General features: G+C 45.9%; 3 protein-coding genes and 1 long non-coding RNA gene across 6 annotated transcripts; 2 read left to right on the forward strand and 2 right to left on the reverse strand.

The window, feature by feature from the left end:
• Window positions 1–5,186: 5,186 nt before the first annotated feature.
• Window positions 5,187–18,606, forward strand: LOC144729735 (uncharacterized). Its single transcript, XR_013587751.1, has 3 exons — window positions 5,187–5,506; window positions 13,647–13,709; window positions 18,439–18,606. It is a non-coding gene; the product is annotated as an uncharacterized LOC144729735 (long non-coding RNA).
• Window positions 18,607–18,632: 26 nt separating this feature from the next.
• Window positions 18,633–67,761, forward strand: LOC144729736 (uncharacterized). Of its 2 annotated transcripts, XM_078610194.1 has the most exons (19): window positions 18,633–18,796; window positions 23,045–23,185; window positions 24,495–24,620; window positions 26,851–27,033; window positions 28,441–28,542; window positions 30,296–30,481; window positions 31,078–31,182; window positions 32,397–32,528; window positions 33,680–33,817; window positions 38,671–38,769; window positions 43,844–43,981; window positions 44,373–45,287; window positions 45,994–46,176; window positions 46,598–46,735; window positions 48,960–49,136; window positions 49,413–50,232; window positions 53,768–53,880; window positions 63,300–63,361; window positions 64,765–67,761. In XM_078610194.1, the coding sequence occupies exons 1-19, from the start codon at window positions 18,677–18,679 to the stop codon at window positions 65,075–65,077; spliced, it is 4,191 nt and encodes a 1,396-aa protein (XP_078466320.1). In that variant the 5' UTR covers window positions 18,633–18,676; the 3' UTR covers window positions 65,078–67,761. The 2 variants fall into 2 exon arrangements, with proteins under 2 accessions (XP_078466320.1, XP_078466321.1); XM_078610195.1 differs by lacking the exon at window positions 46,598–46,735.
• A 2,613-nt stretch (window positions 67,762–70,374) lies between these two features.
• Window positions 70,375–194,977, reverse strand: LOC144729737 (estrogen receptor beta-like). 2 transcript variants are annotated; one of them, XM_078610197.1, is made up of 9 exons: window positions 194,786–194,977; window positions 183,264–183,472; window positions 156,470–156,711; window positions 154,755–154,871; window positions 146,802–147,167; window positions 139,849–139,987; window positions 105,662–105,795; window positions 89,002–89,437; window positions 70,375–81,041 (listed from the first exon to the last, which is right to left on the reverse strand). In XM_078610197.1, exons 2-9 carry the CDS (start codon window positions 183,425–183,427, stop codon window positions 80,738–80,740), a joined length of 1,902 nt encoding a protein of 633 aa, XP_078466323.1. In that variant the 5' UTR covers window positions 183,428–183,472; window positions 194,786–194,977; the 3' UTR covers window positions 70,375–80,737. The 2 variants fall into 2 exon arrangements, with proteins under 2 accessions (XP_078466323.1, XP_078466322.1); XM_078610196.1 differs by lacking the exon at window positions 194,786–194,977 and having other exon boundaries at window positions 183,264–184,311.
• A 2,845-nt stretch (window positions 194,978–197,822) lies between these two features.
• On the reverse strand, window positions 197,823–204,499 carry LOC144729738 (uncharacterized). Its single transcript, XM_078610198.1, has 2 exons — window positions 202,581–204,499; window positions 197,823–198,765 (listed from the first exon to the last, which is right to left on the reverse strand). Exons 1-2 carry the CDS (start codon window positions 203,997–203,999, stop codon window positions 198,751–198,753), a joined length of 1,434 nt encoding a protein of 477 aa, XP_078466324.1. The 5' UTR covers window positions 204,000–204,499; the 3' UTR covers window positions 197,823–198,750.
• Window positions 204,500–241,347: the final 36,848 nt, after the last annotated feature.

The raw sequence follows: 241,347 nt of genomic DNA on the forward strand, positions 1-241,347 counted from the left end.
TTATATCGCTTTTTAACTGGAGGGTGAATGTATACTATCAGAGCGTGTATATTATTTTAATGCGCAAAAAGCTCGTCGAATTACTTTGCAGCGTAACTCCTTAGATTTAACTACGATTGTGGAACATTAAGTACTGTACTGCACATTAAAGACGAAAAAATCGTTACACATTTGGAGAGAAGAATACGCAAACTAATATCCATAAGCCGCGGTGTTGCGTAAGACATGTTGACCTTGTTAATTGTATTTATAAAAGGTTATTAATTATGTTGTGCCTATGACCAAATCACCAGGAATGTGCTTGATCTCGTCATATCCTGGAAGCTAAGCAGAGGTTGAGCCCGGATTGTGTATGTATGGATGACCTACCACGCACAAACAGGTTTTCATAGGGCCTACATGGTGGGAAGTAGAGGTCAGTGCAGAAAAAATCCATTGTTAAACTGTACTTCTATGTATTCTTTGGGTCTTTCGGTAAAGCCACGTAGATAGAAAAAAATAATAATAACAATATCACGACGTTTCGATCGCAACACAAGCAATCGTCATCATGCGACTATGAATTCCTGCAGTCACGAAAGCTTGAAGTCAAGATTGTGTCTATGCTTCGCACCAACACCGGCACACATCGGCGTGGCCAGGTGTGGGGAGGCCATCATTCAGCAGTGGATTGACAAAAGGGCTGTACGTGTTGCATATTGATTCTGTATCTGTCTGGGGGGTTAGAGAAGACAATTTTACATCTGAAAGTTGCAAGTTCAAGTCACCTTAGACCTTTCTACCCTCTGAGATCGGGACAATTGGTAGCACCATGTGGCGAGTCAACATTGGTTGCAGTATGGCAAGGCCTTCACCCATCACATCGTCGTCATCAGCCATGGTCAATTTACTGTTGGTCGAAAGCTTAACAAACGAACTGATGCTTGATTTTTTTTTATACAGCGCCGTTCACACAAAGCCTCGCAGCGCGTTATGTAACATAGCCCAACCCTGAGCAAACCCTGTACAAATAAAGCGGAAAATATCTGAAAAGGTAGAAAAAAATTGGATAAAACGCAGAAAACCTTACCACAGATGGGCGTGAAAGTGAAAACGAAATATGTCTTGAGTTGAGAACTAAAAGCCTCTGGGTGTAATAATCCACTAAGCACCTGCACACACACCCTGAGTAATAGTAAGCACCCTGCACACACACACACACCGATTATCACGGCTCCATCTCCCCTGTCCGTGAACGCACTCGGTAGACTCGTTCCTCTTGGCCGTATCATAATGCCTCCCCACCATGCTCGTTACCAACTCGCGCTGATCGGCATGGTGAAGTCTTTTTCCACCGACGTGACTTTACCGAAAGAACCAAAGAGTATGGTGAAGTGTGGTCAGACAACGCCGAATGACCAAACACTGGAGTGAACGGAGTGGACATAAATGAGTGCGCTCACAACCTTCTACCAGACTTGATGTATATCCATAATAAATGTTTTTGGTAAGGGCGCGCAAATATAAATGTATTGTTAAACCCGCCACCACCCGACACAACCAATTAGTAAGGTTTTTCACGAAAAAAAACATGCCAATTTGTTACGAGAGCAGCACACCGCTGTGTTGGAGAGTGAACCCACAACCAGAGCTATATCAAACAAGCCAAGAGTGTTAGTTATTAACCACAAAATATTAACTTTATTGACCTAGCTGGTGTTGTCGACTCGTACCTTGAGGCATATTAATTACTGTGAAGTGGGACAAATATTGGAAATTATTACGTGTTATATCACACATTACTCAAGTGTTTTTAAAGTCTGACTAATATTTTGCATTGGTAGCTTTTGTAAATGCGTTTGACATTTCACAATAGCTAATTGGTGTTGAATAACTCTGGCGTAATGGTGAAGCAGCACACTTTACATGCAATCCAGAGTTCGCCTGTTCAATATCTCGGCCTCGGCAGTTGAAACTATGGGCACCTACGACGCGTTTAGCCATGAGGATTAATTGTATTTAAACTGAAACAACGCTAACGCGCCAACAACATATGTATGCGGACCATTTGTGAACCTGATACTGCATGTCTTTTCTCGGGTGCATTATCTGTGAGAGAGAAGTATTTTTGTTAATTAATATTTTTTGTGAATACACTCCTGATCAGGGGATGTGGCTGTTGGTGTCATGGTTATGTTGGGTAGTTCAATCAATGGTGTAAGTTTCTTAAATCCCCTCTGCTTCAGTGCGCCCAGCAGTATAAATGGGTAAACCCACGGTTCGGGATAGGCGATTGACAGCTGGCACGTAGTGGGGTAAAGCGTTGCTTAGGTACTTCCACCTCTTCCAAGATGTCTTGCCGCCACAGTGTGGAAGAGTAGGCCAAAAATCCCTTCCTCCAGAGTGCCTCTAGCGCTTCCTCGAGTTTGAGGCACTTGTATGAACGTAAGTCGACCTTCTTGCGCATTGTACGTGGCCTGAGCAATTAATTTAATGGCTGCACCTTTACTCTTTTGAGGGAACCCCCCTACCCCCCGCAGCTATTTTGGAGAGATGAGAGTTATACAACGAGGCGACAGCAGCAGAAGCGACGTTAGGAAACTCCCCGACGCCAACGCACGGACGTCACGGGCCCACCGGGAGTGACTAATCGCGCTCCACCGCAAAAGGATACGGGACCCAATGTACTCCAGACACCCCCAGCGCGCTTCTCCTGGCGAGCTGATCGTTCCAAAACTCAATGAACGAGAGAGGCCCTCAACTCCCCAAGCAGAAATCAGTGCAATTGTAAAGCGTGAATCACCTCGCGTAATTATTAACGTTACACCGCGCACTCAGTTTCGCCGAAATGATTAACGTCATTCCTTATCAGCAGAAGGTGCGAGAAACGGTGTGCTGCCATTTTAATCAAAGCCCCGAACGAATTCAAAAACAATATCTCTCTCACTTCGAGCCGTGCTAATTTTTTTTAGGACATTTTTTTGTGTCCAGGCCGAACCAAGGTGGCCACGGTTTTGTTCATTTTGCTCCTAGCAAAAAGAACATGTATCCGGCAGCAGCAGCTTTCTTAAAGATTGCCAGATCAGTCAAATGAAACGCTGTGCTCAATTCTGAAAAAATCAGTCTGTATGCCTACACCCTCGAAATTTTTGTCACGGGTGTGGATGTGAACTTTGAGGATCCCCACAGTTGTGTTGTATATTTTGGACGTTTGATTTGTTGCTGTAATTTTTGTATTATTGCTGTAAAATTAGTATTGTTGTAACTTTCCGACTCGCCCCTTACGTGGACATCTGTGAAACAAGAGCTTCGTCATAGGTCATTGGATTCCTCCAGTCTAAATATAAATTCTGATACTTGTTCATTCAGGAATGCCACACTGAGTCACGGAACTCTTTTTTCATAAGGATCCTGCTTACACTGGGTTTTTATTCGAAGACGTTTTCAACCAATTAATGATGAGTGTTTGTACATGCAGGCGGAAACCGAAGCACCCGGAGAAAACTCACACCGCGCAAGGGGGCAACCCTCTATCCCCGTACAGATGTAAACAGATGGCGATGAGTCCAATTGTTGTGCTGGCTTCTCCTTGCGAGCCAGAGTACGGCTCCTCCTTGACGCTCTCCGGGAAGGGAGTCTCACAGCATCTGTGTGTGACCCACCAACCCTCCCTGCTGCCTCCACAGCGCTGGAGTACAGCCATGTGCCACCACCGCCCGGCAAATCGATCTTCGATGTGTTTTTTGGGCTGTGCCGCGCACGTGTTGTTTGGGGGCACAATGTCCGACGTTACGCCCCACGCTCTGAGAGCTTTTTCAGGGACTGAATCTTCTTTGGGAAACTGAAGCTCCCAGCATGCTGTGCAGAACGTCGGTCATCGTGTCGAACAGCATAAAGCGCAGCCCGAGAACACATCGGAGAGAAGAGGGAACCCATTGCTCTCCGCCATCGCACGGTTTTTCATATTTACAATTACAAGACAGCATTGCTTTATTTGATTCATGAATATTGTAATAATATTGACTTACACCCCTCTGTCAATCTACGGCTGAATGAAGGTATCCCCATTGTCAATCATGGGAGTCTAGTTTCGACTTACTTCATCATGCTGGTCAGAATGGGTTGGTGAACCAAGATCAGGCTCAGATGTCACTCACCACTGATTGTTAGCCGTGGCCAGGAATCAAACCCAGGGGTCAAGTTTCACGGCAAAATGTGCTAACCACTGCACCGCTGTGACACCACTCCCTCATTGCACTTTTCGTTTATTCGACATTCTTTCATTCGTTATTACATTTATAATTCGCACACGTTGAACTTATAATAAAAAAAGCTTCAGAGGCACCGGGGAATATGTTAAAGTGTGATTTCAACATCTTTGGATTCTTACAGGATGGCACCGACGCCGATATTGCAGCAGTGCAGTGACAGAGGGAATACGGTTTTTATTTTACTTATTTACCAGGTAAAGCTCACCGAGCTGTATAGCTCTTTTTCAGAAGCGACCTGGCCACAAATGATAGTTCAACGAAGTCGCTTGTCATACGCGGGGATGTTTTTTTTAATCAGCTGCCAAATGCTCTAAATGGATGTTTCTAAACGTGGAGGGGGAAAACCCGGGAGGACCCGCAGACAAATGGACGCGTCCACGGGGAGAACGTGCAAACTCCACGACCTTCCTGCGTACCAGGCGAGGGAGATAATAGCACTCCCAGGCGATCTAATTTGTGCCAGGTGGGAGCGACGTTCGCCACCGTCTCTGGTTCGATAGGCGACGCAGAGGGCCCACTCGAGTGTGGCCAAGTTAACGTGAGCACTGTGCTGTTGTACTTTGACCGTTTGACACACAGTTTTAGCACCCCCGAACCTAAGCTGTGAAGACAGGCAACAAGCGCGTTGCACGCGAAGACAACCTGGCACGTTGGGACATCGCGGGAGAGATCGCGATGATAACAAAGCACTCGTTCATTGGGCCATCGGGTAACCATGTGATAGCCCGCGGCAAGCACGAGCAGCTTGAAATTGCATTTTGCGACCGACAGGCATAACCTGTCCGGCAAGCCGAGTCACAACTTGGCATTCTCGATCCTACCAATCGTGTCCAGCCAAGGGCGGAGTTTTGAACGCGGCTTTTCGTAAAATTACGCCTTTGTGGCTTGCCCTTCCCTCACCTGGGTTCCACCCACTCTGACCGTTGGCACACACAAAAAAAAACCAGTAGCTGGCGACTCGCGTGTGCAAGTTTCTCCTCCACTCAGATTATCTTGCCAATTCACCATCCCGAGGCAGCCCCTTTTGGGATAAAAAGAGCTCGCTTACCCCACCCGTGCCATCGTCATCGTCGTCGCAGTCATCGGCCTCCTGTCAGACGTGCGGGCAATACTCCACCGGAGGGACGTTGAGTTACAAACGGAAGGACGTTGGGTTACGTTGGAGCGGTCGGAGGCTGGCACCATCGGGCTTGCCACGGTCGGCGAAATGCGGATGCGATAAATTCCTTGGGGCGTGGAAGAATCACGGATACAAAGTAAGTAAGGTTTTAAGGACGGCTACCCGCACGCATTTGTCACAAACTTGTCCACTGGTTTGTTCATCCGTGTCGCGTGTTGTGCCGATCCAAGTAAGCGATGTTATGCTGGTGGGTTACTTGTAATGCGGTGGCGGGTTACCTTTCTTTTTAAACGTAAGTTGAACTTTTTATAAGCTCTCGTCATCTCCCGTGGAAGTTGTTTATAAAGTATTGTTAAAGCAATGATTTTCCCACGAATGTAACAAATGAAAACGTTGAATGAACTGCGCAATTACAGAAATCACCGTACTCAGAAAATGTCTGGTAATAGTCAAATGTTTTTAAATTCCTTTGACATCATACTCACTCGTATATAACCTGCTAGATCTGTATTGATCCGGTAGACAATGTGTGATGGTATCAGTATAACAATGTCTGGATATTTACGTAGTGATTAACATAGTCCAATAATAATCATGTGACTATCCTAAGATGTAGTTTGTGCTTTAACCAACATCGTACGTGTACAGTGTCAAGGGGTACAGAGCAAAATGTGTTTAGTTTTAGAACCACTTGCATACAAACTACACATCATTAACGCAGCATTGTAACAGAACATGTCGCGTTCAGACGTTTTGGGCGATCGGTCTTATTCAGAGCTGAGAGCGCATCGTGGGATTAACACTTTACACTTTGGTGCTCATAAACTACATATTTTTGTTCTCTATAAAGTTTACCAACGATTAGTTTTTTCGGATTGACATTTTTTTGCCGAGTAAACATTGAATAGTAAGCGAACCTTTGTGATTAACGAACTCGCCCAGAATGCACCTGGTCCAGTCCGATATCGAAAGCCAAGCAGGTTTGAGCCTGGATGGCACTTGCATGCTGTGTGGGGCCGTGCTCTGGGGTTGTAGATGGCAATGCAACAATATCAATTGTTGCACTGCACTATGCTCCCTGCGGCCTTTGGTGCTCACCTTCACGAATCCACACTGACGGCCAGCGTGCTGACATGTACGTACAATAGGCAGCAGCTGTGACCTACTTTTCGTTGACAGGATAAAGTCCAAGAAAAAGACCCGAAGGTCTTCTTTCTCATTGTATTTACGTTTCAATTAACCAATTAGCCCTCAACCAGGGCACCCTTTTGCTGTGTAAATTACATTGAAGTCCCCACAATGTGACTCCTTAGTTTATTCCCAAAACCGAGTGTCATAAAATCACATCATCAATTATTATGATCTTTCAAATGCTTCTCCATTTAAGGTTGAAAGTGTTTCCGCATTTGCTGTGTCCTTAACACGGGGGGGGGGTAAGTGTTGTCAAGATGATCCACTGTGAACCAAACCTTCGTGTAAAGTTGCGTTTTTATCAGGGACTTTACACTATTAAAACAGGCCACGTTGATCAAAGGGTTGCCCAAACCTTGCCAAAACGTTGGCATGGAAATAGCTTCCGTAACTCTAAATTAAAATACCTCCTAAAGACGAATACATTTTGGAAACTATTACATAAATCCATGGGTAGGCAAGCTTTTTTATTACTCGTCTTTTTATTTAAATATCTTATTGGGCTAATGCCACCAAGTTGATATGCTTTTAAAAAAAGTGCCACCAGTGGAAATACTGTTGAGGACTTGATTCCTGAAGTTGTTTTTGACACTGAACCATCCATCCAAGTACGTATGTTGAACTTCTTTCGCACCGTACGTAGCCAACCATGCTAATCGAAGGTGCGGGAAAGTAGCCATGACATTGTAAACCATGGTCGCCCAGAGTGGAGGTGGGGGGGGGGGTACTCGAGGAACATTTTCCCTGGATCTCGCACAAAAGGGAGACCCCTACGACCGTTCTTGGATTGTTGTTATTGCTAATGAATAAGGGGGTCACCCAGTGGTAATCTGCACCAAGTCTCAAGAAACCTCTGGGCACCTCTGCTGTAATTTATCTGTTTGGTTTCCGAAAGTCAATGTTTGCAGATGTTTATCTACTTCATTGTTACGTACTGTAGTGAAGAGCCATACAGGTTAAATATTGATTGACTAACAATTGGAAACTATTCCAAGCAGGTGTTGGAAGCAGTTTTTTTTCTTGCTTTCAGTATTGCATTTTTTGTGTCATTAATAACAATAGCAGTATATATGTAATACCAGTTTACATAATTTCGAATTTATGTGCATATTTGTGGATTTTTTTGTAAACTGTACTAACTTGTATTTTATGGATATGTTCCTGGTTTTTGGATCAATTCGAGAAATACAAATCTGGTCAATATATTAATATATTAATATCTCCTCTGAACTTTCCTAAAAAGTCCTATTGCAGGACTTCGCGTTGACGATGAAATACTTAAAATACGTTTAAAATAAACGTTTAAACTGCAGTCCTGTCTTGCTGGAAATATAAAAATGTGTTTTAAAATACGTGAACAATTTTCAATGTAGTGCATACACACTTAAAGCGATCTATATTTTATACATTTCCAAAAGTATGAAAATACAAAATGATTTCTGATATTGGGTCTCAAATCACAAATCCAATATCTGAAAAAATGTAATCCAAAATTAATTACTGGTGTGTGTTTATATCAGTATATATGTATATAAACACACACAAGTATACAAAATAGTAATACTAAATAATGGAAGTAACCCTTGCTCTGCCTAGCCTCGGGATAGAAATTGACCTTTTGCTGTCAGCCCCAGCTAAGCCTTCCGATTAGTGGCCTCGAAGTTCCAGCAAAGATAATGTGGTTTGACAGGTGAATGTTGCCTCTAGCTTGCTATTAATCTCAATATGGGAAGAGTCTTCTCACCCCAGGGGGCCAGCTGTTCGTGTATTGAGGGACATGACGTGCGTTGACAAAAGTTTAAGGACTATTAACTTATTTATTTTCAAAATATGTAACAATTCATGAGTGTGTGTGTGTATTGGTGTGACGTGGATACTGCCATTTCATGGACACTTCCACAGTTCTTTGATAAATCTACAAGGCAATGTTGTGATTAACAGGACTATAAATTGAGGTGGATGGGATTTTTGTAAATTAATTATGGCGCTGCAAGACAGTCAGGAGATGGTATTCCAAAGTGTCACCACCTTCATAAGTGTGGGTTTCCTCCGGGTACTCCAGTTTCCTCCCACATGCCAAAAAAAATGATTTGGCCAAACATCTCAATGCAGAACCCCTCCTGACAACAGAGTCTCTAAACTCAGTGACACTTTCCTGGGGGATAAAATATTATTGGGGATCATTAAGTACATCCAGTAGTGATGCATACAATCGATGAAATTGAATTGTGTGTAAGAATTGATTACATTATATACAATAGATACAAATTATGTGCCGATTTTAGTTACATTTAGATGATTAGAACAAACGAATTTGTATAAAAGAAGATTTGGAAAAACAAACTTTGTAAAGGAGGTGGCAAAACAAGGTTTTAAAATAAAACCGCTGCCTTTAGTACACGTGCCACATGAAGAAGAGCCATTTTCCGAAACGTGACCAAATATATATTTTTATTATATTAAGGCAGTGTTAATGAGTGAGTTACTATTTTTGTTTGTTAATTGTGTTTGTGCACCACTGCCAGAGTGCAGCATCGCTGAATGTCTTCGTGTTTAATGAACTCGTGGGGGTCTGGAGAGGTGGAGGGGGGGAGACTAAAAGTGTTTTCAATACCACAGTATTTTCAAAACCCACTTGACGCCATCGATATTGCTTTGGTCAGGCTATAATAGGGCAAAGATTGTCGTGTACCCCTAGGTGAGCAGATAAACCAGAATTGTCTGTACAAAGCTGTATCCATCTCCTGCATTCACGTCCATCTAATGCGCAGCTATAAAATATGTATGGACCACTGTGGCAAGCAATATCCCTCTCACAATGGTTTATAAATACTCTATTTTGCCAGTGGCCATACATTTCTAACCACGCCTCAATAAGGGCGCCAGGAGTCTGGTCTCTGTGGCCCATTAAGCAGTCCACTCTACACACACACATAGGTGATGAGCACAATGGCACCAACCTTGCAAATGTAGTGGCTCGGAAAGCTAATGCCCTCACCTGGAAACTGAGTCCGCAGCTTGGGAGTCTAGCATTGAAAAATACCAGAATGCGCGTTGCTAACCCCCCCCACCCCCTATAGCCTGAATAGACTGTTGGGGCAAGTGCTGTTCGCAAGCACCGATGAAGGGCCGGTACAGCACACGAGAGGGGTGGGTGGCCAACACCATGCCCGGCCACCTTTGTCTCTCTCGTGGCGATGTTTACACACTGCACCAGGTACTTATTTGAGGCCGAGTCGACCTAGGGGAGGCCCAGGACCAGTTAAGATGACCATCACTGGTGTTGACCGTGAGCCGCAATCAAACCCGGGTTGCCAGGTTCGTAGTGCAGCGTGATAACCACTGCACTACCGCACATTGATAACAACACACACAACCAACCACACAACTATTGGATGAATGTTTGTGTGGTTGATTGACCGGTGGTGTTGGTTGGCTGATCCCTTGGTTGCCTGGAAAGTTGGTTGGTTGGTTTTGTGATTGTCTTGATTGTAGGGTGAATGCTTGATGGTGTGGTCAACTGAATTATGAATTGGCTGGTTGATTTGCAGAGGTGTGGACTCGAGTCATGTGACTTGGACTCGAGTCAGACTCGAGTCATGAATTTGATGACTTGCGACTCGACTTGGACTTGCATAACAATGACTTTGTCCCACCTATGAGATGTGGACTCGAGTCATGTGACTTGGACTCGAGTCAGACTCGAGTCATGAATTTGATGACTTGCGACTCGACTTGGACTTGCATAACAATGACTTTGTCCCACCTCTGTTGATTTGTATACTTATGCAATTTGGACTTGTATACAAGAACGGTTTAGTGGTGGCACATACTTGTCATCCACCGCTGTGGCGGCGTGGGTTTGTGGATCACACAAATGTTGTTACAACTCCACTCCCGTGGGTGTCGAGGTGCCATACCCTGCCTCGCCAGTAAAAGGCAGTCCAGAAAAGTGGACGAATCGCCATCTGTTTCCATATGTACAGGGATAGTGTCCCCTCGCACGCGTGGGTTTTCTCCCACTTGTATAACAATAAACACTGATTGATTGGCTGAAAACTTCTTTAAACAATACACCACTGCAGAAAGAAACCCTCCTGCAAAAAGAGCCCCTATCACTCCGTGTGGCCCTCCTGGATTAAATAAGTAATTCAGTAGGTCACACTGCGAGTGAGTCAAACATCTACAGGTTGAGGCATTGGAGTGGTAAGAAAAGCTGGGTCTGATGCGATTTTAAGTAGAGTTTCCGAGAAGCCTGGCAGTGCCCTGTATCCACGGGAATGTAGACGATGTATAGTGCACGGGGGAATGCTGCCGTGGTATAATAGTTTGCACACTGGACTTGCAATCCAGAGGTCGCCGGTTTGATTCGATCTCCAGGTATGGCAGTTGAAACAACCAGGCCAAGTCTCTTAAATCCCCCCACCCTCCCCGCCGTCTCCGTCCACCCAGCAGCATTCGCCGCAGTCGACTAGCAGGAGATGCGTGGTGGGGCAAAGTGGCGTTACTCTTATGCCTTCCAAGATGTCCAGCCAACGTGGCCAAATACCCTCTAGATGGGGCTGTCTGGAGCTCCTTCTCGTGGAGGCCCTTCCGCCAGCAGTGGCACGAGTAAGCAATTGCAGGGCTGCCGCTTTACCTTTACATGAAACGGTAAGTGTAGCCATACCTGGTTCTGTAACTCGGGGGGAGCTGTAAGTGGTACATCTGTAACAATTTGTTCCCTTCAAAATGTCATTATTTTATATAATGGATTATTTTTTGTTTTATTTTTGTGCTTTGTGCAGCCGATACTTGTGGCAGCAGCAGCGGTCAAATGAACTTAGAGTATTTAAAGAGAAACTCGACACTCATCAATAACACTGTGGCCTTAAAGGAAAACATAATGGGAAAAGTGTCATACTACATAAACAGAGAGTCCGGAGAGACGGAGTATATTATAAGAGTTGGAAAATTTACTTAACACCATGAGGGTCTGATTAGAATTAAATATTTCTAAATGTTCTCACGACCAGTTATTAAATAGGCATATGAATAGTTACCTAAGAGGAGCTATTGAGTAACGGACAACCCCTTTCAATTTTACTACCAAATACACATTTATATATTAAAAGTAATATTAAATGTTGCTGGCACAATGCATTATGGAAAGGTCTGTTCTTGTTCGAACAAACAAGGCACGACTCCCCTGGCAGTGCATTCCTGGGTCCCATTACCTCTGCAATAACAAGGACTTTAATTGCCACAAATTTCAAATCCAGAGATGTCTGGGAAATAAAATGTGGCCTAGTGTGCGTTTTTATTATATAATAGAGGTTTTTTTTGGGTTCGATAGCGTAAATATATAAACATGTCGTTAAACCCAACACCACCCAACACAACCAATTAGTAAGGTTTGTCAGGTAAACAGAACATGCCAATTCGTTACTAACGAGTTAGCTGTGTCGGGTAGTGGTGAGTTTAACGACACATATATTTACGCGATCTAACCCAAAAAGACATGTATTATGGATGACATTGAAGTGTATATACATATTTAACTTAGAACAAATTATCATAATAATATTTATTGTCAATCCACTGCTTGCATAAACAACCTCCACGGCTTGTCAGTCCACGGAGGTTGTTCGACCATACTTCACCATGCTGGCCCAGTGTGGGTTGGTGAAGGGACTTTCCCAGGACCGGTTCGGATGTTATTTGGCCCTGAATGTTAACTTTGACTGGGTTTTTAAACTCAAGTTGTGAAGGCGCGCCACCACTACACGTGACCAAATCCACACGATACTTTTTTGCCTGATGGTTCCGTCGGCAGCAATGCGACAGAAACATTGAGCAGTGTCATATTTTGGCCGTTCTGTGCAGGTGTACGCACGTTGAACTTCTTTCGCACCGTACATAGCCAACCGGGGACGGTGGTTGGTGGAATAAGATGGGCCCCCCACGTGGCATTCTACCCCCGGGCCTTCCCGCAGCGTAATTAGCATGGACAGAACATACATGACGTGGGTGTTCCCCTCGACACGAGTTTGATTCTTTAAGTAGCGTGCGTCAGTGCACACCATTGTTCCAAATTACCTGTTAGCCAGCATGTCATAGTACGACAATGTTCACACGGGATCTTTGTCCTTATTTTTGATCAATTCAAGTGTGGCAACCGACCCAAAATGTGCTCCGTAATGTATCTACAGCTAAGTGTTTTTTTTTGTAAATATTCTGTGCGTGTAAACATTCTAGAATGTTTGATCATGTTGACGATAATTTGGCTATGTTGTGAGGTACACGTTGATGGTCATGTGTCAGCGGGACATTCAATGCGTTTAATAAAACTTTGAAATGTACCCTGGGGGGAGTTATCAATTGGAACTTGAAGCTTGCTGACGGTGGAGGTGGTTAAAACTGCGGTGCATTATGTTTCGTTATATATCCTCGTCTGTTTACAGCAGAGTACAATAGTCGCCCCATATCAGTGCCATGTTTCTGTAACTTACGTTGTAATTGTAGCTATGATCAGTCTAAAAATAAAGCTGCACTACAGGGAATCTACTATTTAACATCGATTTTTTTTGTCGATCTATTTGCTCTGATTTCTCTTTATTGCTGTCCATTATTTTAATTGTGTTGCAATTATGGTGACTTCGGGTCACTCTTGCAAATAAGACTCTCTTCCGCTCTCTCCCACCTGATTTAAAACAAAATCAACTTGAAACTTGAACTCTGAATGAATACCTGTGGCTGGGTCATAGGCATATAAAGTATGACATTAACATGCATGAGGTGGTGGTCGGGTGCCAAGTGTAATGTGGGCCCTCTGCAAGATCTGGCTTGTTGCATTTGCTGGTATTTCCAAGCTTGCCCTGCTATGCCTTGGCAACGGGCCAAAGCAAACACGGTTAATAGCGTTATGGATTGCCCCCCGCCGCCCCCGCAAATTTTATGTTGTATAATTAATACATTAAATTAGCTTTTCGATACTGTACAATGCTGCGGGTGCTTAATAAAATACGCTTTGATGAGCGTAGTGCCCAAGCATATCACCTCGACATGTCCAGGGGTGATTAGCGCGCTTTTCCCTCTCGTTGCAGAGGAGCGAGGAGTCCAGACTCTACCGCCCTTGTCACCACTGTGCGGGCGTGCGAACCAGGAAGGTATGCGCTATCGGCTTTGCAGCGATCGTCGTAGATGATGTGACGTTCATTTGAAAAGAGTCGGCTATGCGTGCCAGCATCACATTAAAAAGTTTCCAAAATGTTTCGTTTGAATAGTAGCTGCAAATTACTGAACTGGTACAACCGCACTATTGACTCCTACCGGAAGACCCCATCTGTAAAATCTAGCGTCTTCATAATAGCATTGTCCGATATAAAAAACTAAATTTATCAACACCAAATGTCGAAAATATATTACATATTGGGGACTCTTACAATTTGTACTTTAAACTGTAATGCAACATTTCTATATTTGCGGAATGTATACAATGTTATAAAATGTCCCAGTTTTTACATTTAAAAATAAAGTGGGATGAAAAATCCATCGGGAAATCTCGTAGTGCAGTGCAGCTCGTGTTAGAGAACGGCTCTAAAAAATAATAATGAGAGGACCTCTTAAAAATACTCTCCATTACCTTTTTTCATTACATGGTCGAGGTCCCACTTCCTTGTACATTCTGCTGTGAGATTGTCGCCTGATGATATGATTTGTTATGCTTAGAGGTGCAAATTACCCAAATTAAGTTAACTCTAATTTATCACGGTGCTTTTTTTTCGGACGTTAATCGGTAACCGGGCTGATCCTGTAGACTCCCTTACGCTTGAGAACCTCGATCACCATTGGTGGTCAAAACCTGGACTTGAACTCTGACCTCGGTCAACCACTCTCAAACATCTTTACAAAAACAACTCCATATGCTCAGCAACAACACTACCTTAAAGGCAAAAATATATATGAGCAATATATGGACAAATGGCCCTTCTTCATAGCACGTAAACATTTAAGTGCTCTGAGGAAGGACCATTGCCCGAAATGTGTTGACCAGTCCCTCCAGAAAAACGCGGAGTTTTTTGGTGATTGTTGCGGGCAAAAATCGTTGATTATGCGGCACGTTTTCTTAAAAAATGCGATGGAATATGCGGGATATTTATGCAATTTTATGCGATTAAATTGCGGGAACTTGCAAAAATTGCGGGAACTTGCAAAAACTGCGGTTTGATGAAAAGAGAAAAAAAAGTGATTCCCCCAACCCCCATATTCACTAGGCTACTACTTTAATGTAAAGAGTCATTTCTTATTACTTCCTATGATAAGCAAGCATACTACATCACAGAAAGTGCTGGGAATATTTAAGTTCTCATCTTGTTTTATTTCAGACCTTAACAAACAGATGGCTCAAACTTACAAAACATTGAGTCGAACAAGTTCTGTTGCTTTACAAAATGAATATGCTACAACTTCTGTAAAAATGAATAAATAAAATATTAAAAAATAAAATGTGTGCTTCCTGTTTTACAGAGGTAGCTATGCAAAATAATTTGCCCCCACTGTCATGTAACACACTGGGGAACTGCTTTGCGCGGTCTTTTGCGCTTATGTTTGTTGGCAAATGAGAAAGATTTGCGGGCTTCATCATGGTTTCATTGGCATCGCGGGGTTTGCAGCTTTTCAATGATGTCGCGTAATGAGTGACGTCACTTCATAACGTTCCCATGGCAACAGGGGAAATGGCTGCGCTTGTGTGAAGTAAACGCAACATTTTTCAACTTTCTGCTAAGATATATGTGACTTTTTGCAACGAAAATGCGGGGATTATGAAATCATGCAAGCCCGCATATTTTGCGCGCGGAAATCTGCAATTTATGCGGCGAAAGTGCGGCGTATTTGAAAAAACGCGCCCCCCCGCATAAATATGCGGACTTTGGCTGATTTTGCGTGAAATCTTGCGATCGCATAATCGCGTTTTTCTGGAGGGACTGGTTGACTGAGTTTGTTTAATTGTGCTTGTGCACCACTGTCAATGCATCATCACCGAATATCATAGTGTTAAAGTGGATTTTTAAAAAATAGTTTCGTGTTAAAGTGGATTTTTAAAAAAATAACAAATGTTACTGAACTACATAACGCCCATGTCCCCCTGATAAGCAGAATTCTATGTATAAGGTGGGTGGCTTTGGAGATAACAGTACTTGTCATTGACGTAGTCATCGTGGCAGTCGTAAATACAATTCGTATTTGTAGACGTTGTGCTTAAGTATTTCGTGAACAAGAGCTGAATATATTTAAGAGCTGCTACCAAACAAAAAATAAAACATTCACTCTTCGATTATGAGCTACGTGCGGCTGTTAATTACCGAGCAAATCAATTTAATTAAAGTGCCATTCAATCGCGATTTCAATAGACTGAAATGAGTGTTTTTTTTTGCTTGCTTTTAAAAGTAAGCCTTTGCTGGGAGCTATGGACCCAACAATGGTGAGAGAGGTGATTGTACATAAGCTTTTGTCGGGGTAGCACTACAAAACGCATGATCTTGCTTGGCAGTGCAACGATTTATTTTCAGTTTCTCTCTCACAAAAGCACAGTGTGCTGCTTTACAATCTCTCTGGGCATATAGCATTTCCAGCCACACAACGGCCATCCTTTTGTCATTTATTGCCGGCACTCTACACACACACACGCCGTTTTGCTCAACCGCTCGTTTTATTCTGACCGCAAAAGCGAAGCCGTGTGATCCGTGTCCTTTGCACAAGGAAAATACGGACATCGGAGCGTTGTTTTTTTGTATGTAATTTCACTTAGCTTTAGGAGTACCTGGGGGAATCGTCTGAAACGCACGAGAAGTGCTTCTCTTGCCAGTGGTTGACGCCGCAAGTATTCCGGGGGCAGCAGGTCACATTGCTTCCCGAGCTGGGCCACGCTTTCCGAGCCCCCCTGTCTTTTGTTAATTAAAAAAGCAAATAAATCAACAACTGATTTTGTACGTTGCTCCGTTGTTAATAGGGTAAAAACAAAGTTCTGCAATGATTTTCGTGAAATGAAAAATACCCTTAACATAGCGCGCATGTCTTGAAGTGTAGATATTTATATGCTATTACGTGTACAGAAAAGTATAGATGTTTTATATACGCTTAAGTATTTTTTTTTCTATTTTTTTATGGGGGATGTTCATGAAATCCCACACCCTCCCTCCCTCCCTTCCCACCGTCACCTTCGTCCAACCAGCGGCATCAAGAGGGTGTGTGACCACAGTTGGTGAATCGGCAGGTTTCATGCGGTGGGGGGAAGGGTGGATAGTCCCACCTCTTCCAAGATGTTCAGCCAATGTTGGCTGAACGTTTTGGAAGAGGTTGTTGAATAGTCGGTGGAAAGTCTCGCCCAGAGGGACTCCCTCTAGCGGAGGCCCTCCTGACAGCAGTGGCACGAGCGAAGGATTCCAGCACCGTGCTCTTGTCTGTTTCTTTGAGTGTAGATATATTTAATCTTGATTTGAAGCTTTCGTGACTGCAGGAATCCATACTATTTGGTTCTTTCGGTAAAGTCACGGCTATAAAATAAAATGATTTATTTTAATACAATGATTTATTTTCTTTTATTCCTACGTGACTTTACTGAAAGAACCAAAGAGTATGTAGATATATATTCTTGGGTTTTTTCGGTAAAGTCTCGTAGGTAAAAAATTAAAATTTATAAAAGTAAAATGATTTTTATTTTATTTTTATTTTACTTTTAGTAATTATAATTTAAATTTTTTACCTACATGACTTTACCGAAAAAACCCAAAAATATGAATCCTTGCCGTCACGAAAGCATCAAATCTAGAAATATGTAAATATATATTTTTAGCTGTACACAGCATTGGCTCTAAATCCAATAGTGGTCTCTGACCTAAGGCCAATCGGTTAAATTTGGTTGTGGCCAAATGCTAAATTATTTTGACTTAAAGCTTTCGTGACTGCAGGAATCCATATTCTATGGCTCTCTCGGTAAAGTTACGTAGATAGTTTCGATCGCAACGTCGTAGTTTTTTGTTATTTTTTGTTATTTTCTTTGAACCTATCTACGTGACTTCACCGAAAGACCCATGGAATATGCTAAATTATTTTTTCAACAATTATACCTCGTATGTAAAATAGAAATTAATTGCAGCCCTTTGTCAGTCCACTGCTGGATGATGGCCTCCCCCACACCATATCAGTCGTAGGGATCGTTAGGCCATACTTCACCATGCTGGTCACTGGATGAGAATTACACGTAAATAAATGCTGACAGGCAAGGAAACTTTCGGTTGAATTTCAACGTCCAAGTTTGCTGATAAAATCAATTAACACATTTGCCCATGAAGTAACAGCTTTATTTGTTTTTTACTTTGTCTCATGGTGGAGGGTTATTTTCTAAACATTTACATTATCCCACACAAAAATGAAAGCCTACGTATGAAAAAAAATAAAACATGTTATTTAAGAACACTTAACAATTCTGCACGATGCGTCCGTTGCATATTGTGTACAAACCCAATTAAACAATCGCTTCAATGAAATCATACAGCTCTTTGCGGCGGGGTTGATTTTTAAGCCTGTGTGGCAACTCGTGTGTATTGCTTACTTCGTTTGAGCCGGTTCCAAAGCCGCACATTCTTTAGAGGGAACTGCCTGCTGCCAATTCTCATTTGGTGGTTGTTTTCACAATGTCTGCGTTCTCTTGTTAACCTTTTTACTTTTACCCTTGGAACCTTCGTACTTGTAGCAGAGGCGCTGCGGTTTCTCGTCGAAGCTCTGTGGCTGTCGCAGCTTTTGCGTGACATGCACAGATTAATTGAAAAAAATATATAAATGTCAACATCTCTTTCTCGCCCTTTCTCTTTTTGTCGCCTCTTGGCAAATTGACAGGTGACGAGGGAACGCCGCCTGTGGTTTTCTCTTCAATCTCCAAGGGAGGAATCGAGCGAAGACACGAGGGGGAGGGTGGGGGCTGAACTGGACTGAGAGGGTTGCTGGAGACTGGGTCTTAGGGGTGGAGTGGGTTAGGGGGGGGGCCCCGGAGATTCTGCCGGTGAAGAAGGAAAATAATAAGGTGGGGGGGGGGGGATAGTGAAGTGAAGGGTTGTGGTGGCGGAAGTGGCCATAAATGGCAGGGTCGATGGACTGGGGAGGACAAACTACAGGCCGTGGCGGTTGCGGTAACAGTCGCGTGCAGGTGACAACTCACCTGCCCTCGCCATCCACCTACAGCGACCAGTCGGAACCTGTGAGTAGTCCTCCGTATTTACTGATGACAACTTTTATGTGCAAGGGGTGTTTACCAACCTGTTTTGTATATTAATTATGGTTTCTTTTTATGGTGTGGTGGGAAGGGCAAAGAAACTGAGCATGTACCAACGATCGCAAACATTCTTAGTTATACGGGTTCTTCCCATGGTAAAACCAAAAAAAACACGATTTAATTGGTATTGGCCAGAGAATAAGAAAATTGGAAAAAAATATCTGTAAATGTCTCAATTGGGATTTACACATAGCAGCATTGCTTCCTACTGCGAAAAACTTGGCAGGAGACTTGAGACTCGGGTGAGGCTTTCATTGGCAAAACAAGCGTATTAATTTAATAATGCAAGTTGCACAAATACAGGACATGGATGTTACAAGATCGCTGTGCTGCAAGCATTTCGGTGGCTGGGGCTGGTGGAGTTTGTGCACGTGATAGAGATACTACATGGATCACTGGAATAGTTGAGATTCATCAGGCTGTTGAAAATTGGCCAATTGCCCGGCAAAAGTTCAAGCGTGCAGCCTTGAAATTGCTCGTGCATACCACTGCTGGTGGAAGGGCCTCCATGAGAGAGATCTTTTAGACACCTGCTCTAGAGGGTATTTGGCCTACTCTTCCACGCTGGCCAGACGTCTTGTTAAGAGGTGGGAGTACCGACACCTTCCTCTGGATGCTATGCAGCCTTATTCACATTTTTTGTAAAAAAATCAACACAATATAGGATTGTCCCCACCTATCTGCATTCCAGAAACTATGCGACGCTCTGCAAATGTGTATGTACATGCCATTCATTCAATGCGACGTCGACAAAAGAATATGGATCTTTTATGAAATCAATCACACAGCAGTTAGGCAAGATATTTTTTTTTCATCATGTTATGGCATGTCTCACGTCAGTTCATGGTATGTGTCCTTTAAACCCTAACCTGATGCCTGCAGGGTGAACTTACTGTGCATTATTATGCAAGATGATAAGGTGGCAAAGTGGGTCGGAGCACTGAGCTATGAATCTGGCCAATGATGTGAGTGTGAGGGCTACCAGTTTATAGCAGATGGCATATTCTGGCTGTCCGCAGAAATAAAGAAAAATTCTGGGTCAATGTGGGAATTGAACCGTTGAGTCTGCGTGATCTGGCTCTGCGACAGGCGCAATAATTGGCGCAGTTACCCTGCCGCCCGCTTGTTTGTTGACTCTGTCGTCTTCAGTGCTAACGGAGTCGTTAGGCCTCGTTGCGTCAGCGTACAGCACGATTGTTTTTTATGAAGCAACCGTGTAATTTTGGCTGATTACAACGTTTCGGCGTTCCCACGTTTCCCTAAGATTGCACCGAGAACGGCCAGCCCAATGATCTGCCGCTTTCCTGGAGCGAGGTGCAGCACCCGGTTGGGTGGGGGGGTGTGTAGCCAGCGGCCTGTCCCTCTCCCTCCCCTCGTCGTAACGAGGGGGACTGGATAGACAAAAACAATAATAATGAGTAGATACTCTGCTTTCATGTTCTGTCCTCCTGAGAAGTAGAGCGAGAGTTTGTGAAACAGCAACGCTTTGTTTCAAAGTGTTTATTTTTAAGAGCATTCACCTATCGGCAGTCATGACCAGACGCACCCTAATGACCCCCCCACGTCACACAGCTCAGTCCCTCAGCACGGGGTGGGGGGGGAGATGCACGCCAAGGCCAATAACCCCCGTCGCCAGGTTCCCCTGACGACGGATGTGAAAAACTCGCCCACGCTCAAGATTGAGCGAAGGCTCTCGTAAAAAAAGAAATGGGTGAGGAGGGATGGGGCACGGTGGGGTTAGATTATTGCCGTGTAAGTGCGTACATTGTGTGCCCACGTCAGCCGGCTTGAGTGCTTTTAATTTTCCGCAAGAAGCCCTCGATGTTTTTCGGCGGAGGGATGTCTGTTGTTTTTTTATGTTGCGTCGTTATTCGAACCATATGCCGCTTTTTTATTTATCGAATCTAGCTTGGCGTTTGTAGCAAAATAAATTGTGTTTTGTGCGCCGATTTTACTCCTTCTACGAAATGTGTTGCAATCTGTGCGCTGCTCGAGCCCTATGCAATTAAAGTGATATAACACCCGCGTACCGCTTGCCGGCATTTGCGAGCAATTTTGGGGGTAAGTGAAAAGTCGAGGCAGCCCTGGGTAAAAGCGTGGCTCTGAAGGCTATTGTGTAATCGTGTAAATATGGAAATGTTTCCAATCTTTCAAATGTCCCCATAAAAAAAGTGGCAAAGCATGTTTATCTTTTCGTAAAAGATGCCCGCTTATGTGAGAGACTGTCCACAGAATTGGCCGAGAAACCACTCGATAACAACAAAACTCGCCTTGACATTCCACAGCCTCCTTCACACATTGAACACAGGACACTGTCTGTATCTGGGGACCATCTCCAAAACAACAGCCAGATTTGTTTAGGCTTTTTTGTCTTTCACTTCTTTCATGTTCTTCTTATCAAATATTTGTTATGACTTATGAAATAAAGCCATGATGCAATGTTTATTATTTACCAGAATCCGTAATTATAGTAACAATGCAAAGCCATTTGTAATTCCACTACTCGATGAAGGGCGCACCCCATGCTTGTTTGGTAGTAGGGGGTTGTTCCACCATACTTCACTCTTTTGCATTACCGCTCCCAACCTCCCTTGATTTCAAGCAAGTAAAATAAGCAGGACTGTAGATGATGATGATGATTAATCAAATCCATGCTCAATCCACTGGTGGATAAAGGCCTTCCCCAGCCGTCGCCACCTCTCACGATTCTGCGATGTAACGATCCATTTGACTGATGTAATAATCTTCATTTAATAGAATAATTATTAAAGTAAAAATCTCTATTTTAAAAGCCTTTATTGAAATATCTCAAAGCCCAATACTTAAAAAAAACTCAACTTGGACATAACGATATAATCTAATTGGAATAATACAGTAAAAACCTATAATAATAGCAATGACAAATCAAGAATGACTATACTCACAATATAGATAAGGTTGGAAACTAAAGTAAAAGCCAATAATAATGACACGAGCTGTATAGGTAATCCATTCATTTGCCATCTAGGCATTAACGCAACTGTCTGGTCTCCCCTTGGTATGTTGACCCATATGAAATTGACTGCAGCAGGTAGGATGTATAACTAACTGCTACTGTATTAACTATTTTAGTTTACCCGGTAAGGTCCACTGAGCTGTATAGCACTTTTTCAGAAGCGACATGATAGCCCACCAAAGTGGTTTGTCACGTGGACATTTATAGCAGCCAAATACTCTAAACACAGGATTCTAATTATGGAGGGAAAACCCGGAGGACCTGGAGGGAAAAATTCATGCGGCCATGCAGATAGGAGAGGACATGCAGACTCCAAATATACAGCAGGCATCAGGGTAGGGATCGAACCCACGACCTCCTGTAAACCAGGCGAGGCAGTTAACATCTTGCCATCGTGGCGGTGCACAAGCATCGGCGCTTCTGGAAGTGTAGCAGCTACTGGCAGGGAGGGAGGGAGCCCACAGCACTAAAGTCAGCCTACGTGGGTGGCCGCCACCGCCCAGTGCTTTGCCCTCCACAGTCTGTCTGGCTGAATGACGGGGTGTGGGGTAATCTGCGCGTGTGTGTAGTGGGGAGCGGTAGTGTAGCGGTTAGCGCGTTGCGCTACGACCCTAGCGACCGAGGTTCGATTCCCGCTCACGGCCAATACCGGTGACGATTATCTGAACCGGTTCTGGGCCTTCCCTAGGTTGCCTCAGCCTCAAATGAGTACCTGGTGTGGTGCGTAAAAACATTGCCACAAGGGAGACAAAGGCGGTCGGGCATGGTGCTTGGACACCCACTCCCTCATATGCTGTTCTGGCCTTCATAGGTTCTCGCTAACAGCACTTGCCCCTAAAGTCTGTTAACGCTATACGGGGGATCTTTGTATTTTTGTGTGTGCGCGTGTATGTGGGAAGTGATAGTGTAGCGGTCAGCACGCTGCGCTACGAACCCCGGCGACCTAGGTTCGATTCCCTCTCACAGTCAACAACGACGATGATCTGAACCGCTCCTGGGCCTCCCCTAGTTAAACTCGGACTCAAATGAGAATCTACGTGCGGTGTGTAAACATTGCCGCTGAAGAGAAAAAGGCGGTCGGGTGTGGTGCTGGTCACCCGCACCCTTAGTGTGCCGTGGCCGGCCTTGATAGTTGGGTTCATTACAGGGGATCTTGTGTGTGTGTGTGTGTGTTTTAGGGTTTGAATGTGGAAGCCGAAGAAGGCGGTGGGCTGCCCCCATCACCGGGAGGGTACCAGGACTCGTGCGAGAGCTGGCTGGCAACGGCGTGGGTCGGCGGACACCACCAGGTGGAGCCAAAACCCTACTTGCCCGCCAAGGTGAGGGCCCCAATCCTCCTGCTCCCGGCTACAGCAGTGCCAATTTAGCCGTTTTCTCTTTACAATCTTAGTTTACTGGCCTCTTAAGTCCAGCCGACGGCAACCTGCGGAGCTGTAGTCAAGTCTCTGTCTGTGGATTTTATTTCGCCATTCTCTTCGTCTATTCAACCAGGAATCTTTGACGTAACAGCCAAGACTCTGGATTTCAGTTTGGTCGTTCTGTTAATCTGGTCGCCTATAGCAGTTAAAGTTTAGTCCACGCTTTTGTATTAAATGTTGGCGTGAGGGGAGTGCGATTACCACCCCCATCATATTATTGCGAGTCAATTCTGAGTAAATTTTTATAAGTAAATACATTGCCAATTACCATGTTTGGCCATCTAGTCACTGCAGTCTCTAATAACTATATTCTCTTCATCTGAGCCTTCATTCAGACTCGTTAACTCGTCTCATTGCAGTCGAATCACGCTTCGCTCTTTGGTGGGCAGCAAGTTGTGGCCAACGTCCCACTTCATGATGTTTGTTGGCTCACAGTCATCTTTGACTGAATTTATAAATATAAAAAAAATGTTGACGAATATTTTTGTCACTAATTCCGTGAACAAATTTAACACTGACCGACACTCTTTACCTGTCATCGGACACACTATGTGTGTGTGTACCTAATCTGGCACTAGCTCCGTGGTGACGTCACCGCCACTTAGTGGCGAACAGCGGTTCTTATGATTCTGCCAGCAATGGATCGTGGCAATTTTCTGATATTTATGAGGGGGAACACATCCCTGTACTTAAATTTTTTTGTTCATGACACCATATAAAATATATATAATGGAGGCATGGTATGAAATTCACTCTTGCATTGTTAATATGAATATACTCTATCACCCCCCCCCCCCGCCACCCATACCCAAACCACCAACGTTAACTCATCTTGCCCATTTGCTGGATGTCATTCTATTGCTCGGTAGGTCTATGACCGAGCCAGCACACGCGGTGAATTCGCGGAAATCACCGGTTCCAGTAGTAATAATAAACCCCATTTTGTAAACCACGGACATGAACTTTAAATTCAACACATTCCCCCCCCCACCCCCCCCCCCCCCCCCCCGTTGTCAGATTCTGTGCCAATTTCAACATTTTAAGATACATTTTAACGTACACATATAAGAAAAGAAAAACAATCCTAACTTATGGCTCGGACAAATGTCAACGTCCGAATAAGAGTCTCGTTGTCCGAAATAGGAGTCCTTCGATTTCTGAGTTACGGTGTTGTCCTTTCTCACATTGCAAACGGTGGCACTGACGGCAGGAGTGGAGTGGTGCCTTAAAAGAGTTCGAAAGCTCCATTTGCGACATCGAGGAGGGACTGCAGAGAATCGCGCGAAAGCTGGAGACGAAGGCCACGCATATCGCCGTAGCCATGAAAGATTTGCAGGCAAGGACGACGCTTAATCCGCATCACTGGTAGAAGAATTCACTGGCAGATGCAACGTTAATTGGCATTGGACGTCAGCAAACCCTTGCTGCGTGGATGGTTTGTATTTTGACGTTTTATTTATTAAACTGTCCTCGTAAAGAGGCTTTGTTTTTCTGATACTGGATCTCGCTCGGTGGGACCCTGTAATAGAATACATACATTGATTTGTTTTGAGTGTTTGCCATACCCCAAAAGCGATGTTGAGCTGTATATTGTAATTAATTGTACGAATGGGATTCAGAAACTGCAGCTAAGCCATTTATTACATTTCAGGGTCGAATAATATAATGCACAAACACTCGCAAAAGATTGCCAACAAATCTTGTTTTGATATCAGAGTTGGCCTGGGTGCTTTTAGGGGCTCTGTTTCGCTAGCCTTCAAGCACCAAGGACCCTCAATTTTTCCCTCGGAGCTGATAATGATTCTCAGAATTTTATCAAAGTCCTTCGGAGAGATGGGGTCCCATTTTTCCAGTAGTGATGGACACAGTATGCGCCTAATACACGCCGTACGACATTTTATAGACGGCACTTGTCCCGTCACATTTTCACAGTGGGTTTGGGGGTATCGCGTTTCTTGACTGACTCGAGTGAAAGCTGAAAGAAAAGTCCGTGGCAGAACTCATCTCCCGCACATATCGATGGCAGTAACAAGTATTGTCAGATAATGACAACTGTTGACTTCCCTCCACCTCCACCCCCACACAACACTGCTACCAGTACATTCTGTTGACCCAGTAGCGATGAAGGACTGAGTCCGACCCCCTGACTCGGATTGGAACGCGCAGAGTTATGACTTTGCGAGCCATGTACTCTGCCACTGTGTCACCCGATTGGATAACAGTCATAATTATACTCTTTGGTTCTTTCGGTAAAGTCACGGAGGTATAAAATAAAATAAATCACGACGTTTCGGGCGCTTGTGTTGTGCCCGAAACGTCGTGATTTATTTTTCTTTTCTACCTACGTGACTTTACTGAAAGAACCAAAGAGTATGGATTCCTACAGTCACGAAAGCTTCAAATCAAGTCTTAATCATAGTTTAGTTGCATTTAGTATTCCATCATGAAGGCGCGACATTTCACAGACGAGTATCATCTGCCAGTAGGCGGCGATGTTGCTACGTGTTCCCCCCCCCCCCCATCAAGTAAATAAGGATGGAAGGCTAAAGCGGGAGCGAATTAATATGCAAGCGATTCTGAGCCGTTTAAGAGTGGCTCTTGGTGTTTTCTTTGGGATTCTTTACTGCGCTCCTATTTCATCTGGCGATGAAACTTCACGGCCAATACATCGTTTTCTTTTAGCCTCGTTCTTAAATATATGTATATTTTAGATAAACACCGCACGGCATACCCTTGGAGATTGCCTTTGGCGTGCGGTGGGCGAATGCATTTCTGCTTGTCACTGTGAATGTCACCCTAAATGGGGTTGCGGTGGGGTGCACCTGTGGCATCGCTGACTGGTGGCTGCTGCTGCTGCTTTGATAGATCTCCGCAGGACATGATAATTGTCTCTGCACCGGCTTGTCACTGGCATCTGTGTCTTGCATCACAGGCCAGGTTTATGATAATGGCACAGATCCCGGGGAATTGCGAAGTAGAATATATATAATTTTTACATTCACCATCAACATCATCGGCCGCGATCGATCCACTGCTGGATGAACGCCTCGCCAAGCCATCATCACCTCCAATGTTTCTGCGATGTAACGATCCATGGAGCACCTGCACGTGCGAGCTGGTTGCATTGCTGCATATTCGCGGTGGACGTGCCCCAGGACTTGTTTCCACTTTTGGCTGTATCTCTGTCGTTAGCCTCGACCGCCGGCTGTCATCCCTTCCATCGACGTACCCCGCCTGAGCCCCATTCAAGTTTCTTAACAGTCACCATAATGTGCGGTGCATTAAAGAGTAAATCATATAGCTTCCATATTGCTTAAGCCGTTTTAACAACTTATATATACAAAAAAAATTACTTTGTACTTTAAATTTTTTTTACGGTATTTGAATATTCTCCTTTTATTATTATCATCGAGTGACAGAGTGGAGTTCGTGACGGCCATCTTCTGTGTGCGAAAAAGCGCGGCGAAGTAGCACTCGGGTGTCTCTTTTTACGGGAGTCCTGGAACACGCAAAGCGACGGCGGCTGACGTTGCGCTGCGGTGCGTTCGTGTGTGCGTGCCGGGCAGTGGGTGTGGGACGAGCTGGACTGCTGGCACCAGCGCATGGCGCTGCTAGAGGCGGCGATGCAGGACTACGAGGGGCAGCATCCGGAGAGGGCGCCGGGCCTGGGCGAAGCCGCCTTCACCCTGGCGCAGCTGTATAACGTCCTGCGGAGCCAGGCGGAGCGTCGCACGGCCAAGCTGAGGAGGGCAAGTGCGCCGCTCGTGCATCGCCGCGAGTCTGGGAGGAAAGATCTCTGTTTTTGCATAGAATGTTTTGCCTGACACATTTCTGCCACCTCTCAGTCCCTGTCCTGTCTTCACCGGTGTCTGAAATGTGAGTTGTTTGCTCGCTGACAGTGCCCGCGGCCGATTCTCCCTATTGAGAAAATGAGCAGCACTTTTTGACCCTGTTATAACCTATTTTTTGTATATTTTGCTATTTTACCCATCAGCTGTGTTCTTTCTTTCCTGGTCGTTCCATGGATTATTGTTAGACTACTACTGTAGCTCATTGCCCACCTCTGTTTTGGTAGTTTCAACATTTTTCACCGAAAAGTTTAACCACGCTTGGTTTAGCCACTTCTGATTTAGCCATCTTGGATTCGAGGGATAGATTGAGAGGAAACCTGGGGGGAAAAAATATGACTGCAGTTTTTCTCTTGCACGTGTTGTACTTGTGTTTGGAATCGTAAAATATTAAGACAAAAATCCTCCGTATAGCCTGAACACACTTTGGCGGAAAGTGCTGTTAGCAACGACATGAAGGCTGTCATGGCACACGACGAGGTGGGTCGCCATCGTCCTGCCCAGCTGCCTTTGGCTCCCCAGTTCCCAATGTTTACACATCGCACCGGACACTCATTCAGATAATCGTCACCGATGTTGGTTGTGAGCTGGAATCGAACTCGGGTCGACGGTTTTGGCGTGATGCACGTCAACCGCTGCACTACCTCAATCGCGTGCGCACACACACGCAAACATACATATACTCATACATGATCACAGTCACACTCACCCGCACACATGTACATACCGATCAGGAAACCCTCGCATACCACTGATGTGTCATATTCAGGTGTCCCAGCAGGGTGACTGATGTCCATGGATCCAGTGTTGCCTCCATACAGTAGAGAACTCCCCTTATCCACAAACCTAATACCTGTGACTCCTGTTATCTGCATGAGCTGTATGGTCCACAAAAACTCTTACTATCCTTGCCTCTATTCCGATTGTCCGGGATTATCCACAAAAAGAATTGCACTTAAGTGGAGTCATTTGGAAAATTCATTCATTTCTCTGCAATTTTTCGCAGTTCAATGAAGAACATTTGGGGATAGCACTGCAAATAATTGAATACCCAATCTTAGTACCCTGCGGCTGCCGTAAGTGACCCCGCAAGTGGTCATGATGCACACATGCATGTTGAACTTCTTTTGCACCGTACGTAGCTAATCGGAGGTTAGCACGGTTGTGCGCACACGTGGCGGATTTTGGATGTCAGCCTGGAGCCCTCCACCCCACGTCGACACACGCATAATGGTGTCGTGCTCTGTTATCGGCCACCCCGCATCTCCAACGGATCGACCAGTAACCCTCATCTGTGTGAATCGGCAGGCCGAGTCTCTGATGGAGCAGTACGAATCGCGGCGTAGGTTCGTGCTCAAGTGGGTGGAGCGGGCGCAAGCTGTGGACGCTGACGACATCGGCGCGCATCAGGTGAATTAATTTGCGTTCGTATTTCAACCTCATCCCACGGGTGTGGAGAATGGATCACTGGAATGCAAGATGAAGACCGATTTAAATAAAAACGACTCTAAAATTTACTGTGGCGAAATATAAGCCCGTGTGCTGCCATTGACTAATGGTTAGTTCACTGGTCACCGGTTCATTCGGATCTCTTTGTGCAGCAAGTGAAACAATGATGGATCTACGGGACCCTTATGCCGTTATTAGCTTTTGTTTGCCGAGCTTTTGTTAACACCAGATGATGCTGGATGTTTTCGCTGGAAATAGTGTCGAATAAAGTTGTAAAAGCGTTGCTCGCTTTTCTGGAAAACAAAATCAATCGTCACATTTGCCCATGACGTGACTGTCGGGTGGTGGCAGGTTTCTAGTTGAAAACTTGACACTATACCTGCATGATCTAACCCAAAAGAAACCAATTATGAATCACAACACGCGTTGTGAAAGCCTACATATGAAATGTATTAATTTAATCAAATCACCCTAAATATACCACATCTCATTGAATCTCCACAGCTAAGCAGGTTTGGGCCTAGTTCGAACTTGGATGAAGCCTGCCTGAGAATGCCAGATGTTGTTGGAGTGTTATCATCTCGTTCGTATGTATGCATGATTAGTTTTGTTATGGGTTCTCTGGTTTCCTCCCACGTGCCCAAACCACTCATTTGTGGCATTTGACCAAACGTAAAGAATGCTTGTCCCTAATGAAAAAAAGAGATTTATCGAAACTCTGAGAATTTCCAGGGTAATTTAAAGAGTGTTATTATATTCGTGTTCTCGTTCATTTCATGAAGTGATATTTTTTTTTCCTCCCACTTCCCGAAATGTACGATAAACAACTTCTGCAAAACGTGTCTCGATTCCCTTTCAACCGAGTGAGAACCAAGAGAAAGTTTGCATTGAGTCATTTTATTCGGTTAACGATAACGGGCATTTGCGCTAAATATGTAAGCTTTTTCCTCAAATTAAACGTTACCTTAACTTAATTAAATATATTATCGATGGTTGAGAACAGCTGTGAAATTATCCACCAGTTCTGCTCGGCCCCTGACTGTTGATCTGACCAGAAGTACACATTGAGCGACTGTCGCTCAGTTTCTGAAAAAACAGCATTTGTACAATAAAGGAAAGACATACTACTCAAACCTTTAACTCTTCTTTCCCGATATTTCATAAAGACATTTGCAACACCGCTGCAGCAGCTGCCTCCTCGTCCATCTGTTCAAGTGCACGGGAGCTTGTTGAATGCACAGGAAGCGAAACAGTGTTGTCATTAAACTGTTTTTTTTTCTTAGAACTGCCTTTTTGTGTTTAGTTTGTCCTTCCCCTGCACCTCTGATTATCACGGTTCGCTACATACGGTGAAAAATAATTTCCTCTTGTATACATACGTCATTCAGTTCATGAGAACGAGGATTACAACACTAATTAAAAGATATTTTCCGCAATTTCTACTCTGTTTGGTTGGATAAAATATACGTAAAAAGTAACAACACTAAATAATAAAAAATAATAAAATGTGTATTTATACTCGAGGAATCCGATGAGTGATAAAGCTCTTTTTCACGGATGTCCACTATTGCGAACTGCTGCCAAATTTCCTCTCCGATCCATCCGTTACGCTAACCGGCCACCTCAAACGGATGGGAAGTGGGCAAGGAGCAGTGTTGTTGATGGCGGCGTTGGCGGTGCGGGTCGCTCGACTTGCCGGCCTTCTCCTTCTCAGGCCCTGCTGGAGCAGTCGCGCGAGGTGCTGGCCGGCCTGGAGGCCATGGTGGAGTGCGTGGACGTCCTCTCCGAGGCATGCTCCGTGGAGCGCCTAGTGCAGCAGGTCTCCGAGCTGGACCAGCGCACCACGACGCAGCACGGCACGCTGCAGGCTCGTCTGCGTCGCTTGTGCGGGCCCAGCAAGGTGAGCGCCACTGCACACCATCACATCACTGCCACGGTTCACCAATAATAATAAAAATAATAATGGAGTTCGATGATAATACATTGGTACATTTGCTATTCGTGCCGTTCTTACAGCGCAGGACTATCGTGAAGGTTTCGTGTTTCACGGACGAAAAAAATCTGCCAGTGGCAGTTGTGGGGGGTGGTGGGTGATGTTACTGTGTAATTCAAGTTGAGTAACCTGTGGGTAATTTAGTTCTAATTTAATCAAATTTGCAACATGATGCCAGCACACAAATGGGCCTCCTCTTTTCGAGTGAAATAAGATGGGGACCATCTTTAACATCCTCCATGAACGGACGGCGCGTTTTTTATTTAAATTTTTTAAACTTTAATACACCAGCAGTATTAACCAAGGTGGCCTGTAGAACTTAGCACAGCGGCGAACGCGCCACCGCCAGGCCCACGGCCAAAACAAAACCCCCTTGATCGACGGGGCATGGCAAATTCCCTCGTCCAATCAGTCCGCGGATTGACCAAAAGAGATGTTGATTGAAGCTGCGGATGCGTGGGTAAGGCTCACGTGCCGACCGGGCCCTTCTTTGTGTCGCGCAGGATGAGTTGGCGGCAATGGAAACGGAATTCCAGCTGCTGGAGTCGCAGCTCTCCTCCCCAGCACTGAACGCCTGTGGACAAGCTCCACAGCTCGCCCTCCGAAGGGTACAGCCGCCCGCGTTCTGTTTGTTCAATTTCCCAGTTTTGTGGGGTTTTTTTATTCGAAACAATTGATCACCGTGCTTGCTTCAGTTCACAATCGGTAGGCGAAGTCACGCTATGAGCAGGAGACACTTCTCAGTTATGATTATTATCTTTTGTGTGGTTGTTTTGGCCCTGACATTATTGCCTGGGTCTTACCCGGTAAAATAAAAAAAGTTGAGTTTATAAAACATATTAGATGATTTTTTTTATAAATTTCAATTATTATAGAAGTTATGTTTAGTTCAGTTATCGGCGAGATTGTCAATGTATTTTGAACACTTACAAGCAAGCAGTTGCTTCGCATTCTGGGATTTCGGGTGTGGCCAGACAAGCACATGAACTCTGAAACAGAGCAACCCTTTATTCGCAGTCAGGTGACAGCTCACTTCTGTACATTTCTCCTCTTGTACAATCAATGCTGTATATAGGTGTGTGTGTATATATATATCGTTAAGTTTAACACGTACTGCATCTCAACCTTGGTTTGATAGAAAATCGGGTCAAGCTTGCCTAAGACGATAACTAACGTTATAACCAACGTTGTCGTTTTCAACGTCCCGTAACTTCAACCAAAAGTATTTGTTGCGCAATACTGACTTGTGGTGACCTCAAACTTGCATTTCATAAGTGTGCTATTATTCGTGGCTCCAATTGCGCGCCTGGTGTGTGAAAAACGTGTCTTGAGCATCCTTCCGTGCCAACGTAACAACGTGCTTATTGACGAATGTGTCGAGAGATGTTTGGTAACAACGTGTCGTGCTGAGTGAATGCAGGTGGGATGCATTGCACCCTAATGAACCCGCCAGGGCTGGATCTGTACAAGCTAGCCTTGGCCACATGTTTCCCCCCAAATATTTAGAGTCTTTGGGATCGCAGCCATTCACAGTTGCACAACGATGTGCATGTAAATTATATTCCACCCCCCAGTTTATATTTTTTGCCCGTAAAAATAACAACCCAGTTCGAAGGGTTACCCCACGTTTATTAATCTTGTTCGTTATTGTTTGCAAAGTCTTCTGTAAATTTTGCCAAACGAGAACAAAGCACTATTATTCACCCAATGAACTTACGTTCGTGTATTCCCATCTCTGTAATAGATTAACTCTGCCGATGACCCCCCCACACTCATGCCCGTCTCTCCTTCCTCCACCTATCCCCACCACCCCACTCTCCAGCGGCTCTTGGACAAGCTCGGCACTTTGGCAGAACAAGTGGCTCAGCTCTCGAGGGCTGGCACATGTTCCGTTCTCCGAGAAGCGATCGTACATCTGCAAGATGTGAACGAGCAGCAATGCGCTGCACTGCAGGTGTGTTGATCAAACCGAGAGGGAAATAAAAAATGCAAGCTGGCAACCCCCAGGTCATTGTAACAGAGCCTAACATTAAAAATAATCGTTATTTTCCTAATTTTATCCCGATGTGCTCTTCAAAATGTCATGAAAAGAGAATCCATTAAAGTATCTCGCAGAGCAGTGCAACCTCGTGTTAGAGAATGGGTCCACAGAATCGGGTATCACAGAGCTACCTCTGAGATACCCTCAAGGTGACCTCTGGTCCTACAAGTAGAGGGCAGCACTTCCGCACCCACTCCGCATATGAGAGTAATGCTCGTAACATTGCAGTAACACCTATATTTTATTCTTCAGAGCTGGAATTTTTGCTAAATATGCATAACAAAATTTGTATTTATGTTGCGTGCGGTCATTGCTGACTGTACACTACGCTTGTCGAAGCCTCGATTTTGAAAGCAATTCGATCGCGGTAGGAAATGTGTGCCTTAAATAAAACGCCAGCGCGCAAATCGACGCATACATTCGGCACGCTAGTGTATACCCAAGCTTGCTTGTTCTAACACACACGTGCTCATCGCCCTAACACGCAGTGCAATATTATACTTGACTTTCATTAAGTAAATCGTTAAGTGCTTCAATTGTAATCTTGCCCCACAAAACTATCCAGATATGGGCACTGGTTGTTGGTAAGCGGGGTGGTAAGTTTTGCGGTGATTGGTTTTAGGGAGTTTTGTTTTTAAGAAAGAACAAGTTTCCACAATCAAATGGACGGACAAACGGACATAATATTTTCCAGGCATCGCAGTAGATAGCCTTTTAATAGCTTCTTTCAAAACTATGGCTTAACCAAGCAAGTGCTGAAACTAAAAATAAAGATATACATTTAATCGCATGAACTTATCCGTGCATGCCGACGATAATGCTTTGTAACGAATTAAAGGTTGGCAAGCAGAGTGGGGGAGAGATGGTTTTGCGTAACAAAAATAATAAAAAGTTATGTTGAAATAATAATAGATTATTTACAGGCTTATCTTAGTTTCCATAAGTGTGTACGGCACATTTTATCCCCTGGCTGTCCCATTTCCACCCTCCCCACCACCGCAAGAAAAATGTACCCCCCCCCCTTTCCCCTTGAGGCCAGCGTCTTTTCGTTTTAAATTTTTCAGGCTGCGCTGGCCAAGGCTGAGTGGCGTGCAGGTGAAACGCGCCGGCTTCAGACGCTCGCCGCCCAGGCCGAGGAGGAGTTGTGGATCCTCGGTGCTTCCAAACACGGCGACGCTCCGCGCGTAGGCGTACGCAAACTGGTAAAGCCCGTGGTTCACCGTTGCTCAACCGTTTTAGCATTTGGCCAAAAAAAGTTGACAGGGACACGCACGCAATGGCCTACTCCTTTAGAATTATGTCAGGGGTTATCTTTGAGGCCCACTGTGGTGAAGCAGACAGTGCACAATGGTCGACCATCGTCCGAATCGGGACCAGGCATTGCCGATGCGGCCACCCGATGCACGAATGGAGCATCAAAGATTCGGCGGCCTGCGAGTGTGCGGCGACGAATCCCAAACGACCCGCATAGTAAACACTCTGCTGCTGTCTTCACTCCTTTGAAGGAGGAATGGACAGACAATTGAGTGGATAACAAATGTAAAATTATATCTTTTAATCTGCTACTATTAATCCATACGAAAGAAGAAGACCGCTGTTCAACATTACTCGTGTGCACTAATAATTTTTCTAGCGGTGCCCCAGTCATTGCTGCCACCCACACACGTTGCCCTCCTCACTTCCTGCGCAGATTCCTCTTCCTGCTGAGCCCCCTCAAACCCACCTACCATGCGCGGTTTCCGCCAGCCTAGAGTTCTCGTTTAGATCTGGTAGCATCCACCACTGTTTGCGATGAGACCGGCCTTCTAAGTTTTTGCCAGCCGCACTTCCAAAATTTCTGTCTAGACCTCTCAGCCTGCAGCTAAAATTGGCTGCGTCACTGGAATATTCATTGTCGCGTTGTTTTAGCTGACGGACGGGCTTAATTTAAATTTCCCGAGTTAGCGCTACGATGCGCGGCTGCCGATTTGCAAACTTGCGTGGACACGTAAAATATAAATAGTTCTGTCATTATTTGTGGTGGAAGTGGGGGGGGGTGGTTATTTATGTACAAACAGCACGCTTTATTATTTCGCGTAGGCATGGCAGGAATGTGGCAGCCGTTAAGAAACTGGAGGCTGTTAAAAAAAATAAAGTGGGGAGAAAAAAAATCGCTGAAAGAAACGCATCCGTTACTCCCCCCCCCACCACCCCACCTCTTGCCTCCCTTCCTGCTGTGGCGTTTGCAGTAAAGGGCCTCGAGTGATTGTCGCAGATGCCTTGGCGCTTTTGACCGTTAACGATTTGCTTGTTTGGCGAGACGGCCGATGGTAAAATAAAACGAGTCATATTCTGTTGTTAATGTGAGCCCACCGGCTATCAACAAAGATTCGTTCATGAAGTCATCCACATATAGACACAATTTCAACCGAGAGGATGGGTACAAACTCGGCGATCATTGGAAAGACATCATCAACCAGTTTAAGTCATCACTGGCTGTGATGTTCCCATCCTGCCACCTTCCGATGTTAGTTTTTTTTTTTCCCCCGTTGCTTCGGCTCTCCCATTTCACATTAACAGGTTGCATTTCTCGCGCCAACGTGGCCACCTACAGACGCCGACCTCAACGCAGCGGCGGCTTTGCGATCTCCCATTAACATGCTAATCTCTCACATTAACATAACTAGCCCCACCCACTTCGTTTATAACCCTTGGACTACACACATTTTAAACCTTTAAAACAGTCTGCAGTCGGCAGCTTTCCCCTTCTTTTTTCCTCCTGATGACAATCGCTTGTGTTGTGATCGAAACGTCGTCGGTTATTTGTTTATTTAATATTTATTTTTATTCATTTGAACCTATCGCCTATCTACCCAAAGAATATGAATTCCTGCAGTCACGAAAGCTTTAAGTCAAGATTTAAAACAGGTCATGTTACATATTCTTGGTTCTTTCGGTAAAGTCACGTAGAAGGGAAAAACAATACAATAATAAAAAATAAAACTATGCAATTCTCACGACGTTTCGATTGCAACACAAGCAATCATCATCAGGTGTGAAAACCACAGCAAGAAAATTTGAAAAAAGTGTGAGAATTGTATTGTTTTATTTTTATTATTTTATTGTTTTTCCCTTCTACGTGACTTTACCGAAAGAACCAAGAATATGAATCCCTGTAGGCACGAAAGCTTTAAATCGAAATTTAAAGGTAATGTTACGGCTGGTCGATTGACAATCCTGCGTTGTGTTTTATTTTTTTGCTGTTTCGAGCCCTCCATTTGTCATGTTGATCTCTCCTCGTTCGAGGGTGCTACGTGGCAGGTCGCAGAAGTGTTATTGCAAAGTGCGCCGATGTTCACCAGGAATCTCGTTAGATCTCGCAAGCTAAGCAGTTTTCGAGACGGACAGCCACCATGCATGGCAGGTTGTTATAGGCTCCAACCACACTGCTATGTGCTGAGCAGCAGAGGGAAATGCAACAAAACCCATTGTTGTAATGTACTGCTCTCCCATATCTTTGCTCCTAGCGTTCACAGACTCGGACTAACCAGCCTGGTGAAGTATGTGCAAATAACCCCCCTGGGTGACCCACACGGCATACACAGTGACCCTCATCCAACAAAAAGCTCCGCACGTGTACAGTGCATATCGTTTACTTACAGCACACAGCGGTATAATGATGTAACGCAGTCGTAATAAAATGACACCCCGGAGGCCCGTCGACATCGCTTAAGTGTTGACATTGCTTGAGCAGTGCACAAAGGAATCCTCAAACATTATTTTCCCCTTTTGCAAATCGTGCGGACTGTGTGTTGACAGATGGAGGAGATCTCGTGGGACTGAGCAAAGCGATTTTTAAAATGGAGAAGCAGAGGGAGGTGGGGGGAGTTTCCCACCGATGCATTGCGCAACCTCTTTTTTTTTGCAACTCCGCAGATGTTTTAACAACATCGGAGGAATCGTCTTGTGCGGTGTGGTTCCGCGTTTTTTGTCATATTTGACAATGATCATTAAATGAAATCTCCTTTGGAAGTAAAGGTGTACCACCTTTGGATTGGTAACGACCACAAAAATAGCTACCCCTCTCACCCATCCACCCACGATTTTTATTGGAATTTTTTTATCCCTATGGTCTTTGTTAATCTTTGAGCGAATGCCAGCATTTAATTTAAAACAATTAATACGATTTAACAAACACTTGTAGGCACATTGAAGTAAATTAAGTCTTCCATTTGCCTCTGGACATGAGCGTGATATGTTTTAATGTTTTCCAGCTGCATTTTGTTTCGGCAGACAAATGCTGGACAGGTTTCAACCCTCACTTAAGTTGGGGGCCTGAGCTCAATTCCTGGCCGCAGCTGGCAGTGGAGAGTGGAATTACAACTGGTGCTTTGCACACCTAGAGGTGCCGCCTTTGTGTTATGTAAAAACCGGGACACGTCGTGGGAAAGAAGAGTAATCTCGCAGTGCCATCATCTAGAGTGATGTATTTGTATTAATGCACAATTGACAAAAAAAACCTGGACTTTTAATGTCCTGGGAAGACTGACCGATTTCCCAGGACAGCAGCTGCCTCTTCAAGAGGACGATCCTTGGGAAAGCAGGACGGGTGGCAACCCTATGCTAGTCAATGTGAATTGTTGAAGATATCATTCCACCTGATGTTAGTTGTGGATAGAATACAACTCAGATCGGCGGTTTCATAGTTGCAACATGCTATCCACTCGTGCCACTGCTTCAGAACGAAGCCATAATAAGATGTTGGATCTTATCGCGTGCATTTTACTTGAAGCTCACAATCACGCAATTATTCTCGCACGTGCCGTTCATTTACACAAATATTGAGTGCAGTTTTTTGTAATGAGGGACTGCGAAGGAAGTGTAAGGATAGTCAAATGACGCCAAATAAACCCAATTAGTCGGGATCGTTACGCCAATAACAGGTATAGCTATTTTCGTATTGAATACACGCTGAGAAAAAAATGAAGAGCTCACTTTACGTCGGAGGTGGCTCCAGAAATTACTCCTGACTTTTATCACAGAGGTCTGTCAACTCCGTGCCGTGGATTTGCGTTGCTTCACACAATATTATTTATTTAGTTGTTTGGAACGCTGCATTGTGATCATGGCAATTAAACTCCGCGTTCGAGTCGAGCCAAAGTGCCTTCCCGCTCTAACAAGCAATGGGATGGTGCTCATCGCAGTTGGCGGCTCTGATTTATTTGCCTCTGAAGGATTTATTGCAATTAATTCAATAATTTCAATGTTCATTTCAAATTGGACACAGCAACAATTTGTGTTGTGAAATAATAATAATATATCTCGACAGCATCTTTTTGACATCAATACCATTAAATAAATTAACATTTACAAATATAAATCAACCCTTTGGCCATCTACTGCTGAACGAAGACCTTCCCACACAATGTTGATCATAGGGGTTGTTTAACCATACTTCACCATCCTGTTAACTGCGGTTTGGTGAATGGAGAGCCTATGAACCGTTTGAGGTATCACTCTAATCGAATCGGTCACCGGAGCGTAGTCGCTAACTGCTGTGCCACCACTCCACGTTAATTGGCAAGGCTGCGGAGCGGAAAATGAGGGTGGTGGTTGAAGACCCAGCCGTGGTTGGGTCGGCATACAGAGGTCGTCATGGTTACTTTGACATGCTGTTTAACTCGTCAAAGGATTGCTGACCTGGCCGTAAGCCCTCTGCCTATCACCACGGCCCCCACACCGTCACGCTACTGCACGTACTCCCTGTGGTCGCGTGGATTTGTCTCCGGGTCCTCCAGTTTATCCCTCCTTATTTAGAAACGTGCGTTTAGAGTATTTGGCTGCTATCAATTTCCACGTGATAAGTCACTTCGTTGAGCTGTCATTTGTGGCCAGGTCGCTTCTCAAAAAGAACTAATTGTTCCGTGGGCCTTACCTGTTAAAATACAAAAATGATTTAGTTTTTTTTTTAATATATAGTTTACCTACTTGGTGGTTGCAACATCCAGATTCCCTCTCGCACAAAACCACGCTGTACCCATGCTTCTGCATGTGTGTCTGTCTCGGATTGATGCAGGCACTGGCGAGGCGAATACGAGGCTACTGGGAGAGCATCGCTGGATTGACGGCCAAGGGCGACCTGGTCAGGAGACGATCCCGGCACCCTGCCACAATGGTGAATGCCTAGCCAGACCGTCTTGGTTATTTGGTGCCTTTACACACTCCCACGGCGAGTCTGAAGAGGAAGCATACTTTACGAACGTCTGTGGGCTTGGCATTCATAGAGGCAAGCGAACAATACATTGTAGAGTGTTAACAAAATGAGGTTGACCCTGCATATTTGGAGGTCTGTAGTATGTTGAACAATGCCAGCCAAATAGACCTTGTGTAATGTTGCGTTCAATATGACATGGGTAATTCTTTTTTACTTGCGCAACGAAAAGATTTAGGTTTTAAAGGTCGCGCTGCAGAGCTCGCCGACGTGTTTTCAGGGTCTTGCCGCGTGTCGTATGGCACGATGTCCAAAGTTTATTTTTTACTCCACTTGCTGGGAGCTTCAGGAACTGAATTGACACACGTACGGTGAAACCTCGGACATCGTGTCGAACAACATGCCGTGCAACAACCCCCTGAAAATACGTCGGAGAGCTAATCAGAAAACTTGCAAGGCATCGCCTGGGATAGGGGCCGGATCATTTAGTGAAGTGCTCGCTCAATCAGACATTGTTGTGCACTTTAATGGGCAACAAAGCACAGCTGAGTCACATTATAATTTTAAAAAATAACATTGCCGGCCTTCACATCATGACCCCTTTCTGTACCTCTCATTAAGACAGCTGCTGGCTGGAAATCCCTCTCTTGTGCCAAATGGCCCTTAATCAGCTGGCCCCTGCGGATTTCTGCAAAGCCATAAAAAGGGGAACAAATCGGCGCAAATCAACTTTTGCTGATTCCAATTATATCTTCGGCACATGCAGTTCTGTACATTTTTAAGGACCCAACACCACACACCATATGTACTGTGGCCGCTCTCAATGATCGGCCGTAACACAAGCTATGCGCCGATGACGAGCGGCCCTGTGGGTGCCGTGTGTGTGTGTGCGCGCGCGCTATTTGTGTGTGCCGTGTGTGCGCGCGCTATTTGTGTGTGTGCCGTGTGTGTGGGCCCACGCTCGCTCTCTACACACCTGGCATCGGCTCAGCTGCTCCCGGGGGACGAATTTTGATCACGTAGATAAAACTAATTTAATTTTAGCAGGTAAGGCTATATAGCTCTTTTTTTCAGAAGCGACCTGGGCACAAATGATAGTTGAACGAAGTGGCTTGTGTGGAAATTTATAGCAGCCGAATACTTTCAACACGTATTGATTTTAAATGTGGAGAGACACGCAAACTCCAAATATACAGGCGTCAGGATCGGGATCGAACCTACGGCATCCCATTAAAACCAGATAGTTAACCTCTTGCCACCATGTCTGCCCCGGCCCAGAGGTCACAGCAGCAGCATCAGCAAGAACAGTGGTGAACTCCTGTGTCCCATGTGTGCTCACCTGACCTCCCCAGCAGTAATTGTGTGACTTGAAGAGAGAAGGGCTTTAGGGTTTTTTTGTTAAAATTTGTTTTGCTTCTCGCACACATAAATATGTTTTGGCGTCTTCTCCCAGTTTTATTCCTGGGGCACTTTTGCAGAGTCACATTACAAGACAAAGTTTCTGTTCAGAAACATCACACGAGAGCACGGGTATTCCCATTTGTCTTCGATTGGCAGTCAGAGATTTGAGATTTTCACAGGAATTATTGTGAAACGCCCTTAAAGTGTTTATTATTATTATTATGATGCTTGCACATGGGGTGGGGGGGGTACACTTCCCAACACACAAACTGCTTTATAATTATAATTTGTCTTGTGAAATATTCGATTTTCCGAGCTGAGGTTTAGCCAAATGGAATGAAAAGCGAACGGTTGTTTTTCCACAATTTTACGAAGATTTGACGTATCGGTGTTATGTCACGAGATGAAGAATTAATTTGAAACGCCCACAACTGCAGTGCAACAGTCTGTGTCGGAGATAAATTGGAGATCTACCTGAGATCCCTTTAAGTGACTTATGTTCAACACAGTAGGGAGCAGCATATTCCCACCTGGTCTGGTACAGAGAAGTAAGGTTCTTCACGTGACATTCACGGCAATGTTTTCATTCTCGAAGCTGGAATTTAGCCAAATTAAGTGCAGACCTAGATTTACTGTGATGTCGTCAAGGGGCATAAACCATCACGCAAACTCCGGTCATCCTCGCAGCGGCTTTTGGCTAGCCATCGAACAAAGACGGTCACCGCATCTCACGCTTTCAGATGCGCTTCTGCGGCCGTCTGGAACACTCTTCCTTCCGATATTAGGAAGTCACTATAGCTATGCACTTTACATCATCCAGATTAAAAACTAGTTTCTTTAGAAGTGCTTTTTGTGTTTAGTTTGTCCCCCCCCCACCGTCCGCACCTATGATTAGCATGGTTGGTTACGTACGGTGCGAAAGAAGTTCAACATACATGTGTTTTTCATAGTCATTGGTGACTGGACTCAGACCATCAACCAAAAATACAAAATACACTTGAGAATCCAGTTTAATCAAAGGTGGCTGCCCTGAAGTCAAACCTAGGATCGGGTCTCAGCGTACCATCTCAACCCTGTGTGACCTCTGATCGACCCTGTCAATCTCCATGTGATAAACAAAAGGCGTATTTGATGAGATATTTTGTGCAGTATTTGCTGCTTGGGCTGAAGCCATCAACTTGCTGCTGCACTTGAAATTTCCAATTTATTTCACAATTGGGTAAAAACCCGGATTTGAACAAAGTATCCAAGCAATGAGCCAGCGCTGCTAAATCCCACCCATGATTAAATTTGGTCCTTCTATACGAGCTGAGTTTATAGTTTCAGCCCGGTTAGGAATGGCAGCACACAACAAAAAGAATCACGTAACAAAAATCACTGAAATTGCCAAAAGGAATAATTTTGCGAACTAAACCTTTTCATTTGATTGCCATGCAATAACAAAATACATGTTCTATATCTCCAGGAGTATGGAAAAGTGCAGCTCCGATTTCGGTGGTTGAAAGGTCACTTTGGAGATATTTCAGAAGGCGTTATATAATACTCGCCTTTTGCCCGTCGAAGGACGGGTGCATTGCAGTAAATCTGAAACTTGCAAGCGAAAAGCAGACCACGACGTGGTATTCATTGCATTAATGCGTGTGTGCAATTTGTGAGGGCACGGTGACACAGACCTATTTCATTTTAAGGTTATAATCCCTTGTTCATCATGACCTCCTTTTTACTTCTATGTCTCAATAGCGTTAAGGAGATCGCGTGACGCGAGGGTTCTGCCTTTGTAGTGAGGGGGGAGGAGGCGCCTCGGCCCCACATGTGGAGTGACGTCAGCCACTAATTATTATGAATGAGGGGGGGGGGGGTGTTTGGAGGACGTCACCTGTTCATGATTATTAATGAGGGGGCTGGGCAACGTGGAGTGATGTCACGAGCGTTGCACACAGACATTCTTGGCTTAGTAGGTAATAATAATGGGGGGGGGGGGGGTTTGTCCATTTGGAGGACGTCACCTGCTCATGAATAATTAATGAGGGCGGCTGGTAGATGTGGAGTGACGTCGCGAGCTTTAAGGACATTCCTGGGTGATTATAGTAGGTATAATGGCAAAGTGCACGAAATTGTACCTAAACAAATTTAAGTTTCCGCTCCTCCTTTCTGCTTGTGGAGTGACGTCATCGTTATGACGCGTGGGGGGGGGGTACCCAATATGGAGTGACATCAACCGTTCATGATTATTAATGAGGAGGGGTGAGGGGGTGTCCATTTTCAGGACGGCACCTGCTAATGAATATTAATGAGGGGGGCTGGTCGACGTTGAGTGACATCACGAGTGTTCAGGACATTCCTGGGTGATTATAGTAGGTATATCACCTTCTATGGGGCGTTCTCGTATATACAGGGTGATACATGAAGTCTGCTCGAGTTCCACTTGAATTCTTTATCTCACGTTATGACACCAATAGCATAATTAAAATATAATTGGCATGTAAAAAACACCAAAATAGAAATTCACACAACTTTCCCTGGGTCTTTGTTTCTTCCCCAGATGTTGTAATGCATTAAACAGGGTCACCACATTCCGCCCTTCCTCGCTAATGTTTCTTAAAATAAAATTGCAACGTACAACAAACGCATGGGGGTTAGAACCATTACCTCCAGTTACATCAACACTGAACATATTGCTGCCCTATTGACTTGCTTGATGCTACTTCTGCTCGGGACACGTAGAATGTTGTTGGTAAGTTGTTGATAGGTCGAGGAGGTGACTTGGCTCATTGGTAGCTCATCTGCCTCTTGTTGCAAGGTTTGCATTCTAAGATAAACTCTTGTTTATTTTACCAAGTGAGGCCCACTGAGCTTAGACAGCTCTTTTCAAAAACAACCTGGCCACAAATGATAGCTGAATAAAGCGGCTTATCGCGTGGAAATTTCTAGCAGCCAAAAATTATAAACGCATGTTGATTCTAAATGTGGAGGGAAAAACCGGAGGATCCGGAGAAAAACCCACAACCACAGGGAGAACATGCAAACTCCAAATGTACAGGCTTCATGGTCTGGATGGAACCCACAGCCTCCTGCATACCAGGTGAGGTAGTTAGTAACTCACCACCATGGTACCCCAGTTAAAATCCGGCAGGCCTGTCCTATCTATAACTGTGGGTATATTAACCAGAAAATATGTGCGGTCTGCTTCTCAGTGGGCCTTAAAGATACCCCGACATCGTTTTAAAGGAGTAGGCCATTGTGTGTCTGTGCCATGATCCAAATGCTAAAAATGACTCCATTGGTATTACAAACAGCAGCAGTCATCACTTCCTACTGGCAGACTGATGCCCGATAGCAGGCCAAGTGCTGAGGGGACAGCTGCCACTGTTTGAAACAAGATGCAATGCAAGTCACTTAGAATCCCCGGCGGTAAAGGAGGACTCTCTATCGAACGTTAATCACAATCATTCATATGTGGTTACTGGCTTGGAAATTGTGCAATGAAAATTTTGAGATAGATTTTGCATTTTGGACCCGCGTGATAATTTCCTGAACTGCCTGATATTACGGTGGAATGAGCATGTGCAGATGAGAGATTGGGCACAGGTCACATGCACGTACGACGTGCACACATCCATCCTGCGTTTTGTTACAGAGGAAATCTGGGCCTCCCCTTATCCTGCCACCACTGGTGGAAGCGGAGGAGGAGTGGGAGAATGGCGACTGTGGGATGGTCCCTCCCGCTGGCTGCGGCTCTCCATCGATAAACGCAGACGATGCATCACTTGATCGGGTATGACAGCTCATGCCGTCAGGAGCACTCCGTTCACTCACTGTCTCAAATATATATGATTTGAAAATAAATAAAATAATAATAATGAACAGGGTCAGGTACAGTTCTTGAGCCTCACATCGTGGGTGAGTCCAACTTTTCCGCATTTACTTCCTGACCATCATTGACGTGTATTCCACCACGGGGGGGGAAATACAATTTAATGCAATCAAGATTCCAAACTACTTTGGCAGCAGTGTGTCAGTTTTAGAAGTAGACTGAGATGTAATCTATTCAGAGAGTAGTGTGGCCATTTATTTGGTAGAGAGTCCGGGCAAGCTAATACGACAGCACTCACAACCGTCAAGCACTCATGGGCGAGCCAATACATTTTTGGCATCTTGTCTTGCAGGACATTGCATTTTTCCAGACTTTCACACCAGAGGCCCTCCTGTCTGCGGTCGAGCGGATCGTGCAAGAACGCGGAGGAGAAGTGGACCCCCAGTTGATCGACGCGAGCCAAGCGACAGCGGACGTGCCGTCTCCTCCCCCTCTTGCAGCTCCGCCACCAATACCGAAGGAAAATCAACGATCAGAAGAGGACTTCGCCAACTCAGAAACTCTACCTTTTAATTTTACAGCTGCGGCAGAAGTGGCTGCATCCAGCCCGCTGACTGCTCTAATGGTGGAGGCTGACAACGCGGGGGTCCTGCCCGAATTGGCAAACGGCGGAGGCTTAATCTCCCGTTGTGTTAAGCAAGCGATTCGTGATAATTCGCCAACTAGGATGGCGCCATCCCCATCGGGTGCCAGGGATGGGCCCACGCAATTTGACGCGCGGCCACCTCCGAAGGCTCTGGCCGACGTGTGCGAGGCCAACTCGGACTTGGAGCCGGCGCAAGAATTCAAGGGGACGTTTGCCGACAGCGGCGCCGACGAACCGACCTCTGTGGAACAGCGAGCAGCATCGAAGGGCACCGGCACTGGCACGCGAAGGCGGGCGGAGATGCCCGAGCCGTCCGACATTCTGGACGGCGAACCGAATGGTGGCGATGCTGGGCTGCGGGATGACGCCGGGGCTGTCGAAACCAAAGACGCCAAAGACTTGGAGCCCCACGGGGCTCCCGCTGCTGCCGCTGCCGCCGCCGCCGCTGAGAACAAGTGGACCGCCGAGGCAGAGGAATCGTCCCCGGGCCCCTTGGCCCTGGCGAGGATGTGCGAGAACTTCGAGGGCTGGCTCGCCCGACTCGAGCACCGAGTCTCCGCTCGCGACTCCGTGAGGAGGCTCGAGTTTCCCCAATGCCGCGACGAGCTCAACGTGTTCGTGGTAACTATCGCCACGCAGCCGTGACCCTGGGAATCGCTTCACCCCCGTCGCAGTTGGCACTCCCCCAGGGAAATATTTACGCACCCGGCACGCCACATCCAGGGTGCCTCTCGCTATTGGCTGTGGATCCTAACTACGTGCCTACGCCCAGCCTAGGAGCGATTTAAAAAAAAAAACAACTTTTACGTGAAAAATGTATCCCTGGCAAATAAGGCTGGCTATTTGTGAAGGTAAAAAAGGGTTAAGGTGAGCAGCCCTGCAATCGCATGCTCGTGTCACTGCTGGAAGAATGGTCTCCACTCGGGAGAGCTGCTGCGGAGGGTATTTGGCCTGCTCTTCCACGCTGGCCAGGCATCCTAGAATGTTGCTCACACTGTACCCCCCACTACATGTGACCTGGGGACACCCATTTTAAAGCTGCTGGTTGAACAGAATACTGGAGGGTATTTAAGAAACGTGCCCCATTGCTTAAAATGTCAAGCTGGGAGATGGAATGGAACTGGTGACCTCTGGACCGCAAGTCCAATGAGCTGACGCAAAATAAACCGGAGGCTGGTTAAAATTTAAAAAAGAGAGAGAAAAAAGCTGCTGAAAGTTACGCACCCCGCTTCTCCCCCCAACCCATATTTCTCCCGCTGGTTCCTGGCTTTAACGCTGCCTGTACCCCCCCACTCTCCACCACCGCCGCCCCCTCCCTGTGTGCCAGGCAGTGCAGCACGAGGTGCAGCAGGGGCTGACGCGTCTCGAGGAGCTCAAGGTGCGGCACCGCCAGCTGCTGTGCTCCCACGACCCGGGCACCGTGGCAATGCAGCGGCCACGCGTGCAGGCCTGCAACCACCGCTGGGTGGGCCTCAAGAAGGTGGTGGCAACGATCATCAAAACCCTGCGGGTGAGCGGGGTGCCTCCTTTTCCACCGCACGACAGAGTCACGACAGAGCCACGCCGGCGCGGCCTGGCGTGGATCGAGGGAGGCACGCCCGGTTTTTTTTTTTTCCACTGTAGAAACCGAACCCTGCTGCTGACATCACATGCGGTGGAACGGGCCTGTAACGCGCGTAGACGATGTGGCAATGCTGCGTGTGTGGGTCGTGCTGACGGACGTCGCGCAGTGAAAGAGTCAAGGCGCTTGTAGGTGGTGTGGTGGCCCTGTGTCCTCGCGGTTAACTGATGGACGTTGCATGCGATGAACGAGTCGAAATGCATGTAGTTTACACAGTGAGGCTGCGTTTGGCGAGTCGTTTCTAAACTTGCGCCACGCTGGGATTCTGAATGGTTGCGCGACACGCTCGTCTCTCCGTGCACTTTTGTAGCACTCTGTGGCTCAGTGGGAGGAGTTCGAGGGGGCGTGCAAGGACCTCATGGTGTGGCTCACGGAGACGGATCTGCGGCTCACAAACCTCGAGCACTTTGGCGAGTGCGAAGCGCAGGCCCGGAGCGACCAGCTCAGGGTATGGATCGTTTGTGTATTTTACCGTCTCTCAGCACGGGGACTGAAGGCCCAAAATGTCAAGTTGGGCCTGTACCAAATAGCGCTTGTGAAGCTGTAATCGGCGAGAGTAAATACGTGTCTGGATTTGAGCAAATTTTTTAAGAACGTGTGCGGGAGTGAAAAGAAACGATGGAGGTAGGAGGGCATTCTGAAGTGGAGATGCAAAGCGGCCTTTAAAACAAGTTTGCAGAATGATCTTGATTTGAAGCTTTCATGACTGCAGGAATCCATACTCTTTGGTTCTTTCGGTAAATTCACGTAGGTAGAAAAATAATAGATCACGACGTTTCGATCGCAACACAAGCAATCGTCATCAGGTGGGACAACCACAGCAAGAAAAAACTGCTGAGGTCGGCGAGAGATCTGCCGTGGCACGAGGTTATATAGGCCTTGGCAGTAGGGGGGAAGAGAGAAGGGGGGGTGGGGAAGGAGGCGGGGCAGAAAGTGGAGCCCGCACCAGCACCCGGGTCACTGGAGTAAAGTGACCCAGGTGCTACCACCTACGTGACGTTACCGAAAGAACCAAAGAGTTTGCAGAATGAGTTTGTTCATAATAAAGGTTTTTTTTGGTGAGATTGTGTAAATATAAATGTCTCGTTAACCCACCACCACCTGACAGCCTATTAGTAAGGTTTGTTACGTGCCAAATAAGCCCACAGTTGTAGATGTTGTGGGTTTACTCCCCATCACCGGTGTGCTGAAGTCGTTACTAATTGGCACGTTTTGTTTACGTGTCAAACCTTACTAATTTGCTGTGTCATGTGGTGGTGGATTAATAACATTAATTTTTTATGCTCTAACCTAAAAACCTTTATTATGAATAATATTGGTCGCGAAGGCCTACGTGTTAAGCTGAATTTTGGTCCGTTCATAGTCGTTCAGCCGTGTGCTTATAAATGCGGGTCCTCCTTCTAGAAGCGATCACCATCCGCACTGGGTTGCCACCTCTGAGATAAAAACAAAAAGGAACATTGCAATAAATGTGGAAAGTTGGACCAACGTTTTCCCGATGCTTCGAAACCACATGCCAACTTTGAACCAAATGTTCATGGCATATCATGGGAAGAAGAATATCTCACAACAGAAGAGGGGAGAACTGCATGTAAACACATTGTCTTGAGTGGTGTCTTATTATTAGTTACACAACTGACATGACACAAAACAGGACGTTTAATGCCCTGGGAAGACTTAACAGATTTCACAAGATGGCCACTATCTCTAAAAGAAAGACTATCCTGGGAAAACCTGGACAGGTGCCAATCCTGCCGATACATCATCCTCATCGGTGGATGCGTCGCTGCTTGAAGTAGCTCTGGGAGTCTTCAGCCGATGAGTCTTTCAGTTTTCCTCTTCATATTCGTTGAAATGCCCTCGGTGCCTTTACAACAGTGTCCAAGCAAAGCGAGATGTATTGAAATAAAACGATTCTCTGAATCTCACATTTTCTAAAACCGTCCTTCCCAGCATTGCAAAAGGGTTAAGCAGTTTGGTAGAAAGAGCTTACAATTTGGCACACTAATTAATTTATTTGTAAGGTGTTTTTCGGGTCGCAAAACACGTGTTGTTGTCTGACGTTTCACTCCCAAGTGCTGGGAGCCCAAACAACACACGGTGCAACCCTGAAATATGTTTATGTAATTATATACTAGAGAGCTGCACAGCACAACCGCCAAAGCCTTCACAGTTATATTTACTTTTTATTTTTATCACTTTAACATAAGTCCCAGTTGCTCCTATTGCCAGAGCTATATAAATATACTGCTTATATGAAATCCACTTTACTAGATTTTACGATGTCAGTTAACGGGGGATTATTGGTGTGATAATGGGATTTCGGTTTTGAGTTGCCGACACATGCAACGGCTAACGGCGCTGCGTAAGGATTGTGTTTTACGATTCCAAGCTGGTCTTCTGCCTCCTTGGCTAGGCTTCGCCTTGTAAAAGAGATTATAGTGTAATTGGGACTTGCCTATTAAATATAAAAAAGTACAACGGCACAAAAAAGAAGTTTCAATGTTAATGAATACTTAAGGTAATTCATGGAAAGTGAGAGTTGTTTTCTTCTTCTTCAACGTCCCAATGTTTCTGTGCCTGGCAAATTAATACTTGCCTTTTAAAACCCCCTTTGATTCATTGCTTTCCCTCTTCACATGCGTTTAACCCCCGCACCCCCCCACCCACAGGCATTCCAGGAAGAATTGGCGAAGAGGCAGGAGACTCTCAACAGCCTGCGGAAGCAGGCCGAGCGACTCGGGGAGGTGGGACAGGCCGGGCACAGGCTGGAGGAGGCCCTCAAGTACTTCACGGAGACCTCGGTCCGCGTCACCCGATACCTCGGCAGGTCTGCCAACATCTCCATGGTATGGCCAGGAGACAGCGGGGTGACCGTGTAAACAAGGGGGCCACCCCGATAGGTATGGTAGGGATTTTAATTAGGAACATCAGTGCGGTCTTTATTAAACAAATACAGTGGTTCATTATGCTTTGACGAGGAAATTAATTCTACACTTTTATTATGAATAATGGAAACTTTTTTTATCAAGACAAAAACTAAACAATAGGTGTTTAGCACATCTTGATTAGCTAATTAGATCTACTCAATTGACTTTTGTTTCTTTGTTGTCATTCTCTGATAGCCACCAGATTCTGGAGAGGGTGAGGGAAGCCCTCCAGAGACTTCCGGAGCCGCTCATGTGACGAAACCCAGGACTAGTGTCGAGCCCAATGGACCAGGTTGCAGCCAATCTCAAATTCCCAAACCCGAGCGCAGCTGTCGGCCACATGAGACCCGCGTGAGCCACCATCATCAGCCACCTGCATCGCCACTGGCGGTAATTTCCGGCAGCGTCATTGGCGACACCTCGCTCAGCCCTTTGGGATTTCGGAACTCGCCGGTGCCGGGACATCGTAGCCCCGAAGCGGTGACACCGACAGGTGACGTCGCGGGCCGGTGTCGCCGTCTCACCTCCACCCCCGTTGAAGACGCGTCGCGCAAAACCTCGGAGGAGGCCTCCGGAGGAGAACTACTTTACATGGGACCTGCAGAGCACGACTGTTCAGCAGAATGGCGGCGCGATTACGAGCCGGCATCAAGTCGGGAATCGCTCGCGTCTGACACGTGGACCGCGTCCGCGAGCGAGGACGGCCAGGAGAGTGGAGTGTCTGCGAGAACTCACGCCGAGCTGTCATTTGCTCGCGAGTCGCCCTCCGGCCTCGATTGGTCCCTGAGGCCTGCACACGCCCGTCAAGGGAGCCCGTCGCTCTCCCTGGAGTGGGACAGCTACGACGTGAGAGTGATGCCTGGCGGAGAGTTGCAGGGAGAAAACTCTTTGGGACTCGCGCCCACCGAGACAATGCCGTCGCCGGAGGAGGGCGACGCTGTGAATAGCAGAGCGAGCGGCGCATGCGGACAGGCGGAGAGAAAGGCGTGTAGGAATGAAGGCAAACGGATTTGCAGTAAGTATTGATTGAAGAGACTAAAAAACGCACACAAACGGCACCATCGATAGAAACTGTCTTGTTGCCGCAGCTTCTGTTATCATAGTGGCTGAGCACAGGCCCAAAGGCCCAATATGCCCAGTATTCCAAGTGGCTAGCAACAAACAGTACTTGGAGGTGTAATATGTGAGTAATGGTTTCTTGAGTGGTGGGGGGACGGGGGTGGTTACGTAGAAATTGGCTGCACTGTATAATATATTTTTTTAATACGGATAAAATACTGACCAACAGTACAACAAACAATATTATAGCTCGTAACAGTTAAATGTAGGTCAGGACTTTACACACAAAACCAGAGTGGAAGGCTATTGATCAAAGGTAAAAAAGAGGTAAAGATGCAGCCCTGAAATTTCTCCTTCATGCCACTGCTGGCTGAAGGGCCCCCACTAGAGGGAGCTCCAGAAAGGGCCCCTCTTGAGAGCAGTTTGCCTATTCTTCTACGCTGCCCAGATTCCATCGGAGCAAGTGTCTTTTTAAATCCTTTATATTAAGTTCGCTTGCATGCTTGCGTGCTAGCTTGCTTGCTTACGACCGTGCAAATCTTTCGGTCGTTTTTTAACCCACTTCCCGTGATCCAATCGAGCTGACATTTTCCACACAGACTCGTTGTGCGAGACAATTAATGTTCGTGAAAAAAAATTCCCAAAATTGTACACTTTTTAGGCAAAAATTTTTTATTTTACATATAATCAAATAGAACTCATTCACAGTATAAGAGCCCAGAGCGTAACCCCTCCACAGGCCGTGGCGGAGTAGCGCAGTTGGTAGCGCCCTTGCTTCCCATGCCAAAGGTCGCGGGATCGATCCCCGCGTCCTCCACTGGCGAATATATTTTAAAATCCTTTATATTAAGTTCGCTGCCATGCATATAAATTATTTATAGTGAAAAACTTTGTTTTTACGGGTTAAACTTATTACTTTACCCGACTGCACGAGACCTGTCGATCCACTCGCTGTGCTGTACCCATTTTTAAACTGCTCGGTGAATGGAGGCGTGGCCAATGAATGCGATTTCCCTACGTTTCAACTGTCGTGCTGGAAGATCAAATCGAAGCAGCGACCACCGGATGAAAAGTCCAGCGTGAAAGCCATTTACACCCTGGCAGAGTCCCGTGATATAGCTAGAAGGAAGAGCAGTTACATGGTTTTTAAGTTTAATTTATTTGAAATGCAGATTGAAATTCGATTGAATCTTCTGTGCTTCAAGGTGTGGGATCACCGCAGAATTACGTGGTAAAGTGCTTATGAGCATTTGTGCTGAGAATCAAGAAAGCGCTTTGCTCTTGTTGTTGTTTTTTGGCCAGTGCTGTTCGTGATTGCGGAGTGCAAACACACAGCAGTGGTAAGAGGGGTTCCAGGACACTGGCTCAAAGGAGTCCACAACAGTTATTTTTTAAATCTTTTATTTTACTTGCCCAGGATAGCCCGAGCCTCAAGACTTTTTTCAGAAGGGGTTCTGCCAAGTTTTGCGTGGTCGGGGGCGAAGTTGCTGTGCGTAATCCCGATTTGAATCCTTTACCGTTAAACGTTGAAGCATTGGGGATGATTTTTTTTCGACTATGGGAGGAAATTGGAAAAAATCTTGAGGAATCCTATGCATAACTGGGGGAGAAACATACAAACTCCAACCAGCAAGGCACCCGAATCCAGTCCCATTCATGCTGAGGCCACAAGCGTCATCACTGTGCCACCCTGCTGCCCCATTGGTGTGCCTGTGCATTACCGTCGTCAATATTAATGGTGACGTTTGCTGCGATGGCGATTACTTTTTATGGAGGGTAGCCAAGAATGCTTTCGGAAAGTAAAGAAATAAAATCGCAATACAGTATAGGTTTCTCTTAGCAATATGAAAAAAATGTCGAAGTTTAACCTTGGCTGCCAACGAAATGGCAGACTAGGATGGCATGCATCAAGCAGCAGCTCGGTGAATTGGCTCAAGTCATGGAAAAGCCACAAATTCCACATGCACATCTGCATCGTTACTCGTAAAAATAACTAAATTTATATCAATGAATTCGTCTCTCCACAGAAACATAGATATTCGTTTAGTGTTCACCAGCCTGTAGCGATTTCCAAACCGATATTATCCAGTGCATCACGATTATGGCACCCCCCAACTAACACCAGTGAAGCATCCATTCGGAAATCTCCGTGACTCACGTGTTGCACACTCGAAATGAAGGACGTGGGCAGGTGCTCCAAATCGAGGGCAAGCACATTTATTTATTGTGGTTAATATTAATCTTGTGAAAAACAGCACCGTCACTCTGTAAAATGCAACAGCACGTGTTACACGCAGCAATTATTCCGAGTCGCCATTAACCATGTGGCTAGTTTACACGTGCGGTTATTCATTAACCCTTTCTCTTAAACCCAATTCTACTACTGATAAACCATCTTTGTCTTTGACAATCACATTTGCACATCACTATTCGAATATTACTTTAATCCTAAGCTGTATGTCTATCTATACCATCCACTTATATCGGTATCTTACACCCATTATATGTACTGTATGTGTACAGTATACGTACTGTATATCACCATTGTACAGCTTACTACTTTACATGTGTTCTATTCTCAATAGCATTGCAAGTAGGCATACTCTGGGTACATGGGCATGGTTATAGACTAAACAGTATTAGAGTTAGAGAATTACAATGACAGTAACTAATTACAGTACATCATCCCTTTACAATGCACAGTGCTAAAACACCTCTAATTGCATATATCACAAACGAACAATTCAAAGCCAAGCTTAAAGTCTAGAACAAGTTTTAGAACATTTATATAACGATCAAAAACAACCTTTGGGTCCTTTACCTGTAAAATGCAACAGCACGTGTTACACGCAGCAATTCTTCTGAGTCGCCATTAACCATGTGGCTAGTTTACACGTGCAGTTATTCATTAACCCTGCCAGCCACCTACAGGCCCAACTCGGTCATCACATGCTGCTGTACACACATGCATTGATGCACTGCACAGCACATCAGGACTTTCACAGAACCACACTTTACTCCCTTGCTGCACAAGGACATAATTAAAAGAGTGATCCATTCCTAATGTGCCACACACGGAATGGCCGCCCTCTCCCGTGAGCGGGTTTTAATGCGTGGCCGTCATCCCGATACGCTTTAATGTATAACCAAACTAAAATATAGTCACCGTTGGCCGAAATAAAATATATACGTAAAAAAACACTTTGCGTCACTAATTTCATGAACAAAACTAGCACTGGACACCCGTTACAACCTCTAGGTTGTATGGTACAGGTAAATGTGCAGTCCTGCAATTGCTTGCCTGTGTCACTGTTTAGCAGAAGGACCTCCAATGTCGGGAGCCGTATAGCCCGTTTTAATAGAGGGTATTTCCAGCTAATCGTCCATGCTGGCCGCACGTCTTGGAAGACAATCGTTCCAAGTGGCTAGCCCACTTTTGGCCTGGCGGTCACAGCTGGCGCTGATGGCTACCGTCGCCGTTGCATTTTCAGAAAGTGCCGTTGGAGACGTCGGTGACGTCGGTGTCTGGATGGACGGCGCAGAGGCACCCAGTCACGAAAACCACCTGTTCCTGCGGAAGAAGGAGTCCACCCACATCTCCCAGGTTTGTATCATCGCGCCTCCTACAACGCGGACTGCGGTCACGTGCCACGATGCGACAGTCGGTGCACTGGACGCTGCGGGACCAGAAGGTCGCCGGTTCGATTCGATCTTGCGGCACTTTTCTAAAATTAATCCCCACCTCTGCCTGCTCGGCAGAATAAATGGGTGCACTGCAGTTAAGTGAGTCCAACTGAGTCGCAGACATTATCTTGGGAGCAACACTATTTATTATACAACAGCACGCAACACAACACGATCTACACTCAGGTCTCGAATGCCCATCTAACCATGCTACGGCAGAACTAGACACGGTTCACTATCCCGGTCCGGACCACAAGCTGGGTCCCGGACCGCGTGGCTAGAGGCTTCTTCCCGACTTAGATCTTCATAACACCAGCACACGAAGAACCCCGAGCTCCTCACGGGGCCCTCGTTATATGCCCCCGGGCTGGGGCTGGCTCCGCCCTTCGCCCCGCCCACCTTCCAGGTCTCTCGAGCTCTTTCTCGAAGGTTCCCGAGAGCTCTTTTGGACCACGTGACCACCCCGTGGCCTCCGTCCACTGGTAGCCCCCCTCCAATATCATCCGGTCACGTGTCAGCAGGTCAACCAGCATATCGTGCCCCAACGTAACCCTGGCTGGCTGACGCTCCTTCTCGCTCTCTCACCGGGAGCCCGCACCGCACACTGCTCGCGGTGCCTCCGCGCTAACCAGCACTCACCCAAGCCCCACTAGGGCTGGTACTACACCCCGTAACCCGGGCTGCCCATAATGACAACACATCCGCCGTGGCTTTGTAAGCCCCGGCACCATATAGTGACAACCACAGTCACTACACAAGTACCTTTTTTGGGGGCGGGCACACTCTCTAGAGCTCCCTAGAGTGGGGAGACCCTACCGCCAGCAGAGGCGCAAGCCGGTAATTGCAGGGGCTGCGCCTTTGGATTTTGAACCAATGTCTGAAGCACGAGACCTCCGTCAGCAAGGACAGTCGGAATTGACTTCGTCCATTTTTGGCCGCCACTCTCCACCTCATTTGTATTCCTGTTAACCCTATCGCTTACAGAGTGCCAGGACACGGTTTGGTAATTAATTCACCTCTATGGTAGCTGCACACTTGTGTTGCCCATATCATGTGCAACCAGCGCTTTCAATGGTATTACACACTGAAGACCACAGATTCATTTATTTTTTTATTTTTTTCCCACCCCCTCCCGTGATATTAAAATAATTGGCCGTGGATGTAAACCCCATCCTTCATTTCTTTAATACAGATTTGTTCAGGTTGGGTTTTTTTCCATGCAATATGCCACTGCATATTGATAGCGTTTCATAACAAAATCCCCTTGTGCAATTGGATTCTCAAGCCACATTGTTCTCATCAAGTGACGGGAAAAAATAATTAACTTGGTAACACGTACACACTCACATTATTCGGCTGCATCGTTTAGTGACAGGACACTTCATTGATATTCACGACTGCCACACTTTTGTAAATGCAGCAATGTTGTGGGATCTTTAATATCCGCAAAACAGCGGATGCTCCGCTTTGGTGATTACCCGCAGCGGTGTGTGGAAACTGACAAATTATTGGGCACGATGTATGCAGTGGAAATGGCCATCTTCGAGTAAAGTTCGTGTTTGCAGTGTTCAAGCGCAGATTTGTGCCTTGTGCTTTCTGAACCTGATCTGCGAGCTGCATGAATTGAGCTTTGAGACTCGGACGAAAAAGTATCTTCCTTTTGGTGAGGAACTTTGTGTTGACCAGTCTTGTGTAAAGCCCGTGAGAAAATGTTGATAATTAATGAGTATTGTGTTCTCACAAGCAAAACAAGGCTCTGTCTGTGTTGCTGCGCTCGAAAAAAAACACTGCCCTATTAAAAAATATTAATCATTCTTAACGACTTGCAGTTAACATCTTTCAAATAAAAGTAACAATTCGAGGACCACCATGTTGTTGTTCGCACTCCCACGGGTAATTTACGTGATTTTTCTTTTAATAACGACAGGGTGGAATGGGTGAAATACCCAACTCGCGTAACGCCACTGACTGCAATTTTACACCAAGAGCTAGTGACTGCTGCGACTGCACAAAATAGTGGTGTGGTCGCCCCTTGGGGTTCCAAGATAGACATTATATTTGGGGGGAGTGGGGCTTTCAATTTAACATTCCTGCTGAGGGAGCTGGTAGGAACGTTGGGTTGCTCGGTCAATGGCCAGGGTCAAAGGCGGCGTGGTGTATTCCGCAAATATGCCCGACTGTGAAGTCGGGCACAAGCCGGCGTGAGTAGGTTAAACGTTGAGTTTTATAAGGGCACCACGGGGTGACCAGCCCCACCCTCCCCACCCAGCCCCTCTCTACCCAGCCACTCCCCACCCTCCCCACCCAGCCCCTGCCTGCACGACGGACAGACACAATAATCCCCTGTGGGCTGGTGTAACCAAGAGGTTCCTACCAGTATAAAATCCCAATGAGATAACAGAACAGCTTCGAGATGAGAGATGTATAGAGGTAGTGAGATTAGGGGAATGTAGATGAGTGGGAAGACAACGAAATAAGTACACGAAGCAATTTGGACAACTGAATGCAACTAGGTTAATCTAATTCCAACATTATTGAGTAATATCTCATGGACAGAGCTTGATGGAAGGCAACGATTGCCTGACGTCTTTGAGAAAGGACCCAGAGCACACATCGAGAGAGTATGAGACTAAGAGAAATGCACACAGGGTATAAATGTTCATAATAAAGTTGTTTTTTTCGGTTAGGTATAGATGAGAGACATTCATTCGCTTTGATTAATCTTATTGGCTGACATTGACGACATCACATTTACCCCTCTTCATTTAAGACGGACACAGGAGGATTTCTCCACAACCCTGGCTGTCACCTGATGAGGCTGGTTGTAATTATCGTCGAAGCGTAGTACTCCAACAAGCCGGTGTGCTGAAGTAGTAACTAATTGTCACGTTTTGTTGACCTGACAAACCTTACGAATTGGCTGTGTTGGGTAGTTGCGCGTTTAATGACACATTTATATATTTATGCGCTTTAACCCAACAACAAAACCCACTATTATGGATATTGATCGTGAAAGCCTGTGTTAAACTGACAATCTCTGTGGAGAGGATACTTTTAATTTGCATGGGTTTTTTAGGATATGAATTTGAGCTGATATTGCACGTACCGTTTTTTTTTCATGAATCCATGGGTTTTAAGTAATTTCATGAAGTTTAATTTTTGTGAAATGCAGATCGAAATTTTATAAAATCTCCTGTAATTCAGGGTGTGGGATCGCCACAGAATTCTATGGCAAAGCGTTATCAGCATTTGTGCTGAGAATCAAGACAGAGCTTTGGTCTTGTTGTTTTTTTGGCCAGTGCTGTCCATGATTGCTGAGCTCAAACACAGAGCGGTGATTGAGGGTTCCAAGCCACTGACTTACTGGAGTCTACAACAGTTCTTAATTTTGTATCTTTTATTTAATATTACTGGCCCCTTGAGCAGCGGCTAGGGGCTCCCTCGGCCCCGAGATTTAGTTTGCTTATGCCGAGCGCCGCCACCACGGCTGGTCTACAACGTCTGTGACGGTGGAGCTCCTGTGCCAGACAAGAAGACAACAAGTTGTGTTTGGCACAATGGTGCGTCTGAGTCGCGCACACTTGGCTACAGTTAGAGACACTGCCAAGAGCGTGTGGCATTACCATTGTATGCCGCTCTAACACCCAACTACGGTTTATGCCACTAGCCCATTGAGCCCTTCCCAATCCCTCTGCGAACTTTGCGCGCTGTCCGGGGCTCGCGTTGCCTGTTAGCGACACAATAAATGCTTTCTCCCTCCAGGAGCGATGAAATGCGTATGTGTGCGTATGTTGAACTTCTTTCGCACCATACGTAGCCCACCGCACTAATTGGTGGTGCAGGAATGAAAGTGGGTGCGAGGACCGATTTATTTAGAAATCGTGGCTGATTTTATGCCAATTATTTTGCTGAATCTCACCTGTAGGCTAATGGAGCGGGATCCAACTTCTACACGCGAGGTGAGGAAAAAAAAGTCACGGAACAAGACGAATGAGTTCGTAAGGAATTGATTTCGTCCTTGGATCGTTAAATGTGTCGTTGCGTAACGGCCGTTTGACATTCAAAGGGGGGGCTCGCCAGCCCTGGTCGGATTGACCGGCACACAATCCACGTCGTTGAGCAGCTCGCCTCGTAACAAGCCACCGCAAAGTGGGGGGCTCCTGTGCAGACGAGAGGGACGAAGGGGCTGTTGAGGGGTACACCGGCAAAGACAAATGCGCGCAGAGGGACACGGAGAGAGATCGAGAGAGACACGCGCACACACACACACGGAAGCAGAGGCACAACAGAGTGACAGATGCAGAGAGACGTGGACAAATAGGGAAAGAGGCAGCGAGAGATTTACCCAGAGAGGCAAAGAGAAACTTGCACAAAGAGAGGAAAGACAGAGAGAGTGTTATACACAGACTCGGAGAAGCACGGATATGGGGCGTTATGGAGAGATGGATACTGAAAGACAAGCAGAGACACAGACAGGCTTTTAGAGGCAGCAGTCAGGGAGAGTCATACACAGTTACAAATACCGAGATAGATGCGTGGAAAGACACAAACAAAGACAAAGACCCCCCTCATAGCTTTAACCAACTATTGAGGCAATTGCTGTTAGCGAGCACCTCTGAAGGCCGGCATGGCACACGAGAGGGTGGGTTGTCACCACCACGCCCAGCCACCTTTGTCTCCCGAGTGGCGATGTTTACACACCGCACCAGGTACTCATTTGAGGCTGAGTCAACCTAGGGGAGGCCCCAGGACCGTTTCATATAATCGTCACTAATGTTGGCCAGGTGCGCACACACAGACACACACGTGGCACGTGCGTGAAGACGGCACTCGCTGCATGTGGCAGCCGCTCCCACGTGGTTCAGAGGAGGCTGGGTGGAGCTTCTTCCTCCACAGTCATCCAAATCTTTTGGCTGTATTCTTGAAATGCTTAATTTTTGCAACGACAAAAAATATAAATACAACCCAGCGACCCATGATTACTGTTCATCGTTAGGTAAAACCACAGCCTCACGTGGCCTTGTTATTCCCGCCTGGGCGACGCCAGTCATTAAGCACTCACCCTCTTAACCAATCACCGGCCTGTATCCCCGGTTACCCTTAACACCTGTTACGCCAATTAACGGCATCTCCCTCACGCCTCAGCAACAACAACATCGTCCTCAAATACCCTCCCCCCCACTGTACACTGCTCTCTTGCATAGCAACAGCGCAAGAGAACGCGTGGCGCGCCATATTCCAAGTCCTACACGTGCATCAAATAGCACGCGGACGAATTGACCTTTTCAAGTCGTACGTGTTGTATGTAATGGGTTGTCACGCTTGCAGCCAAGAGAGGGCGCTAGCCATTCACCGAATTGTATGAAAGTGTAGTGGATTCAACCGAGTCGCAGACGTACTTCTTGGAGGCAACCCATTGTGTACCAACACATTAACACAAAGGGGTAACTGCCTTTTACCAGATAGCAGCCTATGATGGTGGACCACCAGGCTAAACTACAAGAAACACACTTGGAGTTAGCTCCAACGGACCAGACCCCAGCTTGGGTCTAGGGCCACGTGTTGGTGACTCTTCTTGAAGGTAGATCTTCAGATGACGGTAACAACGCTGAACCCCGGTCCCTGTGGGGGCCTGGTTTATATGCTCCTGGGTCGTGGCTGGCCAATTCAGACGATAATGGATGAATACAGAACAAACCGAAAAAAACATTTGCGAGAAAATATGACTTATTAGCAGCTGTGGCTTACGGTTACTTTCATGTCTTTTTTTTACGTTTTCTTCATACAGTATTGCAATGCTGCAATGACTCATTGCAGCATTGCAAATAAGACGATGAACAAAATAAACCAATTTTCACGTTAAATTGCCACGGTTAAACGACCACATGACGTTCGTAAAAAAAAGGTTTTATAAAGCGTCCTTTCGATCCACAACCTTCGAGAGCTCGTTTTCAAGCGACTGTTGGGTTGGGTAATGGAGACTTGTGTAGGTACCAAGCCTAACCAACATCTTCCACCCCCCCCCCCCAGCGAGTGCGCACCCCACAATGTAAAACCCACAATGTAAAGCCCACAATGTAAGACCCACAATGTAAGACCCATAATGAATGGCGCTTTTTTATTACCAGTCAGACCGGTTGTTTGGCCACGCGAGCCGAGAATAAATTTCCTCGAGCGTCGTATGGCCATATGCGGCGCGCAGTCGTTGATCGCAAGCCCCTCGTAAAGAGAAAAAAAAAGTCCATTCTCAATGAAGACTTCAGTTTGAGTGAGCACCTCCATAAAATCTGACTCTCACTTGAAGAGAGCTTGCGAAACGTCGGACCCGTTTTTGATGCCGAACTCTCATCCCCTATCCGCACGCAACTCAACTCTGCAGGACCTCCCGCATCTGCCATTCCTTTTACCCCAGCTACCGCTGACACCTTCGTCTGCTCCTTCATCGCGTGCCCGCTCGACGATTGCGCAACTCTCTCCTCCTGCACGGCCTCCCAAAATTTCTCGCCTCCGGATTCCACGTGATCCAAAGAGAGTCCCGCTGCCAACTCTCCGCAACCGGCAATTCAGACCACATGAATGAACCCGATGCTCCAGTCCCTAAAAGTGGCTTCCAATCCCATCCCAAATCAATTTCAAGATCGAAACTGGACTCGCCTTTTCCTTGGTCTCCACCCTCATTTCACTCACCCTCTCCCCATCCACCTCGACTGTTACGCAGGAGAGCGTGGGTTCGATCCCTGACGTCTGTATATTTGGAGTTTGCATATCTCTCTCCCCGTGGTCACGTGGATTGTTCTCTGGCTCCTCTGGTTTTTCCCCTCCACATTTAGACGCATGTGTCTAGAGGATTTGGCTGCTATACATTTCCACATGATGATATGCGACTTCGTTCTATCAATTGTGGCCAGGTTGCTTCTGAAAAGGAAGCTATATCGCTTAGTGGGCCTTACCTGGTAAAATAAACAATTGTTTAGTTTAAATAGTTTAAAACTGCCACCATCTGCTCCAGCAATCAAGGCTATGTTGACCCCCCCCCCCCCGTTCAACCATCACTCAGTGGGAGGTTGCACCCAGTGCCTAGAACTCCCTTCCCCCAGTCATCCATGCTGTTGGCCCCCTGTCCCCCATTCAAGTTTCAAGTCCAGGTTCGAGGCCCTTCCTTTCGTCGCTCTGCTTATGATCGAACGGACTGCCTCTCTACAAAATAAATACAACTCTCTGTTTATGTCTAGAGCCTTGGGATGCAGGTCCCGTTTAGATGCTGCTGTATAAAGCCACATCATATTGTGACTGTGGAGGGGAGAGTTGGTTAAATAGTAAAAACCATTTAACTAAATGTACAACTAGCGGCCCCCACAAAACCATGACAGCTCGGGAGGGCCCCTCAATCAAAACTTAAATCCGTCCCTGGGCTTTGCCACGGCTTCATCTACCAGCAACGTTGGCCAATGTTGTCGGGACCCAGTTGGGGGGGGGGGGGGTTAGTCGGGTTTGGGGAGCTGCGCTTGCTGTGGCTGCACAGACCAGCCGGGGCGTGCCAAATTCTCCTCGCGAGCCCCTCCGTCTCGCTGCCAGAGAAATCCGCACGACCTCTGGTGTAGCATTTCCAAGGGCACAGCCGCCGATCGAGGTGCCAACTCTTGTTTTGCTTGTGCGCGACCAACGTCAGCGGCCCGGGCTGGGGGGGCGGCCATGGAAACAGCGGTGCGAAGTTCACTGGCGGGATGGTCCGGAAGGGGGGGGGGTGAGCGCCACTCGTGTCGGTGCGAACGTCATCCCCTCGTCGAGGCTGCATTAATTTTGTAAAAGGGTGGGGGGGGGGGTACTTCATTGTGAGGCAGACTGCTAATCCGTCTGGTTTACGTACGGGGGCTTTGTTTTCGTCGGGCATGCAAAACGCATCGCGCGAGACGCAAAGCAAAAAAAGAATGCGCGGCCGCGAACGACGGCCTCGTCCGCTCGACTTGTCGCGCCGCCGCGGGCGATGGCGAGGGGCCAAGTTGGTGGCCGCTTGTTGTCATCGAGGTGGACGGCACGCGGGAGGTGTGCGCGAGGGACCCGCGGCTCTTGAGAAATAAAAATCGAGAAAACGATGTTCCGACGTTTCGCTCACCCACCCCCGCTGCCCCGGGAGCTTCCGCGAAGGATTCAAACTGGAGAAACAAATCGGTGAACAACGTGGCGTCAATCAAACTGAAGTTCTGTAAGGAACAACAGTTTGGAACCTAACTGTGTCCGGTGCATGGAGCCGAAAACGTCCGACGTCGTGCTGAATGGCACGACCCGAAACGCGTCGGAGAGGGACATGGTCGTTGTTGTTTTGTTGCAACTCATTGCCCGGCTCGTGAAGTGAAGTGCTGTCTGCCTCAGTGCAGTAAAACAGCGACGCTGGGGGAGTGTTTACTTTGCCGTTAAGGCTAACGGAATCCTGCAGATTAATGGAATTGCATAGTTTAAGTACGCCGGTGCATAGATCCTTGTTTCTCCGCACTTTTAGTCGATCGAAGGCACTGATTCTCTCAGTAAGAGAGAATGCAAGTTAGGAACCTCGACGTGCGGCCCGTCTCAAGAGTAGGAGCCCAATTCGACTCTTGCTCGATTCCGTTGTCGGTTTCTGGTGTTTACATTTTTAAGCCAAATTTAACTGAAAGGATCGTTTTACATGAAAAAGTAATGATTCAACACAAGTTGACATTGGATGGTATAAATAGTGTGACATTAAGCTAATTTCCACTGGGGGATGTGGGGTGCAGTGGTTAGAGCACTGGGCGATGAACCCATTGACCCAAGTTCAATCCTGGCCATGGCAAAACATCAGTGACTTATTGGCCCAAACGTCGTAATCATCATCATTCATCATCGTCATCCTCCATCATCATCAGCCATGGTCAATCCACTGCTGGATGAAGGTCTACACCAAACCACCACCACCACTCACAATGTTGTGATGCGAACCGTCCATCTGGCACCTGCACACAAATAGATTTCATCGCTCCATCTCCCCGCTGGACGTTCTCCTGCACGTTCAATTCCTTGTCTGCCAGTCCATTATTATTATTATCATTATCGACCATCGGCAAGCATGTTGAATTATAGTCGAACAAATGACCGCCACAGTGTGGAGAGGGCACTCATTCAGCAGTGTGTTGACACAGGGCTCTGATTATTAGTTTTATGATTTAAAATGAGATGGGGGGGGGGGAAGTAATTTTTTGTGCGTGCGATTTATTTATTTATTTATCCCCATTCAAAAGGAGATGCATTTGAGTTGTGTGTGTGTGTGTGGAGAGCCTTTGGAACCACGTGTTATTTTCATTCGATCTGAAATTTGTTTTGCAGCTCCGGGAGCAAGGAGCAGACGCTTCGTGCTCACCGAGGGAACCCTCCTTCGAGCGGACCGAGTAAGTCTTGATGACAAGTGACTTGGCGCAGCTGCCTGCTTACTCATTGCATTGTTTATTATTGTTACTATTACACTTGTTTTACCCAGGAAAGCATCACTGAGTCTCAAGCCTCGTCTTTTTTTTTCCCAGAGGCTCCTGCAAAGCTTTCACAGTATAGGGGAGGGGGGGGGTCAACGTTGCTTCGTTTAAGCCCCGATTGGATTAACGTGCTGGTAAATTTTCTGCATTGGGATGTTTATTGGCCCAATATCAGTTCCATTGTTATGGTATATTTTAGCTCTGGGAGAAAACCGGAGAACCCATAGGATATCCATGCAGAACAGGGAGAGAACAGGCAACCCCCCCCCCACACACATACGCAGAAAGCGGCCCGAGTTGGGAATTGAAGCCGGGCTCTTATTGTTGTGAGCCGCGAGCGTTGCCTCTGTGCCACCCTGCCACCCTGAATGCGTGTACAGCTGTCTGCAGAGGGGGTCATAGAAATGTCTTGGGGGTCGCGATTACAGGGTGGGCTTGGGGGGGGGCAGTCCTGAAATATTCAACGTATTTTCTCTGCAAAATATAAATTTTGAGGAGCTCTCCAATGCACTCTTGGTTACTCTGTATGTTGTCCGACGTGTCACAGGACCGTAGTACAGTAGAACAATGAATTGTGCTGCACTGCCCTCAGACTGCCTACGATGTAACCCCGCAGCAGCCTCCAATACCTGTTGGGCCAAATTTGAAATGTACTCCCACATTTGCGTAAAGGATAAAAAACCACTTTCCCTCCACCGTGAATCTACGGCAGACTCTCCCCCGTCTGTGAATCGTGCCACCTTCGTTGAACCTCGCGCTCTAAAACGAGCCCGCGCCCCCAACATGTGCTAATCGTGTTGGTCGCCCATCCAAGAACTATCCAGGCTCAACCCCAGTAAACGCGCAACGTTGAACCAACGTTCGGGGGGATGGGACCCTGGTTGGCTTCTGAGATCTAACGAGATTGGGCGCATTCCGGGCGAGTTTGGTCGTGGGGGGCGCCCCCTCTCGTCGTGAATCTAAATAATTCTCAACACCATTTATGGGCACCCTGTGCAAATAACATTTTTAAAAATGAATTTTTGATCTGCCCTCCACCGCCCTTTTGTTGTTTAATTTAATTATAACTGTACGAAACTTCACGGTACTCAACTTGTAATTGTGTGGGTTTACTCTCAAACACACCGGTGTGTTGAAGTAGTCACGAATTGCCACGTGTTGTTTACTTGACAACCCTCACTAATTGGCTGCGTCGGGTGTTGGTGGGTTAACGACACATTAATCATTTACACGATCTAACCCGGGGGAAGAAAAAAAAACTTCGCCGCTGGGTTTTGCATTAATGAAACGAATCATCCTAAACGCCCGCGCCTATCTGCCAGGCTCGATGACGATGACGACGATGGCATCGGCGGCTGCGACGTCAACCTGGCCCACCTGCTGGAGAGGGGCGAGGGCCCGTGGCTGGGCCCGCGCAGGCCCTCGCCATGCGCCGCCATCTGGTGGAGAGTTCGCTCGGCGCCGTGGCGCTGGAGGGCGTCTGGGTGGCGGTGCCGCTGGACGGACATTTGCCGCGCTCTACGGACCCTCCGGTCTCTGCCCCGGCTGCTCGTGGTGATGCTCGCGGCTGCTGGGTTCCTGCTGTGGGCAGGGTGCATCTCGATTGGCGGAGTGCCCCGCTTGCCGCCCTCCTAGGATCGCCACGTCCTGATGCCGCAATCAAAAATTTGGAAATTAAAAATACCCACCAGGACGCGTAATGAAAAAACGGAGCGGAAAGATGTCGCAAAAAACAGAATAGGACCTTGCTTTTCAATGCAAGTGATTAAAAAAACAACCTGGACATTTGTTTGGGACATCGTGGTGAAATATATGGAAGAAGGTAGAACTGCACGTGAATGCATTGTCTTGAGTGGTGTTATTATGCAGCTGACAACTGGACTCTTACTGTCCTTCCTGGAAGACTGCAGATTTACAAGGACCGCAGCTACATCCTCGTCAAGAGGATAATCTTGGGAAAACTAGGACACAGCTAGAAACCCCCCCCCCCCATCCTGAAATGGTGATGTGCAGGGGACTCGATGAAAGATTTCTCAGAGCGCAGAGAGCCAAACTACTATACTCGTAGCCTCATTGGAAAACATTGAAGGCAGAAGGGGCAAAGAGGAAGTGGCGGTGGAATGACCCAGCTCGCGAGAGGTTGCGCCGACCGAGGAGAAGCGTTGGCAACATCGCTGTCCGTCACCTTCCGAGCAACGATGGGCGAACGGGCGGACATAGTGCAGCTGACCGACCTGCGTTTGTGAATCTTTTTATACGTATATATGATGTAATTAAAAATAACATTTGTTTTGTGTTTTAATTCACCGTGGCGGTTATTTAAGTGGGTACTAAAATAGCATTGCGCCCGTGCTAGCACAGGTGTGATGTGAAGCGTGCTGTGAATAGGCGCCGCGTGCCGTTGAGACCCCAATGCAACAATTCCATTGCGTTGCTCTCCCCTAGCAGGTTAAGGTGCAGCCCCCGCAAGTGCTTTCTCAAACCACCACCGCTGCCTCGGAGAGCCCCTCTCCCGTGTGGAGAACCTCCTTGCCATCGGCGGTGAGAGCGAGCAATTGCCGGGCTGCTAGAGAAAGACCCTCTCGGGAGGGTATTTGACCAAATCTTCCACAACTGGGCAGCCATTTTTTTTCTGTTTAACAAATAAACATTCATTTCACTTTTTGAAATGGGTGGAAGTCCCCACGCGTTACCCCCCCCCCCACTCGTGACCTACCGATCGATTCGCGATGACTTCTGGATTGAAAGTCCAGTGTGCCGACATACGGCAGCGTCCAGGTCATTGCTTTTGAGCGTACCACTTGGGTAGAAGAGAAAAAAATGTTGCGTGAATTTCGCTCGTCGACAGCACACTGCCCATTAGCATCAGACCACAGCCGAGTGCAACAACACAACCCTATCTAGGGTCGACTTGTACCTTAGGGGATTAAAGTCTGGACACAGGATTGCACTCGGCAATCAAAAGCCTTGCCATGCCCATTTTTTTTTACTGGCTTAACACAAATACAGTATACAGTGTGCGTGTGTGAAGTAAACATCAAGGGTGAGAGGTACATTTTAACCCATTTTTAAAAATAAATTTATAACGTTTATTTTACAAATGAGCCGAGGCAAAAACAGCTCCGTGAAAAAAAATGTGAGGCTGTTTCTGCATCGTTGATGAGTGCTCTTGCGTGCTGAACAACAATGTATGTCTTCTCCGACATGACAATTACGCTGTCTGCGGCATTGTCTTGATGGAGGATGTTCCCGGAAGACCACGTCACAGAACTACAGTACTTCTTAAGTTTCCATATGCCAGCAAAACTCCATTAGGTGTCTCCACATTCAACTATATCTTTTTTACTTGTGGGTCATCGCGTTTGTTTTTTCAGATCAATATTGTGCAGCAAGAAAATTGTTTGTTGAAACAATCTCTGGACCGGTCTAACGTGTCAGGGTTTAATCGGCATTTGCTGCTGGGTTACCAGATGTAATTGGCAAGAGCACTCCATCTAACCTATGGTGGTCTGTTCAATAAAAAAAAACGCGTGTGTGTGTGTGTGTCCTTATGAAATCCGCTCACAGAAGCCCCATCAATTGGGCCTCTATCCACAAGAGGCACACGTTTTATACTACCCTGTAATTTAGTGATTGTTATAATGTCCAAAAGAAATCGTTTTAAGTATCAATGGTGGAATTTAGCCAAGTTCATTTTTTTTAAAATGTATGCAATGCAGCACGGGGTATTTTTTTCCCATACGCTTGTGACCTAATCATTTGGTTATATTTTATTGTCGTTTGTGACCGGGCTGCGGCCATCGCCGTATAAATGCACTTGAGAAGGCATTTTTAATGAGTGGCTGAATCCCAAAGATGCCAGCCAGAATCTTGGCGATGCTGGCTCGCTCCTCTGACACTTGGTCACAGTGTTAACAACAGCAAAAACAACAAGTCTACGAATGTTTTTCAACCCCAAAAAGCCCCTGACACCTGTGCCCACACGAGTCAGCTAAATTCAGTGCATCCTGACCCCGTTGGCTTGAGCGCTTCCGTCTTTGTTTTATAAATGAGTTTTACGTTACGCCGTTATTATGTAATCTTAGTGTTTTTTGTGTGTAATGTATGGCGAGTTTTGAAATTGATGTTGAACAAATTGACAACCTGATTTTCTTTCACGGATATTGTGTCGTACATGGCAGAGGAATTGAAAAATGTCCGAAGGCCACACGTCCAACTGCGATTGCGACTACTACTTGACATTTGACGGGTTTTTTGTAAAGTAAACGTGATGTGGGAAAAGTTCAAATAAATTCGTTATTTTTGTCAATGCATTTTAATCCCTGTGTTCGCGTGCCATTTCATTGTCGTACAAAAAGCCGGTCGTCGAGGCAAAGGTGCAGCCTTGCAATTTCTTGCTCACTAATTGCTGGCGGACTGGCCCTCCACAAGAGGGCGTCGAATACAGATAATATTTTGGACCGACTTTTTCCCCCACGCTGGCGAGACTTATTGGAAGAGGTGAGCTTACCCACACTTTACACCACCACCACACACACACACAACCTGCTGACCAACTTGTCTGGTTAGAACGCAACAGTAGTCGGCGTCTAATATAAATATATAAAATGAAATCTATCCGTGGCGGTTGACCCCATCAAGATTCCGAGCCGTGGCCCGATTGTTATAAGAAAGAGAAAAAAAATCCTGTTCTTTATTGGGCCCAGAAAAAAACCCCGAGTTTATACTTGATTCGAAATAACATACAAAACAAAGCCTTCATTGATGTGTATCGCAAGACACAATAGCGCGCTGTGTTCGGTGTTAATAGTAAACAACTCTGTGTCTCTACCCCCCCTCCCTGCGCCGCACCGTGGCATGCGAGCAAGAAAGTGGTGGCAAGGCCTCGGCTTGTCAACTTGTTGTCGAGTTCCACTCGGAAGCCAAGAACACATTTCTGCTTGCAAGCTTCTGTTTATATCCAGTTGACATTTGCATTGGGGGGTTTTATACAAACAATAACTTCACCCCCGCCCCCGCATCGGGTCGCATGCACAACATTGCAATGCAAATGCTTGATTTATATTAGGGTTGTTAAAATAGGTTTTTTTTTGCACTCAGGCGGTTATCGCATGAAAGAAAGTGGCTGTCTTTCCGACAGACCTGTTCTTCACCTGAGGACGGCTGCTTGCGTTGTGGCCGAAACGTCGTGAGAATTATTTTATGTTTTATTTTTATTGTGTTATTTTCCTTCTACGTGACTTTACCGAAAGAACCAAGAAGATGAATCCCTGCAGTCACGAAAGCTTTTAATCGAAATTTAGCCAGGGTACTTGCTTATTTTTTTCCGGCACGTATGTAAATGTCTCGAACAATAAACATTCCACGTTTCACTTTTTAAAGCAACGGATAAAAACCGAAGGGAATTGCCACGGTGCTGTAATGGATAGCAGCACACTGGACTTGCAATCCCAGAGGTTTCTCTGGTTCGATTGAATCTCACGCCACGGCAGCCGAAATAATGGTGCGAAATTTTGAAATCCCACGCATCTCGCCAGCCAGCAGTATAAATTGGGCGCAATAGAACAGTTAAAGTAAAGTGACCGGTAAAGTGTAGTGGGGCAAAGTGTGGGTACGCCGACCGCTTCTTCGAACACACCTGGCCAGTGTGTCAGGGCAGAAGAGTCGAATCACGAAGTCGATGCCCTTTCTGCGAGCAGTGGCATGAGCAAAGAAAGCATCGCAAAGGGAGGCTGCGCACCTCTTTGCCTTATAAGCGAGAGTCTTACGTTGGTGCCAATGGAGCGCTCTCAGTTCTTAAATCCTTCACCGCAAACGGTGAGTGGTTTCTGACATTGCGGAATTGGTAACCGATTATTAATATAATTACCGGTTTAAAAACATGTATCGTTGAAAAATCGGAGTAATTTCTCTTGGGGTACCACGGTTTTGATTGCATTACGACCTCCAAGCTGTCAGGCTTTGACACCGAGTGGGCAGACCAATAATCCAACAACAAAAGTCCCTTTATTTTTCGAACTCTCTTAAGCGCAGTATACGGTTTCAAAAATAGCACTCGTGGTTTATTTTCGGGTGAAGTTAAACGTTATTGTAAGAAAAACGTTTACCTGTAAATCCCGTTAGCTCTTCTTTTGCAAATCGATTCACAATGCAGCGCACTAATTCTTAACAAATAATTACAGGTGCGTGATTCTCGGAGGTTTTATATTTTCTTTTGTTAGAATAACCTACCCGAAGGGACTTAATGCGCCAGTCAAACCAACTGTTCAGCGGGAGAGACAAGTCGGCATGCTGTGTCGCATTAGAGGGAAATTGGCTGTTCGCAGGTCCGCTTTGCGAGAAACATCACACGGCCTCACGAGTAAACAAGAGGTAACTCTCAAATCGTTCACACTGCTTCCACTTTTTCCTCCCATCAAACTGCACCCGATATTACAGTCCCCTGCCATGACAGATTCCACAAAAAATATATATGTATGATTTAAAATGCTCTTTTAGTTTTGTTTACATTGCGGGGTTTCTGAAAACTGATGTGAAATATTGAGTCGTCGGAGCCACCAGGCTTGTGCCGTCTCAAAAAGGCTCGTCTTTGTTGGCATTTCGTAAATATGTCAAACACGGAACACTGTGCACCAAAGTCTTATTATGTATTTATTTATTCAAGCGGTGTGTAATATGCAAATGTTTCCTTTTGATTAAAATTCAAGGTTTATTGTATGAAAGCCGGCCCTCTCTTTGGCTGCCCTGGGTGCCCTTTTCTCCACCTGGCTGCCTTGCAACCCCAAACCACCGCCGATGCACAGCGGCCAATTTCTAGAACCAAAATCGGGTCGGCACAACCACGTGCACTAACCCACATTTGCGTGCAGGCGATGAACAAAAATATAAATATTTGCTCTGGAGAAAAAAAAGCCAAGCAAACTCGGCCCACACACGTAGAACACACAACTTTAATTCACAAATCATTATGAACACAGTACATGATTCTTGCAAGATTTTGTCGAACAATAATAAATATGCACCGACAGCCAAGCTTAGGGGAGGGGTACAGTTAAGAGCATTGTGCACAGGTCTTTAACGCAATAAAACGTACAAGCAAATATATAAGAACACCACAAACTCTCAGCTCAACCAAAAACAAGCAAATTTAAATTCTGACAGACGCGGATTTGCCTTGAATTTTAAGCCGATTTGATTAAACGTAAAACAAAACTTTTGTATCTTTCTCTCTCGGCGTCAATTTAATTCCCTGTGTGTTTTTTGCGTTGTTGCAAACTATCGAAACATGTTGATGCCAAAACTACTAAATATCTCGTATCTAATGGTAATTATACTTACACATATGCGCGCATTGTATACGCGTAAGTTCTGCCAAAGAGTCGTGGGCGCTTGCCAATCAATTTAAAGTCTGCAAGTTTCTGCCTCTGCAGCTTCCCTCTAAACCAGTTTCACCATTAATATACCAACATTATACATTGAATACACTGGCACATATAACGTAAATACAAGTGCAAGCACGCCTCAATTATATCTGCGCTTCGTGCCAACTGTTTATGCAAGGACCCTTTAAGCCCGATTTTATATACAGTACATTATATATAAAGCTTCGGTGAATGTTATTGAAATGTACCGAGTAACCAACTTTCGAAGTAAGCAAATTGTGAACATTGGCAAATGGTGAGAATGTAGGTGACTCAATATTTGAGGTATGATCATATTCTTAATGCTATAATTACTCAAAAAAGTATTAAATTGCATTGCCGTTCACTCCGGGCCTTACACTCACATACCATAATGCACTGAAAACGGCCATAATGATGCACGTGGGGTTTTTTTCAATTCAAATGTTACGAAAATTAAAACATGACATACTTGATTCATTTGCAAGCAAAAAGTACAGATTTCTCATAATCGTTCTCGAAACAAAGTTAATTGTCTTTGGGCTTTCCCGTACGTGTAAACGGCATGGACAAATTAGAAAAAAAACGTTTAAATGCAGAACAGCAGCAAGGGGAGATGATGCAAAACGTGAACTCCGCCACGTGTTAATCTGACACCAACGTATAAAGTGCAACAGCCGTCACCATGAGGTCTGGCACCTACCTCCCACGCCCACCCCGTACATTTACCTTTATCTATAAAAGTAACACCTGCAAGAACAGGAGTAAGATAATAAGCGCGAGGAGTCGGCGCACTCTTCGACGAGATTGAAACCGCCACACCTTGATATAGTTCCACACTGGGCAGGTGTTGAGCAATTTTAGAGTCTGCTTGCTTGGCCGGATTGGCAAGCGCGTTTTGATTTGTGCACGGGTTATTAATGAAAGTGAGACGGAGGAAACGAGTTGTTATTGAACAGTATAAAAAAATGTGACTTTTTTCGTGCCCGTTGGATGGGGTTTTTTGGGGGGTTTAATTTTAACTTTTTCATCCGTAGCTAGTGAACACACAAAACTCTTGCCAATAAAATCTGGTGATCCAGAGCAGGGTTTGTTCAACAAGCAGTGACTCTGCTGATGAGACCTAGAAGGTTGAAACCGGTTCAGAGTTTGCCGACAACACCAAAGACCGCTTGATAACATTGGCTCTGGAAAGCCAAGACTAACGGCGTATTTTTTAGTTTATATGAGGAGACAGAAGATGAGACGTCTAGCTAACAACAGCTACAGTTATTTTCATTACATCCTTCTCTTGAGTGAAGGGAAATTGAGACAATGCAGTTTAGCCCCGTTAATGAATTTAAGAGTCCGGAACAAACTGCATGTGAAGACATTTATGGTAGCCTAAGTTATTGTATTAAATATTTCTGACGATTACCCTCAAACTCACAACCCTGCGAGACAGGCTATTTCACCGCGTGACCACCCACGGCACAGACGCCGTGCCGGAGTAAAACTGACCAACATCTGAAATCGCTGTGAATGCGCCGAGACTTCGTTCGGTTTCAAACTTTTCGGATCTATATCCAATGTGATCTCGATTTCTTGAGGACAGTAGTGTCAAGCCACGAGCTAATGCATTTACACAATTTGCCAATTTAAAGTCACTCTTGCGCCCATAACTTTTTGATGCCACCATGTTTACAATACCGCATACACTGCATTAATTACGGCTGAAACTACTCTCTGGTTCTTTCGGTAAAGTCACGTAGATAGAAAAAATAATAAAAGAACACGACATTTCGTTTATTATTGTTTCTACCTACGTGACTTTACCGAAAGAACCAGAGAGTATGGATTCCTGCAGCCACGAAAGCTTCAAATCAAGATATATCTGTGATGCATTTTTGGGTTCTACCCGTGGGAACGATGCGTCTGATGTCTGATGTTTTGCTCCACGTGCCGGAAGCCCCCAAAGAAGCCCCGAGCATGCCCAGCGATATGCCAGACATCGTGCCAAACGGTCCAACTCGAAAACACAACGGAGAGCTGCATAGGACAATCGCAAAAAAAAAACCTACGCAGTGCCTTTGAACGGTTCTCAAATCCAGGAGCTGGATCTCTCAAATACGTCGTGGAGTTATTAGTTATGTGTTTGTTATGAGTCTGGCCAACAGGTGCATAGTATAGATTAGCACGGTTAGCAACGTACGATGCGAAAGAAGTTCAACATACATACATAGGAGCGAATGCCATTTAATTTAAATAGTTCATACATATATTCCCTTAAAGAGAAGAAATATACCATTTTAGACGACACACCTTGCGCATCAATATCTTTACAAACAGCGGTCAGCTATAATGGCGTCTTCTTATGAAGTTTGCTTTGCGTCACTGAAGCGGCAATAATTTCTAGCATAATAATCTGTATGTTTTTTCATATGTACCGTATTTGGCAAAATATACCAACATGCGTATGCATTTTACTTGACCAACATAATGTTTGAGCCAATGTTCAACCCCATGGCTTGGCATTCAAAGGACAGCCACCATCATCACCATCCACCATCATCACCATCATCCATACCGTTGAGTGCATCCACCTCACGTCCGGTCGACACAATTCTTCCAATTCTTTCTCTGCTGCTCACCTCGGCACAGCTTCACTTTTCAATCTCGTCCCGTCGTCTGTTCCTCCCACCCCTTCTCGTGTAAGTTCCTATAATCTTTACCCATTCAAGAAACACATATTTACTCGTGTAGATTACACCTTGACAGTTCTGTTTGTTGCTCGCCCGCTTGATGTGTTGTGCCTTTGTTTGCAAAACATGAAAACCAAAGTCTTACACTTTGAACAAAAAAAAAGTTGCCAATCCCTCTCTGCACCTGCATTTGGTTGGGTCACCTGGTCGAATGAAGTCACGGACCTCTGCGAATATATTTTTTATTCTGAAACTATACGTCGTCATCAAAACCAACAGCTGTATTCATAGTGGGGGGAAACATAGATTTAATTTGCATTTAGTGGGGGGGTTGTAAATGATTATTAGAGGCCTACCTCTTTATGGAGCTGGACTGTTGGAAAAGCATCTTGGATGATTTTGTTATGAATGTTTTTACAATTTTTATTCATTGCAGCATCTGCCCCAATTGCTTTCCTGAATGTCTCATATTAACGCATTGTGACGAAGCTGAACAACAACAAAAACTTGCTCGAAGAATGACTAACATTAAATTTTGTACACACACAAAAGCAATACCTTTGCTTTAAAATAACTACACAAATCTCTCTGGACACAAAGACTATTCATATAATGCCAGGCTTGTAAACATATAACCCATTTTGGGACAATTTGAAAAAAATCAAAGTCTGACAATTTAAAACCTGGCCGACAGACTTTACACGTCTGCCGCCGTTGTTGGGTTCAACTCATCGCAGCATTGTTTGCACGGGGTCACCGCTTGCTACGTCGCCATAAAAATCACGCAACCGATATTTTTCCAGACTCGGTTATATTTCGCTCTGCAGTAAAGCTCTGTAAACTGAGGGGCATCGTGCGATAAACCTCACCTAAGGCGAGCTCCAACAGACAGCACTATCTCTAAGCTTAGCAAAAAAAAACGGACGGCCCAGCAAACGTAATTCACGACCAATGGACAGCACGCGCCACCAAAGCCACGTCGCGCCTAACGTTTTTTTTAGATGACAGTTAAATTGCAACTGGTGGATATTCCTGGCTCCTAGAAGGCCATGTGATGGGATTACAGTTTCCACTGCGAAAATACTGAGAGGGCAGTGGGAAAAATTGATGCAGCTCTCTTGGCCAAAACGTACAACTGCGAAGTGTTCAGAGAGAGGCAAACACGGACGTATTTGCCTTCACTTCTCTGGATCAAATAACAAGCTGCACGCACGCAGTCGTAGTAATACGAAACACAATGGGTAATGCCAGAATGTATTCTACGATGTGCCAGTTGCATTATGCTGATTGGGAAAAAACCCTGCGGTTAATTACCAGAAAAGAAGATGCCACTGAATTTTCTTAAGCTCAAATATTATTTGAATAAGTATTATTACAATGCATATGTACAAACAGGCAGCCTAACTTGTACAATTACTTGATGCAAATTGTAACCTTTAAACAGCAAAGACATCAGAAAGTAATGTGTATTTTTAGACGTTATTAAGGCACCAAAATCGTCAAGTAAATGTTAAATATTGAAATTGGCTTCATTGAAGCTTTTGAAAACGTTATACGAGCTACTGCACGAGTAAATAACATTTTATGCTGTATCCAAACTAATCTGAATGTTAATTAAATCAGATGCACTTATCCACGCGGTCTGTAAACACGGAGATAGGTTTGGCGCTGTGGATTACAAACATTGTTTGCCATGACTGTATTTTATTTTATAACCTGCTTAATGTTTTTTTGTAAGACATTATATTTAGCATATGAGAATGTTTAAAACACTTTTATGACTGAAGTTGCAAATTAAGCCACATCAAAATACTATTAACGCTGTGAGAGATGAGGTGTGTTGAAAGTTGGCAATTATTAACAAACGTGACGGCTCTACATCTTACCCTGGCCACAGATCACACTGGCTTTTTGTAAAGCGGGCTAAAATGGATTACATTAACGTAGCGTTTTGACAAATCGCAGGTGAAATAATCTGCTTTTAAACATTTCGCCAAAAGTAATGCATACCCAAAGCCCAATTAAAATGTTGCTTTAGGAGTACGAAAATAGGCGCTGTTTGGAGTCTACATACAAATGGAATAACATAATACATGATACATTTCAAAAACAAAAAGGTATGTGGCAACATGTTTTAATTTCAAAAGGGGCCTCCCTGCACGTAGAAAGAAAAAAACGATTGAAAACAGTGGCAGAAGCAAGCTATTACGGTGGCATTTAGTTTACTTTTATTTTACTTATGAACTTCATACACTCTGTACCATCAAGCTCAGCAACAGTTAAACACAGTATATGAGGACATCTGGAGAACAGCAGGCGAAGTGGGCTTTTGCACACACGCACGCATGCACCAAACATCTTCCATTACCTGCAAGCATTTATGATGATGTATATCTTGACTTAAAGCTTTCGTGACTGCAGGAATTCATCTTCTTTGGGTCTTTCGGTAAAGTCACGTAGATAGGTTCAAATAAAATAACAAAAAACTACGACGTTTTGATCGCAACACAAGCGTTCGTCATCAGGAAGAGGGGGTTAACTTCTAAAGGCAAACTGTTTACGAAGGTTTGAAATGGGCATAGCCCAAATGTCAGCAGACATTAACATAGCCACCTCAGGGCGCTGGCCATGGAGGCCACTCAACGATCGGTTGTCTGATTTTACATTAACAGGTTACATTTCTCACACTAACACAGCCACCTCGCTCGCCGAGCTCGAGGTTGCTGCTCTGCGATCTACCATTCACATGCTAATCTCTCACATTAACATAGCCACCGCAGGGCACTGGCCGTGGAGGCCGCTCAACGTTACAGTATTACATTGACATGCAAATTCTTACTTGGCAGCCCTTTGATTGGTGGAAAACCCACCATCGTCGCAGTCGCTGCCCACCACTCACATTAACATTGGCTGCTGACATTTGGGCTATGCCCATTTCAAACCTTTATAAACAGTTTGCCTTTAGAAGCTAACCCCATCTTCCTGATGACGAACGCTTGTGTTGCGATCGAAACGTCGTAGTTTTATGTTAATTGCTTTGAACCTATTTACGTGACTTTACCGAAAGACCCAAAGAAGATGATATATATGTTAACAAAAAAAAATATTTCGATTCTCAGCAAAGCGGAGAGCCTTCTCTTACTGGTAAGGTTCAATTGACACAATATCAGGGAGAGAACGCACATGATTCGATGTGAACGGTTGAGTTGCAGGTCAGTAGACGAAGCCACTCCCTCCATCTGATTGCCCAAAATTTCGTGGAAATTAAAACGGGATTATTTTACTCTTGCATTAAATTCTGGTTTTCATAAAAAAAAAGTTAATCGTCAAATGTGAATAACTATACATTTCAGTGTATTTTAATAATTGTTGCATCTCGTCAAATTTCAACGTCTTTACAAAACTAGTGCTGTAATATTAAACTCTATATTTTAAGTAGGTTCGCTGTTGTTCAAAATAAAAAAAACGAGACTAACTTAACGGTCTCTTTTTTGGCCTGATTCGCAGTGCAAACCATAAGAAAGAAAAATACACAAAATTAATGCAATAACATAAAAATCACACCACTGCAGCAAGTATAAAATAGTGCAAGTTAAAAAATAAAGCTGCTTAGAAGCCACAGCGACACAGACAAGAACACTACCATCATATGGCACATGGCTCACAAAACATTTAATTGGCTAAAAAAATACATTATATTCGTAATGTACCCATAGTATTCTGCTTACAAAATGACTACTAAAAGTCACAAGGCAGCATTTCTTTACAGCATACGAGCCCTCTTTGTACAATCGACCGCATGCCTTCTCCCTGACCCATTGTTTCCTCCACAAAAATGCCTTCTTCTCCCCCATCTAAACTCCCTTGCTCTGTGTACCAACACCTATCACTCTCTCCCACCAGGAGCCCTGTTGACGAGGCTCAAGTGTGGTCATTCGCTTAAAAAATACAGCCAACGGTGTACCGAAAGTGTTAAGCAGGTACACAAAGTTGCGAGTTGTTATAAGTAAAAAAGAACCCCCATTTAATGCGTCCTTGACGGTTGTTTTACTGGCTTTTGCTTCCTCCTTGGTCCGTCATTGCTTTGTTTGCTTACAAATATGAGGCCACCCATAATGTAATCCAGAAAAGACGGCCTACTACTGGCACAGTCGGCATTCACAAATACCCTTTCTTACACGTGCCAAAGACGGCTTTTTTTTTTAAACCAAGCACATGCGACAGGTGACTGAACGTTTTGCTACAGAACTACTTAGCCGGCGATGCGTGAACACGTACGAATCTGCACTATACGACATTTTTGATCTGCCACCAGGCTCCACTAAGGTGCACAAAAAGTTGTCTTGCTGTAGAATCATCATTATTTCCTAAATTGTGTGTGAACATTGCATATACATTATTATGCACGCGGTATTCGGTTAGCTACGTTTCAAAACCATCGTGTGAAACGCATAACATTCCACTTCGGCTCACTCTGCAGGCTTTTACAGAGGCGATCCTCTGCATATTATAGTGCAGCTCCCAAACACAGTGCAACTTTTTTTAAACCGTAAGTGCCAGTCGGTTCAAACTGGCCCTCTTAATGCTCCGATTCATGCAACGCCACCTGAACACCGGTACGTACAATTGCGCCAATAATTGTAATTCTTTTCATATATAACGAGCAAGATTTCCCCCTAAAAAAAACGAAATAACTAAAAGTATGCACGAGCAAAGTTCACGACAATTATGGCAGCAGGTGTATGGACCGGCGTTCGTCACTGCACAGCAGTCGAGAAGGCCCGAGCAAGAAATTCCTTTGTTAAATCAGCCAGGCCTAGAGCGACGCCACAAATGCCTTGGCTAATCAGATGAACACCATTCGGAGTGTCACAGGCTGATTAAACAGTCATTTTAGAAATAAGGCCCACTTTTACCATCAAGTCAAGCCAACCACTGCTCCATTTTCTTTTTAATACACGTACAATTTTTTTGATTGTAACCGACAGTTTAAGAACAACAATAATGACTACGGCTACGACAAGAACAAATATCCATTTGCGTTCATGTTGTAAAAGTACGCTACCCTTACACAGTGAAGTGAATTGGAACCATAAGGTCACACCAATACATTACCGATATGTGCCTTCACTGCCATGGAATGTTGCAATAATTGCCGTGGGGGAAGGGGGGGCACGAGTAACGTACGTCATAATGCACCTTAGCAGCAACCATCTTCAATTTGCAATATCCATTGCTTTGGCAAATTGTGCTACGAACAGCATTTTAAAATAAAAAGCGACATGTCCAAGCAGACGGTACTTTGATTAAGCTTTACAGCAGCAAAAAACGTTAACGTTGGGCAACAAAGCTAGCAGCAATTTCTAACTCGGAGAAACGCCTTTGTCCAAAAAACTGCACACTCCTCGTGCGTTGCTGTCACATTGCTCGTCCGTCTGTACACACCAACCCTTGCGCCACCGTAGTACAACGGCACCGCGCACAGGACTCGTGCGGCGATTGTGCAGCGATTGTGCGGCGATTGTGCTTCATTGTTTTATTTCTTCTTTCTTCCCGAGTGCCGTCTCCACTTTCCCGATTGGAACAAAAAGACCATCCATGCTCCTGCACTTTTCAACTCGCACGCACTCACTCACTCTCTCCATAATTAGTTGGCATCGAGACCAAACACAGAGCCGCGTTTACAACATCGGAGGTGTCAATTTATCGAAGCACTTTGTGCTCAGCGTCAGAAACAGACCGTGGAAAATTTCAGGGAAAAAAAAACAACAAGTTGGCAAGCACACCCAAAAGCGGTTGCAGTTTCTCCCTGCATGCATTGACTTGCATTGCTAGTGCCGCTATTGCAATATATCCAGCGTGTAAGCAGCAGACGAAGAGTGCACTGAATGAGAATGTTCAGAAACATCCACATTGTGAGGCTTAAGCAGTGACATACTGCCCAATTTAGTGATTTTTTTTTATTTTTAATTAGCCTTATTACAAAATTGTTTTTTTTTTAGAAAGAACAACCTCTGATGGTTACTGTCAATATAGATATTTTAAATATACTAGCTCCTAATCTTGAGACAGCAATACAAATATACATTTGTGTGCCTGTGTATATGTACACACACACAATAAAAAAACACAACCTCAAAAAATCCCAATGTAGCAATAAATGAGATGTATAGTAATCTGGATTTGAACAATGCCAGGATATGCAAGTGCAGAGCTTGTTATATAAATGGTCCAAATCTTTCCAGGTTTTTCATGTACCCAATATGGGTGCACATAATGGATGCGAGTACATTTGAAAACTTTTTTTAATATATATAAGTGGAATTGGCTGAAACTTAGTCAATCATGGTATCCCTGGTATACCTTCGATGACGATGCTAACTTCGTGTGGCCAACGGAGAACAAAAATTAAGTTATTCAGGCCGAAATTATTTAGCCAATTGGATGACGACTTAGCAAATACATGCTGGCACTTTTTTTTAAGGAACTAGTTGCACAATTAAATGTTTTGTTAAGTTCCGTGGCCACCTATTCATATACATGACAATTCGATTGACAGTACAGATATCGGGATTTTTTTTTAAAGCATCTGGGAATCTGAGGTCCAGATCGTCAAGGCTCTGACACACGTGCGTGCGTGGGTTTCCAAGTCCAAACCACTCCATACAGAATGCCACGTTATCTGGTTGAGCACCCCTGAGCTACACAATTAGTCGAAAGAAACCAGAGTGCAATTAATCAACAAGGTGTGCCGCTACGCGGTGGGGCAGGGTACTCTCAAAATATATAAATGTTATGCACCATCACGTATGTTTACAACAATCGATGTGGAACAAAGAATACACACCAATTAAACAGACCTCACAAATGCCCCAGTTTTCAAATGCAATTAAAATGTTTTCAATCCGTGATGAAAACAATTTATAATTTTAAATAACCACGACGAGTCTTCACGAGCCTTTCAGACCACTCGCAAACATTTACCGCATGTCTGATTTTTCCACCAGCTGGGCGTACCTTGATTTGACCTGCCTCTTCCGTCTGAAGCTCATAAGTTAGGAAAATCGAATCCTGTAATATCTCGGCGGTTATTCGGAACGAACAAATAAACAAAAAAAAACCCAGTGACAGTTGATATTTGGATACAAAATGGCCTGGGCGTAGTGTTTTCACGCGGCGTGTACATCACACATGCGGATCGACGCCTCACTCAGTCAACCCAGAGCGTCAAAGGGTTGCTCGCTGCCCATCGTCATCCTGATCTTTGCCGATGGTGGCTCGTCATTCGACTGCAAAGCGGGGGACTTGATTGAGTTGCGCGAGTTCTCCATGGCCTTGCACTGGCTGCCACCTCCACCACCGCCGCTGCCAGTGTCCTGGGTGCCAGCTGCCTGAGATGTCTTGGAACACGCGCTGTGCTCGCTCAGCACATTCGCATCCAGCATCTCGAGAAGCAGGTCGTACAGCGGCACCACGTTCTTGCGCTTGATGTTGTACAAATGTTGGATTCCTTTATTGCTGCACGCCACGGAGAACAGAGACGGGCAAAGCAGGGAATTATTGAACGACGTCACGGTAAATGGTCCGCTCTAAACATTCTCTTCGCTACGAAGAAGGGCCCCCCCCATTGCCGGAAGTTGTTGCCTTAGCACCACAATCGGGGATGATAAGAGGTTCCTGAATAAAATTCTATCACTATTGTCACACACGTACATACATCTACTGGATTATAAGACGCAGCCTTAAGTTTTTCTTTAAAACGTAGGACGAGGTATTTTATAATCTGGAAAGTTTGGTATATGTGTGTCCTTTTAGCTCAGTGTGATTGACAAATGTGTTGAATTTTTTAAAATTCTAAATATTGAGCAACTATTTATTTTTACAAATTGTTCACAGTTACAAGCACCAAGTTATATTTGGCCTGATGATTTTAGAGTTGTGGCGCAGTGGTTTGCACTGTGCTACGAGTAATATGTGAAACGGTCACTCAACTTGTACTGGCCAGCGTGGTGACGTATGACCAAACAACCAAAGGCTGACACATTACGTGAGGGGGCTTCATCCAGCAGTGGATTGACAAAGGGCTGTCCATTATAGATTTTCTTATGCACCTTGTGCAGTTACGTTTAAGCCAAAAACACAACATGTAAATGTTATGACAGCGAACACTTTACTGTTCAATCACCATTGCAAGCAGGACGAAAGTGAACTTCAGTTCAAACTAGATTCGAAGCTTTCGTGAGTTTGGTTCTTTCAGTGAAGTCACGTAGAAAGAAAGAAGCTTGATTTAAATTTTTTTTTATCGCAAATCAAATCGCAATATCTGTCAGAAAAATCGCAATTAGACATTTTCCCCAAATCGTTCAGCCCTAGCTTACACTGACAATGGCAGGGGATAAGAGGATTGGGTGATAGAGTGACACTTTAAGATAACATATGCAGGTGTTACTTGGCATCTTAGCACAGTTAGGGACTTCAAAATGACAGCTTTAAATAATCCATAACTGCATTAACAGCACAGTAAATAACCAACATCATCATCACAACAACTAATACCATTACCACCACACTGCAACCAACACCACGACAACCAACAATATAAAGACATAACAGACTGTTGGGGCAAGTGCTGTTAACGAGTACCGATGAAGGCCAGCACGGCACACGAGGGAGGGGGTGGGTGGCCAGCACCACGCCTGGCCACATTTGTCTCCCGAGTGGCGATGTTTACATGCCGCACCAGTTTAAATATTCGTCACCGGTGTTGGCTGTGAGCAGGAATTTAAACTCAGGTGGTAGTGCAGCGCCCTAACCGCTATACTACGACTGCCACCCACATTATCAATACAACCACCACAAAACACCTGCTTCATAACTACCATCACCACATTGCTGTATTTCTAGTTTTGCTTTTGTCATTTTGGTGGCCCAAGAAACGCTTGCGAATGAGACATCTTGATCTCTTGAGTTCTAACCTGGTTAAACAAATAGGCTTAAACCTGAATTTATATTCAGAAAAATGTAGTTACCTCGGTTCAAGTCCTTGTGCATCTGCACATTTATGCATTTTTATATAAAGTCTAGACATTCCCTAACTACCGATAATGTCAACGGTTCCATATACACTTGGTAAATTATGTAATTCAAAGGTTTGGGTAATGATATTTTATTATTCTGAATATTTTCTTTCTATGCGCACTTGCAGGATTTTGGTTTTGCCCTTGCCTTTTAAAATCTCTACCCCTCTGCGTGCCATTATATTTATATATTTTTTTTAAAGCAAAAGTGTTGCTGACAAAATCTAGTTGCGTTTTTTTTTTCGAATTGTGCTCGTGCACCCCACTGCCAACACAGTATCTCCAAATAATTGTTTCAAATGTTTTAAAAAATGTGGTCAGTCACTGCACACTTGTTTTCATGTTTTGTACGAAGGAAAAAAAACAACGGTGGTGGTCGCTTTGGGGGGGGGGGGATTAACTCCGAGAGATGGATTTGATGTCATGCTAAGGACTGTGTGTTCCATTAGTCACGATTCTCACGAGGTCTGATGAATGCCACAGCGTAATTCCTGCTCTTCACAGTTAATCCCCTCACCGCCTCTCCAACACAAATATTTATTTTTTCTAAAATGAATATTCAGCATTGCAAGCCGTATGATAAAATTAGAAAAATACTCAACATTTAACCTCGGAGAAATTTAGAACTGACACAATCACGAAAGAATGAATTTGCATAACTTTAGAAAACGATCGAATCGTGTAAAAAAATTATTATACATCAACGATTTGGTAATAAATTGCTTTTGCTTGTGAATCCAAGGTTCAAAGGATTTGAACTCGATTCCCAATTTTTCACACCAATAAGCCATGAATGCGCCGGTGTAATAATTACATGATGTGAGTATATTTGTATGCAGCATGCAAAACAGTTCACATTCAAGTGGAGGAAAATTTTAAAAACGCATTTTATGCTTCAGCCAGAACAAAATACGTTGGAACATCACTTTTTTTGTTCTTCGCTTTGACTGGTCCCTGTCATATTTTTCCACCACTAGCTGAGAGACACAAATAAAAAAACAAGCGCTGCTCCACACTTTCTTGAGCACTGACAAACTTACCTCTATTTTAAGTTAATGCCTAAATTGCTCCCACTCCTCTCCTCCCCCAGGAGAATCAATCATCAGATTACATGAGTAACCCAGTAAAATTTTAACCCTGAAGCCTTAAAGCACCGACCTGATGACTCTGTACCCGATGTGCTAACAGCATCAAAGCGTCAATAAATGCCAACCCATTGCCAGTAAAAACACATTTTCAGGTCATCAGACACCTTTCCACATTGAATCACTATTGCATTTCTCGTCTCGCTCAGCTGTCTTAAAACGCTGGCTTTTGAGTTCATCCTTCCATTGATTTTTTTTGGCTCAAGCCCTACTTTATTGCGCACGAATTAAAACAATGCGATTGCAGATTGGGTGCGTAAGTTCAAATTGCATTCGACTCATACAATACAGAATAACGCTGCAAGTGCATTTGTCGATTACCTCCGCAAAGAGTTAAAAATGAAAAACAAAATATATTTTCTCTTTTTGGGCTACCCTGTACCATAGTAACACGGTTCATATTTTTTTTCAAGTAACTTTGTGTTCCAGCATAAATACACAAAGAGTACAGATGGCTGACATTTCATTAACCTCGACAATTTCCCTGTCTGCACTTGTGTAGCTTCACTCAATTCCCACTCAAAATCATTGGCTATTACCCAGCTTGTATAATGCGTTATTAGTTTGGGAAAGTGCTTTGAATATGTTTTGTAATAAAAGTGTTCATACTATCCCCCCCCCCCCCCTTAACGTTATCTGTTATGAAGGAATAATAGGTCTTAAATAAATAAACATACCAACATACAGCCCTTTGTTAATCCACTGTGATAGGCATTGATGATAGGTACCGTTTCACCGTATTTCACCAGGCCGATCTAGTGCAGGTTGGTGAATGGGGGGGGAGGGGATGGCCAAAGATCACTTCAGATGTCGTTTTAGTTATGGCCTGAAATTTAACTCGTGTCAGAGTTATTACTCCACTACTGACGTTAGCCGTGGCCGGGGAATTGAACTCAAGCCGACAGATCATATCACAGCGCCTAACCCCCGGCGCTGCCGCTCCGCGTCACCGAGAGCTCCACATCGCGTATTCATTTCAGGAGTGGGGAGGATGCATTATTTATTTATTTGCACACAGTTGCCGAGCACTGGACCCCAAGGCCCAATATGTCAAGCGGCCAGCAGCAAACAGCACTACCCCACGTTTGCAATTAGTGTTCACACGTTGTTGTTTTTTAACTCAGCAAGGTTATTTTAAGAAATACTGCAAGTTTAGAACTCGCTCCACCCACCATCGCAATGATCATCAGTTATTATTAACACCGCGCCTCGCAATGCAATTGCCCAGAGCAGCCCTGCCGATGACAAATCAAGGGTGCCTCGTTCAAGGGGTTGCACTGCGCACATTCCAAGAAAAATCCCCATCATCATCATTTCTTTGCCGACACCGTGGCTCAATCCCCGTAATTAATGCAACTGCCCCTACTCTATATTTATGACGGGAGGGCGCCATGTAATTGAGCTTGTCACTGTTGATCCGATCAGCGGACTTTACAAAGTGAAAACACCTCATTGTGAGCACCCCTTCCACTGCCAAGCATGTTAGGGTCGATGTGCTTTAGATCCTGGCACAGCCGAGAAGCAGGAGCTCCGGTTCATTTTGACAAATGGACGGCGGCTGCTGTTTTGCTGCCCACCTTTGCCAAGCTGCTAAAAGTGGACCCCGTTCTCACTGCGAGAGTCACTCTGGATGCAGATGTACAAACACGACGCAATCTTTGCAGCAGTTTTTCTGCGTTACTTTGTTATCATTTACCATGCTCATTCAGTCTCGTGGTGCAACAATCCATCTAGCTCCTGCATATGAGCTGGTCTCATGGCTCTATCTCCGCGGTGGACGTGCAATCTGGCATGTTCTCGCCTTCATCGTTTAGTCCCGACCATTTAGTGAGATGTCCTGCCCCAATGGCACTCCCATTTTCATAGACCAAATGACAAAAATACTTCCTTTTAATGACCCAAAGTTATGAAACTGTGTTTGGATATTTTGATTGAAACTACAAGCTGACCCATTTTTTTACAGTTTGCATTACATTATAATAATTTCGTATCACACACATTTGTTTACATAAATAATACCGATTCACGTCAATAATAAACAAAGATTGAAGGGCTGTTAATGGTATTTTTCGGGAACACAGAGAATACATCGAACAGACGTGTGCTGGCATACGCCCACACAGTTGCATAGCAAAAATCTCCGTAAATAACAATACATACTCTCTGGTTCTTTCGGTAAAGTCACGTAAATAGAAAAAATAATAATAGAACACACAATACATACGCATGCATTCTGACCAATACTACAGAATTGCTGCTGACTGTTCCCAGCTGCACACAAAAACACACACACGTACTAAATCCCAATTGAGTGCAAGCGTGTGCCTCTGTAGTAAACAGCGGTGTGTGGTCTGCACACTCCTACAAGTGCGCACGTACAATACACACACACTCAAGAATTGCAGCAGGAAGAGTGCCCCCAAGATGGGTATTTGCACTTCAGCTTTGTGCAAACACAAGGGATGCTCGTAAGCAAGTGACACGACGGGAGAGTCATTTGTCATCTCCCATTGCTGAAAATGCCACATTTGGGGGGGGATGGCAATGAGATTGTTCTAAGGGGAATAAACAGCCCTGCATAATGGGAACGCAGACACCAGTTAAAGAGCCGCGGGGAAACTGTTGGAAAGTTTCGTCGCCCGCCAGCGGAATTGCAACGAGAAAAAACACATTAACTGCGCAGCGCACAATGGCTGTGATATCATCACACCTTGGGGATCGTAAAGCCTCGGAAGCTCACACTTTTATTTCCAAAAGTAACACGTTTCGTACACGTTGACACAGCAGTACTCATCAGTTGATGGCTGAACTTCATAAGCAAAGCATTTTTCGTAGATGAACCTAACCTGAAGCCATAATTTAACTTTTTTTTCCTACTTCATTTTTTTTCCTACATCATTACCATGATCCGCTATGATCTAGGCACCGCTTCATGAAGGCCTACCCAACACACGATCTATCGAGCTCATGCACACGAGCTGATCTCAAGGCTCCATCTTCGCGGTGGACGTCCTCTCGGGCGCACCCACCCCCCACATGGTGGCTAAGGAGATCTCATCTCCCTCACCTGGTATGCAGAAGGTAGTGGGTTTGATCCCGACCCTGACGCCTGCTCTATATTTGCATGTTCTCCCCCTGGTCGTGTGGATTTTTCTCTAGGTCCTCCGGTTTTTCCCTTCAAATTTAGAATCAATGTGCATTTGTAGCATTTGAATGCTGTACATTTCCACATGATAATCCATTTCAATTGAGCTTACATTTGTGGCCAGGTCAATGCTGAAAAAGAGCCATATAGCTCATTGGGCCGTTACCTGGTAAAAAAAAAATGTGTTTAGTTTTCAGTTTCAAGAATAGTTTAGTTGTATAGTTTAGCTTTGGCTGCCACTCTGTCGTTAGACTCGACCACTGGCCAATATCCCATCTAGCAACGTGTATTGCGCAAGTGCACTTTTCTAAAGAGCCAATTTGATGCATCTAACTTGTATGTGCGTATATATGTATAAGACAAATGCAAAGATCCCCTGTATAGCCTGTACCAGGCTGTTGGGGCAAGTCCTGTTAGCAAGCACCTATGAAGACTGGAATGGCATACGAGGGGGTGGGTGGCCAGCATCACGCTCAACCACCTTTGTCTCCCCAGTAGCAATGTTTACACATCGCACTAGGTACTAATTTCAAGCTGAGTCGACCTAGGGGAGGCCCAGGACCGGTTCATGTAATTGTCACTGGTGTTGGCTGTCAGCGGGAATCGAACTCGGAACGGCAGGTTCGTAGCGCATCGCGCTAAACGCTACACTCCTGCTTCCCACTATATGTATATGCACACACATGTATACAACCTAGCCTAGCCTAGGCTTAGCTGCTCCATGTATCTCAGTCATGCATTACAAGGGTAAGGCCCAGGGCTGGCCTCCACTAAATCATTGAGGCCCCACAGATCATAGGATCTTGCCTCGAGCTCCATGCCAGAATCGGGGCCAAAGTGAGCCACTTCTGAGCACTGAAATAAATTCGATATCACAACAGCGTAAAAGTGTACGATTACTTTTAGAGAATTAGAGAATATGCTAATTACATTCATTATAATAGAACGGCACAAAATGGCCTGCCCTTGCTACGAGTGTCACTTGTACCAAATTAGCCGCTCAAACAAGCGACTGCAAAACACAATTTGCATTCATAAATTGTTCAAATGCTACTGCATCTCCGGAAGCCGTACACAAAGTGGGGCATGTGCTTCACGGGGACAATAGTTGCAGTATTTTATATTTAGTAAAAGTACGGCGTGATTGAGATCACATTATAGAGTGGGGAACAGTCAGTCATCGGCATTTTTGTTTCTGGACACTTTACATTAGCAAGCGCCCCAGCTGCAAAAGTAAACTGTTGGCGTGTGTTGCTTGCACCTCGGCCAGGGATATCAACATCCAACTGGGGTTTTTCACCATTAAAAAAATTTGCATTTAGGTCATCCATCAAGTCGAAGAACCTTCGGGACCAAAGTTTTCCAGAAAAAAATAATAAAACAGGCCGAGAACTGGACTGGTTTCTGCTTACCCAAGATTCATCAGCATGGTGTGACCTTTTAAAAAAATGCTGGTTGGTTGCCTGGTGTTATAGGCAAAAGCAATTCGTTAAAATATGCGCGGTCATTTAGCACTGTAAATTGTGCAGACCTTTGTCAATCCACCGCTGGACGTAATCATGGTGGTTTTTTGGGGGGTCGTGAAGATTATTTGGCAATACTTCGCCTTGCTGGTCAGTGTGGGTTAGTGAAGGTGGTAAGCACAGACACGGGAGCAGAGCAATACAGTACAACAATGAATTCCATTGCATTGCTTTCTGCTGCCCAACTCACAGAGAAGTACAGAAAAAATATGGATAAAATGACGACTTGCTATTTTGGCAGATGGTGGGCAAGGACCTTCCAACAAGTAGTAAACAAACACACAGACGATCGTCTGTTGCATCACCACAGCTAAAACTCAAAGAACAGCTATGATCAAGGGCCATTGCCTGAAACTCGGCTTATGATATTATTACAAACTTTTAAATAATTTATTTCCTCTTTAGTACAGTGTTACTGGTGAACGCGCTTAGTATCTGTAATGTGACGTGTTGTGAGCTTTGTCATTTGCACTTCGAGCACCACTGCCAAACGCAGCATCGCGACGTTTGCCATTAAATTTCGATCGCGAGATCAGATCATATCAGATTGAATCGGATCGGACGAGTATTGGTGGCTGCATAATTTACCCGATGAAGCGGATGTGCGAGAGCAGCAGTAGGAGGCAGACGAGGCGACGGGGCCGCTCCATCACGGGGATGTCCGACTGAGCCATGTGCCATGCCAGCGCATCCGTCACGCCGTCCAGGATGCGCCGCACCTTCTCGCTGCTGCTGCCGGAACCCTGCTCGATTCTCCGGCCCGCCAGTGAATAGACAGCCTGGCCTGGCGACATTTGGGGCAGCGCCGATGCCACGTCGGCGATAGACACGGAGCAAGGGTCGGCGGGGTGAGGGGTCGTGATGGCGGTGGCTGTGGCTTGTGCTGAAACCGAAGGGGATGTGGCGTCGGTGGTGGCTGTAGCGGCAGCAACAGCAGCAGGGCCCATTCCGGACAGCATCGGGATGGGTTGTGAAATTGACGTGGGTGGCGGTGCTGATGGTGGGGGCAGCACCGGAAACAGGCCTGCCACACGCAGAAACGAAAGTCACTCAGCAGAAATTTATGAGCCGCTTCCCCTAGATCAAAAGAACAGGACATTCTTGGATTGAATGCTCACTTGGAGTTTAGCTGCAAAAATATGAAGTAGCATGTATGTATGTATGCAACTTCATATTTGGCTAACCGTGTTAATCAGAGGTGCGGGGGAAGGACAAACTAAACACAAAAAGCAGTTCTAAAGAAATTCGTTTTCAATTTTGAATGATAGGCAATTTGATTTAAACGGTTTATCAATTGAAGAGTTGTCATGATTATCATCAGTCATAATCAATGCACTGCTGAATGAAGGCCTTTCCAAGTGGTCACTATCCCTCACAATTCTTGCGATGTTATTATCCAGCATGCACCTCCACACAAGCTGATTTAAAAATTCTCGCTCCCGGATGGACATCCTCTCAGATGCAATCAATTCCTTGGCTACCAGTCCATCATTATTTTTGACAAGAGAATTAGAATAATCGCACAGCCAAGTCATGAGGGCTCAACAACGACTTTGCTGGAACACGTGGAGGAGAGACTTGAGTTCAGAATACATAATTACACAATCAATGTTTCTCATTATTCTTTTATAAGAGAAACAAATTAAAATACAATGTGTTTTTACAGACTCTTTCTTTTTGCGACTGAACTGCGTGGCAGGAGCATCTGAGTTAATACGATTAAGAATATCAAGGAAATTACATGCAAGCTCCACCCCCTCCCCCCGTTATCACATTCACGTGGTAGGTAGCCGTGGATTAATTTTCATTGTAATTTTCATGAATATGGCCAAAGGCTCATCATGTGGTAATGTATTTTTATTTACATTCTACCTACACAAGCTTTCCCTAAATAATCTAATTATGATTCAAAATATTGGTCGTGAAATCCTACATCAAATGTATGGTCAATAGTAATGAATCAAAACTGTAAAAACATTTACTCTAGACTAAAAATACCTGTGAAATCTCACAGTTTACATCCATGCACCAGGACTTAGGGGAGGTCCTGGACAATTTCTGATATCATGCAGCACTGTGGCGATGAATTGAACTGGGGTTGCTGGGTTAGCAATGCAGTGTCAACAACACCGCCACCACATACAAATCACAGCATTTGCACCAAACTAGATTAACTTTGAGGCCACATGAAGTGTTGAAGGTTTGCTGCTGGCAAGAGGTCACGGGACAGACTCAGGTGTTATGGGTTAACTGATTGAGATGACTGGCAGAGGTACCACATGTGATCCCCACTGTACCAAAATTGCACACATACAAATACACGACCACACATATATTCACACATACACACAGACATCTTACGATTTTGTGAACATAGAGATATCAGAGGACGTTCATCGTGGAGATGGAAGGATTATATAAACTCTGGTTCAGCAGCTAGGATTGTTGCTTCGTGAAATCATGCGGGGATGGCGACGACTTGGGGAGGCCTTCATCCAGCAGCGGATGGATCATGGCTACTGATGACATACTGTATCAGACATGAAAATTAATTACTCATATCCCTGCTATTCTGCATTCTTTACATATATTTGACAGTGGTATTCACCACGTTGCTTATGACCAAATCACCCAGAATCTGCCCGATCTCGGACGCCAAGCAGGTTTGAGCCTGGATAATTGCCGAGCGGCTACGCTGTAGGCAGCTGAGATACGTTCAGCAAAGGTAATGTTTGTATTGTACTTCTATGCTCCCACACACAAGCTCCACAACTTCACCAACCTGCACTGGCGAGTGTGGTGTCGAACGCTCAAATTACCCCCACAATCTGCACAGATGAGGTGGCCCTCATCTAGCAGTGGAATTGCAAAGACACGTACTCATCACATCAATAACACCACCATGCTGCTCTGTTTAGGAAAGGGTATTTTATAACTCTAAAACATTCATGTGAAAAATATTGTGAAGCATGACACCAAAGAACAATTATCCATTCGAGGAAGCTAAGTTAATGCATTTAATTATCGGTTTAAGTACACAAACAAGTCACTTGCCTAAGTTGACTACACTACGCGACTGCATAATATTGCTGCTTTGTTATAAATGTGAACAAATTTCTGTTACTAATAACCTCCATTTACTATATTCAACGAACGCTAAATAAATAGCATTATTGAATAAAAAAACTAATGCAAGGTAGTTTAATTACCAAGAACTACAAACAGAAAGTGGAAGTCAAATGGAGATCACCAATATTTTTTTTGACCACGACAAATATTCCTAGTCGACAAAAATATCATAGTATATTGCAAATTAGTTTCGAGCGCGCACATTTCGTGTAGACAATAAAAACCAAGCACCCAATAAAATAGATGCAGATTTTTATTTATTTGTGCACTTACACTTGTTAATGGCCTTCAAATTTCAGCCCATTATTTGGCAAATTTTGGCGCAAACACCACAATGAGCAAATGCATACAAGTGTAACAACAATTGATGTGTAATTAGCGGCGGCAGCTGAAATTTGTTAAAACATAAAAAACAAGCAATGATACTTGCTAATGAGGTGGGAAAAAAACTGGCTGTTTATCTGGCGACTTGCCCCTGATTTTGTGAAGAGCCCTTATATTTAGAATCCTGTCTGGAATCACCAAGCAATACGAGACACATATCTCCTTCGAAGCTCCAAAAATACTGGGCTCACAATTGACAGCTACACCACTCCTCAGTAGTGTCGGGCCTCTCTGGTGAAAGAAAGCTTGATGTTCTTCCAGCGTGGTCATGCTGCCTGTTCAAAACTCAAGACAAGCCACAGTGGTGCGATTGTAGTCATGCAACCCAAATTATGGACCACATCGTAAACAACTGCAGTCAGTGCTTCTTCAACAGAGAAAGAGAAAACCTACATGAAATCTCTCCTGAAGCCCTCTCACTGGTATATATCTCCTGAACACATTGCTGCAAAGTGCAAGAATACCATATGGGCAATATTAGTCTAATACCAATGTTGGCTATAGGCAACATAAGTCTATAGAACACATGGTAAACAACTGTAGTCTGCAAAACAACGCGAACATTCCCCTAAAGCCCTCTCGGTGTGGCTGGCAGACCTCTAAATTGGCATTTATCTCCTGAACATATCGGCCGCCATATGCAAGGATAGAAAGCACCACATGCACAGGGCTCCTTAACAAACAGCCACATTGCTCTGAGTAACAGAGGACGAGGTGCGATGCTATTATTTGTTTGTTTTTTATCCGTGAAACGAGTTTGGTATAAAGAATGCCGTTGTTACTGGGCAAATGGGAGCATGTACGTGACAAAATTCCCTCGCTCTCTTATCACCGTCACTAAAACCCTGATGCGGTGAAGGTAAGCAACAAGGTTTATGTAACCCAACGAGTAAGATCACTTTCAGCAGCGCAATTGGAAAGTGTAGTGCCATAGAAATGTGTAATACAAATCGAAATTTAATACAAATGTTTTTAATAATTGGAATTTCATCATTGGCATGATATCAATGTGCAACGTTAATGTAACATGGGCAATATAGCACAGCTGAATTCATTTTTCTCCGTTCGAAAATAGGCAAACGTAATTTAGCAAACAGTGGTGTAATATAATGTAATTGTTCAATGTCTGCGTTGGATTTGGAATTGAAATAGCCGAGTACCAAGGACAATTGCTAAATCCCTTTGGCAATCAATGACGCAGATGACAGAGAAAAAAAGTAGGTTGAGCATCAGTAAAACACGTCTACACTCGACGTCAGAATACAAAGGTGTATTTGGACCCTGTTGCCATCCTACGTGGAAGCAGGCAACACTTCTGGACCCATCTACCCGCTAAAGCAATAATGAAAAATCGTGCATCCGCACAGAGATTACGTAACGCTTTTTCCAACACGAGGAGCGGCACGGAAAGCTATGGAGTGGCCCGTGAAGGCCAAACCGAACAGCGTGTTTGCAACTCGTCCTTTATGCTCTGGCTTTGTGTTGTCAAGCTTTGGGCAACTCTGATGAATTTGGCCGCCTTTCATGAGGGTAAGTTGCTCGTCGCAGTACGACTTTATACAAAAGATAAATTTGTAACGGATCACCTTTGCAAGAGTTATCATGCCTCCACACCCATCCCGACAAACAGGCCAATGGAACCTGCTGAGTAAACGCTTTTAAGCCAAGTTGGAAAGCATTAAAAACAGTCTTGCCTCATGCACGTTATTAATCATTTGGTGTGAACGTCTACAAAGGGAAACCTCGTTTGCCATACAGCGTTAGATAAAACTTGGCAATTTTACAATACTGATGGCACCCTACGGAAGAATACTCTTAAAGCACCTATATAATGAGATCACTTTGGTGGAAAAGCAATACTATTACAGGGCAAGATATTGTCTCCTGTGCCGGAGGAGATTAAGGAGGGATATGTTCCAGGGAACACAATACAGATGGCTGAAATCAAGAAAACTGTGGGATGAGGATGTGTGCGGATCTCCAACACAATGAACAAGTCGCATCTTTCAACCACAACTGAGCGTTTCATTTCATTGCACACTTAAGCTTTGTATCAGAAAAGATAATGGCACATGCAGCATGCAAAAATAAAAATGTAAAGGGTCACAGGGGGAAAAAACGTCGGTTACCCGCTCAAAGAAACGTGTGGAAGTGCGCATCTGAGATAGTGATATAATTCCATATTCCTATAGTGGGGATAAGTCATGACAACTACTGATGGCTTTCCACAAAGTGGTACTTGACCTACTGGCGCAGAAGGAATGAAAGGCCGAGTCCTACTTTGTTATTAATCGGTGAAAGATGAAAAGCTGATGGAAAGAGAAATCCGCTCACTGCCACTACCGTGGCCGTAATGGATGCTGCTGCTGCTGTGGTGTAGTGGTTAGTGCGCAACTGGACTTGCAATCCAGAGGTCGTCAGTTCGACCATGCTGACACGGCAGTTAAAACAATGGTGGCAATGCTCTGGTGTCCGCCTCCCCCGACCACCCAGCGGTATAAATGTGTGCGCCCCAGCTGGTCAATTAGCAGGTTTCATGCGGTGGGGTAAAGGGTGGATACTCGTACTTATTCCAAGATGTCTGGCCAATATGTAAGAGTAGGCCAAATACCCACTACAGGAGCTCTCTATAGTTGAGGCCCTACCACGAGCATTTGCGTATGACTTTGCCGGGCTCCAACCTGTGCCTTTCACCAACTGGTGATCCACGTACTGTCTTCTACGTTAATTAGAGATCTCACAGTGGGGATGCTACTCTTGGATTCGGTAAAAAAAACTAGCATGTGTCGAAATGTTCTTTGTAAGCTTGTTTCTTTGAAATAAAAAAGTCTATTTCGCTCAGTTCCTAGAATTTGAATACTTATGATAAATATATTGGCATCAACCGGGAACAAATGGAACCGTGTTACACAGTGCAGTGTTATAATTTAGATGTGTTGGTCAAGTCTTATACAACACGTCTGCTTTTATCCCTTGGTCAAACCTCTAGGCCACGTATTATGTAATCAAGCTTTTCTGTGTGCTCATTTGCTCTCTTGCTGGTCAACATGACTCAAAGTTTGAGGAACATGAATTTAGCCTCGAGCACAGCACATGCCTTATAGTTAGCTTGTTTTAACTGCAAGGACTTTGTTTATTGTGTTTTTAAACTTGAGTGCCACACAGTACAGTGCTGTATCTGGACAAGCTTCACTGTATAGATGATAATAAATGCTTTCTGTTGTCCCACATTGTATCCCGATTCTACTATTCAGCATCTTGTCGTGAGACCAAGTCTCCATTTGGATCCCTCGCAGAGCAGTGCCGGCCTCTTTGTGTTCGAGAATGGCCCACGGAAGCAGATATCACAGCGCTCCTCTGAAATCCTTTCCAGTGTTGCTGTGTAAGCACGTCTAAATAAGTATAATTAATTATTCTCATTGTGTCGTCTAGGCAGTATGTTATTTATCAATTATAAGACCTACTTGCATCTCAAAAGTTCACAGATCGCACCAGCAGTACACAAATTGAGAATTGAGTGATATAATCCATGGGCAAAAAAATTCACACAAGACACCCAACGTTGCATCTAATCTAAGTTATTTAATAATGTCAAAATGTCAATCAGTTTTTCAGATTAACATCCGGTACAAAACTCGCTAAACGATTCCAGAATTTAAAGACAAATTCCCAGTGACCTCTATTTCATACAGTTGGGGACAGCATTTTACACCAACCCTGCTACAGACAGTAAGTCATGTATGTATGGAAATTCCTCGAAAAACGTGGTAGATGTGTTCCTGAAAAGTGCCGCATTTCGCGAAGAATAACTGTACGTAGTCACATTTTCACTATAAAATCAAACTACTACTTCAACTACTATTTCTATTTTACCAGGTAAGGCCCACTGAGCTACATAGCTCTTTTTCAGAAGCGACCTGGCCACAAATTATAGCTGAATAAAGTGGCTCATCAAGCAGCCAAATAATCTAAACGCATGTTTCTGAATGTGGAGGGAAAAACCAGAGGACCCGGAGAAAATCCATGTGAGCACAAGGAGAATATGCAAACTCAAAATATACAGGCGTCAGGATCAGGATGAAACCCACGACCTCCTCTATACTAGGTAAGGTAGTTAACATTTCGCCACAATGGTGCCCCAAATCAGCCTGCAGTGATCCCAAGGTGAGGCAAAGAACTGAGATGAGGGTTTGACGCGTACTGTATCATTCCCCGTACTGTATCATACTGCTTAGCCTCGCAGCTCAAGTAGACCGTTGTTGAAAGCTCAGGAACTGTATTATAACGGTGCGCCTTCCGCTTTGTGCGAAAAGTATTCCCTCACAGAAGAACCACGTTATAGCGAAAACACGAAAAGCGAGGGCTTACTCTACACATTGCACGACAGTTAAACGAATGCGTTACATTCCTCAGAGCTGGAATTTGAGCCACATCACGTGCAAAACAAAAGTTAATGTGATGTTTTTTTGTTGTTGTCGTTTCAAACAATTGTGACCAGGCTGAGGCCACTCACTCGCTAGACTTGAGGATCCGATTTAATCACGTGCGGTGGCTGAACCCCAGCTTTAAACCCAGGTCTCTCAATGGTGCCGTCTCAGCACCCAGAACCCTCCGAGCCACCCGGCCTATGAGCCACTCGGCATCTGAGCCACTGAGCCTCTGAGCCACCCTGCCTCCGAGCCCCTGGGCCTCCGAGCCCCCTTTATACTTTTCACTCATATCGTGTTTTTGTAATGTTTGTTGTTGTGACGTTCTGACCTGCCCTGACTGGACATCTGTGAAAAAAAGTTTTATAGCTCATCAGATTCCTCCAGTCTCAATAAAGATTCTGATTCTCAAGTCCAGGCGCGAGCCCTGACTTTTAGTCCCTCTGCCTATGATCAAACAGGCTGCCTCTCTCTACAAAATAATTATGCCCTCTGTTTCTGTACCGTCTCTTTATATGTGGGTTACAAAACAGCGCTAAGTAAATCCACGTTGAGTTTTATTGCATTTTGTCAATGTAAAACACACATTTATTGTGGCAAATGTTACCACCGTTGTCATGCCAATTGTATTTTTTTAATAAGCTGCCATTAAACTAAACACTGTATTATTATGCATAGGTCACCGAGTATGCTTTTGTAATTGAGGGATAAGGTTATGCTTGAATTACGTTTTATCCAGATGCAGGGGGGGAAAAACGGATGAACAATGATCAAACAAATGGTGCATTTATTCCTTGGGAGATGCAATTTATTTACACGGGAATAAAACCACAAGTGCATTTCTCCACATTTTTTACAATTCTGTGTTGTTATAAAAACCATACCAACTCAATATAGCCTCCGCAAAATGTTCAGCGCTTGCAACTGCTCGCTCATGCCACTGCTTGTGGCAGGGCCTCCACAGGTGGGAACTCTAAGAGGTTACGTGGCCTAACTGCAGAATCAGAAAATCCGATGAGCTATGAAGCTCTTTTTCTACACATGTCCAGTAAGGGTCAGGAAGTCACACCAAACAATAAAAAAAACACAACAAACAATAAAGAAAAACGATAGGGCTGCAAAGTATAGGAAAAATAATTAAATAACGACAAATACATGAATAAAATAGATCAAGTATATACGTTCCAATGGCATGAGTACACCTTCGATTCCTTCCCCCGCACCTCCGCTTAGTGGGGTTGGCTCTGTATGGTGTGACAGTAACAAAAAAAAAGGCAGCAAAAACGGTTGGCTACGTACGGCGCGAAAGAAGTGCAACATAAATACAGACCACACAAAGACAACACACAGTGCCTCAATAAAATTGGAGGCGATAATATCCCACACTTAACCCCACCCCATGCGACCTGCCGATCGACCAACCCGATTAGTACTACTGGGAGAATAGAGGCAGGGGAGGGGGGTAGTTTTAGAAACTCGCTCATTTGTTTTAACTGCCGCGCGGGAAGATCGACCTGAGCCAGTGCCCACTGGATTGCAAGTCCAGTGTGGTAACCATCACACCACGGTAGCATCAAAGTACTCACATTTATGCGATCCACAAATCACCTTCTAGAGATTGCTATGGATTTACCGCAATTGCACACGTGTTGCAACAGTGGCATTTCGTGATAATTGTCTTTTTTTAGATTTTTTATTAAACGACACAACGATGTTGATGCCCCCAGCTGCTGCGCGTCTCTCTTGAATGCCATCAAAGATACTCGGGAATATTATCAGAGGACCAAGAGCCAACTTCAGAATGAAAGGGGAAAACTACATTTAATAAAATCCACAGAATAAATGTAGCCTAGAGCAAAGATGATGCACACATAGATGTCACAGTGGCTGGGAGGCTTTCCAGACTTGAACCCCAGATCTTTCTGCTCAAGTTCTTTACCAGAACATCCTAAGGGAATGCAGCCTGAGCCCATCCTTAACGTCCCTTCAGCACTCAATGAGCCACATCTCACTTCATCATTTCATAAAAAGGGTTCCTTTACGCCATAAATCGCTGTGCAAATGCCATTGTAGGTCCTGCATCATCCCATAGGGCACTCGGATCGCTCGTCATATCGGCCCCACAGCTCGCTGCATCGGCAAACGTGGAGCGTGTCTTGCTCCACGGCAGACGAACGCGATTTGTTTTGATGGCCGAGTAATTAAAACGATTGCAAGACTCGACCACAAGAATACAATACTCGTCTATTTTTTTAACATCAACATCCAGCGACTTACGTAGCTTTAACAACCCATGGGCTATGACATTTGAGCTTTTAGAAATATACATATAAGTCGATTTCCTGGAACAGAAAATCAGACCAAGGCTGAGGCTCAAATGCCACACTTGGATGAATTAGTTTGGATGGGAAGCCATCCAGATTGTAAGCTTTGGAAAAAACACGCGTGTGTGGGTTTCTATGGGCACGGCAATCATGAAAAAGTGGCTTCAACCCTGACGTATTAAATCAGATGCATTTGTTTCTTTTACACTGATGGCAAAGAGAAAAGTAAAAGGAAAATGTTCTCCCCACTTAAGCGATTACCAGTATTTTCAGGAGTTTGCGACTTCATGGGGCAAGCAGATTTAAAAAAACAATCTCCTAACACTTTGATTATTTTCCGCGCCCAAAACTCTTGAAAATAAATATCGGATGCCATATTTCAAGGTCACCAATACGAATTAATGGCATTGGATGGAGGTGTCCCAGAAAAAAATTAACATTAATATTGTCATCGACTGTGAGCGCCTTGCCCACTCGTTCTATTAAATAAGAAACTAGCAGGATAACAACACTTTGACATTTGCAATTTGCAGGGTTCACATGGTAGTGATGCCAGCAATGGCGGAGCCAGGATTTTCAGGTCGGGGGGGGCAAAAAATGATAAGAGTTGTTAGTAAGTAAGGACTTGTCCCTTGCGTTTTATTCGACGCGTGTTCGGCGATGGCGCAGCCATCGATCGAGGATCGAATTCGAACCGCGTTGTGTGATCGGCATCGCGCTCGCTGAAGGTGCGCCTTCAGGGAAGTCGTGTACTGTATACGCAACTGCGCACATTTCTGTGAGTCTCTTATAACTGCTTTGCCGTTACTTATTGCCAATTATGGACTCAGACCATTGTCCTATCATCTCATAGAGTCCCTGGCACGTACTAATATGCTACACAGTGGCAGTGGGAGTCGCAAAATGCCGATTTATTACTAATAAACCCCAATGATCCGATCGAAATTAGGGATTTCGATCGGATCAGTGGATGCCAGCTATTGACCAGCCCAAACTTTCTCAAATAGCATCTTCACACCATAAGGAACACATTATTTCTTAGCGTGTTAAAATTGGTTGTAAAATAACAGGGATCAAGCCACTGGCTTTATGTCAAGCGACGATAATAGCTGCTATGTAGGGCGTAGGGAAAAAAAACTCAATAATTTGAGACGTAAAAAGATTGTAAACCTTTCATCCCATAGCCAGGCCTCCCACAAGTTTTATTTAACATTGTTGATTATCTGCATGCACATCTGTTCATCTGTATGCCAGTGTATCATGCAAAAGGATAAACTGACTTTCTTGAAACCTTAAAAGCAAAATAACTAGTGGGAAAGAGGAGAGTTGGAGTCTGGTGACAACCATATTCTTAGGTTTTTTCGGTAAAGTCACGTAGGTAAAAAATTAAAATTAATAAAAGTAAAATAAAAATCACGACGTTTCGGAGGCAACACAAGCTTCCGTCTTCAGGTGGAATCCGTCACAGCTATCGTGCTGTTCCACCTGAAGACGGAAGCTTGTGTTGCCTCCGAAACGTCGTGATTTTCATTTGATTTTTTATTTTACTTTTATTAATTTAAATTTTTTACCTATGTGACTTTACCGAAAAAACCTAAGAATATGAATCCTTGCAGTCACGAAAGCTTCAAATCTAGAATTCTGGTGACAACCGGCCGTAAAACTATAAAGCCAAAACATGGAGAGTCCTTGCAAACCAATGACCCTCAGTGCCCCGCAGCCCTTAAGTGGGCAGAGGGTGTGAAAAATCTCGGGACCCAATGACTCTGCTGCTGCAGGGAGTGCAGACCCGGGCGGTGGTAGTTACGTTGTCTGCACATATCAAGATGGAAAAACAAAATGGAAGGAGTATAAGGTTGTTCGGGAGGAAGATAAGGTTGGCCATAATAAATTGGAAAATTTACGGGAAAAGGTCAGGAATTATTGGACTGCTTGAGAAGGAGGAAAGTCGATTGCATCCATCCAGGAAACAAAATGGAAAGGGAGCAGAGCGAAAGATATTGTCTATGGTTAAAATGGTTATATCATGGAACCACAGCAAAGGGAAATGGGGTTGGAGTTGTGCTGAGTGAGGAGATGAAGATAAAGGTGGTGGAAGTCAGAAGTGTAAATGACAGACTAATAATAGTCAGACTAGTACTGGACAGTGGGGTTGTAAATGTGATGTGTGCATATGCCCTGCAGATGGGCTGCAGTGGGTAAGAGAAAGATGCATTTCGGGAGAGCTTAGACCAGGAGTTTCAAATCTTACTGGTAGATGAAGCAGTGGTGATGGGCGCAGACTTAAATGTAAGAGTGGGAAGAGGAAAGGACGGCTATGAAAGGAACCATGGAGGATACGGATATGGCAGTAGGAATGGGGGAGGAGGGGCCATTCTTCGAATGGCCCAGGCAAATGATCTTGCAGTGGTGAATACCTACTTCCCGAAGCAGGAGGGACATTTGATGACCTACCAGAGTGGAGAAGTGAAGAGCCAGATAAATTTAACAAAGAAGGACGGTGAAAAAATAAGTGAGAGGAAGACTCAAGGTGGTAGAAAACACAGAGAAGATGAGAGAGAAAAGGCTGGTGTGGTTTGGTTATGTGGACAGACAACACGAAAATTACGTGCGCCAGAAGGTGCAAGTGTTGCAAGTGGAAGGAAAGAGATCAAGAGAAAGGCAGAAGAAGTGTGGTGCGATCGGACATGGTGGCCCGAGGAGCGGAAAGAAAGATGGCGTAGGACAGGGCAGCGTGGACAAGGTTGGCAAGGACAGTGGGCCCCACAGGAGTGGGACAAACGCTTGGAAGAGGAAGGAGAGTGGGAAAGATTTAGAAAATTTGCATGCTGTATAACCGTTGAGACGAAAACTCGAGGATTAGAAAAAAACTCACTGTGCATTGCTACAACAACGTCAAGCCACACAAACATTTGGCGCACATTGAACCAGGTGCGACAAAACTTGAAACGTGTAGAAAAGGAACAAAAATGCACGTTAAAATATTTCATTTTTATCCCAAATGCAAGCGGTAAACCTATCAAGTTCTTCAAGTCTCCACAAACGTTTGTACATTATAGCTCAAGCTCAATCTCCATATCTCAATATATCCGAGATAAATTATTTATAAATCTCTTTACCCATCGCTTTCGTAAAGGAATGGCAAACATGGTATAAAACACTAATTTGAACAGAACCATTTTAAATAATATGTAATATGTTAAACTACTTTATATCGGGTAGGTTAATTTGACACTACACAGGAACATAATGTCCTCTTCTCTACCGAGGTGTTGTAGGATAGTTATAGTCGGCAAAGAAGGTTGCCAGGTTGATTTTTCACACTTCACTGCTGCTATTTTTTTTTCTGCTGTAAAAAATCCAAAAGTGGTACAAGACACTTGCGTTTTTTTTTCCTCCACCTCCAACCGTTTAAGGTTTTGATAGCAAAATAAAACAACGGCAGTAAAATACTAAATCGTGAAAATGAATGCGGATGTTATTTTTGGCAGCACCCCATTTTGTGGGTACTGTATATATTTGGGGGTCCTTTTTGTTTTGCTTATGCGGATGGTTATTTTTTTTATCGCGTCATGTTAAAAATCTACTCTGGACAAGCGTACCATACTGTAAGTGTGGGCAGAGTGCCACACACCACACACCCTTCGAGGCTAGAATGTCGAAGATGCTGACGCAAGTCCGAGTGCGATTTTGCCATTATAAAGAAAAGATCCATTTCTGACGATCTTTGTTCGAGGGCTTGGAGGGGGGCTGCCATAAATAAATGCCAAAAAGCTGTCCACGTTATGTATGGTGAACTTCTTTTGCACCGTACGTGGCCAACAGTGCTGATCGGAGGTGTGGGAAGATGTTAACGCGAGACAGAAAAAATAATTGCATTTAATCAAATGACAAACATGCCGCCCTTGACAAATAAACATGGCAATTAAGGAGGGAATTAAAGCCAGTGACAATATAGTTATTTGTTTAATGTGCAACCGTACGTAATTTATTTGAAATTTAGTTTGATATTCAAAGCTATAAATGCACCGAATAAATAATTAAAGTTATTCACGTGATATCACAGATGCAGTTATTTGCTCAATACATGTGTTGTCTCCAAGAGCTACTTACCAGGTTATACATAATTAAATTAACTTTATTAAAAAAAAATACTCGACACATGGTGCCAGGGATGCATGGGCTTGAACTTGTGCAAAGATTGATTATGACCATTTGAGCTGAACATAAAAGATCGTATGTTTACAGTTGACATATATTTAACTGCCTAAGAGCTTAAATGCAATTTATAATTTGTGGAATGGTCGCACCGTGCATTTAAAAATTGTGCAACAAGCCCAGCAACTTGGGTTCCATTCATAGCCGCAACTAACATCAGTGGCGAGTGATATCCTTCGAAGGCAGTGTTATTGAAGAATGCGCAAAGTATTTTAAATCTAAGACAAAAACAAAACAAAAAAAGTGCCCGTGTTAACTTTCGTTCAATAAATCTGCCGTTTTTATCGAAGGGCAGCATGGTGCAAATATGGGTGTGAAGGCCAAAGTGAGTAAATAATGCTGTGAATTGACAGGTCAACGTTGTTGAAATCAGAGGGCACATGTGCTGCTGCTGTGTTAGTGGGCGCAGTCATGCGGGCATGGTTGTAAAGGCAGCGTTCAGGGATTCCTGCAACATTGCTCTGCTCTCAATCAGAGTGTTTATCCAGTTGGTGGGCACGCAGGCCACCCCCACGAAGGAGCGGCTGCATCCTATCAGCCTTATTGGCAACAACACTGAACCACGTGAAATTTTCCACTATGGAGGTGAATGAACTGGTAAATACGTAAGCCTTTTCACCGAGTAAGCACATTAATGAATCTAGCATTAGCGGGTAAACTGTTGATGCTCGTTACACCTTACTGCAAACTTCATTTTGGGCACTGACGTTGAGCCTGGGTTCTGGAGTCAACACGCTTCACTCTTGACAAACAAACCTGGTCCACATCATGGCACTTTAAAAGGGAGGCTCACATGGAGCATGAAGAACCATGTTCAAATTCTACAGGGGAACGGCGAGCCTAATCAGTGGGCACTCCTGCCGCATCGCTCCCAACAGCCTCCCCCCACGTAAGCCTAGAAGCGCCAAATGAGCAACCTCCAACTTCTGTGCGGGAAGCCGAGATACATGCCAGCTCTGACCCGAACCACTGTAAAGGAAAATATCTTGTGGCTTTTACACATCAAAAAACTCCGCCAGCACATAATGAAGGGGTTCCCTCTCCATCTTTGCCTCATCTCTCCGCATACCGAGTTATAGCGGTCTAATAGACGCTACTGCATGGAACCTGGTCAACCTCATCAGTTAGGTGGCTGTGGAAAGATGAACTAAGAAGACCATAAATAATACGTTCTATTGAAGCCTCCACTCTGTTGTATTCATGGGACTGTCACAAGAAATCCTTCCCTTGAATCTGTATTTAACAGAGAACCTAGCTGCAGCACTTTATGGGAAGGCTGCAACTGGTATTTTAGCTCAGGCAGTTCTCTGCAGCATCTTAAAAAAGGTGTGCACCACCTTACCATCACGTCGTCAAGTTGTGTTCGTGAAAGCATCTCCACCACAACCAGTAAATTCATGGAGGCACACGGTGAGGCTGACAGCATAATTGGCAAACACCGGAAACTGAAGTTTTTCACGGTTGTGCTGCACAGCTCTTCGATGCGTTCCCGGGTTTGCGATGTGCTGTTCGGCACGACGTTCGACATTCGTTCCATGCGCTGGGAACTTTTTAGCAACGCCAATATTCAGTTCATTATGAACCCAAAAACATGTCGGAGAACCACGATAAAATAAACAATGTGGTGCGGAGCACAGCAGGGGATTTTTTTTTTGGGGGGGGGGGCAGGGGGGGTAATAGCTTGAGCTCAATGGCTTTGATCTGGCAGGGTCTGGAGCTAATGTCCTCCAATGAGAGCTGAATTTATGCCTCTTTGTTAGAATGCTGATGGTGCCAGGACGTGGACCAAGTTCATTAATCAAGAATGGCACGTGGTGACCGCTGCCGTCTAAAAACATCAGGCTTAGTCGGTGGCATTGATTTTCAAGGCCACTTTGCGCTGATGAAGACAAAACCAGCACAAGGTTTGCATTGATTTAACAAAGGCTTCTGGGGAAAAAAAAATTCGTTAAGTATTGTTGGTTAAGGAGCTGCACGTTGTTTCATTTGAGTAAATTCCTTTATTAATACCAATATAATCTTTAAAATATATGCAAATAGCAAATCATATTTAGTTAAGGCTATACAGTAGGTCCATTTTATAAAATAAATATTCGTAAAAATAATGCGCCCGAATTGAGTAGGCACGTAACCTGGTACATACGCAAGATAACGCCGTGGATGTAACGGTTGGCACACTGGATCTTCTTGCACGAACGTCGAGACGATGGGCGAGTTTCTTAATCCCCCCCGGGCTCTGTCCACCCAGCAGAATAATCGGGTTCACTACAGTCAGCATATCGGTAGGTCGCGTGTGGTGGGGTTATGTGTGGGTACCTGTATCTCTCACAAGATGTGAAGCCAGCATGGAAGAGTAGCTCTAAATACCCTTGGGGGTTGGCGGGGGGGTCTCTAGAGCTCCCTCTAATGGGAGACCCTTCCGCGTGTGGCATGAGCAGGCAATTGCAGGGCCACATCTTTTCACCTCTTTAACTCAACTATGCAATGGGGTAGCAGAGGAGGAGGAGGAGGAAAATAAAAACACGCATAGACGCAGGGCCGCCCAGAAGTGCCTGGAGCCTCCGGGGCAGAATGGCACGCGGATCATGGTGGGGGGGCCTTAATAGTGTGGTGCCCCCTCTTTTGTGCGTGATGTGCAGAAAAATGTTCCCCTTTTGCCCCCCCAACACACACCAGCACAATCTGGGCAGCCCTATATGGACAGAACACGTGTGTGACAAAAGGTGCGGGGGAGGGGGGGAATAAATAGCGACAACAGCCACTCACTCGAGTTCAGCAGCACCATGGCCTTGAGGCAGATGAACTCCTCCAGAGTCACGCTGAGCTCGATGAACTGAGAGGCTGTCCGCAGGAGCAGGTCGAAGATGTCCACGATGCCTTCCACGCAACAGCCGTCGTCCCTGGAAGGAGCAGGCCGCACACGTGGGGGGGTTTCGAAAGAAAGCGAGATAGCTGGGCTCGTTAAATTTGTAGCTGGGAAAAAACAAGTTATGCCAATGAACCGATTTGAAGCAATGAACAAGAGGCATCTTTGTCCCCCCAAGGTCCCTAAGATCTGGGGATGCAGATCTTCTCTGTATTCTGAGGTCGAGGTTTTGGTCTATGGGTGACCTAGCTTTTTTCTGTGTAACCCCAAGGCTATGGAACGCTCTTCCACGATATATCAGGATCTCTGAATCTGTGGACATTTTTAAAGTGCTTATTAAAACCTATGTATATGCTTCCGCTTATTGAACGTTTAGTTCATTTAGTAAAGATTTTTTAAATGTATTTATTAAATTATTTTCATGCCAAGTGTCTGCTGCTGCTGTGTCCTGTACAGGGCTTTGAGAACCTTGATGAAAAGTGCTATATAAATGTAATTAGTATTATTGCGGCAGAGAGAAATAAAATGATGTTGCCAACTCCGAGGTGAGTGTTTATTCCAGCCATTCTGCATCCACCATGAACAACCATGTCGCTCATGCGGTTGTACGACGACACTTCACCACGCTGGTCAGTGCGGCGCTGGTGAACGGGTAGTAAAGGTGGGCAGAACCGGTTCAGGTATCAATTGTCACCGATTGTAGCCGTGACCAACAATCGAATTTGAGTTGCTGAGTTCTGAGCGAAGCGCGCTCAGCACTCTACCGCCGCTAAAGCCATACAAAAGTGTAAATCATGCATATATAGTTTTTCATATCTGAGCAAGAACACATGCTAATCATGTGAGTGCAAAGCAGAACATCAGAGTCCTTAGTCACACTCGTGGCTGGAGTTCAATGAACCTCTGACCCTCTTCGTGGACTTGTGTAGATTACGCTTATATAAAATATCAAGCGACACAAATAACAATATATAATGTATCAATATTCCCATTGGCCATGTAGTAAAATAGTATACCGCATGAGTGACATTACAGCGTCGTGCATAGAGCAGACGGTGGATAAAAGCAGTTTAGTCTATCAACTGCTACACAATGGAAAGTTTAGACAATTATGAACCACCAAGCAGCCGTCGTGAAATTGTAATAAAATGCTCCTTGCCCCGACAACCAAAGCCTCAAATATGGAATGCAGGGATAAGCCAACGGTTTTGAAATAAAGATATTGGCAGCACTTCTCTATGATTGACAGGAATCCTTCGACATGGTGAGCACATTTTGAAAATACCCAAGGGCGCACGCGGAGGCACGACAGGCAACGAGCATCTTTAAGAAACGTGCGCACGAAATCCACAGGTGACTAGATTAGAGAAAATCTGAGGTGTGAGCACAGAGCCATCGGCAAACGAACAACCCTCACCAACCCTACATAGGGCAAACAAAAGCGACGGGACAGGCATAATGATACGATTCTCTGAAAAGGTCTGCATTGCCCCGAGCAAGCAAGAAATAACGATGAAGATAACTTTCAAGGTCAATGTTGGCATTTTGTCAATTTGGCCCAACAGAGGAATACGTGACTATAAACTTAGATGCGCATGAACATAAACTGAGGTGAATGCGCAAAATGTGTCGGCACCAACAATAAAATAATCAGTGATAGAAGCAGTCATCAACCTCCGTCAGTCTTTACCTTCACATTTTTTTTTTATCCCACAAAGAAAAATTCTGACAATTATATATATACACAACTATTTAATATATATTATATCGACATACCCTTTGGTTCTTTCGGTAAAGTCACAGAGGTATAAAATAAAATATAACTACGTGATCTTCTTAGGTTTTTTTACCGAAAAAACCTAAGAAGATGATTCCTTGCAGTCACGAAAGCTTCAAATCTAGAAATAACTACGTGACTTTACCGAAAGAACCAAAGAGTATGGATTCCTGCAGTCACGAAAGCTTCAAATCAAGATTTTTTTCTACAACTATTGAACGCCCCTTGTCAATCCATTGGAGGTTTACGGACTCATATTCTTAGGTTTTTTCGGTAAAGTCACGTAGATAAAACATCAAATGAAAATAAAATAAAATAAAAATCACGACGTTTTTATTCTATTTTATTTTCATTAATTTTGATGTTTTACCTACGTGACTTTACCAAAAAAACCTAATAATATGATTCCTTGCAGTCGCGAAAGCTTCAAATCTAGAATTAGGTTTAAGGACTCCCAATGTTCTATTTGGCCAAGGGCATTTTTGACCATACTTCACCATCCTAGTCAGTGACAGGTTAGTGAAGGCGATCCCAGGACCAGTTTAGATATCACTCATCACCGATGTTAACTGTGGTCAGAAGTCAAATTCGGTTCACCAAGTTCAGAGTGCAGCGCTCTTAACATTGTGTAGTGGTGATACGCGCTGGGGGTATACGTCGTGTGCCAGCGCGTATGTACGTGGGTGTGTGTGGTGACGCGCGCTGACGGGGAGGAGCAGGCGTCAGCGCGCGGGTGGGGGTAGTGCTGCTGATTGGCTGTGTGCCGGCGACGCGCTGAGAGGGAGTGATCGGGTGGCAGCGCGGTGTGATTGGTCGAGGAGTGGAAACACGCGTTGGGCGGAAACGGATCGTAGAGATAGCGCGTGGTGATTGGGTAACTGAGGAGCGGTGCCGACGTTGAGGTCCGCATCCGCTCCGTCTCCCGGGAGGAAGGGATATATAAGGTGATGCACAGAGGAGTAGGGGGAGGAAGTGGAACCATCTAGGAATGAAGACGAAGGTGCAGAGATAGAGCCCGGAGAGGAGAGTAATGGAGAGTAAGGGAGAGTAATGTAGAGTAATGGAGAGTAATGTACAAGGTGTAGCCAGAGAGAGAGAAAGGTCTACACGAGCCGAGTAATGCATACGGTGTAGCCAGAGAGAGTGTAAGGTCTACACGAGCCGAGTAATGCATACGGTGCAGCCAGAGAGAGTATAAGGTCTACACGAGATAGGTACTGAAGAGTGTGTAGCCGGAGATGTAAGGTCTACACGAGACGGGTACTGAAGAGTGTGTAGCCAGATGTGTAAAGCCTACACGAGACGAGTGAAGAGTGTAGCGGAGGCGTAAGGTCTACACGAGACGAGTAAAGAGTGTAGCCGAGGCGCAGAGTCTACACGAGACGAGAGAAGAGTGTAGCCGAGGCGCGGAGTCTACACGAGGCACAGAGAGCCAGCAGCACAGAATCTACGGGACTCGAGAGAAGTGTGGAGCGGAGAGAAGAGGTCACGAGTTGTACCGTTGTATGGTGACCGTACTGTGAAGAAGAGAGGCCACGCGTTGTATCGTTGCAAGTCAAGATTTAATAAAAGAAGTGTGTTCCCGTCAAAGGAGTTTCCTGCCGTCATTTCCAATACTTCATCTGGCGTCAGAAGTGAAACGGGCTTCCAAGTATGGAGACAAGGAAGACCCGTAGGACCCACGGGATTGACCGCGAGGAAAACCTGGACGACTCGGGGCCGCTGGTGGCGGGGGGTGAGGAGGACGACCTGCCCACGCTACAGGATCCGTCGACGGCGCCGGGCGAGCGACCGGGGACCGAGGCCGTGCTTCGTGAGGCGCACTCCCGACTGGCGGAGCTGCTGCTCGCCGCCGCGTCCATCTTGGCGGAGATCAGCTCGTCGGGAGGAGCGGGGACGGTGGGGGACATTTTACAAGGTCGCCCCGCAGATTCCCGCCAAAACGAATGGGGGATTCCCGCCATTGCGCCTGGGCCTACATTTGGCGGGAACGGCGAGCGCCACGTGGTGGTGGGGTCCCAAGCGCGCGCATCCACGTCATCGGCGCGTGATGGGGTCCGCCATTTTACGTCTGCCGCTGGAGCCGCCATCTTACACACCGACGGAGAGGCGGAGAGGAACCACGAGGCGGATGACTTCATTTTTTAGCAGCGTCTGCCCACGTTGTCAGCCTTCAAGGCGGAAGGCGGAGACTGGGGCCAATTTCAGCGGAGGTTTTTGGCGCATCAAGAGATGTCCGCGTGGTCCGATGCCACGGCGCTGCGGGCGTTGCCTGCCATGCTGGACGACGACGCGCTCGCGGCCTTCAGGTCCGCACGGAAGTCGGACCGCTCCACGCTGAAGGATGCGCTGGGTCTGTTGGCCAGGGTCTACGGACCTCCCTCGGCGTGCCGCCATCATTTCTACGCAAGACGGAAAGCGGCCACGGAGACCGCGCTGGCCTATCGCACGGCGTTGCTGGCTCTTGCCGATGCTGCGTTCCCTCGGATGGACGAGGAGGGCCAAGACGCGATGGTTTTGGAGCAGCTGCTTAAGTTGGCGCAGGACCTAGGGGTCCCCATCAACACAGCTGACGAGATTGATATTTCTTCTTTGAGAGTCGCCACGAGTATTCAAGCGCACGAGGCCCTACAACGGAAACAAGGAGTTGGTTGCAACGCTGCCGTCGTCGCAGCTCCGGGTTCGGTGGTCACCGAACCCCAAGTCGTCAGCCCACGAGAGGAGGCGTTCGTCGCGGGACGACCAGGGGACTGGAGGCCGGGGGCTCGGTCGCCTCTGCGATCAGGCCGAAAGTCGGAGCAGCCGAGATCTAATCCGACCCTCGTCACGTGCTATAACTGCGGCCTCCGGGGCCACGTGGCGTCCGGGTGCCGCGCTCCGCGTCAGCGCGCCATGGGGGCTCGGCTGGACGACGACCGAGAGCCCAAGTCATCTCTACAATCCCCGGCAAGTCGCGGCACCTCACACGCTCGGTCTGTATGCTCGACACACATGGGACGCCGCGTCGCGGCGGAGGAGGGCCGGTTAAGGTTCGGGGATTCGGTTCGGCCAGGGGGGTTCGGCCGGGACCAGGGAGATATTGAATGGGCGGAATTGGGGCATAGAATTGTGGCTGCTTCGGCGGGTTCGTCCGTTGTTACGGGATCTATTGATGGGGTCGAGATTAGGGTGTTAGTGGACACGGGGGCGTCGGCAACTATTATATCGGACCTCATTTATAATATTCTTCCAGTCCAATGTCGTCCGCTGCTCCCGGTGGATGTGCCATTTTACGCCGCTAACGGGGGATCGTTGGGCATTATCGGTCAGATTAGGGCGTCCATTTGCATTGGAGATATCAAATTGTCGGGACCCGTTTTCGTTTCGTCTTCTTTGGCGGTTCCTTGTCTTTTGGGCACTGATTTTTTGGCTAAAATGCCCATTAAAATTCTTATCGATCAACGATGCATTGAACTGCCATCGGGTCGCCGGATTGCATTTTTAACGAGCCCTACTGACATTCGGACGGCGTGCGCTACGATACAAGCGGTGGCGACACAGACCGTGCATGTGCCCCCGGGTTCACAGATGTTAATTCCCCTCCGGCTGCGGAAACCGTGGGTGAGGGAGGCTTCGGAACAAAGTATGCTTTTGGGTCCTTCTAACAAGGCTGTCGGGGGTCTTGATTTATCGGTGGCTCACACCTTGGTGCGGGCTGACAGGGATCCGTTTGTAGTGGTTTTGAACGCGGGGTCGCGGCCAGCTGTCATTCAACAGGGCACCGTGCTGGCTCACGCGGCGCGGGTCCCTGTGGATGATGGGTTGGTTGCGCAGGTGGGCTCGAGCCCAACGCAGAACGTTGAGCTAAGGGAGGACCTTGAGTGGGTCCATTCGCTATGCGCCGCCTCGGACGATTTGTCGGCGGTGCAGTTGGGTGCGCTGCGCGAGTTGCTCATAGAATTTTCTGATGTGTTCAGTAAGCATAAGTATGACATTGGGTGCACGGATTTGTTGCACCACCACATTGAAACGGGCGATGCGGCGCCGGTCAGGCTAAATCCCTTCCGACTGAGTCCTGCGGAGAAGGAACATGTTCAGTCGGCTGTTAACGAAATGCTAGAAGCCGACATTATTTCGCCCTCCTCCAGCCCGTGGGGAGCGCCTCATGTGCTGGTTAAAAAGCAGGACGGGTCCCTGCGATTCTGCGTTGATTTCCGTCGCCTGAATAAGATCTCTGTGGCTGACGCGTATCCGCTCCCCAGGATGGATGAGTCCCTCGATGCATTGTCTGGTGCGCGATATTTTTCGACTCTTGATTTGTTATCGGGGTTTTGGCAGTTGCCACTCGACGAAGAGTCGAAACCTAAGACAGCATTTCGGACTCCAGGGGGGCTGTTCCAGTTTAACCGGTTACCCATGGGACTTCACTCCTCTCCAGCGACGTTTCAGCGACTTATGGAGTTGGTTTTGTCGGGCTTGCAGTGGGATACATGCTTGATTTATATGGACGATGTCATTTTTTCAGTAAAACATTTGAAGAACACCTCCAGCGATTGAGAGGGGTGTTCTTGCGAATGCGATCGGCTAAGCTAAAATTTAAACCGGCCAAATGTCACCTCCTTCGTAAGTCGGTTAGATACTTGGGTCACATTGTCGATTCTTCGGGGATCTCCACCGATCCCGCGAAGACGGATTGTGTCGGCTCTTGGCCGACACCTACGTCCGTTTCCGACGTGCGTAGTTTCATCGGGTTTGCTTCTTATTACCGGCGGTTCGTTGAGCACTTCGCCACTATTGCAAAACCCTTGCACGCTCTAACGGCGAAGGGAGTGAAGTTCAAATGGGGACCGGAGGAGGAAGCCGCGTTTCGCTCCCTCCGGGACGCCTTGGTGGGTGCCCCACCCTTGTGTTATCCCGATTTTACGAGTCCCTTTTTGCTGGACACGGATGCTAGCAACACGGGCATTGGGGGGGTGCTATCCCAAGTCGTCGGGGGTGTCGAAAGAGTTGTCGCCTACGGTAGTAGGGTGTTGTCTCCGGCGGAGCAGCGCTACTGCGTCACCCGTCGCGAGCTGCTTGCCATTGTCTTTTTTGTCCAACAGTTCAGACCATATCTCTATGGTCGTCACTTTACGGTCCGAACGGACCACGCGGCGCTACAGTATTCATTGAGAGTCGCCCAACCCTCGGGCCAGTTGTCGCGGTGGTTGGAAGTCCTCCAGGACTATCAGTTTACGACTACGTACCGTAAGGGGTTGCGACACACAAATGCCGATTGTCTGTCGCGGTTGTTGCCTTGTAATGAATGCGCGTGTTTGTCGGGATCGGCGCGCTGTAAACCGACGCTTGAGGGGGAGATGGGGGCACTGGTTGCGACAGCGGGCGCACCGATCGTGGATGATTCCACTGCCTCTCAGGGTCGGGACTCGCTGCTCTCGTTGTCGCTCAGCGAATGGGGCCGTCTCCAGATGGCGGACAGCTCGCTGCTAGCATTGCGCCGCAAGGTGGGGGGTCCCGAGGGGGACCAGGAGCGCACCGGCTCCTATGTACTTAAGCAGGGCATGTTATTAAGATGGGACAGTTTGTCCCGGCGGAACGCACTTGTGGTGCCTTCCGCTGTAAGGGGGAGGGTTCTTTTGGCGGCCCACGAACGCCTCTTGCATTTGGGAGTTAACAAGACGCTTGCCCTGCTTCAGCGTGACTATTACTGGCCGGGAATGGGAAGTGATGTGGTAAATATTCTGAAGGGTTGCGTTGAGTGCGCCAGACGTAAACCACCGCCTGTGGCAGCTAATCCACCGCTGCAATCTATTCAGGTCTCGCGCACTAACGAGCTCGTTGCACTCGATATTTTGGGGCCCTTTCCAGTCACGCCGAGAGGGAATAAATACTTGTTAGTGGGGGTCGAATACTTTACCCGATGGCCTATGGCGTGGCCTCTCGCTAACCAGTCGGCAGCGGCTGTGACGGACGCCTTCGTCCAGGGCTATGTCCTGGACAAGGGGGCTCCCGAACGCCTGCTCACCGACCAAGGTAAAAAATTTTCGAGTAAATTGTTGCAAGAGGTGTGCGATCTGTTGGGTACCAAGAAGGTGCGTACCTCCCCGTACCACCCGCAGACAGACGGGATGGTGGAGAGACTTCATAAAACTTTGACTTCCATGCTGTGCCAGCAGGTGTGTGAGGCACATGTAGATTGGGACCTGCAGGTCCCGGGGGTCCTTGCCGCGTATAGAATGGCCCCCCATGCAGCAACGGGGTTTTCCCCATTCTATTTGATGTACGGTCGGGAAGCTGACCCGCCAATGGAAACGCAACTTGGCCTGTCCGCTCCACGAAATAATTCTAAATTGGCAGAACATATTAAGTTTAATATTCACAAGCTGACAGAGGCGAGGGAGGCCGCACGGCTTAATTCGCGGGCTCGCCAAATTGCTAATGAACGGTTGCGGGCACGGAAGGTGTCCATGCACGAATGGAAACCAGGTGACAGGGCCTGGCTGCATTGCCCTCAGGCACCCTTGGCTACGTCGCCTAAATTGTTGAGACCGTGGAGGGGACCCGTGGAGGTCGTGCGCGTTGCACGGCCCCAGTGCGTTCAGATAAAGTGGGGAAAGCGCCATTGGTACGTTCACCCCTCCCGACTGAAACCGTTCTCGCCTCCATATGGCCTCCCCTTGTGTCGTGAGGGCCGAGCGTGTGACGTGACCGGCGACCCACAGGGGGAAATGTCTCTGCCTGATCCACACGTATTTTCGCCTGATCTGCTCCCAGGTGTCTCGGAACTGACAGCTGCCGACCACCGGCGGCCGGATCTCCGCGGCGGGGCCGGCCCTTTCAGGCCCGTTCCGCGCCGTCTGGAGCAGCCGGAACCGCCGGACGGTCGTCAGTGTCCCGCCCCATACGACGGACCAGCCAGACGGACTCGCGCCAGGTCGCGCTACTTTGCGTGATCCGCCTCGTGAGGAGTCGGGGCAGTTGGAGCGCCTCGTCACTGCGTGTAGTCGCAGGGACGCTGGGCGCGTTCGGTTTCTGGAATTCGCTTGTATTGTGTTGTTGTTGACTTTTCTTGTGTTCGTTGTCAATTTGTACATAGTTCTTGTTGTTGTTCTTGTTGTTGTTATGTTACGGGGCACACTGGGGGGTTACGGGGTTTTTTTTTGTGTTGTTTTGGTTGTCGTCTTATCGTTGTGGTTGGTTGTTGTTAGCAGCCGGGCCGGCTGCGAGCTATGTGGGAGGGGGTGATGTAGTGGTGATACGCGCTGGGGGTATACGTCGTGTGCCAGCGCGTATGTACGTGGGTGTGTGTGGTGACGCGCGCTGACGGGGAGGAGCAGGCGTCAGCGCGCGGGTGGGGGTAGTGCTGCTGATTGGCTGTGTGCCGGCGACGCGCTGAGAGGGAGTGATCGGGTGGCAGCGCGGTGTGATTGGTCGAGGAGTGGAAACACGCGTTGGGCGGAAACGGATCGTAGAGATAGCGCGTGGTGATTGGGTAACTGAGGAGCGGTGCCGACGTTGAGGTCCGCATCCGCTCCGTCTCCCGGGAGGAAGGGATATATAAGGTGATGCACAGAGGAGTAGGGGGAGGAAGTGGAACCATCTAGGAATGAAGACGAAGGTGCAGAGATAGAGCCCGGAGAGGAGAGTAATGGAGAGTAAGGGAGAGTAATGTAGAGTAATGGAGAGTAATGTACAAGGTGTAGCCAGAGAGAGAGAAAGGTCTACACGAGCCGAGTAATGCATACGGTGTAGCCAGAGAGAGTGTAAGGTCTACACGAGCCGAGTAATGCATACGGTGTAGCCAGAGAGAGTATAAGGTCTACACGAGATAGGTACTGAAGAGTGTGTAGCCGGAGATGTAAGGTCTACACGAGACGGGTACTGAAGAGTGTGTAGCCAGATGTGTAAAGCCTACACGAGACGAGTGAAGAGTGTAGCGGAGGCGTAAGGTCTACACGAGACGAGTAAAGAGTGTAGCCGAGGCGCAGAGTCTACACGAGACGAGAGAAGAGTGTAGCCGAGGCGCGGAGTCTACACGAGGCACAGAGAGCCAGCAGCACAGAATCTACGGGACTCGAGAGAAGTGTGGAGCGGAGAGAAGAGGTCACGAGTTGTACCGTTGTATGGTGACCGTACTGTGAAGAAGAGAGGCCACGCGTTGTATCGTTGCAAGTCAAGATTTAATAAAAGAAGTGTGTTCCCGTCAAAGGAGTTTCCTGCCGTCATTTCCAATACTTCAATTGTGCCACCTGCTTCACTGATTGTACACTACTAATGGGTGCAGGGGGTTTGATATTTCGCAATTAAAAAAATAAATATTATTCTTTATATACATTAGTACTCACAATGTGACTTGTGCTCGTCTGTTTTTGTACATGGTTCTAAATTTTGTATCACAAATGTGAAAATGGGCACGTAAAACTTTTCATTCAATTTCGACTAAAATAAAAACGTCTTTCTGTAGAAATGTATGCAGACAAATTAAGCTTTCCCACACCCAGGGCCCCATAACAAATGTTTTTAGCAAATGATCAAAATCATTTAACACTGGGGGATTCAGAATCAGAATCTTCATCTATCCTGGAGAAACCCAAAGAAAGTGACAAAAGAAAGTGTTGGGCAAGGTAAATACGCTCTCTACCCAAGATCATTCGCAGCAGCAGTAGGAGCACAAGTAAAAGCGTAAACATAAACGGAGTGAATATCTTTCGATTTAAAGCTTTCGTGACTGCAGGGATTCATATTCTTGGATCTTTCGGTAAAGTCACGTAAAAGAGAAATAATAAAATAATAACAATAAAACAATACAATTCTCACGACGTTTCGGCCACAGCAGCCGTCCTGCTTGTGTTGTGGCCGAAACGTCGTGAGAATTTTATTATGTTTTATTTTTCTTATTTCTGTTCTACGTGACTTTACCGAAAGATCCAGGAATATGAATAGGAGTGAATATCAACTATGTCAAGAGTTTCTGACGATATAAGCCAATATAACAGAAAAACACAATGATAGATTTGCATGATATTAACCAACCCATCCATCGCAGATGAATGCTAATGAGCTTGTAGGCTCCTATACACGTGTACTAATTATTCTATTCGTTTCTGAGTAATAATACATTTTAATCACATTCAAGCAAAGCAGAAAATCGAGCATCTAGTCACAATCTTGTCAAACGTCTGATGAGGTTCTGACCTTCTTGGAATTACATGTACATTGCACTTACATTAAATATCAAGCGACACTAATAGCTGGAGCTCTCCACGGAGTTGGCCCTATTCCAATATAATATATATTCTCGGCAGGCCCCGTGGCATTGCGGTGCAAGACACGGGTAACATTACCCTGTTTAGTACTGTGGAAGCGGTCCAGCGCCTAGCAGATGCTACACACTGGACATTTTTGGGCATTATGTTCCATCACGTAGCCATCGTGGGAATTTAAATTAGGTCCCCTATAACAGTTGCCTTGACAATACAGCAGAAGCCCTGCATTTGAAATGCACGTGTAAGAAAATTATTTTTTTAAACAAAATAAAGATATTGGCCGTGTGTATCTGTTGATTGGCAATAAAAAGTGACGCGATCATTTTGTTTTAAGTACCCAACGGCACACCCCGAGGCACAAGTAGAGGCATTGAACAAAAATTAACTTTAACAAACGTGCAAAGAGAGAAAGGTCAGCAAATAAACAAGGAAGTCTACGAGTGACTAGATTAAAGTGAAGCAGTTCTTCCAGCACTGACACAGTGTCTACCGGACATCTGTGAAAACGACTGGACATCTGTCAAAAAGAGCTTTAGAGCCCATCTCCATCACCAATTCAATTCTAACACCATAGCATGAACAAGCCAGATCTCGTCAGATTTTGTTATTTGCACCAATGACCAGACTCTGCAGACATGTCGTGTTCGTGTTAGTCCCTAGTCATTGCAAATATATTCACACAACCCTGGCCCAGTGTGAGTGTGGTACGCGTACCAAATAAATTATGATCAGCATGGAGATGGCATATAGTCCAGAACTGCAAAATTCCTGAACGCAAACGTCATTCGGCACTGTGGGATGGCGCTTTTGGAATGTGAAATGTCTCCAAAGTCTATTGATGTCAACCAGTCACCTGGTAACATCGGCATATACAATCCACTCTCGATCTTGAACTTTCTGGTATTCACATCCAAGTTCAACGCCCACAGGTACATTTCAACCTGTAGCTTCCACAGGACTTTGGGGAAATAAATTACCAGGATTAGAACCCATAGTCCTCCTGACCCATGGCCTCCAGAAGCACAGAAGCTGGTCCATCTCCTCCAATCGTGCCACCCCACTAGTCATATTCTTCAGCAAAGCTGTCACCACCGTGATGGAGCAACCAGGTCTGCTCATGATTTCCAGTGCATAGTCTTTCATTATTATTTACAGAACCCAGTGGTCTGAGTCAAGACTAGACTCTAGTTCTGGAAAGCCGACAAACTTCCTACCAGAAGTATAAAGGGGCTCAAACTGCAAGGGATATTCAGCTTACTGACAGTCAGCTGGCTTACTTGTCTGTAGAGCTACGAAGAGCATCTGCCATTGTATCTGTACTCATTGCCTTTGATTGTACCACAAAGGATCTAATTCCCTTTGTGGGAACAACAGTTGAGCTTTCCCATCTGGCCAAATCACTGCCCTTTGGCAGCCACCCTCTGTTTGCTCTTTGTCTCATCAATTTTTTTTCAGTTTGTCCTGGAGGTCACAGAAAAAAGCCACTCAGCCCATGTACATACATATGCCTAGGGTGGACTTTGCACAGCGGTACATTAAAAAATCTAAACTCTGCTGTACGCGACTGCACCTATGAACTCCAACCATGGAGCATGTCACTTCGCAATGCCAGGCCCATAAATGTGAAGGCGGTGGGTGGGAGCATCTGCAATCCACCAACTCTCATACAAAGCAACTTAATGGCTAAATCACTAACAACTGAACCTGTAATGCTTGCTCCACATGAGTCATAGCAAGGCCTTTTGTGTTTAGTTTGTTGTCTTCCCCCCGCACCTCTGATTACCACAGTTGGCTACGTAAGGTGCGAAAGAGGTTCCACATACATACAAAGCAAGGCTATATAGGTCTCCAGAAAGTCCACATTAGCTGGGTGGTCTTAGAGCAAAACTGAAGTGCAGCACTTGTCTCCCGCATGGATCTTCATGCCGGTTGAAGAATCTTTGCCGGCGTCCGTGACATATCCAGCGGTCGCCAACGCATCCTCAAACCCACGTGGCTTCTTACTGTTGTCTGACTCCGTCGACTGAAAATGTGTGTCTCGTTTGCGAGTTCTTAAAATTGCAAGGTACTGCAAGATGATGTGGCATTTCACATCTTCAAACAAGCAATTCAAGCACAATAAAAATTGCCATGCCCTTCAACAATTACTCTGCCATTGGTAAAGCTAATCATGGGTCTGTAATATTGACTACAAAAGCAATGACAACTGCATGATAAACAGAAATGTCACATTTGGGAGCAGTGAGCAACAATTTAGTGAAATTAGTGTTGCTATTTTTGCCGAAATCAACAATAGCTCTGTCAGCAGGCTACATTGATGGAACTTGCCATAGACTTTTTTCTCAACGTTAGTTGTTAATAAATGTTTCATGATGAAAATACATTTTTTCCCACATGACACCAAGTGAAAATATGAAAGAGGTTTCTAACATTTGAATTCCCAGTGAGGTTAGAACTTGAGGTGAAACTATTAATCGATTTATGCCAATTCTTAAGGCTTCCAATACAAACACGTGTAAGAATCGATGTTTTTTTATGTATATATATGAATTATGAGAAAATGAAAAACAAATGTTACATTAGGCTGACAGAGTGAACGAAACTGCACAAACAAGAGATAAAAAAAATAAGAAACTATACATACAACTTGGTAACAACATGTAATTGGCATGATGTCATCAGAACCGTGCAACCCTTCACGTTAAAGAATGGCCCACAGAGGTGAACACTACAGAGCTACTTCTGAGATCCCTTTAAAGTGACCTCTGTTTCACAAATAGGGGGCAACACTTTCTCATCCTCTCTGCTACTGAGAGAAATGCTAATTGCATGACCCATCAAAAAACAGGCATGTGAATTCTTACAACTGGAATTTAGCCCAAGTGCAGAACTGAATTTAACGTTATGGATTGTGTTTGTGTGAAAGTCATTGGTGACCAGGCTGATACAATAATCACGACACTCACTATACTTGAGAAGCCTGTGTTAATTACAGGTGGCTATCTGGATTCAATCTCTCAGGACCACAAACAGTTGCCAGATCAGTGCCGTGGACAGAGTTACTTCACCACCCCGTGCCCCCCATGCTGCTTCATCCCACGTGGTGCTATGGTTGCCCTTTGTGACAAATTCAATTCCCAGGCAATTGTCGGATTTGTTTGCAATTGTCACCATGAACCTAATTGTTACCTAAAAACTGATATCCTTAAGAGTGCAATCCAAAATTGCTTTAGAAAATATTCACCAGGTAAACAGTATAGAACGTCCTACATCACGTCATCATTTGCAACATCAGATAACAAAAAAAAATATTTCACAGATGATAAGCAAAATCATGTCCTGGATGTAATGTTAAGCTCTGCCTTGGAGTAGTCCATAGGCAATCACAATAACGTTTAAATTCCCTAACAAATTAAAAAAACATGTGTTGCTTGAGCTTCTCAAGCAAGTTATAGATTGTGTATAAATACAGAATTGAGTTTTACATGTCAATTATTTATGTTTTGCTGCCAACACTCCCGGGCATACAATAAATGGTTTGGGGTTCACGTGACTGATTACTCATTTGCTTTGTTACGTGTCCAATATATTCTTTGCCAAAGCGCGAATACACTGACATACGCCTAACCGGAATGGCTCATCGATTGCCAACGTGGGATGGCAGGAAAGATAGGCTATTACAGCAGGAAAAGAATATAACATAAACATTGTCATACGTATAACAATTAGATTGTGCAAGAAAAACAACCAATTTTAGCAGTGGAAAACATTAATCAAATACCACTGACAATGTGTAAACACAGACAACCTAACGATGCACATTGAAATGTGGTGGCTGAAAATAAAACGCAAGTAGATTTGTTGTGATCGCGAGGCGACATGCCTGGAATTTTGATGATAAACAGACGTGCACATCAACCTTACTGCCGAAAAGTTGTGTTTTTTTCTGCCAAGGCTCTGTCCTTCCCTCGAAAATAAAAGGTGGATTCCCAACCTCCTTGGCATCAAGCTACACATACCATTTTCTGAAATACTGAGAATGGTGGCAAATTTAAGTTGTATTGCTTGCGAAATCGTCACACATTTCCGGCAATATGGTTCCAAACCAATGTTTTTGTTACCGAGAGGCATTTCAGTAACGTTCAATTTATAGTGCAGTGCCACGTTTATGAATAGAACATTTTTGTTCTCTTTCCTACAGTATATGCCTGCCTTCCCGATCGGCACTGACAAGCGAGAAGAATAGAGGTCAGAAAAATCCCACATCCCGCGGAAGCCCTCATCCAATGGTGGACTGACAAAAGCGCCGTGCGTATACGCGTACACGGTATTGCCAGAGTAGTAAAAAAAAAACGTTTTTTAAAAAAGATTCAGCAGAGACTACACTTCGTACTTCTTCATTTGACAAATAACAATACAATTAAAATCAATTTGCAAGCAAACACACATGCTAGGTCACTATACTCTTGGTTAACAAATAGCGCATGAAAGCTTGAAATTTCATTGGCCCACTATCGAGATGATTTGATAACTAGCATGCAGATACCGCCACTCACCTGAGATGTACACAGCAAAGGCTACAAATGCAAAAATAAAGGCATTATACGTGAATATCTTCCAGAGTAAGTTGCCAATGATCAACTGAAACACCCAGTAACGCGTTCACTACTTGTTCCAGAAGTTCACAGTTAGAATCCAGTGGCCACCCTGGTTATTAATGTGTGTGTATTAACAAAACAAAAAACAAACCTGCTTCACAGTGGACATTAATGATCCCGTGATGTAATTCGCAACAGTAGGCCATCGCATGCCAATGTCGTGGTACTAATTTTGCCAAGTTTTACAAAACATCTGCAAATTACTGAGTTGCCCCTAAATTGCTAAAACTTGGCAAGACCCTCCATAAAAAGAGTCATGGGACACTGAGACTTTTCTGGGTACACTAGTGTAGTAATAACAAGAATGAAAACCCCCTCTCATAAACCAAAGAGCAATTCCAAGTTCTGCTCTTGGCTACTGTTGACCCCAACAGTGTTCAATACGTTAATGTGTTCCATCTAATTACCACATCTGCATACCATTTGACTCCTAACAACACAGCGATGTTTCAGAAATGCATTAAATATGATGCTTTCTCATGAAAATATATGATGCTTTCAATTCACCAATGCACGCTGAACAACGTGGCGATGTATAATCAGGAGCATTACATTTTATATTGTATAAAATATATGTCACAACCATGCAACAGTTGACATCACATTGAAATAAATTAATATAAATCATCTTAACACGTTTTGCATATTACAGATTTAATCACTAAGTTCGTTGCGGTTCGCCAACCTCATGATTTGGTGAATTGTCGTGACTTGGGGTTGTTATTCCAATCAAGAATAAATGCTTTTTTTTATCATTGCAGTGAATGTAAAGCCTCGAGTGGCAGTAGTGGTTATGCATATCAATTTCTCCAACCACATTGTAGGACTCCGTCTACCTGAAAGCTTTGCTCATCCTCGCCGTCTTCAACCACAATACAGCACCTTCGATTAGCACGGTTGGCTACGTACGGTGTGAAAGAAGTTCAACATATATACAGCAGCACGTCAAAACACTTTTTTTTCTGCTCTTTTCCTTGCACTGCTTTGCTTTTGGCATCCCCTCCCATCGTCTCTTTCCTAAAGTTTTACAACCTTGCGCAATTTTAAGAAACGTATTGACGCTTATCTCTTATACCCTCAGTAGTGATATTTGTTGTCAGCTGCTTGGCATTTGGGGTCTCGGGGCATGTGCTCAGCGTCCGTGATAAATATACAGTACGGTAATCCCTCATTTAATGAGGTAGTAGATGCGTTCCTGAAAAGTGTGGCGTTAAGCAAAACGGGTTAAGCAAGTATATACATTACTAGCGGAAGTACCCGGCGTTTCCCGGGTGAAAAATATATTTCTTAAAAACCTTACATATATATACACAGATACTAAGGTATTGTCAAAGCCCGGTGGGCTGTTTGTACATTTCTCCACCAACAAATATATAAGAGGCTTTCACAAGTCCAAAAAGTTGTAGAAAGTGTGGGGTAAATAGTTGATGTCAAAAGGTTTCCGAAAATTGCGGTCTACCCCCCCCCCTCAAAAAATATCTTTACCCCTCGTAGGTATATATACTAACAACACCTTACATACAACAGAGGAAGTGGTATCTATTGACTCTGTAGTAGTATCTACTGACTGTACCGTAGTATCTACTGAGCCAGTAGTAGCTACTGACTGTGTAGTAGTATTTAGTGACTGTAATAACTACTGACCATAGTAGTATTTACTGGGCCTACAGTAGTATCTACCGACTATATACTCGTAACGACTAACTGTATAGTATCTGCTGACTCTATAGTTGTATCCACTGACTATAGTAGTAACTACAAAATCTATAGCAGTATCTACTCACTCTATAATAGTATCTACTGACTCTAGTAGCTACTCACCGTGGTAGTATGTACTGACTGTATAGTAGTATATACTGACTGTAGCAGTATTGACTGACTGTAGCGGTATATACTGACTGTTTTAGTATTTACTATAGCGGTATCTACCAACTCGATAGCAGTATCTACTATCGCTACAGCAGTGTATACCGACTGAGGTCGTACCTGCTATCACTACAGCAGTGCATACTGCTGTGTTGGTACCTGTTATGATGACAGCAGTGCATATTGTGGTGGAACCTGCTATGATTACAGCAGTGCATACTGCTGTGGTGGTATCTGCTATGATGAGAGGAGTACATATTGTGGTGGTGGTACCTGGTATGATAACAGCAGTGCATATTGACTGTACTCATCATTCACCCTCACCATTCACCACTCACAACTCACCCTTACCACTCATCCTCACCACTCACCACTCCCACTCACTATTCACCATTCACCCTCACAACTCACCACTCACCAACCTCCCTCACCAATCTCCCTCACCACTCACCCTCACCACTCACCCTCACCACTCACCCTCAACCACTCACCCTCAACCACTCACCCTCACCACTCACCCTCACCACTCACCAATCACCACTCACCCTCACCACTCACTCTCACCACTAACCCTCACCACTAACCCTCACCACTCTCACTCACCACTCTCCCTCACCACTCACTCTCACCATTCACCCTCACCATTCAGCCTCACCACTCACCCTCACCACTCACCCTCACCACTCACCCTCACCACTCACCGTCACAACCACCACTCACCCTCACCACTCAACTTCACCCTCACTACTCACCATTCATCCTCACCAATCACCACTGACCAATCACCACTCACCACTCTCCACTAACCCTCACCACTCAACCTCACCACTCACCCTCAAAACTAACCACTCTCTCACCATTCACCCTCACCACTCAGCACTCACCCTCACCACTCACCCTCACCACTCACCCTCACCACTCACCCTCACCACTCACCCCTCACCGCTCACCACTCACCCATCACCACTCACAACCGCCACTCACCCTCACCACTCACCCTCACAACAACCACTCACCCTCACCACTCACCCTGACCACTCATCCTCACCAATCACACCCTCACCAATCACCACTCACCCGCACTGCTCACCCTGACCACTCACGCTCACCCTCACCACTCACCCCTCACTAATCACCACTCATAACCGCCACTCACCCTCACCACTCACCACTCACCCTCAACACTCACCCTCACCACTCACCGTCACCACTCACCCTCACTACTCACCACTCACACCCTCAACAATCACCACTCACCCTCACAACTCACCCTCACCACTCACTCTCACCACTCACCCTCACAACAACCACTCACCCTCACCGCTCAGCACTCACCCTCACTACTCACCCCTAATCCTCACCAATCACACCCTCACCAATCACCACTCACCCTCACCACTTGCCACTCACCCTCACCACTCACCACTCACCCTCACCATTCACCCTCACCACTCTCCCTCACCACTCTCCCTCACCACTCACCAGTCACCCTCACTACTCACCACTCACCCTCAACACTCACCCTCACCTCTCACCACTCACCCTCACCACTCACCCTGACCACTCACCACTCATCCTCACCAATCACACCCTCAACAATCACCACTCACCCTCACCACTCACGCTCAACACTCACCCTCACCACTCATGCTCACCACTAACCCTCACCACTCACCCTCACCACTCACTAATCACCTCTCACAACCGTCACTCACCCTCACCACTCACTCTTACCACTCACCCTCATCACTCACCCTCACCACTCACCCTCACAACAACCACTCACCCTCACTACTCATCCTCACCAATCGCACCCTCACCAATCACCACTCACCCTCACCACTCACCCCTCACTAATCACCACTCACAACTGCCACTCACCCTCACCACTAACCCTCACCACTCACCCTCACCACTCACTAATCACCTCTCACAACCGTCACTCACCCTCACCACTCACTCTTACCACTCACCCTCACCACGCACCCTCACAACAACCACTCACCCTCACCGCTCAGCACTCACCCTCACTACTCACCCCTAATCCTCACCAATCACACCCTCACCAATCACCACTCACCCTCACCACTTGCCACTCACCCTCACCACTCACCCTCACCATTCACCCTCACCACTCTCCCTCACCACTCTCCCTCACCACTCACCAGTCACCCTCACTACTCACCACTCACCCTCAACACTCACCCTCACCTCTCACCACTCACCCTCACCACTCACTCTGACCACTCACCACTCATCCTCACCAATCACACCCTCAACAATCACCACTCACCCTCACCACTCACGCTCAACACTCACCCTCACCACTCATGCTCACCACTAACCCTCACCACTCACCCTCACCACTCACTAATCACCTCTCACAACCGTCACTCACCCTCACCACTCACTCTTACCACTCACCCTCATCACTCACCCTCACCACTCACCCTCACAACAACCACTCACCCTCACTACTCATCCTCACCAATCGCACCCTCACCAATCACCACTCACCCTCACTGCTCACCCTCACCACTCAACCTCACCCTCACCACTCACGCTCACCCTCACCACTCACCTCTCACTAATCACCACTCACAACTGCCACTCACCCTCCCCACTCACCCTCACCACTCACCCTCACCAATCACCACTCACCCTCACCACTCACCCCTCACTAATCACCACTCACAACTGCCACTCACCCTCACCACTAACCCTCACCACTCACCCTCACCACTCACTAATCACCTCTCACAACCGTCACTCACCCTCACCACTCACTCTTACCACTCACCCTCACCACGCACCCTCACAACAACCACTCACCCTCACAACAACCACTCACCCTCACTACTCACCCTCACCACTCATCCTCACCAATCACACCCTCACCAATCACCACTCACCCTCACTGCTCACCACTCAACCTCACCACTCACGCTCACCCTCACCACTCACCCCTCACTAATCACCACTAACAACCGCCACTCACCCTCCCCACTCACCCTCACCACTCACCCTCACCAATCACCACTCACCCTCACCACTCACTACTCTCCCTCACCACTCTCCCTCACCACTCTCCCTCACCACTCTCCCTCACCAGTCACGCTCACCACTCACCACTCACGCTCACCACTCACCCTCACTACTCACCCTAACCACTCACCACTCACCCTCAACACTCACCCTCACCGCTCACCACTCACCCTGACCACTCACCACTCATCCTCACCAATCACACCCTCACCAATCACCACTCACCCTCACTGCTCACCCTCACTGCTCACCCTCACCACTCACCCTAACCACTCACGCTCACCCTCACCACTCACCCCTCACTAATCACCACTCACAACCGCCACTCACCCTCACCACTCACCACTCACCCTCACCACTCACCCTCACCACTCACCCTCACTACTCACCACTCATCCTCACCAATCACACCCTCAACAATCACCACTCACGCTCAACACTCACCCTCACCACTCATGCTCACCACTAACCCTCACCACTCGCCACTCACCCACACCACCACCACTCAACCTCACCCACACCACCACCGCTCTCCCCCTCACCACTCTCCCCCTCACCACTCTCCCCCTCACCACTCTCCCCCTCACCACTTTCCCCCTCACCACTCTCCCCCTAACCACATGTTAAGGGCGATCCTAAAGGAATCTACAACCTTCCATGATTCCTTTGCGCGATTCAAAGAATCGATTCCTGGCGCATAGGAGGTTTCCATTTTTAATTACAGAGTTTTATTTTCATTGTTATGTTATGTTTTAAAGTTTTCAGGAGTTTTTAATTATATTTTAGCCCCGGTCAACGCCGGATATTTCCCATTCGTAGCAGTTTATATCAACTCTATAACCAACTTATATTAAACGGAAATAAGGCGATTCTAAATGAATCTACAACCTTCGATTCCTTTTCGCGATTCAGAGAATCGATTCTTGGCGCGGTCGGGTTTAGAGTTTTAATTACACAGTTGTATTTTCATTGGGATGTTATGTTTTAAAGTTATCAGAAGATTTTAAATGTATTTTTCCCCCTGGCAACGCTGGGTATATCGAGTTTATACCACAAAGTCGACGCCTGACAGACTTGCGTGTCGAGGCCTAGTACCGTGCAGAGCCTCCGGCCTCGCCTAGATTGCCCACCCGTCTGAGGCTGGGTACTGGGGCCGTTAAACCCCCCCCCCCCCGCGCTACAATAATACTGTCTAATCTCTATAATTTTATTATCTACCGACCCTATAATAGTAATTGCACACATTGGGGTGGGGGGGAGTGAAGAGGACGTGAAACTTTGATGAATTTACCTCAGAGTCGCGTGTTAATGCGTGCGCATATTTTTAACGGAAATTAAAAATGGCGTCCACCCCGCAGCGAAGTTGTTGCTACCCGTTGCCAGGGGCAACCGCCGTGGTCCGCGCCGGCCGGCAAAATTAAATAAATAAAGGTTTAAATTAATAACTAAAGAGAAATCGCACTAAATCGATAATCGGGCCGATTTAAAGTTTAGAGACGAAAAATCGGAAATGCCTAAGTTTACCGCGGGGCCGGGGGCGTGCCCACCTGCAAAATTTAATCTCGGCGAACCCCACGGTCCGAGAGCTACATCCCCCGCAAGGGAGCGTACGCAGACGGACGGACAGACAGATAGATAGACAGACAAATAAAAAAATTAATGATATAGGTTAGATATAGGGTATAAATGAATAGAAACATGAAATTAAAATTTCAATAACATTTGCAGTATAAAATTAGCCTGCAGTCATCCTATGGCAGGACAAAGAACTAAGATGAGAGTACGTCGCATACTGTATAATTCCGCTTGTACTATACTTAGTATATGTTAAGCTTTCAATCATGTCACTATACACAAGTTGGTCTAATCGGTAGTTTATGATACACCAGATTCTAACGTTATGTGTGTCCTGTGCTCTGTTCCACTGTGCTTCTTAATTCTGTTGGCACTTTGGGACTTGTTTTATACTTGCGTGAAGCATGATATCATGATGTGATAACACTCAAGCTCCACTATAAATTTGTGTAAATCCCTAGCTGTACTGCCAACTCCTGACCATCCCAGCAGCCCAAGCCTGGAAATGTGCGATGCCGGAATACCACGAGAAACTTTACACATTACAAACGTTTATACTTTTGAGTGATGTTAGTTTGCTGTATGGCACTGTCAAATTATTAATTGGCACCTCATTGCAGCCGTTCATTTGTAAGAATAAAATTGCACTATCCACTTGTCTGCCGTTGTTAAGGATCCCACTGCTCTTGCTCTCTGCAACAATTAGGCCGCTATGCACCCACGTCATTGATAAATTGACCACCGTCAACAAATGGGTGACCATCATATTGGCAAAGCTATCTTTCCGACAGCCCTGTTCTTCACCTGAGGACGGCTGCTTACGTTGTGGCCAAAACGTCGTGAGAATTGTATTTTATGTTTAATTTTCATTATTTTATTATTTCCCTTCTACGTGACTTTACCGAAAGAACCAAGAAGAAGCAAAGCACCTCTTTGCAAACAATGTGGAACTGTTTTTTCAAAAAATCTCCCTGCTTTGTAAAAAAACAAAACATGTTTAGTGTAGCATGATCCACTTAATGATATCCCACTGATATCTAATGACCGTCTTACTTTATTCTCAACAGGTGATAGAATGTGTGAAAGTGGTGGCTTATTTTTGATAACATATATAATTTTTTTTAAATAAGTGCATTGAAATTAATGGGAGACGTGCAGAGGGTTTTAAAATAAAATATATATTTTTAAAATAGGCTTGTACGTATATTTTAATATATGTTGTTTCCGTCTATAACTTATGCCCATTATTTTCGTGGGGTGTCTATAAATGGATCACCCTGTATATTATTGACAAATAAAAGATTTATCGCAAAACATACGGCTGAATTAAGCACGTGTGCGGTGGAGGAGCGTCACGGTAATGCGTGCAACCGTGCTAGGAATGTATGTAACAAGCCGAGTAAGATTCCCGCCCACGACTAATGTCAGTGGCCGGTGAAATCTGAAGCTGCTGTGGGCCCCAGCACCAACCCCTGGCCGATGCAGTGAAGTGTGGTGGTAAAAAAAAAAATAGCTTTCACTCCCAACATGTGTGGGGGAGACCTTGATCCGACAGTGAATTGGACAAAGGGTAGTAATTATATATCATTGTTGAACCGAGGTGTTTCAGGGCCCCCAGTATAATGTCCGTTATTTAAATAAATTGCATCATTATTCAGGATTGAGCAAATAAAGCCACTGCACTGCACCAGTAAGCATAAATCTCCTTACAAACAAGCAAGCACTTTAGCATCAGAAATTGACTTGTTTATTTTCTTTATAAAACCGTTTCATGAGAAGTGCGCTACATCTATTAAATGGGCGTCCACTTTACTTTAAGTGTGCCCATTTGCCCAAGTGAAATAATAAACGTACACATTCCAGCAAATGTGTTGGGACCATCATTTTATACTGCTTTCCAGTCATTGTTCAAAGTCATAGAGGAGATTGTGAAAGCATAGTACGTTTGCGCAAATGCAATTTGTTATGTTTTTTTACGTTACTGCTGTTGTTCAAGGAACCCAAGACATCCTTGTACTGCTGGATGAGGGATTGCCTACATCATGCGGTTCATGGGAGTAACTGGACCATACTTCACCACGCCAATCAGTGCATGTCGGTGAAGGCCGGGAGCTCAGACATGGGAGCGTATTACAGTACAGAAAGGGATTATGTTGTCTGCTGCTGATAACGTAGCCCAATAAATTGTTACGAATTAATAATAAATAACAATGCAGGCAGAACACAATCTAAAAGCATGCCTCGTGTATACTGTCGTGGCAAGCTAAAAATCAAAGGTAGCACAAAATAAAAAAATACATCAAAATATTCTTTACAGCTCTTTGTCAATCCACTGCTGGATGAAGGACAGGTCACGTGGGTTGTTTCATCATACTTCACCACGCTGGCAAGTGCCAGTTGGTGAAGGAGGGGGAGGGTGCCAAGTCCGGTTCAGAGATAGCACTCGACACTGATATGGCTTGGAATCACACTCAGGTCACTGGGTTCACAGCGCAGTGTGCTCACAAATGCAGATCCGCTTCTCCCTGCCCAAATAAACGGCAAAGGCTCAAAAAGCCCATGCTAACAGATAAAACGATGATTTAGAAACAGCATGAAAGCAAACACGATACAATATTAATATGGGAAATTCCTAGGGAAGGCAAAACAGCCAAACACTTCTAAAGAACGCCTTCTCTCTCAAATGAACACGGTACAGTTCGCTGTGTCCAGGGGAACGGTTGATTAAGGAGTTAAACGAAATCAACCATTGCCTCTGGGGCAGAAGAAAAGCATCATCGTTGCACGGTGCTACCATGGAGACACGTCTATTAGGAATTGAGAAAGTGCTCTGCAGCCCTGATTTTCATTGGAGCGTTCTTTATGTCAACACGTTTGGCACTTGTTATCTCCCATTGCATTACTCCTCCTAAACTCTTGACAAAAAAAACTGGGCATTCTGACAAGCTGTCAGGGCCAATGACAATTGTCTGCAAATTATTTTTAGTTAAATCGATCCAGGTGAACAAATGCTCTCAAATTACCACTTCGAGAATGTTGCACACGTCGCGCCATGTGGCCGACGCTTTGTTTTTTTTGTTTAACTACGTACCCAGCGACCCCCACCAGGGCAAGCGTACATAGCCTTTCACCCAAATCTGTTTGCCACAAAAATCACTTTGGGCCCAATGACTAAATGCCCCGTAATACATCCGTCTGATCTCTCGTCAAATATCGGGCAGGTAAAGTAGGGCGAGAAGCCTAGATAGTGCTTTCAATCACGGGCGACAAATCCACAACGAACAGGAGTCAGCCATAGGCTGCTGCAGGGCTATGTTATCAGATGAGGGCAGGCGATGCATTCAAATCCACTGTATACTATACCGTTCTCCAATATTTATGCTCCGTGCTTTCACAAACTCGCAATGACCACGGCGTTCAAGTTACGGTCAAATAACCCCAACTACGCACATGGCGTGGGGGAGGCCCTCACTCAGCGGTGGATTGACAAAAGGCCTTTGCTTGTGTGAATATACTGTACACATGTGCAATAATTCTGGGTGTAAACCCCATGTTTTGTTGTGAAAAAAACTAGATTTAAATGACCTAATTTACAAAAGTGCTGCTTATTAAATAAACTACAATACTGTTTCTTCAAAACTACAAGAATTTTATGTTGTAGAAAACATAACATTGCTTTTTACCTTTTTATTATTTTATGTGTTTAGAGTTGGATTTATTGGATGTAAAGAGCTGTAATGTCTAGTGTAAATGGAGCAATTCAGTCTATAGTTTTAATTGTTGATCCTGCAAATTGCTCGATCACACTCATGCCGGCAAGTGGGCCTCCACTGGAGGAAACACTAGAGAGCTCCTCTAGTATTTGGCCTACTCTTTCATGCTGGACAAACGTCTTAGGAGGTGGGATTACATACACTTCACCCCAGCACACAAACCATGCCAATCAACTTAAGTCCACACATTTATAATGATAGGTGGTCATAGATGGGGGGTGGGGGGGGATTTGAAACAAAAAACACGCACTGTTGTTTCCACTGCCGCACTTAGAGAACTAACTGAACCAACTGCGTCGGGACTACAAGTCAAGTGTGATCACCATTATTATACCATGTTAGCATCCGGACAAGACACATATCAAATATGAATTGTGCGGTACGAGCAAAAATCATACCGCACAATTGTAGGGAATAGCCAGGTTATAGTTTGATTTAATAAAATCCAGTTACGTAATTTATTTATGAATGTTTTTTTTAATCAAATGCTTCTTTTAAATCGGAAGACCAAACGATGTTGGAACACAATGGTTGTGAACTTTGTTTGAAAGGGCAGCCAAGTAAAACCACGCCGCTGCAAGTGAATAATCGCCACACAAGTTACATATTGAAGAACTTTGTGTGACATTTATTGAGAGTGTACATGTCGCCGTCGATGTTGTTTTTGTTGGCGTGTATGTTTCCTTGATGGCCGTAATTGCGCTTGGGCAGGCCACGATCGCTGGAAGAGATTATGGCAGATGGTCCCAAGAACAATGATGGGGTCTGGCAGCAAACGGGAACGAGTATGAGAGGAGGTGACAACGGCAGAGATGGAGTAATGAAATCCAGCTCGTGTACAGGATCATTACGTCGTGCCATGAAGAGTGATAGATGGTGGTGGCTTTGGGAAGCCTTCATCCAACAGTAGATTAACCAAGGCTGCTGATGATCATATGTTTTCTGTTCGCAGAAAACATACAATGTGCTTTAAGAAGTCATCTGCCGATGTATTTATCAGTCACGTGCCACAGGGTCAATGGGGTTTATAGCGCCTATTCTGTACTTACTGTTCTTCCACAATTAACTGAATCGTGAATTAAATGAAAAGTTAAGTCTAATGTAAAACTGTTTTATGGAGCCATGCCTCTGGGCAATAGAGAAAGCCAAAATGGATATAACCAGCAGAACAGCCTGGAGGTAAAGGTGCAGCCCCTGCAATTGCTTGCTCACGCCACTGCTGGCAAAACGGCATCCACGCGAGGGAGTTCGAGACAGCCCATCTGGAGGGTATGTTGGTCTACTCTTCCACACTGTCCAGACGTGGTGAGAGTGACCCACGGTTTACTCAACACCACACGCGACCTGCCAATTGATTAACTGTGGTGTGCACATTTATAATGCCTGGGTTGACAAATGCAGGGGGGTGGATTTAAAAAAAGACTCGTTCATGCATCAGGTGCTAATGCCATAAGATCAAACCGGTCACTTCTGGTTTGCAAGCCCAGTGTGCTCACCATTACTTTATGGTAGCAGGATCCTCTGCTTTTGGTAAACCCTAGCCAGATTATACTCATTGGTTTTTTTCCGGTAAAGTCACGTATGTAGAAATAACGACGTTTCGAACGCAACACAAGCGCTCATCATGAGGTGGGAATGGGGTGAAACATATAGCGAGGGAACACACAGGGGGACACCACGTACATAGCACATAGAGGGACACCACTCACATAGCACACAGAGGGACACCACTCACATAACACACAGGGGGACACCACTCACATATCACACAGAGGGACACCACTCACATAACACACAGAGGGACACCACTCACATAGCACACAGAGGGACACCACTCACATAACACAAAGGGGGACACCACTCACATAGCACACAGAGGGACACCACTCACATTGCACACAGAGGGACACCACTCACATAGCACACAGAGGGACACCACTCACATAGCACACAGAGGGACACCACTCACATAGCACACAGAGGGACACCACTCACATAGCACACAGGGGGACACCACTCACATAGCACACAGAGGGACACCACTCACATAGCACACAGCGGGACACCACTCATAGCACACAGAGGGACACCACTCACATAGCACACAGAGGGACACCACTCACATAGCACACAGGGGGACACCACATACATAGCACACAGAGGGACACCACTCACATAGCACACAGAGGGACACCACTCACATAGCACACAGGGGGACACCACTCACATAGCACACAGAGGGACACCACTCACATAACACACAGGGGGACACCACTCACATAGCACACAGAGGGACACCACTCACATAGCACACAGAGGGACACCACTCACATAGCACACAGAGGGACACCACTCACATAGCACACAGAGGGACACCACTCACATAGCACACAGAGGGACACCACTCACATAGCACACAGAGGGACACCACTCACATAGCACACAGGGGGACACCACTCACATAGCACACAGAGGGACACCACTCACATAGCACACAGGGGGACACCACGTACATAGCACACAGAGGGACACCACTCACATAGCACACAGAGGGACACCACTCACATAGCACACAGGGGGACACCACGTACATAGCACACGGAGAACGGCAAACTGCACGTAAGCAAATGCGACAAGAAGATGGGAGACGAGAAACTAAACAGACCTTAGAAACATCACGTGACGCAAACCAGTCGGCCAACAACACAGTTAGACACGAACCTGGTTGAACACGTATTTCAAAAGACTGCTAAATGTGTTGTGTTCATCTTCTGGGCTGAACATGCTAACGTAAAAACAGAGGGCAAGGACTCGTGAACAGACACGAGGTACATACACAGAGAAGACACGCAGGGAAAGATTTTTTTTTGGGCAGCCCAGAGAGATAACCAGAGCAACAACACACCAAGAGACATACACACATGCAGAGGCACACGCAGAAAGACGCCTGGATGAATAATGTACAGAGACTTATATGGCTGTAGTAGTGGGGGGAGGGATGAAGAGAAAGCCACAAAACGGAGGGCGAGAAAAAAATGTTTTCATTAGTATTCAATTAAAGTAAATGGAATACATCTCTATACGTAACAATTTACAAACCCTCTAAATCCATTGCTGAAGGCCTTCTCATGGCACGCTGATAATGAGGGTTGCCTGACGATACTTCACCATGCTGGTCAGTGCGGTCAAGTGAAACGGCAGCGGTGGCCCAGGACCGGTTACGATATCACTCGTCACTGCTGCGAGCCAAGGCAAGAAATAGATCGCCAGGTTAATATGGTGAGTTTGGGCCGGATATATCAATAGAATGGAGGGGGGGGTGAAGGCAAATTGGCGAGGCTTGGTGAGGTAATTTAAGAGTGGAGAGAATGTACCCAAGAGCATGGAAACAGAGTTAAGAAATCAGCGAATTTTCTGGAGCGAGATAGACTGTGGGCATCGCAGGACGGGTGGCGTTGGTATGAGCAGGGCTTCATCCACCAGTGTAAAGCTGATAATGAAAGCTTAGGAAACAAACATGCATATCTCTGTAGCCATATTATCTTGGGCTACAATCACCTTGTGAAACATACCTCCGTGTTTCAGCAATGAAGTGGAACTGTGGGGCATGTGACCTGAAGCGTTGACACTGGCTTGGTTGTCCAAAAAAGATTGGATGGGCTACCAAGTGGTTTTGTAAATGATGCATAATCTATCGAAAAGTGAAATTGGGCAAAAGACTGGTTGCACATTAATTTAGTGGATATTTACACGGGTATATATGCAAGCATGTCCACAAGTTTAGTCATGTACGATGCACGAGTCAGCGTGTATAGTCAGGTGTGGCTGAGCAGCATGGAAAGCCTTGGGGTGTGCATGTGGGGGTGTGCAAGTGTAGTGGTGGTGTTGACGTGCGCCGACTGTGACAGTGATGGATCACGGGGCGGCGCGGGGTGCGGGGTTGGGCACGCGTTGTGGGCGTGGTGTGGACGCGCGCGCCGGGAGTGACAGATGACGGGGCGGCGCGGCGTGGGTGGTGAGGCACGCTGAGATGTGGGAAAACAGGATCGTAGCCAGCGCCCAGTGATTGGTCGAATAGGATGGGTGCTCGCAGCGACGTCCGCAGGTGGGGTATAAAGGGGGACGCGCGAGAGCACTCGGGGAGAGTTACCCAGTTGAAGACCAGAAGACGGAGTTGAAGACCTAGTGCCCCGAGACCCCTAGTCCCGCCGTCCTTGTAGGGACCGGGGCCCTGTGTGGCTCGGAGGCGAGACTGTGGGACCCGGGGTCCGACGCCCACGTGGGTCGGGCTGGGGACCCACAGTCAAGACGGACACCCCGGGCAGGGAGTGTCCAGAGTAGCTCAGTGGGCGTTAGTCGCCAGGGTAGCTAAGTGGGTGTTGGTCACCCGAGTAGCTCAGTGGGCGTTAGTCGCCAGGGTAGCTAAGTGGGTGTTGGTCACCCGAGTAGCTCAGTGGGCGTTAGTCGCCAGGGTAGCTAAGTGGGTGTTGGTCACCCGAGTAGCTCAGTGGGCGTTAGTCGCCGAGTAGCTAAGTGGGTGTTGGTCACCCGAGTAGCTCAGTGGCGTTAGTCGCCGAGTAGCTAAGAGGGTGTTGGTCACCCGAGTAGCTCAGTGGGCGTTAGTCGCCAGGGTAGCTAAGTGGGTGTTGGTCACCCGAGTAGCTCAGTGGGCGTTAGTCGCCAGGGTGTTGGTCACCCGAGTAGCTCAGTGGGCGTTAGTCGCCAGGGTAGCTAAGTGGGTGTTTGTCACCCGAGATACTAAGTGGGTGTTAGTCACCTGTGAACGAGTTTGGTAAAATAAAGAGTGTGCTACCCGTGAAGTCGTCTCCCGCCGAGTTACTACACTACACAAGCATGGGTGATCAAGTCGATTAACAGACGACAGGCCATTGAACCAACAATTACACTATTTCTAAATCACCCCACCCATTCAGATTCTAATTGGGCTGCCAGTGTCACGTCGTTAGATCAGGTATGATTTTACCACTCAGATCTCCCAGTGGGGAGTGCACCATTCTGTGTTAAATAATGGCCCGGGAAAATTATGTCATGCAACTGCTTCTAAGGACAGTTTAATAGGCCCCTTTATCGATGTAACTTTTATATGTTCATCAAAAAAATTGCATTTCAATAACATTTGTATTTTATTCTGAGAATTGAAAAAAGCTAAATTAAGTCAAAATCCATATTTCATACGACTGTTTTTTATGCACAGTCATTGTCAATGGACACTGATGAGTCCACAAACTCAATACATTTAAGAAGCCACCTTTAATCATGGGTGACTACCAAAATATTAACCCAAAATCTCAGAGGTGCCTTGCTCAATGCTCACAACATAGCATTAGCCCCCTCGGTCACACAGCCACCTCATGCCCACAAATTAATTTAATGAAATTTGCATTTCCACGTCGTCCCAACATAGTTAGAAAGCCTCTCCTCTCCCACAGGCTGCACTCTCAAGCTACCCCAAGGAGCCGAGCAACTGAGCTATGTAATGAGCACATTTGTACATTTGTGAGTACGTTACTATACAAACTCAGTGACTTGTTAGTCAATAAAAAGGTTATTTAATTGAAATATTGTTTTGGAATGATTTGAAGCTTTCGTGACTGCAGGAATCCATAATCATTGGTTATTTCGGTAAAGTCACGCTTGTGTTGCGCCCGAAACGTCGTAATTTATTTTATTTTATACCTACGTGACTTTACCGAAAGAACCAAAGAGTATTGTTTTTGTAACGCAATTTTCATGAACAATGTAAAAACATTGATTTTTTTCCAATGTGGAACCATAGCGGTACAAATAATCACGGCACAGCCCGCAGGGCTAGAGGTGACATCGCGTAGCTGCCTTCATCCAGAAGTTGACTGATCATGGCTCAAGATGATTATCATGAACTCTTTCGTGTTGATAGATGATGGGCAGAGAAAGGCTTGGGCTTGTCAGTAATTCTGGTCTCAATAACAACCTCATCAAAGGTGGTGGCTAGGGGCACTATTGCTTCGTTTTTTTGCGGTTGTGCTGTATACATCTACGATGTTTGTGCGGGTCGTACTGCGTGTTGTTGGGCATGATGCCCAACGTTTTGTCTAATTGCTGGGAGCTTCTTTAGGAGCTGACTCAAGCAGCTAGAGTAGTTCTCCCTCAATCACACAACATTGTCTGGGAGAAAATCACCCCACCCCCTCCCAAATCCCACCATAATTAAATGATTTCTCTCTAATTGGGATCACAAGCCTATTCTCTTTTTTTCCATCTCATTTAGGCTTTCATTTTGGTTTATTCTCCTTTTTTTTCCAATGTAATATTTTCTATTCATATGCAAAGGTCCTAAGTAGAATGGTGGCAAAGACAAAAAAATCCCTGTATTGCCTTTAACAGACTGTTGAGCAAGTGCTGTTAGCGAGCACCTATAATGGCCGTCACGGCAAAATTGGGGGATGGGTGGTCAGCAACATGCCCGGCCTCCAGTGCCGAAGTTTACACACTGCGCCAGTTACTCATTTGAGGCCGAGTTGACCTAGGAGAGGCCCAGAACCGGTTCAGGAAATAGTCGCCGGTGTTGGCCTTGAGTGGACCTATGCATATCAATAGAAAATATTACATTCGTAGCGCAGCGCGCTAACCTTTACACTACCATCCGCCACCGTGGTGGCACTGTCGCTTGCACATGCCGCTATCAATCCGGCACCCTGGGGTCCAGTCCCAGCCACGACTAACATCAGAGATGACTGAAATTCAAAAGTCCCTGCTCCTACTGACCCCCGCCTCCCGGACAAAGTACGAACAAACAATCCCCATGGCCAATAAGGCAAAGGAGGCCTTTGTCCATCCTGCAGTCGATTGACAAAAGGTTGTAGATTATTGACTATTTTATGCATAGCACAATGCCTGCACCATTGTTGTCTTTAGGCACATTGCTATGTTGTTTTTCATTGTGAAGTTCAGTTTTCCAAAAGTGCTCCAACCCACTATGGGAACCTCATTTGCCAGTAAAAATATGATAATTGGTTTTTTACCCTTCTATCTGGCAACAAAACTGACACCTTTTTACAAGGAGTCATGTTTGCATAGACCGCAATACCTGCAGTCATAAATACAAACAAAAGACATAACTCTGATAATGTGCACTGTCCTTGAAGTTGATTGGTCCACACCCGAGACAGCTTTCCTTAGAGCCTAGTCTCACATGGGTTGGACCAGATGACGCCAAAAGGCGCACAACCCACTTTCATCGGCCTCTTTATTTCGTAATTTGGATCATGATCCGCCATGAATAACTGCCCTAGGTAACATACACTGATGTATTTTCCAGTTGTGCCCCTAAAACAGATTGTCTTCAATTGTTTTAGCGAGTGTGTTGTACATTACTTTTGTTTTGCTCAGATTTATCTTGAGCCAAATTTTTTTAAACCATGTTTTTCTAATATTTTCTGTAGTTTATATAAGTTGGTTGTCATAACAATGAGTTTATTTACGGTATGCTCTTTACAGATGTTTTACATGTTCTTTGTAGATTTATATATAGTTTTCAAAATGTATGACTCAAAGTGGAATAAAAAACACATTAATTCATGAAATACCACTATTTGTATGCTACTGTATCTTAACTAAAATATATTTCTAAAACCATTCCGGATAGGATTGACAAACCAAATTATTAATGATTCCATAACATTATGAATCAGAACGGATTTGTTCTAAATCTGATTTTCAATGCGATCTGACAGCCACGCCAAGTCGCTGCCATCTCTCGCGATCCTGCAATCCAGGCCACGTGATCGTATCGTACTATATAACAAACACAAAGTTTTGCTGGCTGGCGCATGATGACGTCACCGCATCCCACAGCGTTGAACTGGGTTCGTGCGTCGCGCTGACGTCACGCCTCCCTACTGCTCAACCTCCATCCTGGCCGTGTATCCCGTGCAAATGCGCGAACAGTGGTAGTGCAATGAAAAAAAAAATCCGAACTGCGCACCCCTAGTGGATACACACGGTTAGGCAAGAAAATGAATCTGCTCATACAGAAACAAGTACATGGGTGGGCGAGGAGGGGTGAGTGGGTATGTGGACATGCGCAGGCAGGAAAGGAGGATTGAACCGAGTTGAGGTTGGCACGGTCAGGGAAGGCGGGGGACTGACCTCTCGAGCACCAGGTCAGCGGCAAAGACCAGCTTGCCAGGATGGGTCATGGACCTCCATATGAGTCCCACCATGAGCACTTCCAGCCAGCAAGACTCCAGCAGCTGTACCTGGTCCTCCAGGCTGATGTCCATGAAGCCTGCACGTGAAAGCAAGCACAAGCAACCAGACAGTCAGACAGTGACCCCCCCACCCCACAGGACCCTCCCCCCTGCCATCTCCCCCCCACCTACACAAGCATGAACAACACAAGCACGCATGCGAGCAAAAAATACATATGCATGGTTTCCACCGACACAAACAAGTACAGACAGGCGAACAAGCCTGCCAGGATTTGAAATAAAACACAAACACAGGCTCTTGAGCAGTGCGGTGGGAAGGGACAGAAGGGGGAGGGTCGCTTATGTAACACGGAAAAAGAGGGGGCAGTACGAGGATGACGACAACAAGAATAACGTGTCCATTATTCGTAACCGAAATGCAGACAGGAAATGCTAAACTAAAATCAAAGACGTGACTTTTCAAGGGCAAACACAACGTAGGAAAAAACGGTTTACTTAGATACAAAGAGCGACATTTGTAAATTTCAGCCTGTTGTTTTCTTTGCATAAATGAAGTAGTTGTGGCTTCGCAAGAGCACTGGGATGGAAGTAGAGAAATATAATATTTCCGTTTAAAATATAAAAAACGTTCGCGTTAATGAAATAAAATAATCATTGTGTGGGCGCATGTGCACATGTAAATATATTGACTTAAAGCTTTCGGGACTGCAGGAATTCATACTCTTTTGGTCTTTCGGTAAAGTCACGCCTGCTGTATTTTTTCACCTGAAGACGATTGCTTGTGTTGCGATTGAAAAGTCGTGATATTTTATTATTTTTCTATCTACGTGACTTTCCCAAAAGACCCAAAGAGTATGTAAATATGCTACGAATCATCTACTTCGCATGCATCACATGAGTGTTCATGGGTATGTAATTTAGTTTTTGTGAATGTTTACCAATAATAATAAAAGACAACATGACCCTGCAAAACAGGTCAAATAGTCTGATGTCCACAAAGGGTTGAAAAATATTATAATTATACACAAACGTTCAAATCCCTTGCGTATATGAATATGCAAAAGAGTTACGCCGACTCCTGGCATCAATGCACTCACTGTTACATGATCAGAGCATAATTTTCAGAGCAAAGTGGGAATAATAAATGACAATAATATTTACTCAGCGCAGATGTAGAATAGCTCAAAGCTTTTTGGACCACCCTTCATCCTGGCCAGGTGGCTTAGCGGCAGAGCGAGCAGCTCACACTCAAAATGTCGGCGAGTTAAAATCCAATCAATCGAGTACTACTTTGTTGGGTAGCCAACAGTGGGCTTGTCTTTTGGACAGACTTGCCCCTGACATGCGAATGCGTGATTTCCACCACTGCTCAGGGCTGTAGACAGAATATAAGCACTGCCTCAAAGCTCAACGATATCCTCGCCAGACTGAAACAAATAATGGAATACTATACCTTGTGGAGCAGATATGTGACTAGATGTTCACGTGTGGCAGTAACCATTGAACATGGTACGAGGGGGCATTAACATATGTCTCTTTCAGAAAATAACTTCTGTACGGCGGGGTAAAGTGTGGATACTCCCACCTCTTTCAAGACGTCTGGTCAGTGTGGGATAGCAAGCGAAAATAGCCTCTAGGGGAGCTCTTTAAAGCTCCATATAGTGGAGGTCCTTCTATTAGCAGTGGCATGAGCAAGCAACTACGGGGATGCTCCTTGACCACCAACTTTACATTGTCCACCTGGACAATATGTACGAGATTAGCTCTGCTAGGGCTATCGACTTGGCATGAAGACTTCGCAGGAACAAGCCGACTTATTTATTCCGCATGACATATTTGGACCTCGTAAAAGAGCAACGTCAAAACACCTCTTGTGAAAACAGCATCCGAGGAAGTCAAGTCTGCATGTGACAGCTCATCGAGCAATTTTGCATCTCTCGGTTCGCATTCAAATCCACGCTTGTGGCCCTGTGAAAATCACGTCATCTTATATTATCACAAAAGATACGAATTTGCGCCTGTTCGTTATCTCTATCGCAATAAGGCCTTAAGGTTTTATCCCAACTCGGGCACCCTTTCTGTGTTGAGTTTGTATGTTCTCCCCCCTGGTCTGCATGGGTTTTCTCAGAGATCTCCAGTTTACTCCCATAGCTGCAAAACACTACACTCGTAAGGGGCCAACCATCCAAATGATTAATAATTATCTGCAGATTACTGAAAATGGAATTACACAAAGGTAACATTGTCCCTGTCCGCAAAAAAAATTGGCAGAACCATCCTGAGAAAGTCTTGAGACTCCTGGTAATGTAATTTTAGTGACAGTATTCTAAGATATCCTTTTTTTGTGTCTTATCATTTCTAACAATGCGTTTAAGAGATAACAACAGAGGTAACAAAAACTCTACAAAAGGAATAATATATAACAGGAGACATTTTTGGCAATGGCCCTTCTTTGTAACATATGCCTCTCTACTGTGAAAGTGGACATTGCTAATAACGTTGCCTATGCTATATTTGCTTCCCTTTAGGGTGGCTTTATTGACAAAAGCGTTAACTCAGTTATTTGTGCTTGCGCACCACTGCCAACGCCGTTTCACATTATTTTAAGAGGGGTACCTTAGATGAGCGTGCGAGTTATTGTGTATCAAATACATGAGATTATATCCACAACATTTTTTTATATTTTAGAATACTTTGTAAAAGATTATTATCATTTTGGATGGACTTTCCTACAAAACAGATTATGTATGGCTTTGTTTTAAAATGATTATTTATGATAAAATACAAATAAAATGAAGCCTAGGACAAACTTGTTTCATTCATAAAGCTGTCGAGGAAACATGAATCTGACGGTTGTTTCCATTCGATTTTGAAACTAATAAGTCCGAAACTCCCGTCTGTATAGTAACTCTGCAAAAAGAGTGCATCTACTGACATGTCTGTCACAATTCTATTCCACTGTACAATTATCCGTACTAAACTGAAAGCTGAAACGAAGCGGAACACTTGTTATCTAAATTATTCACACCAATATTTCCTACCGTTCCAATTAGATAACTCGTACATGTAGATTCCACTGAAAATTAGTTTAAAGTTTCCCCTGTTGACGTCTATCCACCTCCTATGAGCAAAATTCATTGTCAGAGTTCCAAGGTGGCAATGACTAAATTAAACCCTAATTTTATAAAAATGTTTAAATTATACAAATAGGAAGTTGTAGGCACACTCAAGTGCTTCATTAACTGAGCCCCTGACAGACGTTATGCTTATTAGAATCACCCAGGGTCGTATGTGTGTTTCCGCAACAGGCTAAATTTGTTTGAGCTCATTAAGGAAATTAACAATTAATCTCAACCCAAAATGTCGTTTCCACGTTATCAAATATTGACAAACACAGCACATGACCTAAATCTACTGCATAATGAGAAGTTGTTTGTTGAAAGAGGAAAATGACCTAGGCTACATTCTACAATTTAGTAATTCATTTCTGAGTAAACATTTCGTGAACAAGTCCGCTAATGTTGTTACATTCAAATGGTCCCATTTCTCGGCTGAAGTCCACACAATTATAGATTCCATATTCTTTGAGTCTTTCGGTAAAGTCACGTAGATGTTTCAAAGAAAATAACAAAAAACTACAACGTTTCAATAGTTTTTGTAATTTTTTTACCGAAAGACCCAAATAATATGAATTCCTGCAGTCACGAAAGCTTTAAGTCAAGATTTCATTTTAGATTCCCTTTTTGCCAAACCTTGAAGGGAAGTGGTTACCTCGTCATTTACCCCTGTGACATGTGAAACTCTCTCTCCATCTCAGAGGGGGTCCGATTTCTGGGTTACACAATTCATGGTTTTTGCTTTTAAATCTGCAAACCATTTCCTCCGTTGACTCTAAATGAGAAAATCTATTTGCCTCGATGGAACTTGGCACGGTCACCAAAACTAACAAACCAAGGCCTAACCAAAATATATTGGAAGTAAATTGTTTTACGAAATATTAAACAGCCACACTCAAGGTTATACGAAGTAACAAGAAATAAAAATACGATAATTCGTGCCAGACAAAGAGAAATGCTTTCATCAAAGTAAATCACGGCAACATTATAGCTCGCAATCAAATACCTCCACCGATTTTACATTTCTATCTTCTGCATTGCGATATGGTCTCCATTATTCTGTATAGGGTCGACCATTTGTGATCGGTCAAGCATCAGGCTCCTTATTTTAATACACTTTCATGCTCCCATTACTTTCCATGGCGTCTTGAATCACGGCTGAGTTGTATTTTCTGATTTATTTTCTCCGAATAGTTTTGCAGGCTTCTACAAATTAAATCTTTCGTTGATTAACTCACCCCCCTTCTACAGTGATGTGTCCTTAACACAACCCACTTACTTTTCTTAGCAGGCAACATGATGTCTCCAAGTAGTTTTTGTTCTCTAAGCCACACTCTGTTCCTCCGGCTGTTTATCAATGGGGAGGACTTTGTCTAGCAGTGGACAGATAATTCCACATGAGGAAAAGTACTTTAAATGTTGCAGGTTAAGCTTAATAATTGTTTCTGTGCTTTAAGAAACACGTGCAAAATACGTGGGTCTTTTAAACCGCCTATATAATATTGTCCTTATTTGTAATTGATTTCCTTTCTTGGTGAGAATTACAAGTTTTTATCTTATATTATTTTGCATATTACTGAAGGAGCAACCACCTATTTAAAACTTGATGTGAATGACAGCATAACCATTGTTAAGATGGAGATTCAGGTAATTTTGTCAATTTAGATGAAAAACCAACTATGGCTGCTAATATATGGCAATAAAGTACTTCAATATACTGTATAGAATCCACAATCATTATATTGCCTAATAATCTAAATATTATTGTTTCGTGGTTATAATGACTCATTTAATATTTCATAACTATTACAGTACCATTGAATTCATTATTTATTGCATAACTTACAGCATGCATTATAGATTGTAAATTCTAGATTATTAATATACCTACACCATGCTTTCCAAAGAATCATGTCCTGCATTCGGGACACAACATCATTCCCATGTCCACCAATGTCAGGAGTTGGTGGACGAGAATCAATAGGCGTGAAGATGGATCTGTGTTCACGACACGCCATCCCCTCTGGAGGTGGTGTGCAGTGTGTGTGCAGCATGGAACTGCGTTCACTGCACACGATCGCCTCTGGAGGTGGTTTTGCGTAACATGAAGTTAAATTAACCATAACTTACTTAAACATTTTCCATTTCCGCAACATCACGTTTTATCAATAAAATGTCAAAAAGGTCAGTTTCAAAAACTTAAGACCATACCGATTAGGATGTGCCAGATCCCATCAGACCGTGGAAGCTAAGCGGAGTTTCAGCCTGGCTAATGCACGGAATGGGGGACCACCAAGCACAAAAGAGTGGAGTTGAATGCGATGTGGGTGGTAGAGGGTAGTGCAGCACAATCGATTGTGCTGTATTCCCTCCACCTTCACAAACCTGCACTGACCAGAGTGGTGATGTTTGGTCAAATAACCCTCACTGCCTGCATGCAATGGCTTTTATCCAGCAGTGGATGAACAATATGTAAGACGGGATTAAAAAAAAAACCTCATCTCGGCTTAAAGGGCTTGTCACCTAAGCTCGGTACAGGTCGAGCCACAGTTTTGCTTTTAAGGTGTGCTACAAAAACGGAGCCAGATAGTCGGCCACTACCTCCCTAGTTACACATACACTGGGGCTTAAATGTCAGCCAGGTTTGTAAGTGTCGATGACTCAGAAAACTTTTCCCCGCCCGAGATATACATCCAGTGCACATCTCACGATGGCTGTAGATACCCCATTAGTCACGTGCCGCCTAATCCGCAGTCTACCAACGAGCCAGGAAATATTCAGTGAGACAATAAGCCCTGCACGACATTGAGAAGTCTCATGGGGCTAACTTAGAGGTGCTGCCGTGATTGTGATAAATGACAAGAGACGAATGAGCAATCAATACACCGTCGAGATTAACCTGCGATAAGTAGAGAACAGAATTAAGCATTCTCTGACCGTGATGCACGTTAAAGTCAGCGCTTTAATTGGACGCACTAAAGTCGTGATAATCGTTTTAATTAATTTTTCAGATCTACGAAAGAAAAGTGTGGGTGCCATATGGTAAAATCTTCTTAATATGGCAATAAAGCAGGAAAATCTTTTCAACTGCTCTCTTGGGGCAAAAGAAACATTTTAAACAACCCATCTTTAAAATAAAGTAATTCAAACCACGTTCATCGTTCAAAGTCACCACTAAACATCCGACAATCGCTAAGAAACAGATGGAATCATCAAGAGCAACATGGCACTTCAACTGGCAGAAGATTCAAACATCCTCGGCATAAAAAACCTTAGTGGAACGCAGACACGTCTGAACGAAAGCAGACGGCAAAACTCTGGCTTTGTGGTGACACAAATGTACATATACTCCATAAGTGCATTTTTTTAAATATAAATCATGGTTGTTGGGCACAGGCCTAGACGCTCAAGGAAGTAAATACATTTCTTTGAAAGCGCAAGGTTGGGAAAGAGATGAGGAAAAGGAAGTCCAAAGCCGAGTATAAAGAAAAGTGTTTTGACCTGCAGGATGGTGGTTGAACACAGTACAGATACGAGGCTGTGTCTGATAGACCAAGTCCTCAACATGGGTGTAAAAATAAATGAGTGAGTGAATTTCACGGGAACAGTAACCAGCATCAAATAGAGCGGTGACAAGCAGGCAAGCAACGCTGCTTGGTGACTTAAGCGACTTCACTTCTGGGTCATCAATCAAACCCGACCACTTTACGATCAATCCAATTGTATCCACGCGCATCCGCGACCGCCGATCGCGCCCGTCCATCGCGCAGCTTACCCGGGATCTTTTTGGCCCAGGCGATCATGTGCACGAGCTCTCGGTCGGCCAGGTTGGTGAGCACATTCATGAGCGAGGCCTCGGAGAATGGCTGCTTGGACTCCTGCAAAGACAACACCTCGGGCGGCTCCGCCTCCATCAAGGAAGTGAGCATCTGGTTGACCGCCGGGGGCTCCACCAGGTTGCGCTTGCACTCGGGGGCCTCCGGCGAGGCGGCGGCCGGCGCCGGGCTAGGCCGCCCGGTCACGCTGTCCGTCTCGCTGCAGCTGCGCTTGTGGTTGGGAGGGTTCTGCGTGGGGTTGCGCACAGCGGCGCCGGCCGGTCCTCTCAGCGCTCCGCCGCCCCCCCTGCGATCCCTGCGGCACGCTTGAGCACAGCACATAAACGTCCGGTAAGACCAATGGTCGACCACAAGTGCATTTGACGTGCGAGTTTTCGTGGCCGTCGTGAATGCGGGTGCGATTTTTCCGGGATGGGCCACGCGTTGAGCGTTCCCTCTCTCGAGCCTTTGCCATGCTCTACTGCTGACATCTCTTTAGGAAGTGAAACTTTCAATGCGCACTACTGCGGGCGTTGTTGTCACGAGTTAAAGGATTGAGAGAGGAAATGCTCAACGCTTAGCCCAAACCGGAAAACTGCACTTGAATCGTAAATATGAATAGAGGTCATAAAAAAAAACCTATTTACTCTTTTATTTTACAAGAGAAGACCCACTGAGCTATGCAGCTCTTTTTCAGAAGCGGCCTGGCTATAAAACGAGAGCTCAACGAAGTGGTTATGTGGAAATTTATAGCAGCCAAATAATCAAAATGCACGTTCATTCTAAATGTGGGGGGGGGAACCGGAGGACCCCGGAGAAAAATCCATGTGACCACTGAAAATAAAGAGGGAAACTGGATTTAAAACACTCTAAACCAAACTCTCTTAGCAGATCCCACTCGTGGAAACGATTCTGCCATATTAGCGGTAACAATTGTAGGGATTCTAGCTACACTGTTAACTTTTTATGGCCGAGTTTTTCAACTGACTCTTGGGGTGGCTTGCAGGGATATATATACACACACGGCTCGCCTTGACATGAAGACATACGGATTTAGTGAGATAAAAGACAGATCAACATGAGATACAGATGAGAGATCTGCTGACAAGAGACAAATATCGATGGGATGAAAGTGAGATGAACAAGAGAGGGGAGAAGACCTGGAGAAAAGTAGCATAAATTAGTGGCTGCAGGATATTATAACATCATCACATGATGTTGTCGTAACATTTGTACACGCGCAGTGATGTCGAGTAGCCCCTCCAAAGCACATAAAACATTTGATTGTGTGGTCCTCTGGAAAATAAAGTTCAAGTACCCTGGGATAGAGCATACATTTGAATTGCCACATGCTGTGTACTGAGTCAGTGTGGTTAGCAGTTTGAGAAGCCAAAGCCTATCGTCTCATACACGTTACACAACAGGGCGTGCAAGTGGGTGATATTATTCACCTGGAGTCATTCCAGTAATTATAACCATGGCACTACCTTCATTGATTTGACAGTGGATTGCGAGGAGCAACTTGGGATATAAATTGGCATGAGGAAGGGACAATATATTAAGTTCGACTGGTTTTTTTTCTTCTTGGTTTTTTCGGTAAAGTCACGTAGAAGGAAAATAATAAAAATAAAACCTAATAAAATAATTCTCACGACGTTTCGGCCACAACACAAGCAGCCGTCTTCAGGTGGAGAACAGGTCTGTCGAGAAGGCAGAGTCTGAATGACAGACCTGTTCTCGACAGACCTGTTCTCCACCTGAAGACGGCTGCTTGCCTTGTGGCCGAATCGTCGTGAGAATTATTTTATTATGTTTTATTTTTATTATTTTATTATTTTCATTCTACGTGACTTTACCGAAAGAACCAAGAAGATGAATCCCTGCAGTCACGAAAGCTTTAAATCGAAATTCGACTGGTTTTGTTGAGTGAAGTGAATATATTACGGACGATGTGTAAAAGGTTAAGGTTAAAGGGATGGCCTCCCAATTGTTCACTAAAGCCACTGTTGACCGAAGGGCCTCTGCAATAGGGAGCCCCCTCAAGAGGGCATTTTAGACCAACTGATCCATGCTGGCCAAGCATCCAGGAATTTGTGAAAGCGCCCACAATTTACCGCGCTGCCCGTGCGGACGTACAATACCTCTTGCAGCGTTTTGATCTGCTTCAGACTGTTGTGAACGTATTTTTCTGGCCTCAATATCCACGGTGCTTCGGCTAAAACAAGCCTTTTAAAGCGCCGTGGAATTCAAACAGCAGGCTTTGAATGTAACATTCAAAACGTCGGTATTATTTTGTCGCTGAAATTAACAAGGGGAACAATCATACGTTCGCTTATGAAATGAAATTCCCACAGTTAAGTGCTCGAGACTGTTACAGGACTCCACCTTATTTTTACATAATCATAACTTGTGCTGGCCCAGGCATTTTAGCTCATTTATGATATCTATGCTTTTAAATTACAGTTGGCACCATTGAAACAGGGAGCTTAAAAACCATGTCCATATGGCAATTTATCATTACTTTTACAAAGGCTTATACCTGGGATTTCTCTGGATAAGTAGCAATAAATACATCACAGCCAATGCTATAATAAGCACATGGGACTGGCCTGAGTGTAATACCTCTTCCAAAATCTCATTTACAATGTCTAACCCTGTTCTTACCCCCTCAACACGTAAAAAATATATATATACCACCACTTCTCTAGGCGTGAGACATATACCTTGGAACATACATTTTATTGTACCTGATAAATGTGATTACCACTAATCGATATGCTTTACGACCACCCCTGTTAACGACTGATCACTTAACGACGGGCCTCCATAGAGCCCAATGTGTAGTGTAGCGTGTAGTAGTGTAGAGTAGTGTAGTGTATAGTAGTGTAGTGTACAGTAGTATAGTGCCTCCATAGAGCCCAATGTGTTCGTTTTCCGACCATTCCACTATTAACAATGGGCTGTTGTAAGTACAGTAAATATTAATTAATGCATTGATTAACCATGTTTCTTTTAATATTATGTGTTTATAACGTTGTTAGTATCTTTATGTGTGGATACCCATTGTTTAAATATATGAAGTAATTTTTCGGGGTGAAAAGGGTAACTTTCGATCCTACAGGAACGAATAAAGCCTTTAACATGTATTTCCTATACTCGCTTAACGACAAAATCACTTTACGACCGGTTTCGTGGAACCAATCACCGTCGTCAAGAGGAGTTCTACTGGAATCTAACGAAGCCCCCTCCCCTTCTAGAAATCGACGACTGTCGCTTCGGGATGAACGGTCATTACCTTATTCAAAAATATGAATAGGTTTTGATCTTTCTGGCAATAAAACAGGTGTTAAGATGTTCAAACACTAAATAGAAACCTTTTGCAAGGAATCAAGTTTGCATTAACCACACGTACTTGTGGTGAACATGCAAACAAACATGCTCTGATAATATGTGCATTGTTTGGCCTACAACAGAGACAGGCTTCTTTAGGACCTTCTCTGATCTGACACTGGTGAGACTAGGCATAAAGAAGGCTGTCTATGGTTTAGGCCAATCAGTTTCAAAATACAATGCATATATTATCAGAGCATGTTGATTTGCATGTTCACCAAAAAGTACTTGTGGTTAATGCAAACTTGATTCCTTGCAAAAGGTTTATACTTGGTGTTTGAGCATCTTAATACCTCCTGTTTTATTGCCAGAAAGGGTAAAACCTATTCTTATTTTTTCAAAGTTTGATACTGGCAAAAAAGGTCCCATTTTGGTCACTACCCTGTTGACAGTGTCACGCAAAACTGGACTACGATTACTGATATTGCGCGAGACTGACTCGTGGCAATGCAATATCAGTGTGGAGGAGGAGAAGCAGGAGGATGATGTGGTGGGGGGGGGGGGAATTGCCGTGTGTACCTCGCAGAACGAATCAAATCTCATTCCTCTGAAATGCCGGAGGATCGACGCTGTCCCCGTGAGGGTGCGAGGCACGCGCCGATCGAGTCTGGCGAGGCCTGCATTGTAATGAGCTTGCAGTGCTGATTAATAAAGATCAACTCTGGCAAGGCAAATGTGGCATGAAGTGATATTATTCCTTTGAAAGCAAGTAAATTTAATTTTAAATCTGGACAGGTATTTGCATCTGCTAAATATTGAAGCTTTTAAATTAAAAATAAAATCAAGCTTGTATTTTTTTTCTGACGTTTTGGTGCATTTAATTTTGAAATCTCATTATAATTATATCCCCTAACTTGGTTAGCTGGATTTTTTTCACGTAATGTTGTTTATTTGCTCTTTGTAGTTTTTTTTTCAAATGTATTTTCCGTACTGTTGATTTTCTTGTGATCCTCGTTTGCTGTAATCGTTTTTGCTCAAATTTATACATTTTTATCAAATACTTTGTGCAATTGTCATATACCTGCAATTTACTTTTCTACCCCAGGTCCACTTTGAAAGAGACCTTAAACCCCAATGAGTTCTCATCAGCTTGAAAATATAAGGACATTGTCTGTACTCCGAAGCAATGACAAACATACATATACAAGACACACACATATATAGTATTATATTAAATCAGTCGGTAATATATCCAAATTTATTTTTTAGTTTCTTATGAAGTAAAATCGGTGCAGTTTTCCAAAATCAGTCCAACCTGCGAATATCCCTCCTCTTTATTTCAGAATTTTTATCCATCCTAAATAACTGCCCAGGTGGATTGCGAGTAACTTGGTCTGCGAGTGTTTTGCAAGACGAGCAAAAATTTTAAATATTCATTTGATAAACGAGCGAGGTCTTGCAATACGAGAAGTATGTGTATACGCTTTGTCTGCCGAGCGTCATGTGATCACAACTGATATACGAGTGCTTTGATATACGAGTGCTTTGGATTACAAACACGTTTCCGGAACGAATTATGCTCGCAATCCAAGGTTTTACTGTACACACGCTGACGTGTTTTCCACTTGTGTGCCTCTGACCTTCAATTGTTTATCGAACTTGGCGCACATGCCTTTGTGCGCTGCACACAATTGCTATAACCAATGAATATAATTTGTTATATATCAGTCTAAATTATCTGCAATGACATATGGATCAGAATCATGGACGTGGACAAAGAAAATGGAACAAAAAGATAAAAATAAGAAACATGGAGATGCATGCTCAGAATTATATTGAGAGATAGGAAATGGAAAAAACAGATCAGAGGACAAAGACAAGTTAGGGACATGACGACTCTTTTTTTTTGCCAGAATAAATAAAAAAAGATCCCACGATATAGCTGATCACCGCGAGTTATAAATGCTCTGATACGTGCATTGTCTTAGTACGGTTTGCTTTTCGACATTGTTACCTGGTCTGACACTAATGAGACTAGGCCATGAATAAGGCTGTCTTCTGGTGTAGGCCAATCAGTTTCAAAGACAATGCAAAAATTACCAGAGCATGTTTTATTTGCATGTTCACCAAAAGTATGTGTGTTTAGTGCAGACTTGATGTCGTCTTGCATAAGGCTTCTATTTGGCGTTTGAACATCTCAACACCCGTTTTGTTGACTGTCCATAAAAATAAGTGGGATTGGGCAGGACACATCATCAGAAGTGGTGATGACCGGTGGTTGAGATTAACATAGTGGCAGCTAAAAAGGGCAGGAGCATGCCCAAGAGGATGACCAACGGAGAAATGGAGCGATGACATTGGCTCGTGGGCAGTCGCTACATGGATTGTGGCACTGCATGACCGCGATTGTTGACAACTGCTTAAGGATGCCTTCATTTAGCAGTGGATAGACCATGGCTGATGATGATGAACGTAATTACTTGCATCCTAAAAACACGAGAATGTACAATCATGCTGCATTTTCTTGTTATCCATGCTCGCAAGCTATTCACTCTACAATCTTGTCGTTATTTTTACAAAGCTTTTACAAATTTTTTCCACACAATGCCATGTCAATAATTACCTACTATAATCACCCAGGAATGTCTGTCCTTAACGCTCGTGACATCACTCCACATCGACCAGCCCCTCATTAATATTCATGAGCGGGTGACGTCCTCCAAATGGACACCACCCTATAATTATTACCGACTATATTGAGCTAAGAATGTCTGTATGCAACGCTCGTGACGTCACTTCACGTCGACCAGCCCTCCTCATTAATAATCATGAACAGGTGACGTCACTCCACATTGAACAGCCCCCGTCATTAATAATCATTATAAGGTCACATCCTCCAAATGGACACCCCCCCCCCCCATTCATAATAATTAGTGGCCTCCACCCCCCTCCTCGGCGTCAACTTAGAGCCCTCACTACAAAGGCAGAACCCTCAAGTCACGCGATCTCCGTAACGCTATTGAGACATCGAAGTAAAAAGGACGTCATGATGAACACGAGATTATAACCTTAAAATTAAATAGGTCTGTGTCACCGCGCTCTTACAAATTGCACTCGAATTAATGCAATGAATATCACGTCGCGGTCTGCTTTTCGCTTGCAAGTTTCAGATTTACTGCAATACACCCGTCCTTGGATGGGCAAAAGGCAAGTTAGAGACATTTATCCTGACACTGACCAATGCCCTCTCCACAGTGTATCCCTCTTTGGTAATATCTAAATACGTCCTGTACTACGTTCCATCCACGTCCATTGATTTACACGTGAAACAGATCCGTTCCAAATTCCTACACGGCAGCTAGATGCTGTCCAAGTCTGCCTATAACTGCCGACAACTGTGCCGCGGTTACATGGTGTCTGGTTTGTGACACTTCCTTGCAAGCCTCGAGGCTTGTCAAGTCCTTTGGTATAAAGAAACAAGTAACGTGTTGGTCGTAAGATGTCTTCACAAAGAGAACACAAATAATTCGTTTCCACCAAGCATATACGCGAGCTATGGCATCTTTAAAATTATCTTGTGCATTTACCGTTTTATCCACAATGGATTATATTTTGGGAACTTAATAAATATTTTAAAAAGCCTGAAAAGACCCCTGTGCCTCCAGTAAACTTTCCTAAACATGATGGGATTTAAAATATATATTGAAAGGTACCTACAAAAGCTTTGTGCATGGACAAAATATCCGGAAATATGTAACATTCATATTCTTAGGTTTTTTCGGTAAAGTCACGTAGGTAAAACATCAAAATTAATAAAAATAAAATAAAATAAAAATCACGACGTTTCGGCATGCCGAGATAACAAGCTAATCTGGCTGTGACGGTCCCACCTGATGACGGAGACTTGTGTTGCCTCCGAAACGTCGTGATTTTTATTTTATTTTAATAATTTTGATGTTTTACCTACGTGACTTTACCGAAAAAACCTAAGAATATGAATCCTTGCAGTCACGAAAGCTTCAAATCTAGAATGTAACATTCATTGAGGCCACAATGACAATGGAATAACCTTGTTTCACTTCCACTGAAACAAATGTTCCGCTGTGTTCTTCCTGTGGGCGCGAGTTGCACAGAGGTGGCAAGCCGTGATCTGGTTCTGTCAAATTACCTTAAACTTCAAAGATAGAACAAACAATACATAACGCATAATTTGTTCCCCATCTTTTTTCCGATGTCAGGGTCTTTGGTCATCTGCCCATGTTGAGCTTCCATCGTTTGCACGGATATCAAGTAGCCTGGACGTATATCCTTGCTTATTACATAATTGCAAATCTTTTCGCTTTCGAAAATATGCGACTCGCGAGCGCATCATGATGGCAGAGGCAAGCTGTCGATAATAAAAAAAGAGCACTGGGAAATTTCCGTTACACGATACGCACAAAATACATAACGCAAAACCGCATCCCTGCATTTTTAGTTTTTGACACCGTGAGTGGGGCGAGTTAAGAGGTGGTGGTGGATGAAGTGTGATCCTGGCAGGAGAAGTGGGTAAGGGTTAGTGAAGCCTGCAAATGCTGGCGTACCATCTCGAACCATCCCGACCTCATGGCACTTGCGGAGCCGACACGCCTGGCAGCTCTTCCGCCGGTTCTTGTCAATGGTGCACTGGTTTGTAGCTGGGCAGATGTAGTTTGTCTTGCCTGTCACATGCACCGCACACACGGGGCAAAGGAGGCAGCCAGGAGTGGGGGAAATAAATTAATTTATGAGGGTGGTTTTCAGATGGCCGCCCATGATTAAAGCGGGTTCTCAAGTGTAGTTCGTTCACAAGTCTCACCTCAATCACCAATGACTCCACAAAAAACAATCATTTTAAAATCTAGGTTTTGCACTTACAATGGCTGACTATGAAAGTGCTGCCCCGAGTGTGGATAAGAGCTCACTTGAAGGGGTTTTAAGTAGTAGTTCTGAGATAACTCCTTCTGTGCACTGTTCTCCAAAGTGCCCTCCGAGGGTTACAAATGAATTCTTTATTATTTACGCGATGCCAAATAGCACGATCTGGATAATTTGGGGAAAAAAGACAACCAAATAAAAATCTAAATTTGGTAAATATTACCTCGTAAAATTGGTATGACATTCATACTCGCGTGAAATATTGTAAATAACGTCATGATTCTTGGAGTTGTCATATTGCAGCGTCATTCTTAGTTAAAATTCACTTGTCGTTACACCTCAAAAGACAAAAGTAGATAAACGCTCACGACTCTTATCGTTTAGCATACTGCAGGGGCACTGCCATATTTGATCACGTGGTTTCTACATTTGATTCATCACAGCTGTTCAGCAAGGCCTAAAATGCCCCAAAGAGGCCAGCAAGAAACTCTGCTACTGAAGGCGTCATGTATAAGTGTGTATGCGTTGATTGAATTGAGCACGGTTATACCAAAATTGGGAAAAGGAACAATGGGAGAAAAATCCAAAGTATGCCATTAAAAAAAAACAATATGGAACAAAAATATTGCACGTGGAGACAAGAGTTGTATGTATGTAGTATGTATGTTAAACTTATTTCGTGCCGCACGTAGCCGACTGTGCTAATTGGAAGTGCGGGGTAAGGAAAACTGGACACCAAAAGCAGTTCGAAAAAAATTAGTTTTCAATTTAGATTGAAAAGTGCATCGCTCCTGTGGCTTCCTAATATCGGAAGCAAGAGCGTTCCAGACGGCCGCAGAAGCATATCTGAGAGTGCAATGAATGAATCCAGTGACCCAAGTTCAATTGGCGACCACAGCATGAGGAGTGACCCGCATATGGCCTAGTCTTGCAAAAAAAATAGTGGGCCATGTGTCGGCATTACGGTCCACAATTTCTAGATTAGTAAAATTACCCCGACTTGCAAATTATACCCATCTGCGAAACATATATTCCATGATTGCGTTGTGAAAGACCAAATGCAGAACCACCAAATTCTCAGGTGGCTCAGCAGCGAATGAGTGGATTTGAAAATCCTGGTTGCAGTTGACCCCTCAACAGCAGTGGTACTTGGGATATACTTGCCCACGCTACGCTATAGGGACGTGGTATATCCACCATTGGCTCAGGGCTGCAAACGGGACATGAGCGCCGCTCGGCTCAACTCCTCATTTGAGCAGGGGACCACTTTCGACTCGTTTCACAAACTTTATTACCACCACCGTACACAACGCGGAAACGCACACGTGACGACACACGACAGCGCGCGTCGCTCGGGATAGGCCCGGGGCCCCCGTTCTCCCACGCCGCGCAAAGCGTCCACCTTGTATGCTGCGCTTGAAGAACGCCTTGCAGCCCTCGCACGACCACACGCCATAGTGGTATCCGGACGCCAGGTCGCTGCACACAGCGCAGTAGTGCGTCTCGCGCAGCGAGCGTGGGCTCACGGCCGCCGTCGGGGAGCTGCACGTGGAGCCACCCGACACCGGCTCGCACCCCCCGGGCCCCCTGCCTCCCGCGCACGAACCGCCGCCCGCCTCGGGCGCCTCTGGATCTGAGCTGGATCTGCCAAAGCGCATAAACCAAACCAGTGGGTTATGCGCTCATTAATGCGCTCGGCACTACGCGGTGCTGCCGGCGCAGCGCGCTGACCAGCGACGGGTGTGTTGTTGAATATAAACACGCTGGCTGCGATAAAAAAAAAGCTCCATTTACAAACAACAGTTGCATCACAATGAAATACGTCATCTGCGGTTGCTCTCTCCGAAGCATTTTACGATCGTGTTGTTTTGTTCCACTTGCTGGGAGCTTCTTCAGGAATAGTATTTTCCTCGCCGGACGATGTACGTGACCTCATTGTGTATAAATGTGCATTGGTGCAGCTCACAAGAATCCTATCTTCAATAAAGTTATTTAATGTGCGCACTTCCGATTAGCACGGTTGGCTATGTGCGGCGCGAAAGAAGTTAAACATACATAAAACATACGTTAATTTTACAATATTACTGCTGAAATGTTCCCCAATAAAGCTCTCGGCACATGCAGCAAAGGATCAGGCATCATGCTGAACAGCAAGCGGTACAACCCGAATCGCACCGAAGAGTCGTAGAACACAACCACAAAAACCTACGTAGCGGTATTTAGAAAACAATATATCCTACGTTATTGTGGGCAATTGGTACAAAATTAGGCAATGCCAGTGAAGCCTCCTTCACTAGGCATCAACTGCATACAACCAGCCCCCAAAATGTCCCCTGTATGTGGACCACACTCAATATGCATTTATTTAACTTATTCAACTACAAACTCCACTGCCTGAAAACCTTAACGATGAGTCATGATAATTTCACATGTTCCATTACGTGGTCTGTGCGCTTTGTATCGTAAATAACACGAGCTTAACACTCTTTTATTGCAAGTACTTTGGGCCTTGAATTCAGGGCACACCTGTAACATTACCAATTCCATGAATTGTTATCTAGTCTTGTAAAATAAAACGCTTGCAAGTGACCCAGAAAATATTTTTTAGTAAAATAATCAGTACCGCATGACAGAGGCGAATGTATCTTTTCCGAGCAACCAACACGACTAACTCCTTTCCAGTAAAGGCTTTTACTAATGCGGCAAATTATTTCCTTAAGAAATGTAAAAGCCTGTAAATAATCCCCCAAAATGTTTTTCAACATCGTTATAACGAAAGCGAGCTTTGTGGAAAACGAGCGACAAACGCATCGTCCGTGAGGAAGTGATGCTACGCCTGACGTACCACCCTCATAGAACACAAGCGATCCCAAGTTGCTCTTCGAAACGGCGAGCTATCGTGGGCTCTCAATCTACAGCAAAGTTTTTTTTTTTTCACAAAGAAAAGGTTCCCACTGTGTGCATGTATCCAACTGGAATTGTACGGGAACTTCAGTATAAAAGGAACAAAAAAGATGTGCACAGCTCACTGGACCAATCTTATATGAAGACGCTAAATTAAAGTGTTACTAAATATCTTCTTGGTTCTTTCGGTAAAGTCACGTAGAAGGGACCTAATAAAATAATAAAACATAATAAAATACAATTCTCACGACGTTTCGGCCACATCACAAGCAGCCGTCTTCAGGTGAAGACAGAGCTGTCTGAAAGACAGCGCTCCAATGAACACTGCTAAGCTTGGTAGCGTATTTTAAGCTGGGTGGGAGGAGAAGAGCGCCTTGACAAAGGAGTTTACATATCAACAGAAGAATTTAGCATTGAATAAGCTGTGTTAAAGTGAGAGAATTAGCAGGATGTTAAAGTCAGAAAATTAGCAGTTACTTGCAGTTACATCCTAATTTTCTGACGGCTGCTTGTGATGTGGCCGAAACGTCGTGAGAATTGTATTTTATTATGTTGTATTTATATTTTATTTTATTATTTCCCTTCGACGTGACTTTACCGAAATAACCAAGAAGATGAATCCCTGCAGTCACGAAAGCTTTAAATCGAAAAATGTTACTAAATATGTTAATATCTCAACACACTCAGCTATTCCGAGCATAAAAATGTCCCTAGAGGCAAGTTGGCTTTAACACGAAAAAAAGTATTTTGACATACTTCAAAAGAAGGACATTACATATTCTTCTGCTTTCATTTCTGGTTCTTGGCCTTACTTTAAGCAAAAGGAAGGGGACTGAAATATGGCCAGATTCACTAAATTTCGATGTCAAAGCAAAATGTGTAGAACTTACACGTGTGCCAGGAGTCTGCGGATTGAACCCCAGCAGCATTCAACATTAATTTAAAAACTTAAATACGATACCTCGCAAGGTGATTGGAAGTTTCCAGCAAAAAAAATGTATTTGGGAAACCATGCTGGGTGAATGTACAATTACGAAGAGAATTCGCCAATTTAAAGTATGTGTGCAACTTGCATTAACACAAAAAATAACGTAGGAAAATAAAATGCGAAATTTTGTTAATTTTACACTTTACTCATGTGTGAAATTACATTCTAAATCATGGCCATCTTCTTTATTATATATATTTTTCCCCATCAGCATATAGTTATAATGCTTAAATATAGAAAACTATTTCTCTATGCAATACAGTAACCATGCAACTCTTCCGTTTATGCAAATGGTTTTGCTTATGTTTTTTTAAAGACTTTGACAATGCATACAGAGGGTAACAAAATGCTAATCCGCAAAGAAGTCAAGAAAGGAGAAATGCTCTCACCAAGATTATTCAATGGCACTCAAATATATTTTTCCAAAAACAAAATTGGATAAATAATGGCAGTCATTATAAGCAATGGTAACGAACTCCAGGAAACTAATGAAGAACTTAACAAATAAGACTGCAAAGCGGGCTTTAAATAAAAGTGAGATAATGTAATATAAAAGGAAATAACAGCTGGAGGGACAACTGGAAAACACAGCAGACTTTGTATAGCTAAGGCAACTGCTGAAGTTAGACTGGGATCGAAATGATGAAATGAAGATGCGAGCAAGTGCATTACGTTCGTACAGTGAGGGAAAAAAGTATTTGATCCCCTGCCGATTTTGTACGTTTGCCCACTGACAAAGAAATGATCATTCTATAATTTTAATGGTAGGGTTATTTGAACAGTGAGGGACAGAATAACAACAACAAAATCCAGAAAAAACGCATGTCAAAAATGTTATAAATTGATTTGCATTTTAATGAGGGAAATAAGTATATGACCCCCTCTCAATCAGAAAGATTTCTGGCTCCCAGGTGTCTTTTATACAGGTGACGAGCTGAGATTAGGATCACACTCTTAAAGGGAGTGCTCCTAATCTCAGCTTGTTACCTGTATAAAAGACACATGTTCACGGAAGCAATCAATCAGATTCCAAACTCTCCACAATGGCCAAGACCAAAGAGCTCTCCAAGGATGTCAGGGACAAGATTGTAGACCTACACAAGGCTGGAATGGGCTACAAGACCATCGCCAAGCAGCTTGGTGAGAAGGTGACAACAGTTGGTGCGATTATTCCCAATTGGAAGAAACACAAAAGAACTGGCAATCTCCATCGGCCTGGGGCTCCATGCAAGATCTCACCTCGTCGAGTTGCAATGATCATGAGAAAGGTGAGTAATCAGCCCAGAACTACACAGGAGGATCTTGTCAATAATCTCAAGGCAGCTGGGACCATAGTCACAAAGAAAACAGTTGGTAAAACACTACGCCGTGAAGGACTGAAATCCTGCAGCGCCCGCAAGGTCCCCCTGCTCAAGAAAGCACATATACATGCCCGTCTGAAGTTTGCCATTGAACATCTGAATGATTCAGAGGACAACTGGGTGAAAGTGTTGTGGTCAGATGAGACCAAAATGGAGCTCTTTGGCATCAACTCAACTCGCCGTGTTTGGAGGAGGAGGAATGCTGCCTATGACCCCAAGAACACCATCCCCACCGTCAAACATGGAGGTGGAAACATTATGCTTTGGGGGTGTTTTTCTGCTAAGGGGACAGGACAACTTCACCGCATCAAAGGGACGATGGACGGGGCCATGTACCATCAAATCTTGGGTGAGAACCCCCTTCCCTCAGCCAGGGCATTGAAAATGAGTCGTGGATGGGTATTCCAGCATGACAATGACCCAAAACACACGGCCAAGGCAACAAAGGAGTGGCTCAAGAAGAAGCACATTAAGGTCCTGGAGTGGCCTAGCCTGTCTCCAGACCTTAATCCCATAGAAAATCTGTGGAGGGAGCTGAAGGTTCGAGAAGGCAAACGTCAGCCTCGAAACCGTAATGACTTGGAGAAGATCTGCAAAGAGGAACGGGACAAAATCCCTCCTGAGATGTGTGCAAACCTGGTGGCCAACTACAAGAAACGTCTGACCTCTGTGATTGCCAACAAGGGTTTTGCCACCAAGTACTAAGTCATGTTTTGCAGAGGGGTCAAATACTTATTTCCCTGATTAAAATGCAAATCAATTTATAACATTTTTGACATGCGTTTTTCTGGATTTTTTTTGTTGTTATTCCGTCTCTCACTGTTCAAATAAACCTACCATTAAAATTATAGACTGATCATTTCTTTGTCAGTGGGCAGATGTACAAAATCAGCAGGGGATCAAATACTTTTTTCCCTCACTTTATGTAGAACTTCTTTCAAATGCGGGGTGCATTTGAGTGGAGCGCATTTGAGACATTTATTCTGAAAATGAAAAACAAAACCAATGTGCCTAAAGTAGAAAGTATTCAATCAGTGTCATGAAAAAAAAAGTTTACGAATACAAACAGAAGCACAAAGAGGAGATTAATGTTGGAAATGAAACTAAGAGGATGAAAGAGGAACAATGGATCAGAACATAAATGCCAATTAGAGCTATTACATTATGACTACTGCGAGGAAAAGCAAGCTGATTGGGCAGGAGACACTGCTGGAAGCGACGGTAGCTGGTGAAAGAGACTTTTGATAGAACGGCAAACCCAAGGTGGAAACGCGATCAAGAGGATGACCACCACAAAAGGTGGCACACAATGGGGATGAGCCCGTACGCAGAACGTGGATAATAGTATCGGAGGATCATGTGGGACGGTAAAGGTCTGATGAGGCCTTCGTTCAACAGTGAATGTAAAATGATTGACGATTAAACAATCATAGACTGTGTGTGTGTGTATAATTTTACACTTAAAACAGCATTAACAAATAAGACCACATGGGCAGGCAAAAGTGTAGCAAAAGTTAACATTAAAATATGCTTTGACAGTGTTAAGGATTATTTGTTTATTTATTATTATTACTCTTTGGTTCTTTCGGTAAAGTCACGTACGTATAAAATAAATCACGACGTTTCGGGCGCAACACAAGCGTCCATCATCAGGTGGGAAAGCGTGGTCTGCTGCTGAGGCAGACTGTTTTAAAAGGTTTGAAATGGGTGTAGCTCAAGGGTCATAAAGAAGTGGCCAGGGCTAGTGATGTTAATGTGAGAAATTAGCATGTAACTGTAAGATAGGAGAGCGGCCTCCTCGATGAGGGCACGAAAGTGACTATATTAAAGTGAGGGATTAGCATGATGTTAATGTGAGAAATTAGAGGGCACGGAAGTGGTTATGTTAATGTGAGAGATTAGCATGATGTTAATGTGAGAAATTAGAGGGCACGGAAGTGGCTATGTTAATGTGAGAGATTAGCATGATGTTAATGTGAGAAATTAGAGGGCACGGAAGTGGCTATGTTAATGTGAGAGATTAGCATGATGTTAACGTGAGAAATTAGAGGGCACGGAAGTGGCTATGTTAATGTGAGAGATTAGCATGATGTTAATGTGAGAAATTAGCATGTAACTGTAGAAAAGAAGGAGAAGAAGAGCGGCCTCTTCGACGAGGAAGTGCAACCCAACGGGTATAATCCAAAGGGACTGTGAGTATGAGAGTGCAATTCAAAAGACGTGATTATGAGAGTGCAATCCAAAGGAATGAGAGTGCTATGCAACGGACATGTGAGCATTAAATATAAGAGAGAGAGAGAGCTATAACACATTTAAAAGGTAATATAAATGCACAGAGATTATGTTTGCAACTTAAAAAATTACCAAACAAAATCAAAACATTGATTTATGATTGCTTTCACACAGCTTGGGGGGGGGGGGGGAATAAGCAACAAGGTAAAGTGTCACAGACCATGAACAAAAAGACTCTGAAAACTGCCGGGCAGGTTATTACCACAAAGCCTCAGCTATGCCACGAAGGTGCGCTCTCGCAAATTATGTTAAGGAGTCGCAGCATTTGCATGAAAGGCATACAAAAACCTGGGCCTATTTTTTTTACGTATTACTATACTCTGCCACCTTAAATTCCACATCACATCGTTCCGAAGCACACTATTATAATGGCAGTGCTGAGGAACCTATGAATAATTTTTCCTACGAAAAAAAATAGAAGCTTTGAAAACTTTCCACAAAGGAAGTACGTTACTAAAGGCGAAGGCCAGACCAAGGTTGCTGGCTGGAGACTTACCGTGAATACAATTAACTGAAGTTGTGCAATCATGGGGATGGTAAGACTTACAAGGCTATTCAAAATGTGGCATATGCAGGAACTCGCGCAAAAAAAATGCCTTTACATTTTATTGAAATCAACTAAAAACAAATAATAAAATCTTTAAAAGCCTCGCTAAAGGATACCAAAGGAAAAATTACGTTCCATGCTGTGAAGTGTGCATGGGACGCTGCCGTGGTCTACTGATTAGCACGTTGGACCTGCAATCAAGAGGTCCCCAGTTTGATTCAATTTCCTTGCGCGTGGCACTTAAACTCCCCCGTGGATCGGCAGATCGTCCACCGGCATCTCGAGTATGGTGGTGTAAAGTGTGGATGATCCCACCTGTGCCAAGATGTCTAGTTAGTGTGATAGAGTAGGCCAAATATCCTCAAGAGGTATTCTCGAGAGCTTTCACTCATGGATGCCCTTCCACCAGAAGTGGCGTGAGCAATTAAAAACTATTAAAACTAAACTATTTTTTTTATTTTACCAGGTAAGGCCCACTGAGCTATATAGCTCTTTTTCAGAAGCGATCTGGTCACAAATGATAGCACAACGAAGTGGCGTATCATGTGTAAATTTATAGCAGCCAAATACTCTAAACGCATGTTTTTAAATGTGGAGGGAAAACCCGGAGAACCCGGAGAAAAATCCGCCGACCACAGGGAGAACATCCAAACTCCATATATATAGGGTGACGATCGAACCCACGACCTCCTGTATACCAGGCGAGGTGGTAAACATGTACTGCACTGCGCCTTTAACTTTAATTTTGCTACAGGTTATAAAGAATAGCTGTTCTGTGTAAGGCAGGAAATAGCCCAGATCATATGCACACGTTTTAACAGATGCTGTCAAACGTAAAGACTTTACTGTTGCTTGAACGGTAGAATAACTTTTGTAATTTAACTATGTGACAGAAGTGCTTTGTTTAAACCTCTGGCACCATCATTTAATTGCAACGCTAAGTAATAGGCCTTAGAATTACACATTTGTAGTCATACCCTATGCTTCTGGTTATAAAAATTCAGCAGCAATCACACATTACACCACGGTTGTTACGTTGTAATACACATTTTTACTGCCGCGATTTCATAAAATACGAATGTGTTGGTCATGATCACCATTCGGCTCCGTGGACCATTATCAGCCCAACCCAATGAAGTGGCGTGAAAGGCTTCCAAATTGGTGATACCCCAGCATGGACGAGCGCCAGGTAAATAGGTAGATAGACATGCTGTGCCATGTCTGTTCATCACACCTGCACGAACCAAGTGTATGCGACCACACCACAACAATAAAACATGAATGCCTTGAACGAGAAACAGGCATAGAGCATTGCCTTGTGGTGTAAATTTTACATTCATGATAAACGTTACGGGTCACAAGTCCCAGTAGGTCCCGGCTGCTGTAGGATACCTCTTTGCCACTCTTCGACCAAGCCGTGCCAAGCTAGCCTGGCGCATTTCAGGAAGCCTTCTGGGTTTTTTTCCCACTGCAGAACCCCAGCCGGGCTAATGACCTCACACGCAATGAACACGTCGAGAAGCAAGGAGATGACGCGGTGACGCTGTGTTGAAAGTTATATACTGCCTCAAGCTGCAGTAACAAATGCATCGTCAGCCCTGTCCTAGCTCTGATTGGTCCCGAGCCATATTCAGGTACGTCTTGAGAGGCCAACGTATCGCGGTTTGGTTTTGACTTAGCTCCACAAACCGCCAGCGGATAACCCCACCCGTACAGCAAGGGCCCCATGCTCACTTGGCTCGCACGTGTCAGTGGACAGGAAGATAAGATAATACGGCATCGAGGAACAAAAACCATCAATCGTCCAGCCCAGACCTAGCCCCGAGTGACCACTTTCTAGACTTCAGTTCAGAAACCTCAAGAGACGGCGTGCACGGTCAAATGATGAAAAATTCAGAAAGGTCTCCGTTGTTTTCTTTTCAGGTTGTTCAACAAGCTTCTCCAGTTCTTCAAGAAGATACCGAGCACATGGAATAACATTTTTTGGGCATCGTGCAGAACAACACGTGGTACGACCAAAAAACAAACACATCTTAGAGCTGCACAGCAGCATACCTGGGAAAACCTACATAGTAAGAAGTCAAAGTCGCTGTGGTTGCCTGGATTTGAAGATCAAGAAATATATTTATTTTCTGCTGGGATATGTTTATTAAATTCAAAGTGCATCTAGTGAGTGAATGCAGTTGTGGGGATGGGGGGGTATAACATTGAAAACAGAAGATAACTTTATATGACCTTATCTTTCTTTCCACTGTTATGCCCATTATATGAAAATCATCTACAATTATTCACGACTTAATATAAATGTTCTTGTTTCCTTTCACTATGCTTAGGAATCTGTGAAATGTTAGAAAATATCAGCCACTAAGCCTGCTTGGAAATACTTAAAACACCATAACGTTGTGGTAGTGATTAAGCAGACACTTGGCAGTCAATCTGTAGTTAAAATGGATATAAGCTTGGCCCATTATGGTCACCTACCAACATTGCTAAGCATAATAGTATGTGATTCATCAGTCTTTTCAAGAGTATGATCGATAGTATGTATTTACATCATGGGACCTCCTTTGCCAGTACCAGGCTCAAAAGAAAGCTGTCTCTGATGTGGACCAATCAGTTTCAGACAATGCATATGAAGTATTGGAAATGACGGCAGGAAACTCCTTGACGGGTAACACACTTCTTTTATTAAATCTTCACTTATCTCGATACAACGTGTAGTCTCTATTCTTCCGCGTACGGTCACCAGACACCGGTACAACTCGTAACCTCTTCTCTTCTTATAACACACCGTACTGAACTCGTGTAGACTCCAAGCCTCTAGCTACACACACCTCACTCGTCTCGTGTAGACTCGCCTCGTGTAAACCCTATGCCTCTGGCTACACACACATCACTCGTCTCGTGTAGACTCTTCTCGTGTAGACCCTATGCCTCTGGCTACACACACATCACTTGTCTCGTGTAGACTCTTCTCGTGTAGACCCTATGCCTCTGGCTACACACACATCACTCGTCTCGTGTAGACCCTATGCCTCCGGCTACACACATATCACTTGTCTCGGGTAGATTCCTCTTGTGTAGACTCGTCTCGTGTAGACCCTACGCCTCTGGCTACACCTATACCACTCGTCTCGTGTAGACTCTAGGCCCCGGCTACACACTCGGCATGCTGACACTGCATGCTCACACTACCCCCGCCTCTGGGTTACACAGAGTCCCGGTCCTCTCAGGACAGCGGGACTATGTACCGCAGGGCCCTGGCTCTTCTTCCCGTCTTCTGTCTTCGCTGGTTACACTCTCCCTGTGCGCCTGTGCGCATCCCCTTATATAGTCGTTCCTCCCGGGAGACGGAGCGGATGCGGACCTCGATGCGAGCATCGCTTGTTGGTGAACCAATCACAACGCGCTATCTCTACGATCCTTTCTCCCCAACGCGTGTTTTCACTCACCACCCAATCACGCCGCGCTGCCACTCGCTCACTCCCACACCAGCACGTCACCGGCACCCAGCCAATCAACACCACACAACCCACGATCCCGCGCTGACCCCTGATCCCTCGCCGTCAGCGCGCGTCACCACTCACACAACCAATCACAACGCGCTGGCACCTGATCGCTACCCCAGCGCGTATCACCACTACATCACCCCCCCCCACATAGCTTGCAGCCGTCCCGGCTGCTAACCAACAACCTCCCACATCGTTAACACAAAACCCCCCCCCCCAGTGTGCCCCGTAACACAACAACACAACAGCAACCTATGTACAATTTGACAATAACCGCAAGAAAAGTTAACAATACCACACACAACACCTTATATATATAAAAAAACTATATACAGCCCGACGAACAACATAATAAAAGCAATTTCTAGAAAACGAACGTGCTCCGCGTCTCTGCAACTAACGAAGTGACGAAGCGCTCCCACTGCCTCGACTCCTCACGTGGCAGGTCAAACAAAGTAGCGCGACCTGGCGCGAGTCCGTCTGGCTGGTCCGTCATACGGGACGGGACACTGACGACCGTCAGGCGGCTCCGGCTGCTCTAGACGGCATGGAACGGGCCTGAAAGGCCCGGCCCCGCCGCGAAGATCCGGCCGCCGGTGGTCGGCAGCTGTCAGTTCCGAGACACCTGGAAGCAGATCAGGCGGAGACATGTGAGAATCAGGCAGAGACATTTCCCCCTTTGGGTCGTCGGTCACGTCACATGCTCGGCCCTCACGACACAATGGGAGGCCATATGGAGGCGAGAACGGTTTCAGTCGGGAGGGGTGGACGTACCACCGTCGTTTTCCCCATTTTATCTGAACGCACTGGGGCCGTGCCACGCGCATGATCTCCACGGGCCCCCGCCATGGCCTCAACAATTTAGGCGACGTAGCCAAGGGCGCCTGAGGGCAATGCAGCCAGGCCCTGTCACCCGGTTTCCATTCGTGCACGGACACCTTCCGTGCCCGCAGCCGTTCGTTAGCAATTTGGCGAGCCCGCGAATTAAGCCGTGCGGCCTCCCTTGCCTCTGTTAGCTTGTGAATATTGAATTTAATATGTTCCGCCAATTTAGAATTGGTTCGTGGAGCGGACAGGCCAAGCTGCGTTTCCATGGGCGGGTCGGCTTCCCGACCGTACATCAAATAGAATGGGGAAAACCCTGTCGCTGCATGGGGGGCCATTCTGTACGCGGCAAGGACCCCCGGGACCTGCAGGTCCCAATCTACATGTGCCTCACACACCTGCTGGCACAGCATAGAAGTCAAAGTCTTGTGAAGTCTTTCCACCATCCCGTCTGTCTGCGGGTGGTACGGGGAGGTACGCACCTTTTTAGTACCCAATAAATCGCACACCTCTTGCAACAATTTACTCGAAAAATGTTTACCTTGGTCGGTCAGCAAGCGTTCGGGAGCCCCCTTGTCCAGGACATAGCCCTGGACAAAGGCGTCCGTCACAGCCGCTGCCGACTGGTTGGCGAGAGGCCACGCCATAGGCCACCGGGTGAAATATTCGACCCCCACCAACAGGTATCTATTCCCTCTAGGTGTGACTGGAAAAGGCCCCAAAATATCGAGTGCAACGAGCTCGTTAGTGCGCGAGACCTGAATCGATTGCAGCGGTGGATTAGCTAGCACGGGTGGTGGTTTCCGTCTGGCGCACTCAACGCACCCCTTCAGAATATTTACCACGTCACTCCCCATTCCCGGCCAATAATAGTCACGCTGAAGCAGGGCAAGAGTTTTGTTTTCTCCCAAATGCAAGAGGCGTTCGTGTGCGGCCAAAACAATTTTCCCCCTTACAGCCGAAGGCACCACCAGCGCGTGCCGCCGGGACAAACTGTCCCATCTCATCAACATGCCCTGTTTAAGTACATAGGAGCCAGTTCGCTCCTGGTCCTCTTTAGGACCACCCACCCTGCGGCGCAATGCTAGCAGGGAGCTATCCGCCATTTGGAGGCGGCCCCACTCGCCCAGCGACAATGAGAGCAGCGAGTCCCGATCCTGACAAGTAGCGGGGACCTCCCCGATTGGCGCGCCCGCAGTCGCAGCCAATGTCCCCTTATCTTCCACAACCGGCGGTTTACAGCGCGCCGATCCCGATAGACACGCACATTTCTGACACGGCAACAATCGCGACAGGGCATCGGCATTTGTGTGTCGCAACCCCTTTCGGTATGTGGTCGTGAACTGATAGTCTTGGAGGACTTCCAACCACCGCGACAATTGGCCCGAGGGTTGGGCGACCCTCAATGAATACTGTAGCGCCGCGTGGTCCGTCCGGACCATAAAGTGACGCCCATAGAGATACGGTCTGAACTGTTGTACAAAAAAAACAATGGCGAGCAGTTCACGACGGGTGACGCAGTAGCGCTGCTCAGCCGGAGACAACACCCTGCTACCATAAGCGACAACCCTTTCGACTCCCCCAACGACCTGGGACAGTACCGCCCCAATGCCCGTGTTGCTAGCATCCGTGTCTAGCAAGAAGGGACTCGCAAAATCCGGATAACGCAAGGGTGGGGCGCCCACCAAGGCGTTCCGAAGGGCGCAGAATGCGGCCTCCTCTTCCGGTCCCCATTTGAACTTCACACCCTTTGCCGTGAGAGCGTGCAAGGGTTTTGCAATAGTGGCGAAGTGCTCAACGAATCGGCGATAATACGAAGCAAACCCAATGAAACTGCGCACGTCTGCAACCGACGTGGGCGTCGGCCATGAACCGACACAGTCCGTCTTCGCGGGATCGGTAGAGATCCCCGAAGAGTCGACAATGTGACCCAAATATCTAACGGACTTACGAAAAAGGTGGCATTTGGCCGGTTTAAATTTCAATTTAGCCGATCGCATTCGCAAGAACACCCCTCTCAATCGCTGGAGGTGTTCCTCGAATGTTTTACAGAAAACAATGACATCGTCAAGGTAAATCAAGCACGTCTCTCCCATTGCAAGCCTGACAAAACCAACTCCATAAGGCGCTGAAACGTCGCTGGAGAGGAGTGAAGTCCCATGGGCAACCGGTTAAACTGGAACAGGCCCCCTGGAGTCCGAAATGCTGTCTTAGGTTTAGACTCTTCGTCGAGCGGCAACTGCCAGAATCCCGATAACAAATCAAGAGTCGAAAAATATCGTGCACCAGACAATGCATCGAGGGACTCATCCATCCTGGGGAGCGGATACGCGTCAGCCACAGAGATCTTATTCAGGCGACGGAAATCTACGCAAAATCGCAAGGAGCCGTCTTGCTTCTTAACCAGCACAATAGGTGCTCCCCACGGACTGGAGGAAGGCGAAATAATGTCGGCTTCAAGCATATCGTTAACGGCCGACTGAACATGTTCCTTTTCGGCAGGACTCAGCCGGAAGGGATTTAACCTGACCGGTGCCGCATCGCCCGTGTCAATGTGGTGGCGTAACAAATCCGTACACCCAATGTCATATTTATGCTTGCTGAACACATCAGAAAATTCCATTAGTAACTCGCGCAGCGCACCCAACTGCACCCCTGACAAATCGTCCGCGCCCGCGCACAGCGAATGGACCCATTCAAGGTCCTCTTTCGGTTCAATATTCTGCGTGGGGCTCGAATCAACATGCGCAACCAGCCGCTCCTCCGCAGGAACCCGCGCTGCGTGAGCCAGCACGGTACCCTGCTGAATGACGGCTGGCCGCGATCCAGCGTTTAAAACCATCACAAACGGATCCTTGTCCGCCCGAACCAAAGTGTGAGCCACCGACAGATCGACCCCTCCTACAGCCCTGTTAGAAGGACCCAAAAGCACGCCTTGTTCCGAAGTCCCCTCTACCCATGGTTTCCTTAACCGGAGGGGAATTAACATCTGTGAACCCGGGGGCACGTGCACGGTCTGCGTCGCCAATGCTTGTATCGTGGCGCACGCCGTCCGAATCTCAGTAGGGCTCGTCAAAAATGAAATGCGGCGACCCGAAGGTAGTTCAATGCAACGCTGATCGATTAGAATTTTAATGGGCATCTTAGCCAAAAAATCAGTGCCCAATAGACAAGGAACCGCCAAAGAAGACGAAACAAAGACGGGTCCCGACAATTTGATATCTCCAATGCAAATGGACGCCCTAATCTGACCGATAATGCCCAACGATCCCCCATTTGCGGCGAAAAACGGCACATCCACTGGGAGCAGTGGACGGCACTGGACGGGGAGAATGTTATAAATGAGGTCAGATATAATCGTTGCCGACGCCCCCGTGTCCACCAATACCCTGACCTCTACCCCATCAATAGAACCCGCAACGACGGATGAACCCGCTGAAGCAGCCACAATTCTATGTCCCAACTCCGACCACTCAATGTCTCTCCGGTCCCGGCCGAAACCCCCTCGCCGTACCGAATCCCCGAACCCTAACCGGCCCTCTTCCGTCGCTCCGCGACGGCCCATGCGTGTCGAGTGTGTGGGCCGAGCATGTGAGGTGCCGCGACTTGCCGGGGTTTGTAGGGATGCCTTGGGGCCTTGGTCGTCGTCCAGCCGAGATCCCATGGCGCGCTGACGGGGCGCGCGGCAACCGGACGCCACGTGGCCCCGGAGGCCGCAGTTGTAGCACGTGATGAGGGTCGTCGGTGATCTCGGTTGCTCCAGCTTGCGGGTCGATCGCAGAGGCGACCGACCCCCCGACCTCCAGTCCCCCGGTCGTCCCGCGGTGAACGCCTCCTCTCGCGGACTGACGACCTGTAGCTCGGTGATCACCGAACCCGGAGTTGAAGCCACAGCAGCGTTGCAGACGACCCCTTGTTTGCGTTGAAGGGCCTCGTGCGCTTGTATACTCGTAGCGACCGTAAGGAAGAAATGTCGATCTCGTCGGCCGTGTTGATGGGGACCCCCAGGTCCTGCGCCAACTTAAGCAGCTGCTCCAAAACCATCGCATCCTGGCCCTCCTCGTCCATCCGAGGGAATGCAGCATCGGCGAGAGCCAGCAACGCCGTGCGATAGGCGAGCGCGGTCTCCGTGTCCGCCTTCCGCCTCGCATAAAAATGATGGCGGCACGCCGAGGGAGGTCCGTAGACCCTGGCCATGAGACCCAGCGCTGCCTTAAGTGTGGATCGGTCCGACCTCCGAGCTGACATGAAGGCCGCGAGCGCGTTGTCGTCCAACATGGCAGGCAATGCCCGCAGCGCCGTAGCATCGGACCAGGCCGACATCTCCTGATGCGCCAAAAATCTGCGCTGAAACTGGCCCCAGTCCCCGCCTTCCGCCTTGAAGGCTGACAATGCGGGGAGGCGCTGTTGAAAAATGAAGTCGTCCTCCGCGTCGTGGTTCCTTCCCGCCGCGCCGTCGGTGTGTAAGATGGCGGCTCCAATGGCGGACGCCTGATGGCGGTCCGCAGCGCGCGTCGATGACGTAAGATGGCGCGCTTGGAGACCCGCACCCACGTGGCGGTCGCCGTTCCCGCCAAAAGTCGCCGCCGATGAAATGGCGGGAATCGCCAAGTCATTTTGGCGGGAATCGGCAGGGCGACCCTGTAGAATGTCCGCTGCCGTCTCCGCTCCAGCCGACGAGCTGATCTCCGCCAGGATGGACGCGGCGGCGAGCAGCAGCTCCGCTAGACGAGAGTGCGCCTCCCGGAGCACGGCCTCGGTCCCCCGCCGCTCCTCCGGCGCCGCCGGCGGATCCTGCAGCGTGGGCCATTCTTCGTCCTCACCCCCCGACGGCAGCTGGCCCGGGTCGTCAAGGTTGTCCTCGCGGTCACTCCCGTGGGTCCGAACGGTCTTCCTCGTATCCATGCTTGGAAGACAGTTTCACTTCTGACGCCAGTTGAAGTATTGGAAATGACGGCAGGAAACTCCTTGACGGGTAACACACTTCTTTTATTAAATCTTCACTTATCTCGATACAACGTGTAGTCTCTATTCTTCCGCGTACGGTCACCAGACACCGGTACAACTCGTAACCTCTTCTCTTCTTATAACACACCGTACTGAACTCGTGTAGACTCCAAGCCTCTAGCTACACACACCTCACTCGTCTCGTGTAGACTCGCCTCGTGTAAACCCTATGCCTCTGGCTACACACACATCACTCGTCTCGTGTAGACTCTTCTCGTGTAGACCTTATGCCTCTGGCTACACACACATCACTCGTCTCGTGTAGACTCTTCTCGTGTAGACCCTATGCCTCTGGCTACACACACATCACTCGTCTCGTGTAGACTCTTCTCGTGTAGACCCTATGCCTCCGGCTACACACATATCACTTGTCTCGGGTAGATTCCTCTTGTGTAGACTCGTCTCGTGTAGACCCTACGCCTCTGGCTACACCTATACCACTCGTCTCGTGTAGACTCTAGGCCCCGGCTACACACTCGGCATGCTGACACTGCATGCTCACACTACCCCCGCCTCTGGGTTACACAGAGTCCCGGTCCTCTCAGGACAGCGGGACTATGTACCGCAGGGCCCTGGCTCTTCTTCCCGTCTTCTGTCTTCGCTGGTTACACTCTCCCTGTGCGCCTGTGCGCATCCCCTTATATAGTCGTTCCTCCCGGGAGACGGAGCGGATGCGGACCTCGATGCGAGCATCGCTTGTTGGTGAACCAATCACAACGCGCTATCTCTACGATCCTTTCTCCCCAACGCGTGTTTTCACTCACCACCCAATCACGCCGCGCTGCCACTCGCTCACTCCCACACCAGCACGTCACCGGCACCCAGCCAATCAACACCACACAACCCACGATCCCGCGCTGACCCCTGATCCCTCGCCGTCAGCGCGCGTCACCACTCACACAACCAATCACAACGCGCTGGCACCTGATCGCTACCCCAGCGCGTATCACCACTACACATATATTATCAAATTATGGTTATTTTTGCATTCTGACCACAAGTATTGTGGTTATTGTGGTTAATGCAGACATGATTCCTTGTAAAATGTGTTTTTTGTTGCCAGATAAAAGGGGAAAAACCTATTCTCAAAGTATGTATTTGGTCGATGGTAGAAAAACCTTTCCGAAACCCAGCTTGCTCTTACGGTTTGTTTGCCTCTAAATTTTTCAGTATTCTGTTCACAATAATATTTGCAAACATTTTATACGTGTGCGATAACAGGCTCATAGGGTCTGTAATAAAAAGAAAATCATGATTGAGGTATTTCATTTCTGTGTATACAAGTTGCTAATTTTGACCCAATAAACTGATCCTGTTGCTTTTATGATGTACACAGTGAATACCATCTAGTCCAAAAGTTTTTGCAAATTTTCGTAATTTGGAGGGCACAGTTTACTTCGACAAATGTGCCATTGGGAACATACTCTTCTTCATCTGAGAGATGGTCGAATTTCTGGGCTCTATGATGTTCTTTGCTATAGCTATCTGCTGAGTATGTATCTGGCTGACTGACTATAACAGACGCATTTGACTCAATGTAAATTGATACAGTCATCCAAACTCTCACGAACCAAGACCTGCAAGAAGAAAGTAGAAATATTACAAATTGGTGTCAGAAAAGAAGACACACTTTCATCAAAGTCATTCACAGCGACATTGGAAGATGTTTCCAAAGACGAGAATCACGACGCTCTATCTTGACTGTGGAGGTGAACTGTGGATTGTTGCATCGTGGTACTGTGAGAGATGGAAACGATTTGGCGAGGCCTTTATCCAACACTGGCTGCCACCTATAACACTGGTCAACAAAAAAAAATTCTGGCCTGGACCTTTGCAGCTGTTTTAGACTAATTTCAGGGTGCTGATTCCAAATCTGATCTCAGATTTGCTCTATCACATCTAATTTTTATGCTATCGGCATACCCCATTTTCATTGATTTTACCCGAAATTAACTGTCACTTATGATTGAAAGTTGTTGCGAGTCAGTGACTGCTTTAGTGTTAAAATATGGTGCTGTATTTTTAGGATAGTGTGTTTATAATATCATTTTATGTAGATATCCACATTTATTTAATATTTTTCTTCTGCAGTTTTTATTGAAAATGCAATATTTGATATCTCAAAAACCTGATGTGATAGACAAAAACTGATGCCAGATTTGCAATCAGCACCCCAAAATTACCTTAAAACCGTTGGAATACCTTATGCCAGAAAAAGTGTGTTGACCAGTGTAATAGATCATGGTTGCTGCGGATTCCAATGATGCTGATTACAATGATAAAAGCGAAATTAAAGGTTGGATTAGATCTCAGAAATATTTACCCAGAAATGGTGCATAATTGTGTGAAGTGGGTGAACAGCTGAGCAGTATTGCCATCGCCTCCGAGTTAGTTTGCACATAGTTTACACTTCAATTACCACAGATGCTTCATAAATTCTGCACCATCTGTGTAAAGTGCATGATAAGGGCTTTCTGGCATTGTCCGACAAATTAATCCACCATGTGCTACCGTTATGGTCCAAATTCACCTAATTAAAAAAATATATAATCTTAGGGATTGATTTTGGCAAAACAAAATTCTTAACACAATAATTTCACTGAACACACCTCGTATATATATTTCTTACCAGGTAAGGCCCACTGAGCTATATAGCTCTTTTTCAGAAGTCACCTGGCCACAAATGATAGCTCAACGAAGTGGCTTATCATCACGTGGACCATTTATAGCAGCCAAATGCTCTAAATGCAAGTTACTAAATGCGGAGGGAAAAACCAGACTACCCGGAAAAAAATTCACACGACCACATGGAGGAACATGCAATTGAACCCACGATCTTCTGTATACCAAGTGAGGTAGTTAACATCCGCGACGAAAGGTAAAGGTACAGCTTTGCAAATGCTTGCTTGGCAGAAGGGCCTCCGGTACGAGAGTATTTTTACCTAACCCACACTTTGCCCCAACATGTGTGGCCTGCCACAAGACTAACTGCAATGTACCCATTTATATACTGCTCTGGGTGGATATAGGAGGAGGGGATTCAAGGGAATGCCCCATTGTCTCAACTGCCGTGCTGGGAGAACGAACTGAACCAGCGGCCTCTGGATTGCACGTCCAATACGCCACGGCAGGATCTGAATGAAAAATACATTTTAAAATTAAACAAAAATTTCAGACCGTTAAGAACAAACCACAAGATAATATCTTCATGTGCAAAACCCATGAGCTATTTTGGTTGAGTGAACTTTAAAGCAGCGGCTTTGAAGGACAGATGCCAAACAATTAATTACCATATGATTCCATATGAGCACAGTCGTACCACCAATGGAGCGCTCCAGAGAAGCGATGGCTGAAACCCATAACTATTTTTTGAACGAATTTGCATGGGTCAGTGCAACCATCAATTCCTGGCGGTACAGCTGATTTGCAACCAAATCATAAGGATTCCTCTACGTGAATCCAGCCGAAGCGTGAAATGACACCACACGTTCGTATGGAGACCTTTTTTTACTTGGCATACCGTGCATACTTGTGCAGGAAGGCAACGAGCGGCAGAGGTTTTTTTATGTAAAATTTGAGAAATTTCACGAGATGTCACTTTCCGGTGTATGTTCCATTACTCACGACACACCTGGTGCTATTACAGTCTTTTCGTACTTGTTATATCTTTTGTTTCATCCTGTGCGCTACCATATGTATTTAATTCAAAAGGCAATGGCTTCTTTGATCTTAAAAAATATGAGCTCCAGTGAAATAAGTTGTGAGCAGACTCTCTCTCTCTCTCTCGCTTCAACTGATCAGGAAACAACTACCATGACCTTAACAACTAGTGAAGGTCTTTTACGTTGGCCAAACCCACAGACTTCTTTTGCAACAGACCACATGTACAAACAATAAAAAGTACATATGTGGGAGTGATTAAGCTCAAATCGTATAATGTTTGAAGGGCTTAAAACTTTTTTTGCTCATGACATTGTACTCACAGTCCCTATAGCTTTATTACACGTATGTGTAAACAATATGAAATGCCAGACTTCCTGTATACAACTTCCGCAGAACCAAAGAGGCGAGTTTAATTAATAACAACTGTGACAGCTGACAGCTTGAGACCAATTTTTTTACATGAACTACAGGCTCGGGTGAATCAGTGAAGACCTGGTGAGATGAAAGACACAATGTGCTCGGCTGCTGCAGCAAAATAGCAGTTTTATGCCCTCTCCTCCTCACCTCCTCTTTTGTTGCAATTAATAACTTCTGCGACGTGGTTAATGAGATCCCGGCCCTGTGCATGCATACACGTGCCACTTCTGAACATGATGTGCTTAGGAATTTCTATGAAAGCATTTTGTGGCAAACCCTTGGCATGTCTGCACCAATGAGTCCCGGGAGTGGTTATTTGCATTCAATGCATGCAGTCTCGGTGTTTACAAAAACAGCGGAGCTTTGTAAACGGCACCATGGGGATGTCTGTCTCACGTACTGTACAATACATGCTCGTTTAATATTCAAATTACTCGGACAAACGAAAATACATTTCACGTATAGTTTGCAATTTTCTTTCTAGAAAACGTGCTTAAAAAAAAAAACCTTAAAGCTACTTCTGTTGTTTTTTAACAGATGAACACCGCATACATATAATCTACATTTCTATTGCGCTTAAAATTTTAATTCAACAGGGGCATGCCAGCAGGGAGTTTTATTTATATATAATAGAGAAAAAAAAACTCGAGGACCATTATATGTAGCAGATTAAAGAATGACAATGTAGGAGCGATGATGCCTTGAAAATGACATATGAAAAAGTGCAGTGATCCCCCACTTTTTAATGCTTTCCAACTAAAGTTTAAAGTGTTAATGCATTAGCTGTCTGACCGTCTATCTGTATCAAATGTATGTATCATGTGACGACAACTCTTGTAATGAAGGCCCAATATTAAAAAATATGTTTAGTATAAAGTTGTGTTGTAATAAGGGAATTACGCTCGAGAAAACCAAGAGTTGCGATTAAAAACCAGACGATGAATATTTCCGAGTAAAAAAAACACTGTAAAGCATTTAAAAATGCATTCATATGTATGGTTTTTCTTCCATTTTATTGTCTACGTGATGGGTAGCATCACTCAACGGAGACAGGTCTGTGGTTAATTAGCTACGGAATTGGCCAGTATTGTAAGGATATGTCGCTTCGTAAAGAATCCAGAAAAAAGCCCATGAGGCAGTCAACCAGTTTATGTTTACCGAGCACAGAGAGCAGAATATAAGCATGTAAGCTCCTGCGAGCTTCTCCCCACCACCACCGCCCCCCACACTCCTTAATAAACAGTTGTTATTTTTCTACAAACATAGGCATTGGACTCACTCAATTAATATTTATTAAAAAGAAAAGCTAGCTTAAGAAGTGATGCATTGGAAAAATGCGATTTCTACACGTGTTAAACAGGTACAAGCATTCAAAATGAACTGTTGTTATACACCGCTGTCTGAATGCACATACAGTACATATATATGACAACACATCTGAGACGAATATCAACAATAAGTGCATAATTTACATTTTCATTTATAAGAATAATTTGTACGGTTTGTTGGGTTGTGGCTCGTGTGGATCTCCTTTGTCCAATGTGGACACTACTGTTTTGCTTTATTTTATATTAGGTCTAGTTAAAAAAAAACATGCAGTCTCAAATACCACGACGGAAGCATCTTGCAAGCAAACCAACTGACGAATGTGAATTTTTATATTTTTTACCAAATCCAGGTTTATTTATTTTCAAACACTACCTCCATTTCCAAAAAAACCTTTTCATTGAATTGATATTACTTGCTACCTACCAAATTGCATTCCCGAGACAGGAGAGAGAGAGCCCGTAGGAAATTAGGTGACAATGTTATCCTCAAACGGGTGAGTTTAGAGGCTTCAGGAATGCTGGAATTCCACAGATGGTCTGCCACAGGGAGCCAGGGAAATTGAATAGCACTCTGTCTGGTAAAACGACTAGTGTCAGTGAAACTGCTGGTGTTAATTGACATCAACATAAGCGACGTCCACAGCTTATTCATCGAAACATTCTTTTTTTCTATTCCTTCTAACAGCTTCTGTGACAATGGGGCCAAATTAAGTCCCTCCACGTCAGTCTGTTTTATACTCATTCTTTTGTACAGTTCATGCTTATTAAACCTTTCTCTTCCAAGTCACTTTCCAAGTGCGTTAAACAACTTAACCTGGCTTGCACAAGCATGTTGAAATTGGAAAAAAAACAGATACAAAAGCAATTAAATAACGACAATTACAGTGTTAAAATATTTCTGGATTAAGAATATGTGAATTAAATAGTCTGATTCAGGCTTGGACAGATGGGTTATATGACTGCGATGATTTCGTTTTCAAACGGCAATTTTGGTAAGCTAAATAATATAAATTTTGATTTAAAGCTTTACCATCACAAGCATTTAAAGATCACGTATTTGGAAAACAATAGATTTTAATTTCAGGAAATTCAAAAGCTGCATAAAACCTATAAATGAGCAAGCTGAGTGAACGTTTATACATTCTATTTTTTTAAATGTCTTCATCAAACTGCTGATGTGAAAGCATGATATACCATGGCTACATTGGAAGATAATTAATGATGTATTACACGAGAGGAAAATCTCACAACTGGCAAGAGTTGAATAGAAACACATCAACGAAATTAACATTTAACTCCTTACAGATGCAAGTGATTATGAAAAACAACATCTCTAAAGAGAGTTGTTAAGACATTTACTCTGAGACCAAGATGATTCCAAACAGCTTTGTCCAATAATTCAAGCGAGCATGACTGCTGATGAGACAATTATTGTTGAAACTGGTCCAGTTTTCTTGTCTTGAAATCAATGCTACTAAAATTCACTCCCAGAAGGCCGTGCGGCTGATGGGTTGTGAATTTTTTTTTTTAAGTGGCGAGACATTGTCTACTTATATACAATGAGATGGCTGGGTGGCTCAGAGGTCAGTGCCAAGCTGGTACTGCTGAGAACCTAGGTTTGAATCTGGGTAGCCACTTGAGATTAAACGGGGTGCTCAAGTGCAGCGAACTGATGAAGGTTTCAGCCCAGCCAGCAATGACTGTGCAAAAAAAATACACCATGTTAAATTCACAGATTGGCTAAATTCCAGTTCTGAGATTTTGAAATATCGGTTTGCCTGTTGTGCGATAAACGTTACAGGACTCTAGCAGGGACGGTGGGAAGGTTACTGCCCCCTATTGTGTATAAGTAGTCACTTGAAGAGCTTTCAGAAGCATTTCTGTGTTATCTGCTTCCACGGACCGTTCTCCAGCATGCAGTGGTGCACTCCTTTCTACCAGAGTTGTAAATGGGTGAAAAAATCAACACCATTGTTGGGGAGAAAAATACAAACGGTTAATTTCACAAAATTTACTGGCACTGCAAGTGTGGGTAACTACAAGTAATGGGATAAATTTTACTCTCCTGATTGTGACCAAAAAGAAGTTTCCTGCTTTAAAAAAATGTTCGCTCAATATTTGTAAGTGCAAAATGAGAATCAAACACAACGTGCTTTCAAAGAGCATAGATCGACGTATGAAAATAACTCGTATAAATGTCTTTATGAGCATCACCAGTATCGCTTCAATTTCAAGCATGCACATAGTGGCATTTGTTTGCAGTCTCTCAAAACAAGGAACTGCAAATGGGTTTGTTTACTTCTCTCATGTATAGTGTTTGAAAGATAAAAGATTCCACAAGTTATTCAATCACAGCTTGAAAACGCGCATGCAGTGACTTTAAGCTGTATCTGCTATGCTTTCATGTTTTTTGTAATTTCTAAACATAAATAATTGTAGAACAGATACAAATCCCACATTCTTTTAAATGAGGTAAGAGATAACAGTTATTTTTCTAGGCAGAAAACAAAGTATAGGGCTCCAGCCTCATCGCCATTATTACCGTGATGCTTATTTGCCCAGGTATGCCTCAGTGATGTCTAATCGCTCTTTTTCAGAAGACTCCTGCTCAGATGTTTGCAGTAGGGGGCAATGCTGGCTATGTACACTCCGACTGAGTAATGGCATGCAATAGCTCGCATCAAGCGCAAGGTTAAGTGAAGTGGTCAGGACATTTGGGATTTCACTTTGAGGATCACTGTGACAAGGGCCCAATCAAAAGTCCGAGCACGTGGCCCATGCATTTGCAAGAAATCTTACGCCTCTACAGCCACAATATGGTTGGAAGTGGTTTTTTCCTGTTCAACGAGTATTACTTTTTATAATACCAATGACCTTGCGAGGACCGATATAAATAACACCCGGGCATTTCTGTATCTTCTCTGCCAACCCCTATTTTTTTTTAAGAGAAATCCTGGAACTTGACCACAGTCCGGATGTGAGGTTGTGAGGGCCCTACAGTAAAATGATAAACATCGTGCACATAATGTTCAGAAATTATCAAGGTGGTGGAAAAGTTACCCCCCCCCTGAAAAACAAGTACACGGCATCATAAAGCATCCGTTTTAATCATTTGTGCGAAACCATTCTGGGACACAGATTTCCACGGTGAGTAAAACGTTTTATAGTTGCACTGTTCCTGGGTAATGCGACTCTTGCGAATTATGCTTTTATAAAAAAGACCAGCCAGGAATCAATTATTGTAACGTAACAGTTGAAACGATGTAATGGCTCTTAATGGCAGCGTTACACATGCAAGCAATTTTAAATATGCATTAACGTCGATAGTGAAATGATGCATTTAAACAATCTGCAAAGCAAAATAAATTCCATTTGTTGAGAATATATTTTTCTATCTTATCACCATGTCTCTGTGTTCTTTTACACACAAACATTGCAATCGGTATGCAGCACCAGGAATGGAAACCCAGGATGCCTGTTGTTGTAGTGCAGTAAACTAACCGCATGCAACCCACTCATCTCAACACACACACTTACAGGCACTCGCAGACACATCACCTTACGTAGCTAAATGTGTGCAGAGTGAATATACGCTCATGCTTCTCATCGTAAAAAGAGATGAACATTGTGAAATGCGTTTTTTATGACCACGGCCATTACGGAACACCTTAGGTTATTATTACCAACACTTTTTTTTATACCCATTCTGTCCCAAGTGGGCCTACGACTGTTATGCAACATCCTAGCTTTTTATTATTATTCGCTATGCACAACGAAAGCAATAACAATTATAACGATACCATCATTAACATTTTGTCATTTAATTATTTAGAATTAACTGAAATTTCCTACATCCATTATTTTAATGTGTCAATTATTTTTATATATACACACAATGTCCGTTTTCATTGGTAAAATATTAACTGAATTTCAATGGCGTTCTAATACCCAGACAACAGCACTGAGTCCCCCGGTTTTACGAAGCAATTGCAAAGAGGTTCTCGTTTACACAATGAGAACAAGACTGCTTGAGTTCCTGTAAATATTATTATTAACAATAGTAGAGCATAGTATAATTCGTGTACTTTAGGCCCCACTATGTAAAAATAACTCAACAGTGAGGGGGAAAATTAAATTACAAAACATTGTACGTGCCACTCTGTGTAAAGCATACATTGAATCTTTCAACGCAATCTTTCAACGTAAGCCGAGATTTTTCATTCTATCGTGGATTTTTTTTTGGTATCTCATTAAACTCCAAATTAACCAAAAAAATATATAAAACAAATTGCGACACAGCATAACCATATATATCCGTTTTGCTGAGAAGAGTAGGTGCCATGAAAAAAAATCCATATTGTTTACGAAATTTACTTTTACATACGCTGGTGGAATTTGAACAAATATATTTGGAATTTAAAACTCCAGCCGTCGCTTTTATGCAATAAATGCAACACGGTAGTTTTAAAATTCGTAATTCCTGAATTTCAAAATTACTTTGGAAAAGTTAGCAACTCAAATACCCTGGATTGATTTAAACGCATTCTAATTGTAAAAAAAGACGAAATTTACGGGTTTGCGAGCTTGTGCAAATTTTCCTTTTTTTTTAGCACTTTTCCACAATAAAAAACAAGAACAAAAATTAACACTAGGTAATTGTGAGCTAGTGTTCTACTGCTCAGGGAAAATACAGCATACATAGTCAGTATCATCAATTTTTGAGGGGTATAGCCAAGTGGTAGAGCATTTGACTGCAGTATAATCACTTTCCCAAAATTAACCAGGCCCGGCTTGCAGTATCACACAATATTAATTAGCACAGTTCTCAAAAACTCTCCAATTTCTTTCTGCACACGGTGACAAACTAAATTAAATCCATAACTCGATCCATTATAAAGTCCATGGCCACGGCTCAATCGACCTGCATGTTAACTAATTTAAACAAGAATGTTAGTTCATATTTTTTTCCAGGATTAATGTAAAAAAAGATGTTGCACCCAACTAAGCATACTGTAAATTAGATATCGTTTTGGCACGTCCCTTTCGTTCATGTTGCTGCTACACATGTCTACAAAAGTCCATTGTACGACTATTTTACAGGAGCTCACGCAAACAGGTAATAAAAACAACCTCAAATTGGCGTTAAACAGCTTAATTCACATTCATTTTTATTCAATTTAACTCCATCAAATTCACAGATTTTTTGCCTTTAACAGGCTATATTTTTTACCCCATCAAAATGTACCGAATGAACCTGATGCATTCGGAGAGACTCAAGTGCCGCAAACACAACAAGCCTCACAAAACACAAGCGAAAAACAACATCCAGGCGTGAGCGGCGAGCATTCGGCTGACCTGTGGATGGAGAACACGTGCTCAGCAGGTTTGGGACTGGGAGACCCAGAGTGCCAGCCAGGCTCACGGAAGAAAACCTGGCCCGGTGGGTGGGGAGAAGAGCCCGGGTGAAGCCACTGTGCAGCGCTGGGAGGCGGCAAGGGAGGCAGCTGCGTCGACATCATCGGCTGCGGCACGTGCTGCTGCTGCTGCCGCTGGCCGTTCGCTTGCTGGTGATGATTGTGGGGATGGGCAAGGAATAGAAGCGAGTGAGGCGGCGTGCCCCCCAGCACTTGTATCCCAGTCAGAATGCCAGCTCCAGTCCCACTAGCGCTCTTGCTTCTACTTGCTATGCCGTTACCACTGCTGCAGTTGTTACTGCCTGGGCCACTGCTGCTTGTACTGCAACTACCAAAGCTGCCATCACCGCCGCCTCCACCTCCATTCACAAATCCCCCGTGGGGTCCAGTGAGGCAGACTGGTTGATCGGGAGAAGACAGCGGGCTTTTAATGCCACTTCGGCCTACACTGTTGCTGGTGCCCACCCCGCCAACAAACAGCGAAGGGTGTGGCTCGCCCCAGCTCCGGTAGATCTCCATGATGTATGACGACGAGTAGGGCATGCCGGCCAGTGTATAGCAGGAAGAGGGTAGGCCCCGGCCGACAATATCGTCTGCCTGCGATTTTATTTCCAGAGCCGATTCAGCAGACTCCTTGCTGACGGACATGGCAAGTCCCAACACAGGCAAAACCAGCGCTGGCACCACACCAACCCTCGCTTGCGTGCCGCAACTTTTTACGGCATCAGAGGACCGTTTCCGTGCCAAAGACTCGCGCACACTAGAAAAAAATATAAATTGGCGATTATAAAGTACACTCTTCACGTATCGCGCTGTCGCCCACCAAATCTGACATGAACTACATATCATTCCCTCTTGCAGGACACCAATAAGCACTGTACACCGAAGACCCTTTTCCCCACTGGTGGAGAGGAGGAGAGGCTGTAACACTGATATGCTCGCTGCCATGGAGTGTCAGAGCCAAGTAGGCTCAAAGCACCACCCACTCAACCAACCAGGGCCCTGGGTCCGCCTACACCCACAGTCGGGAGGGTCACATGGCGTCACAGAGACTTGGCGAGCTGCCACCCAGCGGGGCCATGCTGTTCCCATAACTCATCTCGGCAAATGATTTATGCCCGCGTCCTTGCACACGCTCACTCTTTTCCCCGGCTAACCCGCTTACTTATTTATTTTCTTGCTTTTCTGCCACTGCTGTCAAGACTGCACTGCCTCTCACAAAGATGAGCAATATAATGTATGTCCCTGACTTTCTGGCCACGCTTATGCGCTACGGACTACCTTTCCTATAGTCCTACGCGTGCGCACCAGAAATGGTCGGCTCTCTCCAACACAAACACATGAGCATGCATACGCACGCACAAGTTCACATGCGCCAACACGCCTGCACCCAACACTGTGTATTGTGCCTCCATTCATTATGGGAAGATGATCATCAATGATCCATTGTCTGTTTTCCGAAAAATGTTTATCTTTACACGCATTTTCTCTTATAAGTACCATTATTTTCCCCATTGTTTGTGCATAACATTTTTGTTTCTTCAAATAAATTGAAGAAATGTAATGAAACCCATTTTTTTTCACAATAACCTTACCCGAGATCATATTTAGGAAAAAAAGTTATAACGGTTAGCATTAATGTACCAAGGCATGTCACCATCATTATAATCATTGCCGACCATGATCTGCTGGATGAAGGCCTCCCAATGTCAATCACAATGCCAAAATGCATCAGGCAACTGCACATGATGTGATCTCATCACTTTAACACCAGAGTGGTCACTTTCTTGGGCGTGTTCTCTCCTTTGGCTGCCACTGTGTCACCAATCTTGTCCATTAGTCATGATCCCCTCGATTGATGTACCCTGCTCAGAGGCCCACTTACTTTTTGACGTCTATAATTTGCATTTCATGTCTGATCAATCTTGTTCCTATTTTTGCCTCTCTGTATTTCCCAGCATGCATCTATTTATTTCGGTACTTTTCGGCTCTTGTTCCATTTCCTTCGTGTCCATGTCGTGATCCAAATGTCATAGCAGGGATTATGCACCGATTGAAATTTTGGATATTTAAGGACATTGCTATGTTGGGGGGTTTCATCATAAAATTTATTATTTTCTAAATGCACTTCAAACTATCTCTTACTTGCCTCTGGTCCATCATTTCAATCCTAGTTTGCCTTAAATAAATACCCTAGATTGGTCTTATTATTTGTGACATTCCAGTAATTATTATCTATTCAGCAAAATTACAGCCTTCTTTGGTAAGTTCGTCAATAATTTCCCGAGGTTCATTGACATTGATTATCAAAATGACTATTTGGTCATAAAATCTGGTTAGTTCAAATGTGAGAATAGGTTTTCCCATTTTGTTGGCAACAAAACCGGTGTGAAGATGTTAAAACACCAAACTGAAACCTTTTACAAGGAATCATGTCTGCATTAACCACAATACTTGTGGTCAGAATGCAAACCAAAAACACTGATAATATATGCATTGTCTTTGAAACGGATTGGTCCATACCAGAGACAGCTTTCTTCGGAGCCTAGTCTCAGAAGGTGTTAGACCAGAGGACGCCAAAAGGCTGTACACGTCTGTATGATGCAGTTATTCCAAGTTGTCACAGTGTCCTTAATAAATGGAAAAAATTTTATACAGAAATTACCAAAACCGTTTAAAGAGACAGCATGTCATCACAACACAAATAAAACGTTCATTAAAAACAATTCCAGGCATGAACCGAGTGAACTCTCTTGTTGGGTTTTGTAAACAAGATGTGGCTAGAATTGTGCTTTCAATACAATTCAAAATCCAGGCCGCAACTATCCAAAACGTGTTCCAAAAAAAAAACCCTGAAAGGAATTTGTTTGAAATCTGGAAAAATTCAACTAAACTTCGGATATGGGTTCCTGATTAAATAAATAAAGACTCTAAACATAAGTAGAAAGAGAAAAGCTTATGTTGCAACTTTCTATGTGTTGTGATTTGAGCTACCATTCCCCAGTATAATTTTGTGACATATGTAGGGGGGTGGTGTGGAGAGAAAATCCCCACAAATGTTCGTTTCTACATTTGGTAACATTTTAAAGGTTATGTCATGACACAGTGCAAAACAAACATTACATATAATTATTTCAAGTTATTCCGTGATTGCTTTAAGAATGTCACGCTCAATTTTTTTCTGAAAATATAGTGCTGGTAGGGTAACTCCGACAGCCGTGCCAATGAACACAACCATTTTGACGGAAAAAAATGTTACGCGTTAGCACTGCTGGGGTTGTATAATCCCAAACTGAACGATTTAAATGGCTGGCTACGATGGCTGGACATGGCGACTGTACGCACACAAAATTAGCAACTGGGACAGTAGCAAAGCACATCTCTCTCTATAATCTTAACAAAGTCCATAACTTGAGGTTGCCCAGTTACGGAGCACACAAGCATGCTAGCAATCAGCATAAAGTGCTCTCAATAAAACTGGTATTATTAAATTAATCACACGCCTGATTTTTTTCCCCACAATTTATCAGCGTCAACAATTCTGGACTCTTACTTTACTTGTGATATATAATATCCAGAATAGCTTTGTAGGTAAATATACTCTATAAACGCTATGTAGATATTCTGTATCGTGGTATTCATGTAATAGTTTTCTTAACTGACCAGTATATGCATTAAAACATTTTTTTAACAAACCTATGGACTACATTTTATTCATATGGACATTAGGTGTAAAATTTATGTATTTCTCAATTAATATTGATCAATAAGTCTCAGATACTGAATATGCATCAAATATTGTACGTTAGGATTTAGCGGTGCATCAAATGTTAACTTTTTCTTCAAATTATTTTTAAATAGTGTCAATTTTGACCAAATAGTAACAATAAAAAAGCACTACAGACCACTGTTAGTCATGTGACCACCACGTCTCACAGTGGAGGCAGGAGAGTCAAGGGGGCAGACAGAGAGACAAAGAAAGAAGAGACAAATGAATGACGAAAAATGACGGAGACAAAGCAAGCGACGCACGAGACACAGAGACAAACATATAGTCAGACAGACAGAGGAAGCCTGGAAAAGAGACCGGGTCAGAGAGAGAAAAGGGGAGACAAGAGACAGAAGGAGAGACAGAGGGGGACAGAGATACGAAGACGTTTTAAAATTAACTTTCAATGTAGCCGAACACCTAAAGTACTCGATATTTTTCCAAATAGTAAAGAGTGCTTTTAGGTATTTGTTTTATAAGTATATGATGTATAACTATTGTTCATTTAAATATAATTGTGACGCCTCAGTTAAATCCGTAATAGACAGTCATAATAGAAAAACACACTATCAATTAAAAGCCAATGCTTAAAATGTTTAGTTAAGTCAGTGGAACGAATAGATTTAGGGAATTAAGGGGCTGGAATTGCCCAGATCATTTAAAAGGTGCAGGAGCAATAGTAGCAACAAGTATGTGTGGACAGAGCATCAGTCACACCTTACGTGCTACAGAACATTCATTGTTAAAACCTGGCTCTATCAACCTCGTGATGTTCGGTCTAACTCAGCTTGCCAGTTTGCCTCAGTAGGATGCCTAATTATTTTGGCTATCCATTGTTCCATGGCATTGAACAGCTGTGATGATTCTTAAAAAGATGACCAGAGCTGTTCTCTGCCATATTGTCTGCAGTTATTTTACTTGAATCGCTGCTCAGCTTAATATCCGAAGCCATTGACACGTGCACCACAATTATTCGTAGTATTCTCCAGAGGTGTGGCCTCGAGTCATGTGACTTGGACTCGAGTCAGACTCGAGTCATGAATTTGATGATTTGCGACTCGACTTGGACTTGCATAACAATGACTTTGTCCCACCTATGAGATGTGGACTCGAGTCATGTGACTTGGACTCGAGTCAGACTCGAGTCATGAATTTGATGACTTGCGACTCGACTTGGACTTGCATAACAATGACTTTGTCCCACCTCTGGTATTCTCCATCCGTGCACATTTGCTAGTGTCATCATGGTGACAAAAACACGTGGTGCTCAAACACCAACACAATAGACTTTACCCCTTAACTTATGCTTGTTGCAACATCAAGAAACACATGAAAAACCCTAAAACACTACGTACACTCCCCCTGTCAGACAGCAATGAAATGGTTTGAAACAATTATGGACTGGGAAAAACATATTCTGGTGCTCAAAAAGCATGGATTGGGACGAGGGAATGCTATAGATGCCTCTCTGGAGAGTTTTTGGACTACTGTTCCATGCTGGTCACATGTCTTGGAACAGGTAAGAATACCCCCACTGTAACCTACCACACGTGACCTGCCAATTTACTGTGGTGTAAGCGTTTATACTACTGGGGTGGACAGAGGCAAAGAGATGAGAAACTTTCCCCATTTCTTTCAACTGCCAGGCTGGGGAGATCCAACATTAGTACATAACAAGACACTGCAAACTTGTTGACTTCACTCACTCCAGCCGTAAGGCCTAGAGCACAGCTCCTCCAGAACAGACACCTCAAAACCAATAGCCCAGACCACCAAAAACCACAGAAATTGCTGTGATTTCCCACATGAATGTTACGTTTTAAGACACCAATCGACAAGCTCACCGTAAAAAAATCAACATCACCTTCAGTCAGCAACAGATCTAACCACTGATAGTGGAAGTGGCCCTCAGGGGTCACAAGGTACAAACAAAGCACCCGGATATGATGGCCTGTGTCCTAAGTCCCTAAAGGGCCTGGGAGTATATGTGTAAGGACAGTACGGGGCCTAGTGGCCGTAAATATTGATTGTGTAGTGACATCGGGGATGTCACTGTATGGTGCCGGCCCGGAAGAGCCGTGCCGTTCGATGTTCCTACATCGTGGACAGCACCGTGTGGGTGGTTATGTGTAGTACCAGCCCTAGTGGGGCTTGGTAAGCACTGGGATATTGCGGGCACCATGCACAGCGTGTGGTGGGGGCTCCCACGAGGGGGAGTGGGTGAGCGTCAGCCCAGGGGCAGGGTTGCCCTGGGCCATGGCACTTTGGTTGACCCCGTAGACACGTGATCTGGAGAGTCCACACAAGGGGCCCCAGGTGGGGGGGCTAGTGAGTGGTCACGTGTCCAGGGAGAGCTCTTGAGAAGGATCGAGAGAGAACGAGAATGCTCGAGAAGCCGGGCGGGGCCGAGGGCGGAGTGGCCCCGACCGTAGGGGGATATAAGGCGGGTCCCTGAGAGGGACCGGGGTCGCTGCATTCTACAAGCTGGAAGCTCAACACCTACAAGCTGGAAGCTCAACGCCTACAAGCGGGAAGCTCAACACCTACAAGCGGGAAGCTCTACGTCTCAAGCTGAAGCTCTTCGTCCTACAAGGCAACCACGTGGTCAGAGACCCGAGTGAGGGTCCGACCCTTCATAGCAGTAACTCCTCTGTATAGAGTAGTTAGCTGGGTGGTCACCACCCTAGGCTGTATCTGGTGAAGGGGAAGTTACTGCTTGTGTTACGTTTTACAAATAAATGTGTTGCCTCTAAAAGGAACGTCTGCGACTCAGTTGGACTCACTACAATTGCAATGAGGACAGGCAGGGTCAAGTGAGGTAACTGAGTGAGGAGTCAACGCGGGGATAGAGATGGAACGCCCAGGGTGTTATAGTGAGGCAAAGGAGAGAGTTCTGGAAAAGGGGGGTGGCAGAGCCAAGGGGAAATAAAAGGCAGTGCGGAGTGGGGCTCAGGGCTGCTGTGGGGATTCGGGATCCGGACTGTCGTCGCTGTCATCACGGTGGATCGCCCTCATCGTCTTGGAAGGCTAGCAAAAAAGTTATATACAGTATCTTCGCCGTGGCTACTACATCGACGGCTCCTATATAGTCAGTCAGTCAGCTATATAGTGAACGTCGTGTAGCAGCTACATAGAGTCACCCAGTTGTATATGGTCAATCTACGTTCACCTGATGCCATCGAGTCGGGTGGACTGTTATATATAATAAATATATATAAATAACTTAAGCAAGACGGCATCTCTGAGTGCTACATTACATATGGAACAATGGCTAACACATATCTTTATCGTTATACACAGGACAAGCAATATACCAAAAAATGGAAGCCAAAAAGTCATCGTTGCTCCGATCCCAGGAAGCCACAAGACTGCAGTTACAGGCAAATTTGTTATCATGTCCTCCACCTCCAAGTTGATGGAACATACTGTCGAGGTGATCGCCACTCACCATTCAGTAACCTGCAGTACCACTGGGTGTCAACAGGGTGCAGCAGTGTTACCTCCCTGGGGAAATGCCGGGGGTCAAACAGAGGTGAGAGCGGATCCAAACGACAATTCCTGCTAGGGAAATTCCCGGGGTCAGATAGAGGTGAAAGCAGATCCAAACGACGGATCGTGAGGGGATGTCACCTCCCAGGGTAAACCAGAAAATTCCAAGAAGGGGCGTGGCTTGGGCGGAGCCAGCCACAAACCAGTATAAAAGCCAGAGCGCTGAGAGCTCTGGCTCAGTTCTCTCTCCACACGAAGACTGAAGCCCGGGCTGAAGATAGGACCCTGGACCCAAGCTCTACAGTCCTTCTAAGGGCTGGAGCTCAGTGAGGCCAGTGGTCAGGGGGAGAATACGTCCTGGAGAGACAGGACCCTGGATCCAAGCTCTACAGCCCTTCCAAGGGCTGGGGCTCAGTGTAACCAGTGGTCTAGACCCACAGACCGAGTGGTCGGGTCAGTCAGCCTCCCCTAGGTCCTAGTCGGAGGACGTTAGGCTAGCGGGTCACCAGTGAATAGGTCCCGCCGAGTCCAGAGGCCATACCTCCCTAGGTATCGGGTAAGGGAACCGTCATACCCCTTGTGTGTTAGGGACCGTGTCGCAAAGAAAGACAATAAATATAGTGTGCCTCATAAAGAAGTTTATTCATAAATATTTGAACACTACAACTGGAGTCAAAAGTGGTTGAAGGAAAAAAAATGGAAACAAGACGAACAACCGGCGTGCGAAGTCCGGACGAAGATAACTCAGATTTACCTACGGGGGCTGAAAACTCCACTGAAGATGCCGGCGGGCTGCCGGGCGCCCAACCACCAGCCCGGCAGCCGACTGCTCCTCTTGCCACAGGCGACGGGATCCGAGCTGCACACTGCCGTCTCGCCCAACTTCTACATGCTGAGCCTCCATTCTCTACTAGATCAACTTGGAAGCTGCGGGCGGAAAAGACCAGCCGCCAACGAACGTTCCCGCCATCGGACAAGCCGAACATTTTGAAATTCCCACCGAGGGATCACGTGCTTCCGCCGGAAGCGGAAGCCAGATGCATCTCGGGAACGTTGGGGTCCAAATCATAATGCGTCATTGGCGGGCGACGCTTCCAGCTCCAACCACTCATCAGACGCCGCGTCATGACGGCGGCGACCTGGTACAGTAGACGCTATCGGTCAAGCAATCGCCGATTTTCGGATAGAATCCAAACAACTTTACGCAGCACCGCCGGCCACTCTTCCAACAACGCCTACCCATTCTACGAGAATTCACGTCGACAGGAGGCGACTGGGCAGCGTTCCAGTGTCGCTTCCTCAACCATCAAGATATGGTGGGCTGGTCAGACGTGCAGGCGCTACGAGCGCTCCAAGCCACCTTGGACGACGACACTCTCGCCGCTTATCACCATCCCCAAGCGGGACAGGGCGACGCTGCTGTTGGCACTCTGGCGGATGTCCGACATTTATAGACCACCTTCAGATGTCCTGTACCATTTCTACGAAAGACGGCGCAACTCCAAGGAATTGCCACTTGCATTCCGCACCGCTCTACTCGCCATGGCAAGGGCGGCTTACCCGCGGATGGACGACGAGGCCATCAATGCTGACGTCCTCCAAAAACTGCTAAAGTTGGCGCGTGAGCTGCACATCGTCATCCAGGCGGTGGACGACGAAAATGTGTTCGCTACGGGCAGCTCGGAGCATCCACGCTCATCTGCTGCTCCACCGGGACTCAACCATCGCCGCCTCGGCTTCGACATCGGAGCCTGCTGCATGGATGCCGGGCTCTCCCCCGACCGCTTCGCAACGACCCGGCCAGCGGGCCGGCGATCGTCCGACCACGCCGGGCGCCGCGACGACCAGCAGCGGGGACGGCCCTCTCCCCGCAACGACGTCATGTTTCAACTGCGGCCGACGGGGCCACGTATCAACCGACTGCCGGGCGCCTCAACACCGCTCCTCCCGGCATCGGGGCCAAGACCACAAGACGTCCACGGCCTTGCAGCACAATCAGGTGACGCGGGAGTAATGGGGCCGTGTAGGCCACGGTGGACATCGAGTCGGCAGGGGTCTCCACGGAGATGCCTCCTGACCCACCTGACACGGTTGTTGATTCTCCTGTTCCACCTGCGCCGCCGAAGAAGCCACCCATCCCCTACGACGGCCCAGCAAAACACACGTGCGCTAAATCTCGTCAGTTCTCATGAGGGCCTCGTTATTCCCTCATGCGTGGGGGTCCTTACCTTTCATGACACGGTCCCGTCCCAAATTGTTTTCTTGCATTCCCCTTTGACTGTTGTTGTCGTGTCGCGCGCGTTCGATCGGATATTTTTCACTTCACCATGTACATATGTTGTCTTTGTGAGGGGGGTATTTATATTGGGGGTTCTTGTTGCGTTTCACGAGGCACACGCAATCTGCACACAATACATATTCAGGTTTTCATATCTAGCAGTAGTTATTTCCCAATGCAAAAGATACAAATCTGACTTGCAACATCAAATTCACATGCCGCAATTAGCCATGTAAAAGCAAATGTAGGTTTTGGAAAAACAATATAACAGTCTTATAATCTGATTTTATTTTTTAAATAACACTTTTCAGGAGTTTTTTATTTTCTCAAAAAGCCAGTCCAAGGGTTTAATTAGTCACTCCAAACAAGCACCAGATTGAAACATTATGTATTCTAATAAAAACAAGTTGCACAAGTCTAAATATAAAATTCAGCCCTCTGTGGGGATCCATTGAAACTTTATGCAGGAGGAATTGCCCGGACCTGATAAATCTCCTGCACACCTTTCCATCACTGTAGCCTGCACCCTCGGAATCAGGCCACATTGAACCCAATCCCCTCTGCTATGTTGTGTTCTCTGTCAAAGATATCATCAATAAACTGAGCATGCGTTTCATTTACAGATTCACATTGGCCTCGACTGGTTGGTGAACCAATGCAGAAAAACGAGCACGGTTTGCCTAAAATAATTTACCCGTCGTATATTCACATCGCCATTTATCAACTTTAAACTCATTATTTAAAGTTGATAAATAAAAAGCACCACAAACCATTGTTTTGTACTCAACTGGCTAATTAACTACTTGAGCAAGTTTGGAAATACGTTTACTTCGCAATGTTTTATTTCAGCATAAATTGGTTTATTGTATCATTCAATTATTACAGAACTAGCTTTACTACCCGTCTTCGCCCGGGACTTGGATCCACCATGCCCGGCCGCCTTTGTCTCCCCAGTGGCGATGTTCACACACCACACCAGTTACTCGTTTGAGTCGACCTAGGGGAGGCCCAGGACCGGTTCAAATAATCGTCACCGGTGGTGGCCATGAGCGGGAATCGAACTCGGGTCACCGGGTTCGTAGCGCAGCGCGCTAACCTGCTACACTACCACTCCCCACAGAACACTCACACACAAGCAGTCAATGTGCATGTATGTACAACCAGTTTGTCGATTCATTGCTGGATGACAGCCTCCCCATGGCTATACTTCACCACGCTGGTGACAATGCGTGTTTTAAGGGAGAAGAGGGATGCTCAATATAATTGAAACCTTCTGTACTGCACCACACCTATTACACCTGGTGGTCGCCCATCAATCCAAGGCACTATTCCAGTCTCAAGCCCTGGTTAGATCCCGAGATAGGACTTCGAGATGGGGGCCGCATTCCGACCGATGCGGTCATTGCTATATGTGCAAGGACTAATAAGGCATGCACATGCAAGAATTGTCGGAGCCAAAGCGTCCGGACCTCTAAAGAGTGATAGAAAAAATAAATCGACATTGCACGTTCATTGTACAGTACTGTTATTTTCCCGCGTTATTCGCGAACTTGCTATCCGTTGTTGCATCAAAAATTCTACACGACTGCATCTATCGAGAGAGAAGAAAAGTGATGAGAGAGAGAATGTGATACGAGTAAGTGATTAGATAAAGTGATGAGTTAAAAGAAATGTGCTGCTCACGAGCACCTCCGGAATGTATCCCTCGCAATTAACGAGGGAATGCTATACAGCACTGTTCAACGCACAGCTCACAATTCCACGTGGGTGGCTAAGGCATACAAAAATGATCTTAAAAACTGAAAATAAATAGTGCGCATACATTTGCTTTAGGCAAAGCGGATTCAATTGAGTTTTTTGTGTGAAGGCTCAAAGTTGTTTTTTTTGTGTGTGTAGGACCCCAATGTTGGATTGCACACACACTTACCACCGTATTCTCCCCAATGCAACGCCCTCCGGAAAGTAAGACGCGCTCCGAAAATGCAGAAGAGCTCTGGAAAGTAAGACGTGGTCGGGAAATTAGGACGTGCTCCAGAAAGTAAAGACTCCCCACCCCATACACTTCCTTGTAACCCCGGGATCAAATAAACGTATTACAGTTATGATCACAAAGACATACAGTAAACTGTATATACACACACACACTTCCTGGATCATAAGACGCACCCGCCCTACCGACAAAACATTTAAGGCTTTTAAAATACTACACGGGGAAAATGGGGGGGGGGGGGGGGGTGTAAGTGCGTCTTACAATCCGAAGAATAAGGTTGCTTACATCGCCGCATTTCCGTGGAAATAATAACTTAATCGGGAACACACGCTGTTTGTTCTCAGCCGAGGCATTACCAAAAAAAAACCCAACGCGGGTTACGTAACGTTACATAACCAAGGCAACGCCACACACACAACGAAAACTGCCCACATTGTATTGTCCATCAACAGGCATGGGGGGCTAAAGCCACCCAAATAAGCAAGCCAGACACAATTGTGTCGATTCTCTGTTTAAAAAACAAAACGTAATACGCTTCATTGCAGGCTATGCCAACATTCTTATACTGTACTTCATTCGACCCAACCCGAAATGACTCGACTGACGTGGTGAAGTATGGCCTTGAGATCTAATACAGTTACTGCGATGTAACGCCTCCAAAAGACCCGCACTGACCTGATCAACAACAAACCAACGACCAGTGCGGTGAAGTATGGCCTCACCAAATGCAGTGCTGACTTGACTGGCGTGGCTGAAGTATCGTGGGTCTCATAAACGAATTCAGTGACATAACAGGCGGCCAACGCTGACACACACCAGTGTGGTGAAGTATGGCTTCTGTCTTAATATAACACTGTAACACTTCCCGACGACCCGCACTGGTTTCGTTCAGATAGGTCCCCACTCATCGTGAAATGATCAGAGGGCGAGCAGCCACAACATATCCCCTACCCCCAATCCATGCTCCCAGCACAGACGACGCTGCTAAAGCTTTTTGGGTTCCAATTCGCCCTTGGCCTGGCCAACAATCATCAGAGTATTGGCAAGAAGGCAAGTGCTACTGCACTGTACTCGTTGTACCATTGGACATTGGAACAAGCCATGAATTTTGTTTGTAATATAGTACAAACATACGCATTTTCCAAAAAACCCAATAGAAATATTCAGCTTTCAGCCACTTATTGGCGGTGCAATGTACAATTATGAGCTGACAACCGGGCGTTCCCAACGCCCCTTTACAATAGGTGTAGTGAAATGAAATATTATCCACCTTATTGCCCGCCACTATCCGTGGGAGCTAGTAAAGAATGCTTATCCGCTCCCTGTTCTTATTTATTATTCGATAATTCACTAAATTAGGGAGCGTGAGTTTATTTCCCCACGTGACCGTGAATAAGAGGAAGTTCTACCGTGTTTGCCATGGTTTATCCACTGCTCGATGAGGCCTCCCCCACTATATGCCACTGCCATCTCTCGCCATCATCAAGGGATGTTAATAATCCACGAGCTGGATTACATCGCTCCATCACATTCGTGTGCGTCCTCTCAATCCCAGTTCACACGGAACGTTGGTCCAAAGGTCCCAACCACGTGCCAAGCGTTGGCACGTAAACTGGGATGGTCGGCGTATATTAAAGACGAGTATAGCATACTACATTAAGACATACCGTACTGGAGTGTGACGATAGGCTGCACATTATTTAGGACAGTTTTTTTTTAAACAAATGTATTTCGAGCTGGATTGTAGAATTGCTGGAAAGTGAGTTTGCGGGGACAGCATGGGAGGTCTTCATTCAGCAGTGGATAGAACATGTCTGATATAAAGATTGTGTCACAAAGTGTTGTACTCAAAAGAGAATAACATCAGATTACAGTATATAAAAATATATATTTACGTGCTACTTATTCTGTGGTCAATCAGTGCGCCCATAAAGTACTGAATCGCCAATATAAGACGTTGCAATACTGTATATTGTAAAGTGAAATACATTTTAAGTTGGGGTATTTCTACCCTATATACCTTCAACATAAACACGTTTGGCAACCACACCTTAAGTGCGTGCTGCATATAGTAGATGTAAATATTAATCGATAGCAATTGATATCGATTATCTAAGCTGACGATCCATCCTGGACGCAAATCAATTTGCATGTGAGAATGTTTTTGATTCGTACGAGCTGTAATTTGTTCATGTGACTCCATCAGCCACTCGAGGCCGCTAAATTCACAATGTTTCACGATGTATCCACTATATTATAATAGTATCATCCACTCGGAAATCTGATTCTCGGCAATTCATCTAATTGCCGGGAGGGTTGATGGTTACACCCAAAATACTATTTACTATACTATATTTATTCCTGTACTTTTAAAGCATATGATTACAACAGGGATATCCAACAATTAAAGTAAACAATTGCTCTACCGATAGTCATTGTGTTACTCAACTAAAAATGGGCAAAGAAAAAACTGATTTGTTAAAAAAAAGGGGGGGGGGGGGGTGTTATTAGGTGTGCCGCTGGACGGGAGGTCGATGGGCAGGGCTTGAGGGACGTCGTTCCTTTCATCAGCTGAATCAGGCCGTGTGGTTTTCTCGAGGGCTTCCACCTTCCGTGTAACATTTTGTGGAAAATTAAGTTAATAGACTCATCTGTATGCAGTCCTATAGCTTAATAAAAAAAAAACGTGTTGAGTTTCGTATTGCAATATGTATTGCTGGAAAGTTACATTTCCGTATATTCACCATAATTTACGTCCAAGTTATAACTCATCGGAAGAGACAAATTGTATTTTCGTTTGGGCGACCAAATGTTCTTTTCAGCTGTGCAGAAGAGTTGCAGGCAACACAACACATCTTGCAGATATTAATGAACCATCCCTTTTCCCATTGCTCATGTACTCACGCCAAAGGTGTAATAATCAATAAGATAATGTTCTCCATTCGTGAGACAGCGGTGGGGTAGCACACAAATGTAACAGGTTCCGGAGACACTTGTAGAGGTAACTTCTTTATTACAATACAACACTCCAACAGTCCAACAGTCCTGATACTCTGTTACAGCCTAGGTACACAGCCTAGCTACACAGCCTAGCTACACAGCCTAGATACTCTACTCTGGCTACGCTCCGGAACTCGCCCTCACAAGGTCGTAGAGTCGGGAGTTCCAGAGTCCCAGCGCTGGCTCTCACAGCATCCCAGGGTCTTCAGATGGCTGGTCGTGGGTCTTGGGTCTTGAGTTACAACTGGGCCCCGATCGTCCAGGGAGCTCTCCTTTTATGCCTGGTACAACGAGGGGTGGGGCCGTGTGCGCCCCCAGATATCCCACAGAGCACACACAGCCCCCCCCTTTGGCGGCGCCAAGGGGATTAAGCGTCTGGACCCCCTGGGAACTCAACGCCTGGCGCCCAGAGGCTTAAGCGTCTGGACCCACCTGGGAACCCAGAGCCCCCAGCAGCCCCTCACTTCTTATGTCACTACATTACCCCCCTCTACGTAGCCTCCAGCCGACCCGGCTGTCAAAAAAAAATACAATTGTACAAGAAATTATTTGTTAACCATCAGAATGAGTGTGTGACAAATCAAGAAAAAAAATGAGAAGAAAGCGCCTCTCCCCCTCCTGTGGTCACCGATGCAGAACAACACTGTATAAACACATATATGCAGGATGAACGCACGCCCCAATCGCCACTATACATGATGGAAAGGTGAGTGGCGTCGCGTTGGGACGAGAGTTCGTGGGCGGGGGTCATGAAAATCGTTTGAGTTTTGAGCGAGTCCGAGTGGCAGGTCCATCGGTCGCGACGGAGGCGGGAGGGGACCGACGACCCGCTGTTGCGCTTGTGTCCTGGGTCGCTGATCCCGCGGGCAAGCTTGTTCCCGCTGGGTCGGCCGTGGCGGATTTCATTCCCAAGGCACCTGAGGGCGGGGCAGCGGGACCTGCCCGAGAGTTAGAAGCAGCATCATCGCGGCGCGACTCGTCAGACATGTCGCGCTCTCGGCCCCGGAGATGTGAAGGAGGTGTGTAGGGTTGAATGTAAGGTTTTAGACGTGACGGGTGCACGAACCAACGTCGCTTGCCATGCTGGATCCTGACACACTGCGGGCGGAGAACGCGAATAATAACAACCGGCCCTCTCCAAGGCTTAAGCAGTTTTGAGGAAGTAGCCAATGGTACCTGCGGGCAGTGGAGCCAGGCGCGGTCTCCTTCTACCCAAACGTGGCGGGATGTGCGGAGATTCCGCAACCGCTCGTTGGCAAGCTGACGGGCTTCTGAGTTATTTTGAGCAGCCTCCCGGGCATCTACGAGACGACGCACATTAGCACGGATGTGGTCGGCAATCTTAGCCTTAGGTGCGGGCTGTTTAATGTGCAATTGTACGTCGATTGGGGGGCAAACCTCCCTACCATACATAAGATAGAATGGCGAGTACCCCGTGGCAGCATGGGGCGCCATTCTATAGGCGGCCAAGACACCAGGTATGTGGAGATCCCAATCAGTCTGTGACTCAGACACCTGGTGGCTTAGCATGGAGGTAAGTGTCCTATGTAATCGCTCGACCATACCGTCAGTCTGGGGGTGATATGGCGAGGTGCGAATTTTGTGTGTCCCTAGCAGGTTGCACACATCCCGCAACAGGGTGGAAGAGAAATTTTTCCCTTGGTCGGTCAGCAGGCGTTCGGGAGCACCCTTGTCCAGGACGTAGCCCTGGAAAAAGGCCTCCGTAATGGCTGCTGCAGACTGGTTGGGGAGTGGCCAGGCCATGGCCCATCGGGTAAAATATTCGACACCAACCAAAAGGTACCTATTACCCCGAGGAGTAGCGGGAAACGGACCCAAAATATCCAATGCGACGATCTCATTGACCCGGGAAACTTTAATGGATTGGAGCGGCGGGCAGGACGGCCTAGCAGGTGGTTTCCGCCGTGCACATTCTGTGCAACCTTGCACAAGGTCAGCCACATCGTTTGCCATGCCCGGCCAGAAAAATTCCAATTGGATTTTAGCTAGTGTTTTCTGAACACCCAAGTGCAAGAGGCGACTGTGGGTTTCCCACACAAGTCGCCCCCGCAGGGAGGTGGGCACCACCAATGTGTGGGATTGGGACCCCCCATCCCAATGCATGAGGACGCCTTCCCGGATGACATATGATACGGGGCCCCCCTGCCCCCTGTGACCCTCGGCATCCCTAGCGCGGCGTCTCAATTTGAGGAGGGAGACGTCTTCCATCTGAAGACGTCCCCAGTCGTCCAACCCGAGGCCCAGCAATGCGTCCTGCGGAACTTGCGTGGAGGGAGCCCCGTGGTCCCCGACCCCATCCCCGGCCGCGGCCGCAAGGGATGGGGGCGGTACCCCGTCAGGCTGCCTACAACGCCCCGCACCCAAAAAACAAGCACAGCGCCCATTGTTCGGCAGTCGCGACAACCCGTCGGCGTTCCCGTGTTGAATCCCCTTGCGGTAAATGACAGTGAACGCAAAGTCCTGGAGGATCTCGAGCCAACGCGAGAGCTGTCCAGATGGTTGGTCCACTCGCAAGGCGTATTGTAGCGCCGCGTGGTCGGAGCGTACTGTGAAATGCCTGCCATACACGTATGGCCTGTACTGCTTTATGAAAAAAACGATAGCAAGCAATTCGCGGCGCGTCACGCAGTAACGTTGCTCCGCGGGCGACAGCACCCTGCTGCCATAGGCGACGACGCGCTCAACTCCATTGACAATTTGCGACAGCACCCCTCCAATTCCGGTGTTGCTGGCGTCTGTATCCAGAATGAACGGAGTGGTAAAATCTGGATAAGACAGGGTAGGAGCATCGACCAGTGCTTTTCGGACGGCATTGAACGATGCCTGTTCTAACTCTCCCCAGCGGAATTTGACCCCTTTGGCCGTTAATGCGTGGAGGGGCTTCGCAATAGATGCGAATCCCACAACAAATCGTCGATAATATGAGGCGAAGCCGATAAAACTCCGCACCTCCCCAACAGAGGTAGGAGTTGGCCATGAGCGCACGCAATTTGTCTTTTCGGGGTCCGTGGCAATTCCCGAGCGGCTGACAATATGGCCAATAACGAACCGAATCCCTCATGAGGTGGCACTTTTGCGGTTTGAATTTGAGGTTAGCCGCTCGCATTTTAAGGAAAACTGCCTTCAATCGCGTGAGGTGTTCATCGAAAGTTTTGCTGAACACGATTACATCGTTGAGGTAGATTAGGCAAGAATCCCACTGGAGCCCAGCGAGGACCAGCTCCATCAGGCGCTGGAACGTCGCCGGGGCCGAGTGAAGACCCATGGGAAGTCTGTTGAATTGGAACAGTCCTTGCGGCGTGCGAAAGGCCGTCTTTGGTTTGGATGCGTCATCAAGGGGTAGCTGCCAAAACCCCGAGAGGAGATCCAAGGTGGAGAAGTAATGCGCACCTGCTAAGGCATCGAGCGACTCGTCCATCCTGGGAAGCGGGTAGGCGTCGGCCACAGAAATCTTATTAAGTTTCCTGAAGTCAACACAAAAGCGGAGGCTCCCGTCGTGCTTCTTAACAAGAACGATCGGCACCCCCCATGGGCTATTTGATGGCGCAATGACATCGGCCGCCAACATATCGTTGACGGCCACCCGTACATGTTCCTTTTCGGCCGGGCTCAACCGGAATGGGTTTTGACGAATTGGAGCGGCATCACCCGTGTCGATGTGGTGGCTTAGCAATTTAGTGCAGCCAATGTCGAATTTGCTTTGACTGAAAACGTCGGCGAAATCGCTCAGCAGCGTGCGTAATTTAGCATGCTGTAATGGTGACAAATCGGCAGAAGTGGAGCAAAGCGCGTCGAGCCATCCTGTGTCAGGACCTGGCTTGGCAACGGAAGAGAACTCGCCCCCTACGTGACCCACGATCACATCTTCTGGCGGGGCTGGCGTCGCGTGAGCAAGCACCATTCCCTGACAGATAACGGCCGTTTCCAATCCCGCATTAAGGACCTGGATAAAGGGGTCGTGGTCGCTTCGCACGAGCGTTTGTGCACACACGAGGTCCGACACCCGCTCAGCTGAACGCGAAGGCCCGATCACAGCACCCCCCATGAACGCGTCGTAATCAAGGGGTTTACCAAACCGGAGGGGAACTAACATCTGAGAGCCAGGAGGAATGTGAATTGTGCACGCCGCCAACGCCTGCACCGTCGTAGATGCGGAGTGCAACCGAGTGGGTGTGGGTAGGAAGGCCATGCGTCGGCCGGAGGGGAGCTCAATACACCCTTTGTTAATGAGAATTTTAATGGGCATCTTCCCCAAGAAATCTGTTCCGAGGAGGCACGGAACGGCGAGGGTTGATGAGACCAAAATGGGCCCAACTAATTGGACGTCAGCAATGCGGATCTGAGCATTGATCCGTCCGGTGATGCCCAACGAACCCCCATTTGCGGCATAGCATGGCACATCAACTGGCTGCAAGGGACGGCATATATCGGGCAAAATGTTATAAATTATGTCTGAAATGATGGTCGCCGACGCACCCGTATCGATCAACATTCGAACATCAACGCCCTCGATGGAACCCACTACGGCAGAGGACCCTGCCGCAGCGGCAACGACCCTATGGGCCAACTCGGACCATTGACCCGGTCCGAGCACCCGGTTGTTCAATGATGGGCCCGAATCCCCCTCCTCCGAAGCATGACCCCCCTGTGTGGTGTGAGGGTGCGTGCTTGTTGTAAGTGGGGGCCGAGAGTGCGAGGTGTCGTGACTCGCCTGGGTATGCCGAGGATACGGTGGTGGCCGAGGCGCCGGAGGTCCTGAAGTCCGGCGTCGGGGGACCCGGCAGCCGGACGCCACATGGCCCCGAAGGCCACAGTTGTGGCAGACGATGGACGCTCCATCCTGGCGCGAGGTTGGCCGGTCCCGCTGGTGGTGATCTCGCTGGGATCGCCAGTTGGACGATCCGCGATTTTCTGTTGCTGCGAAGGCCTGATGAGGCCCCGAATGCACGTCATAGGCTTGTGCATCAGGTGGGCCTGCGCAGGCAGCGATGGTCGTGTCCTCATCGCAATGTAGGTGTGCTTGGATGCACCTGGCAGCACGTAGCGACGTGAAGTCGTCGTCGTCGTCGGCTGTCGGCATGGCAACTCGAAGCTGGCGGGACAAGCTCATGAGCTTCTGCAGCACGAGTGACTCCACAGCGTCTTCATCCATGCGAGGGTAGGCAACCTTCGCCATGGCCAGCAGCGCGCTGCGGTACCCCATCGCCGACTCGGAGGCCTTCTTCCTCCTCGCATCGAAGCGGTGACGTGCTTCGGATGGGGGTCCATAAATCAGCCGCATCTGATGAAGGGCATCCGTGAGCGTGGCACGTTTCGCGCGTGGCACAGCAAGGAGTGCTGCGAGGGAGTCGTCGTCGAGCATGGCCGGGAGGCCCTGGAGCGCTTCATACTCCGACCAGCCGGACGTCTCTATAAGAGAGACGAACCGGCGTTCGAACGCTGCCCACTCACCCCCCTCTGAAGAAAATGCCTTGAGTGCCTGCAGGCGTTGGTGGACGTGAGCCAAGCTTTCGTTGCCTGGCAACCCGGCTGAAGCTGGCTTCGCGTTCGCAGCGCTGTCACTCGGCGGTGAGGGACGCAGCGCTGATGACGCGGCGTTGCTAGGTCGCAAACAGCTGTCACCCGGCGGTGAGGGACGCAGCGCTGATGACGCGGCGTTGCTTGGTTGCAACCAGCTGTCACCCGGCGGTGAGGGACGCAGCGCTGATGACGCGGCGTCATCGGGTTGGCCCATGCTGGGCCCGGAAGTGACGTCGCTCCAAGCGGCCACTGCTCCCCCCGCAGAAGTGACGACACACCCGGATGTATTTGCGGCGGGAACGGCCGCCATCTTTGTGTGGGAGCCGGCGGGATGGTGCGGCCGCTGCGCCTCCTCTCTCCCTGCTGTCTCCGCCTGTGAGCGACGCACGTCGTCCAGGATGGAGACGGTGGCGTGGAGCAGCTCGGTGAGGCGAAGCAGCGTTTCCTCCATTGCTGTTCCCGACATTGGAGGAGGATCGGCAGGTATGGTGGACGACTGCTGAGCCGGCGGTGCAGCGTCGCTGTCGGCCCGAGTTGGCTGCCCCGTCGCCGCTTGCTCCTCAACATCACCGTCAGGACTAAAGGTACGTGGCTTACTTCTTGTCTCCATTGCCACTTCTGACGCCAAATGTAACAGGTTCCGGAGACACTTGTAGAGGTAACTTCTTTATTACAATACAACACTCCAACAGTCCAACAGTCCTGATACTCTGTTACAGCCTAGGTACACAGCCTAGCTACACAGCCTAGCTACACAGCCTAGATACTCTACTCTGGCTACGCTCCGGAACTCGCCCTCACAAGGTCGTAGAGTCGGGAGTTCCAGAGTCCCAGCGCTGGCTCTCACAGCATCCCAGGGTCTTCAGATGGCTGGTCGTGGGTCTTGGGTCTTGAGTTACAACTGGGCCCCGATCGTCCAGGGAGCTCTCCTTTTATGCCTGGTACAACGAGGGGTGGGGCCGTGTGCGCCCCCAGATATCCCACAGAGCACACACAGCCCCCCCCTTTGGCGGCGCCAAGGGGATTAAGCGTCTGGACCCCCTGGGAACTCAACGCCTGGCGCCCAGAGGCTTAAGCGTCTGGACCCACCTGGGAACCCAGAGCCCCCAGCTGCCCCTCCCTTCTTATGTCACTACACAAACATGTGACCACGCAGCTTTGGATTACCCTGGCAATAGAGATAAATGTTTCGTACTACAATCTTATATCTCTATGCGACGTGGCAATGAGTCAAAATCACGAACACGTTTCACACAACCATCCTGTCCATCCACCTTAATGTGCCGCCCGCCTTCCCCTTGTTAAGCACATCCAAATATTCTTGGTTCTTTCGGTAAAGTCACGTAGAAGGGAAATAATAAAACGTGACTTTACCGAAAGAACCAATAATATGAATCCCTGCAGTCACGAAAGCTTTAAATAGAAACACATCCAAATAGTCGCAATGACATCTTGTTTTGGTTCCAGCGCAAAGCACAGTAGTAGGTCAAAAGGTCACAACGGATGTGTTGCGAGGCTGCATTGTACACCACTGCATTGTACAAAACTGGGCTTAGTGGAAAACCGAGCACTGTTTTCAAATTAATCAAAAGGCATTGCACAAAAAAACAAATACGTAAGAGGTCTTACAATTGCCTATGAATGCACTGTATATTTTTTTTTAAAGGCAGCAAAATACCTGCTGTTCTGATTGTTGACTTAAACCACCCAGCATAATTTTGTTTTATGGCACACATAACAGTAACAAAGCAGCTTTATTAAATGCATAAAAATGTTAGCATTTAAAAAAAATACTGTACCGTGTTTACATTTCGTGCTTCCAAGAATGCGGTGATTAAAAAAAATTACTGAGCACTTGCCAAGCCTTCAGGACGTATAGTCAAATACTTGTTGCGGCTGTTTACTATTATTAATGCATTGCTAACACTGTAAGGTTAAATATAAACTGTAAAACCATTCAGAAAGCCTCCATCTGAGTATATTCCTGCGCTTGGGATATGCCGCTCTAACTCATCTTATCCGTGAACAATCACGAGCATTAAAAACTGATTCGCAAGCATTAAAGGTACAAATTGCGGGAAAACATCGATAATAGAAAGACAGAGACGCGGAAAATAGGGTCGTGGATAAGAGGAATTCTCCTGCACGTGCAACAATTGTTAGAAACAGTGGACACATGATTTGCACGGAAAATCGCAATGTGAATACAAACACGGACACACATGGACGAAGACAAAGATCCCTCGTAGCGTCTACACATTACCTTTCGACACGGTGGCTGAGATGTTAACTACCTCGCCTGTTCGATCGTCACCCTATATATTTGTAGGTTTCGTGTTCTCCACGTGGTCGCGTGAAATTTCCTCCGGATTTTCCCCTCCATATTTAGAATCAACAACACGCGTTTAGAGTCGTTGGCCACTATAAATCCCCACGTGATATAAAGCCACTTCGTTGAGCTATCATTTGTGGCCAGGTTGCTTCTGAAAAAGGGCTCTATAGCTCAGTTGGCCTTACCTGGTAAAATAAAGAGTTTTGTAGTTTTTAATGGCGCGAAGAGAGGGGGGGTTGGCATGACGAGCGTTTCATAAGTGTAGTGACATGACGTCACTACTGTCGTGACTGTACGAGCGTAGGGACATGACGTTACTACCGTGTCGGCTCGGTATAGGGGCTGCAGGGGGGTCGCGTCAGGCCGGACACGTGACCAGATAAAGGGGGGCCAGGTGCCCCAGGGGGAAGCTTGGGGGTCACATGGTTGGGGGCCTTGACCTTCCCGAAGGATCGAGAAGGGGGGCGTGGCCTGGGGCGGAGCCACCCACGCCGGAGTGGTTATAAGCGGGGTGTGAACGGGGAGAGGTGTTGTTCTATTCCGGGATGAAGACGCCATGAGAAGTCCTCAAATCTCCGATCGTCGTTCGTGACCAGGCAGCAGTCACCTGCCTTGGTCACGCTGTGTAGTGTTCCCCGAGTGTTAGTGAGATTAGGAACGGTGGTCACCACCTTTTATGTATGGTGTCCACGTTGGTGTTATCTCCATATATATAAAAGGCATAGTTGTGAATGTGTGTCTGTTCAAAATGTTTAGCGTACTTCCCGACATGCAACAAACTTTCCAGACTGTACACCATGCGAAAATTATAAAAAAATACACTTTTTGGGGGGGGGGGGAGCTCAATAATGCAGATTTTTTTTGCACAGCAAGTGAGCTGTGACGTCAAATCTGTCATGTGACCCGCGCATGTGGCAGCGTATCGCATTGTAGTGTAGTGGTTAGCGCTGCGCTACGAACCCGGCAACCTGAGTTCAATTCCCGCTCACGGCCACCACCGGTGACGATTATTTTAACCAGTCCTGGGCCTCCCCTAGGTCGACTCAGCCTCAAAACGAGTAACTGCTGTGGTGTGTGAACATCGCCACTGGGGAGACAAAGGCGGCCGGGCGTGGTGGATCCCAAGTCCCGGGCGAAGCCGGATTGTACAGCTAGTGTGTTAATAAATAGTGTTGCCTCCAAGTTGAATGTGCGCCTCAATCGAACCCATTACAGAAGTACCGCTGTGGCCCAAGTTTGTATCAGCAATGGCAGCGACTGGAGACCGTGAAGAAGTCCTGGTTAAACATCCCTCAAATATTAAATTTGCACTGCAGTACTGAATATGTACATATCTGTCAGAAATATCTACAGAGCATACAACCTGTTTAGTAACCAACACAATAACAATCATTGAGATTCGGTGGTGTTTGCAATCCGGAACACTGTCAGATTACTTTCTCTTGCATTTTGTGTCTCAACACCAGCTACATTATTATTATAATAAACGCAATGTAACAGATAATACATAATACACCCAATGAACTCAACGAGGCCTTTCCACCACAAACAGCGTTCAATAGAACTTGCTGTATTTTGATGGGTTTGCTATTTTTTTTTATTACTGAAAAAGCCAAGAATAAGTCTACATTATAGAATGCCATTTCACTCACTCGGTTTAATAACCATTGCCACAGTCTACATCATAGACTGCCAATACGCTCACCAGCTTAAAAACCACGCTACAGTCTACATTATAGACTGTCAGTACACTCACCAAACTTAATAACCAGGCTACAGTCTACATTATAGACTGCCAGTACACTCACATCCACCTGCCATTTCGAAGACAAACACGAGACATTCGAGTGAATTTTAATTAATACCCTCTGTTCGAGCAGGTGAAGCCTCTGCTATGATCTGTCAAATAGCTTTACTTTGCCCCTAGGCAATGCTAATGTAGCATCTCCGTCATTATGTTTCCAATGCGTTATCGGCGACCGACTACCGTGTTAAACAAACGTAAACAAGTGCTAATGCTGTCGCTTAGGATTCTTATATGCGTCACTTGAAAAAGAACCGCTATTTAATGTTTTATGTTGCTGCTAACTCCTTGTTTACGAATATAGCACTGACGAAGCCAATCGCATGTGACGATCCCATTCCATAACACCAATGCCTCAAACCATGTGCGTGATATGGCATCTACTCTCTGCCTCGCCCACAAAACCACAGCGATGGTTAACTTCAAAGTGTGGACAAACATTCACTGCCTATGAATGAGCGCACTGGAGGAAACTTGCATCGGGCACTGTTTGTCATTTTGGAAAGTATGGGTTATGTTTTGTATACAGTATGATGCCACATTCTTATCTTTACACGCTAGGTAGTGCAACTCAAGATGAAGCATCACAGACTTGAATTAACTCTAATTTAATTATTTCATCGTAAGCTGTGGGAAGCATGAATTGCTTTAAAAGGCAGAATTCCCATTGCCCTTTAGTTAAACGAAGTTTCAATACTTTAGTATGTACTGACATGACTTCAAAACGTGCAGTCCTTCTGAGTGACTTTTAATCTGGTTCTTTATATCATAAATCAAAATTGTAAAACTGCAGGAGGTTATGTTGCGCTTGGCAGTACCTGTGTAAACGTTGAAGATAAAATTCAAGTGCTACCAGTTTAACTCATCAAAAACATGGGGCTCTAATACTTCATTTAATGTGTATAATCCTATTTAAGCAACCCTCATGAATAATGTAGCTTTCTGTAGTGCTGTATTACAATTCATATACTGTACCATCTGGCTAAGATCGTCCCATGTTTCGCTTATGACACAATTGCAGCATTCACAGAAGTTGAGAACTCTTATGCCCTTGATTACTGTGTGACCTGTAAGCAACATTCGTAAAAAAAAATCTGACTACAGTACCATATTGCCCATCTGTTCAATCCAGCAGCTGCAGGTGAGATGTTTTATAAGATATTTCAGCACCTCATTCCCAACACATCAGTCTCTGAATCACATCTCATTTTGCATGATAGAGAAAAACAACCTATTAAACTCACACGCGTTCAATCCAATTTCAGTCACTTGCTGTTAAAATCTTAAAATGATATTAACAAAAGTCTAGAAAATAGCATTGAAAAATCCATCAGCCGTCTTGGCTGGTTAAGTGCCATTACATTTTTACAAATTAGCACCTCTAAAGATAAGCATTACATAAAGAGTATATACAAATACACTTGTTACTGGTACATGTAAATAAATTTAAGCAATTTAGACCCATTTGTTGGCTGCTCACAATGGTATGAAGCCCAACAACTCAATGTATAATACCCATGGCGCATATCATTTGGAATCTCTGTTTACAGAAACTTACCTGTGCACATATCACATGTACAAAGTAAACAGCAGTCAGCAGCGAGGTGATCCTTGGGCTATCGAGGATCATAGCGATAATACAGTACTGTACTGTAATTTAACGAGTCCCCAGCTACTGCACATACTTTAACATATCCGGCAAGCGGTGGGACAGTTATATATTATTTGGTACACGTGTTTATTTTGTGTAGTTATCCCTAAAATTAATAAACACACATTTTTTATAATGTAGAATTATCTGAATGGGACTAATTGGTGTACCTTTACCAAAGATTGAACTGACTTTTTAGTGTTTAATTCCAAAGAGATTATGTATTCTTGGGTCTTTCGGTGAAGTCACGTAGATAGGTTCAAAGAAAATAACAAAATAACAAAAAACTACAACGTTTCGATCGCAACACAAGCAATCGTCATTACGAGAAAAAAGAGTGGGAAAACTGTTGAGGCAGGCTGTTTTTAACGGTTTGAAATAGGTGTAGCCCAACGAAGTGGGCAGGGCTAGTGATGTTAAAGTGAGAAATTTGCATGTCAATGTAAGGTCGGAGAGCTACCTCCACGACGACGGCACGGAGGTGGCCATTGTACTGTGAGAGATTAGCATGTCAATGTAAGATCGCATAGCCACCGCCACACCGAGGACACGAGCGATGGTGGCTGTGTTAGTGCGAGACATTCAACCTGTTATTGTAAAACTAGAGAGTCAAAAATAACCACTAACATCGGAAGGTAGGTTGGAAACAACACAGCCAGTTGGTTAATCACATCCTTCCAATGATTGCTCAATTTGTACCCATCTTCTCGGTGGAAATTTTGTCTGTGTCTATATATGGATGGCCTCATGAATGAATCCTTGTTGATAGCCAGTGGGCCTGCAAAGTACTTTCGTCTTAGAGAAATCAATATTGTGTGAGCCCACCTTATCATCTTCATCTGCCTCAATGTCAGCGAAAAGCAAAGATAACCTGATTTCCAAGTTCAACCACCTTTCCACGAAGAAGCCAGATCCACACATCAAAAAGTTAGACGTTGACAAGATTGTTATCAATCAGAGTAACAGTCCAATTTTAGACAGCCTAAAATTGGTTCTAGACAAAGGGTTTAATTTTCGCAGTCACCTCTAAACGCATCTCAGTTGATGATATCATTGCCCAGGTCGACATATCCCTTAAGGGGTTGGGAAATTACTGCAGATGTGGCAAGATCGGAAATCTCTGCAATCCTCAAAAACGCGGAAACACCTATTAGCAACATCAGTAAAGATGAGCCCTTTGAGTTTTCTCAATTAAAAAGAGAGATGACATTGCCATCCTCTCAGCCGACAAGGGCAATGCCACAGTCATCATGGACAAAACCACATACAATGACAAAATTCAGGACATACTTAATGATGGTAGCTATACCAAAATTAAAAGAGATCCCACCAACCGCCTCGTTACAAAACCAACAATATCATCACTGATTCGACATCTTTGATCAAACCAACCAAGCGGGTTTCCTTAAAACCCTCTGCTGCGAGACCACCCAGATTATATGGCTTACCAAAAATCCATAAAGAAGGGACACCCATTTGTCCTATCGTCTCAACCATTGACTCACCCACCTGGCCCAATTTCTGTCTGAGACCTTACAACCATTCACTGGTAAAACCACCTCAGCTGTACTCAACTCAGCTCACTTGTTATCATTGATTAAGGACATCTCACTATCTCCAGGTGATTTGCTCGTTAGTTTCGATGTGGTCTCTCTGTTTACCAAAGTTCCTGTGCTTGACACCATTGCAATAATTTAAGATTTGGTCCAACAAGGACCGAATACTGATGTACCGGCCCTGGTGAGACACTGCCTCAACAACACTTACTGCACCTGGAATGGAACATTCTACAAACAAGTTGAAGATATCCCAATGGGTTCTCCCTTATCTCCAGTTGTAGCCAATGTTTTCATGGAAAAGTTTGAGACAGATGCCATTCAGGCATCCACTCTACGTCCGTGCTTCTGGAAGAGGTACGTAGGTGACACGTTCGTCATCTGGCGACATGGCTGACCAGCTCTGAACCAATTCCTCAACCACATCAATTCCATACACCCAGCCATCAAATTCACCATGGAGGTTGAAAAGGATGGCAAGTTACCATTCTTGGATGATTTAATTGAAAAGAGACCAAATGGCTCAATGGGACACTGTCTACAGGCCACCCATACAGATTCCTACCTAAAACCTGACTCCCACCAACATCCATCCCAGAAGAATTCCCTCATCAAAACTATACACCATAGAGCTCGGTGTATTTCCGACCGTCATCACCTAGCCAGTGAACTGGAACACGTACACCAAGCTCTCAAGATGAATGGATATTCAGACCACATAATCTGTAAAGCTATCACCCCAACCGTTGGGAAAGAACCATCTGAGGAACCAATCAAAACCATCACCTAGCCATACATAGCAGGGGTCACTAAAAAGATTTCCAAAATCATAAGCAAACACAAGATCCAGGTTCGATTTAACACAGTGCATGGAATTCGTGATCTGATCCCATCTGTGAAGGATATCATCCCCGGCGTCTGCAAACTAAGCTGTGTCTGCGGCAGTAGTTACATTGGGGAAACTAGGCGACATGTCTCGGACCGTGTTCGTGAACATAAGGCAGATCTGAAACGCGGCAGGCCCAATACCTCAGCCGTGGCTGATCGTTGTTTTGATGTGGTGGGCTCACGCGAGATTGATTTCTCGAAGACGAAGGTACTTTGCAGTTCCACTGGCTGTCAACAAGGATTCATTCATGAGGCCATCCATAAATATAGACACAGACACAATTTCAACCGAGAAGATGGGTACAAACTGAGCAATCATTGGAAGGATGTGATTAACCAGTTTAAGTAATGACTGGCTGTGTTGTTTCCATCCTACCTTCCGATGTTAGTGGTTATTTTCGACTCTGCTTTTACATTAACAGGTTGAATGTCTCACACTAATACAGCCACCATCGCTCGTGTCCTCGATGTGGCGGTGGCTCTGCGATCTTCCATTGATATGCTAATCTCTCACAATACAATGGCCACCTCCACACCGTCGTCATGGAGGTAGCTCTCCGACTTTACATTTACATGCAAATTTCTCACTTTAACATCACTAGCCCCCCCCCCTCCCATTTTCTTTATGATCCTTGGGCTACACCTATTTCAAACCTTTAAAAACAGCCTGCCTCAGCAGCTTTCCCACTCTCTTTTCTTCTGATGACGATTGCTTGTGTTGTGATCGAAACGTCGTAGTTTTTCAACAGTTTTATTCAACCGTTTTACTTAACTTGATTCCTCTGTCTGGGTCAAATCTTGTAATAAAAATTTCATCCACTTCCCGTTGTCCAACCAATTCCACATTTTGCACACATACTCAGATCCGGTGACAATGCATGCCTATATCAAATTCAGCATTAAATCAATTCGCTACTTTAAAGCAATTTACATTTTGTATGGACGCCTTATTATGCATATATATTTGTGTAGGTCAAAAACGCCGCGGTCCCTAAACTGTGGAATTGGCTCGCACAAAAAGCAGGGACCGCGTGTCTCAGGCGCCATTGACGTACTTCTCGACCGTGAGTTAAACGAAGTTGTTAATAAAACCTTTGTTTTCACAAAACATTTTTTAAGGAGTTTATTTGTTATTTTGTTATTTTCTTTGAACCTATCTATGTGTTTTTACCGAAAGACCCAAGAATATTAATTCCTGCAGTCACGAAAGCTTTAAGTCAAGATCCAAAGAGAGTGTGAGAGTGATTCATATGAAATACCATGCAGCCTATGAACAAATCACCCCGAATTGCCCAATCTAATCGCATCTCTGAAGCCAAGCAGGTTTAAGCTTGGTTAGCACGGTTGGCTATGTACAGTGCGAAAGAAGTTCCAACATATGTACAATTAGATCATTCTTGGGAATACAGTACTGTACTTTGTGCAGAGCTCCCTAATATGCATGGGTCACTTCAGTTTCATCCCAAGTGCCAAACATTTATGGGATTATTCAAATACCGCAATGTAGAACCCTCTTGAAAAAGGGTCTTGTGACTCAGCGAGGGATTCCTGGCTGAAAGTGGTTATGACTATATGACTGTATCTGAAATCCAAAGCGTGAAGGAATCCAGCATTGCTTTGTCTTATCTACGTTCACACGCTCCAATATTTTCAACGAAGTTCAAGAATACTACCTTTCAGCTTTTTCAGAAGCCCTGCTTCACTACGTCATTGGTCCTACCTCTAGACATTTTAGTTCCGCAGGAGTTAATCAGAGAACTCACACTCATCACAAGAGTTATCAAAGGCTACAGTACCAGCACTGTGTGGCAATGTCCCAAAACTAAAATGAGCATTAATTGTGACAAACTGTTTCATTTATTACCTTTGTTATGTTTTTTATGTTATTTTTTCTGTGTTAACGTGTTAAATTGTTTGTTAGCCTTATTATATTTTCTTAACATTTGATATTTATTGCAATTTTGTGCTATTTTATTTCCCTGTCTGAACTTATAACCTAGGTATGTGGTGTTGTTGTGAGGTTTTTTTTTATAAGGGAGATTTGTTGTGAAGAAAACACATGTTTTGGTATGTAAAATCACTACACTGTAATGTGGTAATGATTGCAATTATATCCTCTATTTTGGGGTCCATGTGATAGCATGTAACAATGAGATACAGAAAGAGGAAAACATAGATCAGAGAACGAACGCAAGTTGTTGACATCACAGATCACGACTGTTAAGAAAAGTAAGTGATGAGTGGTCCACCGTGGAAATGGAGTCATGAGATTAGCTCACATGCAGGAGAGATCGACGGACAGCAACAGCTCACGGAGGCCTTCATCCAGCAGTGGAAAGATCACGGCTAGTGATGATGATCTAATAGCACATACTCTCGATTGTTAGAGGAGGCTATGCAAGAAGGATGTAATCCTCACAAAACATCAAAATAAGCTCTGTCACCCACATATGCCCAGCTGCCTGGAGTCTCGAGAGAAGGTCTCTTCCAAGTCAGAGACTATAAAAAGATCAAAAATCCATGGTCTCACTCCAATAATACAGTTGGTCGTGTAAAGAACACAAACACGTGTTTATTTGCACAGCTACGTTGCAGTTGGATATGAATTTCAGACCCAAATTACCAAAAAAGTGGCATGACTTGTTGAACAAATGTTTACTCCCCTGGTCTCGTCTTGTCTTCACGATACACATCTGTACCAACTATCAAACATATGCCCCCAGGAACACCAAGCAATGACCACCATTCAGAATGTTTTTTTTTAAAGTCTCTGATGTGTTTTCAGGTTGTACCACACGTTGTTCAGCACCATGTCTGACATTTCACTCCACGTGCTGGGAGCTTTTTGAAAATGGCTTTCTGAATCTCCCTGTACATGGAGTTAAACGTTGGCTATCATGCTGAACAACACGTTTACAACCCAAAGAACACATCAAAGAGAGCCATACTGGACACCATCACCTAGAAAAGCTACGCAGTAGTAAGACTGTTGTTTTCAGATAAAATATTTGTTCGTCAAAGAAACTCAATTTCTACACATCATACAGAGACATACTTTGGAGTATATTGACTCGGATACACACATGCCCCATTTAGCCGTAGAGAATGTTGGGGCAAGTGATGGCAAGTGATGTTAGCAAGCTCTTACTAAGGCTTGCATGGTGCTCTGGGGGATGCTATGGACAGCACGACTCAAGGCCACCTTCATCCTCTCATTGCTGATGCTCACCGTGCAATTAATGGGTGAACATAAGCAGACTCTGTACAGGTTCAGATCAGTGGCGGCTCCTGCAAAATCTCTCAGGGGGGGCAAATGTCTGGATGATTGATAAGGATAAGGTCCACCCATGCAATGGATAAATTAACAGCTTAAGCATGTAAAGACAACTTCACTTCTTTAATATTAATGAAAAATAAAGTGACTCTTACAATACATCTTGTTTGTTTCTATACTCACTAATAAAACAAACCACTCAAGTTTCTTTTATTAAAGATTCCACTAGGTGGCGACAAATTATATTGTTGGATGAAACGTGCTTACGTATGATGACGTAAGCACGTATGATAACGTAAGCACGTTAGGGCGAGCCCTCCCGGAAGCCATAGAGAATGCATTGCAGCGCCCCCGTTCGAAAAAAAACATCTTTGAATGTAAGTCTATGGGACCACTCGGGGCGATTCTCAGCTGGAGGGAAATCGCCCAAAAAGAGGCGGTACTCCACAGAACGTAGCATGACGCTGATTGGACTATATCCAGAGGCACAATGACGGCTAGCGTGACTCTGTGGTTGAATGACATTGGTGGTGCGTCGCCCAATCGCCCTAATGAAGAAACCGCCCCTGGTTCAGATACCACTTGCCACTGATGTTACTTATAAACAGAACATGTAACTGACTTAATTTGGTTTTCAGGGGCACTGCTCAAACCACTACACGACTGTATATGAATGCTCCACACATCTCCACAATAATAAATACAAACACTTCTATCAACGGGCCACAATTGCTGATCGGGGAAATATATAGTAAATTGGTCATGCATAATCAGTTTAGCCTAATAGTTGTACACACACATCAAATCTTGTTTTTTAAAATTGCAGGAAGTGATTTGTAAAGTCTTGATCGCGAAAAGCACTAGCGTGGAAAAATACAGTGCGGTCCATTGCATATAATGCACTCGCGATTAAGTCAATGTTTACCTTTAAAATATTACATCGATGAACGTTACGACGGAGATATATGTGCGTGTGCATTTTAAATAAAGCATGTCAAGTTTTTTTTTTAAGTACATCTTCACAAACAGCATAGTCAAACGGGGCAATTTTCTAACCCACACGACTATGAGATAAAACATGAACCTATATTGCTGACAACCATCCCAAAAGACTAGTGGTAAGAACTGCATTTTCTCCGTAACGATGCATCAGACTTTACGTAAGCATACCTCCCATGGCATAACCGGTTCACTCAAATCGCAAGGGATATACTGGAGTACACAATCACTTGATCTAAATCATTTGGGAACTATAAAATCCCTCTGATATTAAACTTGATTTTTTTTTATTGCAAGATATTAGGATGTAACTGAAACACACTGCGTGTCCATAATTTATATATTGTAAATGCCTAAACATAATGAACTACTGTGTTTATAGCTCAGGTCGATGAAGTAAACTTTTAGACTTCAGTTGTAACCACGCGAACACTCGTGAAAAAGTTGGTTAATCCGAGTGCACTACCGGATCAAGTGAATGTTACATGACATAGAACAACACATTCAAAATGTATGTTACCGTGTATAAACATGAAGTTATTGCGACATTTTACTCAAACAAATCCAAATTAACGAACTTTAAAAACAAGCACAAATGTGTAATTTTTTTATATAAAATGTCAGTACAACTATTAACCAATGCAATACTTGATGAAGGCCTCTCCCACACTGCATTGGTTATGAAAGTAGTTTGACGATATCGCACCACACTGTGGTCTACATGGGTTGAAGGAGCCTTCAGACCAGTTCAGATATGGCAGTGGCCAGGAGTTTAACTCAGGCGTCATCTGTTCCAACCCATGTGAGACTAGGCTATAAGGAAAGCTGTCTCGGGTATGGACCAATCAACTTCAAGGACTGTGCATATATTATCAGAGTTATGTTTTTTGTTTGCATTATGGCTGCAGGTATTGTGGTCTATGCAAACATGACTCCTTGTAAAAACGTGTCAGTTTTGTTGCCAGATAGAAGGGTAAAAAAACAATTATCAGGCGGGCTTGTTTCAAAGCAGTGTTCCAAGCAAGCACTATGCCACACAAACCTACTAAGTGATTATGGAATTGTGAAATGTAAAATTATCTGGAATGATGTGTTGGACCCTGAATATGCCATGACAATATCCAAATCTGCAATGCCGCAATGAAAGGCCATCATGTGACATTGAAAAAAACCACCATGCTCAAAAACAAGTCCTGCAGCATTTCACGTCAGAAATATTCAAATTTTGGTAGCAATCTCACGCTTGAATTATATGACATTACCGTACTTAAGTATTTATGAGATATTGGTGGAGGGGTTGCCACACTTCACCACGCTGCTTAGTGCACGAGGGGAAGCCAGGACTGAATTCTGCTATGACTTGGCACGTATGTTAGTGCCATCACGCTGGCATCAAACTCGGGTTGCCGGGTTCATATCGCAGCATGCTGAACACTGTACCAGCACCCCCCACCCCACCCATGCATATACTGCAGCAGTTTCAATTTGTATGAGTCTTGCTATTGCAACTATACGTACTCAGAAAGGATAACTGGGAACTTACATATCCTTGTACTAATATGTGGTTCTCAAGTTAAAGCACACTGATGCACAAACGGTTCACTACAACAAAAAACATCCTTAAATTAGGCAAAAGTACTGCACGTGGTCTTAACAATGAGAGAAAAAAATCCTGTACGTTTATCGATAACAATTTTTGAAGATGAGTTAAGGTCACAATGATGAAATACAACTTTTTTTGGAAAATAACATACCGTGCATAAATAATGTTTCAATTCGTGCATTCTATTTTACCTGCTATGCTGTATGAAAAACATTAAGTCTGACAATTAACATGGACAAAAAGATGAAGAGTATGCAAAGGAGATGTAGAGATACATGCTGGGAATTACACCGAGACAAAGAGGAACACATGTAAATGACAACAAAGTCCAAATTAGAGACATCATATCGAATGTCAAGGAAAGTTCGTGGCCTTGGGCATGACATCACTGGAAAGGATGATGGCCAGTTTTCGAGATTAATGATGGAGTGCCAGACATCGGAGGAAAATAGGCCATAGATGGTCATCCTCCGTGGAAGGTGAGCAATGAGATCAGCTCGAATGCAGGAGCGAGACAATTTTATTTTAAATAATTTAATTTACTTATTTATTCATTATAGCCACGCTGAGTTATAGAATATTTTGAGCATTGGGTTTTTTTTATTTAAAGATTTGTTTCAGCCAATCCATGAGCATTTGTAAAAGTGGGAGGCAACTGGAGGACCTGGAGAAACCCCACGCACGCGAGGGGGCAACACTCTATCCCCGTACAGAATGAAACAGATGGCGGTGAGTCCACTTGCTGTACTGCTCTCTGCAGGTGAGCCAGGGGTATGGCACCTCGACACTCACAGGAAGGGAGTTTCACAACATTAGTACAATGCAAGGCCGTAATTATAATATATATTGGGGGGGGGGGGACACCACCCCCCCCCCCCAATATTCAAATATGCTCAAAATGTCCCCCCCAATATATTGGTATAAAATAGATTTCTGTTTATATTATTATGGTTATGGTTGTACTTTATTAAGCCTTACTCTCTGCCATTACATACAATGAAACAAGAAAAGGTAAAAAAGGGGAAAAAACAGAGCAATGTAATACAATATACTATTCAACATTATTGTAAAAAAAAAGTTCATCCTACGTGTTCATGATTTTTTTTTTATTTTAGGCAGGAAATTAGTTTTCAAATTAAGATTTTTTTTTTCTGGGGGGGGGGGGGACCCCCAGACCTCCGAGAAGATTTGGTCCCCCCCCAATGTTCATTCCATGGCTACGGGCTTGGTACAATGTCAAATCAATACTCTTTCTGCATGCTGTCCAATGTGCAGTTCTGCCAAAGTGATACTCGTGCAAGTGAGATATGGGGTGGGTAGGCAGATATTGTATTCATGTACAGTGAAAGAAGCACATTCTAGTAGGAAGCAGAGATCATTTAGTTTCAGTTGTTTATCAATCTTGAAATTGAGTTCCTACATTGTCAATAGTTGATCGTAAATAAGTAATTGCAACGTTCAACCCTTGATATAAATCCACTGCTGGATGAATGCCTCGCCACGCTGTCGGTCGTGGGATATTGTTTGACCATACTTCACCACGTTGGTTGAAGTAAGGGAGGGAGGGGCTGGATCGGGGATAGAACCCAAGCCCTGGATTCAAATTACACACTCCGCTGACGTAAGGCGTGGCCGGGAATCAAACTCAGGTTCACCCGGGTTTAGGGCGCAGTGCAAACAAACCACAAGTGAAAGTCATCGCATTACGTTAGACATTTTTATATATTCCATTGTTGGCGGTCGTCGTCGTCATAGACACAAAATAAATAATTAACCTGCAACTGAGACGGACGTGGGTACAAGACGGGTGGAGGGAGAACACCAAACACCCCCGTGATGTAACGAGATGTTTGTTTCACAATCCTCAATGCAAGACCCCGCCCCCCATCACCACCCACAGCTGCGCGCGCTATCCATCATCAATACGTGCGTATCGGTTTCAAGTGACTAAAACAGAATACATATTTCCCCATTCATTGTCTTAATCCTTCGCTACTCTTTCACCCCCCCCCCCCCCTATACACACACGCAACACGAACACAGGCGTGGGAGAATAGAGGTGATTATGCCAGTAACTGCAGCAGCTGCTACTTCTGCAACTGCTTGTCCCTTTAAACGCGTTACGTAACTCGACCTCCGCACACTGCCACCGACTGGCCGACAGCGATGGCTGGGACCTGCGGCACTTGCCACGGGAGTTAACGATTGTTACGTAACGACCCCTTTGTGTTACATCACCACGACCGGCGTTGGGATGTCTGTATAAATGACCATGATGGTGATAATAATGATAGATGCTTTTTTTTACCTTGAATAGTAAAGACTTTTGAGAAAATAACATTTGAGAATATAACAACAACAGCCAATTGATTTACATCAACACAACATGAACGCGGGCGGCAATAACACGGGCGATAACTGCAACAACAACAGCAGCAGCAACAACAAAAACAAACACAACATCAACAAACGCATTAAAAGGCTCGACTAATTCGAGCCAATTTGGTGGCTTTGGCATTGCAAAGCAAACGAGCCAGCGAGCCACGCCGCTGCAAAAGCCGCTCCAACGAAGCCCACTGCTGCTGTTACGTAAGTAAGGAGGAGGAGAAGCTCGCATCGAATACCGCATGGAGATTCTCTCTCTGCACCCCACCCTCTCTCCAGCGAGGAAGGCTGAAGACGACGACGAGGTTGAGGGAGGAAGGAGGACGTTGGAAGAGGTGGAGCTGCGGATGATGATAATGATGGCGGCAGGGAAAATCTTTTTTTTTCAGCGATGCCGTCTGAGCAGGAGATTGTAACGCCCAGCAGGCAGTTTTATCACTACCACCACCGCCTCCTGCCGCTGCTGCTGCTCCTGCTAAGCTTGAGAAGACGTGAGAGCACGCAGCCGTGCAAGCAACAACGGTGGCCAGAGGAGGGGTGGGGGAGGTTGCCTTGCTGGTGCCTGTGCAGACACGACGTTGCTCCTCGCTCGACACGAGCGCACGTATGACGATGAAGAAGATGAAGGGTCATTGCCCGAAACGTCGCATGTCTTATCCTCCCTCTCCCCCCTCTCCCCGCCCCTTCCACATCCTTTGAATGCCACTCGCAAGTTATTGGCGAATGTGTTGAGTGGCCACTGATGGAATGTGCATTCTGATACGCAGTGCGTGCCGTGCTGCGTATCAGTATATCTTGTGCACATTGATACTCAGAACGTGCATTACCGGTGCACTGATGCACGTAATGATATACTGCAATAATGCCCTTACATAACTCACATGCAGTACACGCAACATGATGTACATACAGTATACATCTTTGCTATACAGTACGCGCGTGCATAATATACATGTGCTGTGTATGCAAAAAATAATAGAATGCTGATAATCATACTACAATAAAATAATATATGCTTTGAGTTTCCTGACTGGATGCTGGCTGGGCTTCTATCCACCCCAACAATGACTTGTTAGTAAGCTGCGGACAGTTGCTAGCTGGGTAACTGGCTGAGCGGGATTTTCAGTGTAATAAAGTAACATTTAATTATAGTGAAACTGTAGAAGAAGTTCAGAAGACAATAAGTGACACCGAAGAGATGGCGGTAACGAATACCAAAGACTGACACGGTTGATTAAAAAGTTCTCTAACTTTTAAATGTGTGCTCCTGTTACTGCATTTCTTTCACCGAATATTCAATAAATCCCAGGGAATAAAAAAAAAACTCACAATAATATTATCTCGGCATTTTGTTACATACAATTGTAGGGGTGTTACGGAGGAGCTGTATGTGTAGGGGTGTTAGAGAGAGAGCCGTTATGCATGGCAGCTTATGGGAAACAAACACAGTGGGCGGGGCTACGTGAGTGCACGGGGGGGGGGGTGCTCTCAACGACGTCCGCACCAGGCAGCCCGGGGCCCCACCCCTCAGCGGGGGTGGAGTATAAAGGGGGATGTGTCAGAGGGCTCGGGGCAGAATGTTTAAGTAAACTCTTGAAGACCGAAGACTGCCTAGCTAGAGCCCTGGACTCCCCTGGGACGCCGCCCTTGTCAGGGCCGCGCAGGACCGAGCCAGCGGCGTGGTCCCGTGAACCAGAGCCAGGACTCTGGGACTCCGGGTACCGTAGCCCGACTGACCAGTGTCGGGCCAGACAGCCTCCCCTAGCCCAGTATTTGGAGGATTAGGAGGCAGGCTAGGGGTAGCTAGCCGTGTGTTCCCAGCTATCCGGGTGAGGGGGCCGATACCCCCTCCAGTACTGTATGTCCCCAGTGACTGTTGTGAAATAAATACGTGTGCCTCTACTCCGCTGTCCACGCGTCCTCAACGGTACTATATCTGGTGACAGAAGTGAACAACTACGAACATGGACACGCGCCGAACAGCTCGGGCCGGGGTGCAGGAGGCGGAGGACACCGCGGGAAGTGCGGTGCCAGAGACGGCTGATGGGGGCAACGAGCAGCCGGGGCCGAATGCATCCTTACCGGGGCATCGGGAGGAAGGGGAGTCGCCATCCGACGGACTTCGGCTGGCGCACGCGAGGCTGGCGGAGCTGCTGTATGCTGCTGCCGCCACACTCGAGAGCATCACTCGGTTGGGGGCTGCTGGACCGCCGCGGGGCGAGGACGGCCGACGACCGTTGCGCCTTCCCGCCATTTCTACTGACTACAACTTCGAATCTCCCGCCATCGCCGCAGCAGCTGCCGAGGGCGTGGCCAGCCTCAACCTGGGGTCCGACATCGGCCTCGCAGGGGCTGCCGCGTCACCACCAACGGACGGAGCGTCACCATCAGCGCGACAGGCGATTCCATCTGTCGTTCGTGCCGACGCTCAGCCGAGTTGCGGGGACAGCAAAGCGCGGGCCTCCACGGCGATCGCTGCGCTACACCAAAGGCTGCCCCCGCTGAAAGAGTTTGTAGCTGAGGAGGGCGACTGGGGGGGGTTCCAGCGGCGCTTCCTCGCGCACCAAGAAATGGCGGGGTGGTCGGACGCCGAAGCCCTCTGCGCGCTGCCGGCGCTCCTCGACGGCGACGCCCTCGCCGCTCTTACGTCGGCACCCAGGGACAAGCGCTCCACTCTTCAGATGGCGCTGCAGTTGCTGGCTGGGGTCTGCGGACCTTCGGCAGAATGCAGACAGCGATTTTACGATCGCCAGCGGGGTGCAAAGAAGTCGCCCCTCGCCTACCGTACGAGCCTTCTGGCGTTGGCAAAGACGGCCTTCCCTCGTATGGATGACCAAGGCGTGGACGCGATGGTCACTGAGAAAATTCTTCTGCTGGCGGACGACCTGGACATCGCCATCGTCGCACAGGAGGACACGGAGATGGGTTCCCTCCAGGCGGCGCGGCTCCTCCACGCTAACCTCCTGTCACAGCGACGGAAGGCCAGCAGGGCAGCGGCCGGGCGTACGGTGGCTGCCGTCACCCCCCCGACGGAGGAGGTCTACGCCGCCGACTTCCGACAGCAGCAGAGGGTGGGAGTAGGGGCGGGCCGGGATGGGTCGGGCCGCTCCGACCGTCCGTCATCACCGCCTGCGCTCCCGCGCTGCTATAACTGCGGCATCCGGGGCCACGTCGCCTCGGGGTGCCGCTCTCCTCGACAGCGGGGGACGACGCCTCGCCGGGACGCCGGCCCTCCTCCTCCTTCCAAGCTCCATCAACATGACCCGGCGAGTCGCGGCACCCCACATGTTTGGCCAAAGCACACACCCGTTACACACAAGCACACCGCAACGAACGGGGGGCCAACATTGCGCACCGTCGGGCCAACACGCACCACTATGGGGACCCAAATCGAACCCAGGCAGTGGTCCGTGTTGGCCCATCGCGTTGTGGCTGCGTCGTCGGGGTCGTCGGCCGTAGTAGGGCACATTGACGGGGTCGAAGTGCGTATCCTTGTCGATACAGGAGCGTCGGCGACTATCATTTCGGAACTCATATACAACATTCTCCCTGTCCAGAGTCGTCCTTTGCTACCGGTTAATGTCCCATTCTACGCTGCTAACGGGGGCTCATTGGGTATCATGGGTCAGATTCGCGCACAAATTTCGATCGGTGATATTAAATTGTCCGGCCCGATTTTTGTTTCCTCCTCGCTGGCGGTTCCGTGCCTGCTGGGGACGGACTTCTTGGGCAAAATGCCAATTCGGATTTTGATTGATCAAGGTTGCATTGAGCTCCCGTCGGGACGACGGATGGCGTTTTTGCCTTCCCCTACTGCGGCTCGGTCGGCGTTCGCGACGGTACCGGCGTTTGTCGTTCAAACGGTTCGCGTGCCGCCGGGGGCACAAATGTTGGTGCCCCTAAAACTTCGTAGGCCCTTCGCTAAGGGTGTTGGGGACCAGGGTGTCCTGCTGGGGCCATCTAGGGCCGGGGTTAGCGGGCCGCATTTAATTCCCGCCCAGACCATCGTAAGGGGGGACGGGGACCCTTTCATCGCGGTCCTCAATGTGGGGTCGCAGGCCATGGTAATTCCTCAAGGGACCGTGCTTGCTCACGCAACGCCGGTGCCCTGCGAGGAACCTGTCGCCAATCACGTTGGCACTGCCACTCTGCCGCTTCCACATTCGGACACCGATGAAGGGTGGCTTGAGGCGCTTTGTGCGGGATCGACGGACCTGTCGGATGTAGAGCGTCAAAAACTTAGGACACTCCTGCGCGAATTTGCCGACGTGTTCAGTCAGACTGTACCCATTTGCTGCGTCACCATATTGATACGGGTGACAGCGCGCCCATACGCCAAAATCCCTTCCGGCTGAGTCCCGCCGAAAAGGACCATGTCAAATCGGCTGTTGATGACATGTTAGCCGCCGACATCATTTCTCCCTCTACCAGCCCGTGGGGAGCGCCGATCGTTCTGGTTAAGAAACAGGATGGATCGTTGCGGTTTTGCGTCGATTTTCGCCGCCTCAACAAAATTTCCGTTGCTGACGCATACCCGCTTCCCCGTATTGACGAATCGCTGGACGCCTTGGCGGGGGCGCGATTCTTCTCCACATTGGATTTGCTTTCGGGATTCTGGCAGCTTCCTCTGGACGATGAATCTAAGCCTAAAACTGCATTCCGTACACCACATGGTCTCTTCCAATTTAACCGGTTGCCAATGGGATTACACTCGGCGCCGGCGACTTTCCAGCGATTGATGGAATTGGTTTTGGCTGGATTGCAGTGGGATTCGTGTTTAATCTATTTGGATGACGTTATCGTCTTTAGCAGAACATTTGACGAGCATCTCCAGAGGTTGCGGGCCGTTTTCCTCAAAATGCGGGCTGCTAATTTGAAATTTAGACCCCAAAAGTGTCATTTATTGCGCGAATTGGTACGTTATTTGGGGCACATCGTTGGACGCTCGGGTATTGCTACCGATCCCGCCAAAACACAGTGCGTCAGCTCCTGGCCGACTCCCACCTCGGTGGGAGAGGTCAGGAGCTTCGTTGGCTTCGCGTCATATTACCGACGCTTTGCCGCGGACTTTGCTACCATTGCTAAGCCCCTGCACGCTTTGACGTCAAAGGGGGTCCGCTTCCATTGGGGACAGGAGGAGGAGGCTGCGTTCCGCTCCCTTCGGGACGCTCTGGTTAATGCCCCTCCCCTGGTTTATCCCGATTTTTCAAAACCCTTTGTGCTCGATACCAACGCGAGCAACACAGGTATTGGGGGCGTGCTTTCCCAGGTGGTTGAGGGCGTGGAACGTGTGGTCGCGTACGGTAGTCGAGTGTTGTCTCCAGCGGAGCAACGATATTGTGTCACCCGTCGGGAACTGCTGGCAATTGTCTAATTCATCCAGCAGTACCGGCCATATCTGTACGGGCAGCGTTTCACCGTCCGTACAGACCATGCGGCGCTACAGTACGCCCTGCGAGTCCAACAACCATCGGGACAATTGTCTCGATGGCTGGAGGTTCTCCAGGATTTTGATTTTGAGACCACGTACCGTAAGGGCGTTCGCCACACCAACGCGGACGCTCTGTCGCGCATGCCAACCACCCCCGAATGCGCATGCCTCCTGGGGTCGGGTCGGTGCAGGCATCCTGGTGAAATGCCTGTTCCAGCGTCAATGACGAATTCCATCGCACAACAGGGATCTGATTCCCTGTTGGGGTTGCCTGCCACGGAATGGGGGCGGTTGCAGATGGAAGATACCTCCCTCCTTGCGTTGCGCCGCCGCGTCGGGGACCGGGGGCGGGGGAGGGGTGATGCCGACGCATGGGAAATGCTCGGTGGGTTGTTAATGCATTGGAACGGGAAATCCCATCGACACCGGCTGGTGGTCCCTTCGGGGTTACGGGGTAGGGTGGTGTGGGCCGCTCACGAGCGCCTCCTCCACCTGGGAACCCAAAAGACCCTGGCCTTGCTCCAACTTGATTTTTTTTGGCCGGGCATGACAAGGGATGTCGGGGATCTGTTAGGGTCGTGCCCTAGGTGTGCGCAGCGGAAACCACCAGCGAGGGAGTTGAACCCGCCCCTGCAGTCTATCAGGGTCTCCCGGGTGAACGAACTTGTCGCGCTGGATATTCTGGGACCGTTCCCCGCCACCCCCAGGGGAAATAGATATTTGTTAACCGGGGTGGAGTACTTCACGCGCTGGCCTATGGCCTGGCCCCTGGCCAACCAGTCGGCAGCAGCCATCGTGGAGGCCTTTGTCCAGGGATATGTCCTTGACAAAGGTGCTCCCGAGCGGCTGCTGACCGACCAGGGTAAAAATTTTTCTGGCAAATTGCTCCAACAGGTCTGTGAGATCCTGGGCACGAAAAAGATTCGTACCTCTCCATATCACCCACAAACCGACGGGATGGTCGAGCGGTTGCATCGTACCATCACGTCGATGTTGTCACAGCAGGTTTCGGACTCACAGACAGATTGGGACTTGAAAATTCAGGGGGTCCTGGCAGCATACAGATTGGCCCCCCATGCTGCGACGGGATTTTCCCCCTTCTTCCTCATGTATGGCCGCGAACCTGACCCACCTGTTCGGGCCCAGCTGCAGATCCCAGCGCCACAGGGAAAAACTCAATTGGCCGAACATGTTAAATTTAACCTGGAAAAATTGACAGAGGCGCGGGATGCTGCCATGCAGAATTCTGACATGCGGCAGAGGGCTAATGAGCGCCTCAGACTGGGTCGCGCGCATGTGCTACAGTGGAAGCCGGGGGACAGGGCATGGCTGCACTGTCCCCAGGTACCACTCGCGACCTCCTCAAAACTGGTGCGGCCGTGGCGGGGCCCCGTCGAGGTGGTTGAGGTCCTGAGACCTCAGTGCGTACGCATTAAATGGGGGAAGCGCCGGTGGTTTGTACACCCCTCCAGGCTCAAACCCTTCGTTGCGGTGCGAGGTCCCACTACACACGCGCGTGGCCAAACATGTGGGGGGGCGACCGACTCAAAAAGTTCGTCTCCGCTGCTCTCGCCTGACGTGTTGCCAGCTGTCCCACCCCCAGGTGCACCGGGAGTGACGGGCTCACGCCCGACGACCCCCACGGGGGATGCCGAGGGTCTTGCGACGTCAACAACAGACTCACTCGGAGATGAAGACTTGCCACCCGACGGCCTGCCGGCCGGGGTTATCCCGTGTGACGAGCCTGCGGCGAGGACGCGCGCAAAAATGCGCAGACTCTTGTGATGCACGGAGTGAAAATGGAAAAAAAAAAGAAGAATTTTTTTTTTTGGAAATAATTTTTTCCTGTGTACGTTCACATGTTATGCTCACTGTGTGCGGCGTCGGTGGTGTGTTCCTGGCACGTTGCATTGTACGAATGTTGTGTTCGCTGTGTGTTGTGTGTGTGCTGGGGGGTTTCCTGAAAAAAATGTATATACGTTGGTTGTACGGATTTCGTATTTATTCGGGGGTGGGGTGCGTCGGGTTATTTTCCCTTCCTGTTGTTCTTCTCGTTGCGTTATTGTTGTAAAAATGAGGCACACGCTGGGGGATCGAGGGGTGAATAAACTTTTATTGTCAAGGTTACAGCCGGGACGGCTGCGAGCTGTACAGGGGGGGGGTGATGTAGGGGTGTTACGGAGGAGCTGTATGTGTAGGGGTGTTAGAGAGAGAGCCGTTATGCATGGCAGCTTATGGGAAACAAACACAGTGGGCGGGGCTACGTGAGTGCACGGGGGGGGGGGGGTGCTCTCAACGACGTCCGCACCAGGCAGCCCGGGGCCCCACCCCTCAGCGGGGGTGGAGTATAAAGGGGGATGTGTCAGAGGGCTCGGGGCAGAATGTTTAAGTAAACTCTTGAAGACCGAAGACTGCCTAGCTAGAGCCCTGGACTCCCCTGGGACGCCGCCCTTGTCAGGGCCGCACAGGACCGAGCCAGCGGCGTGGTCCCGTGAACCAGAGCCAGGACTCTGGGACTCCGGGTACCGTAGCCCGACTGACCAGTGTCGGGCCAGACAGCCTCCCCTAGCCCAGTATTTGGAGGATTAGGAGGCAGGCTAGGGGTAGCTAGCCGTGTGTTCCCAGCTATCCGGGTGAGGGGGCCGATACCCCCTCCAGTACTGTATGTCCCCAGTGACTGTTGTGAAATAAATACGTGTGCCTCTACTCCGCTGTCCACGCGTCCTCAACGGTACTACACAATTACAAATATTACTTGTAGTGCTCTGAGAAAAAGCATGGGTGGTTGGTGTGTAAGATTTGAGCATGGGGAATGCGCATGCAGGTTTCAAGGTGTGGATTTGAGCATGGGATTGAGCATAGGATCAAGCATGGTTCAAACATGGGTTACAGGTTACAGAGTTCGAGTATTGGGTTCAAGTATGGGGTCTAGCAATGGATTGAGCATGGGGACTAAGCATTAGATTGTGGGGTCGAGCGTGGGGTTTGAGCATCGGTTCGACCTCAGTTTTGATTGGAATTGCTTCTGTGCACAGATTCTATCTCGGCCTCGCTGTGCGCTGCGTTGCACCGCTAGTCGAGTAGATAACCATGTGTTCAATAAACCCTCGGAGCCAGGATGACCGTCCAACTCCGATCGTCATTTATTGATTGTAACAGGTAAAACTGGTGAGAAAACACAGATACAGCATCTGTTATAATTCGGAAACACCCACACAATGAACACCACAGCATCAGAACATTGTCTCAGATAACAATAGATCCTGGAAGGACCAGGCCCCCACATTACCCCTGAACAACTAGACAAAGGCACAAGCTGGTGCGTTGCATACAGGCACATAGTGTATTCATCCCACTGCACCCCAAATGTACAGCATTACACTTAACACTAAACTGTGGATGAGATACTTCGTCATCACTCTCAGGATCGCAACATAGGCACAAGTCTGACTCGACCTACTAAATCACAAGTAACATCCACAATAAGGAAAGTCACAGGCTTCGTTACTAACTAGGCCTCGTATTTACTACAACAACTTAACGGCACCATAAAGGCATTTACATTGCTATAACGGTCATTCCAACATTACAACAGCATTTCCAATATTATAGGAATATAAACAACTTACAGATAATGCTTCTTAAGCTCCCACAATGGACAAGTGCGGCTGTGGTCTCACTGAGATGCGATGCGTGCCGTCATCTTGACTTATCTGTGTAATGGCTGACGCCCGCGTGGTACAGTGGAAGTCTAACATCGTCACTTCCTGGTCACGTGACCAACATTAGCATCAAAAAACAGAAACTTCCTGTGAACGTACGCTCCCCATCTGCCGTGAGGCAAGACAGATTCTGATTCTATCACTCATGGGCACACACCCAGGATAACCTTGTTTGGCCATGGCACACGTTTGCATGATAAAAATTAATCTCTACATATGTAATGACAGGTTACCACCTGTCGGCCTGAAGGGGTAATCGCGGTTATGGGCATGTTACGTAATGTCTTAATTATGGGGGGGGGGGGGGGGCGTATCTGGGGTAAAGGTGAAAGGCGGAGTCAGTCGGGAAGCTCCGGGAACCTGCTCGAAGGTTCTGGAAGGGGGCGTGGCTGGAGGCGGGGCTTGCCGTGCTGGGGTGTATATAAGGGGGACTGAACCAGAGGTTCGGTGCTGTTGCGGGTCCTGGGTCCTGGCTGCGTCACTGCTCGCCGTCATCTCTCTTCATCTTCCGGCCACGTGGCCGATCTTCTCCAAGGGTCTCATCGTCGCCGTCGCTGCGCTAGTCAGACAGCTGTGTAGTTGGACGCCAACGATGGAGTTGTGTCGAGGGGTCAGCGATGTGTAGCTATGTAGAACGTTACAGAGATGTATTGCCCAGTGTTGTGCTTAAAGTGTCATAATAAATAAGAAGCCTTCTACACGACGTGTCTTGGAAGTCGCTCACTACACATATCTCAAATCAATATATCAAGAGTTGATTATTTAATTCTACAGTGCCAACAATTACCGAGCCTCCATGCATCTATATGTTAAGATGTTTGCAGCCAATTTTATGAGAGTTTATACATGTGGGAAGAAGCCGTTGCTACCGGAGAAAACCCATTTGTGTCTGGTAACAACACTCTTTTCCCTACAGTTGGAACAGGTGGAGTCCACATTTGTTGTAGCGCCTTCTCTTGGCGAGCTAGGGTAAGGCAACACCTTGACGCCCACGGCAAGGGAGTTTCACAACATTTGTGAGATGCACCAATCCTCACCTCCACAGTTCTGGATGCATGCACGCACGACCACCACCACCTGGCACACTGGTATACCATTGTACATACTGTGTTCGTGTGCGTGGTGGTATACTGATGCGCATCTTGATGGTAGAATGATGTGCAGACTGAATCGATGGATGATGATTAGCAGCAGCCATGATCTATCTACTGAATGAAGACCTTTCGAAGCCGGCCATTGTAAATTGAATGGAATCGTTGAAAGTATCCAAATAAACATGGATAGCTACTTGCTTGACTTTGCAGTATACTGTCATGGATATACAAACACGTGTATATTAGTATACATGCAGTACATACTCATCAATATGGCTGCATACTGACATTTATGAATGGATATTCACTGCATGTACTTGTTTAGTATGGCAACTTGAAAAGTAATGTTAAAGGTGGACGTTCAAGTTTCTCATCCACTCTACGGTTTCCAGGGACACAACAATTGAAGGCCGTTCCTCAAAAAGAAGGATCTCAAATTTTACAGCCGGGCCTACACCAGAGCGACTATTTGTGATTTGCACATTGATTTCCAACTATAATCAGTTCAGCTGCATGCAACAGAGTTATGTGACTGATTCCTCAACTATGGACCTGGCTTTGGAGAGCAGCGGTTGATTCAATTATTATTTCACTGGCTTCCTAAAGGAAAGCCTCACTGGGAATCGTGACTTTTTTTGAAAAGAGGGTCCTGCCAAGTGTTTAGAGTGGGGCGGGGGAGGGGTGGTGTTGCTATATATATATTACAATTGAGCAATTTGCGGTGCAATTTTTCAATTTGGAACATTTGTATCCACGATGCTGGGACAATGGCCTACTCTTGTGAATGACGTCAGGGAATCATTAACATCTTCTACTATAATATAGACGACGCGTGTACTGTATATATACACCTATTCCCCACAGTAATAACCAGGAGCGACCGCTGGATTCGAATCGTGAACCTTTGAAACAAATGGCGAACGCACCGCTGATGCCCTCATAGTTCGGACGTCTTCTCTGCAGTCGCATAGCTGGGCTTGTCTTTCATTTTGGCATTGATGCGGCAGGTTATTGCAGATTCCATATGAGGATCTGATACGGTTCAATGTAACCCGTGTCTTTGCAATAGCAAATAATACGGCGATTAACATGCAGTACTGGCTGGCATACACAAAGGTGCGGCCCTGCAATTATTTGCTTATGCCACTGCCGGTGAAAGGGCCTCCACTCAAGGACACTGTAGCGAGCTTCTAAAAAGGGTAATTTGGCCTACTCTTCCACGCTGGCCAGACTTCTTCAAAAGAAGTGGGAGTACCCAGACTTTATCCCACTGCACCTTCGATTAGCACAGCTGGCTCCGTATGGATGCGAAAAAGTTCAATATACATATATACAATGGCGGATCCAGGATTTTCAGGTAGGGGGGGCAACCCCTCCAGCAATGAAAAATGATAGAGGAGTTGTTAGTAAGTAAGGAGTTGGTCCCTTGCTTTTTATTCGACGCATGTGCGGCGATGGCGCAGCCATCGATCGAGGGTCGAATTCGAACCGCGTTGTGTGATCGGCATCGCACTCGCTGAAGGTGTTTGCCTTCAGGGAAGTCGTGTACTGTATACGCAACTGCGCACAATTCTGTGAGTCACTTATAACTGCTTTGCCGTTACTTATTGCCAAGTATGGACTCAGACTATTGTCCTATCATCTCATAGAGTCCCTGGCACATAATAATATGCTACACAGTGGCAGTGGGGGTCGCAAAATGCCGATTTATTACTAATAAACCCCAATGATTGGGTGGCACGTTCCCCCCCAATTATCCGATCGAAATTAGGGATTTCGGATCATTGGGGGGGACGTGCCACCCCACCCCCACTGGCTCAGCCAGTGCATATATACGCGGTCTGCCGATCAACTCATACATACTGCTGGGTCAGCAGAGGCAGGAAGATTGAATAAATGTGTCCAATTTTTCAACTACCGTGCTGGGAGATCAAGCCAACAGACCTGTTGAGTGGAAGTCTAGTGTGCTAACCATTATACCATGGCAAGATCCCCGTACAAGCATTACATTTTGATATATGTATATGAATTATGTGCAGGCTTACTGATAAAGACACAGATTGGTTACTGACATTCTGATGTGCATAGAGTACTGTGTGTACTGATACATGTCACTGATATTATCATCATGCGTCCTCCCCAATCTGTGAGTTGAGAGTTTTGGATCCTGATCTCTGCGTGTCCCTTTATTCTCGTAACACGGAAGAACTTTATCTGCACATGTGAACCAAACCATCTCAATATGTTGTCCATATACTCACATATTTTTCTCTATTTATAGGTTGCAATTTTACTGGTGGTGCAGAAGTTTGAAGCATTGACTCTTACAATGAACAAGGAAATACAATCTTAAAATTACACAGAGGAGCATGGAGAGATACACGCTGTGAATTACACTGGGATACGGAGAGAGGAACACATGGAGAATAGAACAAAAGCAAATTAGAGACATCATCACATTTGAACAGCCACCACAGTGCCAGAGTGCGCTCCACAAAGCTTGTAAATCCACTCGAAGTCTGAGCCAGCGTAAGAAATTATTTCAGAGTTCATGGCATTGCATAAGTCGGCATGAAGTACATTGTGTTGAGAAGGGACATGTGCTAGGCTTTAGCATGAAATAGAAGTGAATGATACTGCAACAGAGCTGCTTGAGTTTAGTAGTGAGAATAATCTAGTTACATCTCATATCCCATCCCAACAGAAAGTTATGCAACCGGACAAAATATATCACCGTGCGTTGAGAATTAAATGTTGGTCATTTACATTACAGTTAAAGAGTAGAGAACAGGAGATATGTTACAAAACAAAATAGAATACAGGGTTTAAGAAACAAGCTCAGATTATGACCTGATATTTGCAAACTCTGGGAGGTAAATAAACAAGAGGTGCAGGTAGACATTTTGACAAATCGAAATGGAAGACTCAAAAAGTGCGACAGCAATTCCAGATAATCATTGGCTGGAAAGTTTGCAGCTCCTGCAAACCTTACACAAGAAGGCCAATAACAACCAGAAGCACTCTAGGAAGGGATATGAAATAGATGCGGTTGAGACAACGACGTAGGTGCTTATTCTAGGAGTGAAAGAGAAGATGAAATGGGTGAGTTTTCAAACAAAAAACCCCACATAGATAAGGCCAGGAAAGTGACACAAACAATTGTTGGGATGGCCAGTAAGCAAGCGCAGCTGGGAATGTGTGCTCAGTTGAAAGAGAAAAAACACATTTTTTAAGAGACATTGGCTCAGGGCAGAATTGATTAATGGCAAACCCATGCAGAGGAGACGGCAGATGCTCACAAAAGAAACGACAATGTGGAGTTGTTTTTTTCTGGCTTTAGAACATGGAGGAACTACTATAAATCGGTGAGCAGCAAGTGGAAAGGTGAGCTCTCCGATGATTTTTGCCGCTTTCATCGCGTGTTGTTTGGCATGATGTCCGACGTTTCCCTCCACGTGCCGGCTGAAGAAGCTTCCTGAATAAGCTCCCACAAATATTGTATAACTCTGGCCATAAGTTATGTTATCTATAGAAAATACATTTGTGGTGCCAAGGCTGCGGAGCAACTCCGCAAGCGCCGCGACTCCCCATTGGCCCCTACAATGAGCAAACACACGCAGTGCACACACGTAGTGCACACATAAAAGATCCCCCGTATAACCTTAACAGACTGTAGGGGCAAGTGCTGTTAGCGAGCACCTATGAAGGCCGGAACGGTACACGAGGGGGTGGATGGCTAGCACCACGCCCGACCGCCTTTGTCTCCCCAGTGGCGATGTTTACACACCGCACCAGGTACTCATTTAAGGCTGAGTCGACCTAGAGGAGGCCCAGGACCGGTTCAGATAATCGTCACTGGTGTTAGTCATGAGCGGGAATCGAACCCGGGTCGCCAGGTTCATAGCGTAGCACGCTAACCGCTACATTACCGCTCCCCACATCATACACGCAGACGCAGTGCACACAGGTAGTGTCCTGGCGGGGGATTGCCTGGCACATCGGGTTTTAATCCAAAGGGCCCCTAGAGGGAAAGTCCCGCGATTTCCCGGGGCCAGGAGATTGGCCGACCCTCGCAGGACAGGTTACATTGCGGTGCCCCTAAATTGGCTTAAAATTGTATGGGCACAGAAAGAAAATGTTCCCTGGGCCAACCGCACGACATTGGGGGGGGGGGGGGTGACTGAGGGTGCAATATTAAGCAAGAAGAGCATGATGTCAGGAGAATCGCAGCGCCACTGCCACCCCCATCTCGGCCCTCATACCGAATACAAACTCGCAGGGTGTATGTTCGCCAGCCTGGCACCCTTCCAGATCTTGAGCAACGAGGGACAATGGGTGGCCAGCGCTGCCACCGCGGCACTCGACGGAGGACAAGGTAACAAGGGGGGGGGGGGGGGGCAGTAACCATAGGTAGGCACACGATTGGTCGCGTGGTACAAACGCCATCCCGGCCCTTTGAAGTGAGGGGATTAGGCCATGGAAGAGAAGGTCCAGAGAAGCGACGGTGCAAGTTAGGGCACGATTGGCTGCACAGTACGACGTCACCCTGGGCCTTTGAAGTTTGGGGAATAAAAAGAGTATCCCAGGACGATTTTCGCTCTCTTGTCTTAAACCTCTGGGCCGCCAAGAATCACTCCCTGCCGTCCCGCCTCCTCGAGCCACTCGCAGCATCCGTGTGATGCCAGCGAGTGCTGCTACGAGGCGGTGACAGATAAAGTTTTATCTCGTCCTTTTCCCTCCGACTCTCCCCGCGTGCGTGCGATGCACAACTTCGAATTACGTGGTAGGAGGTTTGAGTGACTGGGCACTTAGGCAGCAGTAGGATAGGCTCTTCTCGCAAAATATTCCCCCAGGTAGTGTGTATTTGCGCTGCGAATAAAAGTTAGCGCAGAGCATCGGTGTGGTGTCAGTGCATGGGGAGCGACGTGTTGTGAGAGGAGTGAACGCGGAGCCGCAGCGTGTGCACACGTGTTAGGGCATAATCGCCCGTAGGTGCTCGCGCGTTCGCGCCGCCACGTTTGCGTTAGCTGTGGTGTGTGCACGTGTTAGGATATAATCGCCCGCAAGTGCGCGCGTGTTTGCGCCTTCACGTTTGTGTGAGTGGTGGGATGCGGAGAAGAGAGAACGCGGAGCCGCAGCGTGTGCGCGCGTGTTAAGATGAAATCGCTCGCAGGTGAGGGTGCGGTCGTGCAGCTGTGCGCCGCGTTGGCGTGAGTGGTGGTGTACATGGGCGAGTGTGGGTTAACTCTCTGCGGCTGTGAGCCAGCAGTTTAGCTACGTCCCTCAGAGAGGGCGCAAGCGCGGGGGGGGGGGGGGGGCGATCACCCGGTCGGCGGGGGCCCGGCGGGAGGCAATCGACGCAGTGGAAGAGGGAGCGGAAGGGGTGGACTTTGCGCCCTACCTGCCTAGCGAGGGCGTTGGAACGGACGTCGGCCTCCACACATTCGTATTGGCATTTGTTTTAATGATAATCTTACATTCTCCTCTGCCCGCTTTTGCTAATAATTATTAGTCCTAATCTGAGCAAATCTCTCTACAACAAAGAATCTCCGAACACGTGATGCAAGACGTCGGACATCATACTGAACAATACGTGGTATAACCTGAAAACACGTTGGAGAGATTATACAGCACAACTGCAAAGAGTGTAATAGAAAGTTCCCCAAGGTTACAAAATTCCCGAGTATTTTGCGGCATTCTTTGCAGCTCAAGGTTCTCACGAAGTCACTTTGTTTTACAGACAGGGTCTGCAGTAATATTCCAATTAGTGGGAACGTTGCTATGTATTTTTTCCATAATAAAGGTATTTTGGGTTTAGATCACGTATATTTATGTGTATCGTTAAACCCACCACCATTCGACGTTTCACCGGAAATTACAATCAGCCTCATCAGGCGACAGCCAGAGTTGTGGATAAATCCTCCTTTGTTTTAACTTGGCAAATTTGGACTATGACACTGGCGCACAGTGTCCTGCTCCTTTTGAACGACGGTCACGAGATCTTTCAACGTCCGCTGTGAAGCAGTGATTTCCAGTTGGTACATACCTGCAGTATTTACCAGGGAGACCTGCCGGAATCAAACCGCAAATCTCTGCAACAAGCGGCAAAACACACTACCACTGTGGGCCATGTCACAACCCCCTGCATAAGATGAAATATTTATGGAGTACGGAGCAGTTGCTACACGACTGCAAAGAGAACATATCATTACGTAAAAGGGTATAGAGAAGAACACGGTACTTCTAGAGATGTGTTTTTTTTTGTCGGAATGAAGGCGTTTATCACTAGTTGTTATGAACATACAGATGAGAGTGTGCTTTAGGGAAATTGAGTGTGGTTGGGTGCAGCAAGGGAGTTGTACCAATCACATGTTTTACCAGGTCGCCCTTGCGAAAGAGGAAATGTTTCGTGTGTGTCAACCGATTTGCTGTATTTCTTTTCCTCCTTCAATAAATAATCATTTACAGAAAGGCATGTAATCGAGAAGAGCTGGGTATATGTGCAAGATGTTTTTTTGTAGACTTTAATGAAGGATATTACTCAACCAATTAAAAACATCCCTGTAAATTATGGTAAACTAAGAAAGAAACTAATCAAATATGTGCCTGCTAGAATCAAGACGAAATTTGCACAAACAGTGATTTGCAGACATCAAAAGGCACAATTGTGACCATTGGATCAGTCCTCCCATGCCTGGCATGCCACGTGGCATCGCCAATACCGACGTTTGATGTGCACAGGCTTGTTTGAGAGTGTCGATCATAACTTAAGCAGAAATTACAGAAAGTGTTAGAATTGGGTTATTGCCTCTCATCCTTAGGTAATACTCAATTCTCCCCGCAGTGATCAGGGAGAGCCTATCCACATAAAACCCGAGACATATGATGGCCATATTTTACTGATGACTCCAAACAAGGAGAAAGCCAATGCATAGCTGTTAAAAACGCTATCACCACAAATTTAGAATACTTTGAAATTAAATCGATTCGGCTATTTTTGTTTTGTTGACTTTGCAAATTAACTGTGTTCGTGCAGCAGCAGGAGCAGCCGGGGGCACTTAGTCACTGTCAGTGGAGCCAACTATGAGGACTCCCGGGGTGCTCCCGCAGATTTCTAAATTTGAAACTCCACATCCAACCAGCACGAGCGAAATGGCCGCGTGACCGCTCCTTGTGACCTCGTGGCTCTCGGCTATATAAAGATTTTTGGATGTGGTTCGTGAGGTCAGGCAGTTTGGCTATCCCTTACACTCGTAACGTCATATCAGAAGCAAAATGTGTTTTTCGAGATGTAAATAACTATGCAGATGAACAGCACATTTAACACGTAGGCTTTGGGGACCAATATTAATAATGATAACGTGTTGTGGGTTAGATCGCATCAAGACATCGTCACATTTCTGAATTTGCCTCACGATGCTGGTTGCGATCACCAATGAAACGTCGTACTCAATTGGAAATGTTGTGGATTACTCTCGAACACGAAAGTAGTAATAAATTGGCACGTTCTGTTCACGTGATGACTTTACTAATTGGCTGTGTCAGGCGGGGTGGGTGTAAGACACATTTACTTAATCTAACCAAAAAAACGTTATCATGAACAGTGTTTAGTTTGTGAATTTGTAACACGAAAAATTGTGAAGGTTTTTTTCTAACAAAATGGCACACCCACGTGGGCTGATGATTACATTTGCGAAAATCCATAATTGTTTCGCAGTTTGGCGAAGAGAGTGTGTGGCGCGATGGCTTCGAAGCAACTCTGCAAGCGCCGCGACTCCCCCCTGGCCTCCACACTGAGCCCACACCCGCAGCGCACACACGTAGTAGTGTCCTGGTAGGGGATTGCTTGGCACGGCGGATTTTAATCTGAAGGGTCCCTAGGAGGAAAGTTCCACGGTTTCCCAGTGCCAGGAGATTGGCCGATCCTCGCAGGACAGGTTACATTGGGGTGCCCCTGAGTTGGCTTAATATTGCATGGGTGCAAAAAAGTTCACTGGGCCAGCCGCAATGAGTCATTCATGACATCGGGAGGGGCGGGGGTGGAATATTAAGCGAGAAGAGCAGACCATGAGGTTAGAGGCCGACCAAAACAAAACCAAACCGAACGTAAAAAATAGACTTTCGGCCGAAACAGAGACTAAACCGAAAGGTAAAAGTTGACTTTCAGCCGAAACCAAAAGTAAACCGAAAGTTCACTTTTTGGCTTCGGCCGAAACAGAAACTATGCCGAAAGAGGCCATTTGCCAACTTTCAGAGCGAAAACCGAAACCGAATTTCGGTCGGCCTCTAATTGTCAGACTTCGAATCTCGCTATCAACACGCGTGTAGACTGAAGCGAACGTAGCACATAAGCCAAGGCGGGCAGGCAGCTGGGAACAGCCAACAGAGGCACTTTGTTGTCGTCTCGCCAAAGAGACTCCACCCACGGATGGAGATAGATGCAGGCTGCCGTCTGTTGACCGGTCGTATATACATTAGCAGATCATGGTTGCGGCTGCAACCTCGCTCCCAAGCTGCTGCTGCTGACGTGTGTGTGTGTTTGCAGCCTATCGCATAGGATTGCCTAGCGCCGACTGACCGGCCGATAGGCAGAGTGATAGATGTAGCACTAGCGTTATATTCTAAAAATAGATCTTCGGTTGACGAATGATGACCGAAAGTCAATATTAGTTTCGGCCGAAACCGAAACCAGACCGAAAGTAAAAAATTTACTTAAGTAAAAAATTTACTTTCGGCCGAAACCAAAAGTATGCTGAAAGAGGCCATTTGCCAACTTTTGGCGCCGAAACAGAATTTCGGTCGGCCTCTACATGAGGTCAGGGGATCGCAGCGCCACGACCCCCCCGACCCCCATACCGAATACACACTCGCAGGGTGTGTATTCGCCAGCCGGGCGTCCTTCCAGATTAACCAGGGTGAGTAACAAATTAATGAGTACGGATGGACAATGGGTCACCGAAGCAACCGCCGTAGCGTTCCATGTCAGGGAAAGAAAAACGGGCGATAATCACAGGTAGGCACACGATTGGCCGCGCGGTACAACGTGACCCCCGGGCTTTTGAGGTTAGGGAGATAAAAAGAGGAGCTTGGGACCATTCAAACGAAAAAAAACTCTTCTTCAACATATTGATCGCCAAGACCGCCCCTGCCGTCCTGCCTTCTCGGGCCGCTCGCAGCATCTGTGTGATGCCAGCGAGTCCTGCTACGAGGCAGTCATAGACAAGGTTTTTTCGTCCTCTTCCCTCTGCCTCTCACAGCGTCCATGCGACGCCATGAGTACAGCTTCGAGGTACATGGTAGAGCGTTTGAGTATCTGGGGGCTTGGGCAGCAGTAGGCTAGGCACTTCTCGTAAAATATTCCCTCTGGGTAGTGCGGGGTTTGCGCCAAGGATAAAAGTTAGTACAGAGCATCGGCGTGGTGTCTGTGATTTCTGTGTGGAGCAACTGCGTGGGGGAACGCGCGGCGAGAGTGAACGCGGAGCCGCAGCGTGTGCGCGCGTTAAGAGATAATCAAGTTCAAGTTCATTTATTAGGTATAGCCCTGTGAGCCATTCGGCTCTTGAATCGGGTGCAACCGCAACAAACAAAAAACATGAACAAAAAAACATCTTAAAGTGAATATGTGACTGAGTGCAAACAGAAAATCCAAGAAAAGACAGCAAAATATTGCAGAACAAAACACCGTACACAAACGCTGTGTGTAAAATTCCCAGTGGGATGCAAGTCAAACAACCAACAACAACCACAACAACTTAGATTAAGGCCATCAGTCTAACTCTGTACTACAACAAACAAACATGGCTAAACCCGCAGGTGCGAGCGCGTTCGTACTCCCACCCCCCACCCCTGCGTTAGCGATAGCTGTGGTGTGCACGGGTATGTGGGTTAACTCCTTGTGGCTACAAGCCAGCAGCACGAGTATGGGCGCTAGCGCGGGGCGCCTGATCACTCGGTCGGCGGGGGCCCGGCAGGAGCCGGCCGACAAGATGGAGGAGGGAGCGGAAGGGGCGGACGTCGCACCCCACAAGCTTAAATAATCATAAAGTGCAATTAATTCTGTAGTCATTACATGTTTGTATTTACTCGGCATCACATTTAACTTTCATCAAGCGAGCCGCTTATTTTCCATACCTCCGTTTCAACAAAGCGTTGCAACAATCACATGCATGAACAACGGTTGTGCTCGAAATATGGCGATGTAATTGTCCATGGCACAACACGCCCAATGTGTTATTTTAAAGTTATTGTTTTTGTTACTTTCATGATAAACAGAGACACGTGGTGGTGTAATAGGTGGCTGGGAAGTAAATACAACCAAAACAAATATTATTACGAGCTGTATGGTACATTTATCCATTGTAATTCACAGTTTTTTGCCCCACAAACTCATTCATGCCGGGCTCACATCAGGCAGATTAAACACATTCCTGCGGAGGGAGCTGGTAGGAACGTTGGGTTGCTCGGTCAATGGTGGTGTATTCCGCAAATATGGCCTACTGTGAGGGCGGGCACAAGCCGGCGTGAGTAGGTTAAACGTTGAGTTTTATAAGGGCACCACGGGGTGACCAGACCCTCCCCACCCAGCCCACCCCTCCCTCCCACCCCCCACCCAGCCCCACCCTTCCTACCCAGCTCCACCCTCCCCACCCTCCCCGCCCTCCCCTCTCCACCCAGCCTCACCCCTACCATTTTTTGATGCACGACGGACGGCCACAATAATCCCATGTGGGCTGGTGTAACCAGGTTCCTACCAGTATAATTGTCAATACCGAACACAGCTCGTCTTGGACATGAGTGGCCCAACCACATGTGTGACCACAGAGCACGTGTGAATTTCATGGAAATTTGTCAATAATTCATTGAACTGCGTCGGACAACACCTGGTGCACATGCACACTCTGGGAAGCTTGTGATGGTAAAAGTGGAAATTAATCATGTTCTTTTATACCGAAACTCGATGAGTACATTGCACATAACACTCACATACGCATGTGTCACCACGTTAAGGTAGGGTACAATAAGCACGCAATGGTGGAATTATCCTAAAAGGGACATTACCCACCGCCATCTGTGCATATTTTGGATCCAGATGTTGTTTCCACAGTGTGTGTCGTGATGTTTTAGTTTCAACAAGACAAACTCTCTTTTATTTTATTTCTTTATTTATTTGGTAATGATGACGATAATAATAATTTTATTTACAGCCATTTCCCAATCAT

The sequence above is a fragment of the Lampetra planeri genome, chromosome 33, assembly GCF_965212315.1.
Source record: "Lampetra planeri chromosome 33, kcLamPlan1.2.h2, whole genome shotgun sequence".
Lineage (NCBI taxonomy): Eukaryota > Metazoa > Chordata > Hyperoartia > Petromyzontiformes > Petromyzontidae > Lampetra > Lampetra planeri.

Coding starts and splice junctions, on each gene's coding strand:
- LOC144729738 (XM_078610198.1), bottom strand. CDS start 203,999: ATGGAGACAAGAAGTAAGCCACGTACCTTTAGTCCTGACGGTGATGTT.
- LOC144729737 (XM_078610196.1), bottom strand. CDS start 184,270: ATGGCAGCGAGCATATCAGTGTTACAGCCTCTCCTCCTCTCCACCAGT. Junction 156,712..183,263: donor CACGTGTTCTCCATCCACAG/GTCAGCCGAATG, acceptor GCGCTTTGGCAG/ATCCAGCTCAGATCCAGAGG. Junction 81,042..89,001: donor TCGCACATCCGCTTCATCGG/GTAAATTATGCA, acceptor CGTGGCGTGCAG/CAATAAAGGAATCCAACATT.
- LOC144729736 (XM_078610194.1), top strand. CDS start 18,677: ATGGCAGGGTCGATGGACTGGGGAGGACAAACTACAGGCCGTGGCGGT. Junction 18,797..23,044: donor ACAGCGACCAGTCGGAACCT/GTGAGTAGTCCT, acceptor TGTGTGTTTTAG/GGTTTGAATGTGGAAGCCGA. Junction 46,177..46,597: donor CGATCATCAAAACCCTGCGG/GTGAGCGGGGTG, acceptor GCACTTTTGTAG/CACTCTGTGGCTCAGTGGGA.